The 215186-nt window shown below is 41.5% G+C and overlaps 3 protein-coding genes across 7 annotated transcripts; all 3 read right to left on the bottom strand.

Moving 5' to 3' along the window:
• Positions 1 to 5185: 5185 nt before the first annotated feature.
• Positions 5186 to 19359, bottom strand: TAGLN3 (transgelin 3). Its single transcript, XM_061133899.1, has 5 exons — positions 19118 to 19359; positions 18646 to 18827; positions 17282 to 17456; positions 6943 to 7045; positions 5186 to 5551 (listed from the first exon to the last, which is right to left on the bottom strand). Exons 2-5 carry the CDS (start codon positions 18823 to 18825, stop codon positions 5410 to 5412), a joined length of 600 nt encoding a protein of 199 aa, XP_060989882.1. The 5' UTR covers positions 18826 to 18827; positions 19118 to 19359; the 3' UTR covers positions 5186 to 5409.
• Positions 19360 to 27896: 8537 nt separating this feature from the next.
• Positions 27897 to 41040, bottom strand: ABHD10 (abhydrolase domain containing 10, depalmitoylase). The gene is made up of 5 exons (XM_061133971.1): positions 40860 to 41040; positions 38181 to 38364; positions 34387 to 34498; positions 33851 to 33988; positions 27897 to 28715 (listed from the first exon to the last, which is right to left on the bottom strand). Exons 1-5 carry the CDS (start codon positions 40999 to 41001, stop codon positions 28371 to 28373), a joined length of 921 nt encoding a protein of 306 aa, XP_060989954.1. The 5' UTR covers positions 41002 to 41040; the 3' UTR covers positions 27897 to 28370.
• A 10181-nt stretch (positions 41041 to 51221) lies between these two features.
• PHLDB2 (pleckstrin homology like domain family B member 2) lies at positions 51222 to 163470 on the bottom strand. Of its 5 annotated transcripts, none has more exons than XM_061134167.1 (18): positions 163451 to 163470; positions 142375 to 143723; positions 120355 to 120738; positions 110519 to 110662; positions 109315 to 109452; positions 96874 to 97002; positions 90580 to 90735; positions 89201 to 89311; positions 86528 to 86617; positions 82510 to 82653; positions 79674 to 79814; positions 78356 to 78455; positions 70905 to 71112; positions 61046 to 61136; positions 59751 to 59897; positions 57690 to 57909; positions 53507 to 53592; positions 51222 to 52964 (listed from the first exon to the last, which is right to left on the bottom strand). In XM_061134167.1, exons 2-18 carry the CDS (start codon positions 143707 to 143709, stop codon positions 52824 to 52826), a joined length of 3765 nt encoding a protein of 1254 aa, XP_060990150.1. In that variant the 5' UTR covers positions 143710 to 143723; positions 163451 to 163470; the 3' UTR covers positions 51222 to 52823. The 5 variants fall into 5 exon arrangements, with proteins under 5 accessions (XP_060990150.1, XP_060990149.1, XP_060990152.1 ...); XM_061134166.1 differs by lacking the exon at positions 163451 to 163470 and adding an exon at positions 162740 to 162809; XM_061134169.1 differs by lacking the exons at positions 82510 to 82653; positions 163451 to 163470.
• Between the last annotated feature and the right edge of the window lie 51716 nt (positions 163471 to 215186).

Genomic DNA, 215186 nt, shown 5'->3' with positions numbered 1-215186 from the left:
GCTTTGTTTTTCCGTTAATAGAAGACCCAGTTTTTGTCACAGTTAGTGGGAGGGATGATAGAAAGAGTAGAGAACTCTGGCCTGTCTATCTGGAGTCAGATGTTTCCTTAAGTCATCTTCCTGTTCTTTGACATATCAGAGACTCAGAAATGAGACCTGCATTCACCATGCAGCCTGCACAACCTTACTGATGACAGGTCTACAGATGTCACTAGCTTTTAGCAAATCCTTTTGTTTCTGTGATCACGGGGAACCTTGATCTTGGTTCCTGGGCTGAGGCAGCAGATGTGTGAAGCTGGAAGCTGGGTGTCGTGGTCCGGTCAGGGATCTGCAGCCATCACCGTGTAAAATTTTGCACATACCACATCAAGGTGAGCTCTAACTGACCAAATTTGGCCTTTTAAAAAGTAACTTGAATGCACACACTTCTATATTTAAAGTAGGTAACCAACAAGTTCTCACTGTACTGCACAGGAAACTCTGTTCATTACTCTGTAATAACTTAAACAGAAAAAGAATTTGAAAAAGAATAGTATAGGTAAAACTGAATCACTTTGCTATATATCTGAAACTAACACATTGTTAATCAACTACACTCCAATATAAAATTTTAAAAAAGCAAAATAAAAAGTAACCTGAAAACAAACAAATTTTATGTTTTTCTTTATGATCTCAACCTCTAACACTGCTTCCTAGAAGTCTAAAGCAGAATAAGACTCCCAGGCATGGGTACCACAGGGATTTCTCGAATCCCCCTTGCTCAAGTCCAGCCAGAAAGGGTCTTTCTGGAAATCCAAGCCTCTTTTTCATTGTTTTAACTCTTTTGGGTCCAGGCAGGTTGGGACAAGTGGTAAAGAGGCCAATACATTCTCATAATGGCACAAAGTTGAAGTTCCTGAATCCAGTGACCTCAAGCAAATATTCCCTGACCATCCCAGGTCAGAGAACTCTTCCTTCAGAGGGTCCGAGTGAACAGTTGTGCTTCAGCCCATAAACAAGCAGCTAATGACACAAGGAGCTGTTGGGTACATTGTTTGCTCAGCTAAGTGCAAATTCAATGAAGAGCCATGTCCATATTTCACTGTATCTCCTAGTTCATAAAACAGTTCCTTAACTATATTAAGGACTCAATAAACTCTGGTTGACTGGTTATAGCATGATTTTCTAAGTCATTTTCTTACATTCAACACATGATGTGCTTTTTGCTGATTATCAGGGTAGTTTTTGAATAAATAGATAAATAAATAGAAAAAACAGAGTGAGACATTAGGACCTTAGTTAGTAATACCTTAGGAAGGATTAGTGAGAGAGATTTAGCAGAAAGACCATACAATTGAAAGGAATGTGTGTTGCTCTGGGACTCCAAAACTAGATTCAAATCCTCGTCCAAACAGCTAATGTGCTAAATGATGTTAGAGAAATCATTTCACCTTTGGTTTCCAGTATTGTTGTAAATAAAATGCAGGATTTGGAATAGATGATTTCTCTAGGACTTTAGAAGAGAAAATTACTAGGAATGGAATATTACTTCAAGTTTTACTGAGGGCTAACTCTACAAGAGAGTGAGTCCCCAAAGAGCCCACCCAGCTTAAAAAAAAAAAAAAAAGGTTCTCTCAACAGAGAAAGTGGTTCATTCTAATAGAGTTTTGAAATACATAGTTGGAATTGGTTAGATATTATTTAGAATTTTTCACATCTATGGTTCCAAGTGAAATCAGTCCAATTTTCTTTTCTTATCCTTATTGGACTTTGAAATCAATGTTAAATAACCCTCATGATGTGAGCTGGAATCAATATGTTTGTCTTTTCCTAACAGTTTCCTAAACTTATCAATATCTGTGTCTTCCAAATAGAACACTGTCCTTAGCACAGTCTCCCCCACCCCTTCTCCATGTACTTCTTCACTCAGATCACACATGAAGTACTGATATTGTAAAGAATTTTAGCTCAGATTATTATAGGTATAAGTTTTCTCTCTTTATTTTTTAGTCCTTGATTATTTAAACAAAAATGAAATTTTCTAACTCACTTTTACTTCCCATATCAAGTAGTGTTTTCCTGGTAATATATTTTTCTTAGTGGAATATTCAATCCAATTTTATTTTCAAATATGGTTTTTGTTAATATTTTTGTGTCACTTTGAGACTTAAAAAATTAGCTATATGGAAAATTATGTGTTAAATGCTGTTGTATTTTTTCCCTTTCAGCACCGTAAAAATATTACTTTATGTATCCAGGGTACTACTGAGAAGTCTAATGTCCATCTGACTCTTTTTTCTTATATGTAAAGAGCTTTTATTCTTTAAAAACTTTGAAGGGTTTCCTATTTATTTTCAGTGGTCATATATTTCACTAAAATATTTCCCACTAAGGGCTCCTATCCTTTATTTTTTGGCATCTTATAAGTCTTTTAAAACTGAGTTCTTAGGGTTTTTTTCGTAATTATAAGAAATTCTCAAAATTATTTCTTCAAAATTTTCCTCCCTTACCTTGATTTTTTTCTTTCTCTTCTGAAATTTCAACTCTATGATTTTTTGCTCAAATCAATGTTTCTTTTGTATTACCATCTGTTGTCCCCGTCTTTTTTACAGGATCTTGTTTTAATATTCTAGTTTATTGATTTGTTCTTTTTATCCATTCTACTATCAATCTTCATTTTATTTATTTTTGGGGCACAACACACGGCTTTCAGGTTCTTACTTCCCAACCAGGAATCGAGCCTGTGTCCCCCTGCAGTGGAAGCACAGAGTCCTAACCACAAGACTGCCAGAGAATTCCCTGTTATTTTGTTTTTATATGTTTCATATCCCCAGTTTGTTTTTTCTTCATAATGGAAGGAGTAGCTTCAAGCTTCCAATATTTGCTCTTACCATTTTTAGTATATTATTAGACTAATCATAAATGATTCTTCCCTCTGGCCCATGAAGTCTGCTTCTTCTGGTGCTGCAGTATCTTTAATGATAATACACTTCTCAGTGGTCTTCCAGTTGCTGCCCATGAGCTCACATTTCCCTTAGATTATCTGCTACCTTGACTGCAAATGCAAAATGGAGGAGGGGAAGAAAATCTCAGGCCCTAGCTTGGATTGCTTCTGGTGAGCTGGGAACATACATCTAGTTGTTTTGGTTTTGTAGTTGCTAAATCTGACTCTTTTGCGATCCCATGGACTGTACCCTGCCAGGCTTCCTAGGCAAGAACACTGGAGAGCATTGCCATTTCCTCCTCCAGGGGCTCTTCCCCACCCAGGGACTGAACCCGCATCTCCTGCATCTTTTGCATTGGCAGGCAGATTCTTTGGACTCTCTTTCTCTGCTGCTTCCTACCTCAATCCTGGGCACTGCGGGTAAACTTGTCTCCTAGAGCCTCACATTTTTCAACACTCTTATCTCCAGGCTAAAACATCTGATGGGACTGAAGGGGTGGGAGCCTGATGGGGGAGGGAAGTCGTGTTGGGAGGAAAAGAAGCCAGAGTGCTGGCAAGTCCACTGTGTTGCCTGCTCCTGCCTCCAGCTGGCCTCTGTCAACCCCGGACTGTGCTGCTTTCCTGCCTCGCAGAGTCTCTGCTGGAGCCAGGGCAATGCAGAAAACAGAACAAGCATACTCTGAAAACTCTCTCCCACACCTAGGCCCCCACCCGCTATGGAGGTTATATTCCATGTCCTCCCTTCCCCCCATTAATCCCAAATGGGAATCTAACCATCTTCCATCTCTCACCAGGAATTTCCTCCCAGTTTTCTTTTGGGGGATTCCATTAACCTCCCTCTCTTTCTTTTATGGCAAATCCAAGGTAAAGTTTGAGAAAAGAATTCAGCTGCATGTTAATATAACATCTTTCCAGGAACGGACAACTCACCAGTGGTTGTCAGAGGGTCACTAGGGCTTCTAGAGAGTACATTAGATCCTTTATGTGACCCTCAGGATAACTTCCTTTAGACAGTGAAAGTGAAAGCTGCTCAATCATGTCCGACTCTTTGCGACCCCACGGACTGTAACCTGTCAGGCTCCTCTGTCCATGGAATTCTCCAGGCAAGAATACTGGAGTGGGTTGCCATTTCCTTCTCCAGGGGATCTTCCCAACCCAGGGATCGAACCTGTGTCTTTTATGTCTCCTACACTGGCAGGCAGATTCTTTACCACTAGTGCCACCTGGGAAGCCCTACATGAAGGAGTAGGGACCAGAATTCGGCCTCCTCCCCACTCCACTTCAGCCCCATGAAAATCCTGCAGAACTCTCTGTGGAAGACTGGAACTGTAAAAAACAGTCTGACAAACCATCATCCAGCATCTAGAGTGCGGCACTGTCTATAGTTTCATTTATTTTACCTTTTCTTGTTAGTTAACAATTCATTATATGAGTAAAAGACTTTGTTTTTTTACTAAATGAACCACAGTGTTTTCCTTTTTCACTGGGAGGAAAGAGTAAGATGAATTGGTAGTTCCCAAGATTTATTTGCCTTCTTAAGCTTTCATGGATAAGAAAAATATTTAAAACATCTCATCTTAGCTAGATCCAGCCTTGGGCAAAGTTCAAGAGTGTTCAGTAAACAAATGTTTACAAATGTAGATCGCTTATCACTTCTGGCTGATGAAGAAACTATAAGTATCTGCATCAGATCCAGAATCTGGGCTGTGGGGAGGAAGATTATTGACAGCGAAGGGGAAACTGTTCTCTTCTTCAACCATCACTCGTCTGATATAACTGATATAACCACCCTCTATACTTTCTGGGCATCTATACGTGAGCCCCTGAAGAACTGGGGTTTTGGATTGCTCGTTTCTGGGGTGAGGGCCCCCCACCCCAGAGTCTGGCATGATAAGCATAAGGTGGTACTCAAAAAATATGTGGGGGCCAAAGGCCTTATTCTTGAGCTCTTGGCTTCAGGCTGTCAGAGTGGGCAAACTATTCCAAAACTTCTTACTGCAACTGTCAAGATGACCAATATAACCTTGCAAGGGCTACCTGAAAGTTAACTTACATTTTGACAGCTATAGATACAGCTTAATTCCATATTACTGGCTTCTTGAACGAAATGACCAGCCCTGCCTGCAAAGTCCCTAAAGACAAAGAAGAAACTTTACATTTGAAGACACAAGACTAATTTGTTTATTAGGTGCGTTCTGTAAGTTGAGGAGGGGAATTTTTGGCAAATAAATAAATAAATAAATAATCAGACAAACGAAGGCTTCTAGGGCAAAGGAGCTGAGGAAGAGGAAGCGGAGTCTTTGCATAGTTCTAAATGAACAGGAGGCGGCAGCAGTAGGCAACGTGGATTCGCAGCAGAAATGCAGCACTTGCAGAAACCAGGGGCAGGAGGCTTTGAGAAGAGAGGGTCAGGTGACTAACTACGTCTTTACCATGGAGACCACGACGCGGCACTTCCATCCTCTGCAGGCTGTGAGCACGGCGTCTCACATGATCTGCCTGGGCATCCCGTACCCGGTCATGCCTGCCTGGGAGGCCCCCTTGTTGCTGCCCATCTGGAGGCCTATTACGTTCTGTCCCTGGCGAAGCTGCTCCTCGGAAAATCCTCTCCGATTCTGCTGGGCTTTCCTGGGCAGAGGGAAAGAGATGAAACCATTTCATTCCGTTTTTAAACCTTTCCCAAGATATGCAGTTAGACATGTTCTTTCGGGGGCCACCAATTAGAAGGACAGGCCGTATGCTGAACCACAGTCCTGCCAAGAACTATGGTTCTGCCCTGGGCTATGACCCCACCCTGAGTTATGGTTCTACCCTGGCTATGATCCTGCCCTGAGCTATGACACCACCCGGGGTTACAGCACCTTCTGGGCCATGGTCTTACCACAGATGGGCCCTACCATGATACATGACCTCTCTACTCCTTAGAAGCTCAAGTGACTTTCCAGAATTTCCACAGCAAAGAACCAGAGCTGCTTCTCTGGAGATTCTACACTCAGTTTTCCTGTCCCTCTTCTCACCAGTTACCGCAAGCCCTTGTGAAAATTAAAATCAGCTCTTTTTATAAAGCATGCCATTAATCCCACTCCACCCTCTTCCGTATGGGGCCAAGGATGAACTCCCACCTTAGAGCTGAGGGATGTCGTGAGTTAAGGAGGCGAAATTTCTTACCCTTGACAGACATCTGTGAACGTTAGTGAAGAGCCTGATAGTAAATAATGCTGATTTTATGGGCCATATAGACCACGGTAGGTCACTAAATAAACTGGGGGCTAAAACCAGGGTTTCACCTGGCAATACTTAGGAGCTTTTCAGACCAGGGTCATTTAAATTGCCACAAGCTGGTACCTTTTTCAACTGTCAAGAAGAAGAGGGGATTAGAGGGATGAAGGGTCAGTTATCTGTACAGCGCGCTCTTTTCGTCTCCCACTGAGCTACTGGGTTGACTTTAAGCTCCCTTACTACCTCTCTCTGCCCCAAACAAACAGCAAAACAAATTTATTTAGGAAAAGGCCCTTTACTGACATGATGATATAATTTATTATCCACTTCAGGCCACGTCTGAGAGTGACAGAGAATGCTATTAATGGATATGCTGGGATGCCAGGACTGTCTCAACAAATAAAACATATTTTCCCTTCATTATGTGGTAAAATAAATAAATAAATATGTACATTCAGAGCAACTTGGCTCATAATAAAACCAGATTCAGATATCAAGGCACATGTGAGAAAAGCCGTTCAGTTCTGCTCGGTCTCAGGAGAGACGTGACGTGGGCAGGGCCGCCGTGTTCAGGATCTGAAAAGCAGGGAAAGCCCTGGTGGTGGATTCACCTGAACTGGCAGCATCGCGCCGGCCTTGCTCCGGGAGCTGCAGCTGTGGGGCCGTGTGCGCCTGTTCCTAGCCTGGACTCTGTGTCCAAGCAGCCTCCAGGGAGCTCCAAGGCTTCAGATGCTCACCTTTGCTAAAATCATCCTCGGCCCAGGGAAGGGGAGGATGTGTGACTGGAAAGGCCTTTTTACCTGTGAAACCAGGACGGCTCTCCCCGGTAACAGCCGTCATCCTTGGTGACGGCGACGCTGCCCAGAGCCATCAGGGTCCTCTGCACGGCCGCCATGTCCTTTCCTGGAAGCCAAAGGGAGATTAAAGCCAAGCGCGAGTCGGGGCCGAGGAGTCGAGGAGGACGGGGCTGGACCTCCGGAAGAAGTTCTCACGGGAGGCTGTAGTTGAGCACACTCGAGGGAGAGGGAAACAAAACACTCCTCAAAGTGGCCCAAAGACAACCACAGCCAAACTCCTCAGAAAGGAACAGAAATCCTCCTGCCTAATTATCCTTTATGTGGTGCATGCCAGAGATACCCAGGCTCTAATCCATTCCCAGTTGCGTGCATAACACATTCCAATAACTGAGCAGCTCAGACAGAGGTGGGTCCCTGCCCTTAGGAGAGGCCCCAGCCTCCAAGGGTTCTACGAGCAGGGGTGAGGGGAGGTGCTGTGGGCAGGCTGGTGTGGGGGTCTGCACAGGAGATTTTCCTCCGGACTGTAAAGAGAAAAGGAAACTGGAAAGATATTGACTGGATGGATGAACTGCACCAAACCCCAGGATTCTTTCTTTTACTTTATCTGGGTTAAAAGGGTCTAAAATCACCCATGTGCATCAAATTGAGTATTCACTAGGTTCTTTGGGCTGGAGGCCTGGCAGGTGAAGAGAAGCAAGTGAACGCAGAGAGCATCCAGTGTGATGCGGTGAGAGGCTCTTCATTTTGTGCTGCTTGAAAGGAGCTGAATGGAGACAATAAATAAATGGCTTGGAGGGAGGGAGGAGAAGAGGCTGAGAGTGAAGGAGAGGTACGCCCCCTCACTCGGGGGAAGGGGCCACTGTCACCGAAGGAGCCCCGGGAGCTTCACCCACAGAGCAGAGAGCCGGGCTCCAGGCCATCTCCTCTGCCCATCCTCTCCCCTCCCCGCTTCTGGCCTGCTGGCACGCCTGGACAAGGAAAGGGTGAGCTGCTACTGTGTGCTCAGCCCTGCAATTTAGAACCAGATCCAAAGCATACGTACGCCAAGTGTGCAGTGCAGAAGCCGAAGCCCCAGGCTGGGGAAGAGGTGCAGTGCTCAGCCTAGCAGGGGCTGTGAAAGTTAAGGGCAGATACTGAAGTTCCTCTTGAGACTCAGTGAACCGTCTGCAATCTCCCGGGACAGGCTGCTGAGCCCAGTCCCCAGGGAATAGAGAATTGCAGGGGAAAGGCAGACAAAAAGTGAGAATGCAGCGTAACTCTAACAAAATAAACTATTAAGGTCCGCAGAGGAAGTCCAGCTCAGGAAGTCCATTTATTCACAGAGGAGAGAGACAGCAGATCCTCATCTCTCCCCGCCCCCCCCTCCACTGCCCACATTACCACAGGACGATTTCCTGGGCTGTGAGGCCCTTGGGATGGATAATACAGACAGGGATGAAACTTTCTCAATGGAGAGCCCCACACCAGACGCAAGGAACAGCTGGGGTGGTGGAGAAAGGAGGATCTGTGCAGCAGATGGAGGGAGGCGGGCCCAAGGGATACTGAGAAGTCAGAAAGGAAACAGGAGAGGTTATGAGAATGCTCCCTCTCTTCCGCAGATGTAAAGCATTTCTGTGACTGTCACTGTACCATAGGATACATTTTTTTGACAGACTCTGATGATATTCTGAAAGGTCATTGCGGGAGGAGATAGGGAGAGGGCCTGCTTTCAGGCAGTGAGCCGTTAAAGAGAACCTCGAGAAACTGCAGCACATGGAAGCTTAGGAAGGTCTGGGTCCATCACTCATCTCCACTCTCTGCGGGAAGCACACCGGAACTCTGTGCCTGGTGGTTGGAAAGAGCACATCTGGCATGTCCAGGATCTGGGGAAATGTGGAGCCTGGCACGTGGCAAGCAGCCACAGATACTGCCCTGGAGCCAGGGGTGGGAAGCAAGCTCTGTTAAACCACAGACCCAGCCCCCATCCCATCACACAGGGCTAACACGCACACTGCGTGAGCCCAGAGAGGAGGAGAGAGGGAACTAAGCAGGAGGCAAGGGGAAGCTATCCAGGAATGCAGACCTGTAACTCCCACCCCACCCTCAAGCCAGAAGCGTCCAAAAGGAAGAAATTGCGTGATTGGGCAGAAGAAGCTGGGTAAACAGGCATTAGACAGGGACAAACTGGAAAAACTTTTTTAAAAAAGAAAGGTCTGGAGACAAGAGATTCGTTATAAATGATAAGCTAAACACTTCATTGGTTTCCCTGGTAGCTGAAATGGTAAAGAATACGCCTGCAATGTGGGAGACCTGGGTTCAATCCCTGGGTCAGGAAGATCCCCTGGAGAAGGGATAGGCTACCCACTCCAGTATTCGTGGGCTTCTCTTGTGATTCAGCTGGTAAATAATCCACCTGCAATGCGGGAGACCTGGGTTTGATATCTGGGTCAGAAGATCCCCTGGAGGAGGAAATGGCAACCCACTCCAGTAATCTGGCCTGGAGAATCCCATGGACAGAGGACCCTGGCAAGCTACAGTCCATGGGGTCGCAGAGTCGAACATAACTGAGCGACTTTCACTTCAAAATCACTTCATTATATGTGACTGTGACCTCCATTTCATAGCTGTTGCTGCTAAGTCATTTCAGTCGTGTCTAACTCTTTGCGACGCTACGGACCATAGCCCACCAGGCTCCTCTGACCATGGGATTCTCCAGGCGAGAACACTGTAGTGGATTGCCAGGATCTTCCTGGGGCTCTTCCCAACCCAGGGATTGAGCCCATGTCTCTTACACCTCCTGTATCGGCAGGCGAATTCTTTACCACTAGAGCCATCTGCGGAGCGGTGGCTCAGATGGTAAAGAATCTGCCTGCAATGCAGGAGACTGGGGTTCAATCCCTGGGTCGGGAAGATCCCCTGGAGAAGTGCAAGGCTACACACCCCAGCATTCTTGCCTAGAGAATTCCATGGACGGAGGAGCCTGACCGGCTACAGTCCATGGTGTCGCAGAGTCAGACACGACTCAGCGACTAACAGCTTCACTGATTCCCATGGACTTGATACGATTCTTCCCAACAGGTGGATGGAAAAATTAACTTAAGAAAGTTAATTAACTTGCCAGAGCTACCCAACAAGTAAATCAGGGCCAAGCTCTAGCTCAGGTCTGTCTGAAGGCAAAGCCCACAAACAGTCTAGGAGGCCACACTGCCATCTCCCACAGGCATAAAATCCCCATAAAATCTGGGGCACAAATTTCAAATGACCTCAAATCTTTGTTTTGTTTGAAATAATCTCTCAACCCTAGAGAGATTAAAGCAAAAGAAATCAGTTGGGGCCCAGAGATCCCCACCAGTTTGCAGATCAAGTTAAAATAATTATTGTCAAGATTAAGTAATATAATGAACAGAAATCTGCCTTCTGTGACCAGTTCATGTCTGTTTTATTTTCTAAAAGGCACACTTTGGAAAGAATTCTACTATTTTGGGTGAATCAAATGGGAAGAGCACCTCTGCTCCAGCCTCATTTCTCTCGCCAGTTCAGAAGGTCAGATCAAGTGCTGCTGGGGGGAAGGGGACTGTTTTTGGAGGCTGATTCCTGTCACTGAGAGTCAGACACTGAAATGTTTGAAGGAGCAGTGAGGGTAGGAAAGATCTGTGAAGTGAGCCAGTTACAAAGCCGCAAAAGCTAAGCAGCTTGAATCACAACCGCACATCCATCTGCCTAGAACCCAGCCTGCTATAGAACACGGTTTCCCAAGCTCCTGGAATTATTCATGGGGTGAGGTTGGGAGAACACTTTAAAAATATGAAATTTTTCTGACTTTCTTTTTTTAAAAAAGAAAAATACGAAATTTGAAGTCATTCCCTAGAGGGACGGATCTGGCAGTCCTGGGTGGGGCCTGGGAGTTTGTATTCTTAATAATCTTTCCATATGATTCATGCCATCAGACAAGTTTAAGAAACATGGGTTTCACCTGGTGACTGCTAACTAGACCAGTCATCAGAATTACCTGAGGATGTTGAAATTCAGACCCTGGGACAATCTCCTGTGATGATTCTGATGTAGCCAGATGGACATGCAAGCACTACCCCCAATACTATATTTTTCTAATTTTTAAAAACATCCCAATGTCTGATAGGTGGTAGGTATTAAATTAAAGTTGCTAAGCAATAACTGCTTCCTTCAGAGCTACTCTCCACAAAGTCAGAAGTAACATCAATAGTTAGATCCACACTGGGGAGGCGCTCAGAACCTCAGAAGCGTGGAATTGCTTTGCTTCCTGAAAACTACCCCTGGATACTTTGACAAGACAGCTTGAAACTGCTGTTCAAGGCTATTTCTCCAAGAAAAAGGGGGTGAAAGAGGAAGAAGGGGGAGGAGGAGAATGGTTCTAACGTAGCAACTAGGTGCTAGGACTTTTCTAGGTGCCAGGCGTGTATGAATGAGACTGACTCCAGGTTGCGGTGGGGGTTCAGTCGCTCGGTCGTGTCCGACTCTGCGACCCCACAGACTGTAGCCCACCAGGCTCCTCTGTCCGTGGGATTCTCCCAGGCAAGAGTACTGGAGTGGGCTGCCATTTCCTTCTGAGTCTCCTGCATTGCAGGGAGATTCCTTACCGACTGAGCCACCGGGGAAGCCCAGAGTCCAGCTGGTGATCTACAAATGAGACCACTGGCCGCAGAAGGAAAGGGACACACAGACGAGAGGGCCAAGCTAACACTAACAGCTCAGGATTTTAGTCAGGCTCCTGGACCCTTCCAGCCCCTATCATAGAGGAAACTAACATTAGACTTGCAATTGTAAAAAGAGATGGTGGCAAGGCAGCTTACCTTGTCAGAATCTCTTAAAGCAACTGTTCCCTGTTTACTGCATGATCACAGCGCTGGGTCTCCCCGCTGTGGTCTTACACTCCAGCGACTAAAGGATCATGTCCAGGGGGACTGGCCAAGGGTTCTACATTATAAGGAACCCCCGTGCCCATAGAGTTTGAAGGCTTTTACCAAAAAGATACCTGAACAAGGATTCTGTTCCCTTAATTTTTAAAATTATTTTCATGCTCTTATGCATGTCTTTGGGTAGAAAAAATAAACAAAAAGTTAAAGAGAAGGAAACAAGGCTGGAGGAGTCGTCTGGGCAGGTACGGTCAGGTTGGATACTCTGCTTTCAAAACTAAAACTCAATCTTACATTCAAAATTCTTGCTTTAGAATTACTTTTATTTTACATTATTCTTAACTCCACCTTGTTGCTCTTAGAATACTGATTGTTTGTTTGTTTGTTTGTTTTCCCAATCTTTCTGGGACTTATAGAGAAAGCAGTCAGTGGATGAAAAAAACATTTCTTATTTTCCTGAGTAATAACTTAGGCATAACCCTCAATTCTCCACTCAAGGTAGAAAACTATTGCTTTAGATCAGGGGGAAATGTCAGAGGGTAGGTTGGGCTGCTCTGTGGGCTTTATAAATTTATGCTCCTCGCCCCCCTGAGAAATTCTGTAGGGCAGTGGTTCTCAGGGTGGAGTTCCCAGACCAGCAGAAGCAGTATCACCTGTGAACGGGGAAGAAGTGCAAACCCCGGGCCCCACCCCAGACTTAAGACCTCCAAAACTCTGGGGCTGGGGTCCAGTAATCTGGGTTTTCACAAGCCTAACAGGAGGTTCCGGTGCACACGGCAGGTGAAGGACCACTGCTGAAGCAGAAGCCCGCCGAACGCCAGAGTGAGCAGTGCTTGGGGTAAATGCAGTGACGGCTGCTCTGAGAGAAAAGGAGGCTTCAAGCAGCAGGCGTTTCTGTGATGTCTCAAGTCACGACGGGTACCTTACAATATCCCCAAACAGCTCTCAGACTCGGTGAAGAGTCTCGTCTTTTCTTGCTGTTGAGAAATGACACATATAGTGACACCTCCCAGAGAACATATATGGCTCCATATCTGGAATATATTCCAGGCACTCCACCCCCAGTATAAACCTCGACACTCAGTCATCAAGGAGGCGAACAGGAAGATGGCATAAAACCATGTATCCCAGACCCTCATCAGAAGGATTATGGGGAGGAGCAATCAGATTTGATTGATCTTTGAGTCTTGCCTACACTGACATTCTAGAATTCTAGGTGTCTAATGCTCATGGCCTGGTTATGCATGGGAATGAAAAAGGGTATTTATTGATGGACTCACAGCAGAGGGAAAAAACCAATGTTTATTAGGTGTCTCTTAGTCAGGCATTGCGCTAGGCATTTTATACATTTAATCCTTGCAAGAATCCTACAAGGGATTACAGAGAAGGGAACTGAGCCTCTGAGAAACTAAGCAGTCTAACCAAGGTCACGGAGTATGATGCTAAAACTCATGCTCTTCCCATAGGACCAAGACCCCCTGGTTTGGAATAGGAAAAGCAATACTATATCATGGGGGAAAATATGAAGGGTAATGACCATAGAGGTGGGAAAAAGTCAATAAGGAGACCCGAAAGATGGCCCCTCGTTTTGGAGAATGGCCAGAGGTGAAGCCAGTGGAGATGACAGAGAGAGAAAAGGTCTTCCAGGCAACCTGACCAGCCGCTATGTGAGGCCCTTAGTGAAGTCCATTCATTCCAGACAGAGCATGTGCCCTTCCAGCCTTGCCCCTGCCGCCCTCACTTTCTATTAGTCTTTTTAAAGAGACAATGATAACAGTGACTTGAAAATTGCTGTCATATTTTATGGTCTACTCTTCCATAGTAGAAGCACTGCGCTAAGCACTTTTAATGCATTGTCTCATTGACACCTCACATCAACCCTGTGAAATTATTTCTATTTTACAAGTGAGAGACCAGAAGCTTAGAAAAGCTCATTGCTAAGTGGTGGAGCGGAGGTTTGAACCTGGTGGTCTAATTTCTGACTCAGGGCCTGCACTCTCCTGCCCTCCAGGGTGACCTTTCTCTGCACGCTTTGTGACCAGCACACTCACTTCTCTCATGCATTCTCTCTTACACACACACACCCCTCCTTTTCTGGCTCCTCCCTTTCTCTCCACCCCTCTTTCCCCCCACAGAAGAGATGCTGAAAACTAACCTCCATTGCTCTCCGGAATCACAACTGAGATGGCCCCACTCGTCCTTTCCAGGGACCCAGGGGGCATCCCAAACCCGCCAGGCATCCACCTTCTCCCATCCATGAGAAAGACCTCTCCTTCCATGGCTCTAAGCTGCCCTCACTGCTTCTCTATCACTGAAAGGAACAGGTCACCCAGCTTCCTTCAAGGGAAACTCCAGTAACCTTATCTATATCTCTGTAGTTGGGTTGTTTTTTAGACCATTCAGCCCTGGGTTCCTTCTTAAGGCCTTGAACCTTTTATTCTGGTTGCCCCCACATCCATTCCAAACACTTCACCTTGTATCTAAAAGGGGTTTCAAGATAGAGGATACCTCTGGGGCATCTGCCTGTCCAAACAACTGAAGGAAAAGAGACGGCACTTGGCAAGCGCTGGGCTCCTGCGGCTCACTCATCTCGATGTCAGAGCAGCGCAGAGCCGCTCGCGGGCAGCGTGGGCAAGCAGAGCCCTACGCAGGAAGACGCCAAGCAGGGGAGACAGGGCCTGAGAGCTGCCGCGCATAAAGGGCTGCAGACAAGGCCGAGAAGTGCCCAGGCGAGGAGGGCTGGCCCCTCGGAGCCACGGCTACCATGACCACAACACGTGGAATCGGGAGTGAATGTGAGTAATGTGAAATCTGAGGACACCACAGGAAGAATGTGAAGCTAAGCTAAGGGGATGGCCAGTCCAGTGGCTGAGCACACAAACATGGACACCTCTCACGCACACAGGCACGTCGACACTTGCCAGCCTGCCCAGCGGCATCCCTTAGACGCCAGCTTCCTCATCCCCACACTCGCGGGGGCCAGCAGCTCTGGCAGAAGGATCCAGCCTCGCGCTTGTCGCTGCTGCTGTTCCACGGGTTTCCCTCCCAGACTCACCCAGGGCCATACGGCTCCCCCATTTCTGCTCAAAGCAGCCCACTTTCCTGCCTCTGGCTCTGCTGTATGGCAACCAGCCCGAGCTGCAGACAGGGCTCCTGGGGGATGCCAAGTGCCCCTTCTAGCACACAGAATGAATCTCCCAACCTCAGTCCCCAGCTGGCCCTCCATGGAGGGGCCCAGCAGGCCCTTGAGCCTGTAGACACTCTGGAGCACCTGCTCTATGCCAGCTGTCCCGACCGCAGCGTCTCAGCCACAGCGCCCGGCAGTAATCGGTGGCCTCCCTTATTCCCTTTCCAGCCCCATCTTTCTTTGCCCTCGGAGCCCACTTGTCCACTGCACAGTGTCTGCTTTTTCCCTTTTCTCTAGGAGTATCACCCTGCCTCGGAGCCCAGCCTTCCACCACCCCATCTCAGGCTCCCGCAGTCACGCTGATGCCCCTCAGCCTCCCTCTTCCCCGAGAGGGAGGTGACGCCAAGGGCTGGGGCAGGTAGTGTGATATACACAGGTAATTGTGGGCGAGCTCTAGTTCCATCGTCACCTACTCCACTTCCCAGGGAGCCTTTGCCCCCGGCCTCCGCCCCTCACTGCGAGCACCTCCCGGGCCTAAATTTCACTGGTGCGGTCTTTGGAAAAAGAGGAAAGACAGGCAAAGCCTCCTCAGCACAGAGAAGCACCCTCGGGCTCCCCACCTCCCCCAGCCCTCCCAGTTTCTTCCTTACTCTATACACACCCTGTACGTGGTGGGGTGGGGGCTCACTGGGACCCCTCCAGTCACACAAACCTGCCAGCAGGAGGCTCTCATCACCTGTCCCACACAGCCCTGAATCACCCGCCCTCTCCTCTTCATCTCCACACTCATGGTTATGACTCAACAGCACACGCGTGGTGTAGGGGAAGGAAACAGCGTGCTGGCCAAAGCGTGGCATGCAGATGAGTTAAGGCCCCATTCTTGGACATCACAGAGCCTGGGTTTGAGTCCTGGCTCTGCTAATTACGAGCCAGTCATATGACAACACCTCCTCTCCTGGAATTGTTGGAGAATTGATTGGTATTATGCAGAAAGGCAGTAGTACCGTGCCTAGGGTTGAGGAAAATATTGATAAGCAATAGTATTATTAGCAAGGAAAAATCAGCATAGTTTTGACCTATCAAGCAGGGACTAACGCTCAACGATGACATTCTGTGGGGATTTGGAGGCTACTGTCCATGAGGTTCAATGGCCTGGCCCGAAGGTCTGAATATCTGAGCTTCTAAATAATAGCAAAACATGACTGATAAACAAACTGGCATTTTAGGGTTTTCAAGTGCTCATCTGTGAAGGAAACAGGAAATGCCAGTTCTCTGTACGACATGGAGGCAGGGTGTGGGGGTAGTGAGGATTAAGAAGGCAACTGCTTCTTTATAAGGTGTTTAGTAGAATGGTCCTCTGTTAGAAATATGGTTCAACCATCATCTGAGTACCCCTTCACATATCACTGTCTCCTGATCCCAGGAAAGTCTGTCCATTCTCATTGTCAGCAGAGCCACTTGGGTCACTGCCCTGCGTATCCTGTTGGTTGAACCACTGATGACAGCTAGTGACAATGGGATGAGAGTGAAGCGTCAACCTGGCAGCCCTGCTCACACAAGCCCCCCTCCTCACCGCGGCAGGCCTGGTGTGGAAAAACATGCTTGGATGGAAGGGTACATTTGGGCTCCAGGGGACTCTGAGCCCTGTGACCATGTATCCCAAGTTCTCTGGTGGTATCTGCATCCACATTACTTTCCCTAATGATGGTGGGTTGGTAAATATGTCCAGAAACTTGATTTCCTTTTCATGCCTTGTTAGATTTCTTAAATCAATTCACAAATATAAAAGAAAAAATCATTTGTCACTGTCTCTGAGCAAATACACATCTGGAAGGTACAGTCATCAACCTCCCAGGTAATCATTTAATAAAAGGCTGGGGTGCTATTATTTCTCAGATTGAATGACAAAATTGTGCCAGGAAGCTTTGTCTATAACCCTGGCTGCTGGTGAGTCAGAAGATACTTGCCGACCCCCGTCCCCTCCAGGAGCTATCATTTGTAGAGAAAATTACACTGTGGGAGGTAAGAGAAAGGAGAGGCATCCATGCAACCTCTCTGGCTTCCTCTCCACGGAGGCTTCGGTTTATGCCTGTGGTTTGCTGGGTCCCTGCTGGGTCCCGAGGTGTGTGTTCTTTAGAGGAGGAGCACTTTCAATAGCACATCACAAAGTAGGAGGCAAACAGTGCGCCTGGGTGACAGCTGATAATCCTCTCACACGCTCAAATCACACGCGCACACACGCATGGAAGCACACAGAAGAACACTGTGGGCAGGTTTCACAAAGAGAAAAGCAAAAGGGTGGGGCACGGGGAGAATAATCCGAACGCACGAGAAAGCTGTTTACCTTCCCATAGATCCACGGTCTGAAAAATGTCGGTGGTCCTGACGCCATAGATCTCCGCAGCTTTTAGGAACTGGGAGATCTGTTCCATCTGCTTAAAAGCCATCTTGGACTCTGAGATCTTGGGAATGGGCTCTTGTCCTGGTGGGTATAAACTGTTTATCAGCTTGCACAAGACCTAAAGAGGGAAAGGGTGGGGATGGGGGGGACAGAATTAGTGTTCCCTTTGTATTTACTAGTCCCTAAATGCAAAGTGAATCCTGGCCCCCACAGGGTACAGACTACAGGTTTGGGCCTGGGCCAGTCTGGCACCCCAGAAAGGCATAGGCTCTGAGCTGGGTGGCCAGGCTCCCACACTGAATGCCCAAAACCCATCCTCTGGCTGCTCCTGACCGTGGTGAGTCCAGTAGCCTGGGAATCCTCCTCCCTCCCAACTCCTCCCTTCCTTTTTCTGGGCGAGGGAAAGAATGTTCAGAGAGGGAATGTGCGCAGTGATGCAGTCACGATTTCAAGCTTTCAAAGGAGGGATGAGTTAGTGGCTTCCAGAGAGACTGAATGATATAGTATTATTTCTTCCATCGAAAGGCAGATCAGAATCAGGCTTCAATAATGCATCGGGTAAGGGCTAATGACACGTATAGGAACCGAACTAGGAGGCTCCCCCCAGATACCTATAACCAAAGCCCTGGGCATAACCCAACAGAAGCCTGGGACAGCAGTTATGTAACAGTAAATCACAGCCTGTGGGAAAAGACCAGCTGGCAGAGTCTGTGGTCCCCATCCACCCAAATACACAGCAGCAACTCCTTAGAAAAGCAGTTATCAAATAAGGATTCCCTTCAGTTTCATGAGAATCCATCCATTCAACAGAGAGGCACTGGGCATCCCCAGGGCGGACAGCTCCCGGAAGAATGGGAAGGTGGTGAGTCCTCCTCCTCCTGCCCTGCCTTTGTTTTACTATATAACCAAGCTATTACTTCTGGGGGAAGGAATCCTCCCCCACGCCCCCATCTCCCTTCCAGGAGCTGATGCACCAAAAAGGCTGGAAGGATCTCAAGGAAATACTTATCTCTACTCTCGCTGGAAAGAGCAAAAGGGCTTCCAATCTGCCAGCAACTCAGAAGCAAGCTGTGATGTCTGGGATGGGCGGAGGGTCCCTCTAATCTAGCGAGGGAATTCAGCAGGGAGCCCAGATCGTCCATCCCCGAAGAGATAAAGGCATTCCCATCTCCCTCCCCACGAGACAAGAGCTTGGCAGCCGCAGCTCCTCCGGCAGGCAGCCAGCCTCACGTAAAAAGAGGAGACCCTGGAGGGCTTCCCTGCCCACCGCTCGCCCCTCATCCACTGGGATCGCTGCCGGTCCTTACCGTTCCGTCCATCAACCATTTCTGAAAATGGGCCCTGCCCGGGGGCGGGTGCTCTATGTCCTCGGCGCACTGCAGGATGATCCAGTCCACCAGCTTGTTCTCCAGGTCCGCGTCGTACTTCTGCTCGATCTTCTCCTGCACCTCTCGGCTTAAGCCGTAGCTCGGGCCCCTGTTAGCCATCTCTGGAAGAGAAGAGAGGACACGCGAGGCATCCACACAATAGAACCGCCGCCCGGCTCTCTGCACCCGGGGCTGGGCCGCCTGGCCCGGCAGCAGCAAAGCGGGCAGAGAGCCGGGCGTGGTTTAAATCAAGGAGCCAATGAAGTCACTGGGGGTTCACCTACAAACGGAGAGAAAAGCGCAGCCACGCGCCTGTGACTCTTAGAATAAAGACCCTGCCGGTCCGGGGGGTGGGGTGGGGGGCTGAATGCCCCCTCTCAGTCCCGCCTATCAGAAAGACGAAACGACGCACCAGGACTCACAATCAGGCCTGAAGCCCCGGGGCAGCGAGGGGGCTGGGTGGCAGTCGTTTCTTCCCTCCTCCCGGAGGCACTTTTGCAAAGCCAGGGATCCCGAGACGGGAGACAGCAGGTAAATAACAGGCAGGGAGGAAGGCCCCCTTGGCGTTGCGCTGCTGATGCTATAAGCGCCTGGGAGAAGGGTGCACTGATTCGATTTTCTCATGGCTGAGGAGGGTCAGACCGGGGCCGTTGCTAGGAACCTTCCGAAAAGCCAGCCCTCTCGGTGTCAGTCAAGCCCGCCCGCCTCCCTCCCACGGAGAGCTGCTTTCTCAACCGCACGACTCTCTCCGCGGCTCCGGGGACAGCCGGCGTCGCGCACAGGCCCGCGCACAGCTGCGCAGGGGCCGGGCCTGCGGCAGAGGCCGTTCTCTCAGCTGTCCATCTGTCGGGAGCTGCCAAGCCACTCTGCCCTGCCCGAGGGGAACAGTTGTCCGGGGGGGCGGGAGGGGCGGCGCTGGGAGCTGCAACGCGCAGCTTGTTCTGCTGCCAGGCGGATTTCATCCAGAAACTTCCATCCTGGTGGGAAAGCGCTGTGCCTCAGGTTGACTTATTTAAAGAGCATAGCGTTTTAATGCAACCTTTTAATTGGAAAACACTGAGAACACGTTTTATGAATTGAAGGGAGCTCGACGTACAAAGAACTCTTGGAGTGGGAGGTTTCTATATTCTATTTTTGTTTTAATTAAGGACCAAGAAGGCACCGCCGACACAATGTCAGTGGTCACTGGTATTTGGTGCGAGCAAACCAGACCTTGCGAATAATCTTCAGACCTAAGTTGGCCTGAAATTTTTAGAACTGCTGAAGGTCTTGGTGGTTTGTCTTCCTAGACTAGAAGCCTCTTGGAGGTAAAGGTGAAGTCTGGTTGAGACTTCCTTGGTGGTCCAGTGGTTAAGACACGTAGGTTCCACTGTAAGGGGACATGGGTTCAAGCCCTGGTTGGAAGACTGCTAAGATCCTGTATGCAGGGAGATGTGGCCAAAAAAAAAAAAAAATTAAGTCTTATTGGTGTTATGTAAGTCTGGGTACTTTTCATGGGAAAAGCATCACAAATTTTCTTTGGTTTATTCAACAACAAAAAAATTTTTTTGAGTATTTAACTGTGTCAAATTCTGTGCTGGAGAGAATAAAATAGAAAATTTTCCTCTGGAATAGATTGATCAGTTGACTCAGAACATTAGATAAAACAAGTCTAGCACATGGGATAGTGATCTTTGTCCCTGTGGGAAATTGATTTGAAGCTGTGCAGGAAATGACCTCAAACAATACATGTATTGAGAAAAATCTCCTGCCAGCTGGGGCCTGGACTCGTGAAAATCCAATTACTTCATAGTTACGTGGGTGGTTTGCTTGAGAAAAGGCTTAGTGGTCAGTAGCTGAAGGAGTAGAAAAGAGAACCCTGTGGAAAACAAATGGTTGTGAGAGAATCCGAGCTTTGAGGAGAGCAGTAGGTTAAAAAGAGGCTTGAGAAGGTCTGAGAGTCAGGTCTGGAGGCTGCATGGAAGCTTTAAAGGCAGCAGGCTGGCTTCAGAGATTACAGGCTCAAGGGCAAGGGTCTCCAGCAAGGAAGGTGTCTGCTGAATTGTGGAAGTCAGTCAGTTGCGTCTTGGGTGGAAGCAATACGTACGGTCAGTTCCAACCCGGGACTAAGGAAATAAAAGTCTAAACAGAAAGCGTGTTATTTCCTGTATGGCTGGAATTTCTCTAAGGAAGATATTGGTTTGTTATATAAAAGCAGAAACAATTCTAAAAGATGTACATTTGTCTTCTTTTTTTTCAGACTGTGTCTCGTAGATCTTTTATACCCAAAGATGCTTTTGCCACTGTAACAAAATAATGTGAATGATTGAAATCATGGTTCTGGAGAGGATATAATGGTAAAGAGAGGAGCCCAACCAAGGCATAAATTAGAAATGTCCAGAAACCCACAGGAAATCTTCAGAGAAAGAAAAGCAAAACCACAATCCCCTGGGTGGTGGCACCAGAAATTGGTTCAACCCTCTATTTACTGAGTGGCTATAGATATTATAGTTAATTTTTCTATAACTTTTTTAAAAAGCCTATGTATCTGAGATTAAAAAAAAAATGAGACATGGCAACACAGTCTAGCAGCAAAGTTAAACTTGTAAGTCATAGATGCCAATCAAGGGTTATGCTTAAAATATGCACAAAGTCCTCAGGTACGTTTGTATCTGGAGGAAGAGGGTAGGAGATTAGTGAAAAGATTTACAAGTGAGACGATTTTAAGTCTCAAAAGATGAGTAGGTGTTTGCCTAGTGAATGGGATGAGGCAGAAAGGATACAGAAGGCATTGCTGGCAAAGGCAGCTTATTTAAGAAGGCAAACATAATCTAGTATCGACAAAACATAGGGTTAAAGGGAAGATACGCATAGAAATAAAGCTGGAATAGCAGGCAGGCTCCAGATTATAAAGGAGCATGCTTGCAAGTGTCCATGGTTAAATTTTCAGGAATTTTGAAAGCCAGTTGTTAAACTCAGTCATTATAAACAGTTAAATTATGTAATCTTACTTTTAAATACATTATATTACAGGTTAAATACTCAAAATGGATCACTTCCTAATTTATTTTGCTGCATTTTACTACTACCTATTTTTTGAGGATGTTTATGGTTATTGTCTCTATATGGTATATATACTATGTAACAGCCTGGTACTGGCCATTTCTTCCCAGTTTCCTTGTATTCAGTGACATTACAATAGTAGCTTGAAGCCAGTTATGACAGGAGTATTTCTACCATGGCTGTTGGCAAATGCTACAAATCAGAACTCACCCCAGCTAGTTGACTATTTAATGGCCCTGCCACCAGGCTTATGTATCATGCAAATGAGCTTGGGTGCTTTCATAGTGGGGTGGGGGAGTGGGGGAAGAACCTTCAGATCTGATATAGGTGAAAGAAAAGAAGAGGGTCAGAATGACTCATGAGTTTGACTTGTATAATAAGGGTAATCGTTGCACCAGTTCTTTTAAGTGGACCATGAGCCGGGAGGTACGTTAAAGGGGAAAGAAAATAGTGTTTGGATTTATTGCATTTGGGAGGGCCACCACAGTCCATCCCAGTCATTAGGCAGTGGGCTTTTTGCATCTGGAGCTCGAGAAAAATCTGGAATGAAGGAAAGTAGTTGAATTATCTTCATATAGGTAGCAGTTAAAACCAAGAATCTGGGTGAAGTTGCTCAAGCTTTGCATGAGCAATAATAAGTAGGTTGCATGAGAAGAGTCTGGGCTTCCCTAGTGGCTCAGCGGTAAAGAAGCCTCCTGCAGTGCTGGAGCCACAAGAGATGGAGGTTCGATCCTTGCATAGGGAAGACCCCCTGGAGGAGGGCATGGCAACCCACTCCAGTATTCTTGCCTGGAGAATCCCATGGACAGAGGAGCCTGGTGGGCTACAGTCCATAGGGTTGCAGAGAGTCGGACACGACTGAGATGACTCAGCACACATGCACACAAGAGAAGAGGGCCAAGGTCAGAACAGAAGGGAATGTCAGCATCACACGGAGGGTCAGGAGACGGTGTGTGCGGCTGGGAGGCCTGGGGGTGGAGAACATCAGAACGAAGCTGCTGCTCCCAGCGGTGCTTGGGGAGAGGGAGGCTGGCATGTAGACTGAGACTTTCCAAGCAGTACGTTCCATCAAAAAGGCTTGAGCAGAGTGCTGTTCACGAGAGAGCACAGAGCACCTACCTAGAAAATTCTAGGACTCAGCGATGAGGATGCGTCAGGAAGGCAGTGAGAAGCTGAGATTTGAGCTTCCTTTCTATTAGATGTTTCTTCAAAAGACAAATTTGATTTTTAAAATTGCCTGCAGTTTTGAGCTATATACTCTAAATGCACCAAAGCATCACATTTTTTCATCAAGCCAAGTTGTGCATATTACATGATCATATTCCTAAACTAAAAAGTGACTTTAGGTCTGTAATGGAAGGGGATCTGGAAAAGATATATCTAAATTCTACCCATTTTCTTTCTTCCTTCAGAAGATAGAGCTCCTTAGGTTTGTTTGTTTTTTTTTAAACAGCTTAAAATGTAATGAAAATTTGACACATCCCCTTTGGGCACTTCCTTGGGAATGGTTGTGTCTCAAAGTAATGTTCTCTTGCTCTGCATCTCCGTGCTTTATAAAATTCAGCCTTGCCCAAAGCTCTTTTCCTCCTCTCCTCCTCACAGACCTATCTATTGGCTGCTCAGAGATCAGCATACTGTGTGTGTCTGGAAATACCTCTGAGCTCAACAGATGCTGCAAAAGCGAATGTATTCTGTGGTCTCATTAGCCTTCCTCTCCATTGACATTGACATTATCCTCTTCCATTGCAGGAGCTGCAGTTGTTTAGAGGGTCTGTGTTGCTTTTAAATCAATGCAGGAATTCCAGAGGATAGGCACTCTGAGCCTGTTGGCTGTTCAAGTATTTTCCATATCACTGAATACATGGCATGGGGTGGTTTTAGAAAAAGAGGAGCTTTGGTTGGGGGGAAGGAATGAAAATGAACACTAAAGGAATTAACAATGTCCTACATCAAACTAATTTGGAATTTATGATGCCAACGTCTGCAAAGCTAGGTTAAATTTTAAGACAGCTTTTCCCATCTTAAATAATGAAGGTTCCTGCCCCTCCCTTTTCCTAGCCATTGAACATTTGAAAGGATACCACACAGCTAACATTCCACTTTGGATCTTGGGAACTGGAAATTCCAATCCAGTTCAGTTTTAGAAGCCCTACTCACATCCTTGCCTTCACTTTGCTCCCTGAGCTCCAATGAACTGTGCCCTCCAGTTTCCCACTGGCCTGTGTTCGGTACACATAAGAATACAAGCGAGGGGCTTTCTTGTTGATCCAGTGGCTGAGACTCTGAATTCTAAAGAAATTAACCTTTAAAAAACTACAAGGGAAATGGTAGTGACTCCAATTTGTCATTATTCTAAATGCGTTGTGCCTGATCCTTACACTTTATTAAATAGGTTTATATTATGGCACTTTGCAGATGAGGAAGTCTCAGGGAGCTTAAGGGAACGGCTCAGTCACAGCGCGAAGAAATGGTAAGCCAACAGGAAACCTAAAGCCTTTAAGCACTGTAGGTATTGCCGCCACAGAGGTACTATGAATCTCTAATCATATTTATTGCATTTTCTCATAATTATGTTTAACCCTGGAAAGCTCTCATGGGCAGGAGCCCTTTCCTCATCTTTCTAATAATCATGCCTCACAGTGTCTGGGCAACATAGGCCCCTGAAGAGAGGTCCTCCCAGCCTGCTCGAACACCAGGCGCTGTGGCACAGATGGCTCATGTGATTTTGGTTTGTCAGTGGCTTTTGTTTAGTATAAAAGATAACTCCTAGATTATGTTTTATGGCCCCATAGGATATTAATATGTTTTGGATCTGTGTCAGGGGTCCCCAAGACCACTCCCAGGTTTGACATTTCGCTAGGGGGACTCACAAGACTCAGCATATAGTTGCCTCACAGCTATGATTTATTACAGTGAAAGGATACGAAGCAAAATCAGGAAATCAAAAAGGCACCAAAGTGAAGTCCGCGGACACTAGGCTTGAGCTTCCAAGAACTCTCTCCGAGTAGTCTCACAAGTTGGGCTTACTTCTCCCAGATGTGTTGTGACAGTACGCATGAATGTTCCCCAGAGAAGCTTGGAGGAACTCAGTGAGGAGTGTTTCATTGGGAGCTGGCCACTTGTGCAGTTTCTGCCTGGCACCTACCAAAATGCCAGACTCATAGAAGGAAAGCATTTGTCCAGCACAAACCTCATTGTATGGACAGTTTAGGCACAGTGAGCCACTTTGATCAGTTCTGGAATTGTTGGGAAAGGGGAATCCCTTCCAGGGTCTGAGACAGGGCTCTGGTCTAATGCTCAGAAATGGATTGTCCTAGGAGATACAAAGCAAATGACTTTACTGACCAAGAGACTATATCGGGAAGGGGTGCCCAGGTGGGGAGCAGCAGGGAAGGGAACCCAGGATTGTTCTGCCCTGTGACTCTGTCTCAGGTTCTGTGGTAATGAGGCTAGTTTCTGGGTTACCTCTGGCCATTTGGACTCAGAGTCCCTTCTGATGGCACATGCACCTCTCAACCAAGAAGAGTTCCAGGGTGAGGGCTTCTGGAGGTAGGCAGGATATAGGCTCCTCCTTCCTCCTTTGGGCCCCTCCCGAATTCTTTCAGGTTAGTTTTTCTTTTTAATTGAAGGATGACTGCTTTACAGTATTGTGTTGGTTTCCGCCAAACATCAAGATGAATCAGCCATGGGTACACATGTCCCCTCCCTCCTGAACCTCCCTCCCACCTCCTGCCCTATCCCACTCCTCTTGGTTGTTACAGAGTCCCAGTTTGAGCTTGACTATGTGTTTTACATATGGTAGTGTCTATTTCCACGGCTTCCCTGGTAGCTCAGCAGTAAAGAATCTGCCTGCAAAGCAGGAGCCGCAGGAGACATGGGTTTGATCCCCGGGTCAGGAAGATCCCCTGGAGGAGGGCATGGTGACCCACCGCTGTATTCTCGCCTGGAGGATCTCCATGGACAGAGGAGCCTGGGGGAATAGCCCATAGGGTCGCAATGAGTCACACACAACTCAGCCAACTTAACACGCTCGATTCCATGCTACTCTCTCCATTCGTCCCACCCTCTCCTTCCCCCAAATATGTGTCTGTAAATCTGTTGTCTGCATCTCCATTGCTGACCTGCAAATAGGTTCATCAGTACCATCTTTCTAGATTCCATATATATGCATTAATACATGCTATTTTTCTCTTTCTGACTTACTTCACCATATAAAAGGGTCTAGGTTCATCCACCTCATTAGCACTGGCTCAAATGCACTCCTCTTTATGGTTGAGTAATATTCCACTATATATGTACCACAACTTCTCTATACATTCATCTGATAAGATGTTGATAAGATATCTAGGTTGCTTCTATGTCTGTAAATAGTGCTGCAGTGAACATTGGTGTACATGCTTTTTTCAATTACGGTTTTCCCAGAGTATAAGCCCAATAGTGGGATTTGTTGGGTCATTTTATTCCTAGTATTATTTCTAGGGTAGTTTATTCCTAGTTTTTTAAGGAATCTCCATACTGTCTTCCATAGTGGCTGTTATCAATTTATACTCCCACCAACAGTGAAAGGGAGTTCCCTTTCTCCCTCCTTCTCTTTGGGTTAGTTTTATGAGACAGACTCTGGGCTGGTGTGTCCTCCTGCCTTGCGGCCCCTCCCAAACCTCCCTGGTTCATTTTCGGTGGCAGCACCGTGTTCTTTATTGGGACCTCCTTTTGTGAGACAACTCAGACAAGCGGTTATCACTGTGTCTGGCCAAGGTGGATAGTTTCGGTCAGCAGTTCCCTAACAAAATGGGGGGACGTTCCTAAAATCCAAGTTCCTGAGATACCAGCCAAGGGTGACTCTTGTAAGCAGGTCTCTCAGAGGATAAGCAGTCATTGGCTATGTTAACACTTTTCAGCAGAGGACTTTTATCCCAACATTCTTTAGTATCTGTAAATGCCTCTTGAATTGTCCTTTGAACCATCCTATTCCTTCATCAATGAGTTAAAGAAATCTTTGACACATGTTCAGTATATATGTATATAAGTATATGTTTATGTTGTCAACTTAAAGTTTTAGTTTGACAGATGTAACCTAAACAGGCTAAATGGAGTCCAAACTTAAAAGCTAAAAGACATCAATCTGTATCAAGGCTGATTACTGCACAAGCTTAATTATTAAAAAAACAAACGAACAAACTATTTCCATTTCATGTTTTCTTACTATCTCTACATTTTAGAAAGCCCTCTGACATAGATGGCAAAGAAAGGGAAGTTGCTCAGTCGTGTCCAACTCTTTGTGACCCCATGGGCTGTAGCCTGTCAGGCTCCTCCATCCATGGAATTTTCTGGGCAAGGATACTGGAGTGGGTTGTCATTTCCTTCTCCAGGAGATCCTCCTGACCCAGGGATGGAACGCGGGTCTCCCGCACTGCAGGCAGACTCTTTTTACTGTCTGAGTCACCTGGGAAGCCCTGACATAGATGGCAATCACTTGGTTATTTGTACTTTAGGCACATATTATTAATAACAAAGAAATGTTTCTTTAGGTAGGTGATAATATATAAAGATCTATTTCTTCTTTGGAATATGAAATCAGAATATGAAAATACTATCATAAAAAAAGCTAAGTGCCAAAGAATTGATGCTTTTGAACTGGTGCTGGAGAAGACTCTTGAGAGTCCCTTGACAGCAAGGAGATCAAACCAGTCAATTCTAAAGAAAATCAACCCTGAATATTCATTGGAAGGACTGATGTTGAAGCTGAAGCTGCAATACTGGCCACCTGATGTGAAGAACTGACTCATTGGAAAAGACCCTGAAGCTGGGAAAGATTGAAGGCGGGAGGAGAAGGGGGAGATAGAAGACGATATGGTTGGATGGCATCACCAACTCCATGGACACGAATTTGAGGAAACTCTGGGAAATAGTGAAGGAAAGGGAAGCCTGGTGTGCTACAGTCAGTGGGGTTGCAAAGAGTCGGACACAACTTAGTGATTGTGCAACAACATCATTGCTGAAAGATGAAATCCCCCCACTTAACTATATGACATATTAGCCAAAAGTTTAAAATGATATATATCCTTTATGTATTTATAAAGTTTTGAGCCCTTAAAAAAGAATAACCTTGATTTTAAGTTCAAATGTAACATGCAGAAGACAAAAAGTAATAGCCTTTTATGAACTTTATTATGCTTCATACATTTCTGTAGTCATTTCAGATTTCAATAAATGTGTTCCTATATTTTGTGAACTGCATTTTAAATTCAGAGATAATTTTACAAATCTTCATATACAATGATACCAAATAAAAAACAAATTAAGCTTTATTAGCACATCTAAGTAAGAGCTGGCATAGTTAACATAAGCATTCAGAAGGTAAACATTTCTTGATTAAAAAAATAGGAAATATTTTAATGAAAAAAAAAATCAGGGATTGAGGCGGTAGAACATTTTTCAAACAGCAGCTGGCACTTTCTTCACAATTTGTATCACCTGTGAAAATACATCATTAGATAAATACTCACATGATATTTACAAAGTAGAGAGAAGAGGAAAAACCTTCTAAGTATCAAGGTCTTTCATCTGTTACTCTCTTCCATCTTCTGGACCCATTACTTTGCACACCAACTAAAGTTGTGATTCTAGTGAACTACGGTTGAAAGCTTATCAATTAGGTCATCAATAGTGTAAACCAGAAGCTGAACGTCTGCTCTTTCCTTCATTCGGTGGTCACTGTTCTTCCGGAGGATGACATCTACGTCTGTGCTGACTACTCGGTCAGCAACCTGCACGGCCGTGGGCCAGGGTACGGTGTCGTCCCTCATGCCGTGGAGCAGTCTCACGGGGCACGTCACAGGGATGGGGCTGTGTAGCAGGCAGTGGTGCTCCGCTTCTTTAACGACACTGTACTGGATGCGGTAAACTCCTTCTTCACTGTATTTTGATGGCATGGGCCACACACCTTTCATCTCTATTTCCTTTTTTGTCTGTTGGAACAAATGAAAATAAAAGTATTTATGCAAAATTAATACATGCAATAGTCTTAAACAATCTAAGGAAAGTGGTCTTTGAAGAAGAGGAAAAGAGGTAACAAAAACATAACAATGATAATTAGCAGTAATTAAATACCATGTGCAAGAAACTATAACAAGTATTTTCCACACAGTATCTCACAGGATCCTGATAATAATTTTGTTATTATTTCAATTTTACAAAAGAGGATATGAAAGTATTACACAGCTTTAAGGTTGAAAGGCAGTAACTGCTGTGGCTAGGATTCAAACTTAGATTTAACTAACTTTATCATATAACGTCTTAAATCAGGCGTTGTTTCATCCTGGTTCAAGAGGAAAGTGAGGAGAAAAATACAATAATTTCTTGGAATCAGTACAGGTAGCATTCATATTACATAAAATCAAATCTTAGGAATAAAAACTGTTTAGATTTAAAAATCATGAAACTAAAAGTGTGATTAGTGGAAGTTATTAAAATGGCAGTGAGATGGGGGAAAGGGAGAATGGAGTATACTGCTAAAAATGAAAAACAAGACAGTGGTTATTCTGGGGCAACAATACACGCCCAATTTTAGGCTGAATGTAAAAAAAAAAAAAAGTAGTTTTTGCCTTTCAAGAGTTCTACGGAATGAGAAGAAAATTGTCTGTTGTTCTGGATGACAAAGAATTCTTCCAAATATCTCCTGAAAACTGAGCAATGGTATCATTTCTACCTTTAAAATAAAATGTTGGATGTTCTTTGATTCTTGAAGAATCTCTATTTTTGAGATCAAAATTTGTCTTAAACATTTTTTCTACTTAAAGTAACATATACTCATTATTGAAGACATAGAAAATATAAAAAGCATAAGAAGAAATAAATTACCAATAATCCTATCTCATGGATATACCAACCAACCATTAATATTCTGGCTTATTTCCTTCTAGTATTTCTATATGTGCATGGTTTTAGATATACAATATGTAAAACACTTAGCTATTACAATTCATATATAGTTTTCAGTGCTTATTTATTTAATATATATGTATTTCTGGGTTTTAAAAGATTAGATTAAAAGTTTTTAAAGACTGGATAACTGTTTACCACAATGCATACAAGATAATTAACTCAACCATTTCCAAACTGCTGAGTACTTCTAGGAACAACTTTGAACATAAAGGGTTATATGTATATAATAAATTCTTTGGAAAGATTATCCCAGCTTGAATTAGTAAATCAAGATGTAAATAGCTTTAAGCCTCTTGCAACCACATAATATGCAGGGAATTTCTGTCTAGAAAAAAAAAAGGTGGATGGCTTATCAAAAATAAAGAAAATACAAGGAAAGAAAAGCTACATACAACGTATTTAAAAAAATTTGTATTAAATTTTCAATAAAAATATTGTATTGCCACATTTAAAACTATTCACTTATTACAAATTCAGAGGCAAAAAAGAATTTAAACAGTAAAATATATATGATGTTATCTACATGCATGTAGGTATTTTAATGTATTTTATAAAATTCCAAAAATATCTCAGTGAAAAAGCTGTATATCTGAAAGCTAAACTTCTAAATATCTACAGTCAAATGATTTAAAATAGAGTAAAAACCTATATTATAACGTATATTAATATCATAGGGTGCTCCACATTAAAGCAACATGTGAACCAAATATTTAAAGCAAAAAAATGATATTCAGTTATCCTCAAACTACTTATGACTGTTCCTGAATTTGTAATTTCAGTAGTTAGAACTTAGTTCCATTGATTATTAGATGAAGGGGCAACTATGCTAATTACCAAGACAAATAACAACTGCATTGTAAGCACTGCTGCTTCCCAACTAGCTTTGTTATCTGCTATTGAGGTGAATGAATATTGTTCATTTGAAGAACAGACTTAACTTTACAAAATCTTGCATGTCCCAAAGCCTCAAAAACAAAAACTACAGGAATCAAAGAAAATGTACAATATTCATAATTCTTACACCAAAAGAAACTAGCAAGGCAATGTGTCTGAAGCTTGGATTCCACCAGCTGTGCATCCTGTCTGATGCCCTCTAGTGTCCACACAGAAATCTGTGTGCAGGTCAAGAAGAAACAGTTAAACTGGACATGGAATACACACTGGTTCCAAATCAGGAAAGGAGTACGTAAAGGCTGTATATTGTCACCCTGGTTATTTAACACATGCAGAGTACATCATGCAAAATGCCAGGCTGGATGAACCACAGGCTGGAATCAAGATTTCCAGGAGAAATATCAATAACCTGAGATATGCAGATGACACCACCTTTATGGCAGAAAGTGAAGAAGAACTAAAGAGCCTCTTGATGAAAGTGAAAGAGGAGAGTGAAAAAATTGACTTAAAACTCAACATTCAGAAAAATAAGATCATGGCATCTGGTCCCATCACTTCATGGCAGATAGATAGGAAACAATGGAAACAGTGAAAGACTATTTTTTGGGGCTCCAAAATCATTGCATATGGTGACTGCAGCCATGAAATTAAAAGACGCTTGCTCCTTGGAAGAAAAGCTATGACCAACCTAGACAGCATATTCAAAAGCAGAGACATTATTTTACGAACAAAGGTCCGTCTAGTCAAAGCTATGGTTTTTCCAGTAGTCATGTATGTATGTGAGAGTTGGACTATAAAGAAAGCTGAGCACAGAAGAATTGATGCTTTTGAACTGTGGTGTTGGAGAAGACTCTTGAGAGTCCATTGGACTGCAAGGAGATCCAACCAGTCCATACTAAGGAAATCAGTCATGAATATTCATTGGAAGGACTGATGCTGAAGTTGAAACTCCAATAGTCTGGTCACCTGAGGCAAAGAGCTGACTCATTGGAAAAGACCCTAATGCCTTAAAGATTGAAGGCAGGAAGAGAAGAGGATGACAGAGGATGAGATGGTTGGACGGCATCACTGACACGATGGACACTGAGTTTGAGCAAGCTCCAGGAGTTTGTGATGGACAGGGAGGCCTGGAGTGCTGCAGTCCATGGGGTTGCAAAGAGTCGGACATGACTGAGCAACTGAACAGAACTGAACTGAAGTGTCCACAGAAGGAGACAATGATTAGAGTTAGAGGTAAATCAAATTCCCACACAAACAATGAATAATGCTGGATCTCAACATTTCCAGGGCTAAAGAAGACAGTAAAAACCTCTGGGTCTATTCCCTTGACACTGAGAGCACTCACTGTTTCTGTGGAGAAGAGGCAGAGATCCTAGTGTCCAGGCCCTTTCTTTACGCATGGTTTTAAGTTTAAAGGGCTCAACATGTTTAAGAATTCTTCATTGGTATGGTTTAGGATTACCAAAGAAATACCCTGATTTGCAGGACATAGATCTTCTCAGCCAATTACGGGCTATCTACCTTATCTTCTCTCTGAGTGATGAAGGTACACACATAAAGAGAAATTTCCATAGATCTTGTCATTTCTGAATAACCCCCTAAAACTGTGTAATCAACACCTTTCCAACAGGCCATCATCTTGAAATAATTTCCCACCATGAGAAGCAGAGTAAAGGCTTCAAGGTTTAGATGCAGAGGATCAATGGCAGGAGAATTTAGCAGCATGAGGACATTAGGCATCTATGTATGAGAAACAAGAAAGGAAAAAAAAGATCTCAGAAATAGGTAAGTGCAAAGAAGATCAGCTTCGTAATTTTAGCCCTGACTGGAAATCATATGAAGAACCTGACTTCGCAGACAATGTCATTTCTTACGGAGCTGGAAAGAACAATGTGAAATAAGAATAAACTTAGAACAGATAGTATATGGCACTGAATTCAATGCAGAACTTGAGGCAAAAGTCAATGATATTCTAGTCTTCAACACTACATATGCTTTTTCCTTCTTTTTCTTTTCTTCCTCCTCCGTATACCCTGCTCTCTACAGCCACTGCTGTAGAGAGTGAAGTTCTCAAACTTCACCTGGGGCCTTGTAAAACGGACGACGGGGCCACACTCCCAGCTTCTGATTCAGTGAGTCTGGTGAAGCTCAAGAACACACATTTCTATTAATACAAGTTCTCAGGTGATGCTGTTACTGCTGGCCTAGGGACTACACATTTTGAACCATGGCTCCAGACAGTTTCTTTCTGCTAGGACTAGTCCCATAGGTGAAATTTAGATCTCAAGGAAAAATATGCCCAAGGAGAACTCAACTGATTTCCAAACAAAAAAATAACACACACAAAAATAAACAGCTATTACCCACCACTTTTTTACCCTTGCAGACAACTGAAGTACTTAAACATATATTCAAGGGCAAAGTATAATAAACCAATTACCTTTCCAATTATTTCAGAAACCTTATTTCTATCATGATTTGCGGAAGAACATGCTACTGATGAAAAGTACCCCCTTTTTTTTTTAAAGGTGAAAATTGGAAGTAGAAAAAGAATGCCAAATTAGTGTCTAGGCCAGGAATGGCAAATCTTATCTCCTGTGTGTGACTGACAGTGTGTGCTCGGAGAGCTCTGCCAAGAGAGAATCTGAGGCTTTAAGGCTTAAAAAACAACTTTCGTAACTGATTAGCTGGTTTAACATAGTTGTAGGACAGGTATTAATACTACCACCCATAGCCACCAAACAGACTAAGAGGCACACAGAGAGATCACAATGTGTGATCCAAATAAACAAATGTGGTTAGTAACATGCTGATAAAACAAAAGTTTAAAGTGTGATTTCATTCATGTGACAAAATGATTTGAAGGGACTGTGAAAAAACAGAAAATCTTAAACAGGAGACCAAAACAGGCTTCCCTGGTGGCTCAATTGGTAAAGAATCTTCCTGCAATGTGGGAGACCTGGATTCGATACCTGGGTTGGGAAGATCTCCTAGAGAAGGGACCAGCTACCCGCTCCAGTATTTTGGCCCAGAGAATTCCATGGACTGTATAGTCCATGGGGTCGCAAAGAGTTGGACACGACTGAGTGACTCTCACTCACTCAAATAGTTAAAAAAAAGCAAAGAAATGGTATACAAAAAGTCAGTTAAGACAAAGATGAGCTAGCCTAACTAGTCAAAGGACAGAGGACACATGCACAAAATTCAGAGAAAGAGGGAGCAGAAGAACAACAGGAGGGATACACCGAGGTTGCCTGGGACTTACCTCAACGGGAAGCTGATTAAATTGTGTCACCAGGCCATCTACAGCCGTCGCTACGCCAACGAGAGCAACAACCTTCTGTGGCCGGGCGATTGCAGCATGAAACATCAGCCACCCACCGAGGCTAGATCCAACCAGTATCTAGAAACAGAAGCACACTGTTCTGAAGAGGAATTTCTTTTTCTTTCTGGTAAGGGATGGACTAATTTCATAGAATGTATATATTTTCTGCCTTTATATCCACTGGCTCCCAGACTTTTAATAATTGGCACAAAGTAAAATTATGATTACTTTTTGTTAAAGTATCAGATCTATAACAGAGAGTAAATTAGACAAATAAAATTTGTAAAATGAAAAGTAAAATGATACTTACATTTTAGGAGAAAGTGACAATGATAGAACTGATTGATTTGACATTAAAATATAAAAATTGATCGTTAGACATTAAAATACTAAATATTTGCATCTAGTGAAACAGCTCCAATACCATGAGGTTATAGTCCACAACAATTATCATCATATTTAACAAAAACAGTCACCTGTGGTCCTTCAGCCAAGTCATCAATTATAGAAAGAACATCTTTTCTCCACTTCCCCACTGTGCATTCTTCTAAGTTACCATCTGAATTTCCAACTCCTGAGTAATCAAACCTAGAGAAAGAGAAAACATATTTGTATCTAGATATCTAGTATTTCCTTCCCTAATTTCTAAGATAGCACGTTAATTACAATGCCTCAACTCTATTAAAATAAAAGTGAAGTCAGTGTGTATTTCAGCAAATCTTATTGGCTTAACCTTCAAATAGTCACTCGCTTCCTCACCTCCCCTGTGCCAGCCTGGGCCAAGTCACTATTCTCTCTCGACTGAACTAACGCAAGAGTCTCCTAGTAAATCTCCATTTTCATTTTTCACCCTCACAGTGTATTCCCACACAGCAGTCAGTGATCCTTAAAAAAACAAAAGAAGAAAGATCATGTCCTGCACATAGCCTTCAAAGGTTTTGTATAATCTTTAAGTAAAATCCAAAGTCCTTACCATCATCTAGCCCCTAACTACCTCTCTGATCTCACTTCTTCCATTTCTCTCTCCCTCCCAACTTTATCCTTATTTTCCTTTTTCAGTAAATGGAATACACCATCCACATTCCTGACTCAGGGGTTTTACGTCAGCTTCTCCTTCCCTGTGGACGACTCGACCTGAGACATTCACCCAGACGGCTCCCTCCCTTCAGTCAGGCCCCAGTGTTACATCTCCAGAAGCCTTCTCTGACCCTTCAACCTAAAGCTGCGCCGCCTCCATCATTCTCCGGTTCCTGACTCGGTTTTATTCTCTTTACAGCCAGTACTGCTACCTGGCAATGTGTGTCTAATGGATTACTGGTTTGTGGCCTGTCTCCCGCACTAGAGCGGTATGTAGGAACAGTAGAATGGTGTAACATATTTTCTTAGAGATAAGGGGTTTAAAAGTGGAGAAAGAAATTAAAATTTTAAGTAAGAAGTGATGTGGTTTTGGATTCTTGGGAAATAGGATAACAAGGCTGAAGTCCTCAATGCAACGGGTGCAGAAGACAGACCAGGGAGAAGGGGGAGAGAAACCCAACTCTCCTTCACCCTCCTCTGTGGGTGAAGGCATCTCTACCTGCTATGTTGTTGACAGTTGCCACGGGAACATGGTGAAGATGCACAGCACATGGACACTTATGCTCAGTCACTCAGTCGTGTCTGACCCTTTGTGACCCTGTGGACTGTAGCCCTCCAGGCTTCTCTGTCCACGGGGATTCTCCAGGCAAGAATATTGGAGTGGGTTGCCATGCCCTTCTCCAAAAGACATGTACAGGGCCTTCAAAAAGGTAAATACAGGCATTCAGTGATACTAATGGGTAACAAGTGAAAAATACAGTTCACTCTTGCTGAACCCTAACCAAGTGACAAAGATTTGGCAATTTAAAACTTTTAATCACAGTAAGGCAATTCAGTCCTAGCAGCCTCAATATTCTCAAATCTAAATACATTTTAAATTTTTCAAATCTAAAATTTTAAATGTTATTAGAAATCATCATGAGAGAAGACCAGTCTAAAGCCATGTGTCATATTCCTGAGCTCTGACTCAATTTTAATATCCTGGATGGTGGCAGGATATTAAGAAACCATTTCCACTGAACCATAGGTACTGTTCTTGTATAATATACAAAACTAACCATTTCTTCATTCAAGATCTAAGTTTTACAGACAAAATCACAAAGAAAGTAAACTGAGAAACTGGGAGTATAAATAGAAGATAAAATCTTTTATCTAATCTTTATGTTTCTTACATTGGCAGGCGGGTTCTTTACCACTAGCTCCAACTGGGAATCCATTAAAACAAGTTAAAGTGCAATCAATTGCGAATAGTGATTAGATTGCAATGAAGTTTGATAAAAGCATATAAAAAGGAGCCTGATCAAATTAAAAATTGTAATGAATGGCTATATTGTATAAAGGTGTATAAGTATACATTTAGGTTACATTTTGATATAGTACCACATATTCCTTTGGATAAAAGGAACAAGACTAAATTCATATAACTGTCTGTACACACTTTAATTTCATGATTACTAAATATACCTTTAAAAAGAAAATTTATTTCATATGCATCTAAAATGCAGAAAACTCCCTCATACATCTTATAGGCAGACAGGAACTGGCTATAGTCTCTTAGTCTCAATTTAAATTCAGAACTGATAAAATAAGGATTTCTTGAGTTAAATTCTTTTGGGGACAAAAGAGAATGATGGCAATTTTTCTGATTTCATCATGTCTTGCTCAAGATAGTCCTCCTCCTTGGATTGCTCTTCCTTCTTACCTAAATCCTAACTATTTTTCGGTGTTCCTTTATAGTGTTTTCTATCTACTTCAACCCCTATTTTTCTCTCAATATATACAGTTAAGTATCATGCTCTTTGACATAATCACATTTTGATGAATATTTCTTCCTAATTTCCCATATGTATTTTATCTTGCATTCCTCCACCCTGATTAAAAGATCCTTACAGGCAATGACCATGTTTTAAAATTCTTTGTATATTTTACAGCACCATTGTAGGATTAGAAGGTCTACTTGTAAAAAATACTCCAGTCTTAAGGATAACAGTTAATTTGGAACATTTTAAAGAGTTCTGAGCACGAAAATGAAATAATTCAGTTCATTTGCTAAAAGGAGTAAGACTAAATTCATATAATTGACATAATTTCTGCTAATATACTGAGTAGATAAAAGTCATTTTTAAGTCTAAAAGTTTTTTATTTTTATTTCTAATTACTTATTTCTGAAAGCTGTATTTTCTAGACCTATTGAGTGAATGATAGTGAAACTCTTCTAAAAACTACATAAATACATTTTTAGGTTGCTAGAGCTAGAAATGAATTCAGAAATTATATTTCATCCAAGCTCCTCCTTTTTATGATGATGAAAACAGCTCCAGCATTTATTAACCAACTCATCTTGTCATAGCTAATGTTAGCGTTAATTCTAGAGTCCATGTTTCTTGAATTTCAGGCCCGTGCTCTGTTTACTAACCCATACTATCTCTTCTGGCAAATTAGGCACTAAATAAATGACTATTCTAAGTAAACAACCCTAATAACAGTGAAACATTATTTTAGTAAAATAATTATCAGTATGAAATATTAAGAATTGTAAAATCAAGTAGTAAACAACACATACCCTTATTTATGCTTATATATACATATTCAGACTACACAAGTGAAAGAGGAAATTCAGTGAAAAGGTGAATTACACAATATTAATTTTACAGTACTTTTAAACACAGATGCTATTTTAAACTACGTATTTTGAAAGTAATGAAATAAACAGTGGTTAAATAACAGTGGTCCTTAAGTTCCCAAAGGAAAACCAGACTGTAAGAGATTACAAGAAAGCCACCTAGTATACTGGTTTGCTGTCATGTTAGAATATTGTTTCTAAAGAGCTTAAGTTACCACTAGTTTCCTTATCTGCCGGCACCATCAGCGTGGCACAAAGGCCAGATGGGAGGGACGTTCACAAGGAAGGGGACATCCTTACACCCATGGCTGATTCATGTCGATACATGGCAGAAACCAGCACAATACTGTAAAGCAATTATCTTCCAGTTAAAAATTAAAAAAAAAAAAAAAAACTATTAAAGATTGCATTTTACATGAACCCTAAATCACAAGAGGAAAGTTTACAGACTATTAAAATAAATTAATCTATAAAAATGCTAGCATTTGCTTCAGTTGGTTAGAGCAGAAGTAATTCTTGACTGCCAAGGTAAATGGTAGTAATATTTTCTTTGAAATGTGTTATTCCTACCTTATATAGGCGTGACCTAGAGATTTGCAAAACTCCTCAATCGCCAATGCTTTTGTACCATTCATATTAGAAATATAGCCAGGGATGAAGATAATTCCTGGACTTTTGCCTTTTAGCCTTTTATAAGCCAGGTTTGGGAGGTCTGGTCGACTAAGGAAAGAGATTGATGTCTTGTGTCTGCAAGCTAAACAAAGTACACAAAACATAAAGTTTGCAAATACAATTTCTGGAAAACCATACATATTTTCAATCTTAACTTTCTGAACTTGTCAAATTGATATCAAATACTATTTCCATTTCGTAAAAAAAAAAATATAGACATGAAGTATTAAAAGTCACAAGTCTGCCTGTCTCTAAAAATCATGTCACAATTGACCTTCTCTGAGCAAGGTTCAACCATGATTCTTCCAAAATACACAACAAGGAAATCTGAAGGCCACTAAAGACAGAGAGACTTGTCAAAAAAGTTTTCCTGTTGCATCATCTATTCCAAACAGTATCAATCAACATTCAGATTTACCTACACTAGTTTTAAGCCTTTTCTTGGGAGATTTCAGTCTTCTTTGAAATTTTTTTTTTTAAATGTCTGAGGGGTTTCACATCCTCTACTTTTTGGTAGGGAGGGAGAGAAACAAGTTTGGTCTAACGTTGGGAAACTGAATCAAGATAGAGGTGCTGGCCCCTTTTATTACTTATTCTTTCTCCATCCATAAAGTCTTGAGCCATGGTAATAGTCAATCATGATTCTCTATCTGCTGAGGAGGGTTTGTGAACAGTTTCTTTACAAGTAACCTTGAATAAATGTATAATATCATTTTTGGAAAAAGATTTCTCATAGGACTCCCAATCACTGTGTTTTATTTGTTGGTTTGGCTTTCTTGAAAGGTACACACAAATCTGAATGCAAGTAAACAGGCACAATGGGAAACCCTTATAATGTTACTCCACTCCACTACCTTTAAAGTTCCTTCCCCACCCTACAGTAAGGTCAACCTGTGCATGTGCTCAGTGACCTCCGACTCTCTGCGACCCCATGGATTGTAGCCCACCAGGTTCCTCTGGCCATGGAATTTTCCAGGCAAGAATACTGGAGTGGGTTGCTATTTTCTCCTCCAGGGGATCTTCCTTACCCAGGGACTGAACCCATCTCTTGCATCTCCTGCATCGGCAGGCAGATTCTTTATACTGTGACCACTACCTGGGAAGCCATAAAGTCAATACTTGCTCTTAAAAAAATGTAGAACGATGTTTAAAAACAAAAAGTCATTTATAATCCCATTTTCTCCCTCCAGAGAAATGAGATTTGTGTAGTCCCTTAACACTGTTTTCCTGGACTAATGAAATCTCTTTTTTATTTCTTGAAACCTTTCTCTATTGTGGCTAATTAAAACTTCACAGTTTCTTCCATGTGAGCTAATAAAGTTTTCCTCATTTTGGATTTGAGAAGTTGATTTTTTAAACACTGAATTGAAGGCCTTAAAGCTATCCCTTTTACATGTAGGCTTGCTTCAGAGTTTCAACGCATAGTGAAGCATGCCAAATTTAAAACTTTTAGTGAAAAACAAGGTAAGTAGGAGCCAGTAATGTAGATTGACAGATTGTAGTAGCAAAAATGTTCTTTTCCCATTTCTTTAGCACTCAAAAACGCCTTCCTATCCTCTTTTCCATTTTACTTTCCAATAGGAAATTTTCCATGAGACCATCACAATTTATTTAAATCTTGATGAGTTATAAATGGTCATCTTCTTAACATAATATCCATAAATGATCGTTGTACTATAAGAATTAGCTCAAACTCTGAGGCATGTATCTTCAGTGAAACTACTAACCAGTGAGAGAATTCTCTTTTAGTTACCGCAATGACACGCTACACTCGGCTGGAGGGACATATGTAACAGCCTTTGGGTTGCGCACAATTAAATCGGCTATATATTTAAACATTTTAACTCAAAACAAAGGGTATTTACAAAGACAGTCCCCGTTTCAAGCACCATGCATCTGACAGCTGGGGTGCAAGGGTATGAACTCCAAAACAAAAAGACATAATTAAGAAAGACAGGCTATATATATGGGGGAGTGGAGGTGGGAAGAGCCAGAGAAGAATCAAGCACAAAGAAACATTCAGGGGCTGTAATTTTTGTCCAAATTCTAACTTCCTTTGTAGAGTAACGGCTATGATTTTTACTGGGCTGGAATCTTAGCGACCGGGTTGGGGCGGGAAGACCCAACACAACCGAAAAACGCAAAAGTTTACACTTTTACAAAGAACATGTAAAACCTTTCTGTAAAATCGCTCGAGAGAGAGCAGGTCTAAGCAACTAACAATCACGATCTGTAAACCCCTTAGAACGTGCATAGAAAAGATAGAGCAATTAATAATCAAACATATTAAATGCACATCTGAATTTCTGCTAGTCTTGGCGCTTAACACATGGGAGGTGGGCAGAGAGAATCCTTGAACTACAGAGCATAACGCCAACCACTGCCCGGGCGGTCAGGACACCCCGGGGCCTGGCAGTGCTCTCTCACTACTTTCATCAGATTTGTTAAAAGAACTGGGGTACTGAGAACCTGGAAAGAGGATTTCTGAACGGAGCGCCAAAAACGCACGGGTCACGAACTGCCGAAATCCGGTATGTTCGAAAGAACGCGTCTTACTCCAGTCTTTCGGACACTGACCTCGGAACCACTGTGGCGCCCGCTCGGTCTTCCGTGCAAGTAACGTGCTGAGACCATGGTGGAAGCCGAAGGTGACTGCCGCCCAGCCCCACCTGCGACAAGGTACCCAAGCGGCCACGGAAGCCAGGCCCACCCCCGCCATCTTCCCAGCAGCCCCTGCGCCCTGCGCCCGCCTACTGAGATGCGCACTGCACCCAGAAGCCAAGGTACGCATGCGCCGCTGCCGGCCGCGCAAATTGGTAAACAGCTCGGAGTTTCCACCCCCGGAGAGCGCACATGCGCAGAGTGTCGTCGCTCTTAGAGCGTGTTTCTGCTAGGCTCTTCTGTGGGGAGGTTTCAGTTCAGTTAAGTCCCTCAGTTGCGTCCGACTCTTTGCGACCCCATGTGCCCCATGGAGCACGCCAGGCTCCATTGACCATCACCAACTCCCAGAGCTAGCTCAAACTCATGTCCAACGAGTTGGTGATGCCATCCAGCCATCTCATCCTCTGTTGTCCGCTTCTCCTGCCTTCAGTGTTTCCCAGCATCAGGGTGTTTTCCAAGGAGTCAGTTCCCCTTTGGCCTATGGCAGTTTGGGATGTTTTGAGCGTACTTGGTAGCCTGCTTTCTAAATGAGGGGATACTCCAGGACTGGAAGCAAGGAGAGGAACCCCATGCAACGTTCCTAGACAGGAAAACGTCTGGTCATCCCGAGACACAAGGAAACTGAAACATAAAGTGTTAAGCTTGCTGCGTTGCAAGTCGTTGTTACTCCTGGTGCTGAGAAGGTTAGCAGGCCCGAAGGCCAGGGGTTGCCAAACAGAGGAAAGAGGCTGCAAGTGTCAGACATTTTATATCTCGCTCTTAAGCGGCAAGAGAAACATACTATTAGTGTTATATTTTTTCCCTTTCTCTATACAAATTTAAAAAGAGGTTTCTTTTAAAATTCTGTGTTGCCATGACGACACCTGGTTCCACCTGAACTTAACATTTCTCAAACCTTGAGCTAATCAATGTGTTTTTTAAATGGAAATGTTTGTCTTAAGCTATGTTAATGAACTATGTATTTGGACTCTGTCTTCAAGTCCATTCCCCCTAAGACTCAGTGTTGGGGTCCTTTAATGGACCGGGACCTAGCGGTCTGGAGTGGACGATAAGAAAGTGAGAGAGAGCCGGAGGGAGGGAGGGAGAGAGAGAGAGAGAGATAAAGAAAGAAAGGCATGGGGACCCCAGCTCTGATGGAGCAAAGGTGCTTTAATGATTTTTCTGTGAGTATATATAGGCTGTAGTACAAGAAATTTCTTTCGGTAATGATAAAGATTAGAAAACCAAATGTACAGTAACCGTTACCAAGGGAACAAAGGAGGATAATGGTCACAAGGTCAGGAGACAATCCATATCTCAAGAAAAGGGGGACGAGACTAAGCAGTTTTGTCGTAAAGAGAATGTTTACTAAAGAGACCCAAGCCCGTCTCACACAATGACTTCAGTCCTGAGAGCTGCTTGCAGTTCTACTCGCTTCTAGCAGAAGCTAATAAGGAACAGAGGATTTATGAGAAACAGCACGTAGGAATCCTCCCGTTAAACATTCCCTGACAACTCAGAACCCACTTGACAAACCAGTGTCTTTTACTCATGCGAATATTCTCTTAAGCTATGTTAATGAGACTGTATTTGCTTGGAAATCTGCCTTTCTTCAATTTTCATGTCAATCATTTTAAGACCCCGGACAACTCTCCTTGTACCAATGTTATCTCGAAATGCATGTTGTGGATGAGGGACCCGGTGCCAGTCTCTGAATTTTGAGCTATTTCCTTTCTCTAATTCAGTTCAGTTCAATTCAGTCGCTCAGTTGTGTCCGACTCTTTGCGACCCCATGGACTGTAGCACCCCAGGCCTCCGTGTCCTTCAAAACTCCCAGAGCTTACTCAAACTCATATACATGAAGTCCGTGATGCCGTCCAGCCATCTCATCCTCCGCCGTCCTCGCCTCCTCCCACCTGCAATCTTTCCAACATCAGGTTTTTTCCCATGAGTCAGTTTCTCACATCAGGTGGCCAAAGTATTGGAGTTTCAGCTTCAGCATCAGTCCTTCAGTGAATACTCAGGACTGATTTCCTTTAGGATGGACTGGTTGGATCTCTTTGCAGTCAGTCTAAGGGACTCTTCAAGAGTCTTTTCCAACACCACAGTTCAAAAGCATCAATTCTTTGGCACTCAGCTTTCTTTATAGTCCAACTCTCACATTCATACATGACTACTGGAAAAACCATAGCTTTGACTAGATGGTCCTTTGTTGGCAAAGTGATGTCTCTGCTGCCTAGGGTGGTCATAATTTTTCTTCCAAGGAGCAAGTGTCTTTTAATTTCATGGCGGCAGTCACCATCTGCAGTGATTTAGCAACTTCCCCCCCCCCCCCCAAAAAAAAAGTATGGCACTGTTTCCATTGTTTACCCATCTATTTGCCGTGAAGTGATGGGACCAGATGCCATAGTCTTAGTTTTCTGAATGTTGAGTTTTCAGCCAAATTTTTCACTCTCCTCTTTCACTTTCTTCAAGAGGCTCTTTAGTTTTCTTCACTTTCTGCCGTAAGGGTGGTGTCATCTGCATATCTGACGTTATTGAAATTTCTCCCAGGAATCTTGATTCCAGCCTGTGGTTCATCCAGCCTGGCATTTTGCATGATGTATCTGCATATAAGTTAAATCAGCAGGGTGACAATATACAATCTTGACGTAGTCCTTTTCCTATTTGGAACCAGTCTGTTGTTCCATGTCCAGTTCTAACTGTTGCTTCCTGACTGCATACAGGTTTCTCAAGAGGCAGGTCAGGTGGTCTGGTATTCCCATCTCTTAAGGAATTTTCCACAGTTTGTTGTGATCAACACAGTCAAAGGCTTTGGCATAGTCAATAAAGCAGCAAGTAAGACAGTAGATGTTGCTAGAGGGCATCAGAGGACAGGCACATTGAAACCATAGTCACAGGAGACTCTCCAATGTGATCTCAGGACTACAGCTTCTCTAACTCAGTGAAGCAAACGCATGCCGCGTGGGGCCACCCAAGAGCGCCGGGCCGTGGCGGAGAGGTCTGACCGAACGTGGTCCCCTGGAGAAGGGAATGGCAAGCCACTTCAGTATTCTTGCCTTGAGAACCCCATGAACAGCATGAAAAGGCAAAATGATAGGATACTGAAACAGGAACTCCCCAGGTCGGTAGGTGCCCAATATGCTACAGGAGATCAGTGGAGAAATAACTCCAGAAAGAATGAAGAGAAGGAGCCAAAGCAAAAACAATACCTAGTTGTGGATGTGACTGGTGATAGAAGCAAGGTCCGATGCTGTAAAGAGCAACACTGCATAGGAACTTGGAATGTTAGGTCCATGAATCAAGGCAAATTGGAAGTGGTCAAACAGGAGATGGCAAGAGTGAACATTGACATTCTAGGAATCAGCAAACTAAAATGGACTGGAATGGGTGTATTTAACTCAAATGACCATTATATCTACTACTGTGGGCAGGAATCCCTTAGAAGAAATGGAATAGCCATCATGGTCAACAAGAGTCCAAAATGAGGTACTTGGATGCAACCTCAAAAACGAGAGAATGATCTCTGCTCGTTTCCAAGGCAAACCATTCAATATCACGGTAATTCAAAATTATGCCCCAACCAGTGATGCTGAAGAAGCTGAAGTTGAATGGTTCTATGAAGACCTACAAGACCTTTTAGAACTAACACCCAAAAAACATGTCCTTTTCATTCTAGGGGACTGGAATGCAAAAGTAGGAAGTCAAGAAACACCTGGAGTAACAGGCAAATATGGCCTTGGAGTACGGAATGAAGCAGGGCAAAGGCTAATAGAGTTTTGCCAAGAGAACGCAGTGGTCATAGCAAACACCGTCTTCCAACAATACAGGAGAAGACTCTACACATTGACGTCACCAGATGGTCAACACCGAAATCAGATTGATTATATTCTTTGCAGCCGAAGATGGAGAAGTTCTGTACAGTCAGCAAAAACAAGAAGTTCTGTACAGTCAGCAAAACAGCCACAAAAACATGTGGCTCAGCTCATGAACTCCTTATTGCCAAATTCAGACTTAAATTGAAGAAAGTATTGAATTGAAGAAAACCAGTTAAACTTCTTAAGTTGAAGAAAACCACTAGACCATTCAGGTATGACCTAAATCAAATCCCTTATGATTATACAGTGGAAGCGAGAAATAGATTTAAGGGACTAGTTCTGATAAACAGAATGCCTGATGAACTATGGATGGAGGTTCATGACATTATACAGGAGACAGGGATTAAGACCATCCTCATGGAAAAGAAATCCAAAAAAACCAAAATGGCTGTCTGAGGAGGCCTTACAAATAGCTGAGAAAAGAAGAGAAGCTAAAGGCAAAGGAGAAAAGGAAAGATATTCCCCTTTGAATGTAGAGTTCCAAAGAATAGCAAGGAGAGATAAGAAAGCCTTCCTCAGGGATCAGTGCAAAGAAATAGAGGAAAACAACAGAATGGGAAAGACTAGAGATCTCTGCAAGAAAATTAGAGATAGCAAGGGAACATTTCACGCAAAGATGGCTTCAATAAAGGACAGAAATGGTATGGACCTAACAGAAGCAGAAGATATTAAGAAGAGGTGGCAAAAATACACAGAAGAACGGTACAAAAAAGATCTTCACGACCCAGATAATCACGATGGTGTGATCACTCACCTAGAGCCAGACATCCTGGAATATGAAGTCAAGTGGGCCTTAGAAAACATCACTATGAACAAAGCTAGTGGAGGTGATGGAATTCCAGTTGAGCTATTTCAAATCCTGAAAGATAATGCTGTGAAAGTGCTGCACTCAATATGCCAGCAAATTTGGAAAACTCAGCAGTGGCCATAGGACTGGTAAAGGTCAGTTTTCATTCCAACCCCAGGAAAGGCAATCCCAAAGAATGCTCAAACTACCACACAATTGCATTCATCTCACATGCTAGTAAAGTAATGCTTAACATTCTCCAAGCCAGGCTTCAGCAATATGTGAACCGTGAACTTCCAGATGTTCAAGCTGGTTTTAGAAAAGGCAGAGGAACCAGAGATCAAATTGCCAACATCTGCTGGATCATCAAAAAAGCAAGAGAGTTCCAGAAAAATATCTAGTTCTGCTTTATTGACTATGCCAAAGCTTTTGACTGTATGGATCACAATAAACTGTGGAAAATTCTGGAAGAGATGGGAATACCAGACCACCTGACCTGCCTCTTGAGAAACCTATATGCAGGTCAGGAAGCAACAGTTAGAATTGGACATGGAACAACTGACTGGTTCCAAATAGGAAAAGGAGTACATCAAGGCTATATATTGTCACCCTGCTTATTTAACTTATATGCAGCATACATCATGAGAAATTCTCAGCTGGAAGAAGCACAAGCTGGAATCAGATTGCCAAGAGAAATATTAATAACCTCAGATATGCAGATGATATCACCCTTATGGCAGAAAGTGAAGAGGAACTAAAAAGCCTCTTGATGAAAGTGAAAGAGGAGAGTGAAAAAGTTGGCTTAAAGCTCAACATTCAGAAAACTAAGATCATGGCATCTGGTCCCATTACTGCATGGGAAATAGATGGGGAGACAGTGGAAACAGTGTCAGACTTTATTTTTGGGGGGCTCCAAAATCACTGCAGATGGTGATGAAATAAAAAGACACTTACTCCTTGGAAGGAAAGTTATGACCAACCTAGGTAGCATATTAAAAGCAGAGACATTACTTTGCCAACAAAAGTCCGTCTAGTCAAAGCTATGGTTTTTCCAGTGGTCATGTATGGATGTGAGAGTTGGACTGTGAAGAAAGCTGAGCGCCAAAGAATTGATGCTTTTCAACTATGGTGTTGGAGAAGACTCTTGAGAGTCCCTTGGACTGCAAGGAGATCCAACCAGTCCATCCTAAAGGAGATAAGTCCTGGGTGTTCATTGGAGGGACTGATGTTGAAGCTGAAACTCCAATACTTTGGCCACCTGATGCAAAGAGTTGGCTCATTGGAAAAGAATCTGATGCTGGGAAGGATTGGGGGCAGGAGGAGAAGGGGATGACAGAGGATGAGATGGCTGGGTGGCATCACCAACTCAATGGCCATGATCTTGTGTAAACTCTGGGAGTTGGTGATGGACAGGGAGGCCTGGCATGCTGCGATTCATGGGGTCGCAAAGAGTTGGACTTGACTGAGTGACTGAACTGAACTGAACTGATATGTTATTTTGGAACTCTCTTGCTTTTTTGATGATCCAACGAATGTTGGCAGTTTGATCTCTGGTTCCTCTGCCTTTTCTAAATCCAGTTTGAACACCTGGAAGCTCACGGTTCACATATTGCTGAAAATTGGCTTGGAGAATTTTGAGCATTACTTTACTAGCATGTGAGATATGTGCAACTCTGTGGCAGTTTGAGCATTCTTTGGCATTGCCTTGCATTGGGATTGGAATGAAAACTGACCTTTTCCAGTCCTGTGGCCACTGCTGAGTTTTCCAAATTTGCTGGCATATTGAGTGCAGCACTTTCACAGCATCACCTTTTAGGATTTGAAATAGCTCAACTGTAATTCCGTCACCTCACTAACTTTGTAGTGATGCTTCCTAAGGCCCACTTGACTTCACATTCCAGGATGTCTGGCTCTAGGTGAGTGATCACACCATCGTGATTATCTGGGTCATGAAGATATTTTTTGTACAGTTCTTACTGTGTGTAAGAATAAGTGTGTATTCTTACCACCTCTTCTTAATGTCTTCTGCTTCTGTTAGGTCCATACCATTTCTGTCCTCTATTGTGCCCATCTTTGCATGAGGTGTTTCCTTGGTATCTCTAATTTTCCTGAAGAGATCTCTAGTCTTTCCCATTCTGTTGTTTTCCTCTATTTCTTTGCACTGATCCCTGAGGAAGGCTTTCATATCTCTCCTTGCTATTCTTTTGAAATCTGCATTCAGATGGGTATATCTTTCCTTTTCTCCTTTGCCTTTAGCTTCTCTTCTTTTCTCAGCTATTTGTAAGGCCTCCTCAGACAACCATTTTGGCTTTTTGCATTTCTTTTTCTTGGGGATGGTCTTGATCCCTGCCTCCTGTACAATGTCACTAACATTGTACAATGTACAATAGAATGTACAATGTCCATAGTTCTTCAGGCACTCTGTCTATCAGAAATAATCCCTTGAATCTATTTCGCACTTCCACTGTTTAATTGTAAGGGATTTGATTTAGGTCAAACCTGAATGGTCTAGTGGTTTTCCCTACTTTCTACAATTTAAGTCTGAATTTGACAATAAGGAGTTCTTAATCTGAGCCACAGTTATCTCCTGGTCTTGTTTTTGCTGACTCTATAGAGCTTCTCCATCTTTGGCTGCAAAGGATATTATCAATCTGATTTTGGTATTGACCATCTGGTGATATCCATGTGTAGAGTCTTGTGTTGTTGAAAGAGGCTATTTGCTATGACTAGTGCATTCTCTTCGGAAAACTCTCTGAGCCTTTGCCCTGCTTCATTCTCTACACCAAAACCAAATTTACCTGTTAATCCAGGCCAAATTTGCCTGTTACTCTCGACTTCTTAGTTTTGCATTCCAGTCCCCTATAATGAAAAGGACATCTTTTTTGGGTGGTAGTTCTAGGTCTTGTAGGTCTTTATAGAACCATTCAGCTTCTTCAGCATTAGTGGTCAGAGCATAGACATGGATTACTGTGATATTGAATGGTTTGCCTTGGAAATGAATAGAGATCATTCTGTTATTTTTGAGATTTCATCCAAGTACTGCATTTCAGACTCTTGTTTCTCTAATTAGCAGACTGCTAGTAGCTATATAACACCCAACTAAAGACTAGCAGGGGGGCACTCTTTCTGCCTCCTTCTGATTTCTATCAGAAGCTTTCTCTATCTCTTTTAAACTTTAATAAAACTTTATTACACAAAAGCTCTGAGCGATCAAGCCTCATCACTGGCCCCAAATTAAATTCTTCTCTGCTGGAGGCCAAGAATCCCGGAATCTTTTGATACAGCAACAACCTTTCAATACATTGACTTTTACAGGGGATGTTTCCAAACTCTGACCTTAATCGTGCTTGTGTAAACGCCTGGAGTGGGATTGAACTTTTGCTGCTTCTTTGCCCCTTTTCAATTTGTTTTTGTTCTAGCTCTTCATATGTCAGACTGTTGAATTATTAAGACCCCTCTCTCATACTTCCCAGGTGACTCAGGTGGTAAAGACTCTGCTTCCAATGTGGGAGACGTGGGTTCGATCCCTGGGTTGGAAAGATCCCCTGGAGAAGGAAATGGCAACCCACTCCAGTATTCTTGCCTGGAGCATTCTATGAACAGAGGAGCCTGGTGGGCTACAGTCCAGGCGGTTGAAGAGTCGGACAGGACTAACAAACACTCCCTCATACTGTGTGTGAAGGTAAATTCCAGTAGCTAAATCATCTCAATGAAAGAATAAAACCGAGAGGATCAAATACATTTTAGGGGAATATAGTATAGATAAAAGGAACTTTTTAAAGCAAGATTTGAAACCCCTAGAATAAAAAAGAATAAAAACGTATAGTGAAATTTATTTACTGTGTGGATAACAAAATATTAATACTTCTGTCTAGCCTGCTCCCAGAAATTGGTAGAAAGAATATGTAATTCCAACAAAATTGGCCAACATTTGTGATAGGCAGTTCACATATGTAAACATGATGATCAACCTCACTAATTGAAAAACTTGAAATAATAACATGCATTAAATGTTAAAATTAGCATGCCATTTTTCCTCCCCATCATGTTGGCAGAAGTTAAAAAGAACGATTATTGGCAAGCTGGCATTCATGTACGGATGGTGAGAAAGTAAACCGCTAAACTCTGTTGTTAAGTAATAACACCTATGACAATTTAAAATTTGCATCATTGTCAATGCTGTTTGACCCAATGGCTCCAATTTGTGACCATCGTATAGAAAACAATAATGGTTTATAAGAATGTATGATATCTGCTAAAGCACCATTTTCAGAGGCAAACAGAAGAAAAATGGAATGGCTAATAAAAATATGATTGAATAAACTGTGTACAAGGGTCTCTGGATTCTAGCTCTGGTGTCCTTCAAAGCAATTCTTGGAGGCCTCAAGCATCAACAGGTAAAGACTTACCTCGTTTTTCTTGTTGTTTGTTTTCTATGCAAAAGTTACAGTGGCTGGTTTATGACTGAGTAAAGCCACTTAACTATCTTGGTCATAAATTTTGGAGCAATGACTGGTGCTAGAGTTAAAGGCAAAGGCTGGATACAGTGAATTCAGCTTATCTTTGGAGTTTTGAGAAACTATTCTATTAGAAGGCATCAGGAAAGTTGGACATATGAAAAAAGAGATTTCTTCCTTGAGAGGTATAATGCCAGAAACAGAGCAAGGATAGCTGCTTGATTTAGCAACTTTCTCCAAAAGCTGCTGAGTTATTTCTCTGGTTCTCCATTAAGCCTGTTGTCGACTCCAAAGGGGCTAAAATCACTAAGGTGACACACATCACTTCAGCATCCATTGTAACTTAACAGTAAACACTTCTTACTGTGATTTTGGATAATCCAAATATTCTCAATCATTCCTGTCCCTATTCTCTCCCTTTATTTTTGCATGTCTTCTGGCATTTTATGTGAAGCAAAACAAAAATTTTTACTTGTTCTCATACTGGGAAAGGCACTGCACACACACACAAAACCCCAGAGAAATGCACGAACCCATGAATCATTTTCTCCATCCACCTTCACCAGCAGCAAAAATTGTGACTGGCGTCAAGTGAAGATGCCTTTCCTGACAGTGATGGGCTTGAAGCAGACGGCTTTGTTTCCACTGACCTACTATCAATGTTGCCTTCATTAACATGTGCGAAAGGACACGTTGTTGAAGGCAGTTTTCTCTGAAATCTGCTGCCTTAGTTCAGGGAGACAAATATGGTCCCCACCAAGTAAAGCCTTAGAACTCTAACTTCATACCTGCGTGATTTTTACCCCCATCAGAGAGAAAGATAGGTAAATACACTCCTTCAATCCCCAGTAATAATTGCATCGATGCAATTAGACTAAAGATGTCAGACTTCTCAGAAGTTATCTCATTTTGTTAGCAACAGGAATGTGACCAGAGACATATCTGATTACTTCAGTTTATAAACTACAAGTCATAATGTTAGCTAGCACACAAACTTTATGTCAATTCTACAGTTGACTTCTGCTGATTAATCCATCCCTTGTCATGCTACCAATGGGTAACTTCCTATTAAAATGAGTTTATTTTCAAATGATCAACATTTGATCAACATTTTAATCCAAACTCAACATATTTTGACACACATATTTGAACCATTTACTACATCATGCAAGATAGAAAGTTGATTAGAGTATCTTTATAGTCCTATGAAGAAAGTAAAGTACAGTTCAGAAAAGTTATATCTTTACATTAACCAACAAAAGTTCAGCACTTGTACTTCACTGTCTTAGATCACTACAGGGTTTAGGGGTGATCTCTGTAGAAACAGATTATAAAAATGTCTTCTGCAATTGTGATTTTGTCCTTCACTGTTCAAGTAACATCATGTGTAATCCAGTCACAAAATCTTATTATTGGCAACATGTATACAAACCACTGCAAATTAAAAAAAAAAAATTGTACCCAGTCAGGCCTGACAAATTTTATAGACACTTCTAATCTAATAATTTCATTTTTACTAGTAAGTAACATTATTATTTTCTACTTCTATTCCTCTGTCAATGAGTGGAAAGAGTACATTCATACTTAACAAACACACACAACATGATAAACTAGGATAAATGGTATTTGAAAAACTGTTACAAAAGGACTTGCCTGAAGTCATTTCATTCAATACAAATTAATTGAACTCTAAAAAACAAAAGCTAACTGTAAAGAAAAAGCATCATAAAATAGTACATTACAGAGAACATTAAGGTGAACTTCATGTGCCTCTGAATAGAACTACAATACTTTGGAAAATAAGTATTCTAATTGGTCTGTTCTTTGGTGAAAACAGAGCTCTATTTCATAGTTATATCATGTGAGGCTGCAGTTAACATGTGTACTCTACAACAAAGAGAAGTTGGACAATCTAAAGGAAATCAGCTACTGTTGCCTTTATTCTCAGCACTGGGAATGGAGAAATCATCGGCAAAACAGCTGAAGCTAAATATTCTCTTTATTTTAAATTGCCAAGTGTGATAGAATGTCTAAGACTGCTTCTTCCTAAAACACACAGCTCTTTGTTCTTCTTTTACAAAGTGTTTGCTATGTATGTACAGTAGCTTATGCTGGTGGTGACTCTTCAAAGTCAACTTCCTAGGCACTTGTTGGCATCAAAGTACCATTTTAAAATGTAGAGTAACATTAAATGCAGTTCATAACTACTACTTTTCAGCAGAGGTCATGTCAAGTCTTTGGTTTTGGTGTAGTACTTAAAAATTAGGGCCAAATTCCTCCTACAATATACTCCCTTTCCAAGCCCTTATTTGTTTATATTAATATTTATAAAATAACCTTCCATAAAATACTCCTTTAAAAAAGAGCCAGTTGATTACCAATAACGTCAATGCCACCAATGATTTGGGTGCTAAAATAATTTCATATTTTCCAGATACATACAGACATTTTGTAAACTAGTTTATTTCATCAAAATCAACAATTGATATAAAGAGTTTATAAGAAATGTTCCTATAAGTGGTGCTATTTACCAAAAGAGTGTTTTCTTTCTCATAGGCAATTCTTTTGCTGTTTATGATCAAGCTTTGAATTATTTATGATCAAGCTTTGAATTAAAACCCCTTCTTTCTCTTTTACAAATGACTTCCTCTTAATGTGAAAGCAGTTCTGAGTATCCACAGTTAAAGGGATGGGTCTGTTGGGTCTGTCCATCTGGTGTTGTTATGGCTTCATTCTTGTAAGAGATTATTGCAGTCTGCCCTGAAGTCGTGTCAGTTCACTACAACAAGAAGTGAGTGTAACCTTCTGCCCCAGTCACTATGACATCCATCCAGATTCGCATGGCTTCTGGCGATGGGGCCACCATGTAGTAGATTCTGTCATGTGTCTTGACACTAAAGGTAAGTAAAGGATTAGGACTCTAGAAAGAAAATAAAGAAAGGAAAAGAATGTAAAGCAAATACATTGCAATTACAACATTAAATGCAGCACAGAGCTATGTGAGGGCTTCTTCCTCTTTAAAAGCTCCAGTCTATAGCGATCTATGCAGCCATTACTTTTGCTCTAATATAACCTACAGTCTTGCCCTCAACACCTTTCTAAAGATTGGCCGTCTTTCTGGCCTTTTTGCACAAGAACTCTCGCAGTGAGCTCACCAGTCATTTTAGCAGATACTTTGTAAAGTTCTAGCAGGGGTACCTAGCTGATAGTGAGTGCTCCAAAAATAGCTCGATAAATACTACTCTGTCTTACTAAGATAGTTTCCTCATAAGCATGTACTAACTCCTTCTTTCACCCAACTTTTTTTTGGCCATGCACCATGTGGGCTCTTAGTTCCCCAACCAGGAGTCAAACCGGCTTGCCCTGCAGTAGAAGCATGGAGTTTTAACCACTGGACCTCTGGGAAAGTCTCACCCCAACTTATGCATTCAAATCATGGGAATCTGAAATTTCAATGCTTACCTTATTAGCATTCTTGAGGTGATCATAATATACTTCTTCAATGGCTTGAAAGTATATTACGCCTTTTAATTTAGCTTCATGCTTGTCTGCAATGGCAGATGAGTGTTAAAATAAATACTTTATCAGCACTGATGAACAGAAAAAATCATAACTTCATTATAACTATCATCATTAAAATATTTATCTATCATTTAAACCACGACAATATTGTAAAGTAATTAGTTTCCAATTAAAATAAATGAATTAATTAAAAAAATTTAGCTAGCATTTAAATTGTCTAAGGTTAATACAGATAATGTAGGTTAGCCCCATCCTATCCTGAAAAAGAGAAAAAAAAGGTTGGAATTAGCAACCCTGCATGAAAGGGACTAAGTGATTTTGCTCAAGGCTTTTCACTAAATTAGCAGTCAAAATATAATATAGAATATTGACTGTCAGTCTAGCACACAAAGTGTAAACACCATTAACACCAATAAAAATTATTTTCCTACATTCTCAAGACAGTAGTTGTATACTTTGGCCACTTGATGCAAAGAACTGACTCACTAGAAAAGACCCTGATGCTGGGAAAGATTGAAGGCAGGAGGAGAAGGGAATGATGGAGGATGACATGGTTGGATGGCATCACCAACTCAAAGGACATGAGTTTGAGTAAGCTCTAGCTGGTGACGGGCAGGGAAGCCGGAGTGCTGTAGTCCATAGGGTCGCAAAGAGTCGGACATGACTGAGCAAGTGAACTGGAACTGTTGTAAACATTTGTAATAAGTGTGCTTTTTATTTATAATTTAAAATAATATCCTACTTATGTTTCTTCCCCATCAAATTTCTTGTCTACTCTGCTTGTTTTTTTTTAATCCTGTTCCCAACAGAGCTTCATGTCAATAATTTAATGTCCTTTCAATGCAACGCTTTTCAAACTGCTTCCAAAGATTTCATATTTGCCATAAAAACCAAACCAAACATTAAAGAAAACCAAACCAACAACGAAACCACAAACCAAACAGCATCACCTGTAATGACTAACAAGAACAGTAAGTTCTAGAGATATTTTGTAATTTAATCTCTGCAGGGTTGATAACACATGCAAGTACATTTTTAAAAAATCTCAAAATCATGGATGAGGAAGCAGAGAAAGAGGCTCTTATCATACACTGTGGGAGGAAATGCAAAAAAGAAAGCCTCTTTTGGAAGTCAATTTGGTAAAACATACACAGTGGAAAGTGCCAAAATTCTCTTACTCAGCAATTTTGCTTCTAAAACTGCATCCTAAAAGCTACTTAAGGACATGCATGTGTATTTGTGTTCATTAGGACCTGTGTGCTGAGTGCTAAGTTGCTTCAGCTGTGTCCGACTCTGTGTGACCCTATGGACTGTAGCCCACCAGGCACCTCTGTCCATGGGATTCTCCAAGCAAGAACACTGGAGTGGGCTGCTGTGCCCTCCTCCAGGCGATCTTCCCAACCCAGGTATCAAACCGGCATCTCTTATGTCTCCTGCATTGGCAGGCAGGCTCTTTACCACTAGCGGCACCCACAATGCTGCAAAAGACTTGCTGGAGCCTTAGTAGGGAACTGACTCAATTCTAGACCAGCCATACAATGGAATCTACACAGCCAATGAAAAGACCAAGGTAAATATGCATGTGCTCAAGAGAAAAACCTTGAAACATCATTATGAGAAGAAAGGTATGAACAGGGTAAATAATTTGGTCCTAACTGGATTAAAGAAGAAACAATACCTATATACATTGAACCATATATGAAAAGGCATGGAGAAAATCTGAAAGGATATTTCAAGCTTAACAGTGTTAGAAAAGGCCAGAACTTTTGTCATGGGACAGAGACTTACTTCAATTATTTAGACTTAGTTGCATTTTGAAGTTTTAACTAAAATGAGAGTCCTTCCCACCCCCACCCCCCATAACAACAGTAAAAAGCAAATTTGAAAAATATCAGCCCTGAGAAGTTCAGCAGAAAATAAACCTGTAGAGTTGCATTTAACTCAGCATTTTTTTAACTTATTTGAGCATGGACCATATTTTTGTGTTTATTTTTGCTCTTCCTAGGGAAACACTTTTAATTAATACCATGTTCAGTGGGTTTCCATCAGTTTCTGTGAAAGAAAAGGTCAGTGTGTCTCTCAAACATTTGGTGGAAAAGATCCTGCAATAATTAATTCACTGGAAAACAATAATACTCTGTTTTCTGGAAATGGATATAAAATGAAATCTGGAGATAAAAGTAAACCTTGTCAGTGTTTCAAAGCAGGCAGAAAACTCGGGGAAGAAAACTTTTGTTTGTAAGGCACATCAAAAAGAATGAAAAATTCAAGGCTCTTGTAAATGGATGAGATAATTCTAGTATTCCGTCTCAATAGCATTATCCTAGCAATTTACAGACATATTTTCTGTGCCTTGGGTTTGCTTAGAGACTCTTCTAAAGTTATTCAGCTAATGTGTTGGAGGCCAAGCACAGGGGCCTGCCCCACAGGGAGACCTAAGTTTGGCTCAGGCCCTGCACGCGGGCCATGCTCACTGACCACGCTGGCTAGCTTGCCGACGTGGGATGTGATCCCGTGGCGCCTGTGGGATCAAGCCCAGCCCGCACTGCACCTGCAGGGCAAGCCTGCTGGCTGATCGACTCCTGTGCTCGGCGATGTCTGGGAAAGAGTCGGGGTGGGGAGGGTGGGAGCAGCAAAGCTGAGGATGGCTGCAAACGGAGCCAAATGGGCAGCGTTTTGTTTGTCAAATTAGGTCTCACCAGTCAGTTATATAATCTGTAAATATTAAAAACCTGAATTAAATATGATTTTTGTCTGTTTTAGGTATTAGGGTTCTGAGCAATCGTTCATATACCAAAAGATTTTGGTATTTAAAAAAAATTGAAAACTGGTCACTAAGAAGTTTAAATTTGAAAAATACATTTACATGGACCAGAAAGAAGCACTGAGCTTCTCACCTGTCAGACCGAAGAAAGAATGAAATAAGGCTCCTAAAAAAAAGGAGCAGAGATGAGCAAAGTTGTTTTATTTGAATTATTTTAAAATTTTGGCTAAGGTTGTCAGTGGAGACTGACAAAATTTCTTTATGCATTTTGCAGACACAGAATTGGCATTTATTACATAGGCATCTCTTCTATTGTATTAACTGAAGATATTGTCCCAAGATATTACAAAGATATTACAAAACCCAAAGTCAGAAAGGCCAAAAGCGGTAACCAGTGAGTCAGGCCAAGTGCTTGCAACCGGAGCCCCACACAAAGAGCCCCCAGCTTAGAGGGTGCACCCTGCCCACCCTTCACTCTGGGCTTCTGGGGCTCCACAGCCGGAGCTTCCTTTCTTCCACATGCCTCCTGGTTTCTCACACCTTTCTTCATAAACATACCTGACCACACCCTGCAGAGTAAAAGACTGGACTGTTTTTTAATTTATTACCTTGCTACACTTTTAACAATTCCCAGCAAAGCCCATAAATGCTGGTACGTCACCCTGAGGCAGGGGTCTTCACAACCTCCAGTCTGACACCGCTCTTATGCAGAGCTGAGAAGAGATGCGGCTGTACTTGTGTGGCTAGCGGACATATTTCATATGAAATCTATGTGCAGATAAGGGGCTTCTTAATAACACTGGTTACACAAATATTCCTGTATTCATAGAGGATTCAGAAGGGTACGAGTCTCATAATCTATCATTCAAAGAATCCAAAAATATTCCAGTCACCCAGTAAATACTTAACTTATTCACTAGTTCACTGAGGAGCTTTTCACTGCTGAAATTACCATGAACTAGAGCTGAGCGGCTATCAGCTAAGCTGCCTAATTGTGTGTGACTTAAATAGGGCATATGACCATAAATAAATAAAGAGAAACCTTTTCTGATCTCACGGTTTAAAAGATAATATTTCAGTCTAAAAAATAAATTCCATTTAATATTTATTTGGGTTTGAGTTTATTTCAGAACCAGAACAAACTGACTCAAACTTTTTAAAAATGTAATTTTTATTATTTCTAGAGAAAATTCATAAATACTGGACCATATGACTTGAATACAATACACATCTATCAAGCTAATATTGCCATTAATCTATTACTTATCACTTTACTGATTTATTCTGAATTTTATTGCTTTTGTTCTTTAACAGAAAACTCCTGATTTGAATGTCACTCAGATTTTTTTTATGACCCACCTGCATAATAAGAGAAGGTGCGCTTGTTCCGATCAAAAACAAACCAGCGTTTTTTCCAGGTTTTAATTTTTCCACCCATTTTGATGAGGAATCCTCTGCAGGTCTTCTCTGTGATTGACACATGATAACACGTATCGATATTGTGGCCAGCAGTCTCTACGTGGCTCCGCAAATCAAAGTCTTCCTTCCGCACAGGCAGATAGCGGGTCAGAGGTCGAGCCTGGAAATGCATGAGGCCATCTAATCTATAGCTCTTTGTTTGGTTTTAGGTCACAGATGTTTATGAACTGAAAAGCCTAAGTGTTAAAACGTCCATGCAATTATGAGAACTTAAACATTGTCATTTGGAATCTAAAAAGTGGATGGCATTTAAAGAAAAATGCTATGGTATGGGGAGGGGGGATGCGAATAAACTCAGGCCAACAGGCTCTATTCCTTGAAAAGGCCAGATGAGAAAATGGAAACATGTCATTTACCTTAGTTTTAAAAGAGGTGCTCAGCACTTAAAACAGGGAAGGGCCCTGGCGGTCCAGTGGTTAAGATTCCATACTTCCAACACAGGGGCATGGGTTTGATGCCGGGTCGGGGAACTAAGATCCCATATGCCGCTTGGCACGGCCGATAACAAGACAAAAACATAAGGAAATAAGGCATGACATTCTCTCGGCTGCTTCTTGCAGATGAGGGCCCCTCTCCTGTAATGTTTCCAGGGGTTCTCCCTACCACAACCTCAACAACAGTTCTCCTTATGTAACCTCAGACATGATGGAACTGACTGGACGTCATTTAGTAAGTACAGCCCCCACCAGATACCCCAAGCATATATGTGCATGCTGATTTGCATATACTCTCTGATAGAAACTGAAGGCAGAGGTGTTTTGAAAGGCAAAGTTAAAATAAGGTAAGAATGTGGAATGAAAGCTGTACTCAATGAGCTGTCTGGGACCGGACACTGAAGAGGTGTACATTGGGGTCTTTTAATTTACCGCAGCTGGAGCAGAGGCTCATCTGGACTGGGAAGTGCAAGTCACCATGAGTAATATTTCTAAAACGGTCTTGTACTTTATGCTGTTAAACTACCCCACCCCTTTGTCCTGGGGGAACATAACCTAGTCACATACTTGGAAAAGAACTAATCATTGAGATTAAAATAGAATTGTGCCTTTGGTTTGGCTTCAGACACCAAATAGTCATGGATGACCTTTATGCAAATCGAAATTTGACAGAGGTTTGGCATAATGAAATAAAACGAACACGTTTTACTTGGATTTTTCCTCTATTTTGCCTTTGATTCCGTGGTACTCTGACTCTAGACAGGTGCCACAGATGAAGGCAAGTCTCTCACTGCTGAACTTCAAACTGCTAGCAACTGGAAGGAACAAAGGAACCTTTTATCTTTAAATCTAGGAAGCCTTGGTAAAGCCTACTTGACCTTTAAATTACATGGTACTTAAAATTTTACTTTAGTGTCTCAGAAAGCATATATTATGTAAGCAGTTCTAGTAACAAGAGCAAACTCCAGGATGAGTGAGATAGGAAGTTAAACAGAGTGGGTGGTTCTCCTGAGTTCAGCAATCCTATGGCCATGTGTGTGGACTGGCATCACCATGACACCGTGTGGTTAGGAAAACAATTCAAAATATTAATTATTAATTAAATCCCACCATTGAAATTAATTTAAAATTAATTCCACCATAAATATTAATTCCACCAGCAAGGAACTGGGCTGGTTAAAGTATTCTGTGCTGGAGTATCTGCTTCCAAAAGATAACATAATAGAATCTCTTTTTCTCAACTCGGTTTGGGTGTTCTATTTGTTTCTAGAAAAGATTCTAGCTGAACTTTCAAAGTTGCTCAAAAAAAAATTCTCCTTTTTAAATATACTCCAACAAATGGGTAGAAGAAAAAGTGCCTTCCCATGAAAATGTCATTTTGTTAATTGTACCCAATGAGTTTTGAAATAGGTGTTTTGAACACGTGTTTTTGGCCCACTAACACAGCTTTTAAAAAATGACCAGCAGGGGGCAACCTACTCCAGCCCATCCAGACTGATCTACCCACCTGTGCCCTTTGTTTCTCCCTTATTTTTACTTCCTTTTCGATTAACTTCTGCCTCTGGCTAGTTTCCTCCTGCAGTCGTTTTTCCAGGAGTTCTCGACGTCGTTTTTCTTCTTCCAGAGCGCGTTTCTTGGCTTCCATTTCTCGTTCCTAGGTATCATTATGCAGAAAAAAAATTTCAGACATACTGGTTATACTTGAATAATTCCAATGCATATATATATATATATATATATATATATAAATCTCACTAGGCAATTCCTAATTTTATAGGTGAGATTCTAACAGTGTATAACCAAGAGTAAAACATCCGTAATCACGGCTCACAGAGCTTTCAAATCATTCTGTGCAGAAATGCAGCCACTACATATAGTTAACAATGGAATATTAAGTGAAACCCAGCTTGTGACTGTTCAGTCCTTTCATACTGATGACCCCAACTCTCCATTTTTAATATAAAAAGGCTAATTGTGACCCGACACTAGTCACAACTTTTAGCCTTTCTTGGATGGCTGTGGGTCCTTCCAATTCCTGTTGTTGCTCTGGGGCTTCCTGGCTGAAGGTCGCAGAGGAAGCAGCTGGGAAGTCAGAGGAGGAAGGGAGGCTCCCTTTCAGGCAGGATGCAAAGGCATCTGGGGGATTCCTAAGGAAGTGCAGACTTTGGCTTGAAATACACTCATGACAACGTGGGAGTTTTAATATTATAATAGTGTCCTGACCATGAACTGGCAAGGCAGGGAGAATGTGTGAGAAGACCTGCTATTCCTCCTTCCCCCTGGCAGGCAAACAAATGGGCCATTCAGGGGAAAATGTAATATAGAGAATTCATTATGCCCATACTATATACATTTTACACTTAAAAAACGGCAGTACAGTAAAGAGTTGTAGAGAACATCTCTCTAACACTCTCACTTTTTAGAAAAGAAAACGAGGCCAGTGGGATTTCCCCATTGGCCCAGTGGCTAGTACTCTCTGCGTTCACTTTGAGGGCCCGGGTTCAATTCTGGTCAGGGAACTAAGACCCCAAAAGCCATTTGTGTGTAGTCTACCAGGTTCTTCTGTCCATGGAATTTTTCAGGCAAGAACACTGAAGTGGGTTGCCATTTCTTTCTCCCAAAAGCCATTTGGTGTGGCCAAAAAATAAAAAAGAATAAAAAGAAAATAAGGCCAAGAAAGGTAGAGTGACTATTCCAAGGTCCCACTGCTTATTGAGACCTGAAGACAGTTTTCCAGTGTCAAGTGCAGGGCATCTTGAACCACCACATCACTGACCTCTGGCATAAAGATATTAGGCCTACCCTGGATTCAAGCAGCCTTGTCTTCTCTGCATGAGCCTGCTTCAAAAGTCTCTCCATTTCTTCTATTCGGGCAATATTTGAAGTGCTGGCACTGAAGAAAACACAAAAGCCTTTTAAGAATACTGCTTCTTACTGATGTCTTATCAGATACACACACACACACACACACACACACACACACACACACACACACACACACACACATCCCAAGATCCAATAGGAAATGATATTGCTTACAAGAATCATTGGTCTGATGAGGCAAGTCAATTCAACTCTGACAACTCTAGGTGAAAGTAACTTGCTTCAGTTTAGAAGAGAAAATACAGGCAAGGGAAACAACACCACAAAAAGTGCTCTACTCATATATAAGGCAAAACCAAATTATACAAAGTGTGTTCTCAATATGTTTCCTCCAAAGTTTAGAAATTCTGGCCTGTGGGAGGTCTTCTCATTAGTTTAATTATTCAGAGATGCCAGACCAACAAAACCATCTCCAGAGTCTACGCAGATGACCCCTAAGTTTGGCAGTCACTTGATTTGGTTTGGGATCATGCGTCACCAGCTACTTTCTGGCTATACCTTCATGCTTCTGGCCGTTTTCTTTCTTACATGGTGATTTAAGATGGTCAATTAAAAAAATGACTTCTCATCGCTTCTCGGCCTTTTGGCTAAGATCAAGTGTCACAAATGACTTCTCTCACAGGTGCGATAGAAGGGTGGTGGCCAGTTGTGTGAATAAAGCCCATACCACCATACCAATGAGAAAACTGCATTCAAGGTTTCAGAGCTTTAAAAGCAATGTCTCATGCAAGTATACTTGCACAGTCACTTAAATATGTTTTCTTTTTTAAAGAAATATTTTTATTTATTTATTTGGCTGCACTGGGTCTTAGTTGTGGCATGTGGGATCTAGTTCCCTGACCAGGGATTGAACCCCGGCCCCCTGCATTGGGAACACAGTCTTAGCCACTGAACTACCAGGGAAGTCCCAAATATGTTTTCTTTTCTAGACTCTCTTGGGTACAGAGAGGTTTTTGTGCCTGTATCCTCCATAGCATAGAGCCTGGCACACAGTAGGGGTTCATGTTTGAAACACACATTCATATAAAATTAATTCACGTAAAAATGAATAAGATTAAAAAAATGAATAAGATAACTGTTAGCATAATCTTCTTAAACCATACTATTGATCAACTCAAACCTTGGATGTTTCAAACACAGTGCTAAGAGTTCTTTTGAAGAGAAATGACCACAGTAATTAAGGACATATAGTTTATCTTAAAATCAGTACCGTGCACACATGTTTATTTCAGCTTTATTCACAAATGCCAACACTTGGAAGCAACCAAGATATCCTATAGTAAGTAAATGAATAAATAAACCATAGTACATCCAGACTATGTATGGAGTAGAATTCAGTACTAAAAAGAAATGAGCCATCAAGTCATGAGAAGACATGGAGGAACTATATATGCAAATTACTAAGTGAAAGAAGCCAATCTGAAGGGCCAAATATTTTATTCCTCCAACTATATGACATTCTGGGGAAAAAAAGATATGGAGACAGTAAAAAGATTAGTAGTTACCAGCAATGTGAAGTGGGGAGGGTAGGAAGGGAGATAAGGATGAACAGAAAGGGCATAGAAGATTTTTAGGGCAATGAAAATACTGTTTGACACAATAATGATGGATCACGATACATATTTGTCCAAATCCAAGAGTGAATCCATATAATTTGTAATTACGAACTTTGGGTAATAGTGCTGTGTCAACGTAGGTTCGTTATTGTAACAAACGTACCACTCTGGTGGGGGTTGTTGATAAAGGGGCAGGGTATGCATATGCGGTGGGAGTCAGTATATGGGAAATCTATGTACCTTCCTTTCAATTTTGCTGTGACTCTAAAACTGCTTTAAAAAATTGAAGCTAAAAAAGAAAAAAAATCAGTACTGCCAGCCGCATTACAAAATGTATCCATCAAGGAGAAGGACAGCTTTAGTAACGGTGGATCCTCAGAAGCTTAACAATTAGGCTGACTTGGCAGAGTGAATGTGGGCCAATTTTTAGCCAAGTGTTTTCTCATGAGAAAGACAGGAATAAGGCATATTTCCCGTCATACTTCCATGGGCTGATGGAGGGAGGTACAAAGGGATACGCTCCGTTCTCTTCAACCAGCAAGAATGAGGGAAAAAACTCTGTAGGGACTTCCCTGGTGGTCCAGTGGTTAAGATTCCGTGCTTCCAATGCAGAGGACATGGGTGTGATACCTGGTCAGGAACTAAAACCCCATATGCCAACAGCGCAGCCCAACTGAGTTTTCTGAAAACACCTCATAGAAAATGCATATTAACATTTAGGACATCACATCTTCGTAACTCTTAGGCACCTAAAGTCACTCGTTTAAAAAATTACAATTTCAAAGTTACTTAAAAAAATTCTTTTTAAGATTTTGGCTGTGCTGGGTCTTTGCTTGCACACGGGCTGACACGCCTGTGGCACGCGGGGCCTCCGTTCCTCAAGCAGGGCTGAACCTGGCCCCCCGCCCCAGCCTCTGGACCATTGGGGAAGTCCCTACTTTGGTTATTTTGTTAAAAGTAATGAATTTTTATCCATGGACACCTACTTGTTCTCTATAGCTACATTTTTGCTATTGTTGATTTTAAGATTCCATTGATATGTAAAGCACTTTATTTAGCAAAACATATGCTACTCTATGACACTGCTACTCTATCTGATACTTTGCGGGGAGGGGGCAGAACTGTACCTGCAGTGAGAACCAAATGCAATGGCGGTAGGAATTTAGGGTGACGTCTAGACTTGTCAGTATCAGGGCATGGAACAAATGAAATGTAATTTGGCTAGCACCTTGCATGCCAAGGGAGAGCCTGCAGTCGCTGAAGACACACTTTTAATGTATTACCTGGAGCACAAGACACTCATTGGTTTCTCCCAATGGGAGTCATGCTTCCTCCCAATGGGAGTCGTGCTTCCTCCCATTGCTTCAACTTCTGACCTTCTTCAGAAGGCAGGCACATTTCTGATCTCATATATGATTACTGTATGATAACCAAATAATATGAAATCACTTGGCCATTTATGAAAAAAAGATGACTAGTTTTGCTTACTTTCTCTACTTCAGTTCAGTCCAGTCGCTCAGTCGTGTCCGACTCTTTGCGACCCCATGAACCACAGCACGCCAGGCCTCCCTGTCCATCACCAACTCCCGGAATTTACCCAAACTCATGTCCATTGAGTTGGTGATGCCATCTAGACATCTCATCCTCTGTCGTCCCCTTCTCCTCCTGCCCCCAATCCCTCCCAGCATCAAGGTCTTTCCCAATGAGTCAACTAATGATCTCTGTTCGTTTCCAAGGCAAACCATTCAATATCATGGTAATCCAAGTCTATGCCCCAACCAGTAAAGCTGAAGAAGCTGAAGTTGAATGGTTCTATGAAGACCTACAAGACCTCCTAGAACTAACAGCCAAAAAAGATGTCCTTTTCACTATAGGGGACTGGAATGCAAAAGTAGGAAGTCAAGAAACACCTGGAGTAACAGGCAAATTTGGCCTTGGAGTACAGAATTAAGCAGGGCAAAGGCTAATAGAGTTTTGCCAAGAGAACGCACTGGTCATAGCAAACACCCTCTTCCAACAACACAAGAGAAGAAAGACTCTACACATGGATATCACCAGATGGTCAACACCGAAATCAGACTGATTATGTTCTTTGCAGCCAAAGATGGAGAAGCTCTATACAGTCGGCAAAAACAAGACTGGGAGCTGACTGTGGCTCAGATCATGAACTCCTTATTCTCTACTTGGCCATGTTCTATTTTGTCAACTGAAGATTATTTGTCTTATGTGACCAACTTTGGTAAAAACCCACAGTCATAAAGAAAAATGAAACTTTTTCAAGGGTAAAGGAATCTAAATAGCAGATTTAGTTTTCAGTGCTGAATAATACCTTTTGGCAAAATCTGAATTTTCTTTAGAATATTCACTTTAGAGGCAAGGGCAAAAACAGAAAAAGGAAGAAAAAAAGGAAACAAGAACATCATCATACAACAAATAAATAAAACAAAACAAAAAACAAACAAGACTGTCCACACAGAAAACTTCTCCACGACTGCCTCAGCGCACCGATGCTGCCGCTAAATGGAGAGCTGTGAGCCAGGGTATTTACTGCCAATTCATCTTCTTGATTATTTTTTCAGGTCAAGAAAACTATTACTCCTGATAAAATGTCTAATCTTTCTCTGTACAGTAGACTACCTGGTCCCTTTGCAAGCTTTGCCCTCCTCTGAAATTCTCTGGTTTTCTGTAAGTCTTCTGAGAGAAATCCCTAGAATAAAATGCAAATGCTGTGTTGACTACCTTGGTTGGAAAGCAGAATAAAACAAAGGGATAAGAAGTATCTGAGAGTCTGTTTGAAGTATCTCTTAAAACCAAGCCCTCAACCCCATAGGCTAGTAGTCAGTATTCATAGGTAGTAGGTAGTATTCAGAACATTACACCCTAAGAGCTCATTCAATAATTTTAGCAGAGTAGAACTGACTTTCAGCTGCTGTTTTTTCAGACAAAAGACCTGTTTTCTTAGCTTTATGTTTGTGTACAGTGTAATGATACTGAAAAAGTAAAAACATCGTCTGACTCCAGGAATATTCTGCTGGGCACAAAGATGATGTCTCGACAAAAAGTGTAAGGCAAAGGTACCTGCAACTTGGAGTAGTTCTGTAATCCTACCACTGGCTTTTATGACACAATGAACCACAAGACTAGGTTTATGCTGCTAGAACTCCAGCATGGAGCTCCCTCTTTAAAACATGAATAATTTCAGGATATTTCAACACATCATTTTAAAAAAATCTAAAAAAGAGAAAAGTTTTTTAGTTCTTTATTTCTCTTTCTGTGTGTGTGATAGTCACTCAGTCGAGTCCGACTCTTTGCGACCCTATGCATTGCAGCCCGCCAGGCTCCTCTGTCCATGGATTTCCCAGGCAAGAATACTGCGGTGGGTTGCCATTTCCTTTACCCAGGGGATCTTCCCAACCCAGGGATCGAACCTGGGTCTCCTGCCTCGCAGGTGGATGCTTTACCATCTAAGCCACCAGGGAAGCCCTCTTTCTGCTGCTACTGCTAAGTCACTTCAGTCGTGTCCGACTCTGTGTGACCCCATCCCTGGGATTCTCCAGGCAAGAACCCTGGAGTGGGTTGCCATTTCCTTCTCCAATGCATAAAAGTGAAAAGTGAAAGTGAAGTCACTCAGTCATGTCCGACTCTTCGCAACCCCATGGACTGCAGCCTACCAGGCTCCTCCGTCCATGGGATTCTCCAGGCAAGAGTACTGGAATGGCGTGCCATTGCCTTCTCTGAGACCTCTTTCTACCTATCTTCAAAAAGTTCCCATTAGGATGTGCGCTCATACTATACATGCCAAACATCAGTTCCTTATTATCCATCTTCCTGATGTTTATCACATTTATTTTCCTTCATAAAATGGGTACAAGCTTATCTTAGAGTAGCATGAATATTTTTAGGTAGATGGCACAAAAGAGAAATGTTTGTTTCCTCTCTCCCTCTTCCTTTTATTTATACTAGACCTTTGCAGGCATCTTCTACTTTGGCTTCAATTTTTTACATTCAGAGAATCTGACAGCACACTTAAACTAACGCTTTCTAACTGTGGTGTTGGAGAAGACTCTTAAGAGTCCCTTGGACTGCAAGGAGATCAAACCAGTCAATCCTAAAGGAAATCAGTCCTGAATATTCATTAGAAGGACTGATGCTGAAGCTGAAACTCCAATACTTTGGCTACCTGACACAAAGAGCCGACTCATTGGAAAAGACCCTGATACTGGGAAAGATTGAAGGCAGGAGGAGAAGGGGATGACAGAGGACGAGATGGTTGGATGGCATCACCGACTCAATGGACATGAATTTCAGTAAGCTCCGGGAGATGGTGAACGACAAGGAAGCCTGGTGTGCTGCAGCCCATGGGGTCGCAAAGAGTTGGACACGACTGAGTGACTGAACAATAGCAAATTAGTAATTTCTGACCATGGTGATTGGTAATCCATGATGCTAGCAGCACTGGGTCAGTTCTCTGTGAAATAACCACGGAAAATGATGGTGGTCACAGGGAGCACCTGCCAGAAATAATGCTGCCCTCTTACTCTGGCACATTCAGTGGAGTCATTCCCATTTAAAGAAAATGCAGGTGGGTGAACAAAAAGAAGTAAATTGAGATTTTGGTGGCTACTGTCCTGAAGTCTCTAGATCTAAGATTCTTGCTGTTCACCGTTCAGTCACTAAGTCGTGTCCAACTCTTTGTGACCCCATGAACTGCAGCATACTGGGCTTTTCTGTCCTTCATGATCTCCCTGAGCTTGCTCAAACTGATGTCCATCGAGTCGGTGATGCCATCCAGCCATCTCATCCTCTGTCACACCCTTCTCCTCCTGCCCTCAATCTTTCCCAGCATCAGGGTCTTTTCCAGTGAGTCAGTTCTTCACATCAGGTGGCCAAAGTATTGGAGTTTCAGCTTCAGCATCAGTCCTTCCTTGAATATTCAGGGTTGATTTCCTTTAGGATTGACTGGTTTGATCTCCTTGCTGTCCAAGGGACTCTCAAGAGTCTTCTTCAGCACCACAGTTTGAAAGCATCAATTCTTTGATGATCAGCCTTCTTTATGGTCCAACTCTCACATCCATACATGACTACTGGAAAAACCATAGCTTTGACTATACGGACCTTTGTCAGCAAAGTGATGTTTCTGCTCTTTAATAGACCGTCTACATTTCTCATAGCTATTCTTCCAAGGAGCAAGCATCTTGGCAAATCTGATTGAAATGGCTCCCTTTTAGGTAACTTTCTGTACTCACTGCTATGCTGCCGTTCACCACCTTCAAATATGAGAGATGGGGTTTGAGGAGGGAATCATTTGAAGGGATGTACACTTATTTTTAGTTTTTGGAGGGGATAAAGGGGTAGAGAGCAGAAAATGGAGCAGAAAAAGCCACCAACATAGGAAAACATATAGAGTGTATTTATTTATTAAAGATGACTCAAAAATAGAAAGGATAAAAAAGGCCATGCTATCAGGGGTTCACCCAGAGGAATCCTGTTATAAAATATTCACAATTATTTGGGTAGGTAGTCTGATGTTTTCAAAATAACAACTTTCAAAAGTGCATAGTGTCTCAGAAACCCAGAAAGTCCCTCTGAGATCACTATATTAGGAAATGAAATGATCGCACCATCAACTTTTATTCCTCCCTCCATTGTTACACAATAGTTGCCAAGTTGCTGACTTTGGTGTCCCGTTATTCAAAAGTAACACATGCAATGGGTCAGTTTACTGGCATTTATGAACGGGCTTTCGGACCTGGGAACGTCAGCTCCCGGCACCCCGGCATGGCTCTCGGACACCCTGGTGGGAGCAGCCAGTGCCTTATGAGAACACCCAGAGCAAGAGATGGGTGCTTCGACGCCTAGTCATTCCACACACTCAGGTGTCTTTCATTTTTTAAAAAGTGAGATACTGCATTTTCCAATATTAAATGAAGTGAAATACTAACCCCTCTGATATTAAATCATAATGGCAGCAAAAAATTATCTTTAGTCTTTACATAGTCCTCTCCTTAAATTTAAATTAAATTTCTCATGTGACAAGGAGAAATACCTATAATTCTCATGGTTGCTTTAGTGTTTTTCCCCAAGAATTCCTTTCCTTCTCTGGTAGGATGTATTCAGTAATATCAATATTTCACCTATTATAATGCCAGAATTAAAATACACTGTATTCTATATACCAAAAAATGTAGCATTTATCCTTTTAAAAAAAAAATATATATATATATAAATATATATCCGTTTATTTACTTGGCTACACCGGCTCTTAGTCGTGGCTCATGGAAGCTCTAGTTGTGGCGTGTGGGATGGATGTAGTTCCCTGATCAGGGATAGAGCCCAGGCCTCCCGCGCTGGGCACACAGAGTCTTAGCCACTGGACCACCAGGGAAGTCCCTTTTCTTCTTTTCCTCCACTCCCCAAATTTCCTGGCTGTAATATCTGGTTAGATTTGGGTCTCTCAAAATCCTTTCCATTTATGAGACACTAACCCAAAGCTAAGCACACCTTGCTGACATTACTTTCTCTCTGTCTCTGTCACTCCTTTTTGGCGGGGCAAGGGGAGAAGCAAATGATTCAAAACTTTGTAAAGAAATTCTATATACATGATGATAATTTACCACAAAGATATTTAAAAATCCATCATCCTCTTGCACTCAAGGAACAATACACCGTTTAGCAGATTAGCAAATCAGGACCTAGAGAGATCTATGACCCACATCAAGCAGCAGAGTTAGCTGTCAGGCAAGGCCCAGAGAGCCCCTGTCCTGAGCCTGTGACTTCACCGCAATAGAGGAAAATCTGTTTGACGGTCATCATTCAATTAGTCATTTTCACTTCAGACACACAATTGCTCAATGGACATTATTAAACACTGGGTGTTCCTTGGGTTGAAATCATAATGGTTCTCAGCCAATTGAAACAGAACAAAAAAAGAAAAAAATCAAAATTGAAAGTATGTCCACTATATCCCGAGGTGTTTATTCAGCCAACACTAACTAAATGTCTACTATGTGCCAAGGTTTCTGCTGAATGTGGAAACCAAAAGATAACTAGACATACTCCTTGACATTTAGGAATGTGCCAATTAATTACTGAAGAAAAAATTTTATACTGCAATGTGATCAGTGATACAATAGAAAAAAGTATCAACTTCCATGGAAACATGAAAGAAAAACATGCTCAAAGGAGAAATTTTCATGAGTTTCCAACTTAAGTTTGAGCTTAAATGGTGAGGAGACTTTCTTCAGGCTCAAGTGGGAGGGGGCAGGGGACGGTAAAGACATTTTGCAATGCTAGACACTCTCAACGCTCAGTATGCACAGGTTGAGGGAATACACACATGAAAGGAAGAACTGACTCTAGACAGTGGTGTGCTGGTAAATCAGCTCTCTGGAGTAAAACAAAACCCCTGATCATGTGGCGTAAACACTCCCACTGTGGCCAATCTCAGACCATCAACACAACATCACTGATCAGAGTTGGGAGGAGGTGTGCACCTTCGGCTCTTGCAACTGGTTTGAGTCACTTCAGCTCACTGTTACCTGCAGAGCACTCTGTAAGGATCTGTGGAGTGAATGAGCATATAAATAAAAGAAACAACAGATGACATGATTCCAGGGCTAGACCCAATATGGTCAAAGGCACAGAAATCTGAGAATTCATCGCCGTCTCAATGAATAAGAAGCTCTGGGAGGTGTAGCAGGACAGCATGAATGCAGAGTTGGGCTGGATCTAGAATGCCAGGCTCTGAGGTCTGACTTTACTTAAAAGGTTACAAGGCATCATCACAAGCTCTTGAAGGAGCACTATAACTAGATTTATATTTTAGATGCACCTTTGTCCATAATCCCGTAAGTCCACTTTTGCTTGCTTCGAAGTACGAACACAAATGTGAATGGTTAAATCTTTACAAGCAGTCCTAATGAAGTTTGGAGTCAACCAACAGAGGCAAATCCATTTTGAAGCACAGTATACGTGTGAAGTCAGGTGTAAAGAAATAAAGGAGAAAATGGATTAGATGGTGTGTGACTGGCTCACGTCACTCTGGATACAAAGAATGTACTTTCAAAGACCACCAGGACACTCAACCCTCTTCTGTATTGTAGGTCTTTTTGTTTCAGAAATTTGGGCTTGTACATATATATTGCCTCAGATTGATGGCTTTACTTTTTGAAACGAGCAAGTGCTTTTCCAAACCAGACCCCTTCCCCAGGAGCACATCTTACCTAGAGATATTGTCAGGGGAGCAGGCAGAGATGCTGGTCTCCATGCTGTCAGAGCTGTCTAGGCTCAGAGTATCAAAGGCCTGGTCCTTGTAGCTGTGATCTGGGTAGTGGAAACTGTTCAAGTAGACATTCGATTCAGATGCTGTGCGGTTGTAAAATTCAGAAGACTTCTGCCTTTGTCCTTCACTCATCTGTTGGTGATTATATCCTAAGGAGAGAGCCATAAATATGTTCGTATGCCTCATTTTTTCAGTCTTAGATCTTCTAAGACTCAAACCAGCAACCTAAAACATCTGCCTATGAAGTTGGGGCCTTGGTCTAATTTGTTTTGAAGCCAAGAAGATCAAAGAAACAGCATCATGCTCAGGGCAAGCATGAGTTTCAAAGAAGTGGTCTTGTGAGTGATTTTTTTTTGGTCAGCAGATCACTTGACACTCTCCTATGCCATTTCTACATCTCAGCACGGCAGAGAATACTACATCAGCTCAGATAGAAACCCACACACAAAACCAAAACAGAAACATAATTCAAGCCTCGAATCCTCTAACAATAGCTGGGCTTAAGCAAAGCAAGATGACTTTTTTTTTTTTTTTTTAATGGGTGTGACTCTTTTTTTAATTGTATAATTCATTTATACAGAGAAATCATTTGACTTCTTATGACAAGTGACACGAGGCTCTTAGGGCATTCACTTCTTCAGTGGTATTCCAGCTTCAAAGGCACTTGATCTGGTCATAAAACAGCAAGTAGATCATCTAGGTGTAGGATCTGAGAAACCTGTATCACTAACATTTCTACTTTGCTTAATGTTCCAACTGCACGTTTTTCTCATTCTTTTTTTTTTTTTCAAATCCCCCTGTCTGCCAATTACTTATTTAAAACACTCAGAATCAACAATCCTTCCAATAGTTGTGATCAGCCTAATTAGTACATTTTTAGCTCTCTTCCTTCTTCTGCCTTAACCACCAGCCTTCAGCTAGTTGGTGATGACCGCATGAAAGTAGGGATCATATCCACAGGAGCAAAAGTGCCTCTAGTGAAGCGGCCCTCCTCACCCTGGTACCTGCTTGGCTGGCACGCCAGGCCACAGGCTTTACTTTGTGCTTTCTACGGCTTTCTTCTGGTAGCTGATTTTGGGTATCACAAATCAAATTATCTTTTGTTTTAATTCTCTGTTTACCATGTACTCAGGAATCAGGAGGCATAGTGATAAACGAATCCCTCGATTCATTAAAATATGTTCTTTAGCCAATACAATAGTTCACAATCACTTTCTCCCAGATCAAATGTACTACCAGGCCTGTTAGGACTATATATTTGGACCATCTGGATTTTCCCTGTTTTCTTGTACCCTACCTACCTTTCTATGAGGTTTTTAATTAGTAATGAAATGACCAAAAAAACAGGCCAGAAGGCAAAAGAAGGCAAGTGATTCCAAACTGCTTCCTCAGCTGTTGATTAAACATTTTCATTTAAAAACAGATGCCACATCTGTGATGCTTCAACAAAACATTATAGACCAAAACTAAATCTGTAAAATGATTTGAGTTCCATGAGGGGTTTCCATGCCACTAGTTTAGAGCAGTTTAGATACTGAAGTTAAAATAAGTTAGTTCAGGTTAAGGCATTTCTGGGAAAATAAGTTTCCTTAATGTAAGATGTAATCATAAATTATAAAAACACACACATATGTAAAAACTACATATCACTTTGATAAGGAAAGATGCAAAACACAAAAGCAGACCATGAGGCTTTAGAGAGAACAGCATCAATTGTAATGATTAATGCATAAAGCATTACAAAAGCCAGCTCATTCATAAGCGTGGAGCTTGTGCCTTTTTTTTTTTTCAATCTTAAACATGGCAAAATAATTCATTATTCAAATATTTACCTTTGATACTTGAACTTTTGGAATTACTAACTGCTCCTTTTAAATTGTTTCCAATTATTCATTATGGAAAAGGGAGGGACAAAAAATACCCGAGATTATTTGAAAAGGTCACACACAAATCTTTCTTTACACTTTCAGAAAAGGCTTGTTGGCAAAGAGAACTTCATGCTGGCACCAATCACATGGAAGACATTTCCTTGTTTTAGTATGAAAACCAAATCCCTAAAGGACAACCTTGTCATTTAAAACAGAAGAATTGTCTCCTTGATGATGACCTGTCACAACCTCCCTTCCCTTCAGTTTCTTCACAGTGAGGAAAAGCTAGTTCCTGTAACGCGATTATGTAACTATGCCCTGCTCCTCAGATAGTCCAGGATTTTTTCCCCAAATGCATCACAGAATAAGAGCATGAACTTACCACCTGCAGGGGAGGGAGACAGGAAACTAAAACGACTCCCAGGTTTCCGAGTGTGGGCACAAGCAGCTGCTGTTACAGTCTGTGCTGCTAGGACCGCAGCTGTGATTTCCCCAGGTCGCCTCACTGTGTGTTTTATCTCATTTTATTTCTTTGCTCTGTGTCTCAGAGAGCCTCCCATCATTCCGGTGATAGGATAACACCCTGCATTTTCAACTTAAATGAAAGAGGCTGCTGCTAGCAAGTAGCTTCCATGGTAGGATTTTAGTTTCCTGTGGATCCAATATGAGTGGGAACATCCACCTTAAGCAGCCCCTCCTTTCCCCCACCACCAGCAACACTTTACTGATCACAACAAACTCACCTGTCACCTGGCTTAGCCTCCTCCTTCCTGAGCAATTCCAAAAAAACAAGTGATCCCTGAAATTACAAATTAGGGTATGGACCTTTCCTTTGTGACCCTGGAACTGCACCAGCGTGATTCCTAGGAGCTGGTTTTGGGATCCAGGCTCTGGCCTGGCCATTTAAAGGTCCAGATACTTTGAACAGAAGGATACGATTGGGACTCAGGAGACGGAGGAGGGTTAGGCCCAAGGATGACTGCTGGTGTAGTGAAGTAGCACCAGAAGAGGTGTGAGCCGGATTAAGCCTCCACTCAAGTGTCGGTGATCAGGGAGGGGGCCATATATGTCCTGTTCAGCACCGAGTCCCATTTGTTCAGTAATCAGATGTCACAAAATAAAAGGTCACTGAGTGAATTAATAAATTTCAAATATACTAGTGACTAAATAAGGAAGTGGAATGCATCTACTGTTTCAGGTGCGGCAAAGTAAGTGGATTGGGGGAAATGAGACTTTCCGAAATCCCTGAGATTGCTTGGTTTTTGTTTTTCTTTTTAAATTATGTGGCAAGAATAATATTCAGCAGTGGAACAACATCTAAAGAGTAAAATGGGCCTTGTAAATACTCTAAATCCTTCTTGACTGGACAGGAATGGCTGTTTGAATTGGGTACTTTACAAAGTTTATAAAGTAAGACCTGGTAACACCTGAGGCTGGGCACTAAGCGTAGTACATACATGGAACCCAAACCAACTCAACATTCTTCACTGTCCCAGAAGAGCCAGTAGGTTGGATGTGCAAGGCCCATTTATTATTATCATTTTTAAAGTACCAATCCCTATGAATTCTGGCTAATTGCACCTGAAAAGTCCTTTGTGAGTTAACCACTATGGGATATATAATCTTGCTAATGTTTTCTAAATGTATCTTATATACCTTAAAATGGTTATCTGGGCCTTAATACAGAAAATGCAATGACCTAAATTTGTAACCTGGGTTTAAGAGGATAAAATTAATCAGTATTTCTAACAATTTCTCACCTGCTGAGAAATTCATTCTTCCTAACCATAGTCCACAGCCGGAAGACGAAAGTGCAGGACAAGTCAGGAATGAGAAAAATGACAGAGAAAGGGAAAAAGATACAAGATCAAAAAGGGTGACAAGGGGACAGGAAAAACACACCCTTCCAACATGCAGTCATTGACAGTGTTAGTACCAGTACCAGCTTGACAAGGGGAGATACTCATATTTTTAGATTAAATTTGAGTTTATAGAGAAGAATTCAAGAAGTCAGCAAAACAAAAACAAGCTTCTGATACATGCATACAGTCAAAAAACGATTTGTTATAGAAAAAAAGAGAGAGAAATCGTCACACATGTTCAACCAGAAAACAGGGAGAATAAAAACAAGATTATATCTATAAAACAATTCTTTATTCCAAAGAAGATGCTAACAAATAGCTTTTTAAAGTTAAGGTTTGTAATATGCCATTCAACGATTTGAAGCACAGTTGATCCAACTTTATAACAAATCAGTTCTGTAATGCCCTGCATTACTATCACCTAGCCACATAAGAATCATTTGTTCTAGCCAGTCATTTAGACAGTTCTTCACTCTATACTGGGTTCAATCCCTGGGTTTGAAAGATCCCCTGGAGAAAGGAAAGGCTACCCACTCCAGTATTCTGGCCTGGAGAATTCCATGGACTGTATAGATCATGGGGTCGCAAAGAGTCAGACACAGCTGAGCGACTTTCACTTTCACCCTATACTAGGATTTAAGGCTTAAATGGAATATTAGGAGCCTCCTAAATCCTTCCATCCCCTCACATAGCCTGCTTTATTTATACCTGGCCTTTATAAAGGAGAAACATCATATCTTACACTTAGTCTATACACAGTACAAGCCCACTCTTTGCTTTATCTAGATACTGAGTCTTATGAAGCAATGCTTCCGAATCACTCGTGTTTCCTGCATGATCTGACCTTGCAATAAAAAACCAAGACAAAGAGGGTCATGAGCTGCTTGTGAATGAACAGCAGCTGCACGCAGCATTGTGTTTTTAGCAAATGCGCAACAATTTCCCTCTATTGTGTAAAAGAAATAATCATTAGACTAAAAATCCACCATTGTACAGTTTTAAATCTGATCATTTCTTAAAGATGACTTGACATGACCTTTTACTACTTGCTGGAAACAAAAGCACCACAAAGGGAGGTTGTCATACCTTTCTTGGACTTTCCTGCATTGGACAGAAGAAAAAGGACAAAGATTTCATTCATTGTAAAGCTTACAAAGGAACGGTTCACAAGTTGTACAAAAGCCAATAACCATTACCACTTTAAGAGTGGAGTTCCTGGGCTCTTTGCTTTAAACTCTGCTCTCAGACCTTTGTTTGCATGAGTCACACTGTCAGGCCTATCACAAGGGTGCTTATTGAAGGAAGGCTTATACTTACACCATTGTCCTTGATGGATCCATTATGAACAAGCAGCAAAAAAACAGGTCATTTAAGTTAATAGTGTAAGTCATGAAAATGATAAGGTCTATTTTATTTGAGTTCATGAAAAATGTGCAAGGTCCATTTCAAAGCCATGGACTTTTTACTTGGCGTTTGCTATTTTAATGGTGCCAACAACTGACAGTGTAGTAGAACAATTCTAAATGAAATTATGATTCATCCTTCCTAGTCCTTGTGGGCCACCTGTATGGGTTTAGTAGAAAATGCTGCCAACTTTTACGGTCTGTTGTAGCTCTAAAAACTGCAGTCCCTACCCGCTCCTCCTCTGGGTGGGGGAGTCAAAGGTGGCAGGCTGGCCTCACAAGATATATCACATCCTCTTATCAGCACACACATGATGCTTCTCTATTTCTTTGGGAACTGTCTCATCATCACGACATGAAACTCTTTAGGAGGAATACCACCCAGAGCAGCAGCAGGGAAGGACTGAGGCTGCGGGCCTCTGGGATGCACAGAAGACCTACCAGTGAAGAACAGGAGCACAAAAGAGGTCAACGACAACAGATTTGGCAGATGGTACCTAATGTGACCTAAGGGAACTGGCTCAGTTTTTTCTCCATGAACCTAACATAGGGCATCCCATTATTTGAGGGGAACACAGATGAGAAAAACCGAGACCAAACATCCCTTCAGTTTCACCATATTCTCACAAGAATCCTCTTAAATGATATTGTTTATAGCCCTTCATTTTTACAAATCTATTTGGTGTACAGGTCTAGTGTTTCTTACTCTCTATTTTAAGGAAAAAGATTTCAACATAAAGTATGTGTTGTGGCCAATCTGAACTTTGATGTCTTCAGCCAGTGGGAAAAATATTCAAAAAGAAGTCTATAAATCTCACAGAAAAATGTTTCAACAGAAAATAGACTAGACCCACAAGTGAACAATAATAAATGAGGCCAAATATACTCATTTATGTTTAATTATTTATAAACTATGGGATGTTTTTAGTTTATTAAGAAATTAGGATAAAAAAGAAGTCAAATGCATTTTATTAAAATAAATAAAACCTCTCATATATTATAAACCACTTTTATGAATACCATAACTTCTCTTAACTCTTAAATCACACTGGTAATGATATGAAATCCTCTTTCAAGGATACGTATATATGTATGTACATCTCACTTAGCCACCCACACATACACATTATGTATACATGCATATATATACACCAGTATATAAACATGTTTTTGACGGCAATAGTGACTATTCTCTGGTGACATTAGCAAAGATGTCAAGTAGTCAGAACTGCATCCTGGCCACCTTAGAGGGAACAGCTTCAAAATGAACACGTTGAGAGGAAAGATGCCCATCATCCTGTCAGCATCCCACTCACATCCTGGGCACACCTCCAACACTGCATTTACATTTGATTGAAATTATCAGTTATGTTTCTGTCTTCCTCATGAGACTAGGTACTTCAAGGACAAGGATCATGTCATTTATTTGCATTTTTGCTACCTAGCACCATACCTGCTCAAAAGTCAAGGCCAATATAGGTTGACCTAAAGCCCCATTTTAACACAATAAATCTAATCTTCTTCACAAGAAGCTCACCTCTGGAATTGCCTTAGAGTATTTTCTTCTAGCCGTACACAGACTGCTTGAGAATCCCATTAGAAATGCAATGTATTATTTCAAAGAAATAGAACATGCTGAGAATCCAACTCTACCTGAAACCTAACAACTGCATAAAAGTTCAGCCCACATGAGAAGGCCTGAGGAAAGTCTGCTGGGCCGCTGGTCCTCTGTGTTAGCTCAGTGAATCTTTAGCTCAATGAGTCGTTCCTCCAGTGGGAGAGTGGCTCAGCCACAAACCAGGGGAGTGACTTAGCCAAGTGCCCTGGTTATCTGTCAGGATCTCAGGCGTCTTTTTTTTTCTTTCTTTCAATCAGATAAGAAGGTTAGTAATTCTCTAGGGGCCTTTCTGAATGGAGAATTCCAGTGCAATTATAAAAAGTGTCATGGGTATATACCCGCCACGTGTGCATATAGGAAACTTATCTCAATACAACAATAAGGAGATTTATATATACATTCCCCCTCTAAGGGGACACATTAAGAGTAAAGTTGATTGAATCACTTTGCTGTAGAGCAGAAATTAATACAACACTGTAAACTATACTTCAATAAAATTTAAAAAATAAAAATTAAAAAGTGACATTTAGGACTTTGGTTGATCCCCTGCCTAATGACCCCCAATTCTGTTCTGATTCCCTGTCCCTGAGAAATTCTAATGCTTGACAATGGGCATGACCCCGGGCTTAGACAATACCTACCTCTGAGCATCCTCCGAGATTCTGAGTCTTTGGTCATGGTTGCTAGCGAGTGGGGGAGCACGCTGCCACAGCTGTTGCTCTGTCCCAGGGGCAGGTGGCCCTGTGAGAACCAGGAGGAAACAATTCAGGCAAGCTGCAAGCCCAGTGGTCCTTTCGGACACGGCCACATCACTGTTTGCCTAACTCCTGATTAAGCGCAGAAGGCAGCCAAGTCAGGTCTTTGCAACCAATGTACTGATGCTAAATGGGACAGACCAGTTGCTGTCACTTGCCCAGAACTTCGCAGCAGCCTCAGCGTCACAGCCGTTCCTCCACACGGAGCAGTTCCAGAAGCGAAGACAGATAGGAAAACACTGTCTAGACCCACCTTCGAGAAAAACTCAGAAGCCCTTCATGCGCCAGGGGCAGAGGGTGGATGCAGGGACAAAAACTCATGCACGTCATGCACAAGGACAGAGGCGATCCACACATCACAAGGGCACCAGCTTCCATCTGCTCCTAGGGATCAAGTGGGCTAGAAACTGGAGAATCCTACTAGCTGTCCCAGCGGTTTTAGCACTCTTTTAAAATAAAAAAATCCTAGGGTAAAACATTCTGGGAACACCAGTTTATAAAATAGATAAAAAACAAAGTTATTCTGATTAAGGGCAAGAGAAGGACTCCAACATCTGTCCCACTCAGAACCTCCTTCTCTCTTGCCCTTGCCTTCATCCTGCCATGACCCTTCAGGCAAGTCAGCAGAACAGGAGCGAGGGCAACTCAGGCATCACACCACATGGGCTGACATTCTAGCTTCAATGCCAACCAGCTGAGGACACGTGGGCCACTCACCTAGCTTCTTTCCACCTCAGTTTCTCCATGTGTACAATGGGGACACTAATTAGATTAATAACTCTACCACATGGTGTTGTTGAGTTTTACAGTGAAACAATACACCTAAAAGGCACAGCCCAGTGTCAGGTTCCAAGAAACGATCCAATAAATATTGGTTGCTAACACTCCTAGAATCCAGAGCTTACATGCTCCAATTTCCAGATCTAGAATGCAGCCCTGGGCGTGTGTCATGAAAGTGAATGCCACTCACCACTTGTGTGGTGGTGGCAGAACATACCCTGGACCAGGTGCTTTGGTCCCAGAGCGTACAATTCCAAATGTCCTCTGAACAGGATAGAAAGTGCAATTCAGTCATGATGTCTGCCCAACAAGCAAACTTAATGGTCTATTATTGAGCATTATCTTTAAGGCCTTTGCATGTCAGTCAAAATAAGACCAGAAAGACTCACTGACGGTGAAGCCCGTGCTTCTCCCCATGTCCTACCTTCGGGGTGGTGCTTCTCCCCATAGTAGCACTGCTGAAATGTGGGGATATGGAAGGTGTGGTTTTCTTTCGAGGCAAAGTGTCACTCAGATAGAGGCCTTCCTGGTGCTGTTTTTTCCTTTCTTCCAGACTTCTAAAATGCTTTAGGTGCAAATGTAAAGCAGAATAGCAAAACTTGACTAATTGAAACAGGTCACTAAAGAAATTAAGAAGTATGCATTTACAAAGAAGCTTTGGAATTTTAACACAGTCTTGAAAAAAATTATTCAACTTATGTTCGCTAAGAGACCTGGGATAACATTTGGTAAGACACATAGACATGAGAAGAATTTATTACTGAACCTAGAAAAATTCAGAAAAATCCACCTGTCACTTTGACAGTAGTGCCGGCTGCCTTGGGGCCCCAGGACAACTTCCAAGTGATTATGGTGGCTGCCATGTGGATGGCGGAACAGTCAGTGGACAAAGCATGTAAGCAGGTCCCCCCCTTGTCTGTCTGGACAGTTCTGTGTGATCGCACAGCTCCCAGTGCGAGGAGAATAAGAAACGGGAGAAGGAAGGAGATGAAGAGACAGTACAAACAGGGATACTGGCTTAAAGACGGAATCATGTTTCAATTACATAAACACACTCCGAATCCACATAATGTTTCCATAGAAGGCATCCTTCTAGACTGAAAAAAAGACCTTGACCAAGGGGCCTCCACAGCAGTCCCTCACATTTAAAAATCCTCCTGTTGACCATTTCAGTTTTTTTTTTCTTCAGACTCCTAAGGCAACATTTTGCCAACTTGAAACTTACCCACATTTTTCTTGGCCTTCCCCAAAATGTCTTTGATAGGAAAGTTATTTCCTAATTAGAGGTTCTTTAGGTTGGATCATTTTAATACTAAACTCGGGCTTTTGAAATATCTAAAAATTAATGCAACTCTGAGATATCAAATTTGCTATCAATCTTCCAACATTCCAATCATGAAGAATATCTGCATTTTAACCTAACAATTATCTATTTATAATAGATATTTATTAACCTAAAAGTAGTGAGGAGATATGGTCCTTTAACCAAAGATAATAGATAGGAAAGGTAGCTTTAAGAAGGGTAAAAGAAAGGCATAACGAACCAGAACTCACCTACTTTGGGAGGTCTATTGACTGACAGCTTAGGATCTTCTGGGGCCAAATTCATGTAAGGGTTTGATTATAGTTCAAAGTTTCAAAACAAAATTGTTTGGTGGCTTGGTGGCTGAGCCATGCACGACTCTTGCGACCCCGTGGATGGAGCCCACCAGGCTCCTCCGTCCATGGGATTCTCCAGGCAAGGATACTGGAGTGGGCTGCCATTTCCTTCTCCAGGGACTCTTCCTGACCGAGGGATCAAACCTGGGTCTCCTGCACTGCAGGCGGATTCTTTATCACTGAGCCACCAGGACAGTTCATGAGTATTCATAAAATGTCCTAAGAGGGCAACGTGTTTGGAATAAGAAATTATTTATTTTAAAATAGGTAATAAAAAACTGTTGTTCTATGGACCAAATGCACTGCTTGTGATGACTCTGGACAAACTGCTTACCGACACTGAGTCTCAGTCCCTTACATATCATGGGATTGTTAGAAGGAAGAAATGAGGCATCTGTAAAATCTAAGGAAGTTTTGCCTCACAGCAGAGGAATGGTGTCTACTATTATGGTTTCAATCATGTGTAAGGAAAATATTTTGTGTTGACCTAGCAACTTTGTATACCATGGATTTTATGGAAATAATTATTATGATTTTGAAAAATACCTGAAGTTGCAACATTTTGATTGAATGGGAACTGAAGCATGAGGATGTGAAACTAGCTCCAACGTATCAAAAGCCAGGAGTGGACAGTCAAGGTCTCAAGCTCTCTAACAATCCCCACACTCTTAGGGACAAAATAAATGTTCTTTTTAAAAAAGGAGTGTGCACCTTATCTTTTTAAAAAATATCTTTGGAAAAACTGAAGAAAAGATTTCACGTCAGTAAGTTTGCTGTCAAGGTAAAATTTCCAAACTCTAAATGCCGGTTCCTAATTACCTGCTGGTCCTGCTGCTGTCGCCTTCTGTGTTTCTTAGCTGGCAGAGGAGGAGGTGTGTCATTTAAGGGAAAAGAATCGACAGAGGGAGCCATGACTTCAGGCCAAGGGGCTGACGGAGGTTCAGTGATAGGATGAGAAGAAAGAGTGGAAGGAAACATAAATCCAGAACAGACAGACGATCTTTGCTTTAAAGAAGAAAAAAAAAAAGTATTTATGTGTCCATATGAAATGAAAGAATAAGACGAAGAAATGGAATTGATAATCTCATTGTTCTGTTATCTTATATGTTACTCAAGGAGACATAAATGACGGGGAGCAGTTAGCCTCGTGTTCAAATCCCACACTTGGATCAGTAGGAGGTATTTTAATTTACTATTATTTGTCTCTCCCCAAACGTTTTAAAGCAGCAGAAAATTAAAAAGAAGTCAGTACTGTAAAACAAAATTGAATACAAAATCAAACTGGAAAGGTGCTTCAAACCTCCAATTTTAGAAAGTCTCTTTGCTTCTAAGAAAACTAGGCTGGGCTAAAGTGCTAAGATATAGTTTATTCTTCTGGACTTCCTTCTCCTAGTACTCTATACTCTGTACCATATTTCATGGTTTCAAGTGTTATCATTAGTAGAGCATTACTTCCCAAACTGGTTTTTCAAACTGAGCATCGCTCCAGACCTCTGGTCAACCAGACATATCTTTGTCTCACACTTCACCGTTTTGTCAACCACGGGTTAATCTTTGACATGAGGAAAGCAGTGAATGAATGAAACGGCATGCCCACACACCTCTGCACTTTGTGACGGGCTCATCAGCACAGCTGTGGCAGGCCCAGTGGCAGCGGCGGCAGCATCAGCAGGGAACTGAGTGGAAGGGGGGAGATTCGTGGAACTGCCACATGGCTCACTAATTTCATTTACAATGATATAGCCCTAGAAGGAGGAATTGATAAATTACACATGAGGAAAGCAAGCGCTGAAGCATGCGAGAGTATTAATGCTCCAGGACAATGGAGTTAGCTCAGAGCATCACAGCCAGATATCTGTGGCATTATCAGATGTTTCATTAAGGCAATCACCAGTTATTAAAATGGATGTATGATGCTTAATCTTGAAAAATTGTATTTCCAACATTAAAAGTAAATTTTCAGATAAAATCAAAATGACTTTATTATAAATAACCCAATACCTTTGATTTAAAAATATCCATCCATATCAGCATTCATTTTGTTGACTGAATAAGGCTGTCACTACACAGCATTTAAAATAATCACACACAAAAATAAATCTGAGACATGAAACCGACAACGCAACCACTCTCTCATTCAAGAGACTTTTCCATAAATCTTTATTTTAAGATTTTTCTCTGTTTCTTCTGTTGCCTGACAAACTAGAGAGTGAATAAATATAGACTAAGTACTACTGACTTTTGCACTAAGACATTTATAAAGCAGTAATTTATTTGTATGGAATCTAGCTTTTAGGCATCTCAACAAATGAAAATAAAAAGGACACTATTCTCCCGTGAGCCTTCCCTAGCAAGAGAAATGTACACGTGCGCGCACGCACACACACACACCACACCCTTAAGGCAAAGCTGCAGCTCAAGAGTGTTTCAGCTTAAGGCAACTTCCCTCTAGGACAGTGAATTTTCAGTTACTTTTAAATTCAGTGATTCAGTTGTGGCTTCAACTTAGAGAACATACCCATGAATCAAAATCTTTGAGAATAAAAATTTCTGAATTTACATTTGAGGAAAAGGCCCTTGTAAATTACCACGGAAAGTAATTGTACAGACCATTCATATTTTCACTACATGAATAAAATAGTATGATGAACTCTGTGGGAGAAGGTGAGGGTGGGATGTTTCGAAAGAACAGCATGTATATTATCTATGGTGAAACAGATCACCAGCCCAGGTGGGATGCATGAGACAAGTGCTTGGGCCTGGTGCACTGGGAAGACCCAGAGGAATCGGGTGGAGAGGGAGGTAGGAGGGGGGATCGGGATGGGGAATACATGTAAATCTATGGCTGATTCATATCAATGTATGACAAAACCCACTGAAAAAAAATAAATTAATTAATTAAAAAAAAAAAGAATAAAGGGTATAAATTAGCATCTCTCTTTTAAGAGTAAATTGTGTTGAATTTAATATTTGAGTTCTACTTGTCCAGCAATCCTTTCAGACAGTGGCTCCAGGAAAGTTAAGATATTGTTATGCTGGTGAAGCAAAAAATCCCAGACTGGAAAACAAGATTTTCACTGAGAGTTTATAATTCTGACCAAGTAGAGAGAACCAGAGTTGACTGTTCATAAATTGAAGATATCAAAATCCTGCTGAATTTAGTTTTGCACTTCAGAAAGGGGCAATAGGTAGTATGTAAAGTTTTATAAGATTAAATTGAAGAAAGGAAGTTGAAAATTGGGTTTTCAAATTTATTTTATCTTTGATAATGAATGAGAATGAAGAGTAGCAACTTGAGTTATTCTTTTGCTAAGTTGATAGAATCTTTCAAAACCAAAATTTGATTCCTATATGAATAACCTATTATATAGGTTATATATCACATAATAACCTATTATAACTGTAATAACCTAATACCTGTAATAAACTAATTAATTGCTTAAAAATGTATGTCATTTTTCAAAAGTGGGACTTATTTAAAAGAGCTGGATATAAATTCATCATTCTTTCAAAAAAGAGAGAGAGAATGAGAGAGTGGGGGGAGACAGAGAAAGACGAGAGAAAGAACGAAAATCAAAACAGCTTCTGAGCCAAGTCTGCTAGACTTGGAAGAGAACACACAGCCACACACCAAACATGACAGCTGCAGACACACAAATACGGTCAAACACCCAACGGGCTTCAACGGCCGGAGGGCTGCAGGGAAGAGCGGCTCTAATAGGAAGGAAAGGTTTTCTTCTTCCGGGAGGTAAAGAGGCCTTAGACCCTATCTAACGCATTTGGAAGCCACAAGCCCTTCAAACTCATGTCCAGAGTCAAACTGCATACCTGTCTACTTAAACCTATTCTTTCCCCAGTCTTCTCCGTCTCAGTAACAGCTACTCACCATCCACCTCATATTCAAACTGGAATTTTTAACAGCAGCATTCCTGACAATGCCCTTAATGTACTTCACTCCCACATCCAATCTATCAGCAAGAACTGTCAACTCTACCTCCAAAGCATTTCTGCATCTAGCTGGTTCTGTCCATCTTTTTTTATTTGTTCAAATTCAAGTCACCAGCACCTCCAGCTTATACTGCAATCACTGCCACACCGGTTTTCCAGCAACTCTTCTTTATAATCCAGTAGAGCAGCTCAGAATGATCTTAACAAATGGATCTCAAATAATGTCACCTCCCTGCTTAAAACCACTCAGTGGCTTCCCATCCACATAAAGTAAACCATATTTCTTTAACATGACTCACAAGAGCCGGCCCCTGCCTGCCTCACTGACATAATCTTATTCCTCTACACTCCATTCACAAGCATCCTTTATGCAGTGATTCTGCCAGTTCTGTGTTCTAAATAATGGAGAGAAACTCCATAACTGAATGGTCTATAAAGCTTTTGTGGAAACATTTCACAAAATGCTTCCAAGGTACGTATCAGTCACACCTATTATGTGATGAGCATTTACTTCACATACATACACACACACACACACACACACACACACAAAATATTTTCTATGAAGGAATTCCTAACTTTGCTGTCTTTTTAAAGCAGTTTATAAAGTGGTTTTTGCTATTACGAAAAATTTTATGCATAAGCAAGCTTTTTCTTTAGCTTTTTGAAAAAAAAGATGAAGAAAACTATTTCTTTCTGGTGAGGGTTCTAATTTTCCAAATTAGAGTTAAAATATTTTACCATTATAGCAGTGTAGCTCTATAAAAAGATATTTGGAAAGGGCGGTGATGGGGTCTTGGGAAAGATGAACGTTTGGGATAAAGAGGGTGTACAGCTTAATGTAAACAGGATTTTTCGAATTTAGGGCAAAATAACCCAGACAACATGGGGGGAAAGGGTAGAGATGTCTGGGGGCTTTTCATGTCCCAGAAGACCTAGGAAAAAGAGAAGAAAGTAGGAAAGATGAGAAACTGAGAAAGGAAAATGCAAGATGAAAGAATAGCTATTAAGACTAGTTTTGGTTTGGATCCTAAATGTTTGAAACCCCAAAGTAACCCACAACATCACTACTAAGCAAAGTGTACACACACACACACACACAAACCCCAAAGTAACCCACAACATCACTACTAAGCAAAGTGTACACACACACACACACATACCCCAAAGTAACCCACAACATCACTACTAAGCAAAGTGTACACACACACACACAAACCCCAAAGTAACCCACAACATCACTATTAAGCAAAGTGCACACACACACACACACACACAAACCCCAAAGTAACCCACAACATCACTACTAAGCAAAGTGTACACACACACACACACACACACACACACACACCCCAAAGTAACCCACAACATCACTACTAAGCAAAGTGTACACACACACACACACACACACACAAACCCCAAAGTAACCCACAACATCACTATTAAGCAAAGTGCACACACACACACACACACACACAGCATCTGCATCAGACATAAAGATAATCCCTGAAATTCTCAGAGCATAAATCAGGAAAGGCAGGAAAACCTCAAAGCACCGAGTGCTTTCAGAAGTCACTTCAGTGCATGTTTCCCAGTCAGCTAATCCCAGAAAACTGAGGTACATCTGAGTTCTAAGGTGATAATGAGTGGACATGTAAAATCACAGCTTACCTCTTTCAGAGTATTGGGGGTGACAGGAAACCCTTTCCCCCCAGAGAGGCTGGAGTATTTCTTTTCCAAATTACAAAGATTTTCCTTTTCCTGAAGGAACACAAAATCTATTAAGCTGAGTCAACTTTGTAGTTTCCTGATGACTAACAATGTCACTCTTTCATGGGACTTACTGACTCTTCACATACCTTCTTTCGTGAAATGTTTCAATTGCAGCCTTTTGTCTGTTTTTTAAAATTTTATTTGTTGGTTGCTTACTATTTTTCAGTTTTGGAGTTTCTAATACATTCTGGATACAAGTCTTCTGTCATTTACTCGTTAAGAAATCTTTGTTTACTCTGAGGTCATGAAGGTATACTTGCCCACCTGTATTTTCTAGAAACTTTATCTTGCTGGTTTTTATGTTTAGGTCTATAATCTGTCTCAAGTTAATTTATATGCATGTTATGAGGATAAACAGTGTTGAGATTCATTGTTTTCCATGTTTGCCTCGTTGATCCAGCACCATATGCTGGACTTTCCTTTCCCTTCTGGATTGTCTTGGAACCTTTGTCAAAAATCAATAGACAGTATATGTGAGTCTATTTCTGGACTCTGTTCGGTTCCTCTGACCTATATGTCTATTTGTATGCCAGCACCACACCCTCTTAAATGCTACAGCTTCACAGTAACACGTGAAGGCAAATAGTATAAACCCTCCAACTCCGTTCTTGTTCAAAGCTGTCTTGGCTATGCCATGCCTTTTACATTTTCATATTCATTCAATTCCCATCATCTGTGATGATTGCCTTCTATAATGTTGCCACGAACACTGAAGCAGTGAACACTGACCCACTGTTCCAAAGGGATATAAGCTTGGGTTGCTGTGGGCATCTGGTCACAATATTTTCATCAACTGATCACTACATAACTTTGTCTTAACGTGTGTTTCCATTTAAAGACATCTTATTTAATACACAATGTTGATTATTAACATTAAACTCATAGCCAACAGCACTCTAATTCCTACCTGAAAGCTGTTTATCTAACAGATGTATTTTCACCATGAGGCACATCACAACCGTCCGCCCTTAGAACACCAGACAATACTTAAACACTTGTGAGGCATTTTAAACAGTAAAATCACCAATGAAAAGCACAAAACATGAAAACATGGCCCCAAATGGTCCACAAAAAGGGCGTCTATTCACAGCAGGAGAGCAAAACAAGAAGGCAGAGCGCTGTCTTGTTCAACCTCAGCTGAGAATGTGAATGTACACTGAGTGACTTAAAATTTTCACTGTTCTGTGCTCACCTGTCCATCAATGACTGAGTGACAACTACTGATCTCAGGGTTACAAAGGTTAGTGACTAGGGAGAGCCACAAACATGGACCCCATGGATAATGAGGATCAACTGCAAATTTCAGCATCACTGGAATTTTTATTGGGGTTGAGGTGTAGCTATAGGTCAATTTGGGAAAACAAAAATCTTAAGACATAGTTTTTACAACAGAATTATATATTTTAATGAGGAGATCTTATTTCTACTTTGTGCTTACCCATTAAAAATCTATCACTAAGAGATTCTTTTTTTCTTTTTTTGCTAAAATTTCAGCAACTACTTAAATATTATAAGTTACATGATCGAATTTAAGCTGTGCCTTTGAATTTTGTGTGCAAAAGGTCGTGGGGAACCTAATAGCACCAGAGTTCACCCCCAGAGCAGAGGATGGGGTTGGAAAGTCCAACCTCAACTGGAGATGGCCAGGTGCTGAAGAAGCAGGAGGAGGGGAACTGCCAGGGATTCGTGTGGGCTACAGAGGCACTGTACGGGAACTCATGGTTGCCTGTGAAGGGCCAGTTTTCTCTTCTCAACCTAAACATGGCTAAGCTGCAAAGAAGGGAATGAGTGCTCCACCTCCATTTCTTCTGGATGGGACCATCGTGCAGCCGTGTCTTTAATCCATCATTTGAGATTTTTCTCTCCTGCACTCCACTCTGAGTCCATCTCATGTTTTCATGATCTCAAGTGTCCCATTTCTAAGCGGCCTGCATGCAAGGCCCAGTCCTGAGACTAACCCCATCAACTTTAACGTTTGGTCTCTATCCCTGAAATTAAGAGATTATGTCAGAAAATTAGGCTGCAGTTTGGACAAAATAAACCCTTTACATGGAGCACATCAGAGGCTGGGCGGACGGGGACACAGTCCCTGTGATGAGGATGACCTTGCCACAACCACACGGGGCATCCACCTCACCAATTAAGCCAAACTAAATCCAATGTGGCATTTTCCAAGAAGACCTATATGCAAATAATTAGAGTTCAAAACACCAGAGCAACTGAGCCAAAATATCTGACAGCAGCAGAAAGAGCAGAATACGTTTAACTTATTTGATGAAAAATAAGATTTTTTTTTTAAAGAAGAAAATCAGAAAACATACTGATTTCCCATAGTTTGGATTTTCATGCTGTGGAAAAAGCATGAAGAAAATGTCTTTGCTTATTTCTGAATTACAGTTAATCATTCAGAGCATCAGTTTATTAATGTGGAGGATTAAATAAAGATGTATATAGAAAAGCCTTCCTTAAATTATAATTCATTCATTAAAAGGCAGTTGGTTTGATGGAAGCGACTTTCCCTGAACTGGAACCTGTGTTTTACTGTCACCAGTACAGAAAAGAAATACTTACTCTCTGCAACATCATTATTAAATTATTCTTTTCTTTCACAAAATGATCTTGTTCTCTTTGAGCCTGCTGGACAATGTGATTAGCTTGCTTTTTCAATGCAGAAATTTTTTCCTGGAGGAAAAAAAACCAACCATAGAAAGATTAGACCCTTAGGGTTTGCTGTCTGTCCCGGGAAAGGGAGAAGGAGTGTTTATAACTAGAGGTGCAGTGACCGTATTTCATTGACGTTAGGTGTGCTTAGTCGCTCAGTCTTGCTGACTCTTTGTGATCCCATGGACTGTAGTCCACCAGGCTCCTTTGTCCATGGGAATTCTCCACGCAAGAATATTGGAGTGGGCTGCCATGCCTTCCTCCAGGGGGTCTTCCCAACCCAGGGATCGAACTCAGGTCTCCCACAGTGCAGGTGGATTCTTTACCATCTGACCCACCAAGGAAGCCTGAGAATACTGGAGTGGGTGGACTATCCCTTCTCCAGGGGAACTTCCTGATGCAGGAATCAAAATGGGGTCTCCCGCACTGCAAGCAGATTCTTTACCAGCTGAGTACCAGGGAAGCCCACCCAATGTTAGGTATGCAGTTATTATTACCAGACTGTGAAGCAGTTTCTTTGAACTCACAAGCTCAAGGCTTTTCTTCACCTAAGACCAAGTAATTTGGAATGTATTTCAAGTATCCATAAGTCAATGGGAAATCTTGTTTTAGAACATAAATGAATTTCTGACTTCACCTTGGGAGATGCCTCATGGGAAGAAAAACAATGGAATTTCTTGTTTAAACTGAAAGTGTCACCTTCTCCATTGTCCTTTCCCTCAATTTTATGGGTTTAGTACAGAGCACTGTGGTGAGGATTATGAATTTTGGAACAAGAGATGAATTCGGGACTCGACATCCGGGTGCTCAGGGTTGGGTGGAGGCAGTCACTTGCATAGCATTCCACAAGGCTGCTTCTAATAGTAATAAACTATCAGCCAGCTTTGAAAACTACTGGGTCTGGAAACAGAAATTCCAAAAGACTTTTCAACAAATTATTTTAAATCAAGTTACTATGATTGCAAAAGCAAATAATTTAAAATAAATATCTAGATTTCTGATTTTCTCTACCTTGGTTTTCACATAAAAGAATCAGACATTCATAAATACATCTACAGCATCAGGTAACACTGACTATACCAAGTCTCAACTTATCTAGTTCGGAGCACCATGCACGTGGCAGGCTCCATGATCTGCCAAATGTAACAAAAGACACAAAGATATTCAGATATAACCGGTATACAGACAGATGGACACATGCTATAGCTATATTAACAATCACTATTGTCTCATAGCAAGGGGTATATATATTTTGACTTTTTACACTGAACAACACTTGGTAAAAGTACCTTTCTAGTAACAATGTTCCTTTGATACTCAGCCACTTCACGCAGGAGCTGCTGGGTCAGGTTCTCCTTTTCCTCATCTAGACGGCTTTCACGCTCAAGCTGCTGGAATTCCAGGTCTTCAAAGTGTTTGCTCTCAACATCTAGTAGGTCGGCATCCTTTGGAGAAAAGGGAATGAAAACACGCGAGAATGGCTGCAGCCTTCTTAATGGGAAGAAAAATTAATAAAAGCACAAAGTCCAAAATATCTTTCCAGTTACAACACTGGCCAGGATTAGAACATGATAATCATCTCTTTGGAGTTAAACTCCAGAGTGGGGACTAGGATGAAACTGAAAGTGACTGCGGTGGGGGTGGGAGGGGGGCGTTTATTTCACCATTGGTTGTAGACTGTTCTTTGGTTGTAGGAATTCTTGCTTTAACTCTACCAGGTGGCTTTAAAATGGATCATGAAATATAAAAAGAATGCAATAAATAACCTAAACATTATCTGCAGACCAAAGGTGTGACATAAGCTCTTGAGAAACTTCCTATTTTCCACAAATTTCCAGATGAAATCAGACTTTAGCATAAAGACTAAATTCAATATTCCAAAGTTGCTTACTATAAAAAAAAAGACTCAGCGGGATAGGGTGGGAGGTGAGAGAGAGGTTCAAGAGGGAGGGGATTATGTACACCTGTGGCTCATTCATGTGATGTATTGTAGAAACCAACACAGTATTATAGAGCAATTATCCTTCAGCTAAAAATAAATATATTTAAAAAAATGAACCTTAAAAAAAAGATTTAAAAGCTGGCATATATAACAGATCAGAGGTCTCTAAGGGGAACATATGTGCCCCGAATGGCACATAACACAAGGCACTGGGATGTGAGAAAGAAATACTAGACCTTCTTTATATTTATTTTTAATTTTTCCTTTTCTTTTACAATTTTTCAATAACTGTTCTCTAATGTACATACAGGTAAAATAACATATGTAAGATTATTTTAAATGAATATATATATTTTGAGCATGCATAGAATACATATAATACATGTATTTATAACATTATATGACCTATATGTATGTACATATAGGAATGCATGCTCAAATAATTTTAGTGAAGGGAGAAGTCATCAAAAACATTTGAAGACTGGAGTTCTTATATGGGCTTCTGTTAATCCCTTAAAATTGTTTACAAACCTTTTTACTAGAGAGAGTAGGAACCACAGTGCTCATAAAGCACAAAGACTGACTCCAAAGGTTAAGCAGTGCTAGTCTAGGAATAATCTTCAGGACTTCTAAGAACAAACAAATCATAAAAGTCAGTCTAGAAGAGGCATTCTCCAACCTATGAGATGTCTGAAGACAGGGGTGAAACCAGATCTGAGCAGAGGCTGGTGCATGTGGTATGAATTGTCCTCCCATCTACTTAAAGAAAACAAAAAGCCTTTTTTGTTTTTGGGAGCCTTTGACAGAACTGTAGAATGTGGTACGTACAGAAGATTCTTTTTAAATATATAATTTATAAATAATTAATGACCCTCCAAAAACAGGCAGCTGGGCTACATGACTCATAGCTCTAAGTGCCAGGGCATTTTTTTCAATCAACACATTAAAAAGAGTTGGATTTTGTGTTGTTCTTTCTCAACCCTTTATCAAGCATAGTAGAAAACCTTTTGTATACGCGTGTGCAAACACACACACATATATAGTATGTATGTATAACATGATACACATATTTTAGAAAACATGAATTTTTGCCTAGCTCAAAAATTTATGATATTTTGGTTCCACTTGTTTGACTTGGTATGAATAGAATACTAGATTTCTAATTTATATTTATTCAAAACTTTGATATAGTTTCATGTATTTTGGCATCTAGTATCACTGCTCTGTCTAGAAAGTTTATTATCTTAGTGATTTTTTAAAAATTGAATGAGGACTGAATCTTTTTATTCAACTCCGAGAATATAAAGAAATACTATCTTGGTTTAAAAAAACAGGAAAATAAATGTGACACAGTATTATTAACTAAAGTACAGATTTTGTTCAAATTTAAAAAAAAAAAAAAGAGTTGGATAAATCTGTGATAAATTAGGTCTATTGTCAGTATTTAAACACACTACCCCCTCCTCTGATTTTCATGTAAGTGATAAATTAAACCTTTTAATTAAATGAAGTATTTTTCTATCTTCTGGAATTAATTTTATTCTGGGGATGATTCACAAAAGGACTATTAGCTACCAAGAAATTACAACCAGCACTATAGCAATAAGATTATTATGTCAACACAGACAGTGGATTCTCAAAGTCTACAAACAAGAAAAAACAAGGTGAAAAACACATTCAGCATTTCTCAAAACTTCTTTACATTTTAATTGGCCAAATGTAAAGCAGCTTTGGTTTCAAGTAACTGGGTGATATTTCAAATTTATCAGAGATTTCATGCTTATAACTTCTACAGGAATTAATGAATTTGGACCAAATCTAGTTGTTACTAAAGGAATTAAGATGTAACTCTAATGTTATGTCTTAAAACAAAATATCTGCAGTCTTAAAACGTCAGTGATATATTTATTCACAGAAGCTTTCATATCCAAGTTTTTAAAGACTTTCAATTAAACTTGGCCTGTGGCTAAAGGTTATTGAGACAAAAATTTTAATAAGGTTTCTTTTTTTTCATTTATAAAGAATCTTCATTCAAAGTGGGCATATGGCTCACAATATATACACTATGCTAGTAAATTGCTTGCCCCACATCTGGTTAATATGCAACATGTGTTATTTTAACCACATGAAGGTCACAAAGTCACTAATTTATTTTTAGTAAATATTTAAACCACTGTATTAAAATAATAGCACACTAGGCAGGAAAGTTTAAAATTAAACCCAAGCTCAGCACTCAGATTCCTCTGGTGTAATCATCTGATCAAGTTAGCTAAAGCATTGAAACGTGTGTATATAAACTTACACTGTGAAAGAAAAACAACTTGGGAGGGGAAAAAAAAAAACCGTTACAAGATTTTAGATAAGAATAAGTATTCAAGAGATGGAATTTAGGGGCAGGAGTAGTTTAATTGAGCACAGAATAATATACACAGGAAGCTCAAAGTCAAGTGTGTGACTAGTTGAATGAAAATTTTAACTAAACTTCTCCACTAAAAGAATAGGACAAATCTTTACTGGCTGCAAGTTCAAAGGCCAGGTGTGAAAGGAAATAAAACAGATGTGTTAAAGAAAATTCAGCAGAAGTCATTTTTTCTTCCCAATAACATTTTTGAGAATGTGTAGCTAGTGGTAAAGAACCCACCTACTAATGCAGGAGACTTAAGAGATGTGGTTTCAATCCCTGGGTCAGGAAGATCCCCTGGAGAAAGGTATGGCAACCCAGTCCAGGATTCTTGCCTGGAGAATCCCATGGACAGAGAAGCCTGGCAGGCTACAGTCCATAGGGTCGCAAAGAGTCAGACACAACTGAAGTGACTTAGCACGCAGCATGCGTGGCAGAAGTTTACATGCACAACTTGTTTTCTTTGCTTTCTTTCAGTAGAGGAACTGAAAGCAGAGACTAGATATGGTATGGCCAGGAGATATTACAAGAATATTTTTATGACAGCGCAAGGGCAACTCTGAAAGCAAGTTTATAAACTTTCTAAGAGTATGTTACTATTTCTCTGTCTTTACGCGCTATATTCAAAAACTTTTTTGTATACTTTTTTGAATTTGGAAAAAAGACAATGAAAATCATCTAGTACAAGCTTCTCATTTTATACATGAGGATACTGAGGCCCACAGAGGCTGAATGACTTATCCAAGAGTAAAGGATAAACTAATTGTGGACCTAGTGAGGAAAACAAAAAAGGTCTCCTATCTGTAGATATCACTGAATAGAATCTTTTTTTAATCAAGAGACCAAACTCAACCATTCAGCTGAATAAATATCAAAACACAAGAAAACTATCCTAGCTAGGCCTCTGCTGGCAAATGAAAGGCTCATTTATCTTCAGCTTTTTTTCTCATATCACTTCTATGATTTGATTGGTAAGCCCAATTATCAACTACTTTAAATCACAGGCCATGAAATCAACATTGGATGAAAACTATTCTGCCTCTAAAGCAATGATTTAGGAATTAGGAAGCCCAGTCATAAATCCATAGTCTTGTATACACAAAATCATTTTACAGTTTTGGCTCACATATTTGAGATTGCATACAGGCTAAGAAAATTACTTTCTTTCTATTCATTTATTTTCTATTGTGTCTGATTTGTCACCTAATGAAGTTAGTTGTAATAAAATCAACATTATTGAATTTAGCTTCAATGCCTGGGGGAAAGCTCTGTAATGAAGTGCTATTCTGGAGTGTTTGAAGTCTGAAGGGAAATGAGTTGTGATAACACAGGAAGCTCCAGTATGAATGGACTTCTCATGAAATAAGTGAACTTTTTACTGATTAAGCCAAAGGACTGATGAAGATTCATTTTGGTCATTGTCCATCTCTGGAAAACAGAATTAGTATTTCTCTTAATATCAGGTGAACACAAGCTAGCACAAGCCAGTTTCTCTCCTAAGGAAAGGGTTTTTATGATAAAAATTTTGCAGTCTGCTCGGAAAGGAAGAGGAAGGAGTCTTTGCCTTTGATTAGTGGAATAGGCTGTCTGCATCATTTCCTTTCCTCTTTTGTAGTCAAAATCTTTGGAACATACACTAATTTATAAGCTATCTTATAGAATCTACATTAAGCAAACTAATTGTATTATGCTTGACTCCAAGTTATTAATAGAATTTGCCAATTTTTATTTGAATATTTATAAAGAATACAAGCAATAACTAGATAACTAAAGGAAGGGAAGAACAAAATGTATAACCATGCTTCTGACTCTAAAAGCACTAAGGTGACGGTGTAACTTCTTTAGCAATAAAGAAAGTTGAAAAATAGTAAACAAATATAAAAAAGTTTCCCAATCTCTTTTGTGAATTGGCATAAACACATAAAAAAAAACCACACTACAAACTAAAATAATTTTACAAAAACTTTTCTTTTTCCAATCATTTTTATCGTTAAGACTTTCAGCATATTATTTGGGACACTGAGGGACAGGAAGTTTTATCTTCTTACAGCAAATTAAGCTGTACACAATAAAATGAGTGAAGAGGAAGAGACAGTTTTGAAATTTTTTTTGATCCAACATTGTATAAATTACACATATTAGAATTGCTAAGCTGTAGTTAACCTGTCTGTACTGGTTTCTTTCTATACTGAAAGATTCTATCAATCTGTGCAATACATTGAAAAGCTTCAACTATGATTTTTCATAACCTAGTGATACTCAGGGTTATCAAACATTTTTGTATTCAAGGTCATCTTAAATATTTTCAAGGGTATGCTATCTTAACTGATTTTTACCAAGTTGCCCATTCCCAAGAAGGCACAAACATAGTAATATGAGTAAAACTAGTTTTTCCTACTCCTGTGGAATCATAAAATGTTACTTATTTAGGACAAACTACTATTATACTCCTTTAGAGATCCAGAACTGTCAGTGACTGACTCTCCACAGTCACAGTCTGTCTGGGCTGCTGTTTAGAGCAAATAACCAGCTGTCAAGAGGCTATGAAATATTAAGTGGTCTTCCTAGTGTTTGCAAAACTATCCACCTAGGAAGTCAGGTAGCAAGGTCGTTTCAACACTGCCAGTATTAAAGATCGAAGAACAACCTGATAAAGTTCAACTAGAAAACCTATGCTGCATAAAATTTAAAAAAATTATGAAGCCTGAAATTTAATGCCCTGCATCTTAGGTCTTGTTTGATTATTGTGATCATGTTAATGATTTCAATGCCACTAAGAATAAGAAAGGAAAAGAAAAACAAAATGATGAGTGGTGGTGGGAAGCAAACCAGAGAACAGAAAAATTTGTGGACAGGAGTATAAAATTAAGCTGGGGAAAACAAAAAATTCAAGGGAAATTAGTACTCAAGATGCAGTAGAGAAAGGAATGCAGGAAACACGTCAGCTGATTTAAATGCTAGTCTTGTTGGTTACCTATCAGTGATAGCTCCCTGTTGTTTCAAAGAAGGACTCGAAATGTTTTCGCATTATTAATGAGGTGAAGGATTCCAAGAAGGAATTTTACAACTGATTAGCAAGGAATAATATGTACTGTCAGCATGCATATTTCTATTTAAAACGTATCTAATGAACAGAGCTTATGCAAATTTATACTATGTGAAGGAGGAAGTCAAAGGTAAGTGGAACTTAATAAAAAAAAAACCAAAAAAACAACTAGCACATTCCTCTTTGCTACTGACCCTCTTCAGTTGTTGTTGTAACTGTTCCCTCATGGACTCAGGACAATTGTCCAGCTGGGTCTTCTGCTCGGAGTAAAGCTCCTGAAGCCTCTCTAGTTTTTCCCTTTCAGCATCAAGCTTTACCTTCTCCTGAAGTTCAGAAATCAGAAAATAGAAGTTACCTTCACACCCCAAGCAGGCGTTAGTGAACATTTCCCAAGGATAACACAAATAAACACTCACAAACTCCAGACATCCTAGGAATGTAGAAACATATCTTGTTAGTGACTAAGATAAGCGGGTCTAAGTGGAAGTAAAGACAAGGGGCCCCATTTCTGCATTCTCCAAACCCAGCCCACTTCATCGGGTATTGGCAATGATCCCAATCTTTCCTTCCTCCCTTCCTTCCTGCCACCATGTTACAAAAGCAGGGGAAGCAACGGTCATGTTGGTCAATGGTGAACAAAGAACAAGAGAAATGCCAACCAAATTCCTAAGATAGCCCTGCAAAGAGTCACTTGTCAGGGAACCAAACAAAGGATGGCTAGTATTTACCTTGAGCACAGTCAGAGTCCAATTTGCTGAAGGCATGTGTTAAGCAAACTTTGGAAATTATTTAATTTTTGTTCTCAGGTTAGAGGCATGTTAGGTGCATAAGCTGATGCTCCAGTCATCTGGAACAGTTCTAGCTCTGTGGCAAACCTCAGAGCTTAAGCAACTAGAAAATCTGCTGCCAAGGAGAGCATCTAGTTCCGACATTGAGAGAGCTAGTAAAAATGCAAGGCTGACAAAGCAGCAAAGGAAGACTTGTTAGACAGTTTAGATACATCAAAGGTGTGACATTTATTGTGGAGATAAGGACTTCCCTACAAAGACTGACACATAAAAAATAACTGAAACGAGAACTATGGAAAAAAGAGAACAGAAGAGAAAAGAGAAGATAGCATTACATCCCTCCCAGGCACACACTCCAAAGTGACCGTGGATATTTTCCAGCGAGTAATACACTATCACACAGTCTTATAAGGCCACCTCTTAAACCGAGAAACAAAGCTCCAGTCTGTTGTCTGTGTGGTGTCGGTTTTCCCGCCTTATGCGCCTTTTACGAGACTCTGGACCCTTGAAGAAACTTTCAGACCTAAGCCTCCCCCTGTGTGACACTCTCAGCCTACACTAAGCACTCACGTGGAATGGGAGCTCCAGCACCAGCTGAGGCGTGTGCGCTCAGTCGTACCAGACTCTTGGCCACCCCAACCAAGGACTCTAGCCCGCCAGGCTCCTCTGTCCATGGACAGTCCAGGCAAGAATACTGGAGTGAGTTCGCGTGTCCTTCTCCAGGGGATCTTCCCAACCTGGGGATCGAACCTGCATCTCCTGCGCGTGCAGGCGGCTGCTTCACCACTGAGCCGCCTGGGAGCCTCCCGGAGGTCACTCGCTTTCAGCGGTGCTGCCAGAAAAGCTGCATTCCGTTTCACACCTTGCTTCTGTGACTGTTCCCTGCCCCTTTGATAAGCAAAATACTGCCACTTGACTTTCTTATGTTCACTATTGATTTGGTAGAAATAAAGCTGGCTTCCAAGCACATTACAGAAAAAAAAATTTTTTGAAGGATGAAGATTTGAAGTAGCCCTATAAATTTATACTGCTTTCATTTCTTCATCCAAATGGTCATGATTTCCTATGTAAACATACATGTAAATTCTTTATAAAAGATGTTATATTTTAAGTCTAAAACTATATATGACATCAATACCTACACCAGTGCACTTGAGCCTCCACTTTTGGCTTACATTTTAAAATTTTGAGGGCATTTTAGAAATGTATATTTTGATTTAAAAGTGCCTTTTTTTTCTTGAAATGATTAAATCTGGAAGTCATAAAACTGAGACTCTTACCTCATATATCAGCCTAAAAATGATTCTACAACTTAGACTTTAGCAGATAATAAAGAAAGTTTCCTAAAAGGGAACTTCCTGGCAGTTCAGTGGTTAGGACTTGGTGCTTCCACTGCCCAGGGTTCGGGTTCAATCCCTGGTCTGGGAATTAAGATCTCACAAAAAAAAGAAAGGAGGTTTCCTGAGTCTTTAATGTGAAGCATGCTCCTATGCACAGCTGCTGTGTAGGGGTGAGAAAAGCAATGGTGTCTTTCGCAGAATGTAGGATTCTCAAGTGTTACCTCACAAAAACTGAATACACTAGTACCAGTTAGATTTAGTCTTTAGCTTCAGAATTAATCATTTTTTCCCTTAATAAAACCAACAATACAGAACACTTGTTATCTTTTGGCTAAGAAAATGTGCTATTTCCCTTACGTGCAAATCAAAGTTTATTGCCCTATTACATAGCAGAAGAATTTTATCCACAAAAAGTTCTATTTCTAGGTACTGTATCACCAGAATTTGCACCCATTCCAGTTCCAAACAGAAAGGTAAATAAGTAAGAAAATTATTTATTCCAATCAAATAGCAAATGTGCAAAGCCCTAAAATTTAAAATCATATATGATAGAAAACACTGAAATGATATCTAATATTAAAAAGCCTAAAACACAGGTCCCAACTCCAAAGAAATAACCTAACTATTTTGCTAATGCTCTCAACTTTTAAACTATTAATGATAAGCACAAATAAACAACTAGTAAAACATACCTTGTGTCTACATAGCGCCTTCCTTCTGAGGTGCTCTAAACGTTTGGCAATTCCACACAAGGAGGCGGTTACAAGAATTACGCAAGCAGGCACCATCAGAACCGCCTGCGGCTTCTCTGTGGTTATCCGTGGTGCTGTGGCCACTAGCTTGGTCTCAGAGAGAAAGAAAGCTCAGTGGGGCTAAAGCCAGGGCAGAGGAAGTGAGGGGAGGAGGAAAGGGGGACCAGTGGCAGATGGGCCGGCCATAAATCACAGGGGGCCGCAGAGGTGATATCACGCCGACAAGAGCCAACAGTAGGCCAACAGCTGAGCCAGAAAGAAATGAATATGCCTCTCTTCTAATTACTGTCCAGGAAGTTTTCAAAGAAAAATTAGTTCTAGGCAAGCAACTGATTAGAGCTGAAAGTATCACCTTCTACAGTGAAGGTAAAATAGTGGGACATATTACATGACATCCCAGGGTTTGGGGAGTCTAGCTTTTTTTTTTTTTTTTTTGGTCAAGCGGCTTGCAGGATCTCAGTTCCCTGACCAGGGACTGAACCCAGGTCCTTGGCAGTGACAGAACCGAATCCTAACCACTGCACCACCAGGGAAAAGCAAGGTCGCTTAGTCGTGTCCGACTATTTGCGACCCCATGGACTGTAGCCTACCAGGTTCCTCCGTCCATGGGATTTTCCAGGCAAGAGTACTGGAGTGGGGTGCCAGAGTTTAGCTTTTTACATGTAACATATTAACACCAGGTATCATCCTCATTCCCCAGATTCAAACTGGTAATGTCACCTATTCTAATTACTACAGGCACAGTGCTATTTTCTCTTTTTAAATTTTTAATTTTCTATTGAGTATATCCGATTAGCAATATTGTGACAGCTTCCAGTGAACAGTGAAGGAACTCAGCTCCAGACATACACATATCCATTCTCGCCCAAACTCCCCTCCCATCCAGGCTGCCACATCACACTGAGAGAGAACACATTTTTTTCTTAGATTCATAAATCTGTTTTTAGGAAGTAAATAAATTAAACTGCATTTTTAACATTTTTAACAAATTTAAATTACTTTGTTGAAAGAATAAGATTAATCTTTCAGGAATCAGAACAGTCCAGGAAGATGCAGATGTACAGGGGGCATTTATTTTAAAAAGACCAGAACATGACTTCCCTAGAGACACGGCTGCCTCCATTGTTTTCCAGTTGCCTTGTCTTCTCTACATGGACTGGCAAAAATCCAGTTGGGTCATAAACTCATTGCCAGATTCTGCCTATTTTGTGTATTGAAGACTGATGTTCCTAAAGTGTATACAGTGCCAAAGGTAAATTTTTCACCAGCAAATGAAAGTAAAAAGCGCTGTATAGAGTTGGGCCTACATCTGCTTTCACAGTGAGTTGTTCATTCACTCAGCCAATAAATATTTATAAATGGACTAGAGAAAGAGAAAAGAGGTAAGTTGATCACTGTCCCTATGAATCACAGTCTAGCTAGTTCTGTGCTTATCAGCCCTGACCACATTAGAATACACTGGGAGAGCTTTTAAATGTACTATTTCTCAGAGTTGTAAGGCTAGGGATAAAACATTTAAAAAACTTCTCCAGGTTTTCTCATATGCAACCAGAAACACTGATTCAGCCAACCAGAATATGTGAGAGCCAAAGAACTACAAAATGAACTAAAATTTGATTTCTGTGAAGACTTAGGACAAAATACAAAATCCATCAAAATTTGTTCTGAAGGTATTTGACCTTAGAACCTTGCCTTCATAGTATAAAAGTCCTCTCTTACAAGTAACATTACAAATGTAAAATTTTTACTTTTAGATTAAATGCCTCAAGTAAACCCCTCTCCCCAAAAGAACTGTGAGATTCCAACACCCAAAATGCTTTTAAAGAGGAAAGACAAATTTCAAGATCAGAAGTAAAATGACTCTTCTTATCATACCAATGATCAGGAGAAAGTATAAATTTATCCTTAGTAATTTGAACATGTACACAGGAGTTGCCAATAATCTTGAATAAACTTAAAAATCCAAGACTTTATTTTGTCAGATCTCTGGTTAAAAGACAACAATAAATTTCCTCTACGTTGTAGCCTCAAAGGAAGGAACTGAAATTTAACTTGCCGGCTCTATTAAAATTTCACTACTACACAGAAAATTTTTCAGTGCCAATAAAAACGTAATTTTACCACATCTAACTAATATTTGGTTTGAGTTTACCCTGTAAAGATGCCTACTTCATTAGTTTATAGGGTTGCCAGATAAAACAGAGGAAACACAGTTAAATGTGAACTTAAGATGAACAATAAATGATTTTTTAAATGTACGGTGGTGGTTTAGTCGCTAAGTCATGTCCGACTCTTCGCAGCCCCCATCGACTGTAGCCTGCCAGTCTCTGTCCATGGGATTCTTCAGGCAAGAATACTGGAGTGGGTTGCCATTTCCTTCTCCAGGGGATCTTCCCGACCCAGGGATCAAACCCAGGTCCCCTGCATTGCAGACTGATTCTTTACCATCTGAGCTACGAGGGAAGCCTGCTTTTAAATATAAGTATGTCTCAGATGGGGCTTGCCTGGTGGCTCAGTAGGTAAAGAATCCACCTGCAATGCAGGAGACTGTCTCAATCCCTGGGTTGGGAAGATCCCCTGGCAGCCCTAAATCTGGCAGCCCTATTAGCTTGATAAAGGTTTTCTGAAAAATTAAGATTCATATTTGTAATTTCCAAAGTATTCAGCACAGAATCCAGCACAAATAGGTACTGAAGCCATGTTTCTTGAAACACTGTGTCAAGTGTGCAACTGATGCACAGATATGTTAAAATTCATAATACCTAGGCTAACAAGCTTTAACGTACAACTTTATTTACTTTTGTCTGTTGGTTCTTAGTGGCTGCGTGTGGGCTCTCCTCTGGCTGTGGCAAGCAGGGGCCGCTCTTCGATGCAGGCGAGGGCCTCTCACTGCGGTGGCCCCTCCTGCTGCAGAGCAGCGGCTCTAGGGTGCGTGGGCTCAGCAGATGAGGCTCCCAGGCCCTACGGCACGGTTGTGGGGCAGGGCTGAGTTGCTCTGCAGCACGTGGGGATCGTCCCAGACTGGGAATCAAATCCGTGTCTTCTGCATTGACAGGTGGACTCTTCATCACTGAGTCACCAGGGAAGCCCCTCGAAGCCATCATGTTTAAGGGTGTATGGGGCGAGCTCAGTCACTTCAGTTGCGCTCAACTCTTGGCGAGTCTGTGAACTGCAGCTCACCAGGCTCTTCAGTCCATGTGGATTCTCCAGGCAAGAATACGGGAGTGAGTTGCCATGCCCTTCTCCAGGGGATCTTGTCAACCCAGGGATCAAAGTCAAGTCTCCCGCGTCTCCTGCATTACCGGCAGATTCTCCACCACTGAACCACCAGGGAAGCCCTCTAAGCCATCGATTTAAGACTGGCCCATTCAAAGTCCTCTCCATTCACCTTCCAGTCTCCTTCCTGCCGGTTCCTAAACCACATGGGGAGGTTTGAGAGGAATGCATTCTCAGAGGTTCAAGATCAGGCAATTGTTTTAGAGCCAAAACTACTTATCTGAAATCTGTAAGGCCAAATGTGTTCTAGGTTTCAGAATATCCTGCATTTAATAGAGGTAACAGTTTATAAGACATATACTGTATGGCATCTTCAGTGAGGTCTGGGGAAATACCCTATAATCAAATATACTTCTATTTCTGCTGCTAATTATGAATATTCATATCAAGTGTGAATATCAGTCCAAGTCAAGTTTTGCAACCATAAGTTTTGACGCCAACCTTATAAAAAAAAAAGTTTTCCCCCTGCAAAACTTTTCAGAATTGTAGAGGAAAGATTATGGACCTATGTCCATAGATGGTAATTGTTGAAAACCCACTTGAGAGGCACATTCTTAAATTATTTTTGGAGGATTTCTTTTTTCTGTTGATTTTGACATATTATTGCACAATTAATGGATATTTAGTGTAGAGAACACTGGAAAGTCAGAACATTAGGAATTTATCTGATCAAACAACCATCAGAAAACAAATCACCCTAACCTGGAATCCTGTTCATTTAATCCCCAAATCCCACAATATATTTCCACTTCCTCTAAACAGGGAGCTAACTTTGAAATGTAAGAAAGAGGCACGGGAAGGGCTGGGTCTCTTCTGAACACTGCCTGTGACTTGGCAACGACTCTGCACCCAAGAGGCATTAACACTTTGCATGGAATTCTGGGCAGGCTCAGTCTTCTCCTGGCTCAGAAGGAAGGATGGGGAGGAAGTAACAGGTACTTTGGCAAGATGATAATGGAGAATACAATTAACCACTTAAGATATGAGGCTTATTATAGAAAAATTAGTCTACTAATTGAAGGAAATCTCACCCAGGAACAGCTTCATGGCATAGAGTGATTTAAGCTTCAGCTTCCACATTTAAGTGTGTTTAGCTACAAAAGTATGCAGACCAGGATTGCTACAAAGTCTCACAATCTATCTGTGTGAAGACAGATCTTTAAACAGGACAGTTTGAGCTTTGTGATGACCCATCTGGGTGATAGGAAAGACTTCAATAAGACTATGTGAGCAAAGCCTTTCCTTAACTATTTTATTTAATTTCAGTACAACTAATTTTTGATTGTCATATGCTCAGGAGCAGGAATGAGAAGATAATCCAAAAATAGAGACACTGAAAAGCTATTTTTGGTTTTGAATTTTTTACCTCGTCAGAAATAGACAAAGACTGAAGGGAAATGGACATAAACAGATGCAGAAATATGTCCAGCAGTTGCCCCAAATGAGGCTTTGCCTTTAGAGAGCGGAAGCACTGGGGGAGGGAAGCTGTTCCAGCTCTGCCCAAACTGAGCTTCACGGTTCTGGTGGCTTCCCAGTCACCAAGCCCATCAAACTAAAACAGCTTTCCAGTGCAGAGGCTAACAAGTCTCTCTCCTTTCTCCTGCCCTAAGAAAATACTATGGCTTTATGCTTACTGCTTCAAATGAACATCCCCCTTGAGTTTATGTTCGAGCCTGATCCTTCTATTTGTTTAGGGTTCATCCAAGCTCATAGAGACTCTATTTGCGATGTGGCCACTGTCTGAGAACGCAACAGGCAGACGGCCTTCAGCGTAGCGCCACCTGGACACAGGCACACTGATGGGCTTGACGATGGTGCCCACAAGGGCGATGCAAGGCAGCCCAGGGAGCTCCTGCAAACGTGCACCGTACACGTGTGTGTGTGCATATGTGCATGTGAGTACACACATACATACACAACACATACATGCACGTATATGGATTCAACAAACACATAATTAAAGACTGTCTATATTTTACACTGTATATATAATTATGCCTGTAGTTTATATTTTGAGCTTCCCTGGTAGCTCAGCTGGTAAAGAATCTGCCCGCAATGCAGGAGACCTGGGTTCAATCCAGGAAGATCCCCTCAGGAAGGGAAAGGCTACCCACTCCAGCACGGCCTGGAGAATCCCATGGAGTCCACGGGGTTGCAGAGAATCAGACATGAGTGAGCATAGTATAGTAGCACATAATAAATAGTGGCCACATATGAAATACATCAATTGATACTAAGCACCAAAAACAGAATATAGTTCCCAAGGAAGCTAAAAGAAATAACATTAAAGTCTGATCCTGAGAGCCAAGAAAACAAAGTTGATAATTTCACGCCAGGATTTGAACTCTGACATGATATTAAACTTTCCTCCTATGGCTCCAGGCCTTGTCTCCAAAAAATGAGAGCCAGGCTTACAGGATGTGCTGCCGACATCTAAACTGGAGTTTGCCCAACAGGGATATCTTTTCAGGTTTTGGTTTTCTCATTCCACCGTTTATATCTGACAACAGCAACAGGTGTATGGGAAAGGAAACGAGATCCAAAAGGGTAAAGGCCACTTCCTTCTTCTGTCTCACGCCCTGGCTCAGTGAGCGGCGTGACTGGGAGCTGCCTGGCGTGAGCCCGTGGACAGAGCACCCCAGCTGTCCTGAGACTTGGCCGCACGCAGCTCTTAAGCAGGTGTTTGGCTCCATGTTTCTGTTCAGACTCAGCTGGGACTCGCCGTTAGCAGAAGATCCAAGGACAATATTCCCAAAGAACACTGGGCGGTATTCTGGCACCTCTTACGAGCTGGATAAACAGTGGATAACAGTGCCTACCTCTATTTCACAGGCTAGGGAGGGAAATAAATATCTAACCAAACCAAAACAAATATAAATGACCAAATGTGATTGTGAAAGGACTAACAGAACAACAGAGAGCTTATCATCTGAGCTGGAATGGGCCGGGAGGGCTTTTCTGCAAAACCAGCACTGGGCTCACGCCTTTAGGGACGGAGCCAACCAGACACAGAAGGTGGGGAAGGGGACTCCAGGCAAGGCGAGCTGATCTGCAAGGGCGCTGGGCAGGGCAGAGGGCGGGGTGGACCTGTGAACAAGCAGAAAGAAGGTCACCACGTGAGTGAGGTGAAGAGGGGAGGAAAGTAATGGAAACAGTCAGGACTGATAAGGAGTTTAGGCTCATATAAAATACAGGGGAATACAAACCGGAAGGATGTGACCTCATTAATATTTTAAAAGTCACACTGCTGTGAAGAAAATGGACTGAAGGGAAGCAAGTGGAAACGGAACTCAAAAGGAAATGTTGATGATTTTGAAGAGAATGCTATTAGGGGAGATGCAGGGAAGTTAAAGTAATTGAAAATAGCATTGCAATCAATTAGGAGTAGGGTTGATAGAGAAAGAAATATCAAGATCTACTTCCAGGTTTCTGTTTGGGCATACGGGTGTATAAAGATGCTACTTCCTGGTAGGAAAACCAGAGGAAGAACAGGATTGGAAGTAGGGGAGGCGTATGGAAGGCAAGGGGAAGGATGAGATCAAGAGTTCCGTTACGGAGTGTTCAGCTGGAAATACCTGAGAAATATCTCAGGGGAGATATCAGCTGGGCTACAAGTTATGAGTCAGAAGTTCAGAAAAAGGGTGTGGAGTAAAGACATACATTCGACAGTCACCCGTGCAAACAGGTTATTTGAAGCTGTGGCTGTAAAAGAATGTGATAGGCTGCACTAAGGCAGTGGCACAAACAGGAGCAAACCTGATGGAGCAGTGGCAAGGATGGGGGACGGCTAACTGAGCAAGACATCATACACTGTACTGAGAAAACTTGTGAAAAGCTCGGCTGTGCTGAAGAGAAACTAGCTAAGATCGTTGCTGGAAGGAACTTTATTTTTAAATAATAATAATTTTTTGTTTTTTTTTTTAAACTTACTTATTTCAATTGGAGGCTAACTACTTAACAATATTGTGGTGGTTTTTGCCATACATTCGCATGAATCAGCCATGGGTGCACGTGTTCCCCATCCTCAACCAATTTTTAAAAATAATAATGTTGGCATACTGGCAGTACAAGCCCAGTAAAGAGGGAGTGGCTGGGAGGAGCTGTGAACAGAAGGACTGAAAAGCCTCTAGACGGTGGGACGGTACCCTGGGCACACCCAAAGGGACTGGTCTCTGAGGGGAAAAGAGCCTTCCTTGGGCTTCCCAGGTGGCGCTAGTGGTAAAGAACTTGCCTGCCAACGCAGAAGACATAAGAGACTCGGCTTCAGTCCCTGGGTCGGGAAGTCCCCAGGAAGAGGGCATGGCAACCCTCTCCGGTTTTCTTGACTGGAGAATCTCGTGGACAGAGAGGTCTGGCGGGCTACAGCCTATGGGGTCACAGTCAGACATGACGGAAGCAACTTAGCACACACACACCCCAGCCTTTCTTTGTGAAGATGAGGTGCTCTAATTTCTAAGTGAAGTAGGTGGTGAGATCATCTCAGGGCCAAGGGGAGGAAATTGGACTAGAAGTTTGAACAGAGTGAAGGTATGAAACAGCCATGCCATAAAACAGTAGAGTAGCTTTATTTGAGAAACAGTGATGCTGCCAAGAGGCATTCAGTCTCTATCTGAGTTTGGTTGTCAAGAATATGCAGTGACATCACCTAGCCCAGTCTGTTTGCACTTCCCTCGTTTTCCTCTGGAATCTCTCACCCACAGCCAGTTTCTGTCATTTTTCACACCATGTGATGACAGACAATAATCCCACCTTCCGAGACCAGCTAATCCCCTAACAGCTGCATGAGCTGGTTCTATGCTTCAAGCCCCCACTGCCCCCTCTCTTCAAAATAATAATAGGAAGAATACAAAAAAGAACAATAATGTAAGCAGCCTCCTCTTTGTTTGTTTCCACCCATGTTACTAGAGTTCTATCTCCACCTTAGGTCTGGAGAATATAACACAACTGGCCCTGAAAAGTGAGATTTAGCACTCACTCAACTTACTTCACTTTTGTGTATAGAATTTATAGTCTGTGTCATATGTGGGTTACACAAAGACAAACAACTACACGGATGGGGAAGGCAGACAGGTTCAGAGATTCTGATTCCCCATTCCAATGTCCCACAAGCTTTCCAGTTTGACATAAACAATAAAATACTAGTAAGCACCAAAACAAAGACACCCGATGCCTCCAACAAAAGTTCCTTGCTGTATCAGTGCAGAATCTTTGAAAACCATAATATCCCTGCTTGGCAGAACTAGACAATCAATGCTTTCATATGGTTTTGAGCTTTTAAAGAAAAATATGTCCACTACCCAAATGGATTCTTTACAGTTTCAAAGTCTGGAGCTCAAAGGCACATACATAAACTTTAACATGAAAAAGATGTGCAGTTTAATCTTGACAAGCGGGCAACCAAGAAATTGATATGTAGCTTTTAATATGACTTTAATTTCTGACAATATCTTTTTGAGCTCACTCTCTGGCACCAAGATCAAATGCCCTTATTTATAGGTTTCAAACAAAGAGAAGCCTAAAAAGGAAGCCTCATGCAGCAGAAATCCTCTCCACATATTACTAGTGGAATTTACTCAAACTGAAATTATTTTTCTTTTCCTCAGTTTAGAGGAGAACTCGATGATCAAGAAAGAATGTATTAACGCTCATTTGCTTTTTTTTTCCAAATTGTAATTTTAATTTTTAATTTAGGCTGAGTTTCCTGTAACTGACTTAGAATTTGAGATGACAGTAAGTGAAATATTTTCCAGAAAAAATAAACAGAAAACAACAACAACAACAAAAAAAATCCCAAAACCCAACTACTACCCTGCATTCTAAAAAGTGCAAGTAATTCTTCATATTCCCTAGGAGGGATCAGCTAACATTTAGGCTGTGGCCTAAAACGTATAAGTAAAACTTTTTCCAAAATAAGTGTCAACTGTATTTCATAGTTTTCACTTGGCAGTGTGTGAGGATCCCCTGAAAACCCCAACATATTTTTCTAAGAGCAGTGCACTTGCATTGAAGCCAATGGCAAGGCAAGACAGATGAGATGAACACTTCCCATTCACCTTTTTAATACACAGAAAAATGAAAAGAAATGAGGCAACAATATTTGAATATGCTTAAGCCATCCTTGCAGGGCACCAGTAGCAAAGAAATTCCAAAGTACTAAAATGATTCTTTTAAAAAAAAAGTGGAATCAGAACAGCAGAAAAGCTAATGGAAAAAAGCAATCCACTCATCTCAGGAGGGGTAAACTGCCACAAATACCAGCTCAAACACTAAGCAGGTCCTGCCGTCTCCGCATCAGCTGCTCTGCACCTGCGGGTCCTGTCTGCAACGACTTACCTCGTCTGAAGACTCTTTCCCAGTGTCACTGTCTCCCGGAACATGGCACCCAAGTCCAAAACCACAATTCATGCAACATTTAAATTTAATCAATGGGACCACCATGTTGCCCGAAAAATTTGTATCATGTGTAATTTTCTTTTTACCTTGGTCTTTTCACCAACAATGTTCTTTTCCAGTTCTGTGATTTTCCGGTTTAGATGATCCAAAATCTCCTTCTCTTTCATAAGTTCCGTTGTTTCCGATTTTTGTTCTCCATCCAAGAGAGCACATTCCATATCCAGCTGAAGACACAAACAAAGCTCAGAAATGTTTCACCTTCAGGGAAATTGCCAGCTGCTTCCTTTAAAGGTGTATTTTTAACAGGTACAAATTGCAAGAAGTACTACTGTTTTCAGTCAGATTATGGAGCCCAGCAAACACTCCAGAGAGTCCATGCAAGACTCAGAATTCTTATACGAGAAAGTAGGGAGGCCAGAATATACTTGCTAAGAACACTAGCTATCTTTTACCTTAATTTTTCTATTACACCCTCCCCACCTTTTCGTTTACTTCTCAAGGTAACTTTGCCCGTTTGCTTAGATTCAGGCTCCAGTGTGAGCCATCCTGGGAGCAGTCACGTCTCTGTTTGTCCCCAGAGCGCAGAAAGTGAAAACTGCACTCAGTCCATCAAGCAAGCACTGCATTTCCAGCAATGCCGGCAAGGAGGGGCTTCCAGGGTCTCTACATGACAGATGATCATTCCCTTCCACACACGGGCTGTCAGCATCAGCTGTGAGAACAGACATGAAGATCCTTCCTGGGCAGAATGAGTGTGCCTCCTTCTCACTCCATGGAGCTATGAAAAAAATCACCCTTTTCTTTAACTGCAGTTATACTGTATATGTCTGTCTCCTCTAGAGATTTGCAAACCTCTGGAAAGTGAGGTCTATGATTGATTCACATGTAAATCCCCCCATAGTGCCAAGATGATACTCAACTCATGCTTAACACACTTACAAAAACGTTTGTTGGATTTGAGCTTAAACGTCTAAATATACGGTACCTCAGCTGACAGATCTTGAAGCAGGGTCAGAAAGCACACACCCGTTAAGACAAAGTCAGTTACATAGCATACATTAAAAATGGCTTCATATGCTTATCTCATTGGAGGAACAAAAACACAGAAAGAAGAAGCATTTTAAAAAGACAATTATACCCCACACATGTACCCATTCCATGAATATTTGCTCATGTTGACCTCTATGTATTCTGCCCTCCAAGGCCTGTGCCCTAAGAGGTAATGTTATATTTAAGCTAAAGGAAAGAAAGAAAATTGGGAGAGGTAATAAATGAACTCGTGGTTTGTACCTCTCTGGAAGACTCCTCCATCTGGTCGTTTATATCTTTGATTTTTTGTTCGAGTTCCTCAAGGTTGTTCAGAATTGTTATCCGGGTCTCTTCCATTGCAGTCAACTCCTGAATCCTTTGTTCTTCACTTATGCCCTCTGGGGTCTGTGATTAATCAACACACAAAAGGGCTAGTCACACTTCAATGCCAGAATTGCCCAGTTAATAAACCAGTCACAAGTCTAGCATTTCACAGTCTGTGTCTGTTTGAACTCTAAAAGCATCCCTGTGACTGTTTACTTGGAACTCTGCATTTTCCCGTAGACCCCCAGTAGATAGTGTCTCAGGTAAGCGTCTACAAATCAAGTTCAGTGAGTAAATTCATGTCCTTTTAAAACCAAAATAACCAAGAGGTAATATAGATGAGGAAGCTATAGTCCACAGAGATTGTAGTGACTTCTCTCAGGTTACAGATAAAGTTTGAAGTACAGAGAACTAGAATCTAGAGGAGACTTCTGACATCTTCCTCAGGAATGTCTCTTGGGCACTCTGTTACCTTCATTACAAGCTCCATGTTCTCTCCTGTCTCCAAGGGAATACACTTCCTACAAGTCTCCAGAATTTCTACTGGGTCCCACTGCTAGGGCTATCTGCAAATGAGCAATCCTTCTGATTTATATTCTTTCCAATACAAGATGGTAAATAGGAACATGGTATTTGGCCCCACCTCACTGAAGTGTTCCACGAAGTTAATAAGCAGGACAGCACTACTTTATTACTTTGGCAACCCTCAGAATGATTTAAAATTACGCACCTAATACCAAGTTACTTCATGTTTCAGCTTTTGCATTAGCACGCTACTCACTGGTCTCTGTCCTATGTACTGACAAAGACGCTAACTGGGCCAGTGAGCTTCTGTGACATGAAATAGGATACTGGCCATTATTCATAAAATTATGCATGGAAAAACTGACATCCTTCACAAGGAATGAGAAAGTTAGGAAAGAAATTAAGTGATATAGGGCATACTTATACCTCTGAACAGAGTTATGACAAATGCCCAGAAAAGAAAGGAATATTTAGATCATACACACAGCCAAAATGTGACTGCCAATTATTTTAAGAAGAAATACAACAAATTGAAGATAGCTTCTTTTTTCAAGAATTTCAAGTTAGTTATTTTGGATATCCCCTGGTGGAGACCAGTCTTTCTATAAGGCAAGGGACGCCAATATAGGCATTATTTATTTAATTTTATCTCTCTTTGAAAAAGAAGCAATTTCTTTGCACCAGTAAGTCAATGATTATATAATTTCACAACTGGAAATTGGAAACAGCAGCCAAGTTATAATACATAAATTGCTGAAGATTACTCACTAACCACTGAAAAGAACATTCAAATTAACTAAAGAAACCATTAACGTTTTGTGTCTCTAAATTCATTTAACGTACTTAACAATCCTAAAAATTACTGTAAGAAGATAGGCATCATGTATGTTTCTTTATTCTTTATTAATATTCTTTATTCTTAACCCTACTTTGCTGCTTCTCAAAATTTAACCATTGAGAAGTTACACATCTCAGGTTGACTAGAGCAAAGGTTAGAAGGCCTTTCAAGCCCTCTGTTTATTTGTTTGCTGATAGTTAGATTTTAAACTGTCATCTTAAACCCAGTATCTAACTAATTAAACAACCTGTGACCTTTCTTCACAGACAATGAATCTCATTGTCCTAACACTTGGGTGGCCAGTTTTAGGGCATGAGGAATGCCTGCAATAGTGAATGCCATTCCGAAATCATCGAGGAGTAATCCTAGCAGGAAAGCCTCAAGAAGGCCAGTATCCTGTTGGGTCAACATTTCATATTAGGTTTCAACTTCCAACATGGTTTAAAAATATCTTTCATTGGTGGAAGCAAAGCATCAAAAGAAAAGAAAAACTGAACAATCCACGAAACTATACTGATAGGTAACAGTGGCACTTATAGGTATCTGTATAACTCAACATTTCTAGAAAATTTATCACAATAGGTCTAAGAAAAGACAACTTGTTAGTCTGTTTGTAGCAGTAAAAGTTACCTAGGTATTGACTTTTGTTATTGTTATTTATAAAAAGCAAAATCTTTAAGAGGCATTCTAAAACTGTGGTTTGTAATAGAAAGGAATGAGGATGCTGGACTCTCATTTATATCCAAATAAAAAACAAGAGTGTACCAAGGGTGTGGTAGCCACTAAACAGCTTTAGTTTGTGGTGACAGAGAAAAGTGGAATTTTAATCTATCTGATTTTTTTTATAGTAATGTATAGGGTTCCACTGAGAGTGATGTTTTAACAAAAGCACATATTGTGCATACCCAGATGTACTGTTTTTGCGTTAACTCCATCTACACACACACAGAAAGGAGAGACAGTAGGGACTAGACAGTTTGCATCTACCCTTCCCTGTGTGTGTGTGTGTGTGTGTATGCAGATCTCTGATCTCAAGAGGTTTCTAAGAAGAAATATGCAAAAAGGGGGGGGGGCACAGTAAATGGAAATTGTCTTGTCCCTACTCCTATCTCCCCTTTCTGTGTGCCTGTGGATGGAATTAACTCAAAAACAGCATATCTGGAGATGCACAATATATGATTTTATTAAAACACTTAACTCTCAGTGGAAGCCTATACATTACCATTAAAAAAATCAGATAGGTTAACTTAGAAACCTCTTGAGATCAGAGAGGGTTGCAAGTATGAAGGGTTTCCACTGTAGACAGAATGATTACATGATTACTCAAAAGGAGCGGAAAAGTTTTCATCACAAGAGAATAAATATTTTTTTGGCAAATACATAAGAAGATGGAATTAACTAAATTTACTGCAGCAATCATTTTGCAAAACATGTAAGTCAAGTCATTAGGCTGTACCCTTTAAATTTATACAGTGCTGTATATCAATTATATATCAATAAAACTGCAAGGAAAAAAAGAGTGAGCTGTTTTCAGCTTTCACCTCAGGTGGTTGTAGACAGATTCATAAAGCCAATTAAAAAGAGCATGCTTCCAAGGTCATCTGCATCTTTAAGTGTTAGATAAAAGCAAAGTCAAAAATGGTGAATTTCAGGCTTCCTAAATATAAAGATCTTTGTCATTAAATCAATTTAGAGTGTTTTTCACATTCTTCTCCATTTACTCCTCAGATAGATAATAACAAACACTGTACTTTGTTAAGTAAATAATCCAAAAACACTCAAAGAGGAAGAGCATTTAAAACAAAAGAACAGGACTTTTTTTCTTTTTTTAAAGATTCTTCTATCTCCTGTCTCAAGGTAACATATGTCTGTCTTCACAGAATCAAAAGTGGAAAACCCGTTCCCTGGAACCCATTGCCTCTCAGCTCACTCTGTCTAAGCTGCCGTGTGATGCCCAGAGGGGCCTGGATTTCTCAGCTGCACTCTGTCTGAGCTGCTGTGTGATGCCCAGAGGGGCCCTGGATGTCTCAGCTCACTCTGTCTAAGCTGCCGTGTGGTGCCCAGAGGGGCCCTGGATGTTTCCCGTCTCTAAAGGAGATACAGTCTTCCACTTTGTGCTGCAAAGATGTTCCAAGCTTCAAAGTCCTATTTCCCGGAAGCGTACTGGGGCAATGGAAAACATCTGTCAAAATCTGCTCATTTATACCCAACAGTGTTCTTGTCACAGCCCTCTTCAGGAGGAAGCCATGTGTGTGTGCTTAGACACCCAGTGGTGTCTGTCTCTTGGCTGCCCCATGGACAGAAGCCCGCACAAGAACACTGGAGTGGGTTGCCGCGCCCTCTTCCAGAGGATCTTCCCAACCCAGGGATCGAATCCAGGTCTCTTGAGTCTCCTGCATTGGCAGGCAAGTTCCTTAGCGCTAGTGCTACCTGGGAAGCCCTTCAGGGGGAAACTCGTCTCCCGAAAGTTAGTCCTCAGAGCACACAGCTCACTGTTTTAACAAAAGTTTGGCAGGGCTCTGTGAAGGACGAGAGTGAAAGGATTTAAGATAAAAAGTGCAGGAAGCCCCATGTCTGATGACAACAGCTCGGATGTTCAAATGATGGGTCATTTACTTTGCCTGAACACCAAGAATTTTTTATTTCTACCCCACATCTTAGTTTCTAACCATTGCAACTTTCTAGCAGGAGAGACAGAAGTCCCATTCAGAATTACCCTCCTGTGAGAATTACTCTTCTAGTCCTTAGAAGAAAGAAGGGCTGAACAGTCCAGAGTCCTGATGAATACATGGGCAAACTCTATAGGTAGGTAGACTTCTGACTAGAAACATTCAGTCAGAAAGTTTTGTTGCACTGGAAAAGGCAAAACTACAGAGACAATGACAAGAATGACGGCTGACAAGGTTTCACGGCAGCGGGGAAGAGAAACAAACAGGCTGAATCCAGGAGATTCTCAGGGTGATGAAATTATTATGTATGAGACAGCAACAATGGACATATTACACTGTACTTGTCAAAACCAATAGAACCATACAACATGAAGTGTGTGTATGTTCAGTCACTCAGTCATGTCTGACTCTTTGCAACCCCATGAACTGTAGTCCGCCAGGCTCTTCTGTCCGTAATACTCTCCAGGCAAAAATACTGGAGTGGGTAGCCATTTTGTTCTCCAGGGGATCTTTCTGACCTAGGGATTGAACCCAAGTCTCCTGAATTGCAGGTGAATTCTTTACCATCTGAGTTATCAGGGAAGCATACAATACGAGAAGATATCCTTAATGTAAACTAGGGTCTTTAGTCAATATTGTGTATCAAAGTTGGTTCATCAGTTCTGATGAATGTACCAAACTCAGGTGTGTTCCTTGCTCAGTCGCGTCCAGCTCTTTGCGACCCCATGGACTGTAGCCCACCAGGCTCCTCTGACCATGGGATTCTCCAGGCAAGAATGCTGGAGTGGGTTGCCGTTTCCTTCTCCAGGGGATATTCCTGATCCAGGGATGGAACTGGGGTTTCCCGCATTGCAGGCAGATTCTTTACCATCTGAGACACCAGGGAGGCCCACTGTCATACTTAGGCAAGATGTAAATAATAGGAGATACTCTAGGAAAGCAAGGAGGACAAATAGAAACTCTTTACACAACCTTTTCAGGAGAAGGGGATGACAGAGGATGAGATGGTTGGATGGCATCACCAACTCTATGGATATGAGCTTTTGAGCAAGCTCTGGGAGTTGGTGATGGACAGGGAGCCTGACATGTTGAAGTCCATGGGGTTGCAAAGAGTCAGACACGACTGAGCAACTGAACTGAACTGTTAAATGTCCAATATATCTTAAACAGTCATTAATAATGTCAAGGGGAAGACAACTCATGATAAAAGACTAATGTCCTTACCACCACAATAGCTCCTAGTACTGAGACAAAGCATGTTTTAAAAATCAGTGACGAGGAGGACGAGGGAGATCCAGACGGTAGAGCAGGAGGATGCCGAGCTCACCGCCCTGACGGACACATCCAGAATACATCTAGATGTGTAGCAACTCCAGCCGGACACAAACAGGAGCCTGGAGGAAAGCCTCTGCTACAAGCAAAGCTGTAAAGATCCACATGGGGTCGTGCAGGAAGAGAGGAGACGGCAATCAGGCAGGACCCATGCCCCTAGCAGGACACAGAGGAGGAGCGGGATATGACGGGCTCAGAGACCCCGCCTGCGAAGTTAGGGCACAGCGGCCGTAGGGGCCAGCCCCGGTGAGACAAGTCCCTTAGCTGGTGAAAACTGTGGGACTTACAGGAGGGCTCAAGAGGCCGAGACTCTGCTCACGAAGAGCAGGTGCACGTGTCTGCCTGCTCTCGGCAAGAAGGGGGAGGAAGCAGGCTGAAAACAGTGTGGGGAGTCCGGTTGGTTTCCCGCAGCTGCTCCTGTCTGCAACAAGCGCCTGATCTAGCGTCTCTTGCTCCTGAGCGGCTCCCCGCCAGGACAGAGGGGCTGCATTCGGGGAGGGAGCGCACACAGAAGAAGAGGAACCTGCCTGGACTCGACCCTCAGGGCTCCTGCTCCAGCAGCTTGAGCTCTGCTGGCACCCAGACAGGGAAGTGGCGGGCACTGAACACGGGGGCAGCCAGCCTGGCCCCGGCCGTGGCGCTAGCCCCTCCATCGCCAGCCCACCTCTCACCAAGGTGACAGCCGCCAGCACAGCCCAGGAGAAGATGGGTCCCTGCTCACTTCAGATCCAGCTTTTCCCACCAAAGCCACCGGGCGCTTGCAGGCCACACAGGGGCACCCACACACAAGGATATCCCATTCAAGATCAGGGTAGGTAACTATTTCAACCAATTTCATAAAGGTAAACATAATGGGAATACAGAGGGAAATGTTTCAAATGAAAGAACAAGGGGGAAGAAAGACCTGAAGAAAACCCTAATGAAGCAGAGATAAAAATTTACCAGATAAAAGGGTTCAGAGTATTAGTAATAAGAATGTTAACTGAGCTCGGTGGAAAAAGATAAGATACAAAGAATAAGAATTTTAACAAGGAACTAAAACATATTTTAAAAAACAGATGGAGCTCCAGAATACAATAACTGAAATGAAGAATACACTCGAAGGAATTAATAGCAGATTAGGTGATACAGAAGAACACATGAGAAATCTGGAAGAGAGAAAAGTGAAATCACCCGATCATAAACAGCAAAAAGAAAAACAAACCTAGGGGCTCCTGAGACAACATCAAGTGTTATAACATTCACGTTACAGGGGTCCCAGAAGGTGAAAAGAGAAAGGGGTGTAAAATGTATTGGATGAAATTATGGCTGAAAGCTCCTGAAGCTGAAGAAGGAAACAGATTTCTAGTACAGGAGGAGCAGGGAGTTTCAGAGAAGATGAGCTCAGAGACCCACTTGGAGACAGATCACAACGAGAACGGCAAAGCCAGAGATGGGGAAGAGAATTTCAAAGGCAGCAAGACAAAAACAGAGTCGCATACAAGGGAACCCCACCCCGCTAAAAACTTAAAATTAAACTGAAAAGTTTTTTTGACAGCAAAGGAAACCATCACCAAAATGAAGAGACAACCTGCTGAATGGGAGAAAATATTGGCAAATGACATGACCAATAAAGAGTTAATATTCAGAATATACAGCTCATATAATTCAATATCAGAAACACAACTGTTTTAAAAAGGGCAGGAGACCTGAGTAGACAGCTTTTCGAAGAAGCCATGCAGATGGCAAACAGGCACACGAGAAGGTGCTCAACATCACCAGTCACCCGAGTAATGCAAATCACAGCCACAGCGAGGCCACCTCACACCTGTCAGAGCGGCAGAATAGTGCAAATCACAGCCACAGAGAGGCCACCTCACACCTGTCAGAGCGGCAGAATAGTGCAAATCACAGCCACAGAGAGGCCACCTCACACCTGTCAGAGTGGCAGAATAGTGCAAATCACAGCCACAGAGAGGCCACCTCACACCTGTCAGAGCGGCAGAATAGTGCAAATCACAGCCACAGAGAGGCCACCTCACACCTGTCAGAGCGGCAGAATAGTGCAAATCACAGCCACAGAGAGGCCACCTCACACCTGTCAGAGTGGCAGAATAGTGCAAATCACAGCCACAGAGAGGCCACCTCACACCTGTCAGAGCGGCAGAATAGTGCAAATCACAGCCACAGAGAGGCCACCTCACACCTGTCAGAGCGGCAGAATAGTGCAAATCACAGCCACAGAGAGGCCACCTCACACCTGTCAGAGTGGCAGAATAGTGCAAATCACAGCCACAGAGAGGCCACCTCACACCTGTCAGAGCGGCAGAATAGTGCAAATCACAGCCACAGCAAGGCCACTCACATCTCTCAGAGCGGCAGAATAGTGCAAATCACAGCCACAGCGAGGCCACCTCACACCTCTCAGAGCGGCTATCATCAAAAGTTCACAGGTAACATATGCCGGCGAAGGTGTGGAGCAAAGGGAACCTTAGTACGCTATGGGTGGGGATGTAAACTGGTAAACCACTATGGAAAACAGCACGGAGCTTTCTCAAAAAAACTGAAAACAGAACCACCATATGATCTAGCAAGTCCTAATCCTGGGTATATATCTGAAGAAAACAAAAAACAGTAATTTGAAAAGATATATGCCCCTCAATGTTTATAGCAACACTGTTTATAATAGCCAAGGAATGAAAGCAACCTGAGTGTAGCAAATGAATGGTTAGGAGGACGTGGCAAACATGGGCAATGAGACATTATTCACAAAGAAGAATGAAAAGCTCCTATTTGCAACAACATGGATGGGCCTGGAGGATATTATGTTTAGTGAGATAAGTCAGCCAGAGGAAGACAAATACTGCATATTAGCACTTGCATGTGGAACCTAGAAAGATAAACATAACAAAACGGAAACAGATTTATTGATAAAGAGAATAAGCTAATGGTTACCAGTGAGGAGGGGACTTCCCTGGTGGGAGGCCAGTAAAGAATCCGCCTGCAATGCAGGAGACCCTGGTTCAAGCCCTGGGTTGGGAAGATCCTCTGGAGAAGGGAACGGCTACCCACTCCAGTATTCTTGCCAGTTAAATTGGCACGCAAATTAAAACATAACTAACTTAGCAAATTAAAAATTTTGATGATACATACTTTGGCAAGTGTATGAATAACAAGGTGCAGGGATAAACTCTTCTCAAGAGTCACCTGGAAATACACACAGTCTTTGAGAGTGTAATTTGGAAATATTGTTTAAAATGAATAATACACAAACTCTTTGACCTACCAACTCCACAGACACATTTGCACAATTTGTGCTAATATATATATATTCCAGAATATTCGCTGCATATAGATTTTATTAGTAAAATATTGGTAACAATTTAAACAGTATTTCCAAACAATAAAATACTAGTTGACCATTAATAAGAATGAGGTAGAACTGTGTATAGTAATATGCAAAGATGCTCAAGACATTCAGTAGGAGGAAAACACCACGCAGAGCACTATACTTGTGTGTCTGTGTGTCTACGCTTCCATTGCCACCTGTGCACAGAAATACCGCGAAGGCAGGTAAGACCCTGTGTTTACCCTCAGGTGTGCAACCAGAGAGGACGGGAGAAGCCACGCTGCTTTTCTTTCTCTTTCTGTTCTGGTACACTTTCTGGAGTCTAAATCTGCTACTTTACAGTAAACACTAGAATCTGCTGCGCCTTGCTTAGCGAGTGTTAGTCGCTCAGTCGTGTCTGACTCTTTGCGACCCCCATGGCCTGTGGTCCACCAGGTCCCTCTGACCATGGAATCCCCCAGGCAAGAATACTGGAGTGGACTGCCATTTCCTCCTCCAGGGGATCTTCCCCATCCAGGAACTGAACCTGGTTCTCCTGCATGGCAGGCAGATTCTTTCCTGTCTGGGCCACCAGAGCAGCTGCTTCACTGAAAGCATTCTGGAAAACAAGCCGCAAGACCCCTGGTGTCGCGGCCAGGGCGGATGACCCCTGGTGTCGCGGCCAGGGCGGATGACCCCTGGTGTCGCGGCCAGGGCGGATGACCCCTGGTGTCGCGGCGAGGGCGGATGACCCCTGGTGTCGCGGCCAGGGCGGATGACCCCTGGTGTCGCGGCGAGGGCGGATGACCCCTGGTGTCGCGGCGAGGGCGGATGACCCCTGGTGTCGCGGCCAGGGCGGATGACCCCTGGTGTCGCGGCGAGGCCGGATGACCCCTGGTGTCGCGGCGAGGCGGATGACCCCTGGTGTCGCGGCGAGGGCGGATGACCCCTGGTGTCGCGGCGAGGCGGATGACCCCTGGTGTCGCGGCCAGGGCGGATGACCCCTGGGGTCGCGGCCAGGGCGGATGACCCCTGGGGTCGCGGCCAGGGCGGATGCGCGGTCCCAGCCCTGCATCTAATCCCTGTGTGTGGCCGGCCTTACCTTTGGTAGGATACTTAGGTAAGCAGACTCGCCGGAAGCTTTCAGAAAGGCAGAGGAGGGCGGCGGGGGAGTCCGGGTGAGGTCCCTGAGCAGCTCATCACTCCTGGCGCCCCGTGGCGGGAGGAAGCTGGCACTGCTCTGACCGAGGCTCCCCACGCCGGCCAGGTCCGCGTCGTGGAGAGCGCTTCTCTGGTGGCGCCTGTACTGGGTGTCCGGGCCCACCAGGGCTTCTTCAAACACAGACTCCTCGTCGGAGAGCTGCAGCTTCTCCAGCTCCTTATTGATTTTCTGCACGTCTGCCACGGTGGTGCCGGGGGCCACGCGGCTGTCAGGCTTCGTGTACTCAGCACAGAGACTGAGGATGGTCTCCAGACGCTGTCTCTCCTAGAACACAGAGGGCAGGAGGTCGGTGAGTCTGGGAGAAGGGAGCCAGTCCACATAGAGCAGAGACTGGGACCACTGGTGGATTCACACAGTCCCACGCTCGGCTGGTGATACTTTTTATCATTGATGAACCCATTTATAAAATCCAGATGAAACCTGGTTCAACAAGGCCTGATTTTCCTCCCAAACTCAGTTTTTTATTTGTATATCCCAGTGCTGATCCTAGCACATACTAACACTTAGTGAGAACTTTTTTGATTTATCAATTCTCCAAACACTTCAAAGATTTTTTTTAATCTCCTTTTTGAAATCTTCACCTCCTTGCCTCCCTCTACTATCTGCCTTCAATAATAGCTCTTTCATCATTGCAGCCTTAGTATTATATTTGCACTTAAAATTAATTCTCTTTCTATAGAAATATCATTCTACTGTTTAGATGCACAAAAGAAAAATGCTACTTTAAAAAAGGTTTAATTTGAAAGGCGTAACTTGATCTTTAATCTTTTTTCTTAAAATGCTTCAAAACTTTCAAAACTTTTTTATTATCTTGTCATGATATAAAGATCTTTCCCACCAATTTCTCACATGAATAAATCAATTAAAAAAAAAAGAGAATGTTGTAGGAAGATAAAGAATATTCAACATCAGGTCTAGATAGGAAGACAGCAATATATTTCAAATTCTGAGATCATTAAATATTTGAATCATTCAGCTGAGCTATAAAATGACAGTTTGTTTTAAAAAATCAGTATACCAGCCATTGATGTCTATAACGGTACCACTAACTGCCACTGCACCAAGATCCCCAGAAAAAACAAGTATATATTTATGATTTTTGACTTTAAGTAAATTTACTATATGTTTGTGAACAATGGGATATAATCTACAAAATGCTTATCATAAACCTAGACAGCACTGTTGGGATAAGGAAACTCAACACCTTCTTCTCTCACATTAGCTCAATTGCCAAAGTGAAAAGAAAAAAATAAAATAGCAAAAAAATCTCTTGTCATTACACCTACCACATTGAAAATAGGATTCTAAAGTCTTCCACAGAGAAACATTTTCCAAACTGGTTACCAGTAACAAAAGAGAAAAATGTTAAGGAGCCCTGGGCTATTGCTTTTAATATCTTACAGCAAATCTGTAGAGATGAAATTCTGAAGGCAGTTTACTCTTTATTAGTGGAAGAATATCACATAAGAAAATCAAATAGGAAAAGGCCAACATAGTTCCCTGGTTTTCATTAAATACATCCATTAAATGACAAATTAGCATGAAATGGCTTTCATCCGTCTTCCTAAGTACTTTGCACACTCCAAAAATGCAATGACATGATCAAAAGGACTATTAAACCGGTTCTTATAAGCCGCACCTCCCTTTCACTGCCTGAACTTCTGGACTCCAGCTGCAGCCCCGTCCTCATGGCCTCGTCCCGTGGAAGGCGCTCAGCTGCACGACCTCATCGCAGGAGCTTCTGCACCCTGGGCATCCAGGAGTCCCGGCGCTTATTTATCTCTGCGGCTGCCGCCAGCTGCCAAGCCCTACCCACCTCGGCCTTGTGGGGAGAGAGTGTGTGCGGAGTGGGGAGGTGGGGGGGGCGGCGGCGTGGCACAGCATTCATCGCCTCATTTTAGACTTCTCTAACAATCTAGAAAAGTCTGCATGGGAATAAGCAAAAACGACTGGAAGGCATAAGTGAGGAAGGGGATAGGGACAAGATGTTATAATTTATCCCTGCTCAAGAGCATCTGCATTAGAGGCTAATCTCCAAGGAAAACTCCTCTTTCTGCAGTGTAGGTAAATTAAGTCAAAGCATCCAAACTCAGTCTTTGCTAATCTTCATAGGGGACAGTGTGTATGTCTTGACATTCATTGCTTTTGGGATTATAGGGAAGTTGTCAATTTCTATTAATCAGGTTGCTAATGAACAGTGCAGTTCTCAAAAGCATGAAAGGCACTTCTGCCCCGTCTGTCATTCATGGCAAAATGCCTCCTACCTCTCCTTCCCAAAATAGTCTCTTTTGCTGCCAGTGCTATTGCTTAATTCCAGAGGGAATAAATGAGGCCAGCCTTAAGATGAATGCTATTTCAGATGGTGAGACAGTATTCCAAGGCGGGAGCACAGGAAGTTGGGTCTACTGCTATGTGCTTCTCTCTATTCTTATCGCCCCATTCACAACCAATCTGTTCAGACTTGAATCTCACACGCGTGCAGTCCTGCTGCCCACTAGTCTAACAGAAATCCAGACTGTGCTGAGATGCACTGGCCCCCTCAGAAGCTGCACCAAAGAAAAATAAACTGATGATGAGAAGTGCGTCAGAAGAAAGGGCTGCGAGGCATTTCAGAAAGCATGAGAAGCCTTTTAAGGAAAACCCTGAGCAGAATTGCCCTCATAATTCTGCCCTGAGCTCTCTTCATCCTCCATTCATCACGCTGATATTCTCCACTCTGACCTGAGACAAGGGCGGCCGTTCCGCACAGGATACTTTGAGAATCAAAGAGAGCACTATTAACAGTTATGCTGAGACAGCAAGCCCAAACTGGGATGGGCAACCTGAGATGTGGTTCTCTTCCTAAAATTCAGTTTCCTTTGACGCTTCACCTGACAACCTGGTGAGTTAGGAGGCTACCCTCTTTGAGATCTCCAATTCCCACCCACCTTTCCAAACCAGCAGAAAAGGACCAGCAGAGAGACTAAATATCTAAATGGCCTAACACACTGGTGTTAAGGATTTAATGTAGCTCCCTTTGAACCAAATTATTTAAAATACATTTAGATCTTTTTCCCTCTCCATTTTCCCTTTCCTCCATCTCCATATATCATAGGAAGCTCTGAAGGGGACACAGAGCTTAACAAATAAATCTGAAGAAAATGGTGCACCTTTTTTTCCCTTAATGGTTAAAAAAAATGTTGTGGGCTGTGTCTTTTGACCACAGAGCTTTCTCTCTTTTCAGATGAACGTGTCTGGCATTGCCCCACTGTAGTTCTCAGCTCGCGTCAGGAAGCTCACCAGTCTCTTGAACCTGTCCAGTGCTCTCCTAATCAACAGCAGCCGGTCTAAGCCCTTGGAGAGTGAATATAATACAGAAATAAATTATGCAGAAAATCAAGAATACCAATTCTTAATCATGAGTGAAATCTTGTTAAAATTTCTCTTTTAGTAACTATTATGGAGATGATATGGAAATTCCTTAAAAAACTAAAAATGGAGTTACCATATGATCCTATAAACGCACTCCTAAACATAAATCCAGAGAAAACAATAATTCAGAGACATACATGCACCCTAGTGTTCACAGCAGCACTGTTTATAATAGCCAAGACATGGAAGCAGCCTGAATGTCCACTGAAAGATGAGTGGACAAAGACGTGATATGTATATATACCAAGGAATACTGTCGGCATTGCTCAGTTGGTAAGTCATGTTCATGGGATATTACCCAGTCATAAAAGAGAATGAAATAATTCCATTTGCAGCAACATGAATGGACCTAGAGATTATCATACTAAGAGAAGTAAGTCAGAGAAAGACAAATATCACATGATATCATTTATATGTGGAATATTTTTTTAAAAAGGTACAGATGAACTTATTTACAAAACAGAAATAGACCCACAGACATAGAAAACAAGCTTCGGTTACCAAAAAGGACAGAAGGAAGGAGGGATAAATTATGAGTTTGGAATTAACATATATGCACACTACTATATATAAAATAGCCAACAAGGACCTACTATATAGCGCAGGGAATAATACTAATTATTTTGTAATAACCTATAAACGAAAAGAATCTGAAAAAGAATGTATACATACATATATGTATATATACATACAAAAACTGAATCACTGTGTTATACACTTGAAACTAATAGGACATTACAAATCAACTATATTTCAATTTAAAAAGCCTCATTATAATAGCCAGGACATGGAAGCAACCTAGATGCCCATCAGCAGACGAATGGATAAGGAAGCTGTGGTACATATACACCATGGAATATTACTCAGCCGTTAAAAAGAATTCATTTCTAATGAAATGGATGAAACTGGAGCCCATCATACAGAGTGAAGTAAGCCAGAAAGATAAACACCAATACAGTATACTAATGCATATATATGGAATTTAGAAAGATGGTAATGATAACCCTATATGCAAGACAGAAAAAGAGACACAAATGTACAGAAAAAGAGACACAGATGTACAGAACAGACTTTTAGACTCTGTGGGATAAGGCGAGGGTGGGATGATCTGAGATCAAGGGTGAAACAGATCGCCAGTCCAGGTTGGATGCATGAGACAAGTGCTCAGGGCTGGTGCACTGGGAAGACCTAGAGGGATGGGATGGAGAGGGAGGTGGGAGGGGGGATCAGGATGGGGAACACATGTAAATCCACGGCTGATTCATGTCGATGTATGGCAAAAACCACTACAATATTGTAAAGTAATTAGCCTCCAACTAATAAAAATAAATGAAAAAAAAAAAAAACCTCAAAAGGAAAGAAAAAAAAGAAAATCCCTCTTTTATAACTATATATGCTAAGTTATTTATTACAAAAAGGGTCAACTTTTAGTGGTTAGAAATAATTTAGTTGAAAAGAGATTTATCTCTATTTAAGAGGACCTGTTGTAACTGATAAATATGACCTCACTCTTCTATTAATCCTAGGAATTCAATGTCTCCATATCTTCAGTTCAATAACAATCTATTAACTCACTCCCTGGTATTGTTCTGGGACGACAAACATAGAAAAAGACAGCATTTGTACCTGTAGATCTTTAACAAGAGGCACAAATAGGCAACTGACTAAAGGAGCACTGAAAACAGAGGTTTACAGAAAATACATGGATTCTTTTATGGGAAAGCAGTGCACAAAAATTACAGAAAAAGAAATCTGAATTGAGTTCTCAAGGATAAATATGAGTCTGGTCTGCTGGACAGGTGGGCAGGACACTTCTATTAGGAACCATATGAGCAAAGTCATAGAGGCATGAATTATCACAGCACGCTCAAAGATCAGCAGCTACTATGTGGCTAGAGAGATGGGGTTCTTTGGAGGACGAGGAACGAGGTACACGCAGAGATGGGTCAGATTTCTTCCTCTTTATATCAGGACTCAATAGATGCCAACACCCTAAATAAACTTTAGGAAGAAATTCATAGGGTGTACCAGCGAGGGTCAGAGATCTCGGTTTAAAAGTGGATGGTAGAATGAGACGCGCTGTCAGCATGTAAACAGAATTTCCAAGACTCCATGATCAAATTCTGATGTTTCAATTAGGTGGGTCTCTAAGGAGGAAAAATGGAAGCAATGGCTTAGACGCTTTTTCTGTGGGTCTCTATGTTTTTAGAGATAAGTCCCTTAAGGTAGAAATAAATCCCTGGGAGTGTTAGCATCAGTTCTCTTCTTTCTGGGCACAGAATAAAATGGTTCTTTTCTTCCCAACCCCTAAACTGGATATGACTATCAAACTTGCATCAACCAACAGAATGTAAGAAGCAACAAGCGTCACTGCTGCCTAAACAGCCAGCACAGGATTCATCACACGCCTGGCTTCATCACAGCAGAATGACACTGCAAGGATACTGGCTCCACCAGCCTGGGCTGTGAGTGAGCAGGCACGGCACAGAGGCCTCGTCCAGCCCACGCTGGCCACGGGGTGTGACAGCGAAACAGACCTATGTTGCCTTACGCTTTTGAGATACATTTGCCGTGTAACAAAGAACTTGACTTTGCCCAAAGAGAGGTCTGCTTCTGCTGTTGGCTTCTGGAAGGTAATCTATTTCATAACTGATAAGAGTGTTTTTGTTGATTAGGGAAAGGTTGGCCACACCAGATAATCTCAGGGTGGGGGCTGGCTACTCCAGAAAGACCACACGGTTTCATGTGGGTGCTTTGGGTCATGTGGTATCAATCAACCTGGAGACAGAAGTTAACCACGCAGGCAGTCAGTCAATCATGCCTATGTTATGAAGTCCAATAAAAACTCTGGACACAAAAGCTCAGGTAAGCTTCACTGGTGGCCTACAGGAAAAATATCTTATGCAGCCAAATATCTCCCTGAAAATTCACAGACTGTGGGGTTCCTTTGCCAATCTGGAAAGAGAAAGAATTCCCTCATTGCCTAGAATCCTTCCCTGTGGTGGATCAGGTGCCTGCGGCCAGTCGCCACAGTAACCCAGGGAGGAAGGAATCTGTCACTCACTGCCATTTGGTCCCTCTAACCCCACCATTACTGAGCAATACACATTCCGCAAAGCCTAAGTCCATGGAGTAGCTTCTAGAAAGAACTACCTTCCAAACACTCCATCTCCTAACCCATGCACGCTTCACCCTGATGCAGAATCCAGGCTTCTATTTCACGCTGCCCCTGGCTCCACCCTAAACGCCAGAGGTAACCAGTGTCCCTGCCCTGTGAGTGCACGCCTCATTCAAATACCTGAGGGGCTTACCACATCCTGCCTTTGCTCACACCCAGAGAAATTCAGTTATCCTAACGCCATCTTATAAATCAATCCTCACACTCCTGATCATTTTCTAAAAGAATTACATTACTAAGTGGTGTGTCACCAGCTCCCTTAAATCCGCTTGTTTCTACTATTATTTTTTAGCTATGCCTCTCTTCTAGAGGAGCTTATACTTTAGAAAATATGTATAAATATAAGTATATAATATATTTAACTCAACACAGTGATAAAATATATTTAAATATCAATATGGGCTTCCCTGGTGGCTCAATGGGAAACAAGCTACCTGTAATGCAGGAGACGGGGCAGGAGCCGCAGGCTCTATCCCGGGCCAGAACAGTCGCCTGGAGGGGGGCGTGGCAACCCACTCCTGTATTCTTGCCTGGGAAACCCCTTGGACAGAGAAGCCTGGCGGGCTACAGTCCATGGGGTCACAAAAGAGTTGGACACAACTTTATGACTGAACTACAACAAATATTAATATGTTTCATAATTGAATAACATACAGTTATATGGATTACACATAATACAAATGTATGCTGAGGTAATACTTTATTTTCATCTACATCAGACATGTCCTCAAATACTACCACTTTATTAAATTAATCATGTTCCTTTCTAACCCAAGAATCTTTTCTCAACTTCCTTTTTGTGCGTCTAGCTGTTCCTTGCATTTGCTCGGCAGACTTAAGTCAACCTCTGACCACTTGTGTCCCGGATTTTTTGTGGTTTAGTCCTTTCCCGATGCCTTTCTGCATCATTTTGCCATTTAAAATCAACTGGCAGACACGCACTTTTGGAAAAGTTTTACTTTTATAAAATATCCAAGTTGTGGTGAACTACTCTTAAAATATTACAAGATGTCATTTGAAAGAAAATGACTGTCATGAATGTCTCCATAACATTATTGCTTCTACTCAGAAAATTTAAGGAGAAAAACAATTCACTTCTCGCTATAGACTGAAAAACACTGGCTGTAAAGAAAGGAAGTTCATGTGATCAATATACTCATAATTTCTACAGTGCTTAAGAAAATTATGCCAGGTGTTTTTCCTCTTGCATCACCGTTTCAGAAGAAACTCTGCCTGGTGCTTGGGTACCTTCTGTTAAAGCAATCACGCGAGTGCTCCATACCATTACAGACAACACGATAAAAGTCCAGCAGTACTGTCCTTTGCTTACACTTTCAGCGCGGTTTAACTAAGTTCCAGAGGATCTTTTTGATTTGTTTGTTTCTCCTGAAAGACTGCAGTGTACAATGTACAACCCACTGAAATACTTTTAGAATTTTATGTAATGTTTTATTCTGTTCAATCAAAACCAGTGTACGAGAGATACCAAAACTCAATCTTCACATTTGAAAATCTATCCTAAAAAATAAACTTTTTTTTTAATGCATAAAGAAGTTGCTGGAGTGAAAAAGTAGGAAGGTGTAACGTGTAAAACACAGAAGGGTGGGCCATCACATATCAACTGAAAGTATTGCAATACAGCCATCTACGGGAGATACAGCTCATGGGAAATACAGTGTGCTGTAATTTAAAAAGCATGCTATAGCGTTTTACATATAGAAATTAAAAGTAAACAATGACATGTCTTCTTTCTTTCTTTGAGTTGTTAGGAAAGTAATGATATTCTCCTTTCTTCCAAAGCAGCTTTCAAAAATTATAATCTGTCTGACATGATTTAGGCCTTGGTCTTCATAAGCGGATGGAAAAGTCAAACTTTTCAAAGTTCTGGCTCTGCTATTCTATAATCAAAATGAAAGAAATACATGTCTTAAGAAACTTGTTCTTTTTAACTGTACTTAGTGTTTCTTAAAATTATCTTTTTTTCAAAATCTAAACTACAATCCCAGATCTGGGATAGGGTCTTGGCAATTTTGAATGAGAAAAACATCAATTTTCCAAACCAAAGTTCTTCAGTAGAACACACTCCCACAGAAATAGATCTCCCTTGCAGTCAGTTAGATTTCACCAAATTTCTTGGCTGTTCTGAACTTTGAAAAACCGATCTTACTGATTTCTGCTTCTGGGAAGATGGTGTAGAGATCCTTTCTCTTATTCTCACTAAAGTAAAACTAAGAACCTTGAACATTTTATATATAGGACAAGCATAAAACTCTGAAAAATGGGGAGAAAGCAGCAGATCAGCTAGGAAACTAGAGTCTCAAGGAAAAGCAGAGACAAATTCCCTGGGATTTTTTGTCTCATAAATCCCAGATTTAGAGCTGAAGAAAAGGCAACAACAGCAACAAATTGACTCAGTGTCTATAGAATATTGGGCAGTGGAAAAAGCCAAATGCAAAAGGTTACCTAGTATCTGATATATTTGTATAACATTTACAAATGACAGAAATACAGAAATGGAGAACAGACTAGTGGCTGCCAAGGGCTGAGGAGGAGATGAGGGCAGGAGGAGAGCAGGTGCAGCTATCAAGAGCAACAGGAGAGCCCCTCGTGGTGCTGGAACTGTTCTGTGCCGTGGCTGCATCATCATCCGGCCATATGTCATCATGTACCCTGCTACAATACGGAAGAACAAATCTGACTCCACATTAGATCTGTTTCTTTACCCTTTATACTTTACTGCTTTTGCTACAAGTTAGGAATGTTGCCTATAGGCTGAAATCCATGATAGCCCATTCTCAAGGGCTATATTTTTAAAAGTATAATTCTTTTCCATTCATATGGAGGTAAAAAGTTTCAGAACAGAAAATAACATTTTTCTTATTGGAGGTTTACAGGAACACCATGACTTCACCTACATGGACAGCTGCAAGAAGAAAGGATCCCAACAGCAGTGTTTGCCACAACCAGCCCCCTCCCCACTTTCAATATAAAAGCAGCCTGAATTCTAACTTGGGTAAGATGAGGTGCTAGTATACCATCTTCTCAGCCTGCTGCCCTTCTGAGTAAAGTTGCTATTTCTTGCCCCAACAACTTCTCTCTTTATTTATTGGCATGTCATGAGGCAAGATTGCTGGGAAAAATATCAATAATTTCAGATATGCAGATGACACCACCCTTATGGCAGACAGTGAAGAAGAGCTAAAGAGCCTCTTGGTGAAAGTGAAAGAATAGAGTGAAAAACTTGGCTTTAAGCTCAACATTCAGAAAACTAAGATCATGGCATCCAGTCTCATCATTTCATGGCAAATAGATGGGGAAACAGTGGAAGCAGTGGCTGACTTTATTTTGGGGGGCTCCAAAATCACAGGAGATGGTGACTGCAGCCATGAAATTAAAAGACGCTTACTCCTTGGAAGGAAAGTTATGACCAACCTAGACAGCTTATTAAAAAGCAGAGACATTACTTTGCCAACAAAGGTCCATCTAGTCAAGGCTATGGTTCTCCCAGTAGTCATGTATGGATGTGAGAGTTGGACTATAAAGAAAGCTGAGCACCGAAGAATTGATGCTTTTGAACTGTGGTGTTGGAGAAGACTCTTGAGAGTCCCTTGGACTACAAGGAGACCCAACCAGTCCATCCTAAAGGAAATCAGTCCTGGGTGTTAATTGGAAGGATTGATGCTGAAGCTGCAACTCCAATACTTTGGCCACCTGATGCAAAAAGTTGACTCACTGGAAAAGACCCTGATGCTGGGAAAGATTGAGGGCAGGAGGAGAAGCGAACGACAGAGGATGAGATGGTTGGATGGCATCACCAACTCGATGGACATGGGTTTGTGTGGACTCTGGGAGTTGATGATCGACAGGGAGGCCTGCCATGCTGAGGTTCATGGGGTCACAAAGAGTCAGACATGACTGAGCGAATGAACTGAACTGAACTGAACTGAGGCAAGCAGTGGGAGCCTGGACTTGGTAACACTGGTTATTATATTGTACCAGAGTGTACACGATGTTACCACTGGAAGAAACTGGGGAAAGGATCTCTGAACTATTCCTTATAATTAATTGCATGGGAATCTAGAGTTACCTATAAAATATAAAGATTAACTTTTTTAAAGGGCCTTCTAAAATGTTTTAACCTACACATTGAGATGACTGAATCAAAATTCATTCATTGAAAAAGTGATGAATGTGTTTGATTTTAAATACTTGTTTTGGACTTGTTTTGTTTTTAAAGAATCAACCTCAAACTTTAAAAACAGTCTTCATAGCAAATATTCCCATAAACTTTTGTGGAACAGGGAGGGAAAATTTCTCATTATAAGAATTAGCCAGCAGTTACTAAATCTACTATTTGATGAGAGATCGTCAAAGGCAAGTCAGTAAGTGGCTTTTAGTTTAGAAATATGAAGTAATTTGACAACAAATATGGAGATCCTTTTTCCTGCAAAGAATCAATAGTTTTCTCTCATCTCCCCTCTCCCATATACCTGCTGGTATTGATATACAGTGTTTTCCATTTTCATTCAGTTTATATGTTTTTCTATAATGCTTTATCATTTTAAAAAAAGAATGTAACTTTTCCCATGAGTGACACAGTGGCATATGGGGCCTCCCTTTAGTCTAAGTTACATTCTATATTTCAACATTTAGCCTAAGAATGCTGAATTATGCACCTGAGGTGCACCGTACACATCCCTCAGTTCTAAGCAGGGATTTTTAAATGTTTGGCACCATCAAGAGGAAAGAGCTTGTACTGCCACTGTAACAAGAACCTAGGGTTTGCTCTCAAGTATGGAGGAACTCACGTTTAACAGCAACTGTCATAGACTACTGTAACACAGAATTATACTAAGACTTTTGGCTCTGTTTTCCCAATGTGGAGTCACTAGATTATGGCTAAATGCTCCTTTTCCCCCTTCCCATTCCTCTTCTACCCATCTAGTCCTCCAACTGAAGAAGAAAAAAAAAGATGGATAATTTTTATTCTCAGGTAACTGGGGATAGTTGGCAACTCTAGTTTGCAAAGAATAAATTCCTTCAATATTTACTGAACATCTACATTTAAGCCAGCAATTTGCTATTTAAAAGATAAAGTCTTCATGATCTCATGATCCAAGGTGATCTGACCATAGATAACAGTCTACTTTATGTTATATACTTTATATTATCTACTAATTATAGATTTACTCTAATCATAAGAGAAATGGAAGAAGTTGGCTTAGAGAACTGATAGCTTATTTAGCCAGTATACAGTATTACCAGTCTAATCCTGTACTGACCAATATCCAACATATCATAATTAATTTCTTTTTTTAAGTTTTTCTCAATGTAAGAAAGTTTAAAAATACATAGCTCACATTTACAGCTTATACTGTGTTTCTGCAGCAGACTATAAACCGTCCAAAAGGTCTGAAAGTAAAAGAAGGCTGAGAGCTGACCAGCTGTTTTAAACATCAGAGCTAAGAAAAGCATGGCTCCACAGATACAAATCATTCTAAAGCTTATGTTAAACCTGGGGATTAAATCAATTAATGAACTAATGGACATTCTGACTCAGAATACAGGAAGAGAGTCATAATTTCTAAATATCCCTTTAAAAAGACTGAGCCACTCACTTTATTTGGTTAGTAAGCCAACCTCTCACCCCATTGGCAGTTTAAATGGCTTGCTTCCCACTAGTGCAACCTTTTTTTTTTCCTCAAACTAAAACTATAGTCAAGATGTAGCAAGAGGAAGGGCCACATCAGGAAGCAGATGCCTTTCAAGTCAGATGGGAGTACAAAATAGCTTTCAATACTTAAGTGTGTCTTCACATTCCAAACACAGTCTACTTAAGAAAAAAGAAAGAGGGCTAGGCAGCCATAAGCATTCTTATAACATCGTCCATTCTGCTTCCAGCTAAGAAATGCTGTCCAATTTACAATACAAAACAGTCTGAATGACCAAACTGTCTTTGGGGTCAGGAGTCACTAGGAAGTGGAGGCAGCAAGAAGCAGATACAAAAGCAAAGCATATCTACAGGGAGAGCAGCTTTCATCTGACAATGCTCACTCTTCTTGGTTTCCCAAATACGTTTCTCTAATTACAGAAGCGAAGTATCAAGGTTGTTTACTCTCTGGCCTCTAAAATGCCATCTGTATATTACCACCACAGGGAGATGAGAGAACACACACATACACACACATATATATATTTTGAGTGATTTTGCTTTATTTATGAGTAGAATATTACTACCCTTTCACTGCTTTTGAATTAAAGTGAGTCCTCACGCTTTTCTGAGGTACTCACAGTGACTTGACTGTTGCGTTGGTTTCTGCCCGACAGCAACGTGACCTGTCCCTCCCTGAACGTCCCTCCCACCCCCTACCCCGTCCCATCCCTCTAGGTTGCCACAGAGCACCGGATTAAGCCTCCTGCGTGATATAGCAACTTCCCACTAGCCATCAATTTTACATATGGTAGTGTATAAGAGAACATACACTTTTATAAAATTCCATTTTATATTTTAAGTCCTAAGGTATCCTCAATTACACTTACATTTAACTTCAAAAACATTACACCTACTGTCTACTCAAAAGTACGCGAGCCTTGGTTTTGAACAGCACCAGATCTTACAAAGAATGCCACAAATTTTTCAACATAAAGAAAAATACCTTTCTTTTATTTTTATTTTTAATTGAAAAAGTGGAAGAGAATTTTTCCATTTCTAGAAGTAAAAAGTTCATTTATGCTGAGATATTTGCATCCTTTTGTAGACAGCTTTACTGTTACCTAGAACTACATGAATAAACCTAAGTTTGAGATCTGGGAACTAAGGGTGCATACTTCAGCCACAGAATAAGGAAAGGAAAGCCAGAAGGAACGCCATTCATTTACTTTCTAAAAACACATGTACATTGCTTCCTATATTCTGCATACTTGGCTACGAGGTAGAGATGAACAGACAGGCACAGTCCCAGACCTTTGCAACTTAAAATGCTTTTGTTGTAAAGTGCTTTCAGAGAGGCTATTAGAACAAAACATCTTCTAAATTGCAGACAATTACTGTCCCAGACATTTCACCTGTTCAAGTAATAAATACCATGGAAATCAACCTCATCTCCGGGGTGGTAGAGCATGTAAAAAGTTAGACAATCTTATTCCATGATGCCTCATGAGAACCGGCATCACATTACAACTTGTTCCACGCATGGAGAAATGAATGCCAAGTGTGGTTCTACATAGTTCTAAATGGCGACAATGCTGTTTATCAAGGCACTGCAGATGACTGTCATCAACCAGAAAGAAAACATTGGATTGTTACAAAGCAAGCTGTGAGAATCCACCAGTTCTCCACAATAGCACACAGATGCTTTTGGTGATGGAGCCAAACACAGTCTAAATAGCAGTAGGATTTGCTTTAAGCTTTTAATTTTCCCCTTTCCTTCTTAAAATGACTTTGACTGTCTTGGACCAGGACATGAACTAGAGGGCCATCACTACCTCTGTATTACAGGAAGGGAGGCAGGACTCAAATGAGATGAACAAAAGAATATCTTGTCTACTTTATAACGATTTCTTTAGTCTTTGAAGCATCTAGTTTGTTAAAAGTTCAGCACCCCAGCCCACTAGAGGTACCTCATCCATCACCTCTGCTTGGAAAACAGCTCAGAACTGAGAAGTCTAAATGACCACACACCAGCCCAAAATGATGTCACAAGGTCCGTGAGCCGAAGTACACACAGTTCAGGCACACAGGACCCTCTCAAGATCTCACTTGCACCTAGTAACTCACAGTTGGCAACATTTTTAAACAAGGCTTGATATCTGGTTTCTAAAAGTTATAAATTAAAAAAAAGATTGGCACAATGACAAAAGAAAAACTGGCAGCTTAGAGCAAGAAAGAAGGAAGAAAAATTATTAAAAACGAAACAACTCAAATAGCACAGCAGTTGGAAGCTATTTAATCTTGACTCACTATGAACAGTTGTACCCCATTAGGAGGTCTTTGGAGGTTCATGATTAGGATTCAGTCTTTAATACTTTAAATAATTACCTTAAGTTTTCAAATAAAGATTGCACATGTAAAAAAAATCCAAATGAAACACTGAGACAGTCAAAACTTAAGTCAAAAAATACTACAGAAGTTATGTTTAGTGTATCTACTTTATCCTGCTTGGTTTCCTCATTAATGAATTCAGTAAGTCTTTGGCACCTATTAATTTTATATTTGTCTAAGAGTTGGGTTTATTTTTTTAAAATTATGCTTTGACAACGTGGAGATCCCAGTTAATTGTCCCAGTGGATCCTGAAGAGCCAGCTGAACTGTACTGCTCATGAACAATATCTCACGGGCTGGAAGCCCCGGCATAGCTTTTCTTGGCTCCTGGAGTAAATCCCAAGCGGCAGCAGAGCTTCACCCTCACCGACTCGCTGTCCTCTAATGCTTGTGTTTGCCTATTCTGGGTTTCTGATTCTTGTCTACGTCTGAGCAGGGTTTTGGTTTCCAAGTAACTGATAATTATCTGCATTAATGGTGCAATAGCTGGGAATCTGGTTTTATGATTTGACCACTTAGGGATCTGTCAGGTAGAACTGGAAGCCAGTCTTTCTCCAGCGGGCATGGTTTAGCATTTGTTTGTCGTTCTTTCTCATCTGTTATTTTTCTGTGAACTCGAATCAGGACAATATTTTTTGCCCAGTCTCTGTAACTGAGAAAAGATATCACCATGTGAGAGTGAAATATTTTCCTACTTCCTGAAGATAATAATAAATTAAAATAAAGGACCTCTATTATGATTGGTTTATAGACACTAATAAGCATTTAAATAAATCTAATATTCCCAAAATTTCCCCAAAAAATGAAATTCTAAAAATTTAAAAGTATTCTTTTTAAGAAAAAGACCTTCTTCATCAAAAGTCTTGACTTCAGAAACAGTTTTCTTTTCCTTAGAAAACAAGTTTATATGACTAAAGTGAATCTTTACACAAATTATCAAACACTGATTTGATAATTTAGTTTAAAAAACAGCTATATGTCTTTGCATTATCTTATCAGTGCATAGTATAATACAAGTATAATTTTATCTTTAAGATAAGTTTAGATTAGTTTTATCATAGATTAGTTGATCTGAACTTCTTTAATGTCTTCTACTAGTTTACAGAAAAGATGTTAAGATTATTTCTATATACAGTATAAGATTTAACAAATACAAAATTCATGTTCAGCTACACTGAATTATAATTGTGACAAGCCTTTTTATATCAATAGTAATTATATTCTGTGATGTGTCGCCTTAAACATAATTTACAATATCTTAAGTCATTTGCCTTAGTGTCTGGTTGTTCCAGAAAGTGAAAGAAGACTGTGAAGAACAAAAGTTGACAGAAATTAAAAAACTGCAGATCTGGACGTTAGGGAGGTCAAGATAGTGGAAAGAGGATGCTGAGCTCAACGGCCCCCACCACAAACACATTAAAAGTACAACCATGTGTGGAGCAACTTCCAGCTGGCACAAAGTGGGGGCTCTTCTACAAGCAAGGCTGTAAAGAAGGGCCCACACACAGTCAAGTAGGAAGGGAGGGAAAATACAACGTCGGTACTCGCATCTCCATGAGGGGATGCAGAAGATGAAGGGGTTGTCACTGGCTCTGGGATCCTCCCTGGAGAGTGATGGGTTCAAGGCAAATACTGGGCACCCCAGTCCAGGTAAAACGCCAGAAAATGTGACCCTTCAGCTGCTTTGAAAACCAGTGGGACTTACTGGAGGGCCGTAAGAAACTGAGACTCCACCTGTGAAGAGCACACACATTTCCTCACTCCCAGAGCAAGGGGCAGAAAGCAGACCGAAACTGCCCAGGCTTCTCACACCATCCTACCCTGCAGCCCCGCCTGCAGAGGGTGCCCACTGCAGTCCCTCCTGCCCTGTTGCTGCACCATACTAGGGCAACGCTGCTGCTTCCGGAAGACACACAGAGGAGGCAGAGTCAGCTCAACCATGAAAAGGGTAAAGGTCTCTGAAAAGGGTAAAGGCAGATTTGGCTGCAAGTGGTCCTGAAGGCAACAAACTGGAAACTGCCTGGGGCTCTGGCCGGCTTGCTGGGACCGTCTCAGCATGCAGCACAGTCTGAACCAGGGCCGGGACCAGGCCTGCCAGCTCTGGCTTGCTCTCCTCAAGGGTGGCAGCGCCGCAGTGAGGAGAAAGCACACCGTTAGAGGGATCCAACCCAAACGGCTTTTGCTCCAGCACCCTGAGAGCTGGGCCTGCCTCCAAAGAGGGAGGTCAGCCATCAAGCCCAGGTTTACAAGGGGCCCTGGCTGCACCTCTCCATCTCCATCCTTACCTCCTACGAAGGTGACAGCTGACAACGCACCCCAGGGGAATGCGCCATCCATGCTCACTTCGGATCCAACTCTCCCCCTAGAGCCACTGAGTTCACACAGACTGCAGAGGGACACACCTTCACAGCTGCAGGTCACTATTCACCTGACTCCACAGAAACAGAAATCAAAGCAAAATGAGAAGACAGAGGAGTTTGCTTCAAACAGCAGACCAAAAAACAGTGCTGAGAACACCCCTAAAGATCAGATAAATAATTTACCAGGTAAAAAAATTAAAAGCATTAATTATAAAAGTGCTTATAACTGTATTTGAGAAAAGAATAGATGGACACAGTGAGAATTTCAACAAGGAACTAGGAAAAAAACAAAAAAGAACCAGTCAGAGCTGAAGAATACAATAACAGAAATGAAAAATACACTAGAAGAACTTAAAAGAAGATGAGGTGATACACCTAGAGATAAGTGATCTAGAAGACAGAAAAAAAGGAGATCACCTAATCATAATAACAAAAAGAAAAACAAATTTTAAAAAATGAGGGTGGTTTAAGGAACCTCTGAAACATATCAAGCATTATAATATTCACATTATAGGGTTCCCCCAAGAAGAAGAGAGGGATGGGGTGGAAAATGTATCTGGAGAAGCAAATAGATATCCAGGTACAGGAGGCATAGGTAGTCCCAAATAAGATGGACTGAAAAAGACCCACATCAAGACCTACCATTAAAATGGCAAACATTAACCATAAAGAGAGAATTTTAAAGGCAGCAAGAGAAAAACAGAGCCGTATACAAGGGAATCCCCATAAAGCTATCCATTCTTCTTTCTTCAGAAACTTTGCAGGCCAGAAGGGAGTAGCACGATATATTTAAAAGCTGAAAGGGAAAAACTTGCAACCTAGGGTACTCTACCCAACAAGGTTATCCTTCAGAAGTGAAGAAGAGATGAAGTACTTCTCAGACAAGAAAATATTGAGTTCATCAATTCTAAAGTGACCCTAAAGGAAGTGTTAATGGGTCTTCTCTAAGAGGAAAACAAAAGGCTACAATAAGATGTGAGAATTTATAGGAAAGGAAAAATCCCACAGGTGGGGCAAGTTTATAGGAAAGGCTGTGGATCAACTATAATAATCAAAAGCACGAAGACTAAAAGGCAAAAATTGTAAAATCAATTATAACTACAATAAACAACTAAGGGATAGACATGAAGACGTAAAACTTGACATCAAAAACTCAAAATGTAGGGGAGGGAGTAAACATGTAGATCTTTTAGAATTTAAATGACTATCATTTTAGAACAAGTAGATATACTGACAGCCGATGAAAAAAGAAGGTGTGGTATACATAGACAGTGGACTATTACTCAGCTATAGAAAGAATGAAGTCTTCCCATTTGGAGCAACACAGATGGACCCATAGGATATTATGCTTAATGAACAAGTCAGCCAGAGAAAGACAAATATTGCACGTTAGCACTTACATGTAGAATCTAAAAAATAAAACAAATGAATAAACATAACAGAAACAGACTCACAGATATAGAGAACAAACTAGTAGTTACCTGTGAGGAGAGGGTAGTGGGGAGGGACTTATAGGAGTAGGGAATTAAGAGGCACAAATTACTACGTATAAAATAAAAAACTACAATGATATATGGTATAGCACAGGGAATATAGCCAATGTCTTATAATAACTTTAAGTGGAATAAAATCTACAAAAATATTGAATCACCATGTTGTACACCTGAAAGCAATACAATATTGTAAATCAATGGTACTTTAATAAAATGAATAAAGTTACATGAAAAATTTGAGATTTGCAGAAAAGGAGCATATTTGACTTGGTTTATAACATTTACAAATAGTTCTGTAAAGATGTAATAAAATGTTAAAATTTTGGCACAAGTTGAATAGCACTGATGAGTTTATTTATGAAGTAACTTTTTTATGAGAAGTATCCTATTAATGTAAAACTAAAATGGAGTTATCTCCTAATGAAAGGACCTACTTACTAATCTTGGAGAAATCAGCCTATGCTTACAAAAGGTAGTAAAAGTTTATTTTTGTAATCTGTCCAGAGAGAAGAGTTTCAGCATCTCAAAAGAATAATCTTTTGTGTCTTGTCCTAACTGGGATATATACTTGCATATTTAAAATGATCAAAATAGTTCATTTCTGATTAAGATTTATTATTTATGATAAATAACTTATCCTCATTTTATTAGGTAATCAAACTGCAACATTCATTTTCTCAGGCATCCATAATTCTATATTATTAATCTCTAATTAATATTTGATTTTGCCTTTCCAAGATCAGACCCTAAATTCAGGAAAACAAATTTTTCAAAGATATCTTTCACACTTGAACTATCTCTAAGTTTTCCCAGAGGACCCTTGGGCAATGACAAAGGTTTTATTTTCTTAACCTTACAAAAAGAATGCTAGAAATATTTAGGTTTATTCGCTATATCCCTTGTATAATAGCTCAACACTATCAAAAAATGTATAGGAAGATTTGTTAGATCAAGTGAGAAGCTCAGCCTTCCCTCATCTAATTTTTTATAGGTAAAATATTATAAAGCTTGGTGATTGCATACCTTATGGAAAGACTCTGGATATATATCAATATCCTCACCCTCTGTAATATGTTTTTACCCTTATGTGAAACACTAATTAAATAAGATCAACATCCTATTGCATAATAGAAGATTCAAACTTTTCTTCTTCTTGATCAAGTTTGTTAAATTAACTGTAGATTAACCACAGCCACTTGCCCTTACCCTCACCCAACAGTCTGTGCTTTCCTCTCATGCTTACCTAGAGACTGCTTAAATTATAGACGAGGATGTGCCTTTAAAAAAGAAAGACAGTCTCAGAGCCTCATGGATAGAACTTTACCAGATACCCTTTACAATATTTCAAAGAATGGACTTACAGGCAGAGGCTAACAGAAGAGCTGGCATTACATAGGCAAGTATCATACTGTACTAGCAACTAAATCAGACTTTCAGGACTTTATTTAGTCCAGAAATAGATGACTATATGAAATCAAATTAATGACTCAAGACTAGAGGAATAAGAATTAGTTATATAGAACTCATGGAACTGAAACTGGAAATCTGATCTCTAAATGCAGATATGTGTTTTGGAAAATTACTAGCATTAACCCTAATGTTCTATTTTCTGATGGGGAAAACTCTTTTACCACTCATCATGATCTGTCTCTAACCCTCAATTCAGTTGACTCCATCAGAATTCAGGAAGTGATATTTTCTTCTGAGTCACTTTACTTTTTAATGGCAATAACATTATTTGCATACACTCAATAAGAATCTGTTTTCCGTTTCACCGGGATGTAATCAGACAAATAGACAATGCAATGGTGGCCAAATGTAGAGTGTCTTACTTAAAAATAAGCCTCATTTCTTATTACAAGCTCTTTATAAAGGAAAAAGGGTTATAACATCATATCTGAAGTTAATACCCAAAACCTCTCCTAAGAAGTTGATCTTGGACCTGTTCGTGGCTTACAGGACACCAACCTTATAGGCAGTAAGAAAGGTCACTGGGTTGCCAGGAACCTTAGCAGATTCGGGAGAACTAGAGGAAGCAGAACTTTACAAACACTTAAACCTGCTGGCAATGAACTTCAAGTTTGGTTTCTTTTCCTTAGAACAGAAGAGTAAATAAAAGCATTTACGGAAGACCTCTGGAGAGATGAAGCCACTGAAATGTTAGCTTAGATACTTTAATAAATTATCAGATAGATTCTCTGGTTTTATCAACGAGAGTTGTTCAGTACAGTATAGTGCTAAGCTTGCTATTCACATACAAGAAGGCCTTTATATGCTAATTACAACCTTTTCTAATTTATGTCAATGAATCAAGCCCAAATATAATGCCCTTTTGTGATCATGAAAAATATGTGGAGATTATGTATGGTAACAAAGAAGCTGCTATCCCCACCCACAGGACATCAAGTTCTCTGAGGCATACACATTTGTCTTCATTCACTAGTATATGGATCAGGACATTTGCAAACTCTGTAAGGATAGGCAATAACTTACCAAGAGCTGCAACTGATGCAGATAATTACTTTTCCAAAATTTCAAGAAAATTCTGCCCTATATAGATGTAAATAGTTTCTGTTCATTATAATCTAAAAGTTACAATTTTACTGTCCAGCAGGGCTTAACTGGCTTTGTATGGGATTCAGGAATCTTTTTCCAGCATACTTTTTTTTAGTAACTGAAATACTTTGATATTCCTATACTTCAGAATATCAGCTCAACCATCCTACTGCTTCCCACATTAAGGAAGTCATTAATCATTAATGAATCAAAATAATCTGACAGGTATTCACTATTTTTATAGTAATCATAAATCCATAGAAAAAGGCAACTCAGTAACTTTGGAGGACATGTGAAGTTTGTAGTCATTGTATGTATTAAGACATGGCTGGAGTATGATGTGTGGTGTGTGTGTGTATGTGTGTGTACACAGTGCAGAAAAAAGGTTGAGTACCGCTGGGGCAACCTTTCAACTTCTCAGACAACTTGCCATACAGAAAACTTACTGCCCGATTCCGAGTTGTCATTTCACTGACTATTACCATCACAGCATATACATTCAAATGTGATGACATAAATAATACAGATCAGTGTTTCTTCATAGTCTTAAAAGTCCGTAAGACTTTTAAAGACATTCAGTAAAATTCACAACTACCTTTGTTAGATTTATCAAGAATTTACACTTGTGAGGCCTCTGCAGAGCAGTTTAATATAGCATTAGGCACATGCAGGCCTTCAAAACAGCCCTAAGTGACGAATAATAGTGATTTGGGAAGAGCAAGGTTAGCAGGAGGCAATCTAGGAAGGGACACCAGGAGCTGGCCACAGGGAAATCCCACACTCCCACATGTATCCTTGGAGCTTGTCTCCAAGAAGCTGCTCAATGGAACAGTGAGGTCAAAAGCCAGATGAAGAGATTACCAATCGCTCCATCTCCTGCTCCCTGAGTCTCTCCTCCCTCTGCCGCCGGTGATAATCCATCAGGTCGTCTCGTCCGGAAATGGAGCTAATGCTGCTTTTCCGTTCCCGAAGGACAGGCTGGGGGGTTCCTGAGGCCTGTCTGAGGCTGTCCAAGTCTGCATCATCAAACTCGACAGATCCACACGAGAAGTTCCTTCTGGCTGCAAGTGCTCGGTCCAGCTCCCCAGGAGGAAACGAATGACCGGGGCTGGTACCCATGTAGGAAGCCCTGTCAAGGTCGTCAGAGGTGCAGGAGGAGGTGGAGGCCAGAAGCATCTTGCGAGCCACTCGAGGGCTGGCAGGCACGCTGAGGGTGGAACTCACGTAGGGACCACCCTCGGAGGCAGAGGTTTTATAGGGCAAAGCTCCTGAGCTCAAAGAAGAAAAATTCAGGTAATTGTCATTGTCTATGATGCTGTGAGGTAGATCCTTTTCCCCTGGTCTCGTTCGTTTGGAATTGCCCAGAGAGCTCCTCGGAGGCAGACTGAGAGGGGCCAGCTGGCCCTCGGTGGCTCTGTGCAGCCTGGGGAGGGAGCGGCTATAGGCGCCCATGTGACTCAGGCTGCCGCCAGAGTACTTCCTGGTTCTCAAACTGATGCTCTCAGACGCCGGCTCCCGGTGTCTGCTCAGCTTGGGCTGAAGGGTCAGGTTGTCCTGGATGCTTAGTTTCCTGGCTTGCTTTGGGCTTGAAGGCATGCTGGCCGCCCCCGACCTGTTGACGGGCGAGGAGCCAGTGTCACTCAGGGAACTTCCATTCCACATGGTCAGGAGCGAGCTAGATGCTTTTCGCCCTTCCAATCCTCCCAGAAAGTAGACATTGTCATGGGATTTATTCCTTGAGCTATACTTGGAATAGGGAGGCTTCTCTGAAAGCCTCAAGGACCTTTCCACGTCCCGGCCAAGAAAATGATCAAAGTCCGCTCTCCCAAGTGCATATCCACTAAGGGAGGGTGAAGTGCTGCGTAAAGGGGTAGGCGGTTTCATGGAAATACCTTTGTCACTTCCATCGCAAGAGAACTGCTTAGTCCCCTGGATTTTGGCCAAAGAAGGGCTACTTCTGACACTGGTTCCCAAAGGAGAAGGGCTTCTTTTAGCAGGCACAGGTTGTGAGAGGGTTAAATAGGAGCCAGAACAGTCTCCATTGGCTTTAAATCTCAGACTGGAAGAATATTTCTTTGGGCTCAGGCTCTCCATCATGTTTTGGGAATCGTTTTCGAGGGAATTCTCCACAAAGCCTGCCTCTAAGCTACCATTCTGTAAATCCAGCTGCTTTTGCATGTGGCTCTGCTCTGCCATAATCTTGTTGGAATCTGCAAAGAAAAAAAAAGAGAGAGAGAGAGACAGCTTTACTTAACAAAGATTTAAAAAGACCAAGCACTTGTTAGCTTACATAGGTACACAAATAGGCTGGCAATCCGATACGGTGCTGTTTTAGTAATAAACCTAGTAAAGCTGTCCTGCAAAATGAAGATGACTAAAGACCACTGATCTGGGATGTTTTCTGAACAAAAGAAAAATAATTCAAGAGAACATCAGTGATATTTGAGAGGAACAAACCCCTAACACCAAGTACGGGTGCAAGAAAAGGGGGTGGTACCTAAAAAAGACAATGACCCTTTAGCGTTCTATTCCCTGGAGGACCACCTGCTTCCTGAGTACCTAGCAAACACCTGATGGGATGAGGCAATGGGCTTTCCTTTAGATGTCTCTGTAAGAAACATTAACCACTCAGAAGTTCTAAGGAAATTAATTCACATTCTAGCAGAGAAAGAAAATTTTATGATCAATAACATGAGGGTTAGAAGATGATTCTTTAAAAGAGGACTATGAGGGTTACCTTCTCAACAAAAAGACTTAAAAAACTTCCTGCATCCATCAGAAAAAGTTCAGTCAGTCAGTTCAGTCGCTCAGTCATGTCTGACTCCTTGCGACCCCATGAATCGCAGCATGCCAGGCCTCCCTGTCCATCACCAACTCCCAGAGTTTACTCAAACTCATGTCCATCGAGTCGGTGATGCCATCCAACCATCTCATCCTCTGTCGTCCCCTTCTCCTCCTGCCTCCAATCCCTCCTAGCATCAGGGTCTTTTCCAATGAGTCAACTCTTCGCATCAGGTGGCCAAAGTACTGGAGTTTCAGCTTCACCATCAGCCCTTCCAATGAACACCCAGGACTGATCTCCTCTAGAATGGACTGGTTGGATCTCCTTGCAGTCCAAGGGACTCTCAAGAGTCTTCTCCAACACCACAGTTCAAAAGCATCAATTCTTTGGCGCTCAGCTTTCTTCACAGTACAACTCTCACATCCATACATGACCAGTGGAAAAACCATAGCCTTGACCAGACGGACTTTGTTGGCAAAGTAATGTGTCTGCTTTTTAATATGCTGTCTAGGTTGGTCATCACTTTCCTTCCAAGGAGTAAGCGTCTTTTAATTTCATGGCTGCAATCACCATCTGCAGTGATTTTGGAGCCCCCCAAAAATAAAGTCTGACACTGTTTCCACTGTTTCCCCATCTATTTCCCATGAAGTGATGGGACCATATGCCATGATCTTAGTTTTCTGAATGTTGAGCTTTAAGCCAACTTTTTCACTCTCCTCTTTCACTTTCATCAAGAGGGTTTTTAGTTCTGCTTCACTTTCTGCCATAAGTGTAGTGTCATCTGCATATCTGAGGTTATTGATATTTCTCCCGGAAATCTTGATTCCAGTTTGTGCTTCTTTCAGCCCAGCATTTCTCATGATGTACTCTGCATATAAGTTAAATAAGCAGGGTGACAATATACAGCCTTGACGTACTCCTTTTCCTATTTGGAACCACTCTGTTGCTCCATGTCCAGTTCTAACTGTTGCTTCCTGACCTGCATATAGGTTTCTCAGAAAAAGGTAAGTATTAACAATAGTAGAGGGAAGAGTGGCCCCCACATTCCTCACATATCAGTGTCAGGTAGAATATCTAGAAACCTGAAACTGATATATCCTTCAACTTCCCAGGCATCCCAAAAGCACCGCGATCATCCTTGATCTAACTCTCTCCTCTCATGGATGCACCTTTCTCCTTCTTTTACACCCATCTGAACCCACACATCCTTTGAGGTTCACATTAATAATCTAGTTTCCACAGTGAATAAAAGAGTTTTTAATGGATGCACCTGTAAGAATATGTTTTGGACTCTAGTTTGAACAATATTAACTTAAGAAACTAAAGTTATAGTCTATGAAAATGTCTTTTCATTATAAACTAACCCTGCCAATGTGAAAGGTTATAATTTAAACTGATCAAAATACTTTCTTTAAGTTATCATCAAAGTGAAAATGCAGTTTAAACATTCCCATTGAACTCAGGCACTGCTAAGACTGTCCTCCAACTTCTTAGGCACCTCAGAGACCAGTTACTACATCTCTGTAATATGTGATAGGTAAACAGAATCACGTTTGGTTAGCAATAAATATCATAATGTGCTTGTTCCTGTGACCAACATACAAGTTTAAGGAAGAGGGTTATGTACAGTATTTCTATCACATCTCCGGCCCCTCCTGACTCCCACTGTCCCACAGGTGAGACAGTCAGTGAACACAAGTTTTCAATTATCCATCACAGCCTTCCCCACTCCCTCCCAGCCTCAGATGGAGGATCTTCATCTTGCTGCTCAGCCTCACAGATTTCCTGGGCAAATGCAGGCCTAATAAGGAACTGCCTGTCACCCACAGAGTCGGGCCAAGAAACAGTCTGGCTGCTTAAATCCTAGTGATGGGCTGAGTGCTCACACCCTCAAAGCTGCAGCTTACCCCTGACAAGCTCTGCCTTGGGGTCCTTATCCTCCAACCCAAAGCCCTGCCCTTATGAAAAAAACCATGATTATCTTTTGAACTGGACCTCAAAATTTTTTTTTTAAGATTCTCCTTTAGAACTGCTTCCCAGCTGGGGTCTGACCCTGCCCTCTGGGTCTTGACAGGTCACAAATGTCCCTCCCAACAATTGTCTACCACCACCAATTCTGACCTTGAAATCAACACCTGTCTGGCTCAAGTTCTATCTATCTCACCATGTCCCCCTTGGAGGACTGAAATCATGACCTCTATCCAGTCTGGGTTCCTTCTATTTCTGACTAACTGTATCACATGTTGAAATTCCAGCAAACCATGGCCAATTCCCTCACGTCATTTTTTTTTTAATTGAGGAAACAAGGAATTAGGTGGAACCTGAGAACATAACCATGCTATTTATTAAAAGGGAAAAAAATACTCTAATTTCCCAACAATAGGGAGAAAATTAAAAGCCATAGTATGTCATGAGTGTATATTAAACCACTTAAAATCATATTTTGAGGTATGTTTATAACATAAAAAGTACATTAATATAATGTTCAGTAAATTTTTAAAATCCATACATACAATGAGTGCAGTCTTATATACACACCCACCTATACACATGAATCACACACAGATGTTTAAGCCAGAATCTAAGGAGTCATCACCGGTCTCCCCTATCATTATATCCTCTATCCTCTACCATCTGTCACTTCTTCATTCCCTCCGTTTTACCCATTTTATTTTATCTCATTTTATCCATCAACAAATCCTATCAACACTGCCCTTAAAACACTGTCTGAACCTGGTCATCTCCTGCCGTTCCCACTGCTGCCCCGATTACAGCCCAGGGTCTCCTCTCTCCTCTTCCAGACGCTGTGCGCTCATTTTACTGCAATAACAGTAGGGTGAAATGAATCACACTAGTGATTTTTAGTTCATCTTTCTCAAACTGGTTTGTATTGTCCACATTTTATACCATGTGTTTGGGTTGCCTTGACAATGAGTGAAAAAATTAGTGTAAAATACTAACATAGAATCTGAAGCAATACTTCACTTTTAAGTTGAGTAGATGTTCATTTTTCCTACGCTCTTGTCCAATTTTCGAACCAGACACTAATTCTTCCAAAAAAAAAAAAAGGTTAAAGAACTTGATCAGACTAACTTAATATGTCAGTTGAAGCCTTTGATGTTTTCTTCCAAATCTTCTAAAAGATTCAGGGGAAAATCATAATTATACAAATCTGGTGGCTCAAACAGTAAAGAATCTATCTGCAATGCAGGAGACCCGGGTTTGATTCCCGGGTCGGGAAGATCCCCTTAGGAGGGATTGGCTACCCATTCCACTCTTCTTGCCTGGAGAAGTCCATGGACAGAGGAACCTGGCAGGCTACAGTCCATGGGGCCACAAAAAGTCAGACACAACTGAGTGACTAACACTTTCACTTTGCTGTGACCATTTCATACTTTATACATCTCAAAGTGCAAAATCAAATGTAACTAATATGTATCCCTAATCACTTCTCTAATATGAATAAATGAACAGAGGATTACCAAAAAGGTCTCCAGATGTTTGCTGAATATAGCTTAGATAATAATATTAGCATGCTCATTTTTTTAATGTAGTTATTAGATTATTTCATTACTTGAAGTGATTCTGCTCATGGTATAGAAAAAATTAAAATCCTAACAGGTAGTGTTAGGTTCTTCATTCATTAACTATGTATTAAGTGCCTACCACATCTCAGACACTGGCTTAACAGGCACTGGTATTGCTCACTATTATTCCTGTTCTTTCCTTTCAGAAACACAGCAGTGTTGTTCTTCCTCATCCTTATGACATTAGGTGTGGCTATATCCCTTGCTTTGACCAATGAAATATGAGAGAAAGTGATGTGTCAGTTCCAAGCTGAAACATCAAGAGCTGGCATGATTTACCATTTCCATACCCTTCTTACATCCAAGTCTGTAAAGGCTTCCTTAGCCTAGCTCCCTCAGTGAGGATAATCAGGAACAGGGCCTTTGCCAATCCAAGATTGTCTTAAGCCACTGAGATTTGAGAGTTGTTTGTTACTATGAAGGTGCTAATCTTCATTAAGTGCCTACTATAAACCAGGCTTTGAGCTAGGCCCTGGAAAGTATGTGGTCAAAGATAGTATTTCCTGCTAATACATAGTTTACAATCCAAAGTGGAAAATATATGTATGAATAAATGCTATACAATGTGACGCATGCCTTAACGGAGGACTGATTGACAGGTTGGTAAAGGCCTGATTGACAGATGGAGGGGGTTAACCCAGTGAGGGGGTAGTTTGGGTAAGTTATGACAGGAAGAGATGACGATGGAGTTAAATCCCACTGAAAGAAAGAGAATCCGATGGGTATTATCCAATGATAGCATAAAGTTACCTCCACGCCTAAAACTTTGAGGTTTTAAAAATATAAACAATATCTCAAGCCCATCTGAGGTCAGACTACGGGCACATCCAGCAAACATTCTGTCTCTGGCAGAATTAACAACAAAAATTGTGTAGGAAAAAAAGCAAGTTATTTTCTATGTTTATTAACTATGTATTTCTCTCTCATAGTCACCTAAATCTTTTCCCATCTACACCACCATGTAAGATACGTTCTGTGGGGTCCAAGTCTATGCCTATCTTAAGTGTGGTTTAAATCTGACAGCAATCCTCCAACCATTTAGCTTCTTTTAGACAAGGATACAAAGGGAAATCCACTAAGTCAGATGTTAGAATAACAAGAGAAGGACTAAAGCCAGTTAGTGGGCAAGGCTCTGGTTGTAAGGTAATGCATACAAAATAGGAAACAGAATTAAGTACAAGACAGGAATCCAGAAAGCAAGCCAGAGCAGATGCCGCGCAATGGAAGTAAGAAACCAAGCCCTGAGCCCAGAGCTCTGCATTTTCAATATTTACTCCAACGGTACAGAATTGAAGGTTTAACACCTCATGTCAAAATGGATACATAAAACTTTAATTTTTGACTGAGCAGTATATGACATTAATGTCATCTTAGATGATAAAATATGTTAATATATTTCAACCTGTTTGCAGTTGCAAATGCTGCTCAATCACCCAAATGAAACATTACCAAACTCTGTTTCCTCTTCCTTTGAGCCAACAAAACTAGAGAGTATCAAACTACTATAGAGTATTCTTACTACCCTACAAGGTGGCAACACCTGGCCCTCCCTCCTCCTTACATGGACTTTTTTTAATCAAAAAATGTGATTACTGGGAATTCCCTGGTGGTCCAGTGGCTAGGACTTCATGCTTCCACTGCAGGGGGCACGGATTTGATTCCTGGTCAGGGAACTAAGATCCTGCATGCTGCACAACACAGCCAATTCAGCCAAAAAGGAAAAAAAAAAAAAAAAAAGAAACATAATTATTGATGCAGTTTATCTGGCCAAACAAAATCCCAAAATATTCTACAGTAGTGCTGCCTGAAAGATTAGGTTTACAGTCTGTAGGGAAGAGACAAGTAGGCCATTTGCAAATAATATATCACATCCGAGAAACAGTCATGCAACATTTCTCCACCATACATATTGCAGAAGAAAGTTACAGATGATTTGGATCAAAGAACATTCCAGAGGATATTTTAAGATATTCATGCTTCATACTCTAGTTTTTCATTTCAGCCTTATTGGGTTTGTTAAGGATGTGTAAGAAGTTGTGGATTTAAATATTTGTCGTCAAGTATAAACATGTAATTCACTCAAGTTACTGAAGCTGAGTGTACCGGCCACAGCTGAATACATATGTATGGATCCTTGTGTCAGTGTGAGATCTTCAAGACTTAATTCCACAAATCGATTCAACTCAAAAGGCGGAGAACCACACAGGTGCCTCTCTGACCCTAGGGGTGACGTGACAATGGTGGCTCGCGACACCCCTCTCCTTCCTACTTCCAGGGCATCCTTTTCATCGCGGGTGAGACCATAAGAGTGGAAGCCTAGAGACGGGAAGAGCATAGGGAAGCACACACCAGGAAGCAGTAGCGTATCTTCAGTGAGAGGCAAGCAGAGGCAGGAGGGCAGAGGACATACACGGGGGGTCTAACTCCCCAGGAGAGAGGGAGACAGCGACGTGATGCACCTGCAGACGATGCATCAGAGACTGCAGCTGAGGTCAGGGGGAGAAAGCGGAGGAAGAACCGGAACAGTGGGCGGTGGAAGGGGGTTATCAAAGTGACAGGCAAGTGAAGCGCGGCGGGAAGGAAGTCTGTGTTAACACGTGCGGAAGAGGAGGCGAGGAAGATGCCAAGGGTTCCAGACTGGACTCCTGATCTCACTGCTGTTTCGTTTTGCTTTCCTGTACATTTTATGTAAACAAAAAAGAAGTCTCGGGGAAATTATAAAATCACTGCATTATGTTACTGTGGAAGCAAAACAGCCCCTAGGGCCCGAAGGGCTCCGTACACTTTATGCACCTGAACAGAGAGCGGGGCAGGGAAAGGAGGACGCCAGCCGGGGCCCACCCGAGAGAAAAGACAGCAGGCGGCGTGCAAACGGGAAAGAGGGTACTGTGCGTGGAAACGTCTGGGCTTACTTTCAACCCATAAATTTAATCCCTCCAGAGCTCTTGTTATTTTTATCACCTGAAATGTATATCATCTTATTGTCAGTTAGAGAATGCCAGCAGTCATTTAGAGATCTTTGGAAGGTAGCATAGCAAGTCACAGTACAGTTTTCCCTTGAGAAGTAAATTATTGGAAAAACTAATCTCAAGGATGATGTTTGCAAGTTTCTTGGTAGATTCTTTTTTCTTTGGCACAAGGCTGGTGTGCGTTTCAAAATATAATTTTCCAGCTCTATTTGTATCAAATAACATCACAGTGAGGTTAATCCTAACCAAACGGCAAGTCACCAGTGGTGAGCTTCAGAGCACTGTGATGACCAGAGCTGTAGGGACCCGGGTTTCAAGACAATGAAAACACACCCAGGGAGCAAAGTTTTAAAAAACAAACAAATTAAAATGAAGCATCTGTTGTGCTGTGTGTACTGTTTTAGAGGACAGAGATTTAAAGTCTGGCCTGTATATATAAATTCAGTTTTCCAGGTAATTTACACCAAGAGTTTGGAGAACCCTTAAAACATCCAACATGTTACTTGTCCTTTTATATTGCCATGCACAAATACTTCTCAGGATCATCCAACAGAGCAGGAATTAATCAAAAGGCGACTGCTAGAGCAAGTCACAGAAAAGCGGAAACCTTTTCATATTGCTGGGGAAAGGATGTAGATTGGCGTGGCATGTTGGCATGCTCACTCAGTCGTGCCCGACTCTTTGCGACCCCATGGACTGTACCCTGCCAGGCTCCTCTGTTCATGGAATTCTCCAGGCCAGAATACTGGAGTGGGTGGCCATTCCCTTCTCCAGGGGATCTTCCTGACCCAGGGAGAGAACATGCCTCTTCTGCATTGGCAGGTGGATTCTTTTTTTTTTTTTTTTCAGACGGATTCTTTATCACTGAGCCACTGGGTACATAAGCGGATTCAGAACAAGAATCTTAAAACTCAGGAGGGCTGAGGTTAGAATTTCCACTTTATGAAAAAGTTTGAGTTTCTATCGTGTCCTACAGGGGCCTTAGAGCTGAGGAAGTGGCTCTGGGAGCACATTTTGTCACAGTGGTTGATGGTGTTTAAGCTCTCCCAGTGCTCTGGTGGTCCACAGGCCAGCCTCTTTCAGCACTGATGTTTACGGTATGGCAGTGTTTTAAAGCACGCACTGATGACATGTAATTGAATTCAGACACCGGCTTAGAGCAGTCTGTCAGAAGCAGTGCCATTGTCTGTGTGTGGGGTGGGGGGGTAGAAATGGGGGGGCAGATTCTGTGGTGACGATAGGGCCTGAGGGAGGAAGCTTTAGAGGACTGAATAGGAAAAATGAAGAAATCTATTTCAGCCCCAAACTCCAAGCTTAAGAATGGAGAACAATGGACACAAAACCTTCCTTTTTTTCCACTAATCTCAACATGAAAACGTGATGGGGGAAGAGTAATTAGAAGCTTCAGGAACACACACTTCCTTGTCTAGCAATATTCTCATTTCAGAAACCTCCAAGCAGCCTGGTTCCCCCACCCTCTGTTATCCAAACACCATCCTCAGTTAAACCCCCAGTCCTCTCAACTCTGCTTTTACAAACATACCCTCCTTTTTCACAAGTATTTCCTCTCATCACTAAATCCTCCACCTCCAGCATCTCTGCACACAAACCACACCTCTTCACACAACCCACACCCATTGGCAAACACCTCCCCCTCCAGCATATAGTCCCAGATGCTCTCTTCTTCAAAGAACCCCTCCCTTCCAGCATCCCAAACCTTGAGCCTCCCCACTGTCTCAACACCCACCTGCGCAGAACTTCATCTCCCACTCACACCACCCAGCTTCCTAAACTCTGTTCCTGTAAACTCTCCCACCACACCCAGGATTTTACATCTCAGTGCAGGGAAGAAAAAATTTAAAAAAATAAAACCAAACCAAAAGCCTGTGAGTAGACGTAGTGCCCTTACTGGTTCTTTGCAAACAAACAGAGCAGCAAATAGACTGTCATTCCCCGTTCCTTACACCATGCTCTTTATCATTTAAAGATCTGCCTCTCTGAACCAATAATTACTATCTACTAGATACATGTAGATAGGCTGATTATCTCCAAGGAGGGGATTTTTATCTCTCAAAAAATCCAGAAAAGCGGTATCACAGGAATAAGTGTATTTTAATGACAGCCTAAGGAGGGTGTTTGGTCCCTGCAGACCGAGCCTGTTACAACAGTAAATCTCATGCATGCAGACACATACACACTCACAGACACAGAGATAGACACGCACGGCCCACATGCCTACAGCAATCTAGAAGGCACAAAGGCTGTGTGACGGCCAGAGGCGGCTCTTCGGAACCCAGGCAAGCTGAGGCATCCGCAGAATGTGCCGGGTGTCGGCGATGCACAGCAGGCTGGGGAGAAAGGAAGGGCCACCGGAATGCCAATAGGATCTCAGGACACTGATCTCACAGTTTCTTTCTGGATTTCCCTGTTTTCCCTTTTGAATTTTAATATTATGTTTTGAAAAACATCTAAAAGAAGAGGTAAGGGAGACCATTAAGGAAAGAACAAAAGTATCAGATGATGCCACAGGGAGGAAGGAAGCGCAGAAAGGAGTGGAGAGTGATGAGGGGATAGGGGGAGGTAATGAGAGATGGAAGCAGCGATGACGAAAAGTAAAACAAACAAAAAAGTTTCAGCTTCTTCCTATCACAATAAAGCAGTCTAACCCCATGACGGCTTTCCAGGTGGCTCAGTGGTAAAGAATCCGCCTGCCAATGCAGGAAATGAAAGAGACATGAGTTCAATCCCTGAGTCGGGAAGATCCCCTGCAGTGTAAAATGGCACCCCACTCCAGTACTCTTGCCTGGGAAATCCCACGGAGAGGGGCCTGGCAGGCTGCAGTCCATGGGCTGCAAAGAGTCGGACACATCTGAGTGACCGAGGACAAGCTGGGGCTCGAACCCCATGCAACTGTTCCTGTCATTCCTGGCCCACTGAAGCCTGAGCGCTGTGAAAACAGGACCTCTAGATGGCATCCAATGGTTCCTAATGGTAACCACAATCAATAGCAATAACCGTATTCAAATGAAGATCTGTATCCCCTGTTCTCAGAAGTGACTTTTTACAAAGTCTAGATTGTTTTATATTAGGAATCATCAAGAATCTTTGAGGACTCAGTAAAGAAAGTAAAACATCAATTATAGAGATTTTAAATAATTTTGTGCTAGTCCCTTGAATAAAACTTGTCTGTATGAACTTGAAAATATTCCTTCACTATCCAAGAAATTTGGTGCCATATTTCCTACAATAACTCTTCAGCCAGTGAGGCAGGCAGGGGAGGAAGGACAGAAAACAAGAACAACCTCAAAAATCAACTGGGTCATACAAATTCCCTTCCCACCTGCAAAATTCCTGACTTTTACCTAAATATGCCAGATGTGACTTTTACCAGCTGGACTCACATTTGCCTTCATATCATTATTAAAGCAGTTTTCGGCTTCCCTGGTGGCTCAGATGGTAAAAAACCTGCCTGCAATGCAGGAGACCCAGGTTCGAACCCTGGGTTGGGAAGATCCCGTGGAGGAGGGCAGAGCAACCCACTCTAGTATTCTTGCCTGGAGAAGCCCATGGACAGAGGAGCCTGGCGGGCTACAGTCCACCGGGTCACAAAGAGTCAGGCATGACTGAGTGACTAACACTTTCACTTTCAAAGCAGTTTTAGCAATGTCTGAAAAAGACACAGTATTAATGTAATGAGTATATATATGAATATATATATCTTAAAAATTAAGTTTAACACAGTGCTATGGTAGGAAAGTTCTCAAATTAAAAGCATGCTGTCTCCAATTATAGAAAATAGAACAGAGGAATATGAAACACACCATAGAGATGTTATCACTTAAATCTAAAACTTGGGAAGTCTACAGAAAAATAACCAATGTCTTCAAGCAGCAAATGGCAAGAAAAGAAAAATAAGAGAAGGAACTGTTCTAGATTAAGAGACCCAGGAGACATGTTATTAAGTTGCCAAGTTGTACCTAATTCTTTTGCAACCCCATGGACTGCAGCCTGCCAGGCTCCTCTGTTCAATGGGATTTCCCAAGGAAGAATATTGGAGTGGGCTGCCATTTCCTTCTCCAAAGGGACTCTTCCCAACCCAGGGATCAAACCTGCATCCCCTGAATGGCAGGTGGGTTTTTTACCGCTGAGCCACCAGGGAAGCCCAGGAGACAAACCAATTAACAATTAAATGCAACGCGCAGGCTGTGTTTGGGTCCTGTTCTGAAAATTCCAACTATTAAACAAAAATTTATGTGACAGTCAGAGAATCTGAACACTGGAAAAAAGATATTTTAATTACTGGCTTTTTTTGTTTTTTTAGGTGTAATAATAATGTTGGGCTTTTTAAAAATCCTAAACTCTTAGATTTACATTTTTATGAATAAAATACTACAGTATTTCGAATTCACTTGATAACAATCTATGTTTTGGGGAAATAAGGTCTACAGATGAAACAAGATTATTGTATGTACATAACTGTTGAAACTGAATGATGGGTACTTGGGATTTCACTGTATTATTCTTCTAATTTTTAATGTACATTTACAATTTTCCATAACAAAATATTTAAAAAGTAAAAAATGCGTGCATTCTAAAAAGCAAATATGAATAAAAATATCTGAATATATACTGACTTAAAAATTACAGTGGCTGACTTTACAAAGAGAGATGTGTCTACACCAGTGGCTCCTGGTTGATTTTTTAAAAAGCACGAAATACTAATCCTCTATCATGTTGAATTAAGCTCCTAAAAGCTGATTTTTAAAAAGTAACTTGAAGAAATTGAAAAGGAAATGCACTGTCCAGATTACTATATTTAGGATATTTGCAAGATAATGAATGGTAGGTAGTGGTATCTAAATTTCATTACTATGTGTATTCAAATAAAATCTATCTCTTCAGAAAGTTAAAATATAAACACAAAAACTGCCATACCTGTGATATCTTGAAGACTTTTAGCTTCAAAAACATTAAAACAGACACACATACACTTTATAAATTTTTAAATTATGTGATGGCTTCTCTGAAAGTGGGAGAGTTCTTTGGGTAGGAAATTAAAAACTCATATTTTCAGGGTTCTTTATAGAATCCTAAGATAGCGTCAGTTGAAGAAAAAGGTTTATAAAATTTTCCCAAATAAAGTAAATATTTCCAGATGTTTTTTACTCCTGATCAGCATAATTCATCCCTGGGTTTAGGCAATTCTGATTGTAGCCTCTGAAGAATCCTCCCACAGTGAAGGCAAAGCCAAGAAGCAGAGTCACAGAATAACTAAGTTGGAGGTCTTGAATGTCTGGGCTTCCCAGGTGGCAAAGTGGTAAAGAATCCGTCAGCAATGCAGGAGTTGCAGAAGATGGGTGTGTGATCCCTGGGTCGGGAAGATGCCCTGGAGGAGGGCATGAGAACCCACTCCAATATTCTTGCCTGGAGAATCCCACGGACAGAGGAATCTGGCGGGTTACTGTCCATGGGGCTGTAGAGTTGGACACAACTGAGAACGTACTTCCTTGAATGTCAGTGTCCAGACATTCTGCACGTCTTACTTGCTGAGGAAAAGGGGCACTCGAGGAAAAAGCATTATTTAAAGCCAATTTTATCCAGGAAAAATATTGACCTTGGGATCACATGGAGATAAAGATGTTCTCTCTTGACCCTGTCTGGGTTGGAATTGGAAGCTGAGAGTCTGTGGGATCAAACTCTGATCTCTACACCATCCTGTCCCCAGTCCACACTACCAATCAAAATAAATTCTTTTAAAAGTCAGCATCTGTTTTTTCAAAGCAACATTCACCAAACCCAAAAGCCCTAGATTCCTCATTCCCTTACCCAATATTTATGACCTGGAAATAGTCAGGAAATCCTACCGACAAAGAAGCCAGGTGGACTACAGTCTGTGGGGCTGCAAGAGTCAGACACAACTTAGTGACCAAACCACCACCAAGTAGGCTCAGGGGAGACGGAAGAAACACAAGCTGACCACATCACCCACGGTCATAATGTTTTCCCCTCTACCTAAAAAACCTGAGTGGTTAGGTTTTAAAAATACTATCAAGTAAGCAAAACAATAATGAAATCATCTTTTCATTACTGAACTGTGGAGTATGCAAAGTGGTTGGTACGGACACTGAATTTCCCCTTCCTACTTCCTACTTTTTAACCATTTATTTCCATGGAAGGAAAAGGGAAAAAGCACTTGACTAGCAAACGTCAATCAACAACTGACTACACTAAATTTAATCAAAGCTGTTTTTTACATCTGCCCAAAAGACCTAATCAAGGAAATGGTTACATTAGGATGTCTTTTTATTGTAGTGGCCAATCTAGAGCAAAGAATACTGGATGGGCTGCCAGAAACACCAGTCAGGAGACTCATCCCTAGTCCCGGTTCTGCCAAAATAACCGACAGAAGAAAGAGCCAGAGCAGGTCACTTGGCTTGTCTTCACCTTGTTTTAGCAGAGGTTTCCCCATATTTAAAATGGTGAGGGTGAACGAGATGTTTTTCTGTTCCAACTTTCTAGGCTCCCACAGGCACAGGTTAAATAACACAGGAGTGCCATTTATACAATGCAGGAAATGGAAATGACCACAGAACACAAACACGCTTCAGTGATAAGGTGGCAGCTACCTAATTGGGGAAAGACTGTACTGGCGCTGTTGCCCATGACCTTCCAAGGGCGTGGTAAATTATTTCAGCATAACATAGTGCGAAAAAAAAGCCTGGTCAGAGCTATGTTAGTGTAATATGATATGGGTATTTGATTCAGCATGATGTATAAGAAATACTTTGTCTACATTCCCATGGTTTGCAATTTCCTTACTAAATCTTAAGCTGTTTTTTTGAAAACCTACTTCTGCAATGACGTAAGCAGTGTGGCAGCCAGACCTCACGTCCCAAGCCCTCTCTGAACATCACTTGGCTACAAAGCACAACTCAGGCTATATCTGAACTGGGCAAAAGAATGCAGAAGTTGGCTTTCGTTTGCTTTTACTTGCCTTTGTTTAAGCAATTTAGTGACCAAGAAACAAATCTAGGAGAAATCTTTTAACTTTTAGTTCTTCTCCCATTCCATATGATAATTCCACAAGCATATCGCCATCTGGATTGATCATATGCTGCTTGCAAACACAACACTCTAGGATGATCAACACTGATTTCAATTGAATTCTAGATTTGGCAGCAAACCTTAGAAAAAGCTGACCCCACTTGAAGTAACAAGATTAAATATTGGAATGAACTAACTTTTCCTTCCTCTTAATTTGCAAAGTAAGGAAAAACAGATATTCTAATAAATCAACCCACTGACTAAGCAAAACAATTATCTTTTGTTAAAAAAAAAAACCTCTTAGCAAGTCTCCCCATAACTTAGCCTGGTGCTCCGTGTCTTATTTACCTGTTTCTTTGTATGGAAGCTTCTCCAGTCCCTAGCCTTTCCACTGAATCTCAGCAAAATGATTTTTATACTTGGGTTTCTCCTGTGGACCATTAGTTGCTATAGATAACAACCTTGCCTTTAAAGCAGATACAGCACAGAGCTTCTCATCAACATCTAAGAAACATCCCTACATATCATGAAAACAACTGTGCAAATTAACTTGTAGAAGAATTCGAATTTCTGGGTGGCAGAGACAAGTTCTGCCTTACTTATTTCAAAGTTCTGCCTTACTTATTATAAATATTTATTTTGAAGGGGTGTGAAAACCTGAGCTACACTTTATGATTTTACTCACTTTCAAAAGACAAGAAGTCATATTAATCAAATGTCAATAAATATTTCCAGTTGAAATTATAAACAAACAAAAACAAACACTCATCTTCTGTCCCATCACCTGAAAAATAAGTAACAAGAATGACTAGATGAAAAGTGATAATGAAAAGGGTGCTATGCCCCTTTACTGCAACACCTGCACAGAGCAGACCTCTTAAGAAAGTCATCACTTCTGAATCGTTTCTAAATATACTGCCATGTACTTGGCCTTGAGGGACACCCATTGGCTACTTGTTCAAACGATAAGACCTTACCACAGTGAGGTTCAGAGCTCTTCCAGGAAAGGCAACTAAAGAATTCTCCTATATTGCCAGAACCTCCCAGATATGAGGAGTGTAACTACCCTGGCATGACCACTCAGCACACAGAACTAAAACCCGTAATTACAGGCCTAATGGGTAATCATAGCCATGTAAATGCGAGAGCTGCCATATGTGCCCAGCTTTTATGATCACCAAAAGCTCACTGAGATAACTCCTGTCTGTAAGCAGAACCATTTGCAAAGACCATGCCTTTGAAACTCTCCCAGGAAGTGAGCAAAAACTCTATGTTGCTATCAATTTTTTCCCCATAAAGTAAACAGAAGGAATAGCAGAGACAAGGAGTGTAAGAAAGGAACAATGAAAGAGGAGGTCTGGTGTGTAGGTTCTAGCAAACCAAGTGAGTGAATTCAAATAAGAGGATTTCTGAGATTCCTTTTACCCTCATTATTATTTTGCCCTATTCCCAGAGAAGTCCATGCTTGAACTGTCTTCAGATTCCTAACCTAAGTTCTACACAAACATCACACTTATCTTAGATATCCACTCATCAGCTCATGAGATTCCCCCACAACTGCATGCTCGTTTCCTAAAACATCAGGCATCATTTTTAACACTGTATTCAGGAAGCCTCTCTCATTATCCCTTCTGTCCAAAACAAGCCTATCCATTCAGGCCCTCTACTCTTAACCCAGAAGGCAGAGAGAGAGAAAAAAATCTCAAATGTTCTGCTTTGTACCTGGATTCAAAAGCAACATCTGCTATGAGCTGTGGAACCATCTGTTGCCCACTTGGCCGTGGGGAGGACGTTGCGGGCCACAGACATGGAGTGTCACAGGGTGCACAACAGAATCATGCCCATCTTGGGGCTGACACCCCCAAGCATATGCTCCACAGTCCCCAAGGCTAACACTACCCTTCCCCCATCAAACAGCGTATTTCCTCATAGAGAATGGTACTTCTAAATTCTCACAAAGGGTTGTCAGTTTTTTAAAAACTTTCATTTGTCTGAATATCAGTTTCTAAACTCTCTAATCCTGGGTTGCACCTAAAACTAACATCTGTCACTAACACATTTGAGACTTTATCAGTCACTATTTTGGGGCATCTCAGTTTTTGTGTCTATAAAACAAAAAAGTTGAGTCCAGTGACCGCTGAGTCTCCCTGACACTGTAACACTACAAATTCTGCAATTTTAAGTCAGCTCAAACTCACTGAACACAAGTTCCTTCACATCTATGGTATATTAAGTAAGACTCCTAATGCCAAAGTCAAAAGAATCTACTGCAGACAAAAAGGTCTCTCTAACACAATTTCTTAAAGACCCAAATTAGATTAAGATCCCTAACCTTGTTAACATATGCCCTCAAGGTACTAGCCTAATGAAGAGTTTGGGGCTCAATAATTTATTGTTTTGTGTGTCCTGGGCGTTACAGTATATTACCCAGCATCTGAGGCCTCTACCCACTAGAGGTCAGTCAAAGTTGGCCATTGGGGCTGCCCCTGCCCCGAGCTGAGACAACCAAAAATGTCCCCAGTCATCGGTCAATAACCCCTGGGGAGCAAACACCACTCTGGCTCCACCGCCTCCATTTAGAACCGCTGCTGCTGCATAAACCGGGCTTTATAGTAAAGCACATCATTTGAAAGTTGTTTGTGTTTCAAATAGATGACATTTACATAGTTAATACATGCATCAAGGCCTAACAGAAAGTCAGATTTATAAAGCACATGTATTCCGCTTGGAAGATGTACAAAACCACTGTCTTTCCAAGTTATTCATAGAACCAACCACCTTCCTGCTAAGGGCTGAGAATTAGCATGCAAAGTTATAACCACAACTGCTCTTTAAAAGTGTTTAAAAGCATTCATGTTTTTCACAGTAACTCTTCTAGTGCACTCCAGAATCAACCCTTGCATACAGCACAGACCTCAAAATAGGGTTTGGAGGAAACAGCAAAATCGAGTGGTGGGTTTAATCACTTCAGCTTTTTCTTCCCTTTCTTGTGCAAAAGCCAGTAAATAAAATATTTCTGAAGAGGTTGTTAAAGAGTCCCAGCTTTGGTACAGGGTTCTTTAAGAAAGGAGGTAAGGTAGCCAGCTCTCAGATGAATTTCCCAAGTGTCTTCTCCCCCACTTCAAATGGGGATCCAAGAGATCACCCCTTAAATCCAGTCCTCAGCCCAAAAGGACAGCAGCTGGCAGCAGCATGAAACAGATGAAGGCCGCAAACTGACTGAAATGATGACAACCAGCCAAACATCTCATTTTTCCATTTGTGAAAGAGGCTGGGATTTGCAAACTCTGGGTCTCAGGAGGTGAAGGCTACACTGCTCAACCAAGCAAAACCTCTACTCCCCCTCACTTTTAAAGGAAATCCCAGTTATAAACTTTCAGGGACTTTACAGAGTTTCTCAAGGACATATGTTTAAATTTCCACACTATATATGTAAGACAGAAACAATTTTTAAAAAATCTTTTAATAACCTAAGTCAAGGAAATGAAAAGGGAATCATGAATAGATACAACTGTTACTTTTCAGAGAACCTTAGCTCTTTATTCAAACAAATATTTACACAATTGAGGGCAATGGTACCAGGGATATAGCCATTCTGTTAAAACAGTGGGCAACTCTAAAGATTTATTCATCCCAAATCAGACTACTCTGTTGCTATCCTACCAGGAATGAAGAATTCAAGTGCTCCCGGGGCAAAAGTTTAACTAACCCTCTGAAATTGTGAACTTCATTTAGACCTCTTCCAGCTGAATTCAGATGTTAGAATCTTGGAGACAAATCTCAAGGACTTGTTAAGCCAAACTACGAAGCTTAAAGTTACAAGTCCAATACTTGAAAATTAATATCTGTAATTAAAACATTCATATAATGCAGGGAAATGTGACTGACATATATTCACCCTAAAAGCAAGCCATATTTTTATGCCTCTTCTCTTAGTTTCACTCCCAGCTGCGTCTGGCTGTGACTAGCCATGCATTCTAGAATTCTTGAGAGCAACTTGAGAGCAGGAGAAGGAAGACTTCTAGGGAAGACTGCAGGGCCGAGCGAGAGGACTTCCAGCCGCAGGCAAGTGGACCAGCATAAAAGCCAGCGGGCGCAGTTCCTGCTTTTACAGGAGAAAGGTAGATGGGTAGCAGGTTCGACTTCCGAAGCGCTTTCAAACAGGAAACCCCAACTTTGGAAGGGACAGCCTGTCAGCCTTTTAATTTCCTGGCGGTGGCGGGGGTTAGCCAGGTCCTCGGCGCTTTAGTTAAGAGATGATTGTTGAAGCTAAGTTATTCAGTACACCAGCAAACATTTCAGCTGCGCCTCGGCGGTGCCGGGCGCGGGTGAAACAGAGGTTCAAAGCATTCCCTACTTCCAGGCGCTATCTCTAGGGGTGCGGAGGCCGCCATACCATACATTTGGGGGAAAACCACGGCCAAACAGGCATAAGAGCCTCTGGACGGTTTAAACTCGCGAGCCTCAGCTTTGAAACAAAGTGAACCAGAAGGACAGCTAGCTAGATATTTGGGGGAGGGGGTCTTTTCTGAATTGCCCGACCACACCATCCAGCAGTGGACCTTCTCTTTCCTCCGCCCACGGCGACAAAGCAACTCTATCGCGATCCCTCTCTGCCGGAGTATCCAGACGTCTCTGCCCAAGTTGCTTCGAGTCCCCCCAAATCCCGCCCGTTCCCTGCGATCGTTCTGTGAGCCGCTCTTCCACCTCGCCACTCCCTCCCGAGGATCCTCTCTACCGAAGTCCACCCATTCTTGGGGTCCAGAGCTGCGCAGCCCAGCCTGGGCTTTGTCCCCGCAGCTTGCAGAGAGAAGCCAGAAACTGCGTCTCCGGCGCCCACTCACCGTCTCATCTTCGCTCCGAGCCGCCGCTCTCCGCCGGCCCCGCCGCCGGCGCGTGGCCCCCGCCTCCCTCCCACCCTCCCTCCGGCGCCGACCCCGCGCCCAGCCGCCGCCGCCCCAGCCGCCCCAGCCGCAGCGGTCCGGCCACTCTGGACTGGCCCGGCGCAGTCAGCGCGCCCCTCCCGGTCCGGGCGGCCGCGGCCTCCTCTCCGCCCCCAACCCTCGGCCGCGCAAATGGGCGGCGACCAACTCGGCGGCGGGGGAGGCGGTGCCCCCGGGACCCGCCGGGAGGCTAGCAGCCGGCGAGGCCCCTCCAGCCCGCCGGCCGCCGCCCCCGCCTCACCTGGCGGGTCGGCGCGGCCGGGTGTCGGCGGCGACAGAGAGGAGGCGCGCTGCGGTCGCCCAGCCGCTGGGTGCGGTCCCCCTCGGGCAGCGGTGGTGGGCTCCGCGCCGCTGGACCCCGCGCCCCGGCCCCCTTCGAGCGCGCCGCGGCGGGCACCTAGGGTCTCGGAGCAGTGAAGTGGGCGAAGGTGCCGGGCAATTGGCAGTCGGGGCTTTTACTGCTGCGGGAGGGGTCTGGCTGGTCGCCCCATCGGAGGGCGCCAGCTTCGGGGAGCCTCGTTTACAGCCGCGGTGGAGACTGTGCGGCAGGCTTTCCTAAGGAACTGGAAGAAGGGCGGGAGGGTGCACGTCCTCCAGCTGAGATCTCCTCACCCTGCGGGGAGGTTTCTGCTGGGAAACTCCAGGTGACCGCGCCTCCTCCCGACAGTTCGCCCGCGGGCAGGTACCTGATGCGTCAGAAAAGCAGTTCTGCAAAGCTGTTGGGGCACCGTCTCAGCTGAGGATTTTAAACTAACTTGTGCTGATTTCCTTTCGGTTATTTCTCTCCAAAGTTTCTACATTTTCCACCGTGTTTTTCTCAGTTGCTGCAACCATGAAAACAATGCTGATATGAATGGAGGGTGCGTTCGCGAAAGGTGACCAATTGGGGACTGTGAACCTCTGGCAAGTTCTGGGTGATTCTCTGGCTTACAATGAGAAAGGTCATCAGTCCTGGAGAAACTCACAAAAGCAAGAAAGAGCACAATAAAGTGCAAACTCATTTCTAGTCAGTATTGCTTTGGTGGGGCAGGTTGTTTCAACTCCTAGCAAGAATGTCATCTACACCAGGGGTCCCCTAACACCCAGGATCTAATGCCTGATGATCAGAGGTGGAGCTGATGTAATAATAATAGAAATATGAAGTGCACAATAAATGTAATGCCCTTAAATCATCCGGAAACCATCCTCTCCCCTCCCCATCTGTGGAAAAATTGTCTTCCATGAAACAATTTTGTTTGAAAAAAAATTCAGACAATTTTAAAATTGGTCCCTGGTGCCAGAAAGGTTGGGGAACACTGATATACAATATAGTAACAATGATAACTGACATTGTAGGATGGTTAAGAAGCTTCTGGATAATGTATACAAAGTTCCTGACACCATGAGTGGCACTCAGGTGCTCAACAAATAACTTATTTATAAAGCACTTTTCATTTTTGCAAGTAAAGTCTGATTTCTAATTTACAGGAGAGGCTCACCTCTGAGCTCGTTGGTGTTCTATAGGTATTATTTTTCCCTGTCCTGGCTCTTTATCCCACAGAAACATAAATCAATAGGACACTTAAATGGCCCAGCAGTTTCCCCCTATTGGATTATCCCATCCTTATAAAAGCATGTTCTTGCTCCCATCTTAAAAACAAAAAAACTCTTGAATCCACTTCCTCCTCCAGCCACTTACCCTCCTTTTTTCCCCCTTCTCAGGCACAGCTAAAGAAAAGCCACCTCCAAGTTTTTTCTTCCCATTTTTTCCAATCAGGCTTTTGCTTCTGCTATGTCTGGTAGAACTCTTTCAAACACCCATTTATGATTAAAACTCTCCAGAAAGCAGGAATAGAAGGAACATACCTCAACACAATAAAAGCTATATATGATAAACCCATAGCAAACATTACCCTCAATGATGAAAAATTGAAAGCATTTCCCCTAAAATCAGGAGCAAGACAGGGGTGCCCACTCTCACCACTACTATTCAACATAGTTTTGGAAGTTTTGGCCACAGCAATCAGAATATAGTAAAGTTGCAGGATATAAAATTAACACACAGAAATCCCTTGCATTCCTATACACTAACAATGAGAAAACAGAAAGAGAAATTAAGGAAATAATACCATTCACCACTGCAACAAAAAGAATAAAATACTTAGGAGCATATCTACCTAAAGAAACAAAAGACCTATACATAGAAAACTATAAAACACTGATGAAAGAAATCAAAAAGGACACAAACAGATGGAGAAATATACCATGTTCAGGGATTGGAAGAATCAATATTGTCAAAATGGCTATACTACCCAAAGCAATCTATAGATTCAATGCAATCCCTATCAAGCTACCAAAGGTATTTTTCACAGAACTAGAACAAATAATTTCACAATTTGTATGGAAATACAAAAAACCTCGAATAGCCAAAGTAATCTTGAGAAAGAAGAATGGAACTGGAGGAATCAACCTGTCTGACTTCAGACTCTACTACAAAGCCACAGTCATCAAGACAGTATGGTACTGGCACAAAGATCAGACTCTTAAACTGGATGCTTTCTCAGGTCTCATCTCATTGGAACTATCAGCAGAAATTAACAGTTGCACACTTTTTTTCCCCTGTAAACTTTATTTGGACTTCCACAGCTTCTTCATTTTTTTTCCTCCTAACTCCACTGCTGGTTCTTTCTCAGTCTCCCTTTCTCTGGTCCCCTCCCTTTTCCCAGTGTCCAGAGTCCCCAGAATTCAGACTTTGGACCTCTTGTCTATTTACACTCACTCCCTGGGTTATCTCCTCTTGTCTCCTGGCACTATAGATCACCTGTGTGGTGAGGACTCCCAAATTTTACCCCCAACCTGAACATCCCCCCTGAACTCCAGGCTACTGCCCACTTAGATGCCTACTAGGCTTCTCCCACCTAACATTCTTGACTCTGAAATTCTTTCCTCTGTCCCCCAGCCACTCTGTCTCAACTGAAGTCTTCCTCACATCAGGCCCAAAACCTGGGTGTCATCCTTGACTTTTCTATTTCTATCATATTTTGAATCCAGTCCATCAAGGAAAAAAAATCATCTCTACTTTCAAAATAAATCCAAAATTCAATTACTTACTACCTCCATGACTAAGTAACACACACACACACATGCCCCTCACTGTTATTAGCACCCTAATCTACCATCATGTCTTGATTTTATCCTTGACCTCTTTCTACTTTTGCCCTCATGCAGGCAGCTCTCAATACAGCCAGAAGATATCAGCAAGGTACAAGAGTTAATGAAATGTGAAATGCAAACTCCAACATCTTACAATGTATAGAAGGCACTCAAAATTTAACATATTATTATTGTAATAATTGTTCTTATCATAATTTTTTAGTTATGATGATATTTTTTAAAATAGAAAAAAAAAGATATGAGCTCTTTCCTTCTACTTTTTCCATTTCCTGGATTCTTTAAAACAAAGTCCCCTATTTAATCATAGACCCAGACACACCTCCCCTTGTCTGCCATTCCCTATTGTCCACCAGGGATATTGTGTTGTAAACAGGAGCACTTCCTTCCCTTTCCCTTCTCTAGGATCTGTAGTGGTTACAGTATCTGATGGTACTTTTCAAAGGTGAAGTGTGGCACACAGAGATACAATTAATTATTTATGGATTATTTCATTTGTAGTTAGTTTTAATTATCGTAGACTGGTTGGACTCAATTAGCTCATGTCCTGAATCTGTACTTCTTTTCCTTTTTCTGCAGTAGTAGCCCAACAAATCTTTGAAGCTACCAACTTGGCCATGATTTGGCCAGTGGAGCAACTGTTTGAAGTGAAATTATCTTTAATATTATGCCTATGTAAAGAATCAAGGTTTTATTTGAGGAGTGCAGTGGAATGATCATTGAGTTTGGAATCATGAAGATCTGGGTTTAATCCCTGATTCAGCCCCTTTACCAATCAGATAATTCAAGTGTGTTATTTACCTTCACTGAGAAACAAGTTTCTTTTCTGAAAAAATGGGATGGATAACACCCAACTCATATGTTTATGAATTAATGTGGTATTAATTCCTCATACAGGAGAAAGCAAACAGAGTTCACTCAAACGTGGTTTCTTTATGTTATTATTATTCTTTTTAGATGGAAATAGTATATATTTACGGTGGACAACAGGCATATTTTATGGACATACATGTAATGAAATGATTGCTATAGTCAAGCTAATTAATACACCTTCTCACATAGCTGATTTAACTTTTGTGTGTAAATGAGAACAGTGTAAATCTGCTCTCACCAAATGCCCTATATTTAACAAGGTATCATCATGCTGTCACATTAGATCTTTATACTTATTTATCATTAAACAACTTTGTACCTTTTGATGAACATCACCCCATTTCCTTCATCTCTTTTCCCCTGGTAACCACCTGTCCACACTCAGCTTCTATGTAATCCTTATTTTTAGGTTCCACATTACGTGAGGTCATGAAGGTCTTTTTCTTTCTATGTCTAGTTTATTTCACTTAGCAGAATGTTCTCATCAAAAGAGTCATTTCCAACCACACTTGCCCTTCTCCGTTGTCAGTGACATCAACCATCATTCTGTACTGTCTTATTGAAGTTGAGTTCATAAATTCCTTTTAGAATCTAGTACTAGGGTAAATTTTCTCTCAAAAAAGCTATGTACTTTCATTTCTTAGAAAAGTTATCTTCATCTTTTTTCACATTAGATTTGCAATCATTGTTAAGGAAAACTATACACCCAGTGTTTTGCTTTGTATCCTGGTTGTAAGAAGCAGTGTCACATTTACTATTAAATTATTGGACTATTATAAATTACAATTTTTAATATTTAGTAGTACAGTTTGATGTATTATATTATAATGAATAGACTTTCCAGGTGGCTCAGCGGTGAAAAATCTGCCTGCTGATGCGGGAGACCCAAGAGACAAGGGTTCAATCCCTGGGTAGGGAAGATCCTCTGGAGTAGGAAATGGCAACCTGCTCCAGTATTTTTGCCTGGAAAATTCCATGGGCAGAAGAGCCTGGAGGGCTACAATCCATGGGGTCACAAAGAGTCAGACATGACTTAATGACTAAGCACACACACACGTATCATAATGCATAATGTAATATGGTTGTAGTACTATAAATTAAATTGTTAAGTTATTGTATCAAAGATTTTTGCCTCCTACTCTTTTTCATGTGTTCAATGTATTTGTATTCCAGTGACCTTATTGGATACTTGGATTTTACTCTACATTCCAATATATATAGGTATTCAAATATATTAAGTATAAATAATACATCAACTCTTCAAATTAACAGCAGAAAATTAACCGAAGTTAAAGTGGAAATGTACCCCCATGTGCTGCTTTATGTTCAAACTATTATAAGATTGACTCTCTAATTATAATTATTTAAATACATTTGAAGCATCTGATTAATTTCTGCATAAAAATGTTTCTTTATGTCCAGTCCCCAATTTTTTTGTCAGTTTGTTTTGGAATCAGACAGGAAAAGGATGCCGGGCCTGTGTGGGTCTGTGTCCCCTTTAGATTACTCTATCCTAGCTGTGTTTATCTGGTTTACTTTTCTAATCATTTGAGGAACTTGAATTGGTCTACTTTTCCTGCATGGCAGACATAAAACAAAGAGTTTTCTTTGTAGGTTATCTGTTCATCACAGAAAAAAAAACAGTGCTGCATCAGTGGTAATCCTTGATATTGCTGGGATGCTGGGAAGTTGTTTTCTTTTCTCTGTTTCTCCTCTTTAATTTTTCTTTCATCTGACCTTTATCAACCCTCCAACTATCTCATACTTTGAATTAAAATTCCCCCATAATAATATAATGTAATGTAATATAATGTATTTAATATCATTGTTGTTCAGTCATCCAGTCGTGTCCAACTCTTTATGATCCCATGGACTGCAGCATGCCAGGCCTCTCTGTCCCTCACCATCTCCTATATGTATTTATTTTGGAGTCATATTTCTCTGGAATAAGTGTTTGATGTGCCAGATATATAAAGACTTCATTGCACTAGAGACTTCTGATAGCTCAGAGCAGAACCAAGATTCAGAACATGAGGTTTGTTAAACACAAGGGAAAGTTTACCAAGTGTCTACTCTGTTCCGGACTTCGCAGGTGGTGCTAAAGAACCCGCCTGCAGATGTAGGAGACAAGGGACGCAGGTTCAATCCCTGGGTCAGGAAGATCCCCAAGAGAAGGGCATGTCAGCCCACTCCAGTATTCTTGTCTGGAGACTCCCATAGACAGAGGAGCTTGGCAGTCTACAATCCATAGGGTCGCAAAAAGTCAAACATGACTGAGGAGACTTAGCATACACACTACTCTGTTCCACACAATATGCCTAGATGGGTGGGAAATGGAGATAAGACATTTGTTGTGTGTCTATATATAGGAATTTACTGCCTGGCATATAACTGTCATGTGATCATGAAATACAAAAATCTAGAGAAAATGATACAAATGAGTTCAGAGAAGGAGTCTATCAATGAAGACAACATGTGTGGCCTTCGTATTGAAAGGACAGTCTTCCGGCAGAGGAGACAGCAGGCTCACAGCTGCTGGGCAGTAAAGCCAGGCAGGTTAGTGAAGCGGTGAGTAGTGCAGCTTGCCTGAACCCACAGTACCTGGCAGGACGCTTGGGAGATAAGATCTGGGGGTCTGGAGAGAGGTTTGAGGAGAGGGAAGAGATGGGACCTTGAATTTTAGATTTTTATGTCTAATACCATTTTAATTATGTCATTTCCTTTCCCCTACACTTATACTGGCTCCTCCTTGCCTGATAAATACAGGAAGAGCCAGCAGCTCTGTAGTAAGTGATTATATAGCAGTAGGATGAAAGAGAGAGATGAGCTCCAGCCACAGAATTTAAAGACCAATAAACTGGTCCAGATTCTGTGTCCTAACATGTCAAACAAGGTTATCAATCCAAGAAAAGGTTGCTCAATTGAATATTTACTAAGGGCCCAGTAAAGATCCTGAATCGCCCTGCCCTCTCCTGAATGCCATCCATGTTTTAAATCTTAGGATGACTCCATAGTTAGAGATCCTGAGTTCTCACAGAAGTAAATGTGAAACAGGTAACTTTTGGCTGTTGTGGTCAAGGATTGAACTGGAAATTCAGTGTCTTAATATTCCAAAACCAGTTGTGTCACCAGGAGCTTAGGACTACTTGCCTGACCTTTTAAGATGTTTCACATTATGGGGGTAATTCCTCCCAGGGGAGTTGCTAAGAGAGCTCATAAAACATTATTATATACCACTCATCTCTGACTAGAGATTTAGAATGAGTACTCAAAAAATTCTAAATGGTTGTTTGAAGCATTTATCTCTGAGATATAGACAGTGATGCATATAACTGGTACAATTCTTTTAGACTCATTTGAATTTCTTGCTCTTCACAAGAACAAGGCACTTCTCTGAGTTACAAATATGCCTAAACAAGATGATCAAAATTCTTTTATGGATTCCTCAAGATGGGAACAAAATGAAATTCTATTTAGAACGTCCTTCTCTTATCTTTCATCTCAAGAGGTGGATCTCCATGGTATAAGTATTGTGTTTATAAGATTGACATAAGAATCTCCGGAACTTTAACATAGGGAGATAGAGACACTAAGCCTTCAATGTTAACATTAAAAGTTAGCTTTATAAAAGGTTTATCAACCTAAGAACTCACAAAGAAAAGTTACAGGTCCTGAAATGGACTGGCTAGTCAAGAAGGCAAATATGGATATGACTAAAGAGTGTGTTTCCTTCCCTTTCTCCCACACCTGCTTGCAGGACTTTCTGTGGCTCTCACTCTGCTTCCTCTCCAAGAAGCCCTGGTAAGGTCTGAGGACCCCAGCAAGTGAGTGCCAGTGGAGGGCAATCACCTCCGAGATCTTCCTTCTTCTAGTCTGTTGGATATTGATAGACATTGTTGTCAAGACAAGCCCTGATGTGGTTTAATGGTTTCCTGTCTCGCAAGCTAGTTTTGGCCCTCAGCCTATCTGGCTCCCAAGTTAATCAAAGTGACAGTCCAGGTGGCAAATTCTTTACAAATTTTGAAGGTTCTGTGTGGGTGGAGCGCAACGTTACTTCTAATGAATAATTCACTGGTAATTAGTACCCAAAGGAAAGTTTTCTCTCTCCTTGGTTATTAGCATCCATGTTAAATTCCCTGTGACTTGTAAATGGTTGAATGCTTTGATTCTACTGGAAATATCAGTCCCTTGTTTTCCATTTGAACTGTCCCCACCTTCAGGACAAGGAAGGAGGGGATGACGTAAGGGCAGCTGCTGAGGGATTGCTCATTATCCGAAGCTTGCCCTTATGACAGGGATATGATGGCGAGGATGACAGGAGTAGGCAGATGTTGGAATGATAAGTTTCTAAATCAAGCCTCTGCTCTCCATGGCACTAATCAGAATTGGTACTTATTTTATGTGTCTTTTTGCCCCCCATTTCCTCACCTCCCCCACCCCTATAATTCTAAGCTTTGTGAAGTCAGGAACCTTCTACATTGTTCATCATTATACACCCAATGCCTCCCCCATACACCATAAATTATTTGTTTAATAAATACATAAATTGGTCTTGAATACTGAAAATCTAATTTCATCACTTCAATGCTTAAGAATTCTTCACAGACTCCTCCAAGATGTGCAGATAAAATAAATCCAGAATCGCTGCTTTCGCATTTAAAAAAAGTAAGTCATCTGGTTGGTTCAGGTTATTTTCCTACATAGTACCTCACTGTTTCCTCTGCCCTCTCTTTGCGAGGAGGGGATGTTTTAATCATAATAAAAGACTTGCAGTTAATCACGTGTCATATTTGTTCACCTCTTTCCTCATAACCAGCAAAAATCAGTGCAGGAATTATGAGTTCCAGAAAGCTTTTCCCAACTCCATCCCCGGTCTTGGTTGGGGGCTAAGGTACTTCATGTTATTGGATTACAGGTTTTCTGTTTCATTGTCTATCTCTATTCAAGACAGAAAACTCCCTCAAGTAAGAGGACTGTGACGGATAATTTTATACAGCCAGGCTATGGTGCCCAATGTTTGGTCAAACATCAGATTAGATGTCACTGTGAAGGTGTTTTTAGGTATGATTGGCATTTAAATCAGCAGACTTAGAGTGAAGCAAATTACCCTTCACAACATGACTGGGCCTCATCCAATAGTTGAGACCTTCAGTTCAGTTCAGTCGCTCAGTCGTGTCCGACTCTGCGACCCCATGGACTTCAGTACCCCAGGCTTCCCTGTCCATCACCAACTCCCTACCCAAACTCATGTCCATCGTGTCAGTGATGCCTTGAGACCTTAAGAGCATCTAGACAGAGGGTTCCCAAAGATAATTCTCGAGAAGGAGGAATTCTCAAGATCGTAACATAGAAACACTGTGTCAGGTTCCAGCCTGTCCACCAGAACCCGGACTCCAGACTACAACATCCGCTGTCGTCTGAATTTCCAGCTGTCAGGCCTAGCCTGAGGGTTTCAACCCTGCCAGCCCCGGTCGTGTGAGACAAGTCTTAACACTCTCCCTCTTTTCCTCTCTGCTTCTCTCTCTCTCCCCACTCTCTCCCTCTGTCGCTTCTGATTCTCTGGAGAACCTTCACTATCTTGGAAGCTTTCTAGTTTAACTCCTGTTTTTAGAACACAGCACAATAAGTAAATGAAAAATTAAATCTAGCTTGAAATCCCCCTCCCTTAACAGAGGAGAACTTTGCAGTGCAGGGATGGCCATTTAGTCCTGTTGAGGCCAACTAAACAGGTCCCTAGCACATACTGAGCACCCCCTCCCCTGTCTCCTGGTGACTTGGTCATCTGACACATGATAAAAAAATAATGAGGAAAATACACATTTTATGAACCTACTTATTTTGTTGAATGCCAGGAAATGCATTACAGAGATTCCAACCAGCAACACGTGCCCTGTGAGTCAGAGTAGCTGAGTTGGAGCTTCATCGCCCCTCAGAAGGGGACTGCAGGATCAGCCTCTCTTCTGGAATACTTAAAATTTCATGTCTTTCTCTCTACATCCCATCCCACCCCTTTCTGTTTGTGTTTTGATTTTTGAACGACGGATGAGTCACTGGAAATGACCTCTCCACACCAGCTGCTTTGGCCTGCCTGTCACTCAGCATCTGTTCCAAACAAAACCTCAGCACATCTTCAGTGAAGTAAGCAAGCACACAACCAAAGTTCCAGGGTAGGGTCTATAGCCTCAGGCTATCTTCCTGGTATTTGCTGGACTCCTGGGTTTATGCTGGGAAAAGCCAGGTTGTTCCCAGCAGAGCCACCAGAGAAGCCCATGACAGAGAGTAGGTACCCATAAATATTTACTGAAAACCCCTGAGGATGAAATACACATCAAAAGAGCTCTCACCCACAGGCTGTCTGTCACCAGCTCCCTCTTCCTTGGTGTCCTCTCTCTGGATATTATCCTCCTCCATCAGGATCTTCTGCTGAGTCTCCAAGGATAAACTAAGATCAGCGCCAACCTCTGCGCAGCAAGAAAAGACAGGTACCATGAGCAGGAAGCTGGAAGCTGAGGCGACCTCTGAAAACTGAAGGTCAGCAGCGCTAACATCTGGGGAACACTAACAACTGTTGAAATTGAAAAGCAGATATCCTGGATCATCCTGTATTCACTCTACTGACTATCCTTCAGAATGACAAAACCTAAACACCATCCCCACTAACCAACACCAACAGAAGCATACATATGGCTAGAATAATGACATTAAAAAAAAAAGGATGCTGGTGAACAAGTGGTGTGCAATATTTAGACCAAGAGACACAGCAGTTTTTCAGCATAGTTTCTACTTGCCATTTACTATTGCTTATTTTCTATTTCTCATCCCATGCTTATTATTTACTAGCCATCATCCTGTTAGTTACTTTGTCTTTATTATATCTTTTAATTTCCACAAAGTCTCATATTATAGAAAAGGAAACCAATGCCTTTGTTCTTAAGAGCTCCCCACAGACCCCTGAGTTTAAGACAGGGTTCCCACAGTTGTTATTATATCCAGTTTTCTCTGCAACTCAGTGTTGCCTCAGGAGATGGAGTGGTCCCCCCATCGTGTTAGAGCTCCCATTTGTTTTGTACTTAAGACGCCAAATATTTCTCGCTTGATTTTCACAATAACTTTAAGGTAAGGAGTGAGAAAGGAAATTCAGTTTTGGACATGTTGAATTGGGGTATATCTGTAGATCATTCAAGTGAAGTACAGGGTAGAGATAATGGCCATGGCTGAAGATATTTATTTAGATGATGCAGATCTTAAGACATTCTGCTTTTCCTTAAAATGGAAGAAAGAAAGCTAAGCTGGTTCATAGGCTGAGGGAAAACAGACAGGGAAATGGTAAAGATCTAGGAGGTAGGAGATTAAATGATAGAGCAAGTTCCTGGGAGAAGAGAAGGGGGATGAGATCATCTTACAGTTGGAGGGTTGTTGTTGACAAAGAGATATATTCTTCATTTCAAGAGAATGGATAAAGGAAACATGATGAGGATAGATACCCATGTAGTTCACAAGCTGTGTGGCAGAAAGAGTTAAGAGGATGGGATTTTTAGGAATGGAGGGTCTCACTCTTGTCAATGAAGTACTATGCTAACTCTTCCACTGAGAGTCTACCAACTGGAATAATTTTGTAGGAGTTAAATGCTGAAATACAGAGTTCCATAAGTTACATTAAAGAGATGCTTGAACAACTTTTGGGCTACAAATAATACCAGGAAAGAAGACAAACCACAGAATGGGAGAAAATGTATACAAATCATATATCTAACAAGGGACTTGTATCTAGAACGTATATATTAAAAAAACAAACCTTAAAATTCAACATGGTCATAATATCTGAATAGATATCTCTCCAAAGAAGATAAACACATGGCCAATAAACATATGAGAAGATGCTGAATGTTATTAATTATTAGGGAAAAGCGCATCAATCCCACCATTTGATACCACTTCACACCCACCGGGATGGCTATAATGAGAAAGACAGATACTAACACATGTTGGAAAGGATAAGGTGCCTGTGGGTATGGAAAACAGCCCCTCAGTTCTTCAAAAGGTTAAAAACAGAGCTGCAGTAAGACCCAGCAATGCCACTCGTAGGCATATGCCCAAAAGAAATGAAAACATCTTCACACATAACTTGAATACAGATGTTCCTATCATCACTGTTCATAATAGCTAAAAGGTAGAAACAGCTCAGATGTCCTTCAAATATTTGTATCATCACTGTTCATAATAGCCAAAAGGTAGAAACAGCTCAGATGTCCTTCAGCTAGTGAATGGATAAATACAACTGTGGTTTATCCATACAAAGCAATATTATTTGGCCCTATAAAGGAATGATGGAGAAGGAAATGGCAATCCACTCCAGTATGCTTGCCTGGAAAATTCCATGGACAGGGCTTCGGTCCATGAGGTCACAAAGAGTCAGACACGACTGAGCACGCAGAGCACGCAGTACGGCATAAAGGAATGAAGTACTGACACGTGCTCCAACATGGATGAAACTTGTATGCACCATACTAACTGAAAAAAGCCTGTCACTAGGTATCACATATGGTATGGTTCCATTTGTCGGAAATGTCCAGAATATGCAAGTCTGTAGAGATGCAAAGTAGATGGGTGGTTGCCTAGAGCTGATTGTGAGGAGTGAAGGAGGGGTAAGGAGTAATTGCTAATGGCGGGGGAGGGGGGGGTTCTTTTGGGGATAGATCAAAATGTTCTAAAATAGATTGCGGACAACTTTATGAAAGTATTTTTAAAAATACCGAATTGTACAACTTAATGGATGAATTGTATGGATATGGGGATTATATCTCAGTAAGCTTTTTAAATAAAAAAGAAACGAGATCTGAGGAGAGGATTATTGACAGAGGCAAGACTGAGGAACACTGCAGAAGACCGAATAATAAAAGCAGCTGTTATTCTAAGGGTTCCCATGCCAGGCACTGTGCCTGGTGATTTTCCCGCATCATCTCCTTCACTTCTCACCACAAACGCATATACATCAGACCCTCGCCCCGCAGGCTGCAGGCTGTACCATTAACGCTCAGAGGACACAGGGAGGTCAACGGCAAGAGGCGAGTCAAGATGTGGCCCGGGCCGCGCCAGCGGGGTCTGTTTCCCGATGCCCGTGCCACGCTGTCCGCCCGCTTTGCTTTCCTACTCAGCCTCAACTCCATAGGTCCAGCTACACGCCAATGTCTTTAGGCCAAACTGTACCCCCTGCACTCCCACAATTTTGTGTCCGCTGTCGTCTCTGTGATGTTAATAAAGAGACAGACTGTCCTTACCTCCTCCACACTCAGCAGTCCTAGAAGCACGGGCACTGGCCTCCCTGTGTGGAGTGATTTCCCCAAGTTCAGTCAGTCAGTCAGTCAGTTCAGTTCAGTCGCTCAATCGTGGCCGACTCTTTGCGATCCCATGAACCGCAGCACTCCAGGCCTCCCTGTCCATCACCAACTCCCAGAGTCCACCCAAACCCAAGCCCATTGAGTCGCTGACGCCATCCAGCCATCTCATCCTCTGTCGTCCCCTTCTCCTCCTGCCCCCAATCCCTCCCAGCATCAGGGTTTTTTCCAAAGAGTCAACTCACTGACTAAAAGTGTAGAGATAACACATCTCCCCTTTCTCTTCCGCTTAGAGAGGTTATGGTTGAGAAGAACAAAGGCTAATCTCAACTCTTAGATAGAGAGATAATGACCACACCCACCCCCTTTCAAGCTGGTTCCCTCAGGTTTTGAGATCTTAATGCTTTTCGCCAGTTTTCCTCACCAATTAACTGCAGATAGACCTAGCAAGCAGTAAGGGTTCAAGAAATCTTTATCTTCCTTTTCCATTCTTTTCACAGTCCCTTTACATTCAAACCTCTAGTCTGGAATGGGATGGCTGTAAAAGAAGAGACAGAATATAAAGGGGTCTCACTGACCCAGGCTCTGGGCTCAGTAATCATAGCAGAATCCTGGGGACCATTTAAACAGACACTAAGTGCCTCCTGGGGAAACTGTGATGCCTGCTTACATGTTCCCTACACTCCTTCCATATATATAAGTACATATATATATGAGAAGCACCAGAAGACATTTTACCATAAAACGTGTGTGTGTGTGTGTGTGTGAAAGTCACTCAGCTGCGTCTGACTCTTTGCTGCCCTATGGACTGCAGCCCACCAGGTTGCTCTGTCCGTGGAGTTCTCCAGGCAAGAATACTGGAGTGGGTTGCCATTTCCTTCTCCAGTAAAATAAAATATCCCAATGTTTATGTGGGCTTACATTGTGGCAGACATCACACTAGTCTTTCTCTTTTTCACTGAAATAACATTGGCTTATAACATTATGTAAGTTTCATGTGTACCACATTATATTCCGACTTCTGTGTACACTGCAGCATGCTCACCACCAAAAGTCTAGTTTTCATCAGTCATCATAGAGTTGACCCCCTTCCCTCTGGTGACCATTACTCTGTTCTCTGTATCTACATGTTTGTACTAGAGCCTTCACAGACATCGTTAAGGCCTCACACAACCCACTATGGGAGGTCCTCCTAATGGACAGATGAGGAAATAGAAGGTAGAAGAGCAGGAATCATTTCTCCAAGGTCACTCAGTCAGTGAGGGAAGCGACCAGAAACCTTCCAAGGGTCTGTGTGACTCTGGTGCCAGGTCCCTCCGTCTCTCTATGACACCACCTTCCACATCCTTTCTGTTATCATCAAGCCTCATTTCATGTAGGTTTGTTCTAAAAACTGCATAGAGGAACATGATTCTAACATCAAAGTATATTTACAAGCAATCCTGCTTTATCAGACAGAGGATGAGATGGTTGGATGGCATCACCGACTCAATGGACATGAGTTTGAGCAAGCTCAGGGAGTTGGTGATGGGCAGGGAAGCCTGGCGTGCTGCAGTCCATGGGGTTGTAAAGAGTCAGACACAGCTGGGCAACTGAACTGATATTGATGCTTTATCAATGTAAAAACACTAGATTAAACATTTAAAAACACTAAGATTATGTACCATGGCCAAGTGGGATTCATTTCTGGAATGCAAGAATGATTCAGTATCAGGAAATCTATTATTATGAACATGTAAAAGTAATAGTCACATGATTATTTTTAAGACGAAGAAGAAAAGTTTTCAAAAGGTATTTCCTGATAAAAACACTCAAGAAAATAGGAAATGAAGCATATTTCCTAAAGCCAGAATTGTGCTTAATGTGGTAATATTAGGGGCATTTCTAATAAGATTAGAAATGAGTCAGGAGCATCCACTGTATCTATTACTGTTGAACATAGTCCTGGAGAAATTAGCCAGTAAAATTTAAAGAGAGAAAACAGTAAGAAGTACAGGAATTGGAAAAGTAAAACTACTTTCAGGTAATTTGGTAGTTTACCTAGAGAACCTGAGAACATCAATGATAAGCTAACACAAACAATAAAATGAATGTACCCTTTTTTTAAATGCTAAAGATAATGTCAATTTAAAAAAAATTTCGGAGATAGTTTCAGAAATAATTTCAGAATAATTGTAGAAAAACTGTAAGAATAGTACAAAAACATTCTTTCTGGAACCATTTGGGGATAAGTTTTGAATGTAGTATCCTTCTCTCCTGAATCGGACATTCTCCAGATAACCACAACATAAGGATCAAAATCAGGACAATATCACTGACCCTTATGGACACTGAACTCACAGACTCCATTCAAGTATAATCAAATGTCCCAATAATATTCTTTATCGCTCTAATTAAGGATCCTGTGTTGCATGTAATGGTCATATCTCTTTAGTCTTTTCTTGGTCTGGAAGAGTGCAGCGCGGGTGGCCTCTCACAGACCAATTAATTCTCGCCCCCACCCCTCTGCACCAGGGGTGGTAGAAGAGACAGGGAAGTATCACAAACAAATGCCATCCTGCCAGACGCACAAAATGGATAATTGCTTGAGTGGGTAAAGAGATGCCTTTTATTTTACTACTATAAAAGTTTTAAAGCAGACTGTAAAAATAGAAATCTATTAAACCATTTACTCTTTGCTGAATTCTTACCAGTTAGCATGTTCACAAGAAAAAGCCTTGTTTCCAAATGGTCTCAGACAATCTCTCTTAAATTAGACTGAGCACTACATCTCTGAGATCAGCATATTCTCTGGTCTGTTTTTATCTTCAAGTAAATCACAGTTAGGAAGCCAGTTCCTAGGTTAAATTTTAAACAGGCATACAGTAAACACAACTACCCCTACTGTGTTAGATATGAACTCCGAGTTAAGAAAATATCTAATCTAACCACCTCAAAGTTCTGTTGAGAATTCTTGGAATTCTATTAGATTACCACTAATTCCGTAGGGAGTTAGTTTGAATTTCTTTGTATGCAGAGCTTGCAACTACTTTTGTCTAGTTATATTTTTATGGTAACCAAATCATTAGCTTTCATCCATTTTGACTGATGACTATCTGAAGGTTTTTGAAAGCAGAACACGTGTACAGGTAACTGCCATGTTATGCTTGCTTGATGAATCCTTGTCCTCATTATGCTTTCTGGGTAGCTTAGATATATTATTGGATGTTTCTTTTTCCTTTAGCCCAAATAGCTTTCTTTTTTTCTTTTTTTAAAGCAAATTCTAGATTTCCTTGAGTACCTGAGGTCCATGCTTCTTAAAGCTGACTTAATGCAAGTGTTTATGAATGCTGCTGTTCTATTTTCTAGTTATCTCTTTGGTGACGGAATACCACCTTCCTTTTTTTTGCTACCTTCCTTTATGGGAGCCATTTTCCTCAGAATAGATTGGAAAAAAAAAAGAAATGGTGATTATGGGAAGGGTCAGTTCCTCTTCTGGGCTGCCTGGAGGAGAGGTGACACCAGAGAGTTGTTTAAAAATACAAATTCCTTAACCCTATTCTAGACTGTCTGATTGGAATCTGTGGAGGTGCATCCATTAATATGCACTTTTAAGTCTACCAAGAGATTTTTCCTTGACTGGTATTGAGAAGTTGTTTTCTACACATTGGTTTATCAGAATGGTACCTATGAAATCCTAAAAATTGAGAAAATGATGCTGTCTATATCTCCGTCTTAGCAAGCCATGGCTAGTACTGCCACATGCATTTAAGGAAAGTCTATTTAATTTTGTTTAACTCAGCATTTCACCAGTTTATTCTCGAATAGAACATACTTCTTTTTCTTCACACAACTCATATTACTGTAGCACACTCAAAACACAGACTTTGTGAAATATTGGTATAGAGAATATGACTCACCCTGTCACCCCCTCTTTATTAACAATCAGCAACTCTTTGATGTTTGGCAACTCAGTAATAAATGTAACCACAGCTACTCATTTGGACTATTACACAAGGTTTCATAAAGCCTTCACGCCCAGCATTACTCTCTGGCTTTTCCTCTGCTTATCCCTAAATGTGATCAAAAAAAACCCTGACAGTAGTTACGATAACTAGTATACATTGATTGCCAAACTATGTTTCAGGCTCTGTTCCAAGCACTTTGTAGGCATTATACCACTCAATCCACAGCCTTGTCAGTAGCTTGCATCATTATAACAGAGGTACAGTAGGATGCTGAGGAACAGAGAGATTAAGTAGCCGAACCTAAGAAAATGCACAGTTAAGAAGTGGTGATGCACGCATTACAAACATTAAGTCTGACTCAGATTTAAAGTCCACTGCATTGACCACTCCGTGTTTTGCTTGAGCTTTAGTCATTGGTCTTCCTCCACATGCTCCTCCTTAAGAGTCTCATTCAACGAAAGCTCAACCTTGGTCCAAGCTCTCTCCCTAAACTGCTCTCTTCTGAGCCAAAGACCCAGCCTTCCCGACTGCTTGTTACACATTGCAGTGAGGAGCTATGGTTGGAATCTTAAACTCAGCTCATGTCTAACAGAATCTCCTCTTTCCCTTCCAGACTCACCCCTCCTTCTCTCCCCAGTCACTCACGCGTGTCCTCACGTGACTCACACGAAGCCCTACTATGTGTTTGCACTGTGCTCTATCGAGGGTGCACATCGAGGTGAACAGCGCTCTGGCTGTCACTCCTAGTGTCTAGCACTCCATAACTTTAGTGAATGTATGTTCCGTCATGTTCTTTCCCTTTCTCTGTTATGTCCTGTAATCTCCAATGGCTAATATTTTACTCTCTAAATTATTCATAAATTATATTCAGTTGAAAGGGAATTTGACTGTCCTGGATGGTCTTCCTATGACAGGTCTTTGGCACATGAATAGGCGCCATGGCAGGCTGTATTGTAAGGAGGGCAGCACCATCCCACATGCTCTTCTTGCAGCGTGATGTCAGTGGTCCTTATCAGGAGGTGGGGTCTACATTTCCTCCCTTTGGATCTGGGTGGGTCAATAGCTTCAGTGGAAGTGATACTAACTGATACCTTTCAAGGCTGAGTTCTAACAGGCAAAACAGCTTCAGCCTGGCTGTTTGGGGATGTCTATTGCCAATGGCAACCCACTCCAGTACTCTTGCCTGGGAAATCCCATGGACGGAGGAGCCTGGTGGGCTGCAGTCCATGGTTTGCTAGGAGGCGGACATGACTGAGCGACTTCACATTCACTTTTCACTTTCATGCACTGGAGAAGGAAATGGCAACCCACTCCAGGGTTCTTGCCTGGAGAATCCCAGGGATGGGGGAGCCTGGTGGGCTGCCGTCTATGGGGTCGCACAGAATCGGACACGACTGAAGCAACTTAGCAGCAGCAGCAGCAGGCTAGGAACCCAGGCCCCAAGCCAGAAAGACTATGCAGAAGGCATTTCAGGTGAAGTTCTGACCGAGGACCCAGCTGGCAGCTGGCACCAGCCTCCAGACTGGGGGTGAGCCGATCTTCAGATGATTCCTATTCCTGGCCTTCAGTCCACTCTAGCCTTTGATGAGTGTAGCAGAGACAACTGTCCCCTCTGAGCCTTACCTGAATTGCAGATCTGTGAACAACTTAAATACTGTCATTGTTGTAAGCCGCTGAGTTTTGAGGTGGCTTGTTAGGTAGCAATAGATCACCAGAACAGATACCTATCTTTGTGGCAACCAGCTATTGCCTGACACCAGTTCCCTGGCACAAAGCTCAATGCCTGGAAGGAGTTGTTGCCAGGGAGGCAGGCATCATGATTAAATGTCAATTATGTTCCATTCTTTTTAAATGTTTAATCCTTTCTAGCACATAATAAAGTGTTTTACATGCAGAGTACATCAAATAAATATTTACTGAGTTGAATTGAAACATAGTGTGATGGTAAGAACATGCATTTTGCTGTCAGATGTACTAAATTTCAAATCACCACTCTAGATGCCACAGCTCTGGAGTAGAGAGTAAATTGCCTCCCTAATCTGTCCCTTTCCCTTCTTCTGAAACTAATGTGAATTTTAAAATACTTAAGGCATGTGAAGCACCTAAGAGTGTGTGGTTCGTGGTAGATCTATTCCTCAATCCCTACCTCACTCTCAAATTTTTAAATAGGAGACATAAGGATAAAATGAGAAAAACTGAAACCTGATTATGAAGGATCCTGAATGTATGGTTAAGGTCCAATTTTTAGACAATGGGGATTCATGGAAGATTAGAGAGATGTGATATGCATAAGATAATTTTTGAAGATTAATAAAGCTTTAATGTGTAGAATGAGAGACAGGATAGAGAACAACCAGTTAGGAAGTTAAAGTCAATGTCTAAGCATGTTAGGGTTTAAATATCTAAAAAAATGCAATCAGGGTAATATCAGGTCTGGATTGAATGGCAGGATGACATTACAAAAGAAATTTCATAGACTTTGAGTTGGCATCTACAAAGATGTATAAAGGGCTAGAGAAGTCCAAAATTGACCACAATAATGTGACAGCATCTATTAAAAATTGTTCACATAGGGCATTCTATGATCCACCAATGTCACCCCCCAAAATCTGTCTTACAAAGAAGAGATAGCAAAAGAACTTAAAGTTATATGTGCCAAGATATTTACTGCAGCCTTGTTTGTGGTAGGACAACATTGAAAAACTGAAATCACCATCAGTCAGATAATGGTTATATAAATTACGGTATGTCTATGCAATGGAATCATATGAGAATGAATAAATCTAAGGAAATTGACTGTAGCCATGAAACTAAAAAGATACTTGCTCCTTGGAAGAAAAGCTATGACCAACCTAGACAGCATATCAAAAAGCAGAGACATTACTTTTCAACAAAGTCCGTCTAGTCAAAGCTATGGTTTTGCCAGTGGTCATGTATGGACGTGAGAGTTGGACCACAAAGCAAGCCGAGCACCAGAGAATTGCAAGGAGATCCAACCAGTCCATCCTAAAGGAGATCAGTCCTGAATATTCATTGGAATATTCTGCTTAAGCTGAAGCTCCAATACTTTGTCCACCTGATTTGAAGAGCTGACTCATTGGAAAAGACCCTGATGCTGGGAAAATTTGAAGGCGGGAGGTGAAGGGGACGACCGAAGATGAGATGGTTGGATGGCATCACTGACTAATAGACATGAGTTTGAGTAAACTCCGGGAATTGGCGATAGACAGGGAGACCTGGCGTGCTGCAGTCCGTGGGGTCGCAAAGAGTCAGACACGACTGAGCAACTGAACTGAACTGCACTGAACATTTTAAGTGAAAAGAGAAAATTATAAACCGATGTGCATAATGTCATCTTTTGTCAAAAGCACAAGGAAAGCCTAAGTGTCAGAAAAAAAAGACTGAATTAAAGGCTATCTAGAAAGAATTTATGTAAATTTTTCCAGAGTTGCTGATCATTTATTACATTTTATTAATAAGATGCATGTCATAAGTAATAAGTGTGAAAATTACAATGAGTGCATGGGCAAGACTTCCAGGTCCTGGCTCTGGCAGGGCTCAGGTAAGAAATGCAGTCCATCTGGTCAGGGTTCACAGCTAAGGCTTAGAGTCAAAGGCTAGACTCCTAAGTCAGCATCATGGAAAACAACGCCACAGATCTCTGTTTCTGCCTCTCCCAGGATTGGAGGGAATAACTCTGCCCAACACAGCCTGTTCATACTCTCTATGAGATGCCTTAATAATTAACCTTGGGCCTTCTTACCTAATATGAATGTTGATAGGGAATATATCTTACTGGTGAATTAGTCTTTATGAAATTATCTATCCTCACCTTAAACTTAATTATATTTATATCCCAGGGTACGTCTATATCTACATTCATGCCTATATTTCTATCTATATTTACAACATCTATATTATCTATATATCTGGCTAGATGGATGGATAAATAGATATAGATAGATATCTATACCTGCATATTCTCATGTCCCATATGAAATAATCAATATTTACTCAAATTTATCTTTGAATGATACAAGGTATTGGATCCTATTAAATATAGGTGGGTGGTGGTTGTGGTTTAGTCGCTAAGTTGTGTCCGACTCTTGTGACTCCGTAGACCATAGCTCTCCAGGCTCCTCTGCCCAAGGTATTTTGCAGGCAAGAATATTGGAGTGGGTGGCCATTTTACTTCTCCAGGGGATCTTTTGGACCCAGGGATCAAACCCACCTCTCTTGCATGCAGGCAGATTGTTACCGTTGAGCCATAAGGGAAGCCCAAATATACGGTAAATATACTATAAAAGTGGAGCATTACATGGGGTATTATAGAGGTATGTTATAGAGCCAGAGTTTTATTACAGGATTACTGATTGCTTCTCCAAATGGACTTAAATTGATGATTCTAAGAAAACGTTGGCCAAGATCCCCTTTTGGTTTATCAACCCCAGAAATGTGCTTGCCACTTCTCCTGGGAATATCCCATTTTTCTTCATGCACTCAAAATGATTTGGGCAAAAAAAGAAAAATACTATGTATTTTATTAAGTGAATATTATTATAAAAGCCCAATAACAACTTTTTTTTTAGCACATGAAATCCTCTTTTAAAATCTAATATTTAATAAACCTTCTGTTCAGTTCAGTTCAGTTGCTCAGTCATGTTCGACTCTTTGCGACCCCATGAACCACAGCATGCCAGGCCTCTCTGTCCATCACCAACTCCCAGAGTTTACCCAAACTCATGTCCATTGAGTTGATGATGCCATCCAACCATCTCATCTTCTGTGGTCCCCTTCTCCTCCTGCCCTCAATCTTTCCCAGAATCAGGGTCTTTTCCAATGAGTCAGCTCTTTGCATCAGGTGGCCAAAGGATTGGAGTTTCAGCTTCAACATCAGTCCTTCCAACGAACACCCAGGACTGATCTCCTTTAGGATGGACTGGCTGGATCTCTTGCAGTCCAAGGGACTCTCAAGAGTCTTCTCCAACACCACAGTTCTAAAGCATCAATTCTTTGGCGCTCAGCCTTCTTTATAGTTCAACTCTCACATCCATACATGACTACTGGAAAAACCATAGGCTTGACTACACAGTCCTTTGTTGGCAAAGTAATGTCTCTGCTTTTTAATATGCTGTCTAGGTTGGTCATAGCTTTCCTTCCAAGGAGTAAGCATCTTTTAATTTCATGGCTGTAATCACCATCTGCAGTGATTTTGGAGCCCCCAAAACTAAAGTCAGCCACTGTTTCTACTGTTTCCCCATCTATTTGCCATGAAGTGATGGGACCAGATGCCATGATCTTAGTTTTCTGAATGTTGAGTTTTAAGCCAACTTTTTCACTCTCCTCTTTCACTTTCATCAAGAGGCTCTTTAGTTCTTCTTCACTGTCTGCCATAAGGGTGGTGTCATCTGCATATCTGAGGTTATTGATATTTTTCCTGGCAATTTCAATTCCAGCTTGTGCTTCATTTAGCCCAATGTTTCTCAGAAGAGTAATTGTTAAATAATGCATTTAAAATTTTTTAAAATGCATATGCAAAGTAATTTGAAGTCCTTACAAGATTTGTGAATCTACTGTTGATTGTTTCCTTTTATTTATTCTATCTTCTGTAGATTCTGAATATAGAGATTAAAAAAAAAACATATCATGATGTCTTTCTATTCATTTTTTATTTACAAATCTAAGAAAAAGTCATAGAAGCATAATTGTTACCTAAGATCCCATAGCACTTCATGCAGACAATGGTGTACTCTGGGATGTATTGCTCCTATTTGTTATTTTCCTTATTCATGTTTAGAAATAAAATATTTATACATGCCCCAAAGTTTTAAGTTTTCCCTGCTTGTCTTCATTCAGTGTATGTTGCCAAGCTATTCCAAAGTGAACATGGCAATTTCTTTTACGAATTACTTTGTGTTCCTGCTATTAATCTAATAGAGATATGGAAGTGGGAGAAAGAGAAGAAGCTGCTTTTCTGGCAATAAGGAACAATTCTGAGGCTATGGATGCCTGTTCCAAATTACAAATTTCTTCATATGGTTTGGCTAAACAATTGAAGTCGAGAGTAGACTCTGAATCTATATCCCTTAGGAATTAGAATCACATCCAATTCGTTTTTCTTCTGACTAGTCTGCCAGTTATTGATAAGAAGAAGTAAAACAAATGAGATAAAAACAAAACAATTTAAAAAAAAAACTATTGTGAGTTTAAGAGCTTGTAAAATATTATGGATAATCTTCTAGAATCTAGTTAAATAAAAAAACAAATACAATTCTTAGAAATAGAGGATATCAACATTTTTTTAAACAAAAAAACAGTGGAATATCCAGGAAGATAAGATAGGAGGGGTAAATCTGATGCCTTCATGCCAAGAGGCAAAGTCATTTATTCTTTAGTCTGAGTTGTTTTTCAGTTGTGAAGATGGATATGAACAATCCATCCAAACCTTTTCGCCCAATTCCTCTCTTTACCAGTTGCAGGCCTCTGTGCAAGGGGCCAGTGTGGATGAGATGAGGGAAGATAGACGACTCTCCAGATCTTTATACGTTTCCATGACCTTTATTCTTAGTATCTTGGCTCTAATGCTAATGATAAAAGAAATGTTTTAAGTTCTGGGTAAACAGTCATGTAACTACTCAAACTACTCAGAAGAACATTTGGGAATTAGAAAAAAAGAAAAAAAAAAAGGAAATATTTTTCTCTGTTCATTTTTATCTCATAAGTGATTGAGTTTCCTTTTCTCTAAGAGAAAAAATTCAGTAGATGCTGGCTGGATTTTAAACTCCAGATCACTCTGACGTATTCATCTGTATATTCTACTGTTTTTGGCACTTGGCAGGTTGTCAATAAATATTTGCAAAGTTTCACTGAATTAATTGAGTAAATGATGAAGTATACTCTTGCAGAAACCAAAATAATTTTGAAATCTTGATGAGTTTATCTAAGTAAGTCATTCAGTCTTTCATAGATCAACTGAAAAGGGGGAACTAGAGAGGGGAAGTCAGAAGATAACCCACTGACTGATACACAATCTCGGGTGTCTTTGTGGTCCCCGTTTCCGTCACTTGTGGGGAATATCCCCAGCATCTAAATCAATCAGTGCACATGAAGATAACGGGGATGACAGCACAGCCAGTTCTCTTGGCTCCTGTTCATGATTCGAATTGACATCAGTTGCTGTAACCCTCTTGGCCTGTCTCCCCTACTTGACTCACTCTGTCCCAGAGAAGAGACAACGCTTGCAGGGGTGCTTTTGGGAAATAAACTACCGCTGTGTGGTTGGGGGCCAGCCAATCACAGGAAGGACGCACTCGGGTCTACTCCTTCTCCCTCTGGGCTGTGCAGAGGCAAGTCCCGTGGTGGAAGCTATGCCGTAGCTGGTGGGTGAATCTGTCTGATTCTGGAGTGCATTTTCAGGAAGTCCACTGTCTTTATGCACCTAAGCCATGCCCTTCTTTATTATCTTTATCAATAACCAGAATGACATTTCAATCTCTTTCTGCCATGTCTCCCTTTTCATTATTTTCAAACTTGATTGGGAAGAATGTTGAATTTTGGTCCCCCATAAGGCACATATACTGGCTCCAGCAGCTCTACAAATCATGCTTTGCACTTGATTATCTGATGTATATGCATTCCTTTATTGATTCATCCATTCATTCAGAAATAGTTTTTAAACTCCTAAAATATACCAAGAACTGTGGTAAATCCTTGAATATATTTGTCACTTCCACTATATAATCATAAGGGATTTGATTTAGGTCATACCTGAATGCTCTAGTGGTTTTCCCTACTTCCTTCAATTTAAGTCTGAATTTTGCAATAAAGCATTCATGGTCTGAGCCACAGTCAGCTCCCAGTCTCATTTTTGCTGACTGTGTAGAGCTTCTCCATCTTTGGCTGCAAAGAATATAATCAACTAAATTTCGATATTGACCATCTGGTGATGTCCATGTGCAGAGTCTTCTCTTATGTTGTTGGAGTAGGGTGTTTGCTATGACCAGTGGGTTCTCTTGGCAAAACTCTATTAGCCTTTGCCGTGCTTCATTCTGTACTCCAAGGCCAAAGTTGCCTGTTACTCCAGGTATTTCTTAACTTCTTACTTTTGCATTCCAGTCCCCTATAATGAAAAGGACATCTTTTTTGGGGTGTTAGTTCTAGAAGGTCTTGTAGGTCTTGTTCTAGATGAGAGTTTGTAAGAATGTGATTTAGCAGCACTTCTGCTTGCTTTTGTTTTTCCTTTCCTTTTCTTCTCTTGGAAATCTTGACATTTTGTAAGATGAAAAGTAAAGGAGAACTACCTTTTCTTGTGTTGATGAAGATGATGAAAGAAAAGAAGATGATGCTTGCTAATGTTGATTAAGTTCTTGCTATGAACTGCAACTAGGCTAAAATGCTTCTGTGCATTAGCTCATTTCATTGTCACTAAAAATGAATAATGTAAATAGTATTCTTTTACATTTTATATATGAGAAAGCTAAGGTCCCAGGGGTAAAATAACTTGCCCCAGCATGTACAGACAGCCAGCAGAGGACTGGGACTATCTGATGGTTTCCAGCCTGTCTGACTTCAACTTCCATTCTGGTGATCTGTGCTTATGAAAAGCTTCATGGCACCTTACCAAGCACTTTCTTACACAGCATCTCACTAGTGCTCTAACAGGATACTTAGGTTAACCTTCAATTCATTCTAAACAAAGTAACTTATTCCCATTTAACAGAATCATGCTCAAGGAAATAGTTTGTGACATATTTTGAAGTCATAAAATATATTGCTCTTTATTTGTACCTGGATTACAGATTTAGTGCCTTCTTGATCAAATTTTAACAGTAAAATGTCTTCACTCACTTTACCATCAAACAGGTACATATGGAATGAATTTTAATGTTAACTTTAATAAGAAGATACTCTCAGTTCAGTTCAGTTGCTCAGTTGTGTCCGACTCTTTGCGACCCCATGGACTGCAGTACACCAGGCTTCTCTGTCCATCACTCATGTCCATCAATTTGGTGATGCCATCCAACCATCTCATCATCTGTCGTCCTTCTCCCACCTTCAATCTTTCCCAGCATCAGGATCTTTTCAAATGAGTCAGCTCTTCACATCAGGTGGCCAAAGGATTGGATCTTCAGCTTCAACATCAGTCCTTCCAATGAATATTCAGGACTGATTTCCTTTAGGATGGACTGTTTGGATCTCCTTGCAGTCCAAGGGACTCTCAAGAGTTTTCTCCAACACCACAGTTCAAAAGCATCAATTCTTCAGTGCTCAGCCTTCTTTATAGTCCAACTCTCACATCCATATATGACTACTGGTAAAACCACAGCCTTGACTAGATGGACCTTTGTTGGCAAAGTAATGTCTCTGCTTTTTAATATGTTGTCTAGGTTGGTCATATCTTTTCCTCCAAGAAGCAGACGTCTTTTAATTTCATGGCTGCAACCACCATCTGCAGTGATTTTGGAGCCCAAGAAAATAAAGTCTGACACTGTTTCCATTGTTTCCATCAAGAGGCTTTTTAGTTCTTCCTCGCTTTCTGCCAGAAGGGTGATGTCATCTGCATAGCTGAGGTTATTGATATTTCTCCTGGTAATCTTGATTCCAGATTGTGCTTCATCCAGCCCAGATTTCTCATGATGTACTCTGCATGTAAGTTAAATAGACATGATGACAATATACAGCCTTGATGTACTCCTTTCCCAATTTGGAACCAGTCTGCTGTTCCATGTCCAGTTCTAACTGTTGCTTCTTGACCTGCATACAGATTTCTCAGGAGGCTAATCAGGTGGTATGATATTACCATCTATTTAAGAATTTTCCACAGTTTGTTGTGATCCACACAGTCAAAGACTTTGGCATAGTCAATAAGGCAGAAGTAGATGTTTCTCTGGACCTCTCTTGCTTTTTTGATGATCCACTGGATGTTGGCAATTTGATCTCTGGTTCCTCTGCTTTTTCTAAATCCAGCTTGAACACCTGGAAGTTCACAGTTCATGTACTATCGAAGCCTGGCTTGAAGAATTTTGAGCATTACTTTGCTAGCATGTGAGATGAGTGCAACTGTGCGGTAGTTTGAACATTCTTTGCCATTGCCTTTCTTTGGATTGAAATGAAAAGAGACCTTTTCCAGTCCTGTGGCCACTGCTGAGTTTTCCAAATTTGCTGACATATTGAGTGCAGCACTTTCACAGCATCATCTTTTAGGATTTGAAATAGCTCAACCAGAATTCTATCACCTCCACTAGCTTTGTTTGTAGCGATGCTTCCTAAGACCAACTTGAGTTTGCATTCCAGAATGTCTGGCTCTGGGTGAGTGATCACAGCATTGTGGTTATCTGGGTCATGAAGATCTTTCTTTGTATAGTTCTTGTGTGTATTCTTCTTCTGTGAATTGATACTCTACAAAATATAATTTTATATATTGTAGAAGATACTCTACAAAATATAATTTAAATGTATCAGGTGAAGATATTGTAGATTTATCTTTTGCTAAGGATTATTCATTTAGCATTCAAAAAGTATTAATTGCTTCGTGTGTATTATACACTACTCCTTTTAAGAGTATGGAGGGTAACAATAACTCATTCAGACTTGCTCACACAGAGCTCATCTCAGCCCATCATACAGAGGTCCTCAATATCTGCTTTCGGGACAAATAAATCCAGTGAAAGAAAGCAAAAGATATACACTGTACAAGCCCAAGCTTCCAATTAGTTAAAGTAAATTATTTTTCTACCGTAAACTTACTAGTTCTATTCTTTGGAAACCAAATCAGATTTTTTCCCCCACTCCTCTTGATAACATAAAGCTAATCATGTGACTTTACATGCAGTTACCATTAGCTCAGAGAAATAAGTACTTATCTGTTAATATTTATCCAGGATGTGAGTGCTTCGACATTTATGTTAGCATTACTTATCTCAAACCTCCCAATTTTAAACAAAAACTCCAAAGGGCCATAATGAACAACTTGTCATTCTGGGTGAGTCAACTTGTAACAGTTACGAAGGTGACTCCAAACCACCCAGCAAGTTCTGGCTGGGATCAGGCCTACAGCTGGAAACTGCAGACCTGTAGCCTGCCTTGCTCCCAGAGACAGGCTGTGTCTCTCAGAGAGCAAAGGGCTCCGGCTCCTCCAGCCTCACTCCCTGCCCCCACTCTCAGCCCCCCATCGCATGAAGACACCTCCCCGGGCAGAATGGCCAGAGGAGAAGCCTGGCAGAGTTCCTGCAAGCCTTCCCTGGCGATAGAGCAAAAACAGCAGCTTTACCACCAAGTTTTAAGGAGTTTCCGTTTGTTCTACTGTTACCCGCTTTCTGTGTCCTGGCTACCTGCCTGAGAGAAAAGGTAGTATCAGTTCTTGTTTTAGCTGCCAAGATTCCTCACTGCCTAGGCAAAGGAAGAAAAAATGGCACAGGCATTTAAAATTATCCAAATGCCATAGAAAACTATACTTTCTGGCCACGAATAAAGATATGTGGGTAAACCTACTCCCAAAGTGCCAGGTGTATCCCTTTGAATAACTGGATAATGCAAGAATCATGCTGAAAGAGTTTTGCCTGTCTGGCTTAATTTTGAGGCTTTATTTAAAAGACAATCAAATATTAAGCTTTATGTGGTTTTAATTTAGTAGTAGTAGTAAATGTACTAAGGAGAGATAGAAAAGATAAACTTAAAGATAGCCTGGATTTCACCCCAGAAAACTCTTCCAAAGTAAACTTCTTAAAATTACCTGAGAGAAGCTAATTGATTGTATTTCAACCTTCCCTTCCTCTTTCAGCTCTCTTATAGGCTAATAATTTAAATGGTAAAAATTGAGAATATTCGAGTGAATAAAATCTTCATTTCAGGGGTTATTTACAAGGAAGTGTGGTTTGTGTATCCTTCTCGTAGAAAAATGTTTATTTATCTAACTCTACTCCAAGTACTTCCCACTAAACTTGATTTCATTAAGAGGTGTAGGCCTTACCTGCTGGTCCCGTGGTTAAGACTCCATGCTGCCAGTGAAGGGCGTGTGAGTTGGATCCCTGGTCAGGGAATTAAGATCCTGCATCCCATGATGTGTTGTGTGCTCCCCCCACCTCCCAAATAAAAAAGGTCTAAAAGGTGAGAATCTCTTGAAACTAACATCTTAATGTCTCCTTACAAATCTTTCCTTTTGATGATATAAGAATCTTCATATATTATTTAACTAGAAATACATTGACAGAGTTAGGACTCTGGGTCCAGTGTATCAGGGAAAAACTCAGCCTTTTATGTGTTCTTGAAATGCTTCTATATTGATTTGTGTTTGTGACAATTACCTAGATTATGGAAATTTTGGGGTTTAAGCACGTCTTTTCTTTTCAGCATTTCTGTTCTCCCATCTATACATTGTTGATAATGTTAAAGCTAAAAGGCCTTCTTTCTGGGAGTACACCATGGAGTAGCCATGTTTTGAATTTATACATTAAATATTAAGCAGATGAGTTGATCAACATATGCTACGGAAAGGTGAAGCATCTAGAAGTATAAATGTAAGGAACAAGTCTTCCATGGTTCCAAGAACATCCAGGTGGAATGAATTCATGCATCAGTAAGTGAAAAAGCCAGTGATCTGTGGCTTTCCCCTCATCTTGTACATACTCTAAAATGTACGTCCACTAAAGTTTGAGTCTGTTAGGATACTTTGAAACACAGCTGTCAAATTAATTTAAACCGTATAGAAAGTCACTGACTCAGATACCTAGGCATCATGGATTCACTGGGCTTCAGTTCTCGGACTCGGATGGGTTTCATCTCTGAGCTCTGCTGAACCTAGGCTTCATTGGACGGACTGCTGGCCTCATAACTGCAGGACGGCTGCTGCTGCAGTTACACGCTGCTGTGGCTACACGCTCTTTTCTTCCACTTCCCACATTAAGACAGATTTGCGTCGTGAAGCATCCTCTAAGGACAAAGAAGCTTTCTCCCTGGAAATCTCTGTCAGAAACTCTGTGAGTCCCAGTCGGATGTGGGTCATATGCTCATCTTAGAATCAATCTCAGAAAAGGTATGTAATAACATTTGACGCATCAGCCCATTGAGGGACAGGGGCTGTGTCAGAAAAGGGTGGATCTCTAAACAACATCACAATCTGTTGGAAAGGGAGAAAAGACAATGGTTGTTGCAGGCTACAAGTAACTTCCACTCAGAGTTCCTGGGAAGAACACAGCTAGTATTTACTAAAACTGTTATGACCATTAACACACAGTAAGGTTGCATGTTGAAGCATCAAATGTTAAGAGATCTATTTATAAGAAGTGATACCACACAGGGCCCTGTGGGGCTCCTGGGCACAAAGCCTTTCTGTGTCCCCCATTCCTTTGATTACAGGACATAGTCTTTATTCAGCCTCCATGACCTTCCCTGAATTCCAAGGGCAGATTCAAGCTGTTGCTAATTAGAGAAGGGAGGCGATGTGAGACTAGGCAGAAACAGTCAAGAGTAGGCTTGGGGCAATGTCCTGGCTGCTCATCAAGGAATACATGCACCAGAATCTTTGAGCTACTTTGGAGATACTGAAAACCCCTCCATGTGGGAGAAGCTAACAATTAACAATGGTATGCTGCCCACAAGGATGTAGACCCTAGACCAGTTAAACATGAAGATTGATGATGCTGATTCCTACATACCTCACCACCAGCCCCTCAGAAGAATGTCCGCAAGCTGATCGCATCTTCTTTGAACCATTACTGTAAAACTTCTATCTTCTCCAAGTTGGGACAGTTTTTGAAGTCACGATCCCACTGTATCCCCCTTTCCCTGGCAAAGGAATAAAGCTATCTTTTTCTACTTCACCCACAATTCTGTCTCCAGGGTTTGATTTGGCACTGGTATATAGAGAAGCTAAAATTTTAGCCCCAGAAGTACTGACCTTGATTCTCCAAGACCCCAAGGCTTACAATGTGTCTGTCAGCCTGCTCCTGGTCCAAACTGCCAGAAGGAAACGCACAGACCAGTAAAGGGGTTGGAGCATGAGAGAGTACAGCTAAAGAGTTCTTTTTCCTTCACTTCTCAAGGAGAGGAGAGATCATAGCTACAATTTGTCTGCAAAAAAGGTAAGTAACTCAGCAATGATTCTGTGACTGACTGCTCAGCTCTCAAATACCATTTGAGTCCAAACTTTATGCATCACAGCTACACATGATGACTCTTAAAGGATGTGAGACTTAGAAAGACAATGAGATGGTTAATAACTGACTTCTGGCATCTCAAATGGGATATTTGAGTCTGAGCAAGGCAAGAGACTGAAAAGCTAGACTTTTTTTTGGAGAGAAAAGTATGTTTCAAATTTCTTTCTTTCTTTCTTTTCTTCAGTATAGCAAGACATTAGGCTTGGTAGATTTGATCATGGAGTTTGAAGAAAGGGATATCTGATCAAGCAGGAAAAGGAAGTTAGCAAAGCTTGACCCCTTGGATCCTGCTGATGGTCAGGAGGAGAGAGACAAATGCCTAGAAAGCAGGTAGTCAACCTTGACCTCCAGGGGCTGCAAAGTGATGGTGATGGGGGAGGGTAGGGGCAATTTCAGAGTGAGGAGAAACCACAGAGGCTGTCCTGCTTCCTGTTTGGGATGCTGGCAGGAGGCTCCCTCATAGGACCTAGGGCATCTCGGCTCTATCCTGGACTGGTATATTAGTTTCCTGGGGCTGCTAAGGCAAAGCAGTACAAACTGGGAGGCTTCAGACAATAGGGATTTATTGTACCACAGTTCTGGAAGCTAGACATCCAGAATTGCATTGGCAGAGCCATGCTCCCTCGAAACCTGCACATGAGAAAATCCCTTGCTTTTTGCTGCCTTCTAGCTGCTGCCAGCATCTCTTGGCATTCGCTGGTTTCCAGTGGCAGCGTCTCAGTCTCCGCCTCTACCATCACATGGCTTTCTCCCCTCGTGTGCCTATGTCTCTGTGTCTCTTCTCAGAAGAACACCAGTCATGTTGGATTAAGGGCCCACCCTACTCCTTCTTCCCCTGTGACTCAGTGGTAAAGAATCCATCTGCGAGGCAGGAGATGCAAGAGACACCAGTTTGATCCCTGGGTCTGGAAGAGCCCCTGGAAGAGGAAATGGCAAACCATTCCAATATTCTTGGCCGGAAAGTCGCACAGACAGAGGAGCCTGGCGGACTACAGTCCTTGGGGTTGCAGAGAGTGGGACGCACCTGAGCAGCTGAGCATGCTTCTCCTGTGTGACTGCATCTTAGCTTAAGTCATCACATCCAAAAACAGCTGTGTTTCCAGCAAGGTCACGTTCGGAGGTCCTGAGGGCTGGGACTTCAAATATCTTTTTATAGGGGGGATGCAATTCAAGCCTTAACAACTGAACACAAGGAAGTCAAAGTGGTACAGATCAGACAAAGACAGGCCTGCATTTAGCTTTGTTCCCAGATGAGACCACTGGGTTGACCTAAATCTCCAAATCTCCACCCCTTTTCCCACTGTACTCTGCCATCTTACCTCACATACACTGCTCTCCGGGGAAAGGGGGTGTGGAGGAACATCAGACCAGTCACAGAGAAATCTAGAAGACATTCTCTTTATACCTATTAATAGTAAGGGAGCCTGCACATATTTTCCATTATGTAATGACCAGGTCATTCTACAGATCCTAAATGTTTATATATTCTGATGTGGTTGTATACATGGACATGAACTTGAGCAAACTCTGGGAGATAGTGGAGGACAGAGAAGCCTGGCATGCTGCAGTCCATGGATTCACAGAGTGGGACACGCCTGAGCAACGGAACAACAACAAGTTTACCGTGAATGTATCTGTCTGTGCAGCTATAAATAGACAGGTCTTCACTAGTATTCTGAAAGCCTGGTAGACTTTGGTCGGTGCGGAATTAAGGGCTAGTGAGAGAGCTTTCATGCAGACTCTACTCCACAGTTCTAGATATTATAGCAATTTGCTAGTTTACAAAGGACTCTTGAGAGCAGTGACTATTTGTCTTAAACTCCTTTTTATCTACAGACACACAATTCCACAATTTATTCCATGATAGATATCATTTCTATAAACATTGTGATATGGTGCTGCCATGTTTGAAATTCCTGAGCTGAGTTAATTCAAATGAGATAATATCTGGAAGTCTCTAAAATACCAAGCATACCAGTCTGGGGTGCAAATGAGGTGCAAAATACAGAACACCTATTCCATATCTCGGCTCTCATCCGTTGAAACTGTTGGAATGTAGGTCTTTAAATCAAGAATTCTGCCCGGAAGGGATGACCTTTCACAACTTCTGTCTTCCTCCTGGCCTCTGAGGCCAGCTGGCTGACTAGCTACTCTGGAAATGACCCTGGTTGAGCACCCTGGCGACACTTCGCGAGCCCATGTGCCATTAATGCAGCTCCTGCTGCTCCTTCAGCTCCTGACGCAGCCACCATCTCCGCAGTTCCTCCTTGGAAAGTAATTTGCTTGCTGCTCTGAAGCACTTCCTATGCTCTCATACTATCCATTACACAAATCTGTTATTTCACTTAACCAGCTATATTATAATTATGTCATATTTGTTTTTCTCCAGGGCTGGATAGCAAGTTCCTCAAGACACGGGGACTGTGTTTTCCATCTCCTTTTTGTAGTGCTTTTTCTGGTATGTAGAATGAGATAAATTAATGAAGGAAAGAATAAAGGAAGAAAAGTTTTGGTGATTTTTGGTACTGGTCCGTGTCACTGATTTGGATCAAGAGAGTTAGGTGTGAGGAAAGAGCTCAGGTCACCAATTTTATGTCTCAGGTTTCCTCTTTTGCAACCTGCCAGTCTTTCCTTGAGCTCATAGGAAAACGTTCTGTATCTTGACGTTGGTCTTTTTCTTAGGATTTTCACTGAAATTGTATAAATTCTCATTCTTTAAAGATGAAGAGAGAAAATTCCAGGAACTTGAGGTGGCTTGGAAACTGCTCAAAGGGATTTTCAGGCCTGAGTCGAGGCTACTTTGTATGTCCCCCGAAAGTTCCCGGGTTTCCTGATGCTTCTGGGATTGCGAGAAGTCTGCACCTGTCCTTCACTTTTCCACGAAGAGAACGTCTACTTGAATCCTGGCAGAACAAGTTCTTTTCTGTGTACCTCAGGCAGGTTGTTCTAACTTTCTGAATCTTAATCTTACCTTTAAATTGTGAAAAATGACGCTTACTGTCTAGTATTTAGAACTAGAAATAATGTATATAGAGTGTGTCTGGCAGTGTTTGGCATATATAGTTGGTGTTATTATGTTTAACATTCCTACTTAGCATCTTGTAAATCTCTTTCGCTTTCCTTCTTTGGTTGGTTTAAGTTGAACACATGGCGTAGCCCCTGTGACTTCTGATTTGAGTGTCTACAAAGTACAGTAAATTTTACTTAGATTCTCAGACTCCTTAGTGAACCCAGGTTACTTATATACAGAGAAAACTCTCCCATTTTATAAATATATATATGTATGTATATATTTTTCTTTTCTCAGCTATTTGTCTAAATAAAGCTGAGCACCAAAGAATTGATCCTTTTGAACTGTGGTAGTCTTCTCCAACACCAACTCTCTCAAGAGTTGGTGTTGGAGAAGACTCTTGAGAGTCTCTTGAACTGCAAGGAGATCAGTCAATCCTAAAGGAAATCAGTCCTGAATATTCATTGGAAGGACGGATGCTGAAGCTGAAACTCCAATACTTTGGCCACCTGGTGCGAAGAACTGACTCATTGGAAAAGACCCTGATATTGGGAAAGATTAAAGGCAGGAGGAGAAGGGGACGACAGAGATGATTGGATGGCATCACCGACTCCATGGAGATGAGTTTGAGCAAGCTCTGGGAGTTGGCAATAGACAGGGAAGCCTGGTGAGCTGCAGTTCATGGGGTCACAAAGAGTTGGACACGACTGAGTGGCTGAACTGAACTGAAACATGTTTTCACCTCTGGTGTAAAGTACAGAAGAAGTAGAGACAGGCTCCATGTGAGAAACCAATACCTAACGTATTACCTAAGCTTCTGGCTTCAGAAAGTAGCCTGGAAAGATAATCAGTATAGTTATAAGTGACCTGGCCTGCTTTTATTTATGAGGCTTGACATATCACCCCAATTTGCCAAATATAGGATTTCCTGACAACTGAAATTCAAGCTCTTCCTGTGGAAATGTGGTCACGCCTAGTAAAGCTGTCAGCCCGTGGATGTTATACATCTTTTCAGTATTGACATTTTTGCCTGCCAGCAATAGAATGGAAATAAAACCTAGAGGTTTTGACCATTAGGCAGCCTCCTGGGCCTCCACTAAGTTACTGATATTTTCTTAGATAAAGAAGTAAGATGAATATGTTCAAATACAACTTATTTTGTGTCAACTTGTCTAGGCCACAATATGCAGATATTTGTCTAACACTAGTATGGGTGCTGATGTGAAGATGTTTTTTGGAAAGAGATTAACATTTAAATGAGTAGATTTTGAGTAAAGCAGTTTACCCTACATATTGCCTGTGGGCCTCATCTAAAAATCAATTGGAAGCCTTAAGAGAAAAAAAAGTCAGACTTGCCCCAAAAAAGCAGGATTTCTGCCAGCAGACTGCATTTGGACTTGAGCTGCAACATCAATTATTCCCTGGGTCTCCAGCCTGCATGCTTACCCTGCAGATTTTTAATTTTCCTGTCTCTACAATCTCATGAGCCAATTCCTTAACATAAATCATATATTTATTACTTTATGATAAAATAGATCATATGTCTTTATGCCGAATCCCTCCTCAAAGACCCCCAGCCATGAGCTGGAGTCACTGAAGCCAGTGGTTGTTCCCTCAAGGCACTTTGCCTGCCTGGCTGGTCATACCACCGTCAGTCACCCTGGTTCTCAACTCCACGTGTCCACAGGCCCCCTCCATGAGCCTGCGACATCTCTTGTTCTAGGACGCTTTACAGTGCATGTGTCTTGAGAGAGCTCTGTGGTGGGTACTCCCAGGGCAACCCCAAACTGCTGTTCTGGGAGGCAAAACAGGGTCAGGGCTGTGGCCCATGTATACATGCTGCTGCTAAGTCACTTCAGTCGTGTCCGACTCTGTGCGACCCCATAAACGGCAGCCCACCAGGCTCCCCCTTCCCTGGGATTCTCCAGGCTAGAACACTGGAGTGGGTTGCCATGTTCTCTAATGCACGAAAGTGAAAAGTGAAAGTGAAGTCGCTCAGTCAAGTCTGACTCTTAGCGACCCCATGGAATGCAGCCCACCAGGCCCCTCCACCCATGGGATTTTCCAGGCAAGAGTACTTGAGTGGGGTGCCATTACCGTCTCTACCATGTGTGTGTGTATATATATATATCCAAATGTTCTATTTCTCTGGAGAATTCTAATAGAGTCTTACACATCTCCCTTTGAAAGCTTAGAAGAATCCATTTCTCGGGTTCCTTGGCCCAGTGTGGGTCTTAGAAGTGCTGAATCTGGCCTATACAAGAAAAGGCATGTGAAATTCACCAAGATGGTAGGACATATATTTCTCTGGGTCCTATCTTAGGAGAGTTGCTGAAGACAGACCTGATTCAGCTTAGAGTTCCACGAGAGGCTCAGAATCATTCAGTTCAGTTCAGTTCAGTTGCTCAGTCGTGTCTGACTCTTTGAGACCCCATGGACTGCAGCACGCCAGGCCTCCCTGTCCATCACCAACTCCCAGAGTTTACCCAAACTCACATCCACTCAGTCGGTGATGCCATCCAACCATCTCATCCTCTGTCGTCCCCTTCTCCTCCTGCCCTCAATCTTTTCCAGCATCAGGGTCTTTTCAAATAAGTCAGCTCTTTGCATCAGTTGGTCAAAGGGTTGGATCTTCAGCTTCAGCATCAGTCCTTCCAATGAACACCCAGGACTGATCTGCTTTAGGGTGGACTGGTTGGATCTCCTTGCAGTCCAAGGGACTCTCAAGAGTCTTCTCCAACACCACAGTTCAAAAGCATCAATTCTTCGGCTCTCAGCTTTCTTTATAGTCCAACTCTCACATCCATACATGACCACTGGAAAAACCATAGCCTTGACAGACTATGGTCGGTCCGAAAAGGAGTAGACTGACCCTGGTTGGCAATGAATGTGTCTGCTTTTTAATATGCTGTCTAGGTTGGTCATAACTTTCCTTCCAAGGTGTAAGCGTCTTTTAATTTCATGGCTGCAATCACCATCTGCTGTGACTTTGGAGCCCAAAAAATAAAATCAGCCACTGTTTCCCCATCTATTTGCCATGAATTGTGGGACCAGATGCCATGATCTTAGTTTTCTGAATGTTGAGTTTTAAGCCAACTTTTTCACTCTCCTTTTTCACTTTCATCAAGAGGCTCTTCAGTTCTTCTTCACTTTCTGCCACAAGGGTGGTGTCATCTGCATATCTGAGGTTATTGATATTTCTCCCAGCAATCTTGATTCCAACGTGTGCTTCATCCAGCTTAGCATTTCTCATGATGTACTCTGCATATAATTTTAAAAAGCAAGGTGACAATATACAGCCTCGACATACTTTTCCTATTTGAAACCAGTCTGTTGTTCCATGTCCAGTTCTAACTGTTGCTTCCTGACCTGCATACAGATTTCTCCAGAGGTAGGTCAGGTGATCTGGTAGTCCCATCTCTTTCAGAATTTTCCAGTTTATTGTGATCCACACAGTCAAAGGCTTTGGCATAGTCAATAAAGCAGAAATAGATGTTTTCCTGGAACTCTCTTGCTTTTTTTGATGATCCAGTGGATGTTGGCAATTTGATTTCTTGTTCCTCTGCTTTTTCTAAAACCAGCTTGAACATCTGGAAGTTCACGGTTCACATATTGCTGAAGCCTGGCTTGGAGAATTTTGAGCATTACTTTGCTAGATGAGTGCAATTGTGTGGTAGTTTGAGCATTCTTTGGCATTGCCTTTCTTTGGGATTGGAATGAAAACTGACCTTTTCCAGTCCTGTGGCCACTGCTGAGTTTTCCAAATTTGCTGACATTGAGTGCAGCACTTTCACAACATCATCTTTTAGGATTTGAAATAGCTCAACTGGAATGCCATCACTTCCATTAGCTTTGTTTATAATGATGCTTCCTAAGGCCCACTTGACTTCCCATTCCAGGATGTTTGGCTCTAGGTGAGCGATCACACCATTGTGGTTATCTGGGTCATGAAGATCTTTTTTTGTATAGTTCTGTGTATTCTTGCCACCTCTTCTTAATATCTTCTGCCTCTGTTAGGTCCATGCCATTTCTGTCCTTTATTGAGCCCATCTTTGCATGAATGTTCCCTTGGTATCTCTAATTTTCTTGAAGAGATCTCTAGTCTTTCCCATTCTATTGTTTCCCTCTATTTCTTTGCACTGATCCCTGAGGAAGGCTTTCTTATCTCTCCTTGCTATTCTTTGGAACTCTGCATTCAGATGGGTGTATGTTTCCTTTTCTCCTTTGCTTTTCCCTTCTCTCCTTTTCACAGCCATTTGTAAGGCCTCCTCTGACAGCCATTTTGCTTTTTTGCGTTTCTTTTCTTGGGGATGTTCTTGCTCCCTGTCTCTTGTACAATGTCATGAACCTCTGTCCATAATTCATCAGGCACTCTGTGTATCAGATCCAGTCCCTTAAATCTATTTCTCACTTCCACTGTATAATCATAAGGGATTTGATTTAGGCAATACCTGAATGGTCTAGTGGTTTTCCCCACTTTCTTCAATTTAAGTCTGAATTTGGCAATAAAGAGTTCATGAATCATTGGGAATCCTAAATAGGACCCATGTAAGACCCCAAAGCAGACCTTCCTTAAAGTTTCTAGGGAAGGAGAACTTCAGAGACTATCTTGGCACTAACCCTGGTTCCAGAATTGCACTCTGGACTATTACATTTTGCCTGCTAAGATCTGAAGACAGAATCTTACCTGACTCTGGAATTTGTTCTTAACCATTTTTTAGCTTTCTTTTTAACTTTTAAATATTTAGACATAGGGTATTTATTTGTATTCTTGGCCATCTGTGTCAGTTATCAAAATAGCAGAAGAATTTGTGACTCAAATAAAAGTTTAGATCAATTGATTGCTCAGTCCCCTGGCAACTCTGATTCTACAAGTAGTCGTTAGAGGCAGAGACCGTGGTCAGACTCTCCCTAGAGCTCAAGAAAAGCAAAGAGGAGCAACCACAAGCCATTAGGGTAAGGGTGATTTGACCTGAGTCCAAGTTTCCTTTGGTTAGACCTTCTACTTGGACACTGCTTTTCTGAAAAGCTTCAAAACCACTAAGGGCTGAAACACATTTCGTACCATGATAGATGTGGTTGCTTAATGAGGTCTGAACCTCACCAATCTTGCTTGGCTTCCAGCTCAATAATTCATTTGAGAAATATGTATGCATCTTGAGAATTAAATTTATAGACCCCATTGAGGTTTGTTTATCTTTGGGGTACACAGATAAAAGAAAATCAGAATGAGCTATGGCATGATAGTGGGGTATCTTTTAAAGGATAAACAAAGTAACGGTTGAGAAAATAGTGGATTTGTTTCCTGAAAGGAAGTGTAGTATATCCATAAGGAATGTACTAATTATATTTCTAGGACACTCACTTTGGCTTTTGGGGCATTTTAGGCAGCTTCTCAAGATTCCCTACTGTATAAATTCTACAAAAAAGAATAAGCAAACTAGAATTTGAAATGAAGCAGTCATTGTAATGGAACATCTCTGGCTATGTCCTACCTTAAAGACACAGATAGGTCTTCACTTCAGATAATCATACATGAAGGAGATTAAGTGGCCTTGAATTCAGATGGGTTATCAAACTTGGTTTTTTATAGATTCTCTTGCAGAAGAATTAGTTGAAATTCTACATCCCAGAAATTAAGAAGACCTCTTATTGTGAACTAGGATGGACACGAACATTGGAAGGAATGTTGGAAGGGAAAAGCAATAAGCTCTATAAAATAAAACTAACTTTGAGGAAAGAAAGCATCCAGGCTAGTGACCAAAGTTCAAGATGTAGGAAGGATTGTGGCGCCGCATGTCACTCATGCCAGAATTTCCTCAAAATTCAGCCAGACTGGATGGATGTCAGCCTTGTGGAATATGACATGAGAGCTGACAATAGAGCCTTACTATTGGGTACCTTTGTAGCACTAGCAAAGTTTCTACTAGCAATGGCCTTGCTACAAAGAAAAGTTAGACTTTGTAGGACTCATCTTCAACAGTGAAAGTGTGTGATATTGAAAAAAACCTGGCTGAATTCCAGTTAGACTCTCAGAGAGCAGACACTACCTGGGATAAAGTCAACCCCTAAAGTTCTTAGATAACAGAATTAAGTAGGAGGCTTGAGAATTGATGCAAATGGGAGAAAATGGACAGAGCTAATAATAGCTCATGTTGGAGGAGAGGGCAAAATAAGAAAAAATAAGAAAACAGTGTAAACATATATTGTGAATGTATTTGTACTGCGTATAGAAAGTAGGTTATATCTTTTATTTAATGTATAGCCTCCAAGAGGGTCTCACTTTCCTGGTCTCAAAAAGGGCTGCCATATCTCCATTTGCAAGGCCACTACATTTCTCTCTGGTACTTTACTGAAGAGGAACACAAACAGACACACAGTTGATTTTTTCAAGCAAGACTGGCTTTTCAAAACCCATTTCTATTAGTCAGTGTACCAAGAGGAATCACAACCTTCTATTCAAGGCTTTCACACAAGAGCTCAATCTCAGAATTGAGCATCACTGTATAAAATGAGTAAAATATCACCAAATAAATATAAGGCACCATAGCTCATTAGAGAAGAAATAAAGGCCTAAAGGTCAATACAATTTAGTTTGTCTTCTAATTCAGTTCAGTTCAGTCGCTCAGTCGTGTCTGACTCTTTGCAACCCCGTGAACTGCAGCATGCCAGGTTTCCCTTCCCCCACCAAATCCTGTAGCTTGCTCAAACTCATGTCCATTGAGTCAGTGATGCCATCCAACCATCTCATCTTCTGTCCTCCTCTTCTCCTCCTGCCTTCAATCTTTCCCAGCACCAGGGTCTTTTCCAATGAGTCGGTTCTTCACATCAAGTGGCCAAAGTATTGGAGTTTCCACTTCAGCATCAGTCCTTCCAATGAATATACAGGACTGATTTCCTTTAGGATTGACTAATTGCTAACTTCTAATTACTAATTTAAATAATCTACCAGTCTGTCTTCTCATTTGTAATAAAGGGGATAAAATTCACTATCTCTCTACTCATTCTGAATCAATTCTTTTTTTTAATCAACTGTTATAATTCAGTCAGCTAAGGCATGTTATTATTACTGTGCCTATAAAACTTGAGAAGCCAGGGTCCCCAGCAGTCCAGATGTTCTGAGCCTATTCTCAATGCTGGGCTCCCTCTACCAGAGGAACCATGGTCCTAAATATAATTGGGTATGAGCTAAGATTTTGGAAAGATACAACGTAAATGTTAGAAAATATGGGAAAAGAATTTGGGTCAAGAGATCCAAATTGTTCTTCAGCCTCATCTGAAGTGTAAGGAATTAAAAGTGGAAGTTGTAAGGGTTTTAAACATCCTGAGGAAGTGAGCTTTTCAATGATTCACCTTTAGCACTAAAAAATGATAAAGAGCAGCAGGTATGCTAATTCTAAATAACAATAGAATGCAAGTTCATTTTAAGGACTTTCAATGTGTTGTGCACTGTGCTTAGTTTACAAATATATGTATATATTTAAATATATATGTGTGTATGTATTATATATATGTAATTGTCCCAAACTAATCAGCAGTAAAAGCAGCCCATGCCCTTAATCAAGAAAAGACTCCTGGTTTTGCCTTTTTACATATGGTCCATAGAAAAAGGAAGAGGTTTTCTCCCCTGCCTTTATACCTATAAGAGAGCTGATATGGAACATCATTCACATCTTGTATCTAAGAAACACTAAATAAATTGCTGCTCTTTTGCATAAAATCACATAAAACAAAAAATCTGTTTTCTAATCTTATTCAAGATTGCTCTAACCTGCACATGGTTCTTTATCTACTAGATTCTAGACAGTTTTTCTAAAGTTTAGTCACTCACTGGCACCCTTCATTATTTTTGCCAGTCACATATTACCAAAACTATTCAGTTCAGTTACTCAGTCATATCTGACTCTTTGTGACCCCACAGACAGAAGCATGCCAGGCTTTCCTGTCCATCACCAACTCAACAATCTAAACTATTATTTTTCTTTAAATCAGTTTATTGTTTAATATATATTTACGTTAATAAAAGGAAGTTTTATACCAGTGTGTAAAATAAATCAAAGGAAACAATAAAAATAAATACACAGAAATTTTCATGACAGAAAGTCATGAAACTCATTCCATTCTAGTTAAATATTGTTGCTTGAGAAAGTTGTAGCCTGAAACCCACTCTCTTTTTATTTTAAAAAAAGAAAACAGACTGGGAAGTTCTAGTTCTAGAAGACACCTAGCCCCATTCTGAGACTTATTCTCTGATGTCATCAGAAAGCTTGAAAGACAGTTGAAAAGAGTCTCACTTTGTGACCAGTTGTTGTTTCAAGCCACATGAATGTGCCATTTAAAATACTCTCTCCCAAATAGAAAGCCCAGAGATAAATCCACGAACCTATGGACACCTTATCTTCGACAAAGGAGGCAAGAATATACAATGGAAAAAAGACCACCTCTTTAACAAGTGGTGCTGGGAAAACTGGTCAACCACTTGCAAAAGAATGAAACTAGAACACTTTCTAACACCATACACAAAAATAAACTCAAAATGGATTAAAGATCTAAATGTAAGACCAGAGACTACAAAACTCCTAGAGGAGAACATGGGCAAAACACTCCCCGACATGAATCACAGCAGGATCGTCTATGACCCACCTCCCAGAATATTGGAAATAAAAGAAAAATAAACAAATGGGACCTAATGAAACTTAAAAGCTTTTGTACAGCAAAGGAAACTATAAGCAAGGTGAAAAGACAGCCCTCAGATTGGGAGAAAATAATAGCAAACAAAGCAACAGACAAAGGATTAATCTCAAAAATATACAAGCAACTCCTGCAGCTCAATTCCAGAAAAATAAATGACCCAATCAAAAAATGGGCCAAAGAAATAAACAGACATTTCTCCAAAGAAGACATACAGATGGCTAACAAACACATGAAAAGATGCTCAACATCACTCATTGTCAGAGAAATGCAAATGAAAACCACAATGAGGTACCATTACACGCCAGTCAGGATGGCTGCTATCCAAAAGTCTACAAGCAATAAATGCTGGAGAGGGTGTGGAGAAAAGGGAACCCTCTTACACTGTTGGTGGGAATGCAAACTAGTACAGCCACTGTGGAGAACAGTGTGGAGATTCCTTAAAAAACTGGAAATAGAACTGCCATATGACCCAGCAATCCCACTTCTGGGCATACTCACCAAGGAAACCAGATCTGAAAGAGACACGTGCACCCCAATGTTCATTGCAGCACTGTTTATAATAGCCAGGACATGGAAGCAACCTAGATGCCCATCAGCAGACGAATGGATAAGGAAGCTGTGGTACATTATATGATGGAATATTACTCAGCCATTAAAAAGAATTCATTTGAATCAGTTCTAATGAGATGGATGAAACTGGAGCCCATCATACAGAGTGAAGTAAGCCAGAAAGATAAACACCAATACAGTATACTAATGCATATATATGGAATTTAGAAAGATGGTAATGATAACCCTATATGCAAAACAGGAAAAGAGACACAGATGTACAGAACAGACTTTTGGACTCTGTGGGAGAAGGCAAGGGTGGGATGTTTTGAGAGAACAGCATCGAAACATGTATATTATCTATGGTGAAACAGATCACCAGCCCAGGCTGGATGCATGAGACAAGTGCTTGGGCCTGGTGCACTGCGAAGACCCAGAGGAATCGGGTAGAGAGGGAGGTGGGAGGGGGGATCGGGACGGGGAGTACATGTAAATCCATGGCTGATTCATGTCAATGTATGACAAAAACCACTATAATATTGTAAAGTAATTAGCCTCCAACTAATAAAAATAAATGGAAAAAATAAATAAATAAAATACTCTCTCCCAGACATCCCTAGTGGTCCAGTGGCTAAGACTCTGCCTTCCCAATACAGGGGGCCTGGGTTCCATCCTTGGTCAGGGAACTAGATCACACATGTTGCCCCTAAGTGTTTGTATTCTGCAGTGAAGATCAAAGATCCCACGTGTCGCTACTAAGACCCAGTGCAGCCAAATAAATAAATATAGAAAGTAAAATAAAATCCTCTCTCCTACTGTAACCAGCAAGTGCATTACCTTTTGGGAATCATAGATGTGAGCCTATTACCTATTAACTTGAAGTATTGGTTACTTAAGCTATAAACTCATCCTCAGTTACTATGGTTACCCTTGGTTAGGTACCAATTTCTGCATGAGATTTTTCAAAGTGCATAGCAGGTTTAAAGTTGATCCAACTAGGGTACTTTTCATGTAATGGGAAAAGAAGTACATACACTGTAATGGGGCTTTAAAGTTGGTTGAAAGCCGAGTCCTGCTCTGAGAGCCCCAGGAGCTTTTCTCCATCCACATAAGTGCTGCCCCAGGCTGAAGGCCAGGGTCTCAAGCTCAATGTGACTCAGTGTCATCCAGGGAGCTGCAATGTCACTCCTACAGACTCTGATTTGGAAGGTCTAGAGTGAGGCATCTGGTGATTGTGATGTAAGAGGATATAGAAGAATGTGACGTAGAATAATGATACCCTGAAAAACCCAGGAGAAGGGAAAAGTATGTTCTGATTGGGAGTTAGTAGCAGAAGGGAGTCAGATGGAAGGGATGGAACTGGTGCTCTGAGTATAGGTCAAAGTAATGCCTCGGGGGAAGATAGAAAGAGGATTTGAGAGGTGGAATTCGGGACAAATATGGTCTTGCCTTTTAAGTGAGCTTCAAAATCTTTTGCTACTGTGAGAAGAAACCAGAGTAAAGAGAAGTGTCTTAAGGGACTCAAGGTACCCAGGTGCCATTCTGTAAGCCTCCTTGAACTAAGAAATGCGCAGGTTAAAGGAATAGGTTATATTCTACGGAGGTCTGAAGATAAACCTGGTTTAGGTTCATGTTTGGAAGAGAAGAGTCAGTGTTTAGTGAGAGGACTATCACATTATCCTGAAGTTCTTGTATTTCCTTCAAGTTTAGTGTAGATTTACAAAAACCTTTCTGCTTGGTGCTTTATCTATTGGAGCCTACTATTAGCCCAAAGGTAAGTGCTGCCATTCCAGAGTCAGGGGTAAAGAACCTGAGATTATGAGTGATAAACAACTTGTCCAAAGTTACAAAACTGCCTCTCTTTATGATTATCTTAGAAAACGCTTTCCTAGTGATTAATTTGGATTTACGTAGTTGTTTGAGTAATTAGCTCCATATTTAGTAGAAGCAGCATAACTGGGCAGGTCAAAGAGACTTAGCGTGTCTCCTCATCTCAGTTAGATGAGTCACCCCTTTCAAACCAGGGGATGCGGCTCAATAATTCCCTCCATGGGGAAGAAGTTCATTCAAACAAGAGGAGATTAAAAAAAAAAAAAAAGCACACTTGCTGATGAGATCATTCTTATAAACACAATAAGACATTTGAATGCTGTAATGTCCTGCTTAGCAACGGTGTCGTCGACTTTAGACCAGCCTCACCCACTTCCTAAGCCAGTGATGACCAAGCCCAACCCATGTGAGGGCCCCTTTGGATAGATAAACTTCCTCCTTCTCCTTTATGCTTTCTGTGGGGCTCACTTCCATTATGTTATTCTATTGGTCTGAGCCACAACTGGTTTGATATTTTCCCTCTTCTCACTGGTTCTTGCCTCTCCTGATGGCTTGCCCAGAAAGGCCAGATCCCTGGGCTTCTTAGGTGAATGTTCATGAATTACGACAGTGTCCTGCATGTCATTCACTCATTCATTTATCCATTCACTGATTGGCTGCTGGTTAGTACCAGACTAGGTCAGATGGTGGGGGTATCACTGTGAACCTCATTCCTGCCTTTTTAGGGAGTTTGCAGTCTAATGAGAAATATTAAATAAATAATAACAATGGCATGGGAGCTATGAAAGAGGAGGCTGTGAGATCCAGGGCAGTGTAAGCCAAGACCTGAACACTGAATAGTAAAAGTTAACGAGATGGGAAGGTTTATAGGAGGAGAATGCTTGCAGATGGCAGTAACGGGGGTAAGGCGTCTGAGGGAGGCATAGAGTGCAATTTTACCAGCTGTCATGATTTCAATCACCATCAATATGCAAACAAGTGCCCCCAATCCATTTCCAGCTCATACATCTCTCATCACATTTATGTTGAAAGATTCCATAGGAAGCTTTGGTATATATAGTAATCTTTCTCTAAGATAGGAGTAGGTATAAGAGTTGGGAGGAGAACACGTGAGTGGAAACGTAGGTGGTAAGGTTTGCATCCCATTTGTTCCAGTCAACCTTGATGAATCGATTTCATGACAGATTGCATTTTTTGATCCATCCTTTGTCATATCTTAGCCACCTTCTTCTGTCATATTTATTTCTGACCACAGATTTTAGAATATTTCTGCTGTTTATGTTCTTTTCGTCCCCTCTTTCAGCCACGTACAACTAAACCAAGGGGGTTGGTAACCCTTGGTTTTCAATCTTTACTTGTCCCTGGCTGAGTTTTCATCTGGTCGCCTTATCCTGTTGTGTTCAGATGACCTTCCTTATCCTAGAAAATTCTCAAGATCTTCCCTTTTCATGTAGCATTGTGAGACTGTTTCTTCCTAACTCATGTTTTTGGCTTTTAGGGAAGGACCTAAATCCATGGAAAGTCTTTGTATCATCTTTACCTCCCATGACTTCTTGCATCATGATGAACCTGTGTTTGTTCAGTCGGAACTTCTAGTTCTTTGATCATGTTGGCTAGTGGTCTGTCTTACTTTTTAAAAAGATTTTTTAAATTCATATTGACATATCACCTATAATATTATTTGATTTCTTCTTTGTTACACTTAAATTCATTTTTAAAGAAAATAGCATTATTAAAGCTTCCCAAGTGGCTTAGTGGTAAAACATCTGCCTGCCAATACAGGAGACGTGGGTTCGATCCCTGGGTTGGGATGATCCTCTGGAGAAGGAAATGGCAACCCACTCTAGTATTCTTGCCTGGGAAATCCCATGGACAGAGGAGCCTGGCGGGCTACAGTCCATGGCGTTCCAAAGAGTCACACATGACTTAGTGACTAAAACAGCAACAAGCATCGTGATAAATGAAAAATTTAGAAATAAATTTTTCTTGCAAGGAATAACCTAAAAACAAATACAATGAAAGCAAAGTGACATTTAATTTAAGCTACATTTAAAAACTGTGAGCCAGAGTCTGTTATGTGATGAAATACTAATAACTGTTAAAAAGATGATGAAATTTAGCACCTGAATCTAACATCCCCCTTAGAGGAAGCTGTGATGTGATTCTGTGCAGTGTCCTGTGTTTTTTGTGACCCCAAGTCAGCTTCTCACTTGGTTGTGTATTCCACCTTTCAGGAAACCCTGGTGTGGGCCATGTCCTCACAGCTGGGCTGTGAACGGATGTGTTTGAAGCAGACTTCTGTTCACTTCAGGCTGGCATAAAGTGGGAGCCCAATTAAGATCCCCCCTTAGAGCAAAATATGGAACATTTTGAGCAAAATACACAGAATAAAAAGAAGGCCTTCAAGTGGATGGAGAGTAGAGCAAACATGTGTGTTGGGGTGTCTGAGACAGACCTGGGTTAGTGCCCCCTTTCATCTCGAAAAGTGTTGCAGTTTGGATGATAAATTATATTAATATAGTCACCCTAATTAGGTGGCTTAAATATCACACTCACATAATGAATTATAGACTTCAGAATACATTAGCTCTTTATTCAGCTTAAAAGCTAATGGCAAAGAAGAGGAAGTCCAAACCAAGATGGGGACTCACATGGGCTTTATAGTTTTTCCAATAGGCTAATAGTTATTAGCAGTTTCTGGCACTCTTCAACTTTCCTTTTCTTTAGCTGTTCTTTCCACATCTTTGTGTACTTTCCCATTTTGTGTACCATGCTGTTTTAGACTTTCAGTCAAAACATTTACATTCTGGTAGAAGAAAAAAGCATGTCATAAAAAACATAAAGCCTGATTGGTGAGCCTTAAACCATGAATTTTCCCCTCTCATTTATTAATTATTTTATATTTGTTAGAGATTAACTAAAGACTAAGAGGAGAGGAAATCCAAACATAATGAAAATGCCAATTCTCTTCCCCCTTTCCAAAAATTTCTGAGTTGCCAAAACACCAAAAATGTCTTGCACAAATTTAGAAAACTTAAGGGGAAGTTTCCACCTACCAGGAGTCCTTCAGTTCAAATCTGCTACAAATTACTCTGCTAGGCTTAGATCCTTGAAGACTAGTCTCCCCTGGAGAGATGCTCCCAGTCTAATGGGTGATAGTTATGTAAAAAAGCATCACAAGGCAATGTGATAAAGTTATTAGAGAAGCTTCCTGCCAGCCTTTATACTTCCTTTCTCAGAATTTTAGGGCCATTTAACCCCACTTTAACCCCGTATAGTCAAAGCTATGGTTTTTCCAGTAGTCATGAATGGATGCGAGAGTTGGACCATAACGAAGGCTGAGCACCAAAGAACTAATGCATTTGAACTGTGGAGTTGGAGAAGACTCTTGGGAATTCCTTGGACAGCAAGGAGATCAAACTAGTCAATCCTAAAGGAAATTAATACTGAATATTAATTGGAAGATGCTGAATCTGAAGCTTCAAAATTCTGGCCACCTGATGAGAAGTGCCAATTCATTGGAAAAGACCCTGATGCTGGGAACGATTGAAGGCAGGAGAAGGGGATGACAGGGAATGAGATGGTTGGATGGTATCACTGACTCAATGCACATGAGTTTGAGCAAGCTCTGGGAGTTGGTGATGGACGAGGAAGCCTGGCGGGCTGCAGGCCGTGGGGTCGCAGAGAGTCAGACATGACTGAGCGACTGAGCAGCAACAGCGGCCCCACTTCTGGATTGGGGCTCTGAAGACGCCCGACCAGCTTCTGTTCCACTAATCTCTCTAGGCTTTTGGAATACAAAAATAAACAGAAGGTGTAAAAAGTTAATTAGTCCTACTCTAAGCTGTTTTCATTAACTTTCTCTCTGAAGATCAAAGACGAGTGGTATTTGATGGATCCCCAGTCTGAATCCTTTCCTCAAGGACCTGTCTCCATAAAGTTGCTTAGAACAGTGAGGGTAAAACCACGCATCAAGTGACCGTCCTAGGACATTGACTCATAGGAAGTGAACTCTTATCTTAAGCCTAGAGACAGGTTCATAGAGTGGAAGAGGCCAACTGAGGATGCCCTAATGAGGTTTTTATTTCTTCCTCCATTTTTTATTTTTTTGGTTGTGCTATGCAGCAAGTGGGATCTTAGTTCCCCGATCAGGGATTGAACCCATACCCCCTACAGTGGGAGCTCAGATTCTTAACCACTGGGCCACCAGGAAGGTCCCTGTCCTTCCTTCACTGATGCTTACTAAAGTTGAGAACTCCATAATCCATAAATTTTGGATGGCAAAAAAATCATTTCACTAGTCCATCCACTGGATCATTGAATGAATTTTTGTTTCATTAGACAACTCAGACACCATGTGTTTGTGCTGTTCTTCCCCATTCCTTTTCCAAAATATATTTTGTACAAAGTACTAGTTTTGTGCTCACCATATCTTTTCATAAAGACACAATCCATGTGCAGTATTTCTCCCTTCAAGAAAATGGTCTTAAGTTCTATTTAAATTAACTGAAAACAAATACTGGTTACAGAAAGATGCCCTGGGCATGCAAATTATTTTCTAAATGACTGGGAGCATCCTAGAAGAGGACAGACTGCTTTAAATATATATATATATATATATATATATATATATATATATATATATATATCTTGCCTGAAACATTAGTGATCTTGGAAATGGAATTGGACATAACAGACAGCAGGGAGATTCTAGTTTTTTATCTGAGGACTAGAATCATGTTCTGAGACCTCATAGAGACATGGTAGGTGGCAGCGTGAAAGTGAAGAGAGCAGAGAGTGCTAAAGGAATATTCAGGTCTTTTGCCTTGGGACATCATTTTGGACATAAAAATGAAAGTGGAAAATCACCAATCTTCGTAGGATGGAGGCTACAAAAATGAACACTGCTCAAGTATTATCAGTTCCTCTCCCTCCTGGGCTTTATCACAATGGTGTGATCCAATGTGCCTAGAGTGAGCAACAGATGCTAGTTTTTAATAATTCCAATGCAGATAGGTTAGGAATATAGGTCTACTACCAAACTTTGCTAGCCTGAGCCTGAGAAACACAGCCTAACAGGATCTGAAAGGCAGAGGATTTTAATCATCAGTGTTTCTCAAAGTGTCTGTGTGCAGGGAAGAATCTTGACTGTCTGTATCACAATCAATAGGCTACCAGCATATAAAGCAAATTCCTGGGCCTCACCGCAGAATAACAGAATCAGACTTTTTGTGGGGAGATGCAGGTCAGAAAACCTACACTTTAGATAAGTTATCTAGCTAATTCTTACAAAAAGTTTAAACCTCACTGGTCTGATCTGCTGCTTTATTTACTAATAAGGAAATTGAACCACTTCTCTGGTAAAGCTAAGTTGTGGCAAAATTTGGATGAGACCAGAGTTCTCCTGATCCCAGTCTAAGATAACTTGCTTAACGATCTGGTGAAAAGACTTGAACTTTCCTATGGCAAAAATTACATCCTGTTTGCAAAGCTTCCAGTTTTGCAGGTACTTTGATTTTATCAGTAAGATGCTAACGGGTGTGCATTCTTGCGAGAGACTTTAACTTGCTAGACCAGTTGCTTAAATCCCCTATGAAACACCCTGATGACTCAGGATGAGGCATCCTCTCTCTGACTCTCTTCAAGCAGTCAGGGTCGTGTTGGCTGCTCTCTGTTGCATGGTAACCGCAGAGGTACAGATGCTTTTACAGATGCTTCTGTGTGATAGCAAAGAAGTTTCCCCTGGGGGTTTCAGGGTACGTGCCCTTGAGCCATTTGCCCAGGATGACACCTCCTAGAAATCTCCTGTGTGTTTCCTCATAGAGTGATTTGGCGCAGAACAACCGTCCACACCTACACAGACGGACCACATTTCCAACCTCACCTCTCAGTACATTATTTATTTACAGTAGTCCCACCTTTTCTGTGATTTCCTTTGCTTGCCATTTTAGTTACTTGAGGTCACCAGATAGTCCAGAAGGAAACAATGGGTAAGTTGTGAATTGCATGCCATTCTGAGTACTGTGGTAAAATCTCACGCCTTCCTGCTCTGTCCTGCCTGAAACATGAATCATCGATTTGTCCAGCATACCTCACCTGGTAGTCACCTCATTGCTACTCTGTAATCAGACTGATTATCTCAGTACTGCAGTGCTTGTGTTCAAGTCACCCTTATTTTACTTACTAATAGCCCCACAGCTCAAAGTCACAGTGATATAGCAATTTGAATATTCCTAAGAGAAGCTATAGAGTTCTTCAAGTGAAAAATGCAGAAGTTATTGACTTAATAAGAAAAAAAAGTCATATTGAGGTTGATAAGATCTATAGTAAGAATGGATCCTTTATTTGTGAAATCGTAAAGAAGGAAAAAGAAATCTAGTTTTGCAGTCGCTTTGGGGTCATCACACCTCAAACTGTAAAATTTATAGTCAGAGTGTGTGATAAGTGCTTCAGTTCAGTTCAGTTGCTCAGTCATGTAGGACTCTTCATGATAATTGCTTAGTTATGATAAAAAAAGGCATCACATTTATATAAGAAGATATTTTGATGGAGAGAGACCTCATTTACATAACATTTATTATAATATATTTTGTGATTGCTTAGAAGAAATCTCTTAGAAGAAATGGAGTCGTCCTCAGAGTCAACAAGAGTCTGAAATGCAGTACTTGGGTGCAATTTCACAAATGACAGAATGATCTCTGTTCTTTTCCAAGGCAAACCATCCAACATCAAAGTAACATGAGTCTATGCCCCAACAATTAATGCCAAAGAAGCTGAATGGTTCTATGAAGACCTTCTGTTAGGGGA

Source organism: Dama dama, chromosome 31, assembly GCF_033118175.1.
Source record: "Dama dama isolate Ldn47 chromosome 31, ASM3311817v1, whole genome shotgun sequence".
Classification (NCBI taxonomy): Eukaryota; Metazoa; Chordata; class Mammalia; order Artiodactyla; family Cervidae; genus Dama; species Dama dama.
This window is presented reverse-complemented; position numbering and strand designations above follow the sequence as displayed.

What these genes read in the sequence shown, in the direction of transcription:
- TAGLN3 (XM_061133899.1), bottom strand. Translation starts at nt 18,825, where the DNA reads ATGGCTAACAGGGGCCCGAGCTACGGCTTAAGCCGAGAGGTGCAGGAG. An exon ending in AATGGTTGATGGACGGAACG is followed by an intron (nt 17,457 to 18,645) that starts GTAAGGACCGGC and finishes TTCCCTCTTTAG; the next exon opens with GTCTTGTGCAAGCTGATAAA. An exon ending in GAGCCGTCCTGGTTTCACAG is followed by an intron (nt 5,552 to 6,942) that starts GTAAAAAGGCCT and finishes CCCTCTGCCCAG; the next exon opens with GAAAGCCCAGCAGAATCGGA.
- ABHD10 (XM_061133971.1), bottom strand. Translation starts at nt 41,001, where the DNA reads ATGGCGGGGGTGGGCCTGGCTTCCGTGGCCGCTTGGGTACCTTGTCGC. An exon ending in GGCGCCACAGTGGTTCCGAG is followed by an intron (nt 38,365 to 40,859) that starts GTCAGTGTCCGA and finishes TACTTTGTTTAG; the next exon opens with CTTGCAGACACAAGACATCA. An exon ending in CTAGGTCACGCCTATATAAG is followed by an intron (nt 34,499 to 38,180) that starts GTAGGAATAACA and finishes CTCTTTCTCTAG; the next exon opens with GTTTGATTACTCAGGAGTTG.
- PHLDB2 (XM_061134167.1), bottom strand. Translation starts at nt 143,709, where the DNA reads ATGGCAGAGCAGAGCCACATGCAAAAGCAGCTGGATTTACAGAATGGT. An exon ending in TCCCCTGACAATATCTCTAG is followed by an intron (nt 61,137 to 70,904) that starts GTAAGATGTGCT and finishes TGTTTTCTTCAG; the next exon opens with TGCCAGCACTTCAAATATTG. An exon ending in CAAGGCTGCTTGAATCCAGG is followed by an intron (nt 59,898 to 61,045) that starts GTAGGCCTAATA and finishes AATGATACCTAG; the next exon opens with GAACGAGAAATGGAAGCCAA.